General features: G+C 40.0%; 3 protein-coding genes across 3 annotated transcripts; 2 read left to right on the forward strand and 1 right to left on the reverse strand.

The window, feature by feature from the left end:
• Positions 1-2,570: 2,570 nt before the first annotated feature.
• LOC134528619 (cytochrome P450 6j1-like) lies at positions 2,571-38,592 on the reverse strand. The gene is made up of 6 exons (XM_063362371.1): positions 38,506-38,592; positions 33,501-34,040; positions 30,917-31,351; positions 27,687-27,908; positions 15,810-16,061; positions 2,571-2,737 (listed from the first exon to the last, which is right to left on the reverse strand). The coding sequence occupies exons 2-6, from the start codon at positions 34,024-34,026 to the stop codon at positions 2,571-2,573; spliced, it is 1,602 nt and encodes a 533-aa protein (XP_063218441.1). The 5' UTR covers positions 34,027-34,040; positions 38,506-38,592.
• A 40,422-nt stretch (positions 38,593-79,014) lies between these two features.
• LOC134531615 (cytochrome P450 6k1-like) lies at positions 79,015-94,666 on the forward strand. The gene is made up of 6 exons (XM_063367371.1): positions 79,015-79,152; positions 81,277-81,838; positions 84,412-84,840; positions 84,966-85,187; positions 86,174-86,425; positions 93,081-94,666. Exons 2-6 carry the CDS (start codon positions 81,313-81,315, stop codon positions 93,248-93,250), a joined length of 1,599 nt encoding a protein of 532 aa, XP_063223441.1. The 5' UTR covers positions 79,015-79,152; positions 81,277-81,312; the 3' UTR covers positions 93,251-94,666.
• A 17,012-nt stretch (positions 94,667-111,678) lies between these two features.
• Positions 111,679-231,930, forward strand: LOC134528621 (serine-rich adhesin for platelets-like). Its single transcript, XM_063362372.1, has 10 exons — positions 111,679-111,723; positions 135,845-135,946; positions 135,997-136,126; positions 136,200-136,333; positions 190,303-190,414; positions 203,444-203,540; positions 215,893-216,078; positions 219,027-219,102; positions 223,623-223,814; positions 226,187-231,930. The coding sequence occupies exons 1-10, from the start codon at positions 111,679-111,681 to the stop codon at positions 229,349-229,351; spliced, it is 4,239 nt and encodes a 1,412-aa protein (XP_063218442.1). The 3' UTR covers positions 229,352-231,930.
• The last annotated feature ends 52,243 nt before the right edge of the window (positions 231,931-284,173 follow it).

Consider the following 284,173-nt stretch of genomic DNA (forward strand, 5'->3'; position numbering starts at 1 on the left):
TAGGGATATAATTCTTTATATATATATATATTTTTTTTTTTTTTTTTTTTTCTCGAGCTTAAGTTAGCCTAAAGACCTTACTAATAAAAAAATTCATGAAAATCAGTCAAGCAGTTTTTGAGTGATGCCGGAAAAAAAACAGATAAACAAATAGAAAAAATTCTTAAAACTGTATTTTTGATTTCTTATTAATGTTGGTAGCCGATTCCAATAGTTTTTCTTTTAATTCAATATTTCAACCATTGTACAATTTACCTCGAACATTTATAATATAAGAATAAATCGGTTTTTTTTATTGAAGTGAAAACATTCTTTAGCCGCGTTGAGCGATTTTTGGTAGGGGCAAAACTAATGGGTTCGCGTCACCGACATGCTAGTGAAGTGTTGCGCCAGACTGGCGAATCCCAGAGGCCTGTGTACATGTATACGAATATATACACTAATACATTGTACATACTCGACTGTATCATGTGCGTGTTGGACTCTTTTTTGGATGGGTAAAATCATGTTGGTTCGCATCACCGACATGCTGTAGTAGCAGTAAGTGAAGTTAATTTGACCACGTGAATACATGACCTAGGTCTGACATCACTGGTAAGTCATAGCTAGGTAATGAATTTTTACGTAATTTTTACAATCCACTGACATCTGTTATGACTAAAAAATTATGTAAGGATAAATGATATCATGCTGACATCGTACTTATATAGTACCAAAATCATTTTCTTACGTACATTTGGCGGAGAAATGTCATATTACACATTTAAAAACAAAGTTTAAAGTTTTCACTTCGGTTGACAGTCCCCATAACTGGCTTCTTTTTTTTTCTTTTTTTCTTTTCTTTTTTTTTTTTAAGTATGCTTCGTGCACCTCGTCCAAGGTAAGTCTCCTATGAAGATGATTCTAAAATTACAATTACCGTTTAACTTCGGCTCGCGAAAATATTTTTGAATTTAAAATTTTTTCCCTATGTTAATACGACCCAGTATCGATGAAAGTTATGATTCATGGTTGCGAACCACTGTTTCGCTACACATCGACTGACACAAACATCGCATCCAACAAATGAGCTTGTTGAAATCATTTAAGGCAAGTACGATTTTTCATTTGATTTATTTATATAAATGAATACAAAATCTGCTAAATAACATGGAAAAATTTTTTTTTGAACAAAACTCATTTAAAATATAAGACTAGCGTTGAGTATCAAATGCCCTTTCCTAATATTTTGTTTGAGACGAGAACGGAACATACGTCATGAGTCAGTAGGTATTTTCGCGTTTTGCAACGGCGACACGTTACAGCTGTTCCCCGCTAGATGGCATCCGAGGGAGTGGGGGGGGGGGAGCCTTCATTGCACAGACGAGAGAGCCACACCCGAAGTTCACCCAAGTTCATGCTCGCTTTTTTTCCGTTCTATCTCATTGTATAAACCGGTGTGGCGTTAAATTTTGCGGTCGATTAGGATAGGTTAGCTACATTATAAATACTTTAAAACATTGCGGTTATATTAGGTAAGTATAGCTACATTAAAAATACTGTAAAATCATTTTATGGTTGCTTAGCAAATAACTTTTTAATATGTAGCTATCCAGCGCTAGTAAACTGTTTACATGATTTCACAGTATCTTTAATGTAGCTATCTTAACCAAATCAACCGTCCACATTATTTTAAAGTATTTATAATGTAGCCAACCTAACATAATTGACCATTAGTTATCATGGGTGGTCCAAAATAAACATTTACGGAATATGGGGCGTTCCGAGAATATATTTGTGGAAGACAAAGACTTCATAGATTTTATACGGTATGAAAAATATACAAATCCACGAAGTACGTTTCTTCAATTAGGTATTTTCCTCTAAAAACAATTACAAATAAATACCGTTGCCTTGTTTATGGTCTTTCCTTTTATCAACACAGCCATATTTATTTACAATGAACAAAAAAAAATTGATTGTCTGTAAAGTGGGTTTACGGACGATAGTTTAACGCGACAAAGTGACAACGTAATAACAAAACATCGATGAAATGATTGCATACTTTTATGAATAAAATTGAATTATTTTTATTGATTTATCACTATTTTGTATGGATACAAAGAAGGAGTGAAATGAAATCTACAACTTAATCGATAAATTTACTTTTATTTGCACTCATTAATTCAAATATGTTTATTACTTTAACGAAGAGATTATTTTAACTATAACTTTTATACATGTTTTTCTATTTAACTCCTTCCAACCTGTGTTATTCTGTTAAGGATAGGACGATGATAGGAAAACTAGGAAACGAATGGGAGTGTTTCAAGTTTAATGTGCATCGAAAAAAGTCAAAACGATGGTTGTTCCAATCGAGTGGAAGAGAGATAAGATGCGGCGCAAGCGTACAATGAGCGTAACGGGACATAGAGTAACGGGACAATGTGCGTAACGGGACATTGTTTCGTGGTGCTTGCAGCCTGCGTTCATCGATTTATTAGATGTCACGTCAAAAAAAAACTCGAAGATGCTCGATCGGGCGTTTGTCTCTCTCGTCTGTGAACAGAAGGCTTCCCGTGACGGGGTGATCACGTGATCTTGTGGAAGGCCAGGGCGATGTCCTTCAGGGCGACCACGGAGACCCCCGAGGGCGTCTTCTTCGGCGGCACAGGCGTCTGGGCGCAACGCCGCACCTGGTAGGTGGTCAGGATGTGCACCAGCGCCGTCTTCACCTGCATCTGGCCGAACCTCATGCCTGCGGGACATACAGGGACCGTGCGGTGTCACCACTCACTCGTCACACGCACGGCTGTGAGTAGTACACAAGAGGGGGTTCTGGCACAGGCTTCAGGCCGCGGTGCCCGCGCCGGGTCAATGACCGATCGTTCTCACGTCAGGATTTCGAAAAAAAAAACCTCGAAAGTCATTTTGCCTTAAGAAGAACATAAAATCCTAAAAGAGGCTTAAGCATCCATGTCTACAGCCTCCGATAAGCCTCTGACGTCATCTAGGATTATGACGTCACTGTTGCAATTCACCGTTACGGCCGCCATCTTTAAAATCTTTATTTATTATCCGATTTTAATGAAAAAAATTTCAAAATTTATAAAAAAAATTCAATTTTTAAAAAGCATACTTTTACAACATGGAGCTCTGAGTCCTCGGTTCGAACCCGGTGAGGGCAAATATAAAATAAAAATAGCGACTGAATCTGCTGTGCAGGGAGGCGAGGTGACACTGGACTACATATAGCGCGTACCAAACCACTCGAGTGTCGTCTTAGTTGTCACGCCTGAGGGACAGGGACAGCTGCGGGTGACAGCTTCGACCGGGACTGTCCGCTAGGCCACGTCGCGTCGACGAGACGACATCGCCAGAGACCGGAAAAATTCGCGATTAATTTCGTGATAAGCTGAAATCCAAACACGTGTACAATTTCTGCTGGTTTTGCTATTGGCTCGCAGTTTAACCTGAGCTCTCTGGGCCAATGAGAGATTATCTACCAAAGAATCATCGAATCACAAGCTACCTTAGTGGAGACGCCTCACAAGTTAGCACCCAAATGAACACACGTGTTTGCTTGAAAAAATGCAGAGGATAATGGAGGCTATCCTAGAGGTAGTTGAATCCACGAATTTTTCCGGTCTCTGGACATCGTAAACCATGTGAATTTCTGCTGCTCGTCGTGGCATTAACCCAGTTTTTAATGCATGTCATCCAGCGTACCCTTGTCCAACACACAGTAACATTTCTTGTTTTAACACCAAGTTAGATTTGACGTGATAACGTCCTTATAAATCTATGAACGCCAGCTACACGCACGGAAAAAGCATGACTCATTGTCACATTCCACCTGAGCCTAGCGTGCAAGAACCGGCAAACCACCTTGCGATTAAATCTTCTCTAATATCAAACAGGTTAATGCGGGCTTTTTAACTAATTCGTGATTTTATATAAACAAAATTATTTAAAATTAAATTTGCAAAAACTGTAAATAATATTTGAAAATTAAAAACTATGCAGTTTTTTATCGATGTTTTCTTATGACGTTCTCACTTAAAATTATCGTCCGTAAACCGACTTTACAGACAAAACCCTTTTTTTATAACTCTTTTTATAGTTATATCCTGCTTTGTGTCCGTAATCTGTTGTTTTTAATAATAATTTACCCATTTGGTTTCAGCTCAAAATGGAATAATTTAAGTCTAGTTTAATCATCTTTTGGATTGACTGGGTTGGAATTGTCTGTAATTCATCGATTTTTGAAAATTTTTAGTTACAATAATAGTGTTGGTACCTATAGTTTATAAGCTACTGCCTCAATAGTCCATTCAAATTAGCGATCAACCTCGGAATGAGAGATAATGAGCTTAATTTTCGTATATACCTTCATTTTGGCGTTCTAAAAGTTGTCCCAAAAGTCTCAAAATAATCTCGTGTCTGCGTGGTAAGTTATTCAAGGTCTAAGGTAAAAAAATAAAGTTTTTCGCGATTATCTCGGTTTCTATTGCTCCAGTGATGTAACATCTATTATTGTAGAGCATAGAATTTACGACAAATTTTATTCGAAACAATTTTTCATGCGCTCAACTGTTTTTGCGATAGGGAATGCACTACATTTTCATGGCAATATTAAATCAATTACAAGCCCCTCGCTGTGTGGGTCTGCGTGTACTTGCAAAGTATTAACTTTAAAAAAATGATAACTCCGCCCCCTTTTTTTCCAAACGTCCCTGGCTGAAGTATTTGTCGTATGTACAGAGGCCTGAAGCTTCAGGGTGCAACGGTATCGTCGCAAGGACACTCTGCCAGCAGGTCCAGGCCTTGGGTTGAAGCTGTTCTGTGTTTCTATTGCTAAAGAATTTTTTAATCACAGGCTAATACACTATCAGCTTCTCTGTGCTGACGGTAGATAAATATATCTTACTATCTTAACGTTACCACGTAATAGCAAATGAAATTGACATTTCAGGTGGATTTTAAAGAAACACTACCTATTGTTATTATCTTTGTAAGATTTGTGCAATGGGAGTGCATGACTTGATGTAAGCTTTTGGACATACGCCATTGCTAAGCACATGTATGTCTGTAGAAGGAAACTACAAAAAAAAAAGACAAAAACACAAATTAAGCTTAGCAATGGCGTATGTCCAAAAGCTTACATCTAGTCACTACCTATTGTAGCTACCACCATATAGCCTTAAACCTGCGATAGTGTAGGATGACTGCAGGCGAGTACACGTCCAATGAACTCTACCAGTAGTAGCGCTGACGAATCTCGGATAGAGTTTTGTTTACTCACAGGTAGACCACCCGAGGTCTGATCGTTAGAGACCGGAAAAATTCGCGGGTTCAATGACCTTTAGGATCGACTCAAATATACTTTACACACTCGGGCAAATGCCAACTATTCTTTGGCTGTTGACTTGTGAGTCGTCTCGACTGGGTGGCTTGTGATTCGACACTTCTATGAGTGAGGGTCTCTAATTGGCCCTCATTACTCCAGATTAACAGTGGACCAATGGCAGAAGCAGCACTAAGGTATAGTAGTATATAATAGTTCCTCCTGAAACTGGCGCTGGCGCGTGGAGCCGGAGCCGGTGTCCACCATATTTGATTGTGACGTCACGGCGGACATCTTGGATGACCTTGACCTTGACCTTTGACCTTAACCTTGACTCCAGTGGCCATTTTGGATCCGCCATCTTGGATCCGCCATTTTGGATGACGTAATTGTGTTTTCTCGAACTTTCAGCCATTTTGTTTTCCGCCATTTTGAATTATGACGTCACTGTTGCATTTTCTGTTACGTCCGCCATCTTTAAATTTTTTATTTATTATCCGATTTCAACGAAATTTTTTTTAAAATTTATAAAAAAATTCATTTAATAAAATTTTAATAAATTATTTATAAAAAATATATTTTTACGACACGGAGCTCGGAGTCCTCGGTTCGAACCCGACGAGGTCAAAAAAATTAAAAATGGCGACCGATCTTTCCCCCTGTGGTGGCTGCTGACAGACTGGCCCCCACCACTTTTTTCAAAGCATATATATCGCCAGTGAACATGACGTCATGTCCGCCATCTTGTCTTCGATGTTGGAAGCCATCATCATTGTATCGTCGGCTAGAGTGCGCTGACGCCATGTTAGTTTAATTCTTACCCGCTAGAGTGCAGTAATCATTTATTACTGTGACACCCGCCATCTTGAAATTTGGCCGCCATCTTGAAAATCCGTAATTATTTAGCTAGAAATTCGGGAAAAGTTCCAAAATTCATTAAATAAATTTGTAATCTATATACTGATTGATTATATCGACTAAGGTCCTTGGTTCGATCCCTGGCTGATACAAAACAACTTTAATATTTTAAAAAAGAACCACTAAAGTGACAGGTTTGTGGAAATAAAAAACACCGCAAGTACTTTAAAAAAAAATTATACATAAATTCAATACACTACTACAAGTACAAAAAATACACAGACAAAGAACTAAAGTCTTGTGGATTTCTCGATTCAAACAGTCTTCTTATTGTATGGACTAAGCCCTTTACATGACTTGAAATGTCTATTCAGTCTATCAGGTCGACATATTGGTACACTACAATTTTCACACAAAACCGAATTATCGACTTCATTAAAAGGACAGTGATATATTTCATGTTGTTTAGCACTTCGAATAGTTGCTAATGTTTTGTTACAAAATATACAGCTTGATTCTGATGAATGTACAGCCAGTCTATTACAATTCCTGAGGTGTCGTTTTAATCTTCCATAGTGTATAAACTTGCTTAAACACCTGTTGCACTGATATTTAATACGTTCAGAGTTATTATTACAATTGTGTATTACATAATCACGTAATTTCAAGTTTTTGATCTTGTCACAGTACGTACAGTTGGGTGATGGAACACCGTTGGATGCTCCTTCCTTTATCAATGACAGTGGAATTGTTGACAACCATTGTAACACTGCTGACATGTTAACTTCGGAAGCCTTTGAGGTCTGCTCTGCGGAAGATGATGCACGCGTCGAAATCTCCTGCTGTGCTGAGAGAGCAGGTGTAGCTGTAGACGTCGTTGTCATCGTGCTCTGCACTGATGATGGTAGACCTTCGATCCAGGTTGGTGTTAGATACTGGTAATGATGCCATCGAGTTCTCAATAATAGCTAGATACTGGTCTATTATTCAAGTCTGACTACCCGATCCGTTCATCACCACAGCCAGAGACGGACTGAAGTTCATATCACCAGGGTCTCACTTATATATTCTCATTAGCTTGTTCAACACATGAGTCAAAACAATAACCATGTTCATTATACTTGCACCTCACTGTCGCGGAGCATTTTATGTAATGACGATATAAGCTGTCGAGACGTGAAATTAGTTTACCGCACTTATTGCACCGAAATTGTATTCGTTTCAGTAAATTATTCGGACAACTGCTTCTTTCATGTCTGCACGCGCTTGAAGTGTTAGTAAATGATGCGCCACAGTATTTGCACTGATGCAAAGTACGCTCTTCATTAATTGAAGTCGGTATCGGGATCTCCACAGCTGTCGACAATGCAGCCATTGAGCTCTCCGCTGCCGTGGTTTCCTCTGCATCCGGTATCGGAATCTCCGACTCCATCATCGTTGCTGCCATCGAGGTCCCCGCTGCTGACGGTAAACAGTCTATCCCGCTCGACATTGGAGCAGTAACTAAATCTCACGAAACTTACTGAAGAGAGCAGGTCCGTACTGCACCAAGGCCAGAGGTAGACTGAGGGTCCACTCGTCTGAAGTTCGCTTATATACCCGCGGTCTACTGGAATACTACATTATTCAAAATATTGTCTGTATTTAAAATTAATTATTATTAGGTACCTAAAAATTGTAGAAATAAAAAACAAACGCAAGTTCAGGTTTTACACATTTATTTATAAAAATTACACAAATGCATGTTAGGTTAAGGAATTAAGCATTTTCGCAAGCAAAGTCTTTAATGCCGCACGAACTGCCTCTTCGACTCCGGTTCCAACTGGTTCGCAGGTCACGGGATCAGGAACACAGGTTTCTGGCTGGTCATCTTCTGCGATGTCGTCATCTCGAGCGAGACATGGTCGATGACGTCTGTGACCACGTCTGCGCCTTGGCTCTACTGCAGTGCTAGTTGGGACAGATTCACTGCCTGAACTTCGACGACGTGACGAACGTCGTTTGGACATCTGCGTAGAAGCATCACAGGTAGCAACAGGTTGCAACACGCTCATGTTTGGTGTTGCACGTGCAGACGAGGCGACTACCTCATCGATGCTAGCAGGAAGGATTGTGTGCGGTCTCATGTGATAGACGGCACAGTTTCCAGGTTCGCAACAATCTAATAGCTGCTGAGTCGGTTCGTAGGACACAGGAAAGTGCGAAAACCACCAATGCTGAGCATCTCCATCACAGGCTTCTGTATATGTACGTAGATGCCCGGAATCCCAGTAGCTGTACAACGTCAACTGAAGGCACGTACGTAGGTACGTCATTTATATATGCAGGCTCCTACTAACACTGTGCGTGCCATTTCTGCATTAAATGCGAGTTTGTACAGGCACAGACACGTTCAAACTTGTCACTTGGCTGCACATCGTATATTTCACTAAGCTTGCGCAGGGAAGGACAGCCATAGTCGGTCTGTAGGTCTTCAATTTCAACTGCTCCGACATTACACAGATCTCGTAGCCATTTCCTCTGTTCAGGTCCGGCAACGTATATTGTTTCGTTTTGAACTAGTAAATCTTTCAGTGTGTTTTTCACTTGGTGGTATGGGATTTTTCCTTCGTCCCACTCTAGTCCGTGATAATATTTGCATAGCCATTCGTTCGACCGTTTACTTTTTTCGTCTAGTAGTTTCCAAGGATACGGGGGTCTGAAGCTGCGGGTTCGAGTCTTGTCTCCGGAGGTAACGGCAATTTCTTTGAGAACAAAGCCGTTTTGGCTCTGGAAACATTGCAGGTTGCAGTACATCTTGTCGCTAGCAATGCTCGATCGTAACTGAATTATTATCGAAAACGAAACAGTATTTATGTCAGGATTTTCACAAGTTTGTCTCGACAATTGTACGAAGCAAGCCGATCGTGAAGTATCAGACAAAAAGCATAGGTGTTTGGTGGAATATTTCCGCTAGTTGTTATCTCGATCCTACAGTCGATGATGTTTGAATTTAATCGATCATCCTGTTTGGAAACGTCAAACACCATTAACGGAGCCTTGTTTTTGAAACTGTCGGGACTCAGTATCGGTGACTGTCTCCGACCATAGTAAGCTTGCTGAAACTTGGCATACATTTGATATGCGAGAAGAAATCTTCCACTTTCAAAGTCCATGTTCATATCAACGTACGGATAACTTTCGCTGTTTAAAAATATTTTTACATTACGTAATTGACAGTTATCGAATAAGGAACGACTTACTCCTGCATTGAGCTGTCTTCCGGTCTGAAGGCCGACGATTATGTATCTTGGTTTTTCCGTAGCGAAGCTGGACTTTACTATCCAATTGATACGCTGACTATGAGGCAAGCCAGGATAAGTTTCCAGGCTCCAGGATCGGAATGGCACATCGAAGTTCTTGCCATTTTCTATGTTCTTCAACATCTTGACTCGTTCAACGGTGCTCACTTGGATGTGGGGCAGCATCCACTCGATAGACTGTAGTGTTAGCGAGACATCTTGAGGGTTTTCTGCAGCGACGACAATTGCATTGATGTGCGTGTTGGCTAGAAGCAGTACGAGCTCTTGTTTCGAATTAATGATTATATGCCTGTAGTCCTCAGCGAATCCAAGAAGCATGGACAGAGGAACACAAACTTCGAACTTTCCTTCGGCATAAACCGGAAGCTTATATTCATCCTCGAGAGCCCAACCGGCCATCTTTGCAGCAGACAGTTCATTTGGCGTGAGCGAAAGGTAATTTTTCATAGCAGATGTTATGCCTACATCTCTCGTCTGGTCTACCTCGACACCATTGAGTACATAAGTAATGCGCTCGATTAGGTGAAGAATACCATTGCAGGATATTGACGTCGTTGTCGGATGCGTACCATCCGCTTTTGTAAGCATGCCTCTTATACGTAGAAATGACTGTAAAGGTAAAGTACAAATATCTTGGTGCTGTACAGCAATGCGTACTTCCGATGGAAGTGTGTACGGACCGAGCAGGAAAGGCTGGTACTCGTGCAATTCCATTTTCGTAATGCTGTCATCAAAAATGACCGGATCTTCCACGTTGAGGATTTCGTCTTCCATATTTATTCGGCACTTGTCCAATACTGAGAAGATACTTTATGTTGTCAGGTGTTAATGCACCAATGTCTGGTAGAGAACTGTTCTTATTCACATCAATACGACTTCTTTTATAACTGTTCGGTGTTACGAACTTTATGCCCATCGCTTCAAGTGCAGACGTAATGTAATTTCTTCGTCTTGAAAATTCACCAATCGTCCTCGCTGGTCAACGATTCTGACGACGACTTCGTGTGCGCACTTCACGACGACTGGAACGTAAATGATACTTTGCGGTACTTCGACCAGTTTATATCCTGGCGGGACCATCGGCGAAAACTCGTGCAGCATGTTGCTTAGTCTTCCGTTGAGATACATTCCACTTGCCAAATTACAGTTTATTCTTATGACATTCACAGGCAAAATGTTTACTGCGCGCGTAGATTCGTACGTTCTTCCTGCATCATACACCTTTGATTCGAATCCTAACATCGAACCTTTGGTCCCAGGTTTCGTAAAGTCGACAATTTCACGGCATGTTAGAATGCTTTTTTGAGTGTTTGGATTTCCACGCAGCTGAAAGTCTACATCCTGTGGTAACATATCCCTGATTTAATTTGCAATGTCGTCAATTTCGTAAGATCCAACAGGTAACTGTATTTCATGAGCGGTCCCATCGCTTTTCAGGAAGCAGATCTTGCAGTTTTCTTCGTCGATATTCGGTATGGCATTATACGTTTGAAAATCTTCGAGTCCGATACACCATTCTCCGTCTAAATCCAGAGGCGGGAAATGAACCGCCCGCAGCTCAGATGCGTGACCTGTCAAGGTAAGTGTTATCGACATGACTAATAAATTATCATCACTGCACAACCTTTAAATAGTAATTGTTTTTATCAGCTAAATTTTTTTAGTTAAAAAGCGAAGACACAAGTGTCCGCAGTTTGTTTGATTAGGCCTCTGTTCCGTTTCGTAATTGTAGAACAATGTAGTGGTCCGGCCCAGGTACCGCCTAAGTTCAGGCGGAGGTCTCAAATTACCGGAACTGTCGTAGTAAGTAGCTTTTTTTCCAGACTTTATATACGCTACCCAGTGCGTGCCGCGACCTGCCGTCGTGTCTAAATTAATTATGGCGCGTTCGTTGGCTTTTGGTTTGCTGGGTAAAGTGTCTCGCATAAACACGCCAAGGAAATTTGGTATTTTCAGTTTGCGTGCGTACTTTATTAAATCTACGTTGGTGAGCGGTCGTTTCGGCAGAGAACTTAGGATTTTCGTTTCTTTTTCATGCCTCGGCCTGATTTGTGAGGACGTAAGTACAGTCCTGCACCGTTTTTTTTACCCATGGCAATGGCTTCCATGCTTGCATTGTGTCGCTCTGCTTCCTCCAACTGCTTTCGCTCATTCTTCGAAGTGTTGACTGCCCGCACTATACCGCTCGTTGCACCGATGAAACCGCCGAGAGCACCCAATGCAGGCAAAAGCAAAGGAAGAAAGCCTCCTTTAATCTTCTTGTCGAGAGTCTGTAGTTTTTGCTTGGCTCTTTGTATGACTGCTCCAGTCTTGCGTTTGGTCTTGCGTGAGTTAGTCTTTGACTTGATGGAGCTGGTTCGACGAGCACCCATTCCTAATTTGGTCTTTGCCTTCATGATTTTAGATAGTCCCGCGTGCGACGATTTACTAATATCTTCAGCTTCCTGTGCCAATGTCTCGTCGGCCCGGTGCCTGGATTCCAGATCCTTGCTGAGGGAATACGCAATATCGTGCTGCTTGCACTTTTCGTCGAGAGAATTAATGCCCACGTCACCTCGAGCTAACCTTTTCGCTAGTTTAGTGCCGGGGCTGCAAAATCTGTAGCTGGGAATGTGTAGCTCGAATGGTAGATTGTTTATCAGCGAGTTTACAAGTCCTGCACCGATGTGTTTATTGTTCTTACCTCTTCGAGTCATTACGCGCAACTGACCAGAAAGTATAAATGTGTTTGATTTTATACAATTTATTTAGTACAATGCAGGTCGTCAAGCAAGATGTTTGTTTGCCCGTGCGCATTACGCAAGACGATGAAACTAGCGGTCGCGAATCGCGGCATGGAGTATTATTACCGTCCACCGTACGTTGCATAATGGCGGGACCGTCAAACTGTGGCAAAACGTGCGTTCTACTGAGTTTACTGGAGGAGCCAAACAGTCTTCGGTTCGAGAACGTTTACTTGTATTCCAAGTCGATGCAACAGCCAAAGTACCAGCGCTTGGCCACTGTTCTACGCTCGGTGGAAGGACTGGAGTATTTTCCGTTTAGCGTTAATACCGATGTGGTGTCTACCGACGAAGCAAAGCCTAATTCCGTGTTTGTGTTCGACGATGTAATGTGCGAGAAGCAGGGTATTATACAAGAGTACTTTTCCATGGGCAGGCACGCCAAGGTAGACTGCATATACCTGTGTCAGACGTACAGTAGAATACCCAAACATCTCCTACGAGATAATGCGAATGTTATAGTGCTTTTTCGCATGGACGAACTTAATTTACGTCACGCCTACGACGACCACGTAAACACTGACATGACGTTTCAGGAATTTAAAGACATGTGCTCCTTGTGTTGGAAAGACGAGCACGGATTCATAGTCATCGTAAAGGACTGGCCTCTATATAAGGGCAGGTACAGACGAGGTTTCGATCAGTTTATCGTCAAACATGAGTCATAGCATTTCCAAATTCGGACGCAGCAGCAGACATACTGTATGCCACGACTCTGATATCCGCAAATACATTATACTACTGGCTCAAAACGTAGAAAGTGTGAAAAACGAAATATTAGAGTATCTCGTTGCCATCGACCAGCGTGTGGAAGCCTCGGATTCTCGCATTCGCGACATGATCGAAGTATCGAATGCAAAAAGACGTGACGAATTGAGGACTTTACAAAGTAGTCTGAAAGCATCACTTTCGCACTTGACAACTAATTCAGATTTTGCCACACAAGAAAGAAGTTTCTGCGAACGAATAAAAAAGTATAAAAGGAGGACTTGCAGTATGTTTTCAGCCAGTATAATGTCGGACCTGGCCAGTGACCTTCATCGAGCTATACAGTCTGTTCGTGAAAAATATTTACTTGCTAGACGAACCAGACTTGCACGTGAGATGGAAAATGAGGAGATATTTAAACCAATCACTAGTCGTCTCGACGAACTTAAAAACAAGGAAGAACCAGCCTTCATTGTGAAGACAGAAGTTGAAGATGAAATGCCGACTGTAAAGAAGAGAAAGTATGAACCAGATCGAGAAGAAGAGGACTTAACAAGTACAGAGTCCATGCACAAGAAGAAAATACCGAAAAAGGGACATCAAGTTAATGCAATGGTCCGACCATACCTGATATCGTTTACGAGCCGGAATAATGACACGACCTACGGAGTGTACAGAAAACATAATAAATGGTTCCTCGGTACTAAAGAAATAGACTTTCTACCAGGAAATATCGTGCGTGTAGCAGAGTTCAAAACGCGCGGGACTCCGGGTCTGTACGAATTGCTGTTTCGCAGGGAGCCTAAAGGATATTCTCACAAAGACTTACAAGAGTACAAAAAGCTGCTAGAGCTAACCAATGCACATTTTCGCGATAACGATCCAGATAGTGGTGTATATAAAGACGTAGATCATGAAAAAATCGACATTCTCGCTAATCTCTTCAGTGAACTAACAATACATGGTGAAGGTTTAAATAAGCTAGAAAGTGGTCAGATATTTGACTATGTATATTGGGACGACCCCAATGAATTAGTTGATCGCCTTAGAATTCTACATGCTTCGCTTAGTGTAGGAAACTATTCGCACATCAACGAAATAGTCTCCATATTTGAAGAACTGAGGGAAGCCAGCTACATACAATGAGTCGAACCGGAATCGCTCACGAACTTCATGCTCCTGCTAGACGAAAATACCTTCGTCGCAAAGTCATAGTTCGTGGAATTGATGATTTATTCCAGGCGGACCTTGTTGAGATGATACCGTATTCCCGTTTGAATAAAGGTTTCAAGTACATGTTGACAGTCATCGATGTTTATAGCAAGTTCACTTGGGCTAGACCTGTCAAATCAAAGACTGCAACTGAAGTAGCCAAGGCCATGAACAATATTTTGCGTGATGGACGTGTACCGTCGCACCTGCAAACGGACCTTGGGAAAGAATTCTACAAGGCAACCTTCAAGGCTTTGATGAAGAAGTATGGCATCAAACACTACTCTACATTTAGTAACGTCAAAGCCTCCGTTGTCGAAAGGTTTAACAGAACTTTACGTTCCAAGATGTGGCGGCAGTTCACGGCTAACGGAAATTACAAGTGGCTTGGTGGAGAAGATTATAAAACGAAGAAACGGACTGTCATACGTCAAGTGGTGGGGCTTTCCACCTCGCTTTAATTCGTGGGTGGCAGATGCAGGCATCGAGAAATCCACAAGACTTTAGTTCTTTGTCTGTTTTTTTTTTGTACTTGTAGTAGTGTATTGAATTTATGTAATAAATTTTTTTTTTAAGTACTTGCGGTGTTCTTTATTTTCTCAAACCTGTCACTTTAGTGGTTCTTTTTTAAAATATTAAAGTTGTTTTGTATCAGCCAGGGATCGAACCAAGGACCTTAGTCGATATAATCAATCAGTATATAGATTACAAATTTATTTAATGAATTTTGGAACTTTTCCCGAATTTCTAGCTAAATAATTACGGATTTTCAAGATGGCGGCCAAATTTCAAGATGGCGGGTGTCACAGTATTAAATGATTACTGCACTCTAGTGGGTAAGAATTAAACTAACATGGCGTCAGCGCACTCTAGCCGACGATACAATGATGATGGCTTCCAACATCGAAGACAAGATGGCGGACATGACGTCATGTTCACTGGCGATATATATGCTTTGAAAAAAGTGGTGGGGGCCAGTCTGTCAGCAGCCACCACAGGGGGAAGGATCGGTCGCCATTTTTAATTTTTTTGACCTCGTCGGGTTCGAACCGAGGACTCCGAGCTCCGTGTCGTAAAAATATATTTTTTATAAATAATTTATTAAAATTTTATTAATTGAATTTTTTTATAAATTTTAAAAAAAATTTCGTTGAAATCGGATAATAAATAAAAAAGTTAAAGATGGCGTATGTAACGGAAAATGCAACGGTGACGTCATAATTCAAAATGGTGGAAAACAAAATGGCGGAAAGTTCGAGAAAACACAATTACGTCATCCAAAATGGCGGATCCAAGATGGCGGATCCAAAATGGCCACTGGAGTCAAGGTTAAGGTCAAAGGTCAAGGTCAAGGTCATCCAAGATGGCCGCCGTGACGTCACAATCAAATATGGCAGACACCGGCTCCGGCTCCACGCGCCAGCGCCAGTTTCAGGAGGAACTATTATATACTACTAGGTATAATTATTTGAATTTTATTATAGCACATAATGAACCCGCGAATTTTTCAGGTCTCTACTCATCGTGCATTTCTTTCAGCAGTCCCGGCCGGCATTATGCTTGTCGAAAGGGAGTGTACTTTTTAAGTTCGACGTTGAAGTAAATGACGCGGCAACTCACCAATGCATATCCTCGGTCCTTCGCCGAACGGGAGGTGCGCGAAATGGTGCCTCTTGCTCTTGTTCTCGGGAGTGAACCGTTCAGGGTCGAACCGCTCTGGCTCCGGGCATATGTCCTTGTCGCGGTGAATTCCCAGCACCGGGATCATGACGCTGGTGCCTTTCTCCACGACGATCTCCGTCCCCGGGATCTTGTAGTCCTGCAGACACTTCCTCTCCAGCTGGGGCACGGTTGGGTACTTGCGTATTGTTTCTGGAAGAAAAAAAAAATTGGTTGTCTGTAAAGTCGGTTTACGGACAATAGTTTTAACGTGACAACGTCATAACAAAACATTGATGCAACGATTGCATACTTTTATGAACAGAATTGAATCATTTTTATTTTAATAATAATAGAATAAATAATACTTGAAATTATACTAGTAATCAGATTTTCAAAAAGCAAGAATAATTAACCTTTATTGCCGAAATTGTTGTTGTAATTAAGCAATGAAAACCACTTTAACTTTTCACTTCACTTTATAAACAGTCGAGTGGAAGAGAGATAGATGCGGCGTAAGCGTACAATGAGCGTAACGGGACACAGCGTAACGGAACAATGTACGTAACGGGACACTTTTTCGTGCGTGCAGTAGGCGTACATCGATTTATTAGACGTTGTCACGTCAAAAAAAAATTTGTAAATTTCTTATAAATCGATGAACGTCGGCTGCACGCACGAAAAAAGTTGTAACATTTCGCCTGAGCCGAGCGTGCAAGAACCGCTCAACCACCGTGCGAGAAAATCTTCTATAATATCCAACAGGTTAAGGCGGGGATTTTTAACTAATTTTTCGTGAATATATTTAAACAAAATTATTTAAATCAAATTTTGCAAAAACTGTAAATAATATTTTAAATTAAAAAGTATGCATATTTTCATCAATGTATTCTTATGACGTTATCACGTAAAATTTATCGTCCGTAAACCGACTTTACAGAAAACAGCCTTTTTTTAAGAACGTTTCAAGTCGGTAGAATGTATGAACGAAACATTGCATGAGTTACAGATCAAAAAATTTCAACAATTTTTACCTGACGGAATCAAAATTCACGATGTAGCCTACCATCCAAAATATAACATAACTGATGACAGACAATTTCGGTATATGTGGATAGTAGTATAGTTTGGGGGCCCCTTCGCCAGGGTCCGGGGCGTGGTGTGTGGCGGAGCCGAGCCACATCTCTGACGTCACGGCGGCCATCTTGGATGAGTGTAACGGGACACAGCGTAACGGGACACAGTGTAACAGGACATAACGTAACGGGACACAGTGTAACAGGACATAACGTAACGGGATATGACGTAACGGGACAAGTAGATCACGGCGGCCATCTTGGATCCGCCATTTTTGATGACGTAATTGTGTGTTATCGAAAATTCCGGTGATGTGTTTTCCGCCATATTAGATGATGATGTCACCGTTGCAATTTCCGTTACCGTCGCCAACTTTAACTTTTTTATTTATTATCCGATTTTAATGAAGTTTTTTTTAAAAATTATGAAAAAATTCAATTAATAATTTTTTTATAAAAAACATACTTTTACGACACGGAGTTCAGAGTCCTCGGTTCTAACCCGACGAGTGCAAAAAAATTAAAAATGACGACCGATCCTTCCCTCACAGTGGCTGCTGGCATACTGACCCCCACCACTTTTTGCCATTCATATATATCGTCACCTAGTACGACGTCATGTCCGCCATCTTGTCTTCGATGCTGGAAGCCATCATCATTGTATCGTCGGCTAGAGTGCGCTGACGCCATGTTAGTTTAATTCTTACCCGCTAGAGTGCAGTAATCATTTATTATTATTGCTGTGACACCCGCCATCTTGAAATTTAGACGCCATCTTGGAAATCCGCAATTTTTATGTTATAAAATCGGGATGAATTCCAAAATTCATCAAAATATTAACTTATTCGAATTTTGATTGATTATATCGATCACCGTCCTCGGTTCGTACCCGGTGAGTGCAAAAAAACCTAAAAATGGCGACAGGCTCCTTCCTCAATGGTGGATGCAGGCAGACTGACTCCTACCACTTTTTTTCAAAGCATGGCTGCCATCTTGTCTTCGTCCGCTGGAGATCACCATTTTGTTTTCGTCTGCTAGAGTGTGCTGATACCATGTTAGTATAATTATCTGGTCACCACACCTTTGACCTTGACCTTGAACTTTGACCTTGACCTTGAACTTTGACCTTGACCTTGAAATTTGACCTTGGCCTTGAAATATGACCTTGACCTTGAAATTTGACCTTGACCTTGAAATTTGACCTTGAACTTGAAATTTAACCTTTACCTTCAAATTTGACCCTGACCTTGTAATTTGACCTTGACCTAGAAATTTGACCTTGACCTAGAAATTTGACTTTGTCCTTGAAATTTGACTTTGTCCTTGTCGACCATCATGGATCCGACATTTTATGTTCAGTACATGCTACCAGGAGCCACCACCTGCCGGAGTACGCCATCTTGTGTGTGTGTGTACTTGTATTATAGAGTACATTTCCATCTGGATAATTTTATTCTAACCCGCTACAGTGCAGTAATCATTTATTATGGAGGTGCCCCCCGCCATCTTGAAATTCGGTCGCCATCTTGAAATCATGTATTAATGTAGCTAGAAAAGCGGGAAAAAATCCAAAATTCATTAAATAAATCACTCATTAACTTACATATTGATTCGATCGATTACTGTCCTCGGTTCGATACCTGATCGATGCAATAATGTTTAATTTTATGTAAAAAATAATAATTTCAATAAACCATGTTCAACATTCGTAGAGACTTTAAATCATCTACTACCATCATCCTATCAGACATCAAGACCCCCATCTTGAAATCACATAAAAATGTAGCTAGAAAATGCGGGGAAAAATCCACAATTCATTAAATAAATTTGTAATCCATAAATGATTGATTGGATCGACTAAGGTCCTTTGTTCGATCCCTGGCCGATACAAAACAACTTTAATTAAAAAAAATACTAAAAAAGTGTTAGGTTTGAAAAAAATAAAAACAACACAAGTTCTTTTAAAAAAATTATTACATAAATTCAATACACTACTACAAGTACAAAAAAAAACACTGACGAATTACCAAAGCCTTTTGGATTCCCCGATTCAAACAGTCTTCTTATTGTACGGACTAAGCCTTTTACATGACTTTAAATGTCTATCCGATCCGGTCATCACCGCAGCCAGAGACGGACTGAAGTTCATATCACTTATATAGTCTCATTAGCCGGTACAACTTATGAGTCAAATCAATAACCATGTTCATTATACGTCTCGGAGCATTTTTTATAATGACGATGTAAGCTATTGAGACGTGAAATTAGTTTATTGCACTTATTGCACTGAAATTGTATTCTTTGAACATTATTAGAACAACCGCTTCTTTCATGTCTGCGAGCATTTGAGGTGATAGTAAATGATGCACCACAGTATTTGCACTGATGCGAAGTACGCTCTTCATTAATTGAAGTATTCAATGCTGATGAAACTTCAGCTGATGGTGGAACAGCACATATCGAAGTCTCCTCCAGTGTTGTCAAAGGCGTTGCCAACGGGATCTGCTCCAACATCGTCGGCGCCGACGTCATAGTTCCCGTAGTCGATGGTACATCCTCCATCGAGTACGACGTTAAAGTCGGTAAAGATGCCATCGAAGTCTCAAGAACAGGCAATTACACGACTTATGCACCAGAAGAAACAAACTAGGTGATCCGTACACCGTCGACGGCAGTAACAAACTGAGCGTCCTGCTGTCTAGGACTCATTTATATAAATTAACCGGTTTGAATAATACGCTAGTCAAATCAAAAAAAATTTACTCAAATACTAGAGTCAAAACAACATTAAAAAAATAGAAGCACCATCAACAAAAAAGGAAGCACATTTGGAAGCACCAACAAAAAAGGAAAAAACAATAGGAAGCACCGTCAACGAAAAGGCAGCACATTTGAAAGCACCGACAACGAAAAGATAGCACCGCCATCGAAATGGCAGCACATTTGGATGCACCGACAACGAAAAGGCAGCACATTTGGAAGCACCGACAACGAAAAGGCAGCACATTCGGAAGCACCGACAACGAAAAGGCAGCACATTTGGAAGCACCTGCAACGAAAAGGCAGCACTTTTGGAAGCACCGACAACGAAAAGATAGCACCGCCATCGAAATTGCAGCATATTTGGAATTACCGACAACGAAAAGGCAGCACATTTGGAAGTACCGACAACGAAAAGATAGCACCGCCATAGAAATGGCAGCACATTTGGAAGCACCGACAACGAAAAGGCAGCACATTTGGAAGCACCGACAACGAAAAGGCAGCACATTTGGAAGCAACGACAACGAAAAGGCAGCACATTTGGAAGCACCGACAACGAAAAGGCAGCACATTTGGAAGCACCGACAACGAAAAGGCAGCACATTTGGAAGCTCCATCAACAAAAAAAAGGCTAAAAGTAAGCACAAGTTACGAGATCTAAGTCTTAGTTAGAAATCAGAATACAAGAAATAAAAACATTAAATTCTTATAATTTAAATTATTTATTTTATTGCTTTACATTATACAAATGCAAGTAAAACAAGCCATTATTGTATGTAGCCAGCATTCCTCAGTTCCTTGAGTATGAAGGATATTTCTTTGATGCACGAATAGTTTCCTGCACAAAGCGAACCATGTAGAAGTCTTAGCCGGTCAACCAATATGTTTGGATCTTTCCATGATGTGTAATCATTCTCTTCTACCACCATCTTCCTTGCATCTTTTTAATAAATATTATGATCTCTGGTGTCTTCCGTTTTACCACCAACCTCAGGGTAACTTTCATGTTTGAGACGGTGATCATCACAAGCTTGATCAGATTTTTTTAATATATCACGTCGTTTCCACCCTTTCGGTCTCAGGACACCGCCACATTCTTCGATCTTGGCAGCTTTAGGTGCTTCATCATAGTCTATGTCTTTGTCAACAGCATCAGAGTCACTGTAACAATCACCGTAGAAGGAATCGTCTTCACCCAATTTACCGTAATAATTCGATGTTGATGATGTTGAAGTGTCTTCATCGTCTGCATGCTTCCTTTTTAGGAGTCCATCATTTTTACAAAGTAGGAAAGATCTACTTGAATTCGGCTGGAATATATTCTCACTTTTCACGTTAAGGATTCTTCCATTGACTTCATTCTTCCGTAAATCATCAACCTCCTTCAATTTAAGTTCTTTGTCGAGATCGGAAGAGCCAAGAAAATTATTGTCATAATGCAGATCACTCTTCCATAGGCTAGTAGATTCATCGTTGTCCTCTAGCTTGTATGCAGGCTTGGCGCTACAAGTTCTGCCATGTCTTTTTAGGCTCTCTCTCCGCGTAAACGACTTGCTACATCGATCACAACTTATCATATTGCGCAGTGGATTTTTAACACAGTCATTCCTCTCGTGTTGTCTTTTATTCTTTCTCAAGATAAACTCTTTACTGCAAAACTTACACCTATGTTCTTTCGATACAGCGTCAGATCCCAAATCGGAATTCATATTAGTTACTGAGACTAATGTCAGATACCAATTTAGATATTTTAAAATAAAAATAAATTAATAAAAAAATAAAAAAATAAAAAATGCATAAACAGTTTCTGCTAGCTTTTAAACTTATCATTGTTAGGGACCGGAAAAATTCGCGGGTTCAATGACCTGCAGGATGAACTCCATAGTTCTACGTACACTCGGTCAAATGTCACCCACTCATTGGTTGCTCTCTTGTGAGACGTCCTAACGTAGCAGCCTGTTATTCGATACAGCTTTGGCCGGGTGTTTCTCATTGGCTCAGAGTCATCCAGGTGAGTTGTGAGCCAATAGAAGAGGAAGCACTGAGGTAAAACTATTTGTATTTTAGCCTATCGCGAAATGAATTCGCGAATTTTTCCGGTCTCTAATCATTGTTGAGCAAAGATAGAGTTCTTGTACAAGCCAGAAATTTATGCATTTTTTTATTAATTTATTTTTATTTTTAAATATTTTTTCCTGTAATTTTATGATATCAAGGAAAACATGTGGTGGTTTTCTCCGAGTACTTCTGATTAATCTGGTCAATATTATGATGGTTTTCTCCGTGTGCTCCTGATTATTCTTGCCAATATTATGATGGTTTTCTCCGTGTGCTCCTGATTATTCTTGTCAATATTTTGATGGTTTTTCCCGTGTTTTTGCAATCATTAGTGTGGTTTCTTCAAGTGTTTCTGACTATTCTGAGAAACCGCTCTCTGCATGGATTTTTTTTGTCTAATGAGACATGTCATTTTATTTGGAGTTACATTTAATTCGATAATAACTGCTACTAAATCAAAACTTGCAATATTTTTATCAGGTGGAATTAACAAATATCATTACTCAGTCAAAATAATATTACGCCATGAGACATCTGTGGAGCACCAACATGCAAGACGAACTTCCTTTTCCTTGGAGTCTAGCGAAGCCATCCTTCTTTTGCGATCGTTAGTGAGCATCCCGCATCCCGCATAAAAGAACTAAATATTATTTACCTGCAAGCAACATGTGGCGACATCTGTTGTTGAAAAGCAGAACTACATGCATAAAGTACTTTTGCATGAGATATATTAATTCTCGCTGATGAAATATAAAAAAATTTCTATTTAAGTATTGGATCTAATTTAAAACACTCAATTGGTATCTGACATTAGTCTCAGTAACTAATATGAATTCCGATTTGGGATCTGACGCTGTATCGAAAGAACATAGGTGTAAGTTTTGCAGTAAAGAGTTTATCTTGAGAAAGAATAAAAGACAACACGAGAAGAATGACTGTGTTAAAAATCCACTGCGCAATATGATAAGTTGTGTTCGATGTAGCAAGTCGTTTACGCGGAGAGAGAGCCTAAAAAGACATGGCAGAACTTGTAGCGCCAAGCCTGCGTACAAGCTAGAGGACAACGATGAATCTACTAGCCTATGGAAGAGTGATCTGCATTACGACAATAATTTTCTTGGCTCTTCCGATCTCGACAAAGAACTTAAATTGAAGGAGGTTTATGATTTACGGAAGAATGAAGACAATGGAAGAATCCTTAACGTGAAAAGTGAGAATATATTCCAGCCGAATTCAAGTAGATCTTTCCTACTTTGTAAAAATGATGGACTCCTAAAAAGGAAGCATGCAAACGATGAAGACACTTCAACATCATCAACATCGAATTATTACGGTAAATTGGGTGAAGACGATTCCTTCTACGGTGATTGTTACAGTGACTCTGATGCTGTTGACAAAGACATAGACTATGATGAAGCACCTAAAGCTGCCAAGATCGAAAAATGTGGCGGTGTCCTGAGACCGAAACGGTGGAAACGACGTGATATATTTAAAAAAATCTGATCAAGCTTGTGATGATCGCCGTCTCAAACATGAAAGTTACCCTAAGGTTGGTGGTAAAACGGAAGACACCAGAGATCATAATATTTATTATAAAGGTGCAAGGAAGATGGTGGTAGAAGAGAATGATTACACATCATGGAAAGATCCAAACATATTGGTTGACCGGCTAAGACTTCTACATGGTTCGCTTTGTGCAGGAAACTATTCGTGCATCAAAGAAATATCCTTCATACTCAAGGAACTGAGGAATGCTGGCTACATACAATAATGGCTTGTTTTACTTGCATTTGTATAATGTAAAGCAATAAAATAAATAATTTAAATTATAAGAATTTAATGTTTTTATTTCTTGTATTCTGATTTCTAACTAAGACTTAGATCTCGTAACTTGTGCTTACTTTTAGCCTTTTTTTTGTTGATGGAGCTTCCAAATGTGCTGCCTTTTCGTTGTCGGTGCTTCCAAATGTGCTGCCTTTTCGTTGTCGGTGCTTCCAAATGTGCTGCCTTTTCGTTGTCGTTGCTTCCAAATGTGCTGCCTTTTCGTTGTCGGTGCTTCCAAATGTGCTGCCTTTTCGTTGTCGGTGCTTCCAAATGTGCTGCCTTTTCGTTGTCGTTGCTTCCAAATGTGCTGCCTTTTCGTTGTCGGTGCTTCCAAATGTGCTGCCTTTTCGATGGCGGTGCTATCTTTTCGTTGTCGGTGCTTCCAAATGTGCTGCCTTTTCGTTGTCGGTAATTCCAAATGTGCTGCCATTTCGATGGCGGTGCTATCTTTTCGTTGTCGGTGCTTCCAAATGTGCTGCCATTTCGTTGACGGTGCTTCCTATTGTTTTTCCTTTTTTGATGGTGCTTCCAAATGTGCTTCCTTTTTTGTTGATGGAGCTTCTATTTTTTTAAAGTGGTTTTGACTCTAGTATTTTAGTAAATTGTTCTTGATTTGACTAGCGTATTATTCAAACCGGTTAATGTATATAAACGAGTCCTAGACAGCAGGACGCTCAGTTTGTTACTGCCGTCGACGGTATACGGATCACCTAGTTTGTTTCTTCTGATGCATAAGTCGTGTAATTGCCTGTTCTTGAGACTTCGATGGCATCTTTACCGACTTTAACGTCGTACTCGATGGAGGATGTACCATCGACTACGGGAACCATGACGTCGGCGCCGACGAAATTGGAGCAGATCCCGTTGGCAACGCCTCTGACAACACTGGAGGAGACTTCGATATGTGCTGTTCCACCATCAGCTGAAGTTTCATCAGCATTGAATACTTCAATTAATGAAGAGCGTACTTCGCATCAGTGCAAATACTGTGGTGCATCATTTACTATTACCTCAAATGCTCGCAGACATGAAAGAAGCGGTTGTTCTAATAATGTTCAAAGAATACAATTTCAGTGCAATAAGTGCAATAAACTAATTTCACGTCTCGATAGCTTACATCGTCATTATAAAAAATGTTCCGAGACGTATAATGAACATGGTTATTGATTTGACTCATGTGTTGTACTGGCTAATGAGACTATATAAGTGATATGAACTTCAGTCCGTCTCTGGCTGCGGTGATGACCGGATCGGATAGACATTTAAAGTCATGTAAAAGGCTTAGTCCGTACAATAAGAAGACTGTTTGAATCGGGGAATCCAAAAGGCTTTGGTAATTCGTCAGTGTTTTTTTTTGTACTTGTAGTAGTGTATTGAATTTATGTAATAATTTTTTTAAAAGAACTTGTGTTGTTTTTATTTTTTTCAAACCTAACACTTTTTTAGTATTTTTTTTAATTAAAGTTGTTTTGTATCGGCCAGGGATCGAACAAAGGACCTTAACCGATCCAATCAATTATTATATGGATTACAAATTTATTTAATGAATTTTGGATTTTTTCCCGCTTTTCTATCTACATTATTACATGATTTCAAGATGGCGGCCGAATTTCAAGATGGCGGGGGGCACCTCCATAATAAATGATTACTGCACTGTAGCGGGTTAGAATAAAATTATTCACATGGAAATGTACTCTATAATACAAGTACACACACACACACAAGATGGCGTACTCCGGCAGGTGGTGGCTCCTGGTAGCATGTACTGAACATAAAATGTCGGATCCATGATGGTCGACAAGGACAAAGTCAAATGTCAAGGACAAAGTCAAATTTAAAGGTCAAGGTCAAATTTCAAGGTCAATGCCAAATTTCAAGGCCAGGGTCAAATTTCTAGGTCAAGGTCAAATTTCAAGGTTAAGGTCAAAGTTCAAGGTCAAGGTCAAATTTCAAGGTCAAGGTCATATTTCAAGGTCAAGGTCAAAGTTCAAGGCCAAGGTCAAATTTCAAGGTCAAGGTCAAATTTCAAGGTCAAGGTCAAAGGTGTGGTGACCAGATAATTATACTAACATGGTATCAGCACACTCTAGCAGACGAAAACAAAATGGTGATCTCCAGCAGACGAAGACAAGATGGCGGCCATGACGTCATACCAGCTGACGATATATATGCTTTGAAAAAAAGTGGTAGGAGTCAGTCTGCCTGCATCCACCATTGAGGAAGGAGCCTGTCGCCATTTTTAGTTTTTTTGCACTCACCGGGTACGAACCGAGGACGGTGATCGATATAATCAATCAAAATTCGAATAAGTTAATTTTTTGATGAATTTTGGAATTCATCCCGATTTTATAACATAAAAATTGCGGATTTCCAAGATGGCGTCTAAATTTCAAGATGGCGGGTGTCACAGCAATAATAATAAATGATTACTGCACTCTAGCGGGTAAGAATTAAACTAACATGGCGTCAGCGCACTCTAGCCGACGATACAATGATGATGGCTTCCAGCATCGAAGACAAGATGGCGGACATGACGTCGTACTAGTTGACGATATATATGAATGGCAAAAAGTGGTGGGGGTCAGTATGCCAGCAGCCACTGTGAGGGAAGGATCGGTCGTCATTTTTAATTTTTTTGCACTCGTCGGGTTAGAACCGAGGACTCTGAACTCCGTGTCGTAAAAGTATGTTTTTTATAAAAAAATTATTAATTGAATTTTTTCATAATTTTTAAAAAAAACTTCATTAAAATCGGATAATAAATAAAAAAGTTAAAGTTGGCGACGGTAACGGAAATTGCAACGGTGACATCATCATCTAATATGGCGGAAAACACATCACCGGAATTTTCGATAACACACAATTACGTCATCAAAAATGGCGGATCCAAGATGGCCGCCGTGATCTACTTGTCCCGTTACGTCATATCCCGTTACGTTATGTCCCGTTACGTTGTGTCCCGTTACGCTGTGTCCCGTTACACTGTGTCCCGTTACGCTCGTCCAAGATGGTCGCCGTGACGTCAGAGATGGACGTGACGTCAGAGATGTGGCTCGGCTCCGCCACACACCACGCCCCGGACCCTGGGGCAGGGGCCCCCAAACTATACTACTGTGGATGTATTTCATTTCTATTTGTATCGCTTAAGATATTTTCGGTTATTTCACATTAATATGTACCTACAGTTGAGAAACATTTCCACACATTTCAGTTCTTTCCTTAGATTTATTTCGTTACAATTCAAGCATTTAACCAATCAAATTCGATTCTATTAAATGACACTTATTTCGTTATAAATGGATTATTTAAATGCTTTTTTCATGTAATTTTACTTCATTTTATTTGTAGTGTCTTGTTACCAAAACTCAGTCCTAATATTGTATGCGGGTCTCGCAGGAGCACTACATTTTAAGTACTAAAAGGCAATATACAAAACATGAGGTTCCAAAACGCGCACGCGACACAACACGATTCAACATGGTAATAATCATCATTAAAATACGAACAATGAAAAAACTCAGAGCCAAAGGTAATTAAGAATTGGCTGCCGAAATACAATTTTAAAAAAAAAACTATTTTACATAATCTTTACTTTACATTCCTTAACAGTGCCACAAACTGCTACTGATCTCGACAAACCTCAAAAGAGAAAAAAAAACATACTTTACATGCTGGTAGGACGTCCACGTCGCTACCTAACTCCAAAGTTTTACATAAGAAATTACATTTCTTTAGCTAAGAACCCATAGCTGCTCTGATGAAGTGACCTGACAATCACTAAGAAGAAGGAGAAACACTCTGCAAGGTCATTTATGCAGCGCCCCAGGAGGTAGTGCGCATGCGCACAAGGCTTAAGGGAGGGTAAACGACCAGAAAAAATGTAAGGAGAGGAGGAATATGACGTCTCTAAGGGTAACGGAGGGGGAAGTGGGAGCAGGGGTGCAACAACAGGGGGGGCAAGGCTTCAATAGGGGGGATCGATGATTCTTTATAAAAAGGTATATTGCCCACCCCCCTTTTGGAAATTTAGTTGTTGCGCCCCTGAGTGGGAGGGAGGGGTGTCACCCATTATGAACTCGTGAGGACGAAGTCATTACGGTGCTGAAGAGCGCCTCACCCATCATGACCATGTCCAGGTACGTCATCTCCGCTATGGCCTCGTACGTCACTTCGGAGTCGTGCTTCTGGAGTACGTCTTGTATCTCTCTCCGCATTCGGTCCTGGATGCCAGGGCTCATCGCCAGCTCGTACAGGGCGAACGACACCACAGAGGAGGAGGTTTCGAAGCCGGCTATTATGAAGATGAAGGCCTGCGCCACGAAGTCGTCATCCACCAGTTCTGCGACACACGAGGCAATAATGGCTCAGTGTAGGTCACAGCGTCACGTTTCATATCCCCTCCTGAGGTGGCGACACTGCCTTCTACTAGCCATCATTTTAAAAGCAAGCCTCAGAATTATTTACAAAACAATGGATTCTTTTTCAAAAATCCATAAGCCGTAAGCATTGATTTAATGAAGTTTTTTTTTGGACAAACGCCATTGCATTTTTGAACTGTTTGTCATGGAGAAATTCCAAAAATCAAAAATAAGAAAAATATGAAAAAAAATTATTTTTGATTTTCGCAATCAAAAAATAACAAAAATTAGAAAATAAAAAATTTATTTTTGTTTTTCGGAATTTTTCCCATAACAAACAGTGCATAACTGCAATGGCTAATGTCCATAAAAACTGCATTAAATAAAAATTTACCCATTGCATGAATCATTTAAAATAATGTACCATAACTTTTGGTTTTAAGAAGAAAAATCATAGTGTTTTAATCGATTAGAAGTTTGTTTTTGCAAACAAATGTTGGTAACATTGCATATATTAGCAACCAGGCTCATCCAGTATATTACATACAAAAGTAATTATATTTTAAAACGGAAGATTTCCAGAAAAAAAATAAGCAATAGCAATGTTAAAATCAGATATCAGGCATATTATTAAATATATAACTTTTTCTTGTTATATTATGAAAAACAAATGCGAGCGAGTCTTTAGTAGCCTACTCGCCAGTAATGTGTGAACATCTTACCTCGATAACGAGACAACTCATGAGTTCTCATGTTGCATAGTATGAAACTAGGACACTATATTTAAGCTATAATTCTTGGAAAATAATGTCGAGCGTTTTATATGTGTGTGTGTGTGTGTACACACACGCACCTGCAGCAAATTATGTTTTAAAATACATTTCTGGACGCGAATCACACGTAGTTCCGCACCCGCCGCTAGAATTCGCTGCCGAGTAGCTACGTCGACTATAGAATCATTCGATTTGCGGAGCGAGCGGTTAAACTATATAATGAAACGGCTCCAATAAAAGCGAGAAAAAAAACTTGAAAAGTTCTAAACCCTGGTTTTGGACCTGATTTTCAGGAAGGAATTCATTAAACAGTTAATACTATAAAGTTCCCGCAAACTTTAGAATATTATAAATTATAACGCAAATGTATTCCAGGATAGTTTCATCTGGCACACCAATACGTTTGGTATGTACCCTAATCTTTACGAAAGTGACTATTGTGTCGCCAATTAGTATTTTTGGCACAATTCTAAATTAAAATTTTTGAAAATTTCTGTCGCCAGTCATTTTATTTTCTTGCTTCAAGAAAACAAACTTTTTCCTCCTCTTGTATATTCCTGTTTAATATTTGTCAGACCTGTCTCCCCAATTTTTCCTAGCCCTAGATCTGATTTTGCTGAGCCTTTTGCGAGTCAGACAGTGTATCATGCTATTCCCACCTTGGCGCACGAACGTCGCCTGTAATTCGCCTCCGAGCCGTGACAAGAACTGCTATGTCCTGCAAGTTATCGTGGCTGGCTGTTTCTAAGACCTCGCCTGACATGAGCACTCCATGGCCTGATTTCGAGTCATTTTCACCAACGTCCAGTCACGCCTCCGGGCTCAGTAGAGCCTCGTTCCCACTGTCACCGCAGTTTCCACCCTCCCCTCTCTCCAGACTTTCCTGGGAACACTACCCAGAGCACTGACCAGCCACTAACCCCGGCCAGGGTAGGCCTGCCTCAATATCTCGACAATAGTCTTGGAAAGTACATGTTTATGCCCCCTAGCGGTAGTGTTGCGAATTATTTCCCCTGCGTGTTTGAACGCCCGATAAACGCCTGCCCTCTGGCGTTTTCCGCAGCAACCAGTACCCCGTAGTTCCTTCCCAGGCCACCAGAGCGCTGGCCTAGTCCGCTCCATAAGCCCCGTGCCTTAACAGTCGCCTCGTGTGAGTCGACCTCTACTTGGTTCAGACACACCTCAGTAGGTCGCGTTGACATCGGCCAGTACCTCCAAATTCGAGATACCGAAGTCAGTATTTCTCGACAAGCCCCTCGGTAATCTTCGGAACCTTTCGGTCCGGAAGCTTTGATTGACTTCGCCTTTTAGTTAGGGGTCACTGCCGCCCCAAAGAGACTGCGCGCCGCGACTCTGGACTGACCACACCGTATCTCCGGCATCAAGACGTCACTCCGTTTTTTAAAGATGTAATCAGCTAGACAAGGGATATGATTTCCACAACTTTAGTGATTAGCATTTAGTCAGTCTGTGTGGGTCTACCTCGTAGGAGTAGTCATACTTTGTTAATCATAATTTATTAATTTTTTTTTAATCATGGAAACGTCTGCGACAACCGCGGGTTTGCGATCTCCGCACCCGGGCTGATCCTGGAAGCCATCTCCTTGTATGGTGAGTTTTGACAACCTTTATTTCCCGACCATCATCGTGATTAGAAGGCATTTGATGCCTAATTTGCCAACTGTCTGTGAACCAGTCCTGAACAAGTCATCAAGAAAGAGTCAAGTGTGACAAAATGATAACAGAACTTGGGTGTACTCTGTTATGACTGAAGAGTGTAACACTATGTAGGGTTTTATGTGCCCAAATGTGGGTATGCCATCTTTGTGTCACATTTTCATTCATCGACTTCCATTACATTTTCACGAAATTACTCCTACCAAAAACCGTAAACCGAGAGCTAAAATGTTTACACGTCAAAACTTTCAACTTAAGTCATAGTTTGATGATTTGTTAATCATGTACGAGTAGGCTATCCTTACTTATGAAGTAGGTTGGCTTCTGGGTTGTAACCGCATCCTTGGCGAATAATTTGCCGATGTTCCGGTCGACATTGCATAAGGGAGCAGTAGGTAAGTGCTCCCTGATGATGTCGACTGGTAATGTCGACCGAAACGTCGGTGAATTGTTCGCCAAGGACGCGGCTACAACCCAGAAGCCAAGCTACTTTCAGACAATGACCCGTGAAATCCTGCGAACATCATTATTACACTTACTTATATCAGTCTTGCCAGTTTTTGGGGTGTCCGTGTCCATGTATCTGCTGTCCTCCTTTATCTCCTCCTGTTCTTTGGCGTCGTCGACCCGCACTCGTCCCTCGTTCTTTATCTGCATGAGGATGTCGACGAAGTCCTTGCGGATCACGCCGTGCTTCTTGCGGTGCTCCACCACATTCCAGAACGTCTTGCGGACGAAGCTCCCGACGGCGTCCGACCGGGGCATAGAGGGCAAGAGCTGGAGCAGCCACGGGGCCAGCTCCGCGATTATCTTCACGATCCTGCTCGCGTTCATGAAGTCGAACACCTTCCTCATGGTGACCTGGAACTCGCTGTCCGGGTCGGCGAGCGAGTTGGCGTTCACCCCGAAGGCGCAGGAGGCGATCACGTCGGTGGAATACCTGGCCACCGTCTCCTTGACGTTGACGGACTTGTCTGGCGAGAGAGAGAGAGAGAGAGCGGCCATCATTACAAATGCGGTGCCGTACGACACACACATCTTAAACAGGCTAATGATATCTCAAAACCATTTCTTTACAAATTATATAAGTAGAGACCTTAAAAAATTCGCGAGTTCATTTCGCGATGGACTGACATCCAAAAAGGTATACCTTCGTACAGCTTCTGTGATTGGCCCACATTTTATCTGGGGAACTTAGGGCCAATGGAAAAACCTAAACCAAGAAAGTGCCGAATCATGGACAAATTGGTTGAGACGATTTACGAATCAGCAGCCAATACAGGTGTCATTACCCCTAGTTTGTTAAGTACTGTGGAGTCTATCATAGAGGTCAATGAACCCGCGAATTTTTCCGGTCCCTATATATAAGTATCGATCCGTAAACGTGCACATGTCACACACAAGAGTTTCCTTAGTTTGATACCTCATTTGTCAAAGAAATTATCCTTTAATATCCATATATAAACATAAAGCCATATTTATTTACCTTGCTTAGGTCCATGCATTATTTATTCTATATACCTGGAAGTGTATACACCTGGCTGTGCCACTGTGCAAAGTTGTATGAGAAGATCTTGGAAAAGAAGGCAGTAAAATGGCGTGAGGAGCACCATGGGTCTAGAGAAGGGACTAAATAGAAAAAGTAGAAGTATTCCTAACGATCGTTACTTACGCTGAGTGCTGCCCACGCACCCGCCAGCACTAGCGACCAGGGTTGGTCTACAACATATCAATTCAAAAGTACGCCGAAGAAGACCGAGTTAACCAAATTCAGGTCTTTATATAGCCTCGATATGACGTCGGCGCATGCGCAGCGTGGACAGGTCCAACTCAGGAGGGGTAAAGAAGGAAAGATCGAACCTAGAGGAGGGGAAATCAGCAGTCCCGCGGCGGGCACTTCAAAATCCAAGTCATTACGTCGGGCTTCCGGCTCAATTTTTTTCCATACGACAACAAATGGTGAGAAGATATGAATTTGGGAAAGATCTAATAAGGATATGTATCAGTGTATGCTTGAGTCTGAGACATGCTTTAAGTCACTTTGAATAACTTATTTCATTTTTCGATCAGCTATTCTCTCGTGGGAGCAAGGCTTGAAGATCCTAACATATCCACCTATCACAAATGAAGGAATATCATTTTATAGCAAGTGTATTATTGCAAACATCTTTATTTTAGAGATCGTAATGTTTATTGTTAGGCGAGATTATAACAGAGGTTATTGTGGTAAAAACCATGTAAGAATGTTTCCTTCCTGAACCTGGTTCTTTCCACAAGTTACATACAGTTTCAGACAAACTGCCAAACCTGAGACTGTAAGTGGTCACACAACCAAATAAGTAGTTTTGTGAGATATAAATATTTTTAGGAAAAATTATTTCCAGTTGGCTGCAGATAGCCTACGTAGAAAGTACGAGGTGGTGTGATTGGCATGACAGCTGAGCTGGAGGTATACGTCTATCACTCTCACCGCCCCATTCCTCAGGATCATACCATTTGTCATTTGTGGTCTTCACTGCATGTCATAGATGAACCACAATAATGGATAAGAAACATGAAAACGCAAACATAAAGCCAAAATCAGCTTATGTGTTACTGCATAGACACAGCACAAACAATCGAATGAAATTAGTAGACAACATAACGGTCTGGCAACGAGACAGTTGCAACAAGGACAGTAAATACATACAGACAACTACCTTCGGCAACACAACGACAACAGTAAAGACGGAGAAATTAGGCTTCTCTATGACATACAGTGAAAACCAACAATAACGTGTTCCATAAAAATGTTTTAAATAATTATCATTAGGGACCAGAAAAATTCGCGGGTTCAATGTCCTGCAGGATGAACTCCATAGTTCTACGTACACTCGATCAAATGTCACCCACTCATTGGCTGCTGTGTTTTGAGACGTCCCAACGTAGCAGCCTGTGATTCGATACAGCTTTGGCCGGGTGTTTCTCATTGGCCCAGAGTCATCCAGGTGAGTTGTGAGCCAATAGCAGAGGCAGCACTGAGGTATAACTATCTGTATTTTTAGCCTATCGCCAAAATGATTTCACGAATTTTTCCGGTCCCTAATTATCATCCGACGAACATGTCCATGCACGGTTCATCACCTCTGGACATCTCGTGGTCGATGCAGTTCAGCAACTCCTTGCCGCACTCGTTGATGAGGTAGAACATCTTCTTGATCTTGCCGGAGGTGAAGGTGGGGGTGAGCTTGACCCTCATGTGCCTCCACTTCTTGCCCTTCAGCATGAAGAGGGTCCTGGACGCCAGGTCGGCATTCTTGTCCGAGGAAGAACCCATGGACCTGTCCAGGAAGTAAGCGGCGTCCTTCACCATGACGCTCCTCACCACGTCCAGGCTGCGGACCATGAGGAAGGGTCGCTGCTTGGCGTACAGCCCCACGACGGGCTGGTCCGGCTTGCCGTCGTACACCCTCTTGAGGCACTCGTCCACCGTCTCCAGCTGCAGGATGGCGCGGCCCGTGCTGCCCACCAGCACTGTCGGCGGCATGCAGGGGCAGCCCCGCTTCCTCCAGTACGAGAAGGAGCGGGTGAAGTAGAGGTACAGCGCGGTCAGACACGTGACCAAGACGACGGCCAGGTCGGCCGACCAAGAGCTGAACACCAGTGCCATGCTGCCAGCGGCGTCTGAGACAAACCAGAACAACACTCGGTGCGCTATAATGCGGTGACTGCCAAAACCCAATGTTCTGTAAAGTCGGTTTACGGACGATAATTTTACGTGATAACGTCATAAGATGATGAAAAATTGCATACCTTAACCTGTTTGATATTATCGAAGATTTTCCTCGCACGGTGCTTGGCCGGTTCTCGCACATTCGGCTCAGGCGAAACGTGACAGTGAGTCATGCTTTTTGCGTGCGTGCAGCCGGCTTTCGTCGATTTATAAGACGTTTTCACGTCGAAAATTTCCATTCGTAAAGTGAGCTCCGTTTCGATATTTAAAAAAAAGTGAACTCGTGTGATAAAAGGTTTTTCATTGACAGATTTAGTTCACTACTTATCTACGTCTTTAACCCCTCTGCCCAGAAGTTATCCTCCTGGGAATGGAACGGACACCTCGGCCATAGTCATAATCAGGGGCGCAACAACAGGGGGGCAAGGGTATTTTCCCCCCCTCTAAAACCTTGAAGTGGGGGCAAACGGGGGCAAAGAAAGTGCTGTGTAATCAATTTTTAGATAATAAAACTGCTTAAATAGCACCATTTTCCACCTTGAAATACAAATTTTCCCGGGGGGGATCCCCGGACCCCCCGCTTCAATAAGGGGGATCGATGATTCTTTATAAAAAAGTATATTGCTCCACCCCCTTTAGAAATTTAGTTGTTGCGCCCCTGGTCATAATCACGCACGTCCGAACACGCCATGCGTGCAAACATTTGTACTCGAGTCGAAAAAATTATTGTAACCGTTCTTTGGAACGGAAAAGGGAGTCGTTTTGGTTGATTTAATGAAACCTGGTTCAACAATCACATCAGATAAATACAAAATTACGACTGTCAACTGGTTTGATTTCCAGGCGGAGAACTTATATGAAGAGGGTTTAAAGAAACTTGTTGCAGCTTTGCGAAAAATTCTTGGAATAAAGAATGGCGATTATGTGCAAATGTGAAGTAGGTCTGGTAGTAAACTCAAACTGTCGATAAAAAATATTTTCTCACGAGTTTATTATTTTTAATGACCAAACAGTGCTTCCTTTACGAATATCCTTCGTAACAATAACATTTTGTTCTTGGAGAAGGAAAAGAAAGTTATTGGTGTGACTAATAAGCCTTCTTTCCTCGAAGCCAATCACTGTATTCATTTCAAATAATATTTGTTACCTTATTTTTTTATAAGTTTACCTTTTTTACTTAGTAACTGTTAAGTGATTATTTAAAAAAACAACATATAGATACTTTGCTTGAAAATTTTGTTTTGCGGGAAACATAAATTATTTGTATTAAATTACATGTTTGATATAAATCAACAATTTAATGCAATTACTCGCTAAATATTTCAAACTTTACAGCTCAGTTACGTGCTAGTTATTTTCCATTAGCATCCAGCAACACGGTGTTTTATTGCAAAATCGTTTAAAAATAACCACGATAAAGGGAATACAAATTTTCCAAATGTGTTAGTTATAAACTCACTTTCGTCAGAAGTGGATTAAAGCTTTAAATCTTAAATAAAACAAATAATCTACTAAAATATTATATTTCGTTTTATGAATTCTTATGCATTTCTTGGGGTATTGCTTATTAAGTAATTTTAACTTGAAATAGTTGCCATAATTGTATAACCACTTAAATACTTTTCCATTGAGAATTTACTGAAAAAGGTACCAAATTAAAATTTCAATTATTCTTTTGAAAGACTTGGTGACATAAATTATCATATTAAGATTACTGATTCAATAAATTAATATTAGTTTTATATTTTAAAAGGTGCCGAAAATTTATGTATGACTGCATGCATTTTCTTTTGCAATTAACATGTTTAGGGGTTTTTCTAATTATCTTATTGATTGATGGCTAAATACAGTACCAGCCAACACACAATAAAAAATTTACTACTGAATTTTTCATTTAGGGTCTGAGAAAATTGCTATGTTTGCAAACCAATTGTGACAAAATATATTCAAAAGTCAATTATAGAAGCTGAAAACCTCCTAGATATTAATTTTCATCGAAACCGGTTCGGCGGGTAAAATAGGAAACACGCGCAAACACACTCATTCTCATAATTAGGAGGTTTATTCATAAGGTTTTGCTTCTTCAGAAAATTAGTTTCGAGATTACAAAAAAAATCTTAAAGCAGGAATATTTTATTGTATTCATATTTCTTGCGTCCTATAGTCGAGGGCACATCAATGGTGTTCATTTATGTGGAATAATGTCATGATATGTATTTGAACTTGTGAGTTTTAAACCAAAGAAAAATTTAAGAGTATTCATCAATTTTAAACTATTTAGCACCAAGACACTTTATTTAAACTAGTCCGCCTTTGTTCGCTATCTGATATCGAACATATTGGCAATAATAAATCACGCAGTTCTTATTTCAAATAAAAGGTTGCCAGTCTACAAATTTTAAACGAGGTAAGTAGGTCCATATTAAATACATTCATTTTGTAAATATATTTGATTTACTATATACGTATACAAGCTTAAGTTGCTCTACCACACGTGCATTTAGTAATATTCAAATAACACACCTTTACCTATTCATGTTTGATGTGAAAACTTAGGTGGCTTTTCCAAATTTACCCAACTTTGCGTCAGGTAAAACTTGTCCGGATCCGATCACTACGTCTGAAACACGTAATGTATCGCTGTATAAGGTTGTTCTGCTGAAATGAGCAGAAGTGCGTGTCTGCTAGCCTTGCGACAGAGTCATGCAACGTCCGGCTGACTGTGGTTCAGTGAGCAGACTGAGAAGAAAAGAAAGGAGGCGGGATGTATTATCGTAACAAATGGTTCTCAGTACCAGGAGGCATAGGCGAAGTGTGTAAAAACGTGCATATTATTTTATATTATTGACGCGATAACGTCTCATAAATCGATGAACGCCGGCTGCACACACGAAAAAGCATGACTCATTGTCACGTTCCGCCTGAGCCGAGCGTGCAAGAACCGGCCAACCACCGTGCGAGAAAATCTTCTATAATATCAAACAGGTTAAGGCGGGCTTTTTAATTAATTGTTCGTGATTATATTTAAACAAATTATTCAAATTAAATTTGAAAAAACTGTTAATAATATTTGAAAATTAAAAAGTTGCAATTTTTCATCAATGTTTTCTTATGACGTTATCACGTAAAATTATCGTCCGTAAACCGACTTTACAGTAAACTTCTTTTTTTTCATGGACTTTTTTGTGTTACGGAGTTAAGACCTTGACTGTCACTTAACCACCTAAGTTTTAACCAAATATTAAATGATAATAAAACAAAGAGCATGAAATATAAGCTTAATATTGAAGACACATTTCAAAGACTATATTGAACGGTTCAATACGAAATTTCACCATTTACTTACAAGTCAACAGCATTTGTAATATGTATTATGATGCCAAACATCATTCGGTATTATATAATAAAAACTGGAGTAATAAAATGACATCTTATTACAATATATTACAAAATTTTTATCAGAAGAAATATTGAAAATATATTATCATTTAATGTTTCATTAAATAATTCATGTTCTTAAATAGTAATACTTAACATAATAATCAAGAAATTTATGAAATTTATTCTCTAAAAATTATTTACATATTATCGCATATTCACTAAACATAAATAATAACCACAGCAAAATCTTGGTATAGAAGAGCAGTAAATACTTTAATAGCGTTTCTTAAAGCATCGTGAGATAATCTCGAAACCTAATTGACTCACAAAGTTCATTCCAAGTGCGTAGGGTAACCACAGAAAAACATTTTGCATATGAAGCTGTCTCATGTACTCTGTACCAGCTATCTCATGTTTTCTGTACCAGCTATCTCGTGTTTTCTGTACCAGCTATCTCATTTTCTCTGTACCAGCTAACTCATGTTCTCTGTATCAGCATACAGTTGCATGTGAATAGTAAAAAAAAAATTTCCAGCCACCTGAATATGTAATTGAAACGTTTTGAATTACTGTCAACTCCTTCCTATCTTATAAACAAACTTACGACTGATGTGATTTTTACAATAACCTGCTGCCTTAAAGAGAAGTGTTGGCTATCATTAACGTAACTTGTTTTGTTAGTAGAGACTGGAAAAATTCGTGGGTTCAACGACCTCCAGGATAGACTCCACAATCCTCTACTTACTCGGGCAAATGCCAACTGTTCATTGGCTGTTGACTTGTGAGTCGTCTCGACTGGGCAGCCTGTGATTCGACACTTCTATGAGTGAGGGTCTCTAATTGGCCCTCATTACTCCAGATTAACAGTGATCCAATGGCAGAAGCAGCACTATGGTATAATTAATTGAATTGTAGCATTCCACTGAATGAATCCGCGAATTTTCCAGGTCTCTACCTGCTGCCTTAAAGAGAAGTGTTGACTATCATTATCGTAACTTGTTAGTCGTGAAAGTGTCAATTCTGAGACCTAGGTACCTTCATTGCAGAGATGCGGTGAGGAACATACTTGTAGTTTTGGAGCCGAGTACGTCTCGATGCACAGAAGAGCCTTAAATATCAGTGCCCCGTGCGCCGGTGGCTTTATCCCGTTTAGTTATTGGTGTTATCTATATACTATCTCTAAGTACTTAGGTACTTAGGCTCCCACGACTTCGTGTCGCAGCAACAGAGAGATGTTGTTATCGGCGATTCTGACTCACACACTTCTCCACCGGGTGGAATTTTTACCCCAGATAAAACTAAACAAAAAAAAACTTCAATTTTTTTAAATTGAAAACGTTTTATTAATAACAAAGCATATAAAAAATAGGTGCGAGTACTCTTACGTACGCACGTTAGAGGTTATACTAACTTGGCATAATAAAAAATTAATTGTCTGTAAAGTCGGTTTACGGACGATAGTTTAACGTGACAACGTCATAAAAAAACATTGATCAAATGATTGCATACTTTTATGAATAAAATTGAATCATTTTTATTGAATTATCACTATTTTGTATGGATACAAAGAAAAAGTGAAATGAAATCTACAATTTAATTGATAAATTTACTTTTATTTGCACTCATTAATTCAAATATGTTTAATACTTTAACAAAGAGATTATTTTAACTATAACTTTTATACATTTTTGCTATTTAACTTCTTCCAATCTGTGTTATTCGGTTAAGGATAGGACGATGATAGAAAAAGTAGGAAACGAATGGGAGTGTTTCAATTTTAATGTGCCTCGAAAAAGTCAAATCGATGGTATTCCAATCGAGTGGAACAGAGATAGATGCGGCGCAAGCGTACAATGAGCGTAACGGGACACAGCATAACGGGACAATGTGCGTTACGGGACACTTTTTCATGCGTGCAGCCGGCGTTCATCGAATTATTAGACGTTGTCACGTCAAAAAAAACTTTTATTTTGGATGTAGTTAATTTATATAAATAAAATAATAAAAGGACTCGATGGATATTGTAAACACGGTTGGTAAAGTAAAAATCCTAGCAAATTAAAAACAATTAAATAAATACTCAGTATTCAATATTAATATAAACACGTGTATAAAATAAATTATTTAATTTAGTAAAATAATCTAGAAGGATTTTAATTATTTATTAATGGGAATAAAAAAAATTATGCTAAAATGTTTATTCTAATATATTAATTTAATTATATCTTTAAAAGTAATGTAATAATTTATAATGCAAATTAATTATGCATATGGGAACATATATCACTTATATAAATAACTTGAAAAAGTTTATGAACACAATTTCTATCACTAATATTCGCAATAAATACTTTTTTTATTATATGGACTAGTGTATAAGTATAGTGTATATCGCTAAGTGTAATTTTTAAAAGCACAAATATAATTATTGGTATGTAGGCTTATTTTCATTCTGTGAAAAATTTATTGCGTGGTATGGTAAATATACTCTCATCCTTTTGTCATAAAACGCCTAAAGAAGTAAAACTACAATTACAATGTTTATAATACTAGCATTTCAATAATGGTTTAGCAAGCAAGTACTCCGGGAAACCGTTCTATTACAGTCAGTTATAACAATGACTTATTTATTTATTTAATTTTCTTATTCATGTTAATTTGTTTTTATTATTTTGTCCCTTTTACGGTTAAATGCTAAGCATGCATTTATCTTAATATATATAAATCCAGTGTCCTGATGTTTGTTTCCAGTGAACTCTTCACCAAGTCAACCGATTTCGATGAAAATTGGCATTTATGTGTAATTTTTTTTAACTTGAGAGATAGGATAGTTTTTATTTCGATTATTGGTCTTAATAATTAATAATAAATAAAAAACAACCGATCGCCATGTGTAAACAAAAAATCATAGATCATAAACATACAAACAGTAATTAGTAGTATATAATAGGGGCGACTGGCACTGGCGCTGGCGCGTGGATTGTGATTGTCGGTCCGCCATCTTGGATTGTGACGTCACGGCGGCCATCTTGGATGGATGTGACCTTGACCTTTGACCTTGACCTTGAATTTGACCTTCAAAATGTGTCAAAATTCTCCAAAATTGGGCAAAATGTGCCCAAAATTCCTCAAAATTTCCATTTTTGTGGAAAAACATTCCACCAAAAAATCTGAAAAAATAAAAAAAATAAAAAAATTCCCTTTCCGAGGGAAAAATTCCCTTTTCGAGGGAAAATTTCCCGTTTTTAGTCCTTAAAAATCCCAGTGGCTAGAAATGTCCATATAGCGGCTTAAGCATCCATGTCTACAGCCGCAGATAAGCCTCTGACGTCATATTGGATGATGTCGTCACCGTTGCAATTTTGGTTACGGCCGCCATCTTTAACTTTTTTATTTATTATCCGATTTTAATGAATTTTTTTTTAAAAAATATAAAAAAATTGAAATAATAAAATTTTAATAAAATACTTATAAGAAATATATAGTTTTACGACACGGAGTTCGGAGTCCTCGGTTCGAACCCGACGAGTGCAAAAAAAAATTAAAAATGACGACCGATCCTTCCTTAATGGTGGCTGCAGGCAGACTGACTCCCACCACTTTTTTTCAAAGCATATATAACATCATCTAGTATGACGTCATGACCGCCATCTTGTCTGCGATGCTGGAAGCCATCATCATTGTATCGTCGACTAGAGTGCACCGACGCCATGTTAGTTTAATTCTTACCCGCTAGAGTGCAGTAATCATTTATTATTGCTGTGACACCCGCCATCTTGTCATTTGGCCGCCATCTTGAAAATCCGTAATTATTTAGCTAGAAATTCGGGAAAAAGTTCAAAATTCATTAAATAAATTTGTAATCTATATACTGATTGAATAGATCGACTAAGGTCCTTGGTTCTATCCCTGACCGATACCAAACAACTTTAATACTTTAAAAAAGTACCACTAAAGTGACAGGTTTGAGAAAATAAAAACGCAGCAAGTTCCTTTAAAAAATACTTTTATTACATACATACTACACTACTACAAGTACAAAAAAAAATACACAGACAAATTACTAAAGCCTTGTGGATTTCTCGACGTCTGCATCTGCCACCCACGAATTGAAGCGAGGTGGAAAGCCCCACCACTTGACGTAGGACAGTCCATTTCTTCGTTTTATAATCTTCTCCACCAAGTACGTATCGGGATACAACGTAGGCTGAATCTCTTCGGCATAGAAGCCGCCATGGATAGGTTTGTGGTCCAAATCTTCGAGGTAGTAGGTCCTAGGCTCTGATTCACGAACATGTGTCACACGGAAAAGTTCGGGACTCCAGTTCGCAGTGAAACCTTTCTCGAAGATACCTTTCTGCTTGGAGATTCGCACAATGTCGCCGACGTTAGCTTTACGCTTTCGTGGATCTTTCTTCTTCGTGTTGGGAAAAACTGTTTGAAGCAGGCGATTATCCTTTACGTCCTTTGGCTTCATTTTCGTGGTAGAATGCACCGTGGAATTATACTCGCACTTAACTTTCTCGGAGCATTTTTTATAATGATGATGTAAGCTGTCGAGACGTGAAATTAGTTTATTACAGTTTATACACTGAAAAAGTATTCTTTGAGCATTATTCTGACAGCTGCTCCTTTCATGTCTGCGCGCATTTGAAGTTCTAGTAAATGATGCGTCACAATATTTGCATTGATGCGATGCACGCTCTTCATGAATTGAAGTCTGGAATGCAGATGGTGAAACTTCAGCTGATGATGGAACAGCACGTATCGTTGTCTCCTCTGCAGCAGGTATCGGGATCTCCACCGCCGCCGTGGTCTCCTCTGCAGTCGGTATCGGGATCTCCGACTCCATCTTCGTTGCTGCCATCGAGGTCCCAGCTGCTGTCGGTATCGGGATCTCCGACTCCATCATCGTTGCTGTCATCGAGGTCCCAGCTGCTGTCGGTAAACATTCTATTCCGGTCGACATAACTAAATCTCACGAAACTTAATGGAGAGAGCACGTCCGTACTGCACCGCGGCCAGAGGTGAACTGCGGGTCCAGTCGTCTGAACCTCGCTTATATACCCGTGGTCTTCTGGTATACTACATGAGTCAAAATATTGTCTGTATTAAAAAATTTTTATTAGGTACCTAAAAATTGTAGAAATAAAAAACACACGAGTTCCAGTTTTACACATTTATTTATAAAAATTACACAAATACATATTAGGTTAAGGAATCAAGCATTTTCACAAGCACAGTCTTTAAAGCCGCACGAACTGACACGTCGTCTCCGGTCCCAACTGGTTCGTTGACTCCGGTTCCAACTGGTTCGTTGACTCCGGTTCCAACTGGTTCGCAGGCCACAGGATCAGGAACACAGGTTTCCAGCTGGTCATCTTCTGCGACTTTGACAACTCCGACAAGACATGGTCGATGACGTCTGTGACCACGTCTACGCCTGGGCTTTGGCTCAGTGCTAGTTGGGACAGATTCACTGCCTGAACTGCGACGACGAGGCACACACCGTTTGGGCGTCTGCGTAGAAGCATCACAGGTCGCAACAGGTTGCAACACGCTCATGTTTGGTGTTGCACATGCAGACGAGGCGACTACCTCAACGATGCTAGCAGGAAGGATTGTGTGTGGTCTCATGTGATAGACGGCACAGTTGCCAGGTTCGCAACAAGCTACCAGCTGCTGAGTCGGTTCGTAGGACACAGGAAAGTGCGCAAACCGCCAATGCTGAGCACCTCCATCACAGGTTTCTGTATATGTACGTAGATATCCGGAATCCCAGTAGCTGTACTCGACACTGCTGAAGCTAGGTCTTGCGCTCACGTACACGTTAGCAGGATGAAACGTAAACATCTTCTTGCAGGTCGAACGTCAACTGAAGGCACGTACGTATGTACGCCATTTATATATGCAGGCTCCTACTAACATTGTGTGTGCCATTTCTGCATTAGCTGCGAGTTTGTACAGGCAGAGACACGTTCAAACTTGTCACATGGCTGCATGTCGTATATTGCACTAAGCTTGCGCAGGGAAGGACAGCCGTAGTCGGTCTGTATATCTACGATTTCAGCTGCTCCAACGTCGCACAGTTCTCGTAGCCATTTCTTCTGTTCGGGTCCGGCAACGTAGATTATTTCGTTTTGAACTAGTAAATCTTCAATAGTGTTTTTCACTTGGTGGTACGGAATTTTTCCTTCGTCCCACTCTAGTCCGTGATAATATTTACATAGCCATTCGTTCGACCGTTTACTTTTTTCGTCTAGTAGTTTCCACGGATACGGAGGTCGGAAGCTGCGGGTTCGAGTCTTGTCTCCAGAGGTGACGCTAATTTCCTTGAGCACGAATCTATTTTGACTCTGGAAACCTTGCAGGTTGCAGTACATCTTGTCGCTAGCAATGCTCGGTCGTAACTAAATTATCATCGAAAACGAAACAGTATTTATGTCAGAATTTTCACAAGTTTGTCTCGACAATTGTACGAAGCAAGCCGATCGTGAAGTATCAGACAAAAAGCATAGGTGTTTGGTGGAATATTTCCGCTAGTCGTTATCTCGATCCTACAGTCGATGATGTTTTAATTTATTCGATCATCCTGTTTGGAAACGTCAAACACCATTAACGGTGCCTTGTTCTTGAAACTGTCGGGACTCAGTATCGGTGACTGTCTCCGACCATAGTAAGCTTGCTGAAACTTGGCATACATTTGATATGCTAGAAGGAATCTTCCACTTTCAAAGTCCATGTTCATGTCAACATACGGATAACTTTCGCTGTTTAAAAATATTTCTACATTACGTATTTGACAGTTATCGAATACAGAGCGACTTACTCCTGCATTAAGCTGTCTTCCGGTCTGAAGCCCGACGATGATGTATCTTGGTTTTTCCGTAGCGAAGCTGGACTTTACTATCCAATTGATACGCTGACTATGAGGCAAGCCAGGATAAGTTTCCAGGCTCCAGGATCGGAATGGCACATCGAAATTCTTGCCATTTTCTATGTTCTTCAACATCTTGACTCGTTCAACGGTGCTCACTTGGATGTGGGGCAGCATCCACTCGATAGACTGTAGTGTTAGCGAGACATCTTGAGGGTTTTCTGCAGCGGCGACAATTGCATTAATGTGCGTGTTGGCTAGAAGCAGTACGAGCTCTTGTTTCGAATTAATGATTATATGCTTGTAGTCCTCAGCGAATCCAAGAAGCATGGACAGAGGAACACAAACTTCGAACTTCCCTTCGGCATAAACCGGAAGCTTATATTCATCCTCGAGAGCCCAACCGGCCATCTTTGCAGCAGACAGTTCATTTGGCGTGAGCGAAAGGTAATTTTTCATAGCAGAGTGTTATGCCTACATCTCTCGTCTGGTCTACCTCGACACCATTGAGTACATAAGTAATGCGCTCGATTAGGTGAAGAATACCATTGCAGGATATTGACGTCGTTGTCGGATGCGTACCATCCGCTTTTGTAAGCGTGCCTCTTATACGTAGAAATGACTGCGAAGGTAAAGTACAAATATCTTGGTGCTGTACTGCAATGCGTACTTCCGATGGTAGTGCGTACGGTCCGAGCAGGAAAGGCTGGTACTCGTGCAATTCCATTTTCGTAATGCTGTCATCAAAAATGACTGGATCTTCCACGTTGAGGATTTCGTCTTCCATATTTGTTCGGCACTTGTCCAATACTGAGAAGATACTTTATGTTGTCAGGTGTTAATGCACCGATGTCCGGTAGATAACTGTTCTTGTTCACGCCAATACGATTTCTTTTATAACTGTTCGGTGTTACGAACTTTATGCCCATCGCTTCAAGTGCAGACGTAATGTAATTTCTTCGACTTGAAAATTCACCAATCGTCCTCGCTGGTCAACGATTCGGACGACGAATTCGTGTGCGCACTTCACGACGACTGGAACGTAAATGATACTTTGCGGTACTTCGACCAGTTTATATCCTGGCGGGACCATCGGCGAAAACTCGTGCAGCATGTTGCTTAGTCTTCCGTTGAGATACGTTCCACTTGCCAAATTACAGTTTATTCTTATGACATTCACAGGCAAAATGTTTACTGCGCGTGTAGATTCGTACGTTCTTCCCGTATCATAAACCTTTGATTCGAATCCGAGCATCGTACCTATGGTGCCAGGTTTCGTAAAGTCGACATTTTCACTGCATGTTAGAATGCTTTTTTGAGTGTTTGGATTTCCACGCAGTTGAAAGTCTACATCCTGTGGTAACATATCCCTGATGTAATTTGCAATGTCGTCAATTTCGTAAGAGCCAACAGGTAACCGTATTTCATGAGCGGTCCCATCACTTTTCAGGAAGCAGATCTTGCAATTTTCTTCGTCAATGTTCGGTATGGCATTATACGTTTGAAAATCTACGATTCCGATACACCATTCTCCGTCTAAATCCAGAGGCGGGAAATGAACCGCCCGCAGCTCAGATGCGTGACCTGTCAGGGTAAGTGTTATCGACATGACTAATAAATTAACATCACTGCACAACCTTTAAGTAGCAATTTTTATTTGTCAGCTAATTTTTGTTTGTTAAAAAGCGAAGACACAGGTGTCCGCAATTTGTTTGATTAGGCCTCTGTTCCGTTTCGTAATTGTAAAACATCGTAGTGGCCCGGCCCAGGTACTGTCGCAGTTCGGGTGGAGGGCGTAAATTACCGAAACTGTCGTAGTAAGTAGCTTTTTTCCCCGTCTTTACATAGGCCACCCAGTGCGTGCCGCGACCCGATGACGTGTCTAAATTAATTATGGCGCGCTCGCGTCTGTTTGGCTTGCTGGGCAAAGTGTCTCGCATAAACACGCCACGGAAATTTGGTATTTTCAGTTTGCGTGCGTACTTTATTAAATCTACGTTGGTGAGCGGTCGTTTCGGTAGGGAACTTAGGATTTTCTCTTTACACGTTTCTTTCTCATGCCTCGTCCTGTCTTGTGAGGATGCAAGTACAGTCCTGCGCCGTTTTTTTTACCGATGGCAATGGCTTCCATGCTGGCATTGTGTCGCTGTGCTTCTTTTAACTGCTTGCGCTCATTCTTCGAAGTGTTGACTGCCCGCACTATACCGCTCGTTGCACCGATAAGGCCTCCGAGAGCACCCAATGCAGGCAAAAGCAAAGGAAGAAATCCTCCTATAATCTTCTTATCGAGAGTCTGTAGTTTTTGCTTGGCTTTTTGCACGCCTGCACCGATCTTGCGCTTCTTGGTCTTGCGTGAGTTAGTCTTTGACTTGATGTAGCTGGTTCGACGAGCACCCAGTCCTAATTTCGTCTTTGCCTTCATGATCTTAGATACGCCCCACGCTGCGATTTTCTCTCCTAGTCCCGCGTTCGACGATTTACTTATATCTTCGGCTTCCTGTGCCAATATCTCGTCGGCCCGGTGCCTGGATTCCAGATCCTTGCTTAATGAATATGCGATATCGTGCTGCTTGCACTTTTCGTCGAGAGAATTAATGCCCACGTCACCACGAGCTAACCTTTTCGCTAGTTTCGTGCCGGGGCCGCAAAATCTGTAGCCAGGAATGTGTAGCTCGAATGGTAGATTGTTTATCAGAGAGTTCACGAGTCCTGCGCCGATGTGTTTTTTGTTCTTACCTCTTCGAGTCATTACGCACAACTGACCAGAAAGTATAAATACGCTTCTTTTATACAATTACTTTAGTACAATGCAGGTCGTCAAGCAAGACGTGTGTTTGCCCGTGCGCATTACGCAAGACGATGTATTTAGTGCGCGTGAATCACGACATGGCTTACTGTTGCCTTCTGCCGTACGTTGCATAATGGCGGGTCCGTCCAACTGCGGTAAAACGTGTGTTTTACTGAGTTTACTGGAGGAACCAAATGGTCTTCGGTTCGAGAACGTTTACTTGTATTCCAAGTCGTTGCAACAGCCAAAGTACCAGCGCCTAGCAACTGTTCTACGATCTGTGGATGGTCTGGAGTATTTTCCGTTTAGCGATAATACCGATGTTGTACCTCCAAGCGAAGCAAAAGCCAATTCCGTGTTTGTTTTCGACGCTGTAATGTGCGAGAAACAAGGCATAATACAAGAGTACTTTTCCATGGGCAGACACGCCAAGGTAGACTGCGTTTACCTGTGTCAGACGTACAGTCGTATTCCAAAACATCTCCTACGAGACAACGCAAATGTCATAGTTTTGTTTCGCATGGACGAACTTAATTTACGCCACGCTTATGATGATCACGTAAACACCGACATGACATTCCAGGAATTCAAAGACATGTGCTCCTTGTGTTGGAAAGAAGAACACGGATTCCTAGTTATAGTCAAAGACTGGCCTCTATATAAGGGCAGGTACAGACGAGGTTTCGATCAGTTTATCACCAAACATGAGTCATAGCATTTCGAAATTCGGTCGTAGCAGTCGAGACTTACGTACTGCTCTCAAGTCTCATGACGACGTTATCCGCAAATACATTTCGCTACTGGCTCAAAAAATAGACGGGGTGAAAAAGGAATTACTTGAGTACCTCGTAGCCATAGACCAGCGCGTGGAAGCTTCGGATTCTCGCATTCGCGACATGATCGAAGTTTCGAATGCACAAAGACGGGACGATCTGAGGACTTTTCAAAGTAGTCTGAAAGCATCACTATCTCAATCGTCAACAAATTCAGATTTGGCCAAACACAAGAAAGAAGTTTCTGCGAACGAATAGAAAAGTATAAAAGGAGGTCTTGCAATAAGTTTTCAGCCAGTACGATGTCGGACCTGGCCAGTGACCTTCATCGAGCTATACAGTCTGTTCGCGAAAAATATTTACTTGCTAGACGAACCAGGCTTGCACGTGAGATGGAAAATGAGGAGATATTTAAACCAATCACTAGTCGCCTCGACGAACTTAAAAACAAGGAAGAACCAGCCTTCATTGTGAAGACAGAAGTTGAAGATGAAATGCCGACTGTAAAGAAGAGAAAGTATGAACCAGATCGAGAAGAAGAGGACTTAACAAGTACAGAGTCCATGCACAAGAAAAAAATACCGAAAAAGGGACATCAAGTTAATGCAATGGTCCGACCATACCTGATATCGTTTACGAGCCGGAATAATGACACGACCTACGGAGTGTACAGAAAACATAATAAATGGTTCCTCGGTGCTAAAGAAATAGACTTTCTACCAGGAAATATCGTGCGCGTAGCAGAGTTCAAAACGCGCGGGACTCCGGGTCTGTACGAATTGCTGTTTCGCAGGGAGCCTAAAGGATATTCTCACAACGACTTACAAGAGTACAAAAAACTGCTAGAGCTAACCAATGCACATTTTCGCGCTAACGATCCAGACGTAGATCATGAAAAAATCGACATTCTCGCTAATCTCTTCAGTGAACTAACAATACATGGCGAAGGTTTAAAAAAGCTAGAAAGTGGTCAGACATTTGACTATGTATATTGGGACGACCCTAATGAATTAGTTGATCGCCTTAGAATTCTACATGCTTCGCTTAGTGTAGGAAACTATTCGCACATCAACGAAATAGTCTCCATACTTGAAGAACTGAAGGAAGCCGGCTACATACAATGAGTCGAACCGGAATCGCTCGCGAACTTCATGCTCCTGCTAGACGGAAATACCTTCGTCGCAAAGTCATAGTTCGTGGAATTGATGATTTATTCCAGGCGGACCTTGTTGAGATGATACCGTATTCCCGATTGAATAAAGGTTTCAAGTACATGTTGACAGTCATCGATGTTTATAGCAAGTTCGCTTGGGCTAGACCTGTCAAATCAAAGACTGCAACTGACGTAGCCAAGGCCATGAACAATATTTTGCGTGATGGACGTGTACCGTCGCACCTGCAAACGGACCTCGGGAAAGAATTCTACAATGCGACCTTCAAGGCTTTGATGAAGAAGTATGGCATCAAACACTACTCTACATTTAGTAACGTCAAAGCCTCCGTTGTCGAAAGGTTTAATAGAACTTTGCGTTCCAAGATGTGGTGGCAGTTCACGGCTAACGGAAATTACAAGTGGCTTGACATCTTGCCGAAACTAATAAGCGAGTATAATTCCACGGTGCATTCTACCACGAAAATGAAGCCAAAGGACGTAAAGGATAATCGCCTGCTTCAAACAGTTTTTCCCAACACGAAGAAGAAAGATCCACGAAAGCGTAAAGCTAACGTCGGCGACATTGTGCGAATCTCCAAGCAGAAAGGTATCTTCGAGAAAGGTTTCACTGCGAACTGGAGTCCCGAACTTTTCCGTGTGACACATGTTCGTGAATCAGAGCCTAGGACCTACTACCTCGAAGATTTGGACCACAAACCTATCCATGGCGGCTTCTATGCCGAAGAGATTCAGCCTACGTTGTATCCCGATACGTACTTGGTGGAGAAGATTATAAAACGAAGAAATGGACTGTCCTACGTCAAGTGGTGGGGCTTTCCACCTCGCTTCAATTCGTGGGTGGCAGATGCAGACGTCGAGAAATCCACAAGGCTTTAGTAATTTGTCTGTGTATTTTTTTTTTGTACTTGTAGTAGTGTAGTATGTATGTAATAAAAGTATTTTTTAAAGGAACTTGCTGCGTTTTTATTTTCTCAAACCTGTCACTTTAGTGGTACTTTTTTAAAGTATTAAAGTTGTTTGGTATCGGTCAGGGATAGAACCAAGGACCTTAGTCGATCTATTCAATCAGTATATAGATTACAAATTTATTTAATGAATTTTGAACTTTTTCCCGAATTTCTAGCTAAATAATTACGGATTTTCAAGATGGCGGCCAAATGACAAGATGGCGGGTGTCACAGCAATAATAAATGATTACTGCACTCTAGCGGGTAAGAATTAAACTAACATGGCGTCGGTGCACTCTAGTCGACGATACAATGATGATGGCTTCCAGCATCGCAGACAAGATGGCGGTCATGACGTCATACTAGATGATGTTATATATGCTTTGAAAAAAAGTGGTGGGAGTCAGTCTGCCTGCAGCCACCATTAAGGAAGGATCGGTCGTCATTTTTAATTTTTTTTTGCACTCGTCGGGTTCGAACCGAGGACTCCGAACTCCGTGTCGTAAAACTATATATTTCTTATAAGTATTTTATTAAAATTTTATTATTTCAATTTTTTTATATTTTTTAAAAAAAATTTCATTAAAATCGGATAATAAATAAAAAAGTTAAAGATGGCGGCCGTAACCAAAATTGCAACGGTGACGACATCATCCAATATGACGTCAGAGGCTTATCTGCGGCTGTAGACATGGATGCTTAAGCCGCTATATGGACATTTCTAGCCACTGGGATTTTTAAGGACTAAAAACGGGAAATTTTCCCTCGAAAAGGGAATTTTTCCCTCGGAAAGGGAATTTTTTTATTTTTTTTATTTTTTCAGATTTTTTGGTGGAATGTTTTTCCACAAAAATGGAAATTTTGAGGAATTTTGGGCACATTTTGCCCAATTTTGGAGAATTTTGACACATTTTGAAGGTCAAATTCAAGGTCAAGGTCAAAGGTCAAGGTCACATCCATCCAAGATGGCCGCCGTGACGTCACAATCCAAGATGGCGGACCGACAATCACAATCCACGCGCCAGCGCCAGTGCCAGTAGCCCCTATCCTATACTACTGTAATTGCGTGACATTTCTCTATGTCCATTACACTGTCATATAGCGCTATCCAGTTTGCTTTAACTCGCAGACAATAAAGCTCCATGTGCTTAACCCGGGCAACGCCGGGTACTTCAGCTAGTAAGCACATAAAATTTTTAATTTAACGATGATTTGGTTACAGTGCTGTCTATTAGATGATGTTGATCATTAATTGTGTGATTACACATATTGGTTATGCTTTGGAATCAGTTTTTTTTTTCGTGTATCATTTCTTTATTCACACATGTGTATTCATTTATATAGCCTACATACCTATATTTATACCGGCCGTGTTTCAGTGCTGCTGACAGCATTCTTCTCTGCCTCACCGCTGGAAGTAGAACCACTGGCAGAAGTAGACCTAATGAAGTAAAGACTTACCGCGTGAGGTTCTTGTACAGATGGTAATACCGACCTCGTCGAGACAACATAGTGAGTGCGTGTCTTTGGTCCATTTCGAAGTTAACAGTCGACGACCAGTGGGATTAATTTGAAGTCACGAGCATGTCTAAATCAAATATTTCTTTCCAACTTTTTTTCTCACTTTTATGACTGTTAGTCAAAATCAAACTGCACCAACTCTTTAAACCTTGGGAAGATATGATTTAAACCCTATCTGTCTATTATATCATAACTATTAATATGAAATAAAACTTAAATTTATAGCACGAACACATAAACTGAGATTAAACGGCAGCATTTGCCGCCAACGTGGCTTAGTATCTGGTGATGACTTTCTTGGAGTGGACTCTGCACCTCAAAGCGTTGGTTGCCGTTTAAAATAAAACATTCGGTAATAAATTTCGCAATTATTAATCATCACACCTGGGCCCATGGCCAGTGCGGTATCATATCTCCACGCCTTATCGCCTCAAGAAAACACCTGTGCGCAATCTTGAGAAACTGTGTCTCATTCCATGCATCACGCCATCGGGGCATCCTCTGCAGGAGTGGCGACTTTCAGGCACGGATTTAGCGCTATTTAAACTTAGGCCAATTTCAAACAGTGGCGGATCCAAGGGGGGCACCAGGGGCATTCCCCCCCCCCCCAGAAAAACCAGTTGTCTGCTACATTAATATTGCCGACAAAAATGATTGTTTCTGAAACCAATAAAATATTTTAATATAGTTAATGAATTTTTTGTAGAATCATAAAATCTGGTGGTTGGATGTTATGTGTAGTGTGAGTAGATTAAATACATATTTAGTAGTTTTAAGACATTTTTTCGCTTGCTATTCTCTAATCCTAGAGTGCCCCCTCCGAGGTGGACCTCTGGATCCGCCACTGACTTACGGGTTCGCGTCACCGACATGCTAGTGACGTGTTGCGCCAGACTGGCGAATCGCAGCGGCCTGTGTACATGCACACGCATATGTACACTAATACATTGTATACACTCGACTGTATCATGTGCGTGTTGGACGTTTTTTTGGATGGGTAAAATCATGTTGGTTCGCATCACCGACATGCTGTAGTAGCAGTAAGTGTAGTTAATTTGACCACGTGAATACATGACCTAGGTCTGACATCACTGGTAAGTCATAGCTGGGTAATGAATTTTTACGTAATTGTTACATACCACCGACATCTGTTGTGACTAAAAAATGATGTAAGGATAAATTATATCATGCTGACATCGTGCTCATAGGTCTATAATACCAAAATCATTTTCTTATGTACATTTGACGTAGAAATGATGTCATATTACACATTTCAAAACAAAGTTTTAAGTTTTTACTTCTGTTGACAGTCCCCAATGACTCTGTATTTTTATTTTTATTTTAAGCGTATCACTAAATGAAATGGAATTTTTCCGTTTTCTATCAATTTTATATTTATAATTATCTTAGCTATCGCTATACGGCATTTTGTCTGAGTAATTTTGTTAAAATGGAACGGAATTCAATAAACGTAAATCCAACACAAAAATTTGGGGACCGACGTGTAGCAAATTAAACCCGTATATAGTCACTTTCGTGAACATTGGGGTACATTCCAAACGTATTGGAGTGCCAAATGTAAATTTATAATGGTAAAACTACCTTGGACAATATTTGGTAAGTTAAAATAGTCATAGTAAAAATTAATCCAATGTTTTAAACTACCTGAGATAACTAGCATTACACTGATTAAGTATAATAATAATTCTGGCTTGATAGCACAGAGGTAACGTGCGCGCTTGTTATATTCAAAGGCAAATATTTGACGTGGTTGAAATCTCGTCCCTGGAAAAAAAAATACTTTTAACAACAGATTATTGAAATATTATATGTACATATTGTGCTTTATGCAAATATATATATGAATACATATTTTTGTTTATCTTATTCTTTTATTATTCCTAAATACATAACTTAATATTTGGATTGATTAGTCCACACAAGGTAGGCCTATATAATTTATTTTTATTTAAAATAAAATTACTTACGTTTATGAAAACATTAATGTCCATGAATTATTTTACGTATAAAAAATGTATAATAATATAACTATCATTTAATACTTTGCTATAATTTATAGTCATCCAACATTAGCGGAAACTTTATAGGATTAATTGTTTAATGAGTTTTAACAAGAAATGTAGTATTTTAATAAAATTCCTTGCCGAAAATCAGATTCAAAGCCGGGGTTAAGTATTTTTTTTTTCAAGTATTTTTGATTTTATCGGTGGATTTTTGACGTGACAACGTCTAATAAATCGATAAACGCCGGCTGCACGCACGAAAAAGTTTCCCGTTTCGCACATTGTTCCGTTACGCTGTGTTCCTTTACGCTGTCGACGAGTGCAGTAATAATAGGTTATGTTACAATTGACTAAAAAATTATGGTGATTCATATAATTGATGATAGATATTTGATTACAGTTTATTTATATGAAAACTTGTTCATAATTATATTTAAAATTTATAGCTAAACGCCAGTTTTTAAAATTAATTACAAGTCATCTACACGTGAACTGTTTCGTCGACTGTTTATAAAGTGAAGTGAAAAGTTAATGTTGTTTTCATTGCTGATTACAACAACAATTTCGGCAATAAATGTTAATTATTCTTGCATTTTAAAAATCTGATTACTAGTATAAATTCAAGTATGTATTCTTTTATTATTAAAATAAAAATGATTCAATTTTATTCATAAAAGTATGCAATCATTTCATCACTATTTTTTATGACGTTGTCACGTTAAACTATCGTCCGTAAACTGACTATACAGACAACCAATTTTTTTTATATATAATTTTTTATTTATTACGAATTATAAATAAAAAACAATATTTCATTAAGTTTTATTATATTTAAATTTGTTTGTGAACGTTGCAATAATTTTAATTGGTAAGGACAAAGTTCACCGTATTCATAAAGCGATTTTTCTTAAACTCTTGTGACATACCTGTTTATGCTCTCCAATCTGTATTGTTGAAGAGCGTACTAGACCACTGTTGTCTCAGGCCTTTCTTCAGAGACAGGTTTCTGTCTCATTGTTGGTGCCATTATACTGACATTCATCAAATATTTCTGTCATGTCTTATTTAGATTATAACATGTCAATGTCAATGAGACTTAGAGGCTTATCTGACGTCATAAAAATACGACAACGAATTTCTTAGCTACATACTGGAGGCGATTATCAGTAACGTTATAAAATTAAAACTGAAAATCTTTAATCCTTACCACATGAGCATTACACTCCAAAATTTGTTAACCATGCCAAACGTCTCTGCGTCTCTGATCAGGGCGTTAACTAATGCCGTCTGAACATCTGCACGGGTTAAAGCAGGCCTAGACTCTTTACATGCTAACGTTTAATTCACATTTAATTATAAAAATCATTCAGAAAATAATTTTTTAATTAATTCTCGTTAATTACATGCGCCCAAGCCCAGCAAACCAGCATCCACCAGACTTTTTTTTTTAATTGTTTCACAAGATACATTCCCAGATCTCCTGTCTTATTTCTTCTTGCACAAATATAATCTATTGACTGTATTTCCTTTTTTTTTCTTTTGCATCTTATGGATTTAGCGTATTGATTCATCGTACTATAAGTTATCTATTTTGTTTCATATGATCTTTGCTTGTTAACTTATTCAGTTGTGTGCTATCAATAACCGACCGGTAGGAATGTTTCCTTTACATGAATTTTTTCAAACTCCCAGTGAACTCCTTTTGGTCTTCCGGCTGATGCCTAGGAGTAGAGACCGGAAAAATTCGTGAGATCATTTCGCAATAGGCTAAAATACAAATAGTTATACCTCAGTGCTGCCTCTGCTATTGGCTCACAACTCACCTGGATGACTCTGGGCCAATGAGAAACACTCAACCAAAGCTGTATCGAATCACAGGCTGCTAAGTTGGGACGTCTCACAAGACAGCAACCAATGAGTGGGTGGCATTTGACCGAGTGTACGTAGAACTATGGAGTTCATCCTACAGGTCATTGAACCCGCGAATTTTTCCGGTTCCTACCTAGGAGAGATACAGCCGTGTTTGTCCTTGGTATTTGTTAGGTAACACAGCTGTTTAGGACCATTTTCATATTATCAACTATAACTTAGAGTAATTGTTTCTGTTTTCTGTTCTTGCCTTTTTTTGTTTTTCGTATCCTGTGGATAACGTTTCACTAATAATCAGTGTACCTCGTGGCTCTTGCAGCTGCTTTTAATAATCCTGCACTTCCTTGTCGCTAACATCGTGTCAGACTGTCAACTGAGCGAGCACAAACTGCCTATAGTTGCATAGCCTGCGTTGTGCGTGGAGTGGGTGATTGTCCGAATCGTTTTTTTTTTTGGTCCGAATACACTGGTTACCTTGACCTTCTTGTTCCAATCTGTGTTGTTTGGTAGCATAGAACAACAGAACACCTCGATATTTCAGTTCCTGTTTCCGTTTAAAAAAAAAAAATTGGTTGTCTGTAAAGTCGGTTTACGGACGATAGTTTAGCGTGACAACGTCATAAAAAACATTGATGAAATGATTGCATACTTTTATGAATAAAATTGAATCATTTTTATTTAATTATCACTATTTTGTATGGATACAAAGGAGTGAAATGAAATCTACAATTTAATTGATAAATTTACTTTTATTTGCACTCATTAATTCAAATATGTTTATTAATTTAACGAAATATTATTTTAACTATAACTTTTTTACATGTTTGCTATTTAACTTCTTCCAATCTGTGTTATTCTGTGAAGGGTAGGACGATGATAGGAAAAGTAGGAAACGAATGGGAGTGTTTCAAGTTTAATGTGCCTCGAAAAAGTCAAATCGATGGTTGTTCCAATCGGCGCAAGCGTACAGTGAGCGTAACGGGACAATGTGCGTTACGGGACACTTTTTCGTGCGTGCAGCCGGCGTTCATCGATTTATTAGACATTGTCACGTCAAAAAAAAAATCGAAAAACATTTACTGCGCGCTAGTGACTACTATAGAATCCAGGATATTCTGACCCGGACATCGCTATTGTAGACAGCGCAATTTTAGGTCCGACAATGTGACGTCCTTCGCCTTAGATAAAGTATACGGACCGCCCACATATTTATGACTATTGTCGTCGGGCCTTGAGGCAGATAGGCCCTTCTCTCAGGGCCGATCATCCTCGTTCTTCTGTTCCTCTGGACGCCTCGGAAGTGAGTCGCGGCAAACCTCCTTCGATAATGGGATTCCTGTATAGTCCTGTATAGTCGCACGGCGATAACAGCCTGATAAGCAATGCAGAGACACCTGTGAACACCTGGGGGGGGGGGCGTTATCGCAACGCGACCCACGCATATACGTGAAACACGTGTGTCAAGTTGGCGAACACACATTGGAATTTCAAGGTCAAAATTTGTCAAAAATAAGTGCTCAATTTGTGCTAATTTGTGCCATAGAAAACAGAATTTGTGCTGCATTACGTAAAAAGTTATAGCATATAGTAAGTTGGTCGCCAACTTGACGTCAAGTTGGCGACCACCCAAGGAAAATATCAATTTTTTGGAATGAATTTCATGTCGCGAATTAGTGCTCAATTTGTGCTGCCAGGAGCCAAAATTTCGAGATTATCGCAACGTAAACAAAAAATGTATAGCCCTTGATATGTTTGAAGCAAATTGACAGCTGGCGACCACATTATAATTTCAAGTTAAAAATTTGTCCAAAATTAGTGCTCGATTAGTGATAATTTGTGCCGTAGGAAACAGAACTTGTGCTGCATTATATAAAACGTTTTAGCATATAGTAAGTTGGTCGCCAACTTGAAGTCAAGTTGGTGACCACCCAAGGAAAATATCAATTTTTTGGAATGAATTTCATGTCGCGAAATAGTGTTCAATTTTTGCTGCCAGACGCCAAAATTTCGAGATTAGTTCAAAGTAAACCTAAAAGTTATAGCCTTTAATACGTAAACATATGCTTCTGCCATGAAGTGGGGGGGGGGGGGAAACGGATAAAGGTAATAACTCGCAAATATTTCAGTCCAAAGATCGTAAATAACCGTTTATATTACATTAACCAATTATCAGATACCACCACTGCGACAGCGGACTGTGGGCTATGTTCCGTAACCTCGTCTGTGCGCACTATGCATTGGTTGTGCCGAGACTTCGGCTACGCCAACCTTGATAATGTGTATTTTATTTGAATTCTTAACGTCGTTTATGCCGGTAAAGCTAATTCCGACATCAACCCAGTATGTTCTCTGTTTGGTAAATAAACACACACTAATTCACACAGTGACTTCTTTGACATCGACAATTAAGGTACTTAAATCTTAGTATTTTTTAAGTAATAAAAAATACTCGTGAGTAGGTATATATAGTATGTATGAGGGCAGGGGAGGAGGGAGGGGGATTAAGGGATTATGTCACTTCCTTCGACCATGCACACACGAAAAAGTGTCCCGTTACGTTCATCAGCCATATACGCACGAAAAAATGTCCCGTTACAGTAGTAGGATATAGCCGTTTCTGGGACAGGCGCAGGATCCAGGATCCGGCAGGAATCTTGGATGACGTCATCGGCGACCATCTTGGACTCAAAAATTCCCTAAAATTCCTTAAAAATGACTCAAAATGACTCAAAAATTCCCGTTTTAAGAAAAAAATTCCCGTTTTCGAGGGAAAAATTCCCGTTTCGAGGGAACATTTCCCGTTTTATTCCTTAAAAATACCAGCAGCTAGAAATGTCCATATGTAGGCTTAAGCATCCATGTCTACAGCCTCAGATAAGCCTCTGACGTCATCATGGATGATGACGTCACCGTTGCAATTTCCGTTACGGTCGCCATCTTTAAATTTATTATCCGATTTTAATAAAAAAGTTTAAAATTCAATTAATAAAATTTTAATAAAAAATATTTAAAAAAAACATACATTTACGACACGGAGCTCGGAGTCCTCGGTTCGAACCCGGTGAGGGCCAAAAAAAAAATTGGCGACCGATCCTTCCTCCACGGAAGTCACCTACAGACTAACCTACCACCACCAATAACAAGGTCAACTAGTATGATGTCATGTCCGCCATCTTGTCTTCGTCTGCTGGAAGCCATCATCTTGTTATCGTCTGCTAGAGTGCGCTGACGCCATGTTAGTTTAGTTCCTATCCGCTAGAGTGCAGTAATCATTTATTACTAAGACACCAGCCATCTTGTCATTTGGCCGCCATCTTGGAATTGTGTAATTATTTAGCTAGAAATTCGGGAAAAATTCCAAATTTCATTAAATAAACCACTCATCAATTTACATATTGATTCGGTCAGTTGTTGTCCCTGGTTCGATACCCGATCGATGTAATAATGTTTAATTTTATGTAATATATAATAATTTCAATAAACCATGATCAACATTCTTAAAGAGACTTTAAATCCTATAAACCATCATGTCCGCCGTCTTCGAAATTCGTAATTATTTAGCTATAAATCGTGAAAAAGTTCAAAATTAAGTAAATAAAATACAATCAATATACTGATTAATTAGATCGACTAAGGTCCTTGGTACGATTTAGGATGATGCAAAAAAAAAATTAAATATAACAACAATTCAACATAATAGTGGCAGGTTCGAGGAATTAAACACCGCAAGTTCTTTTACAAACATAATATTTATTACATAATTTCTATTCTACTACAGGATCGATCACTTACGAAAGCTAGCAAATTTATAATCAATCATTTAGTTCCGCATCGGTGTGAAATGACTAATTCTCAGCTCCAATCGGTTTATACTAGATAGAGTCCAACCAGATCCTTTACAGACATAGTCCTCCTCTTCTTGACAGAGTTTCTGGATGCCGTTTTAACAGTTTGCTTCACATCGTCAGAATTGTAAATTACTGCAGCCGATGTCTTGAATGCACACTTCCTCACTTCGTCTTCGAATGGATACGGCTTTCCATATATACAGTCCAACCACAAGTTATATTTTGATGGACCGTTTGTTGCTACATCATCAGTAAGCTGATTGATTATGTCCTCTCTGATATCATCAAGAAAAGTACAAATGTCCTTTAACTCACCGAACGTATTTAGATAATAGTAGTCTTTCAACGTTCCACGAAATGCAGACTGCGCCAAGTAGAACCCATTATCATTCACTTGTAATGCACCGAGCACAGTATTAGGTTTATTTTCATGTCATACGTAATAGCAATCGGTTGCTGCACATTGGTTTTCTTGCTTGTACGCTTACGAGTCTCCAATCTAAAGCTAGGAGTCGAAATTTCTACAGGTAGTTCTTCAGTAGACACACGGACTTTACCGTTGCATTTTTTCACATGCCGTCGCAAACTATCAATACGTGTAAACCATTCATGACACTCATCACAGCAGAACTTTATGCGAGATGGATTCTTCTTGCATTTACCCCTCTCATGTCTTCGTGCTACATGAGAAAAAGTGAACGACATATCGCAGTAGCTGCAAGGATACCTTGCTGATGAAGACAAGCCTTTCAAACCCGATCCAGATACTGACGTTGCCGCAGTTGCGCCATCTCCAGACATACTCTTATGAACATCAATGCATCGTTGTTGAATAGAAACCTCTACTTTCTGCCGAACAGCAGGACCTTTGCATGTCTTCATGTGCGTTTTCATATTATCTTTTCTGGCAAACTGCTTATGGCATTTCTCAAAAACAATCATTTTACGATAAAGGTTCTTGACACATTCTCTCTTTTCGTGTCGTCGAGCATTGCTGTTGTTTGTGAAAATCTTGTCACAGTAACAACACCGATGTCCGTTAGTTGTTGAATCACCAGCCATTGAAGTCTCCATCGAGGCTGAAACGAAGTTCGTCGTGTTTTCCTGTGAAGCCAGCACCACCGGCATTAAATTCTCTTCTGCTGGTGGTACCACGACTGTTGAAGTCTCCTCCAGTGTTGTCAGAGGCGTTGCCGTCGGGATCTGCTCCAACATCGTCGGCGCTGACTTTAGAGTTCCTATAGACGATGGTACATCCTCCATCAAGTTCGACGTTAAAGTCGGTAAAGATGCCATCGAGTTCACAAGAACAGGTAATTACGCGACTTATGCACCAGAAGAAACAAACTAGGTGATCCTTACACCGATAACGTCAGTAACAAACTGAGCGACCTGCTGTATAGGACTCGCTTATATACATGCACAGTATGGAATAATACGCTTGTCAAATCAAGAACCATCAACAATAATACTCGAGTCAAAACTACTTTAAAAATAGAAGCCCACTCAACGAAAAAGACAGCATATTTGGAAGCAAATTCGACATATGAAATGGACACGCAATGCACGCACCTGCAGATTTCATCACAAAGTTAACATTTAAATTTCATTCAAGCGAAGTAGCAAGCCAATGTCACATCATCATATTAACATCCTATTGGTCATACTATCCTCAAAATTTCACCGTATTATAAATCACACCAGTTATAGACGGACTTATGGTTTTTAACTCACAACATTTCAGTCACTTTTCTTTAATAAATTCATATTTTAAAATGCAAAATATACATGGTAAACGGAGAACCAGGTACGTAAATATTTTATATACTTTATGCACACTGTAGACGCCAAGAGCTTGAAAGTACATATGTAAGAAAGATATTTAATAAAACTCATATTAAATTGTATATTTATTCCCATTAATACACATCAGATCAAAAAAAGTAGGTTTTATTATATAAACCTCGCATTTCTTAGTTCATGTTTCATTGAGGACGTATAAGTTTTCAGCATTTCGCGAACCAAGTAGAAGTTTTAACCTATTCTTCAATCATTTGGATTGTCTCTCGATGAACAATTGGTCTCATGTGCTACGGCTTCCATCTTCTTTACATATTTGTTATTATTAGTCTTAAAATCCACGCATCCGTGTCACTATCACAGACGCAAAGTTATCATCATCATTATCATCGTAGCTGTCATCAATATTATCATGAGCTGCATCAATATCACTCATTTTATGATGTCGTTTCCGCATTTCAGTTGTCAGAGATTTACCACAATCTATGATCTTGTGAGCTTCACATTATTCTCTATTGTTTTGTAGACATGGTTAGTTACATTCTAGATTTCTTTAAAAGCCTGTGTGTCCAGTTTTATTATTTAATCCTTCATCCCATCATCCCAAACACAATTAAATCATCGTAGTATACAGAAAAAAAAATCAACAAAGTTATTTTCATTTAATCTTAGGAACCACATCATCCTTTCCACCTATAGTATAGTTTCTTGAGCCCAAGAGTCTTTCAATATATACCATGCAGTGTTCTTTAAGAGATGTGGTACACTTCTAGTTCTACATACAAATCCATCCTATCATTGATTTGTTGACACATTAGAAAAAAACCTTAAAGTTAATTTTTACGTGTTTTATTAAATTATCACTTCGGCTAAAAATAATTACCACACATAGTGTGTTATTACATTTCCTTCTTCATCTGCAATGCTAAGTTCCTTGATAATAAATCCATACTGACTAGAGAAGCCTTGGAGGTTTACACATTTCGTCATGGTGGTCGAGACGAGACTAAGCCGGTAATGTACTGTCAGGTCTTAGATAATAGACGACACAATCTACCTTTTTGCAGGATGTCTCGATTATGTCCGGAGCCTCCTCGTCACAATCACTGGTCCAGTGATGACCGAAGTTGCAGACCTCTAGTTGGAAGTAACCATCCTCGGTGACATAGTGCACACGGCGGAATCCGGGCGTTACTTCCGCGTACTTTGCAGACGGATCGAACGGCATTTGCTTGAATTTGTAGCAGCAGCACTATACCCACACGACTATGTGTTGACTGCTGTGTCTAGGGTGTTGACCTCAATTTATTCCGCTAGGACCACCCTCCAGTCCAGTCACATGTACCGTTGCTTCCGTTGTTGTCCCCCGCCTTGCTGGCGGCCTCCAACATTTCAACACGGTAATCAACCATCCAAGCCCTAAGCATGCTAGCATTGTGTCTTGAGATCGGACCTGGACATCCAAGTTACATAGAGTACAATATACTCTGAAATACATAATAAAGAGAAAATTGATATAAATAACATTATACTTTGCTTAATAGTTCCAGAAGTAATGAACGCACTGCTTGACCAGTGACCGGTGTAACTAAATATTAAATATATTTTATTTTCCATTACCTTTCGTGGAATTTATTAATCATTCACTCTACGAAAAACAACTCAAGACAATATACCTGACCAACGAATTAATTACAGTACCGCTATGCCTTACATGAAAGTCTAATTATTCGATAATCTAAATAACCTATAAATCGTTCATGTACAAAGCCACACATACAGGCCAATTTTTTCTATGGACCATGAGACCGAGTCATGACAATATCAGAAGTATAGGCTAGTCATTTCAGGACCGCAGGACCTTCTTCGTCTTTAGATAATTACAGTCATTTAGACCATCATGAAATTTTTATACATACTAAAGGACCAAGCGACCTTGAAAAATATTTTAGTAACACCAAGAGGTTTTGAACTAGTAAATATTCAGTCACTACATATTTTACTACGCGCAATCAACAAAACGGAAGCACCATCAACGAAAAGGCAGCACAATCAAAAAAGTCAGCACATTTGTAAACACCATCAACAAAAAGGAAGCGCATTTTGGAAGCACCATCAACGTAAAGGCAGCACATTTTGGAAGCACAATCAATAAAGGCAGCACATTTGGAAGCACCATCAACAAAAAGGCAGCACATTTGGAAGCACCATCAACAAAAAGGAAGCACATTTTGGAAGCACCATCAACGTAAAGGCAGCACATTTGGAAGCACCATCAACAAAAAGGAAGCACATTTTGGAAGCACCAGAGTACAACGATGGATCTACTAGACTAAGGAATAGTGATCTGCATTACGACAATAATTTTCCTTGTCTTGAGAGAGATTATGTTCGTGGCTCTTCCGATCTCGACGAAAAACTTAAATTGAAGGTCGATGATGATTTATGGAAGAATGAAGACAATGGAAGAATCCTTAACGTAAAAAGTGAGAATACATTCCAGCCGAATTCAAGTAGATCTTTCTTACTTTGTAAAAATGATGATGGACTCCTAAAAAGGAAGCATGAAGACGATAATGGCACTTCGACATCATCGATATCGAATTCATATGGTAATCTGGGTGAAGAGGATGCCTTCTACAGTGATTGTTACAGTGACTCTGAGGCTGTTGACAAAAGCATAGACTGTGATGAAGCACCTAAAGCTGACAAGATCGAAGAATGTAACGGTGTCCTGAGACCGAAACGATGAAAACGACGTGTTATAATAATAATATCTGATAACGCTTATTATGATCACTGGGACGATTGTGATATTAAAAGTATTTATAATAAACAAGCAAGTGAGATGGTAGTAGAAGAGATTGGTTACACATCGTGGAAAGATCCAAACTTATTGGTTGACCGGCTAAGACTTCTACATGGCTCACTTTGTGCAGGAAACTATTCGTGCATAAAAGAAATATCCTTCATACTCAAAGAACTGAGGAAAGCTGGCTACAAACAATAATGGCTTATTTTACTTCTATTTGTATAATCTTAAGAAATAAATTAAATATTAAAAGTAAAAATTAAATGTTTTTATTTCTTGCATTCTGATTTCTAACTAAGACTTAGTTCTCGTAACTTGTGTTACCAAATGTGCTGCCTTTTTGATGGTGCTTCCAAAATGTGCTTCCTTTTTGTAGATGGTGCTTCCAAATGTGCTGCCTTTATTGATTGTGCTTCCCAAATGTGCTGCCTTTTTGATGGTGCTTCCAAAATGTGCTTCCTTTTTGTTGATGGTGCTTCCAAATGTGCTGCCTTTTTGATGGTGCTTCCAAAATGTGCTTCCTTTTTTGATAGTGCTTCCAAATGTGCTGCCTTTACGTTGATGGTGCTTCCAAAATGTGCTTCCTTTTTGTTGATGGTGCTTCCAAATGTGCTGCCTTTTTGTTGATGGTGCTTCCAAATGTGCTGCCTTTATTGATTGTGCTTCCAAAATGTGCTGCCTTTACGTTGATGGTGCTTCCAAAATGCGCTTCCTTTTTGTTGATGGTGTTTACAAATGTGCTGACTTTTGTGATTGTGCTGCCTTTTCGTTGATGGTGCTTCCGTTTTGTTGATTGCGCGTAGTAAAATATGTAGTGACTGAATATTTACTAGTTCAAAACCTCTTGGTGTTACTAAAATATTTTTCAAGGTCGCTTGGTCCTTTAGTATATATAAAAATTTCATGATGGTCTAAATGACTGTAATTATCTAAAGACGAAGAAGGTCCTGCGGTCCTGAAATGACTAGCCTATACTTCTGATATTGTCATGACTCGGTCTCATGGTCCATAGAAAAAATTGGCCTGTATGTGTGGCTTTGTACATGAACGATTTATAGGTTATTTAGATTATCGAATAATTAGACTTTCATGTAAGGCATAGCGGTACTGTATTTAATTCGTTGGTCAGGTATATTGTCTTGAGTTGTTTTTCGTAGAGTGAATGATTAATAAATTCCACGAAAGGTAATGGAAAATAAAATATATTTAATATTTAGTTACACCGGTCACTGGTCAAGCAGTGCGTTCATTACTTCTGGAACTATTAAGCAAAGTATAATGTTATTTATATCAATTTTCTCTTTATTATGTATTTCAGAGTATATTGTACTCTATGTAACTTGGATGTCCAGGTCCGATCTCAAGACACAATGCTAGCATGCTTAGGGCTTGGATGGTTGATTACCGTGTTGAAATGTTGGAGGCCGCCAGCAAGGCGGGGGACAACAACGGAAGCAACGGTACATGTGACTGGACTGGAGGGTGGTCCTAGCGGAATAAATTGAGGTCAACACCCTAGACACAGCAGTCAACACATAGTCGTGTGGGTATAGTGCTGCTGCTACAAATTCAAGCAAATGCCGTTCGATCCGTCTGCAAAGTACGCGGAAGTAACGCCCGGATTCCGCCGTGTGCACTACGTCACCGAGGATGGTTACTTCCAACTAGAGGTCTGCAACTTCGGTCATCACTGGACCAGTGATTGTGACGAGGAGGCTCCGGACATAATCGAGACATCCTGCAAAAAGGTAGATTGTGTCGTCTATTATCTAAGACCTGACAGTACATTACCGGCTTAGTCTCGTCTCGACCACCATGACGAAATGTGTAAACCTCCAAGGCTTCTCTAGTCAGTATGGATTTATTATCAAGGAACTTAGCATTGCAGATGAAGAAGGAAATGTAATAACACACTATGTGTGGTAATTATTTTTAGCCGAAGTGATAATTTAATAAAACACGTAAAAATTAACTTTAAGGTTTTTTTCTAATGTGTCAACAAATCAATGATAGGATGGATTTGTATGTAGAACTAGAAGTATACCACATCTCTTAAAGAACACTGCATGGTATATATTGAAAGACTCTTGGGCTCAAGAAACTATACTATAGGTGGAAAGGATGATGTGGTTCCTAAGATTAAATGAAAATAACTTTGTTGATTTTTTTTTCTGTATACTACGATGATTTAATTGTGTTTGGGATGATGGGATGAAGGATTAAATAATAAAACTGGACACACAGGCTTTTAAAGAAATCTAGAATGTAACTAACCATGTCTACAAAACAATAGAGAATAATGTGAAGCTCACAAGATCATAGATTGTGGTAAATCTCTGACAACTGAAATGCGGAAACGACATCATAAAATGAGTGATATTGATGCAGCTCATGATAATATTGATGACAGCTACGATGATAATGATGATGATAACTTTGCGTCTGTGATAGTGACACGGATGCGTGGATTTTAAGACTAATAATAACAAATATGTAAAGAAGATGGAAGCCGTAGCACATGAGACCAATTGTTCATCGAGAGACAATCCAAATGATTGAAGAATAGGTTAAAACTTCTACTTGGTTCGCGAAATGCTGAAAATTTATACGTCCTCAATGAAACATGAACTAAGAAATGCGAGGTTTATATAATAAAACCTACTTTTTTTGATCTGATGTGTATTAATGGGAATAAATATACAATTTAATATGAGTTTTATTAAATATCTTTCTTACATATGTACTTTCAAGCTCTTGGCGTCTACAGTGTGCATAAAGTATATAAAATATTTACGTACCTGGTTCTTCGTTTACCATGTATATTTTGCATTTTAAAATATGAATTTATTAAAGAAAAGTGACTGAAATGTTGTGAGTTAGAAACCATAAGTCCGTCTATAACTGGTGTGATTTATAATACGGTGAAATTTTGAGGATAGTATGACCAATAGGATGTTAATATGATGATGTGACATTGGCTTGCTACTTCGCTTGAATGAAATTTAAATGTTAACTTTGTGATGAAATCTGCAGGTGCGTGCATTGCGTGTCCATTTCATATGTCGAATTTGCTTCCAAATATGCTGTCTTTTTCGTTGAGTGGGCTTCTATTTTTAAAGTAGTTTTGACTCGAGTATTATTGTTGATGGTTCTTGATTTGACTAGCGTATTATTCCATCCTGTGCATGTATATAAGCGAGTCCTATACAGCAGGTCGCTCAGTTTGTTACTGACGTTATCGGTGTAAGGATCACCTAGTTTGTTTCTTCTATTGCATAAGTCGCGTAATTACCTGTTCTTGTGAACTCGATGGCATCTTTACCGACTTTAACGTCGAACTTGATGGAGGATGTACCATCGTCTATAGGAACTCTAAAGTCAGCGCCGACGATGTTGGAGCAGATCCCGACGGCAACGCCTCTGACAACACTGGAGGAGACTTCAACAGTCGTGGTACCACCAGCAGAAGAGAATTTAATGCCGGTGGTGCTGGCTTCACAGGAAAACACGACGAACTTCGTTTCAGCCTCGATGGAGACTTCAATGGCTGGTGATTCAACAACTAACGGACATCGGTGCTGTTACTGTGACAAGATTTTCACAAACAACAGCAATGCTCGACGACACGAAAAGAGAGAATGTGTCAAGAACCTTTATCGTAAAATGATTGTTTTTGAGAAATGCCATAAGCAGTTTGCCAGAAAAGATAATATGAAAACGCACATGAAGACATGCAAAGGTCCTGCTGTTCGGCAGAAAGTAGAGGTTTCTATTCAACAACGATGCATTGATGTTCATAAGAGTATGTCTGGAGATGGCGCAACTGCGGCAACGTCAGTATCTGGATCGGGTTTGAAAGGCTTGTCTTCATCAGCAAGGTATCCTTGCAGCTACTGCGATATGTCGTTCACTTTTTCTCATGTAGCACGAAGACATGAGAGGGGTAAATGCAAGAAGAATCCATCTCGCATAAAGTTCTGCTGTGATGAGTGTCATGAATGGTTTACACGTATTGATAGTTTGCGACGGCATGTGAAAAAATGCAACGGTAAAGTCCGTGTGTCTACTGAAGAACTACCTGTAGAAATTTCGACTCCTAGCTTTAGATTGGAGACTCGTAAGCGTACAAGCAAGAAAACCAATGTGCAGCAACCGATTGCTATTACGTCTGACATGAAAATAAACCCAATACTGTGCTCGGTGCATTACAAGTGAATGATAATGGGTTCTACTTGGCGCAGTCTGCATTTCGTGGAACGTTGAAAGACTACTATTATCTAAATACGTTCGGTGAGTTGAAGGACATTTGTACTTTTCTTGATGATATCAGAGAGGACATAATCAATCAGCTTACTGATGATGTAGCAACAAACGGTCCATCAAAATATAACTTGTGGTTGGACTGTATATATGGAAAGCCGTATCCATTCGAAGACGAAGTGAGGAAGTGTGCATTCAAGACATCGGCTGCAGTAATTTACAATTCTGACGATGTGAAGCAAACTGTTAAAACGGTATCCAGAAACTCTGTCAAGAAGAGGAGGACTATGTCTGTAAAGGTTCTGGTTGGACTCTATCTAGTATAAACCAATTGGAGCTGAGAATTAGTCATTTCACACCGATGCGGAACTAAATGTTTGATTATAAATTTGCTAGCTTTCGTAAGTGATCGATCCTGTAGTAGAATAGAAATTATGTAATAAATATTATGTTTGTAAAAGAACTTACGGTGTTTAATTCCTCGAACCTGCCACTATTATGTTGAATTGTTGTTATATTTAATTTTTTTTTTGCATCATCCTAAATCGTACCAAGGACCTTAGTCGATCTAATTAATCAGTATATTGATTGTATTTTATTTACTTAATTTTGAACTTTTTCACGAGTTATAGCTAAATAATTACGAATTTCCAAGACGGCGGACATGATGGTTTATAGGATTTAAAGTCTCTTTAAGAATGTTGAACATGGTTTATTGAAATTATTATATATTACATAAAATTAAACATTATTACATCGATCGGGTATCGAACCAGGGACAACAACTGACCGAATCAATATGTAAATTGATGAGTGGTTTATTTAATGAAATTTGGAATTTTTCCCGAATTTCTAGCTAAATAATTACACAATTCCAAGATGGCGGCCAAATGACTAGATGGCTGGTGTCACAGTAATAAATGATTACTGCACTCTAGCGGATAGGAACTAAACTAACATGGCGTCAGCGCACTCTAGCAGACGATAACAAGATGATGGCTTCCAGCAGACGAAGACAAGATGGCGGACATGACATCATACTAGTTGACCTTGTTATTGGTGGTGGTAGGTTAGTCTGTAGGTGACTTCCGTGGAGGAAGGATCGGTCGCCAATTTTTTTTTTGGCCCTCACCGGGTTCGAACCGAGGACTCCGAGCTCCGTGTCGTAAATGTATGTTTTTTTTAAATATTTTTTATTAAAATTTTATTAATTGAATTTTAATTTTTTTTATTAAAATCGGATGATAAATTCAAAGATGGCGACCGTAACGGAAATTGCAACGGTGACTTTATCATCCATGATGACGTCAGAGGCTTATCTGAGGCTGTAGACATGGATGCTTAAGCCTACATATGGACATTTCTAGCTGCTGGTATTTTTAAGGAATAAAACGGGAAATGTTCCCTCGAAACGGGAATTTTTTCCTCGAAAACGGGAATTTTTTTCTTAAAACGGGAATTTTTGAGTCATTTTGAGTCATTTTTAAGGAATTTTAGGGAATTTTTGAGTCCAAGATGGTCGCCGATGACGTCATCCAAGATTCCTGCCGGATCCTGGATCCTGCGCCTGTCCCAGAAACGGCTATATCCTACTACTGTAACGGGACACTTTTTCGTGCGTACATGGCTGATGAACGTAACGGGACACTTTTTCGTGTGTACATGGTCGAAGGAAGTGACATAATCCCTTAATCCCCCTCCCTCCTCCCCTGCCCTCATACATACTATATATACCTACTCTCGTGTGGTTCCATTATAGCTAATTACGCATCATTAATTGTTTTGTGGATTTCTTAAGCACATTAAACGGCCGAATTTTAAATTTTTTGTTGAATAAGTTACCAAACTAATGCAACTTATGTGAAGCAATTTAGAGAATAGTTTGGAAAAACTTTGCTTTTATTAAAAATTTACATTGGAAAATAATTAGCGTTCACGCAGTTAAAGTGGTTCGGTTTTAACTCTGTTTTAGTTGAAAAAAATAAATTGAAATTATGTGAATGTTGTAATCTAATTAAATTTTTCTTTAAAGTAGGTGAAATGTGGAAATATTTAATTTGAAACCAAAGGATTATTTTGATAATTTATATTAAATAGTTTAGGGCTTTCATCGCATAAATGCGTCGATTTCTTTACACGGAGTGTGTGTGTGTGTGTGTGTGTATATATATATATATATATATATATATACATATACATACATGTGATGGCTTAAAAACGTGTTTTAATTTAGTGCATTTAACAGTTCCAAAAGAGGGTCATTTCAACCAATGTGTTCGTGAGAAATAGCTTTCAAATTAACTACCAGAACTTGTGGTTAGAAAATATATGCACATCTATTAGTAACAAAGTACCCTATTCCGGGATTGAAATGTAGTTACTTCAAACGACTCCAGACATGGGTCGATTCGCTCGATTGCTATTAAATGTGAGAATAAATTATATCATTTCCCCCATATTACGCTTCGCTAATGATAATTGGCCAGAGTTATCCATATTGTCGTATTACGATATTTGGCTTCACCTCCGACGCATATAGACCTCACATAACCTCAGTGCATTACCTACAAGATCCCGCGCATTTTGCTCCGGCTATCAGCTCCTGAACTGTAGGCTACAGGCGGAATATGGCCACCAAACATTGTGCGGGTGAGAAATACCAAAACCAAAACTTAAGTTTCCAATGTGAAGAAAACATATAAATTTCTTAAACATAATAACATGAATAAAAAAGAATATTTACAAACATTCTTGGTTCAGAATATGTGGAATGTTATTGACGGAGTGGCGTATTGATTATAATGGCAAAATATACTTTGGAATATTTTTTTACCAATGTTAAAATATTTTGGTAGCAATGAAATAAGCATGGCTGCAAAGCAAAAACTCTTGTGTGCTTTTCTCGTGTGTATTTTTTTTTTTGCAATACAAACTTAAGTCATGATTTTCAGCGCTCAAACTTTGCGGCTATGCAGTTTTTTAATTATTGAAACAAAAGATAAAACATTGTAAGATTAGTGTTTTTGGTTGTTCCGTAATTGGAAAATAAAAAATCTTAAACGTAATAGGTTTTAAATTTCCCAGCAACGAACGACCACAAAAACAAAATCAAGGTAGCCAACATTTACTTTAGAAAAGTTAACGAATTTCGAGTTGTAAGGTTACCTCTAAAACTAGCACAGTTGGCTGATTTCTAGGGACCGGAAAAATTCACGGGTTCAATGACCTGTAAAATGAACTCCATAGTTCTACGTACACTCGGTCAAATGTCACCCACTCATTGGCTGCTGTCTTGTGAGACGTCCCAACGTAGCAGCCTGTGATTCGGTACAGCTTTGTTTGGGTGTTTCTCATTGGCTCAGAGTCATCCAGATGAGTTTTGAGCCAATAGCAGAGGCAGCACTGAGGTATAGGCCTAACTATTTGTATTTTAGCCTATCGCGAAATGAATTCGCGAAGTTTTCCGGTCTCTAGTTATTGAGAAAGTATATTTTTTTAATCAATAAAACTGGCCAACTTTGCGGGACAAGACTTAATTAAAACAGAAGTTAATTTTTAATCTTTAAAAAAATTTTCTATAAAGATGAGTAAATTTTATTACATTTTGCTTTCATAAATTGTTGTGATGTGATGTTTTATTTTTTTTAATACTGATGAGTATGTAAATAAGGACATAAGTAAAGAGCTAGTTTTTGTTAAACAACATTCAATCAACCCATTATTTTTATCGAAAAAAAAGACTAAATACAAAATGTATCCAAAATTTATACCTGTAAGAGTTTTAATGCCATTTTAATGTGCTAGTAGTTTAAAAACTGTGTATCTGTTGAATTTTATTGTGATATAAAGTCGAAGTTAATAAAATGTTTTCGTTGGGTAAGTAATTTGAATGCAATGCAAATTTTTAAAGTTATTTCTTACTGTGGCATTTATATCCTAAGTAATGTGTCAGTCTTGCAAACAAATTTTGACCAAATATTTAAAAGTCAAATATACTAACTCAACACACATGAACTATTTTTTAAATAGTTTTAACAGCAATAAATCATGAAATTTGACATCAAATAATTAAGTTACAATCTTTTTTTTTTTTAATCTGTGAATGTATACAGCTTTATTTGAGTAACTTATGTTGACACGGCACAGGTTCCCAGTGAATTTCACTGGTTCGCCAGTCAACAACAGCAGGTTCACCGAGTTTCAAACTACTGTTTTTAATTTATTTAAGTCAGTAATTAAGATTTAAGGTTTGGACGAAATTTTTGCCAAAATCAGTTCACACTCGTACAACGTAACACATGCCTACGCAAATATGGGAGGTAATATTTATGAGCGTTTTTTTTTTCCTTCGGAAGTTTTTTGACGTGATAACGTCTTATAAATCGATGAACGCCCGCTGCACGCACGAAAAAGCATGACTCATTGTCACGTTCCGCCTGAGCCGAGCGTGCAAGCGAGAGCGCGGAAACAAGCGATAGAGAGGGCACGATCGGCTTGTGACGCATCTATCTCTCTTCCACTCCATCGGCCGATGCGTCCGAGTAGAAGAGAGACAGCGGCAGCACACAACCTACACTGAACTGTTTTGTCAACTGTTTATAAAACACGTTATCACGTAAAATTATCGTCCGTAAACCGACTTTACAGACAACCCCCGTTTTTTTTTTAATTTAAAATTGCTGAGATGGTTATTTTAAAGAACTGCTTGATGAAGTTAAGGTAGGTATAAAGAAGGGCGACTACCAAAGATTTATTACTAGAGACCGGAAAAATTCGCGGGTTCATTTCGCGATAGGCTAAAATACAAATAGTTATACCTCAGTGCTGCCTCTGCTATTGACTCACAACTCACCTGGATGACTCTGAGCCAATGATAAACACTCAACCAAAGCTGTATCGAATCACAGGCTGCTATGTTGGGACGTCTCACCAGACAGCAACCAATGAGTGGGTGACATTTGACCGAGTGTACGTAAAACTATGGAGTTCATCCTACAGGTCATTGAACCCGCGAATTTTTCCGGTCCCTACTTATTACGCATTTTCCTTCTTCGTTGTTCCCTCCTCTCGGGAAGACACTGAGCACGGGCGACAGTCTTGCCAACTGTGCTGGCTTTATGAACGTCGTCAACAAGGTTGGTAGCCTTGATCGCCGGAACGATAAGATGGACAGCTCACGGCATCACGAACAGATGCTTGGGTGTCGCCTGTGGAAGTGCCCCATGAAATTTTCTACGCTGCTGTCACGCTTATTTTTAATATAATTACAACACCACAGTTCATTTATAGAAAGAAGACGTTTATCTTGATTGATAGCGCCACTCTGCTTGACTCGACACCTGAGATAGCAGTTGTTTACCTGGCCTTTTGTTCGTAATCTTTATGAGATCACCTTCTTGTCTGAGAGTAACGCGTTATTCTGCCTCTAGATTTTACTTTTGTTTGTTTGGTAAAAACTTTTTATCGAACATTAGCACTTAACTGAAGCCCTATGACTCAATCTGCAATAACTTGAAAACTATGAATCACGTACAAAATATTGATTTAATACAATTTTTTTTGTAAATACGCCATTGCCGTTTTGCAACTGTTTGTCATGGAAAAATTTCAAGAATGCGAAACCGAAAAATAAATAAAACTCAAAACGTAAACCCACAGAGAACGGGCCTAAATCAGCTGATGTCGAATAGATGGATCGAACGATGAGACTAAACAGGTATGATGAACAATAAAATGACGAAAGCACAGATGAACACAGTAGTATGATAAAGGAAAACGGGTGCAATGTATTTCTTATGGAACTACGAGTTGATGGCTTGATGGTCTGTTGGCTTTCCAATTGCGAGGAATCGGCCATGTTCGGACATGTTCGTCTCTCGATACCCATGGCCTCCACATTCGATTACGGGCCCTGGGCCCAGGATCGGAGACGCCCCCCCCCCCCCCCAACCCCTTTTCAAAATTTTACAGTCACGTGCTACATTATAATTGCATAATTCTTACCTACACTATTTTTAGAATGTTTTTTTAGCCTGAAAATACATGGTATTAGTATGGTTACTATTTTATAAGTAGAGACAGGAAAAATTCGCGAATTAATTTCGCGATAGGCTAAAATACTAATAGTTATAACTCGGTGCTGCCTCTGCTATTGGCTCACAACTCACCTGGATGACTCTGGGCCAATGAGAAACACCCAACCAAAGCTGTATAGAATCACAGGCTGCTACGTTGGGACGTCTCACAAGAAAGCAGCCAATGAGTGGGTGACATTTGACCGAGTGTACGTAGAAATATGGAGTTCATCCTGCAGGTCATTGAACCCGCGAATTTTTCCGGTCCCTATTGATAAGTCCGAACTAAGCTTTATTTATAAAATTATTTTACGTTAAAATAACCACAGCGAGTATGTATATTTAATTCTCACGCTGAGATAAATGATAACAGCGCTGGGTCCAGAGCCCTTGCATGGGCCATGTCGATAACTGATCGGGAGCCCAGCTGCCACTAGCAGCTCACAGCCGGCAAGCAAGGTATGCCCCCGACCGGGCGTACATTGCCACGGGTCGTTACCACAACGCCGAAATACCACAACGCCGAACGTACAATAACGCCGAATACCATAACGCCGAATGCCAAATTGACCGCAACGCCGACAGCTAGAGAACTGCTGTGTACCACAACGCCGTAAATACAGTAACGCCGAAAAATGTTGCTGCGCGGAGGGGGGGATGGGCACGTGAGCAAAATGAAAAACAACTGAATGACTTTTGTGTGTGTTTCATAAATGTATCTTAACGCCGAAATACCTCAACCTAACCTAACCTCGCCTAACCTAACCTCTGTGGCAGTCCTGCAATGACATTTTTCGGCGTTAGTGTATTTCGGCGTTGTGGTAATTCAGCGTTGTGGTAATTCGGCGTTGTGGCACACACCAGTTTTCTAGCTGTTGGCGTTGTGATCAATTTGGCATTCGGCGTTATGGTTTTCGGCGTTATTGTACGTTTGGCGTTGTGGTATTGCGGCGTTGTGGTGCGTCCCCCATTGCCACCACATGTATGTGCCTGACCACCTGCTGGACGTGTGTAGCCATTGCTCAGGCGCGCCTGGTTAATCGACTGTCATGTGGAGATGCCCTGAAAACACATGTCAAGGCATGCAAAGGACTCGCTTCGCCTTCCCAGAAGACTTTAGACATCGAGAAACGCTTTTAATTGGATTTTTTTTTAGTTGTAGAATTTATGTAATATTTTTGACGTGACAACGTCTATTAAATCGATGAACGCCGGCTGCACCCACGAAAAAAGTATCCCGTTACGCACATTCTTCCGTTACGCTGTGTCCCGTTACGCTCATTGTTCCGTTACGCTCTGTTCCGTTACGCTGTCGGCGATTGCAGTAATAATAGGTAATGTAACAATTGACTAAAAAATTATGGTGATTCATATAATTTATGATAGATATTTGATTACAGTTCATTTATATGAAAACTTGTTCATAATTATATTTAAACTTTATAGCTAAACGCCAGTTTTTAAAATTAATTACAAGTCATCTACACGTGAACTGTTTCGTCGACTGTTTATAAAGTTAAGTGAAAAGTTAATGTGGTTTTCATTGCTTATTACAACAACGATTTCGACAATAAATGTTAATTATTCTTGCATTTTAAAAATATGATTACTATTATAATTTCAAGTATTTATGCTTTTATTATTAAAATAAAAATGATTAAATTTTATTCATAAAAGTATGCAATCATTTCATCAATGTTTTGTTATGACGTTGTCACGTTAAACTACCGTCCGTAAACCGACTTTACAGACGACCTTTTTTTTTATTTGTAACTAGCTGACCCGGCGAACTTCGTACCGCCTTAGCGTAGCAATGATGCACTACTTTATTTTGTATAGCTGACCTATCTTAGGTATGAGTACCTATTCAATTTGAACTGGAATCTATAATATCCTCCATATAAAAATGAATCCATAATTCCCTGGTATCACTATAACTGAAAAGGACCTTACTAATTTAATTTAATAAAAAACAAAATATATACTGTCAAAATAGTGTTTATTCCATAGGATTCAATAATTCCACTAATGTTTTTACAAATTGCTATTGAACAACTTGGCATTTTTAAGTAAACAATGAGCTCAATACCACGCGTGCTCTATAAATCAACTAATAGTCTCTGTACCCCTCACTGCTTCTCTCTACTCTAATGCTTTTTGATAAACTATATTTTTAGTTTTATGTTCTGCGCGTAAATAAATAATGTTGATGGTTTTCCGACACGGGAACAGGCGACATATAATTGGCCATGTGAAAAACATGGATTTTCTAGGTTGATGCCACATACACTTAGCGACTGCCCTTGCGATTTATTTATTGACATTGCAAATGCAAGCCGCACTGGTAACTGTAAACGCTTAAAGCTGAATGTCATAAGGTTACTTTAAAAATATTTATATTGTACAGTGTTGGGTTAGTTTGGAAATAATTTTATATATGGTGGTTCAGTATTCTTAAATTTTCTAATTTTCCGTTAAATTTTTTCTTTCATAAGAACCTTCTCGTGACAATAACAAACACAACAAAAAAAGAATTAGTGAAATCGGTTCAGTCATTTACGCGTGATGGCGTGACCAAGGGAAATAGGAATTCATTATTCTTAAATTTTCTAATTTTCCGCACAATTTTCTTAATTTTTTCTTTCATAAGAACCTTCTCCTGACCATAGCAAACACAACAAAAAAAAATTAGTGAAATCGGTCCAGCCGTTCACGCGTGATGCCGTGACCAAGGAAAACGGGTTTCATTTTTATATATATAGATGTTGTGGCTTTTATTCTCTAACCTGTCATTTCAATGTTAAATTAAAGTAAATAAATATTTTTTACGTAAAATTATATTTTTTCATCGAGTAAGGATCAAATCAAGGACAGGAATAAATCGAAACAAGCAGTAAACTAATTGTTGATGTTTTTGAGGATTTTTAATTTTTTTTTTCGAATTTCTAGCTAAAAAATTATGAATTTCCAAGATGGCGGCCAAGATGGAATCGGCAGCTTACTGGCCGGTGGTGGATAACGAATTTAAGCAGCTTTTATTATTTTTCACGGTGTTTTTTTTAAATAACATTGTTTTGTTTGTATCAAGCAAGGATAGAACCAAGACCAATAATCGATTGAATCAATTATTATTTTAACAAGTGATTTTTTATAATAAATTTGAAATTTTTCCCGAATTCATAGCTAAAAACTTACTGATATTCAAGATGGTGGCCAACACAGTCAACAAGATGGCGGGTGCCCTAGCAATAAATTATTCCTATGCTCTAGAGGGTAAAAATTAAACTGAAATGGTGGTAACACCCTCTAACAGACGAAAAGAAAATTGCGGCCTCCAGTGGACAAAAAATTTGGCGGACATGACATAATACTGACTGATGCAATATATTCCCTGGAATTAGTGGTGACGTCCGTCTGCTGGTGGCTACGGTTAAGGAAGCATCTGTCGCCCTTTTCAATCAAATGACCTCGCCGTATTTGAACTTAGGCCTTATTATAAATATGATTATTAGAATTTAATTAAATAAACATTTTTATTATTTTTTCTCCCGATTTTCTAGCTTATAAAATAGGGATTTTCAATATGGCTGACAAATTTCAAAATGTCCGAATACAATATGACGAGTTTGACGTAAGCAGGATTATAGTACAATTTTATTTAAATTTAATTAAGATTTTTAATTTTGAAATAAATAAATTACATGTTTACTCTCACCAGAATCGAACTGAGAACTGAAATGATTTAAGTAACTAAACATTTGAAGTGTAAAAAAAAATATTTTTTTGGAATTTATTGGAATTTTTTGGTCAAATATTAAAGAATTTCAAATTTACGTTCAAGGTCATTGTCACGGTCTCTGCTGGGGCTTTTAAGGAAAACTGCCCAACTCTGAGGAAAATTGCCCCACTCTTTCAGTTTCACGTGACATTGCTGAACTCAGTGTGTTCAAATTTCCATGTGAGAGAATTGGGTGCTATTATCATATGGAATCAGTTATGGTAATACTCACATAACTGACCATCACTATATATATATTTATTTTTAGTTTCAACCCAAGTCACTGTCAGTACATATCTTTGGATTCCATACGTGGGACTTGATAGAACAATTGGTTCTGTGACGATTCCCGTGATCCTTTGCGATCATATCTCTACGATCACTAACAGGCATGATTCCTATGATGCATAACAGATAGACATAATTTTCATGCGATTTCTACAAGCATAGCATCCCTCCAATCACATCGTATGTGCCCAGCTTAGTGCGACCTTGCAGCAAACTTCAGAAACAGCTTTCTATCACCCGTATTTTTCCAGTGCCCATAATCCGGCTGACTAAGTGTGAAGCAAGAGGAGGATGTTTACTTAAAGCATTCCAGTGTTAGGCGCAGAAAAAAATATTTTCGAATGTTAAATGTCGAGTGCACAACTTTAACATGAAAGTAAAACCATGCCATTGTCAAAATTTTTGTGCCACTTCAAGAAGTCCTTCTAAGTGTTATCATCAGTATGCCATAAGTGCATCACCCCAAAATAACTTCTCCAGGGAATCTGCTGTTTCTGTCAGCAAGGGGAAATATAAGATGATCGATTCGTCAATAACTATCTGTCAGTACTCACTTTGTTTTTTAATAATGAGGAGGATAATACGTCACGTGGTGTGAAAATTCGATGTTTGCTTTTCGCTTAAGCGATATCTCGGCTCTTTGACAGAAGTTTAGATACCAGAGGTTCTTAAAGACCCGGTGAGCGAAGTGTAATCTCCGGTGGCTTTCTTTCTTGCGATAGCGAGATAGCAGCAACTACAGGTATTAAATGTACCAGCAAAGAGACAGACTATACTGCGACGTGAACTAAGACGCTTCGACAAGAGGAGTGCTGCCTTTGCGATCACCAAGACTCGGAGAGTGTTCAGGTATTTTGCACAGGAAAAACATTTCTATACTTTTAGAAAATATTACTTTGGAAACCAGTTCCCAAGAAATAGTTTGTAACACTACAAGAAAGATAATGTAAATTTGTATAACCCATGGCTCATGGTTAATTTTACATATATGAATGTTTTTTTTTTCGAGATAATACTGAATATTAATAATGAAAATTGGCGCATATTGACGTGACAACGTCTAATCAATCGATGAACGCCGGCTGCACGCACGAAAAAGTGCCCCGTTACGCACATCGTCCCGTTTCGCTGTGTCCCGTTACGCTCATTTTATATTGCTCTTTGCTAACCTGAACCTCCTAGCATTTCGACCGAGTCCGTGGCGTAATTCTGTTTTCATGCATTTCAATGTAGCAATTTCATTGCTCTTTGCTAACCCGTTCCTCCTAGCATTGCTTCAGAGTCCGTGGCGCAAATATATTATTTTTGACTGCATTTTGGTGTTGGGTAAGCCATTTTCCTTCACATCATCCTTGAAACACTCCTATTCGTTTCCACTTTTCCTATCATCGTTTGAGAACCATTAACTGCGAATCGCTAACCCCAAATAGTAACCTCGTGCGCAGAGCCCTCAGAGTGAGCACAACACTGCTGTAACTGTCACGTGACGACCACTGTCCAGCGAATCGCTGCAACGGTCCGGGCCACGCCCACCTGAAGGAGCCCCACTCAAACGCAATCACTAGAGACCGGAAAAATTCGAGGATTCAATTACCTCTAGGATAGCCTCCATTATCCTCTGTATTTTTTCAAGCAAACACGCGTGTTCGTTGGGTGCTAACTTGTGAGGCGTCTCCACTAGGTAGCTCGTGATTCGATGATTCTTTGGTCGATAATCTCTCATTGGCCCAGACAGCTCAAGTTAAACTTCGAGCCAATAGCAAAACCAGCAGAATTGTACACGTGTTTGGATTTCAGCCTATCACGAAATTAATCCGCGAATTTTTCCGGTCTCTAGCAGTCGCCCGCTAAAGACCAGCGGGACCTCCCTTCCCAGACAGTTTCAGTTATGACTCGCCCAAGTCTCGTGACCAGGACCGAGGTGGCTGAGTGGGTTCCATCTCGCCAGCGACACGAGGGGTGCAGCACAACGTGGTTACGCCATCGGCGCGACCCGAAAACGCCAGCGGACATTCGTGCCAGGCGCGCAGCCGTCCATAAACCCACACAGGAATGTGATGTGACAGCACAGAATGCTTACTTTTGGTTCAGTAGCACATAAGACTCATCACAGATGTCGGTTTGGTTGACTTAACTTTCATTATTTGAAGCTACACATTCAGCATTGGCAGCCCAATCCAGCCGTCGTGTTCCAGTTACCGACATACCCCATCGTGGCTGTGGCACCCGCATAGGCGTATATCCCGGGGGGGAGGGGCTGGAATCAAGAAGCCTCTCACTGAAGGGGCACACTTCTGGCGCTTGCAGAATCGTGACTGTGAAAGGGTGTTGAAAGTAAACATCAAAACTATGTTTTATGGAAAAATTTTCTCTCTGTTATAAAGTTTTCTGCTTATTGTATGCATATAGGCCAAAACATGGGTAGTATACAATATACAAGCACCCCATACAGAGATTACTTGCGTCAGTTAAAACCCATGAGGAAAACTCTCGGGCCGCATGGGCACCCCTTGCGAATTTCCGCAAGTCCCCCTTGAGAAGCCTACAGATTGGCGCCCCTGGTCCAAACCATGGAATGCCTATTACTAAATTAGGCATCACAGAAAATTTTGGAAAGCGGCAACATCTGCATAATTAGTTATCTTAAAGCTTTCACTGGTATTTGCAACAAGCAAAGAACCAGTCTGCTAACTCTGGGGCAGGATTAAAAGACTCTGTCCCCTACTGTGTCTGGTTTGCAAGCGAGAACGAGTGCACAATCCCCACCAGCCCATCACATAATATGACAAACTATGATAATAACTACTCACACATCAGATAGAACACTGCCTTGCAATGGCACAGTGTCACGTAGTCATATGCGCAAGCCGACACACAGCTGATACTTGATAAAGCTGGTTGTTTTCCACGCACTGATTTCTGCACTAGGAATATAGGTGTTTTCCGAAAACCCCTGACTTTGTTCCATTTCAGTTGCAGGTGCTGCGTGAAGGAGGAGCAGTGGGCAGAATGGCAGTCATATTTAGCTCTTGGTCGGCCGACCTCGCCGTCGTCTTGGTCACGTGTCTGACCGCGCTGTACCTCTACTTCACCCGCTCCTTCTCGTACTGGAGGAAGCGGGGCTGCCCCTACATGCCGCCGACAGTGCTGGTGGGCAACATTGGCAACGTGATCTTGCAGAAGGAGACCATCTCCCAGTACCTCAAGAGAGTATACGACAGCAACCCCGACAAGCCCGTCGTCGGCCTCTTCTCGTTCCAAAAGCCCTTCCTCATGGTCCGCAGCCTGGACGTGGTGAGGAGCATCTTGGTGAAGGACGCCGCTTACTTCCTGGACAGGTCCATGGGTTCTTCCTCGGACAAGAATGCCGACCTGGCGTCCAGGACCCTCTTCATGCTGAAGGGCAAGAAGTGGAGGCACATGAGGGTCAAGCTCACCCCCACCTTCACCTCCGGCAAGATCAAGAAGATGTTCTACCTCATCAACGAGTGCGGCAAGGAGTTGCTGAACTGCATCGACCACGAGATGTCTAAAAGTAATTATCTTTAACCATATTCTTCAGCTCATACAATGACACATGCGTAGGGACCGGAAAAATTCGCGGATTCAATTACCTCTAGGATAGCCTCCATTATCCTCTGCATTTTTCAAGCAAACACGTGTGTTCATTGGGTGCTAACTTGTGAGGCGTCTTTACTAGGTAGCTTTGATTCGATGATTCTTTGGTCGATAATCTCTCACTGGCCCAGAGAGCTCAAGTTAAACTTCGAGCCAATAGCAAAACCAGCAGAATTGTACACGTGTTTGGATTTCAGCCTATCACGAAATTAATCCGCGAATTTTTCCGGTCCCTACACATGCGTATTTCCAATTGATGAATAACTGGTAATAACCATTTGTTGTCTCTAAAAAGTTTTTCCTTTGTCTCAGCCCAGTTTAGAAAGTCTGTGTAATGTTACACTCCTCAGTCATAACAGAGTAAACCTAAGTTATGTCATTATTTTGTTACACTTCACTATCTCTTGATGACTGGGGTAACTAGTGGATCTTTTAGTTAAAAAATAATTATTTCGTCCAGGTGTAGGTACCTCTATCTTTATTTAACATTTCTTTCATAATAAGATAAAATTAGATGAAATTATTGACATGTATATAATGATATCACATTGACATTTATTTATAATTATATTATTAAAAGAATGGTCCGGCCCACATTAGAAAATTGTCCTTAATTATACAATTAAAATATAACTAGCCACAATAAACAGGTTGATTCGCGGTAAATCCCAGTACAAGTTAAAGTCCCGAAAGAAACATTTCTGGTTGTCTGATCAATTCCACGTCGTGATTCAATACTATTCCGAAGGCATAAAAAAACTGAAGGACTGGCAGTGTGACAAATGCTCGGCGAAGTGAAACTGCTAACTGGACGTAAGAAGGCCCTAATCATCCGGCCCTTGGAACCTTGTCTGGTCCTTGGAATCTCGTCCGGCCCTTGGAACTTCGTCTGGTATTTGGAATCTCATCCGGTCCTTGAAATCTCATCTGACCCTTGGAAACTATCTATTCCTTAGACCCTGTCTGTGAACAGATACGAAACACACATGTTCAGGGCTGGTTCACAGAAGTTGGCAAAATAGGCCGAAAATGCCTTCTAATCACGATGATGGTCGGGGAATAAAGGTTGTCAAAACTCACTATACAGGCAGATGGCTTCCAGGATCAGCCCAGGTGCGGCGATCGCGAACCCGCGGTTGTCGCAGATATTTCCATGATTTAAAAAATTAATAAATTATGATTAACAAAACATGACTACTCCTACGAGGTAGACCTACACAGACTGACTAAATGCTAATCACTAAAGTTGTGGGAATCATATACCTTGTCTAGCTGATTACATCTTTGAAAAAAAACGGAGTGACGTCCTGATGCCGGAGATACGGTGTGGTCAGTCTGGAGTCGCGGCGCGTAGTCTCTTTGGGGCGGCAGCGACCCCTAATTAAAAGGCGAAGTCAATCAAAAGAAAGGGGGGAGGCTTCGGCTTCCGGACCGAAAGGTTCCGAAGATTACCGAGGGGCTTGTCGATAAATACTGACTTCGATATCTCGATATCTGGTACTGGCCGGTGTCAGCGCGACCTACTGAGGTGTGTCTGAACCAAGTAGAGGTCGACTCACACGAGGCGACTGTTAAGGCACGGGGCTTATGGAGCGGACTAGGCCAGCGCTCTGGTGGCCTGGGAAGGAACTACGGGGTACTGGTTGCTGCGGGAAACGCCAGGAGGCAGGCGTTTAGTGGTGTTCAAACACGCATGGAAAATAATTTGCAACACTGCCGCTAGAGGGCATAATCATGTACTTTCCAAGACTATTGTCGAGACCTTGAGGCAGGCCTACCCTGGCCGGGGTTAGTGACCAGTGTACCCAGGAAAACTTGGAGAAGGTGAGTGGGTGTAGACTGCAGTGACAGTGGGAACGAGGCTGAGCCCGGAAGCGTGACTGGACGTTGGTGAAAATGACTCGAGTTCATGCCATGGAGTGCTCACATAAGCGAGGTCTTAGAAACAGCCAGCCACGATAACTTGCAGGACATAGCAGTTCTTGTCATGGCTCGGAGGCGAATTACAGGCGACGTTCGTGCGCCAAGGTGGGAATAAAATGATACACAGATTGACTCGCGAAAGGCTAAGTAAAATCACATCTAGGGCTGGGAAATATTGGGGAGACATGTCTGACAAAGATTAAACGGGAGTATACAGGAGGAGGAAAAAGTTTAAGCTCTTACAGCAAACAAATAAAATGACTGGCGACAGAAATTTTCAAAAATTCAAATTTAGAATTGTGCCAAAAATACCTATTGGTGGCACAGTAATATGTCTCTGATAATGTCTCTAATAAATGTTGTGGTTTTCTCCAGTTCAGTCGGTTCTGGTGAAGGACACAGTGGCCAGGTATTACACTGACGTCATCGCCTCCTGATAATGGCTCTAAATAATGTTGTGGTTTTCTCCAGATAAGTCGGTTCTGGTGAAGTACACGGTGGCCAGGTATCCCACTGACGTCATCGCCTCCTGATAATGGCTCTAAATAATGTTGTGGTTTTCTCCAGATAAGTCGGTTCTGGTGAAGGACACGGTGGCCAGGTATTCCACTGACGTCATCGCCTCCTGCGCCTTCGGGGTGAACGCCAACGCCCTCGCCGACCCGAACTGCGAGTTCCGGGCCACCATGAGGAAGGTGTTCGAGTTCGACGGACTGAAGAAGTTCGTCGTCATGTTCGCGTACGTGGCTCCGTGGCTGCTCCGGATGCTGCCTCGGCGCAAAGGCCAAGGGAACCCAGTCTACGACTTCGTCCGAAAGACGTTCTGGGACGTGGTGGAATACCGCAAGAAGCACGGCGTGGTCCGCAAGGACTTCGTGGACATCCTCATGCAGATGAAGAACGAGGGAGAAGTTCGCTTTGAAGACGCCAAAGAACAGGAGGAGATAAAAAAGGACAGCAGATACATGAATCCGGAGGACCTTAAAACTGATATAAGTGAGTGAAAGTCTTGTTAACAAAGTAATTTTATTGTTCATTTGCGCGAGTTCTGTGAATTTTCAAAATCTTCCTTGTTTCATGATATGGTTGACCTGTTCACTTTATTTCGTGGAATGTTTCAGAACTGGTGGACGACGACTTCGTAGCGCAGGCCTTCATCTTCATACTCGCTGGCTTCGAAACCTCCTCCTCGGTCCTGTCGTTCGCCCTGTACGAGCTGGCGATGAATCCTGCCGTCCAAGACCGACTGCGGAGAGAGATACAAGCAGTTCTTGAAAAACACAATTCTGAAGTGACGTACGATGCCATAGCAGAGATGGCTTACCTGGAGATGGTTATTTCGGGTAAGAAGGTTTTTAAGCACATGGTGATGGCATGTTTCTCATTATTATTTCAGTTTTGGAAAGTATAATTTCAATATAAATGTAAATAATGTGACAATTACAGAGAGCTCGAAGGGATGCAAAACAGAGACTTTTTGTCTGGTGAACTTATTAAAATTATTTACACTTTAAAGTCTGCTTAGAAAACGAATTTGCAAAATATATTAAGGTAGATATGTCCTCATTCTTATCCTGTGTAAAAAGGATTCCGAGCTTCCATGTAGTTATTTTGCATTGCTGAAGTTTCTCAGCGGCACTGGTAATGTTGGTACCAGTTCCGAAAGTTGCCCCGCTGTGTTGTGACGGTCGCCTGTTGTATGTTGTGCTGTTGAAAATGGCGTTATATCAAGGGGGTTACTGTGCAGAATTTGTATTAAAGGCATCTACGAAGATCTCTATCCCTGCCTCGTGCTCGAAGACTCCCTTCGCCTTAGGTCAACCACTTCTCAATCCAGACTACTGTTAGGGACTGTCGTTTGTGGTAAAAAGCATTTAAATGATCATCATCACATCGTACAACATTACCAGCAGCACGTTTATTGCCTGTTTGCTACAGAATCCTTAATCTTTTATGACTATGAAAATAAAATAAATATGTATTGTAGTTTTGTGCCTACAATTTTTTTAATATTTTTTTTATTTTGTTAATCTAGTTTTCACAGAAAGTATAATAATGCTCTGGATGTCATAAAGAACCAAAATTGATAACATTCAACATGTTCAAACCTAAACAAGTATGATTACAGAAATTTACATGTTTCAAATGTATTATACATAATATGACAATTTGCTCAGTTTTCCATAGGCATATTGGACAATAAAACTTATAGAAATGTAAAAAAAACTACATATTTTACATTCAGGTGCATATACACACACATATATGTTTGTCTTAGTTGTTTACGTAGACAATGCCAGTGAATCCACTCTTTGTTTCAATTCGACAGAAACCTTGCGAATGTACCCAACCGTGCCCCAGCTGGAGAGGAAGTGTCTGCAGGACTACAAGATCCCGGGGACGGAGATCGTCGTTGAGAAAGGCACCAGCGTCATGATCCCGGTGCTGGGAATTCACCGCGACAAGGACATATACCCGGAGCCAGAGCGGTTCGACCCTGAACGGTTCACTCCCGAGAACAACAGCAAGAGACACCATTTCGCGCACCTCCCGTTCGGCGAAGGACCGAGGATATGCATTGGTGAGTTGCTGCATCGTTTACTTCAACGTCAAACTTAAAAAGTACACTCCCTTCCGACAAGCATAATGCCGGCCGGGACTGCTGAAGGAAATGCACCATGAGACCTCGGGTGGTCTACCTGTGAGTAAACAAAACTCTTTCCGAGATTCGTCAGCGCTACTGCTGGTAGAGTTCATTGGACGTACTCGCCTGCATTGGTAAACCATCGCACCAGCATCTTCGAGTAAAACTGAGCATTGCGGGTTATATTTTGTCATTTGGGGCATCATTTCAGTGTGGTGAGAGTGCATTTCCAACTACCAAAAATACTGAAGATCTATTTGTATGTCCTATTTATATGAAACAACGATATATATTTTAAAAACAACTGCTTGGTATCTTGGCACATATAAAACATTTATTAAGTAAAATTTGACGATGGAGCATTGTAGAACAGTGGCAAGACACTGGACTCGAATTTAAGAGAATCCTGGTTATATTCTCTGTTTAGTCAATTTGATTTGGGTTTTACTTGGTTTTCCTTAGTCACACCAAGAAAATGCTCAGATCTTTTTTTTAATTACGGCTTTTGCTGGTTCCTTTCTCAGAATCATTAATTTAAAGTGTGCATTTTTGTACATAATGACTTCATTCTAGACAAGATGTTGGACGCAATTTTTTTTCATATTTTTTAATTTGCTGAATTTGGGGGGGGGGGGGGAGGAAATACTATAACCTTGAAATATATTTTGTATTTCTTAACAAACAACATAGATTTAACATAAACATTTTTGCCATGAAATAATATAGTGCTTATCTGAATATATTACTTAAATGCTGTAAAAAAAAATCAGATTAATGTGTAGGTGTGGTAAGAAATTCCGAACGGTGAAGATTTTTCCTATGAATCAGTGGTTGAAGAATGTTGATTTTCGTTGACACTGTCGTCTTAATACCATAACTAAATATTAAAATGATTATACAAAAAACACCTTTCCTTGGAGTTGACAGAGCATGGTTACACAAGACGTCAGAAATGCACAAACTAGCAAGGTTAAAAGTTTCATAGTTATTTTTTTTTTAAAAGGGCAATACAATTTTCAAATAAAAATAGATAACTCAATTAACACTAAATGTTTCTTTATAGTACTTACAGTTGTATGGGCTTATTAAATAATTTCAAATTCTCTGTACTGAATCGTAAACAGCTTTTGGTAAACAGTTTTTGGTACCAAGCATTCACGTGTCCACTATACTCATGACATACTTGCAGGAATACCTATGTGAAGCGATTTCGGCTTGCTAAAACTCTGCTACCTGGTGTTGTCTTTGAGCTACGAACACCGGTGCTAGTCCTGATGGCCCGGGGGGGGGGGGGGGAAGAATTACTGGCGCGACCATACTTTCCAGTATTTACTAGTTCCACACTTAATAAAGATCACAGGGCTTTCACGGCCATTGTCTGCATTTTCTTGGCTTCCGGGTGTGTGTAGGACGTGCCAGGTGATTATTGTCTTGCAACGTTTCGGCAGTCATTGCAACTGCCATAAATCAGACAATTACCTGATACACCCAAAATCCAAAATTGCCAAGGACAAACGCTCCTTACAGAGAACTCAGGGCTCGGACCGGGCTATTACATGCTACCATTTGGTCACTCTCTCGAACAGGGGATAGTTTTACAATTGTATATAGCTCGAGTATAAAATCTTCAAATGGATAAAATCTCGTTAAAAAAATTATTTTTGGTTAGTATATGATGCAAGTATGTTTTCGCGAAGTGGGGAATAATTTTTGGGGCGTAGAAAAGTTTTTTTGACGTGACGTCTAATAAATCGATGAACGCCGGCTGCACGCACGAAAAGTGTCCCGTAACGCACATTTTCCCGTTACGCTGTGTCCCGTTACGCTCATCGTACGCTCGCGCCGCATCTATCGCTCTTCCACTCGATTGGAACAACAATCGATTTGACTTTTTCGAGGCACATTAAACTTGAAACACTCTCATTCGTTTCCTACTTTTCCTATCATCGTCCTATCCTTAACAGAATAACACAGATTGGAAGAAGTTAAATAGCAAACGTGTATAAAAGTTATAGTTAAAATAATCTCTTCTTTAAAGTAATAAACATATTTGAATTAATGAGTTCAAATAAAAGTAAACTTGTCAATTAAATTGTAGATTTCATTTCACTCATTCTTTGTATCCATACAAAATAGTGATAATTCAAATAAAAGTGATTCAATTTTATTCATAAAAGTATGCAATCATTTCATCAATGTTTTGTTATGACGTTGTCACGTTAAACTATCGTCCGTAAGCCGACTTTACAGACAACCAATTTTTTTTTTTAGATTCTAGCTTTTATATATGTGTGTGTGTGTGTGTGTGTGTGTGTGTGTGTGTGTGTAGGCATTTAGCCGCACTTACTTGGATCGTAATGATAATTGCACCGCCGTGCGTCGACTGCAGACTTGTCGGTCAGCTGTCAGCTGGTGGCGACACTATCTCGTCATCGGCGACTGCGCGCAGAGCCGTCACACGACCCTCTTATCTCTCCGTCCTGCCTGGCCGGCACATCAGCACAGGAACCCCCCCGTTGTTCCTTCTCGAGGACTGGGTCTTCCCTTCCGTGCGCGACGATTTTGGTCTCCAGACACGGGAGACTCTTGCACGTTCCGTTTCCCGATGGCTGCACCTCTGGCCACGCCCTTCCCTTCAGAGTCCAGTCTTTCCCAGTCTCTCTCTCTCTCTCTCTCTCTCTCTCCCTCTCTCTCCCTCTCTCTCTCTCCTCTTCCCGGGGAATACTTCAAACGGCACTCAACTCGGAGGAAATCACATCGGACAAATTAACTTCCCACGGAAAATTACATGTTCACTTGCTGTAGCTTGATTTCAAATTTACCCACTTAATTTTCATTGCCTGATTATTTTTTTTTTTGTTTAACATATAAATTTTTTTACCATTTTTTAACAAATTTTTTCATCTTCTGGGTGTAGGCCGGATCAGGAGGTAATTTGTCTTGCGACGTTTCGGCAGTCATTGCAGCTGCCATCATCAGGTAGACTAAGTCTAATTACCTGACACTGCCTGCACACTAGAAGCCAAGAAAATTTTAGACAATTGCCGTGAAAACCTGCGATATTTATTGTCACTGTGTTATTGTTTTAGTATGTTTGAAGTGTGATCAGTAGAGACCTGAAAAATTCGCGGATTCAATTCGTGAAATGCTACAATTCAAATAATTATACCCTAGTGCTGCTTCTGCCAGGGCCGGAACTAGGAGATTTGTTGGGGGGGGGGGGGCAAAGCTTAATTTGCCGCCCACTCCTTACCAACATTATAAAATACCTTTTTTCGTTAGAAACGGTGGTTGAAATGATACTATTCACTTATACATAACTGAGAACTTTTATTTATCAAGTACACTAATTGGAAAACTAATACAATTACATTTTTTATTATAATGAAATAGACTGTTATCAATTTATTGTTTATTGTTGGCACAACAGTGAAAATTAATGTCTACCAATAATTTTATTAAGTACTAAAATTACATAAGGAACATGTGATTCTGATTTAAGAATAATATTGTATTGATAACCATACAAATAAATTCAATTCAAAATTTAATTTTTCGAGCGTGATTAGCTGCAAAAGTGTTAATAATATCATCAAAATTGATCAAAGCAGCTCGTTTGTGTTCAATAGATATAATACTTAGATTTGTTAATCTTTGCTGGCCCAATGTGCTTCTCAAATAGCTTTTAATAATTTTAAGTTTACAAAAACTTCTTTCGCCTGACGTTATTGTAACTGGAAGGGTGAGAAACATTCTCAGAGCAGTAGTAATGTTAGGATATGCCTCCTTCAGTTTATTTTTGTAGATTAGGCTCAACATTGTTGATGCTGTAGCATCTTTTAATTCATAGTCTACTGTTAATGCATGGTGTTTAAAACTTTCAATTTCAAATACGAATTCTTCTTTGTTAAGATCGCCACTCTTAAGTGTTTCCTAATTCTGCTGCTTTGACTTTTAAATCTTCTACTTCCATTTTATGAATTTGAACACCACTTAAAAATCCAAACTTACTGTTAATGTTCAATTCTAAGTTCGGTGTCGCCGACAGCACATCGCTTTCTTTTTTTTTCCTTTTCTCTTTGGCAGCTTTCCTGTTCTCGGCTCCACTCAGCCGTTTTCTGCCGTCCATAATTTAGAGACTGATAAAAAAAACGTAACCCAGCTTATAATGGACAAATGACTCAAAATAAATATATATTTTCCTAACACCTATAAATGGTAAATACTGAAACAACTTAATGTCGCAATCGCAGGCACACACGTAAACAACATAATTGTAGCACTCGGCGAATTACGATGTCTGTTTAGTGGCAGCAAGAGCTGACAGCCCAAAAAGCCGCTAAAATGCGACAACAAACAAAAGAGCATGCTCCGCATCAACAGCCTTCCCCCCCAGCGCCGGGAAAGGAGGGGTGGTAAACCATACCGTCGCGCGAGAGTCCGTCTTACACGAGAACCAACGGCGTAAATAATGCATTTTATTTCATCATTTCACCACACTCTCAGCCACTTAATGACGTCCCAGTAGTTTTAAATTTTTTTCAACATCCATTTGTCCACAGAATAGCTCGTCAGGGCGTATTTGTGTTAGTGAGGCGAGATTATAAGCAAGACTCTCACTGGTGTTACTAGCACGGTATCGCCTCTAAGCGCAAGGCTCTGAACTGGCACGCAGACTTCTCGTCGTACACAGGATAATTATGAAAATTGAGCGGAAACCATTAAAGGGCGGCTACATGTAGATAAAGGTGGAATGCAATATTTACTGGGCGTTTCATGTCTAAAAACTATACCGAAAACACGCGTTTTAGCTGTTATCCTTCTTATAAAAATACAGTTTCAAAATGAAATACAGAAACAGAACTACAGGGGAATCCTAAATTCTTCAAAAATTTTCGCAAGTATTCCCTGCTACAGTTAAAACACCGTCTTCTTACAAAGCCTTTTTTCAACTTCTTTAATTTCGGAACGCATTTCCTTACAGTATAAAACTCGTGAATTTTTATCTGCACAGCACCACATGTGAAATCGTCTAATTCGATTATTTTCATGTGCTCTGTTTTCGTACCCATTGGTGTCGAAAAGGTAAATCTTGTTTAGCTCTTTGCCTTACCATCTGCTAGAATTCGTTTTACAGTTAAAATTGAGACACATGTTGCAACACTTGCTGTATACAATTTTAACAACTTTTTGGTTCGCTGAAATGTTTTGCATTATTGTATTGTAGACTATCTCTCGAGCTTGTTCCCGCAGTGGCGAGCCAGATTTAATACACGATTTAAATCCCGATGGTTCGTGGTTCGTGTAACTGGGATTGCCAGACAGCCGAGCGCGATCGGTGTTATCAGCCAGGAAGCGATTAAGTTACTAACCCCCTCCACTACTCAACGCTCTCGCCAAGTGACCACCCGCGCAACGGGTCCTTGAGATGCCAGCTCTCATCGCAGTGGTTTTACTCACTCCAGACCACGAATTATGGTAATACTTGTTTCTTAGACTGAAGTAACGCATTTGAAGTACGAATATATTTACAAATTATGCATGATCAAGTTAAATAAAATTTCTTAATTTCTTGGCTAACTTATTGGTTGCGATATGTACACTTTCAAAACTTTTTTAATGACTAGTTACATTTTGTTTTGGTGAGCCACTTTTCATATTTTGCCGACCCCTGATATTTGCCGCCCGGGGCACATGCCCCCCATGCCCCCCCCCCCCTTAGTTCCGGCCCTGGCTTCTGCCATTGGTTCACTGTTAATCTGGAGTAATGAGGGCCAATTAGAGACCCTCACTCGTAGAAGTGTCGAATCACAGGCTGCCCAGTCAAGACGACTCACAAGTCAGCAGCCAATGAACAGTTGGCATTTGCCCGAGTGTGTAGAGGATAGTGGAGTCTATCCTGGAGGTCGTTGAACCCGCGAATTTTTCCGGTCTCTAGTGATCAGAAAGGTTGTCCGAGGCGCCTCGGTGGCCGCATCGCTCTCACGTGGCGAGGGTCGCGGGTTCGAACCCCCGCGTCCTGGCCTGTCTCACTTCGCTCCGAGGGCGTGTCCCTGTCCCGCAGGCGTGACCGCTGAGGCGACACCCGAGTGATATATAGTCCAGGGTCACCTCGCCTCCCTGCACAGCAGGTTCGGTCGCTATTTTTATTTTATTTTTGCCCTCACTGGGTTCGAACCGAGGTCTCCGATCTCCATGTTGTAAAAGTATGTTTTTTTATATATTCATTGAATTTTTTTATAAATTTTAATTTTTTTTCATTAAAATCGGATAATAAATAAAGATTTTCAAGATGGTGGCCATAATGGTGAATTGCAATGGTGACATCATAATCCTAGATGACGTCAGAGGCTTATCGGAGGCTGTATGTAGACATGGATGCTTAAGCCTCTTTTTAGGATTTTGTGCTCTTTCTAAGGCAAAATGACTTTCGAGGTTTTTTTCGAAATCCTGACGTGAGAACAATCGGTCATTGACCCGGCGCGGGCACCGCGACCTGAAGCCTGTACCAGAACCCCCTCTTGTGTACTACTCACAGCCGTGCGTGTGACGAGTCAGTGGTGACACCGCACGGTCCCTGTATGTCCCGCAGGCATGAGGTTCGGCCAGATGCAGGTGAAGACGGCTCTGGTGCACATCCTGACCACCTACCAGGTGCGGCGCTGCGCCCAGACGCCTCCAGCGCCGCTGGAGCTGAGGACGTCTTCCGGGTCGCCGGCGCCCAAGAGGGACGTGGTGCTGGCCTTCCAGCGCCTCCAGTGACGTCAGCAGGGTCACTGCCACAACGCCGAATGTCAAAGTTGACCACAACGCCCGACAGCTAGAAAACTTGCTGTGTACCACAACGCTGAAATAACAACTGAATGAATTTGTGTGTGTTTCTTAAATGTACCTTAACGCCGAAATACCACAATCAAACCTAACCTTACCTAACCTAACCTAACCTAGCCTAACCTAACCTAGTCTACCCTAACCTAGTCTAACCTAACCTAACCTTTGTGGCAGTCCTGCAATGTCAATTTTTCGGCGTTAGTGTATTTCGGCGTTGTGGTAATTCGGCGTTGTGGTACACAGCAGTTTTCTAGCTGTCGGCGTTGTGGTCAATTTGGCATTTCGGCGTTGTGTGTCATCCCCCCGGACGAACATCTACCAACCACCTTCCACGAGTTACTCACACGCTCCGAGTTCCCTTGCTTCAAAACACGAGGTCACAGAGAAACATCTTAAAAACAGAGACATGAACAAAAACCCCTCTCTAGTTTGTCAACCGAACACACGACTTGGAAGACGGATCATCTGGCATCTTCCAACGAACATCCGACCATCTGGAAATGCGAAGGCCGGTCCGTTTACGTCTGGGGCGTTCGTCGGCCGAGAAGGCCGAATTAGAGACCGGAAAAATTCGCGAGTTCATTTCGCGATAGGCTAAAATACTAATATTTATACCTCAGTGCTGCCTCTGCTATTGGCTCACAACTCACCTGGATGACTCTGGGCCAATGAGAAACACCCGGCCAAAGCTGTATCGAATCACAGGCTTCTACGTTGGGAGGTCTCACAAGACAACAGCCAATGAGAGGGTGACATTTGACCGAGTGTACGTAGAACTATGGAGTTCATCCTGCGGGCCATTGACACCGCTAATTTTTCCGGTCCCTAGTCCGAATATTTACTGTTATTTCTAACAATTTATCGGAGACCCATCCTTAAGAAGCTTCTTTGTGGCAAAAAAAAAGTTTTCTTTTAATTATATATGTACCTAGTACATTTAATCGGCAATACAAATGTTTGAAGTTATTGATAATCAAGTTTTCTTTGACACATTTTGTTTATCAATGCATTAATACCTGTCAGCAATCAACAATAAATTGGTCCTTCGTGCTATCGGCTTTTCTCCCGACGAACGTATTCTTAATGAATCACCATGACGACCACAATATGTGCCATAATGCCAAAATAAATTTTCTTCTCTCTAGTGTTAAACAATCCTAATAATTATAGGCACACAATGTGAAAACTAAATGGCGATTTATTTGATCAATTTGAGGGGGAAATTCTGATAGCTATGACTGTAGTCAAATCTCATACACTATGAATGTTTATCAGAAATTTTAAAAAAAACTGATAACATGCATAGTATGTATGATGCGGAAATTTCCAGCAAAAATTAAAACAAAATGATTTCATAGTGTAGCATTCGTATGAAAAATAATAGTGTGAAAATTCATTAACACAACATATCGGGTGAAGCCACGCCTTTAAGTGACGTTATACATTATTGTGGCCGAAGTTTATAAGTGGAGTAAGCATGGAGTTAACACACATGTATGGTTTTCATTTATCTGTTCGGGGCTAATAACGAAAAAATCAAATATTCTGTATTACATACATATTGACATTTATTTTATTAGAAGTTGTTCGTTATTTGCTCATTAGAATTGCGTGTAATTATTTAAGATTGTATTCTGGTTCTACTAGCATGCTACAAGAACTACTTTATCTCCATTTGATATAACCAGTATAGGACCTTAATGCATTGCTGTATTATTATTACTCTATCTACTGACAAAAGTATACGCTTCATATAATGTAGTTCTTTGTAATCTCCTGAATGTTTTGTTAGTCACTTATATAATAGTTGTCTCATTAATTTTTATTTTCAAGTAAATTATTTCTTTTTAGGTACATTTCTAAGAAACACTACCACGTAGCCATTACCATGGTGGGATTTTCGAATAAACATTTATATAGTTTTCCGTTTCATGGTCCATAGAATAAAAAACCATTGTCATATATATATATATATATATATATATATATATATATCAACTGTGACAGCGACCTTTGTTATAGGATATATACACGCTAACTTGTACAGGTGATAAGATATTTACACATTTATTATTTATTTCAATAATTTGCATATTGTAAAGTTTATTCACAATAAATAATTATCACACAAATTGTGTATTACTTTCAGAGCTCCAAAAAAATTTTAAAAAAAATACCGTAAACCTGTCCCAAGATGTGTTTACACGCCATAAATAATATTTTTTTTATTCCGTTATTAATGTTGAATTAAGGGAAAATCACAATATGTCTATAAAACTGACGAGACCACACAATATCTGAGAAAGGTTTAAAGGAATAAAATATGTAAGAAAAATTAGAAAATTATTTTACAATAATCCATGTAAACATGGCCCAGTCACCGCTACACAAATCTAGAGATACTTAATCAAAAGCTTTACGGGATCACTGTTCGTTAATATTTCATTCATTTACGCTTCATTTACATGCCCTTTTTTTTAGTATTTACTTACAGTATGTGTATAAAATACACTTAAAACTGTGGGTAGAGGAGGCATAATGTCAGAGAACAAGGTCACGAAATACTTTTGTTTATCGCTAGAGCCGCTAAACAACGTATAAATGAGATGCACTTGATCCCTGTTTATGTGTAATACCATATCGGTGATCGTGTGCACTATACACCACACGTACGTAGAGGGGGTGCATGCAAGCGTTAGCTCTGTTGGTGTGGTGCACTGTGGTGTTACATAGTAAGTACACATAGTTCTCGAGTGCATGCGCTATCGTGCCGTATCAGTCGGTATCTCAGATAACAGATAAACAATATTTATGTGCAGGGCACCTATCAGAAAGGGTGAACTGTTGTGTGTTCGTCTCCATCACGGGAAGCCTTCATTTCACAGACGAGAGAGCCACACCCGAAGTTCCCCGAAGTTCAAGCTCGTTTTTCTTTCCCGTTCTATCTCATTGTATAAACCAGTGTGGCATTAAATTTTGCGGTCGATTAGGATAGGTTAGCTACATTATAAATACTTTAAAACATTGTGGATGGTTGGTTATATTAGGTAAGTATAGCTAAATTAAAAATACTGTAACATCATTTTATGGTTGCTTAGCAAATAACTTTTTAATATGTAGCTATCCAGGGCTAGGAAACCGTTTACATGATTTCACAGTATCTTTAATGTAGCTATCCTAACCAAATCAACCGTCCACAATGTTTTAAAGTATTTATGATGTAGCTAACCTAACCTTTTACAATGAACCTAAAAAAAAGCGAAGATGTACGATCGAATAGAGACCAGAAAAATTCGCGATTTCATTTCGCGATAGGCTAAAATACAAATAGTTATACCTCAGTAATGCCTCTGCTATTGGCTCACAACTCACCTGGATATGTCTGGGCCAATGAGAAACACCCAACCTAAGGCTTTATCGAATCACAGGCTGCTACGTCGGGACGTCTCACAAGACAGCAGCCAATGAGTGGGTGACATTTGACCGAGTGTACGTAGAACTATGGAGTTCATCCTGCAGGTCATTGAACCCGAGAATTTTTCCAGTCCCTAACGATCGGGCGTTTGGCTCTCTCGTCTGTGAAAACAATGCTTCCCCTCCATCACGGACTGGATTACAAAACAGTAGTCAGTGGTACATATACCTGGTCGATATGACATTCCACGTAACAGGGATCCACTGCGTCTCTTGTTTGGAGCGAGGTGGCGGCAGGGCCGGTCCTAGGGCGGTGCGAGCGGTGCGACCGCACCGGGCGCCATCAAGGGAGGGGGCGCCGAAATCAACCGACACATGAGACGAACGACGGTGACGATCGGTCTCACGGGAAAATGGACGAATTGAGGTACCCGCCCTCCGAAGTCACGGTGTCAGATCTCCAAATTGAATGAATCCAAATTAATAATGATTACGTGTACGACAGCTCTTTTAACATGGCTCATTCGTATTACATTACTAGCAATTGTTTATTTACATCCTGTGTCCCACAGTTTACAGTGGCGCTTCATCCGGCCGTTACTTGAACTGCTTGGCGCCTGAGTCTTCCAATTTCCAGTCGTTCATTAGGGGCAAGTGGGGCGCGGGGTTAAATTTCGTCCGTCACTTGTTTCGCTAGGCAAGCATTGTCTATTGAATTGCCAAGTCGTTCAAACATGCGCGAGTGTATATCTGTGTTGTATAGTGTGTGTGTCGTTAGATTATTACAGAAGAATTCTTAATAGAAAACAGAAGTAGGTAAGTATTGTTTATATAAGTTCATTTCTAGTAGTGGAGCACAGATGCGGATACCGATTAATCGCATATTAACAGCAACGTATCCATTTTTTTAACAAATAAGAAATACATATTGCGACAAGACGTTGGCGACACTTAATTTCCATACATATACATTGCATTGAAATGTTATTAACGTTTACTTGTTCTAAACGTTCACAATCGTTCTGAAATTATCTCCGTTATTTTAGTACAGTTATTTTCCGATAAGAATGTTAACTTATTTAAATGTTAACATATGATTATACACAAAGGCCAAACATGAATAGCGTAATAATTTATTACCATATAAAGCGGACGTTTCAAGAATCGGTAATCGGTAAAGTCATATCAGTGCACCACTACTTTCTAGTGTATTCTGTGGTACTGCGATAAGACATATCCACTTATCAACGAACGAAACCGCACGGCGAGATTAAACACGGTGTCTTAGGCATTTAATGATTACGTGCGTTTGTCGAGTACGTTTCTCCTTGCAGCCCGATGTACTGCGCTTTTGTAGTGTATTTATTATAGTGTATGTATGGTAGCATTTTGTATGGAAGTGATGTACCTGTTACGTAATAACTATTATTTAATCTTTGCCTATACTGCGTTTCATATATAAGGTGGTAAAGGTGTAGGTACTAGTTTGTTTTAGCAAATATGTATAGGCCTACTATATATTATATATCACTCTTGTTAAAGTTATTTATTTTTTGTCCAATAACTAATAAAAAACGTTTTGTCTAAGGGCCTGTTTTACTGCCTTTATTTAAGTGACAATTAGCGTAATTGAGTTTTTACGTATTTTGAATGGAAAATAAATTAAAAATCAATCAGTTATACTAACTGCCAGTTAAATAAAGGTGGTTAAAAACAGGTCCGTAATTAATTAAAAGTGCAAAAAACGGGTTTTTAAATAGTCCCTGAACTTAAATAAAGGAAAAAAACTTAATTTAATTATTTTATAACTGGCTACTGCCGGCGATTTCGATCGCGTGGGTCCGTGGGAATAGATTATCGCACATCAGAATTTAAATCTTTAACTCAAATAAGTCCTATTCTATGTCACTGATTTCCTGATATCATGTATGTAACGAGTGATGGTTAAATGTGTCTTTTACAGATTAAAAAACATGTCACAGTCTTCAAAAAAATTGTCTGGTGCACAAAACTTAAAAAGGAAATGGATAAAGCAAGCCGAAACTGAAATCTGCAAATTTGCTATCAAAATTTTTGAGAGTCGAAAAGTTATCTGACCCTTCATCGCCAGAACTTCAATATCAACAAGCAATAGAAGAAAACCCGCTTGAAAAAAGTTCTGATCTTGAAGATATAGAGCACCATTTTCAAGAAGATTTAGCTGTTCCTGGAACCTCATATGCATCTCAAAATATTACAGAAGAAGTTGTAACAGATGAATCGTTATCATCATCTTTTAAAGAGAGAAAACTAGATGATATTTCAAAATGGCCGCTTATTATTGACTCTGCAACAAAAGATGAAATCCTTCTTCGAGGCCCTGTTTGTAATGAAATGAACAACGAAAATTACCCGAAGAATTGTGACGGCCGTCATTTTTCAAATTCGCATTTTGAAAAAGTAATGCCAAATGGGGAGATTTTTAAAAGAAGATGGCTTGTGTACTCTAAATCTGCAGATAAAGTATATTGTTTTTGCTGTCGTTTACTCAACACAAACCCCAACTCTAATTTGGGAAAAGAAGGATTTGACGACTGGCGGCACTTATCAACGCATCTCAAAACACACGAAACATCCTCAGATCACCGACGTGCTTTGAACAGTTGGATACAAGCATCGATTAGGTTGAAGAACTGTAGGGGGATAGACAAACAATTACAAAAACAGATTGAAGATGAGAAATCGAGATGGGTTGCTATCCTCGAAAGAGTGATGTCGATAGTGTTCTTCTTGGCAGGCAATAATTTGGCATTTAGAGGGAGCTCTGAAACATTATACACCCCTAATAATGGCAACTTCTTGGGTTTGGTGCAACTATTAGGAAAATTTGACAATGTGATGATGGAGCACTTCCGCTGTGTTGTAAATAAAGAGACTAATGTCCACTATTTCAGCAAACGCATTCAAACCGAATTAATTGGCTTACTTGGAAGTGAAGTTCGAAATAATATAGTGAATATGGTAAAGTCAGCTAAATACTTCTCCATCATTATGGACTGCACTCCTGATGTAAGCCACATTGAACAAATGTCACTAACATTCCGGTTCGTTGACGTTAATGAAGAAGAAGTGGAAGTGCGAGAGTGTTTTGTTGCTTACAAGCCAGTAAGTGACTCTTCGGGAGCAGGACTCACTGGCCTCTTTCTTGATTCGATTGTACAAGAATTTGATTTAGACATGAACGATTGTAGAGGTCAAGGCTACGATAATGGAGCGAATATGATAGGAGTGAACAAATGTGTACAAACCAGAATTTTAAACCTATATCCTCGGGCATTTTTTAATCCATGTGGCTGCCACAGCTTGAATTTGGTGATAGCAGATGCAGCCAAAAGTTCCGTTAAATCTGTTTCTTTATTTGGATTTCTCCAAAGACTATTTGTTTTATTCTCTGGATCAACCAAACGATGGGAAGTGATATCCCAGCACATAGACGGATTATCATTAAAAAAAGTTTGCGAAACTCGCTGGGAGAGTAGAGTTTCTAGTCTTGCTGCTGTTCGCTTTAACTACACTTCAGTTCGTAAAGCCCTTCAAAATCTTCATGAAGAAACTAATGACTCAGTTGCAGCATCAGAGGCATTGTTGCTTATTCAGAATATGGAGCAATTTGAGTTCATAATTACAATGGTGGCTTGGTATGATATATTGTTTCAAGTAAACATTGTAAGTAAAGCTATGCAGTCTGAAACTATGGACTTACCAAATGCATCGCAATTACTGAAAAACTGTTCGGAATTCGTGAAAGAGTACCGTAGATTTTCCTCAACTCTAATTACAGCTAAAGAAATAGCGTCTCTAGCCGAAATAAACCAAGTTTTTAAGGCAGTCCGATCGCGAAGAAAAAAACTTTTATTTGAATACGAAGCCTTAGATGAAACACCAACTGATCCGGAGGAATTATATAAAATGAACGTTTTTACCCGATGATAGACACAATTGAGAATACATTGGTTACACGTTTTCAACAACAGTCAAAATTCAATGATACATGGTCATTTTTATACGACATTAAAATAATTCCAGAAAATCTATGTTGGAAAAAGCCTGTGCTAAATTGCAAATCACTTTAACCGATGGAGAAAAATGTGACATATCTGGTCATGAATTGGTTGAAGAACTTGTGAGCCTGAACCCATTACTAAGAGATCTTCAGTCAGGAGAGCCAATAAAAGTACTACGACTTATAAAAAAAATGATTGGCAAGATATTTTCCCGAATGTATGGACAGTGCTTCTTATCTTGCTAACTGTGCCTATAATTGTTGCCAAAGGAGAACGAAGTTTCAGTAAATTAAAACTTATAAAAACCTACCTACGGTCTACTATGTGTCAGGAAAGACTGTCCGATCTTGGAATTTTGTCTATAGAAAATGCTATTGCCCAAAAGTTGAATTATTCTGACTTGATAAAAAAAAATTGCAAGTGCTAAAGCTAGAAAAGTGATTATCTAGGTATTTTTTAAATATTTTTACTACATGTCTACATACTTTTTGATTAATGTTTGCATGGGACATAGAATAAATTAAAGTTGACAATCATTATATTTATTATTATTATTTGTCATTTGTCCACTACATCAATCACATATAGGTAATCGCACAAACTGGTCAAACGAACATTTCTAATATTTGACATTTTAGACAGCAGTAATTCGGATTAATAATCTGAGGCGGCTGCTTTTTTTGGTGGAAAATTAAGCAACCAGTTTAACAATATTTTTTTTTATTTAGAGGGGCGACATTTTTAGATCTCGCTCCACCTAAAAATTTTGATAGGACCGGCAGTGGGTGGCGGAGTGTTGAGGCACTGGCCTCGCACCAAGAGGTCCCGGGTTCAAATCATTGTCCGGCATTGACGCTCATTTTCCTGGAAATCACTCCAGGCGAATTCTGGGATTCTTCCTTACAAAAGGTTCGTGGCTGATTCTTCCCCTACATACCTGTTCCGTGCAGCTGCGTGGTGTCGTGTCAATGACGTCTCAGTCGACGAGACGTCATGCTCAAGAAATGTATCTAATTGCAGAGGAGACCGGGGCATGCTTACACAATTACCTTTATTTTAAAAAAAATTGGTTGTCTGTAAAGCCGGGTAACGGACGATAGTTTAACGTGACAACATCATAACAAATCATTGATGAAATGATTGCATACTTTTATGAATAAAATTGAATCATTTTTATTGAATTATCACTATTTTGTATGGATACAAAGAAGGAGTGAAATGAAATCTACAATTTAATTGATAAATTTACTTTTATTTGCACTCATTAATTCAAATATGTTTATTACTTTAACGAACAGATTATTTTAACTATAACTTTAACACATGTTTGCTATTTAACTTCTTCCAATCTGTGTTATTCTGTTAAGGATAGGACGATGATAGGAAAAGTAGGAAACGAATGGGAGTGTTTCAAGTTTTAATGTGCCTCGAAAAAGTCAAATCGATGGTTGTTCCAATCGAGTGGAAGAGAGATAGATGCGGCGCAAGCGTATAATTAGCGTAACGGGACAATGTGCGTTACGGGACACTTTTTCGTGCGTGCAGCCGGCGTTCATCGATTTATTAGACGTTGTCACGTCAAAAAAAAAAATACTGATAAAATCTCGGACATACAAAGAGCTTCGAGATTTCGTAACATCAGCAGCAAGCCAGATATTGTCCAACATGACAAAAGCCGGAATTACAATAGTCCGTCGCCTCCGTCTGTCCGTTACACTTCCGTCCGTCAGCGCCACGCAGCCAGCCCAGCGATTTACATTACAAAACGACCTCACGTGACTGTCCCAATATTTTCCCAAATAAGAGGTGCCAGTAAACCATGTTATTTCTCTCGAAATATTTTTATCTCTGATGTTTTCTGCTTATGTCTTGTTCTGTACTTAAAATACACTAGCATATCCTCGGGCAATTTCAGAGTAGCGATTGAATTGTTCGACCGGGAGTTTCAACAACTGCAGGGTTACCATGCAGAACTCCTGAACGAACAGATACAAACCACTAAATGGGTCTGGCAATTTCCCATACTTTGGTTCGGCGTGTCTCGTCGGCTTGAAGTGAAGCTCGCGGCGGCCTGCGAACTAACGGCGCTAGTAGTAGTTGAGCCAATCATGAACATTGTGTTCGATGAGAGCTTCGTATGAAATATTATATATTTTTCCTGATTGCGTCTCAATTTTTAAAAATTTTTCCCAGATTACTATTTTTTCCATTCGTTTGGGTGCTTGGTAATTGCCCAATCTCAACCAATGAATTCCATTTTTTTGACGTGACAACGTCTAATAAATCGATGAACGTCGGCTGCACGCACGAAAAAGTGTCCCATTACGCACATTGTCCCGTTACGCTGTTTCCCGTTAAGCTCATTGTACGCTTGCGCCGCATCTATCTTTCTTACACTCGATTGGAACAACCATGAATTTGACTTTTTCGAGGTACATTAAACTTGAAACACTCCCATTCGTTTCCTACTTTTCCTATCATCGTCATATCCTTAACAGCATAACACAGATTGGAAGAAGTTAAATAGCAAACACGTATAAACGTTATGTATAGTTAAAATAATCTCTTCGTTAAAGTAATAAACATATTTTAATTAATGTGTGCAAATAAAAGTAAATTTATCAATTAAATTGTAGATTTCATTTCACTCCTTTGTATCCATACAAAATAGTGATAATTCAATAAAAATTATTCAATTTTATTCATAAAAGTATTCAATCATTTCATCAATGTTTTGTTATGACGTCACGTTATACTATCGTCCGTAAACCGACTTTACCGACAACCAATTTTTTTTTCTTTTCGAATTTGTTAGGTAAGTTGAAGGGATTTTTCAGAAATACTTATGTTTAAAAATAACGGCCAAGTCCGGGCCGCTGCGTAGTGGTCTGGCGCAAGGCCTGGTAATCTGCCAGCTCGGGTTGATACACATTGGCACTTTATCTTCAATATTTCTCACCATATTATAGTATTAATCACAGGATATAAATATATTTAAACAGTCAAATGTATTCATTAAAATTAATATATTCAGTATGATAAATTTTACTGTAAATTAGTAAACATATTTAAACAGAAATTATTGTTTTTAATGATACAGTTTTGAATTATATTTACTGTGGAGCGTGTTTTGTGATTTTATTCAAAACCTCAAACAATTATGTAATGTAATACTTTTTTAACAGTCGCAACATTTATTTTCTCTGTTATCTACGTGGCATTTTAAGATGTTAAAAAAGAGATATAATTTAAATATTATATACTTACGAATTCAACATGTATTAAAAATAAAGGTTACTTAGGGAAAGAAACACTTTAATGTATATATATATATATATATATATGGTAGTCATTAGTAGAGCTCTACTGATAAAACAAGAAAACCTAATATATTTAATTAATTATTTATAATAAAAAAAGCACCTGAGCGAGTGCGGTGGCGGTGGTATCTAGTGGTGCAAACTCACAGGTTGAGTGAGGACATGCCTTGTGATTGGGCCGTTTCAATTTGTTCGGGTTCTTTTCTTTTTTTGACGTGATAACGCCTTATAAATCTATGAACGCCGGCTGCACGCACGAAAAAACATGACTCATTGTCACGTTCCGCCTGAGCCGAGCGTGCAAGAACCGGCCAACCACCGTTCGAGAAAATCTTCTATAATATCAAACAGGTTAAGGCGAGCTTTTTAAAAGCAGCAATTTTAAAAAAATTGGTTTATTTGTCCAATTTCGTCATTTCAAATTAACAATATATTGACATTGATTTTATTTCAGTTTATTTCTACAACTAATTGTTCGTGAGTATATTTGAACAAATTATTTAAATTGAATTTGCAAAAACTGTAAATAATATTTGAACAGTTAAGAAGTATGCAATTTTTCATCAATGTTTTCTTATGACGTCATCACGTAAAATTATCGTCCGTAAACCATCTATACAGACAACCCCCTTTTTCCACTGTGGCACAGCGCAGTGAATTGCAGAATGCAGAGCCGTAAAATCCCATGAAAAGAGCCGCATTCGGCTCGCGAGCCGCGGTTTCACCGACCCCTGCCATAGAGTAATACCTTTGAGTATATATATTCAAAGGTAATACCTCCCTGGTCAAAAGTACGAGCTTGCCAAGCTTTCGACGGACGGACGGAGGCGAGGTGTTCTTGTAATTCCAGCCTAACTATGCCACTTGCCAGCTCGGTTTATGTCATTACTCATTAGATACTAGTCATGCATTACTCATTAACGTAATGCTTCACCGGCTATATCCTAAATGCTCAAACTCCCCCGTGGGTTGTTGCGAGCGTAATTTGAGTTCGATTCTGTGACCAAATTTTATTTATTTATTTATTTATTTATTTATTTATTTATTTTCTTAACACCCAATAGACTCAGTTAATGAGCAGTGGCTCTCTGAATATAGGGCTTGTCATCATGGTTACTATTTTTATGAAATACATGTATATGATTACATAGGCCTACACTATTTCTAATATATGTACAATATATACATTAGCTAGCATAAAAGTTATATTAAAAATTTCTAATAATGGATATTATGTTAAACAATTTAAATAAGTATTAATAAGCAGAGTTTGTTGAACATTAGATCAATTAGATCAATCTGTCTAGTTCTAGTCCTATTCACATTAGTCACCGTAGTTCAATCATAGTTAAAATTCACTCACTTGTATTTTAGTTCTTAACAACAAATTTTAATAGCGCAGAGTATGACTAACATGTTTTTTTTTATATATTTATATTAATAATAAACCAATAATAGTCATGTACTGTACAGTACAGACTACACAGTACAGTGGTTTTAATTTCAAGATTTGTTTACGACGTCGGGACAAAGGAAGCGGGAACCTGACAGACGAGCGCGTGGCGCGGTGGGCGGGGCGAGACACGGCCGCCAACCAATAGCGGAGTGCCAGCGGCGAGCCACGGCTCTCGTAGTTCTTCGTGGTTCCGCCGCTAGATGACTCTGCCAGTCCGTCGCTGAGGAAACCCAACGCGCGCCTCAATATGTTTTTTGTTTTTTTTTGGACATGACAACCGTTGATCATTTATAATGTTTTCGTTCAGTAATAAAAGACAAGATAAAACAATCGTACTTCACGTTCTACTAACATAAGTAATGCCATGTCTAATGTTATTAGTAAGTAGCTTCTTAAATAACAGTCTATTTTCAAAATACATATCTCAGTGGATTTCACTTTGAGGGGTTTGTGGCACAATCTTTTTTTTTTTTTAAAAAAAGTAACATTATTGCTTTTCTTGGCAGCCACTTGCTATCTCTACATTATTTTATGATTATGTATTTCCGTCAATTGATTAAGATGAAATTTAAAAAAATCACACAAAAATATCGGATATCTTTACACTGCTAGTGTCTCACTGAATACAACCATTAAAATATACTTCCGTAAAGGTTGAATCGGTAAAGAAAGCGTATTTTCTATTAGGAAACAGAACTAGACTTTAAAATGTAATTTTACCTGCTATATTATGCTTTTATAGCACTGCAGTAAATAGTTTTCCTTTCAACATTCTGTCCTTACTTCAGAGGCCTACGCTGATAACCTATCATTCCCACCGAAAACAGGAAAAAATTTGAAAGCAGAGTGCAAATAGTTCTATCCCCCCCCCCCCCTTTTTTTTTTTTATCTTGCAAATTACTTGGACAGATAGGCGTACTCTCCGGCAAATTTAATTTTAATATTTATTTATATATTTGATTGTTATTTTCCAAGCCATACTACTCACCTTGAGTATCAAAAATACGTTTTCCTTTCGTTTCCCGTTGAATTAACCGATATTGACGTTATATTGCCCCCACACGACTCCACGGTGTTATCAAAGCGCATGCTTCTGCGATCTGGTGAGCGCACGTGGAATCATTCTGCAGTACATCCGCGCTCTCTACCGTCGCAAATAGAAACTAAGTACTTGGCTGACGTAAGAAACAATATTTGGTCTGAAATTTTAGATTGTTTGGTTTATGCTGATTTTTGCATGATATAACAATAATAATAATCAAGTAAAACATTTTAAGTGTATAATTTAGTATATTGTTCTTGTAAAAACTTGAATTCATCAGTCAGTAAATTTTGCAGCGCATGATTTTAAATAAAAAATGAAGTATCTATGAAACCAATTTGTCAAGCCGGAATTACAAAAGTCCGTCACGTCCATAGTGGCGAAAATTTCTCTTATAAAAGGTACCTAGATTATATTGAAAATCGTGAAAGTTGAGCACTTATGAATCAATAAAATAATTTTATTTTCGCTCTGATATTTATTAGGGCCTAATATAATTTAAGTTTTACCATTCGTAATAAATTACACTTCTATGTCTCGATGAATTTTTGTATCAAACATTAAACTTTAGAATGTGTTCAAACGCAAGTTAAAAACATTTAGTAGAAGCAGCCAAAAAAATTAACAAACTTCAATACATTTTACGATAGTAGGCCTACAATTTTACGCAGAGATATTTACAGCTCTCCGTTTGTCAAAATATATATATTTTTTTTTTTTTCCCACATGCATGCTGCCAACTTAGGAGAAAACTTAAATTTTGGAGGAATTTTAATCTTGTATAATTACATTAGTTTGACGATCATGTAAGCTCGTAACTCATAAAACTCTTTCTCTTCTTTTTTTTCACTCTGGTATTTATTTCAACGTTTTCAGAGTTCAGCTAAAATCACAATGAACCGTCGCGCCCATCCGTTTCCCATCCGTCCTTCAATCACGTGACTTCAAGCCAATCAGAAGGCCCGAAAACTTGTGTCCCTCCGTTCGTCAAAAGATTACCAAGCTTTAAATTTTCCACGGACATACGGATGGAATTATAACCTCCAAAATGTTACAAAGTATCACCGCCAACCTTCACTATCGTAAAATGTATTGAAGATTTGTTTATTTTTTTGGCTGCTTCTATTAAATGTTTTTAACTTGCGTTTGAACACATTCTAAAGTTTAATGTTTGATACAAAAATTCATCGAGACATAGAAGTGTAACGTATGGTAAAACTTAAATTATATTAATAAATATCAAAGCGAGAAAAAAAAATATTTTATTGATTCACAAGTGCTCAACTTTCGCGATTTTCAATATAATCTACCTTTTATAAGATAAATTTTCACCACTATTTAAGCCTTCTATTCTGTTGGCCGCATCAAATTGGAAAAATTGTTCATGAACGTGCGTAATTAATTAAACTTCAGTGCATGGGACGATTTGTGTTTCGAAACACAACCTTTAAAATGTGTTCAAAGATAGTGTTAAAATTTATTATTTAAGCATCTTTATGATCAAACAAACTTCAAAAACTTATAATATAATAAAATTTGACGCGCAAAACCCTTGGAGATATTTGGAGGTTATAATTTCAACCATCCGTCTTTCTAAAGTAAGAAGTACAGTAAACTCCCTATTATCCGCGAATGCTACGAAAAAATACAGTTCATATGTAAATCTGTATTTTATTACAAGTGAACAGATGTGAACTCTACTGACGAGTGTATTGTGTGCAGTATACAGGCGAGCCCAGTGCGAAGGCGCAGATGACTCACGAAGCGGCTTGGCAACACATCGTCGGAGTGCGTCACTATTTAGAGGAACATGACGACGATGCGCAGTTGGCTGGAAAACTTATGTTGCGGAAATTCAATCAAGAATTAAAGAAAGATGTTTCCAAAGTAAGAAACAAAAGCAAGTGATTGATTTTTTTTTTCAAAAAGTTGTAAATTTAAAGAGTTGTGCTTTTTTAATGTCTAACGAAGTCTCTGAGTAGGCCTACGTACAAGTATGTACTGTATCCTTGTTACGAAGTAAGTACCGAGAACTTTTATGTTTGCATCACTGAAATGGATTGTATGTTAATTATTCAGTAAAATACTAAAATTTTAGCATCATTTCATAATTTTTACTGTAAATTGTAACTTTTACTGAACATAAAGTTTTAGATTTTTAAGTTTAAATGAATGTTTCCTTTTTTGTTTCCCATTTTCGTCTTTTTTGCGGATTATCAGCGATTTTCACTATCCGCGGTGGCCTTGCCACTTAATTTCGCGGATAATCGGGAGTGTACTGTAGTACCTAACGAAGCTTTTGACGGATGGAAGTTTTTTTTTTTCGGGCCATATGATTGGCTGCAGGTCACGTGATTGACGAATTTTTTTCCTAACCTAAATTAAAACTAAGTGTATTTGGGAAGGGTCCGGGTTAGGGATAGACTCTAAGTGCGTCTCAGGCCGAAGCCTATACGCTCTAATCATGCATCATGTGCTAGGAGGGGGATTGGCCAGCCATGGCAGCGATTGGTCGCATGACTAACTCCCCTCACTGACTATTCTAGATTAAAAACTAGATAAGTTGGGCCCAGGTAAAACCTGCATAGACACAGGGAAAACCCTGGGCACTTACATGCGGGATGCAAAATTTCATGCATTAATAACAAGAAGGTTGGCTACGGGAATAGAAGGATGGCTCAGCAAGAAGAGTTCGAAGAGTAGAAAATATATACTAAGCAAGGGCGGGCAGTTGGACATCTTTGTCCGCATTGGGGGTTTCGGGCATAACTGGTTGTTAGGGGGCGACTATCGTCGTTTCACGCCAGGCTGCCAGCCAGCCAATACGTGATTGACGAACGGAGGCGACGGCCATATTGTAATTCCGGCTTTATTGCGATACAGATCGTCCACTACAATGGACAAACACTACATTTGATAAAGAAGGCTGTATCCTAATACATAGAGATGCGTCCATAGCACACACATCCCTACATCCCTTAGCACTTGCAGCCACAATGTACCTACAGGACACATTTCTAAGGGATGAATCATATCGAAATACTTTTACTGCTGGCATCACCTGTTTTCAGTTGGTTGTACTAATGTGCGCGCGGCCATTTTGAGTCGTGTTATATACGAATAATCACCAAAACATAAATAAAAATGACCACTTGTAAATACAATTACAAAATTTTAATGTAGCGTGGATGTTATAAATTTTAGCGATGAAAAAAAAAATTTTAAAGATACCCAAAATATTTTAAAAAAAAAACTGATAATGATCACTTAATACTCATATAAGTTTGAGTTCAGCAATACAAGCTACTTTGACTGAAACTGTGTGAGTAGAAACAGGCATGTGTCCCTTTCAACCTCCTGAAGTATCTCGCCTGAGTGGACCCTAGGAAGCGAGAGAAATCTCTATAACATAAGGCATTTAATATAGAGTTTATGGGATTTTTTTAAAATGAAATATCAAGTGAGCAGTGTTGCACAGGTTTAAGTCCACTATCTGTAGCCTACATCTGCCGGTTCGGGTTCGATGACCACTTGTATAGTTATCAATTTTCTTTTTTTTTTCTCACTATATTTAACTATTTATTACAGAATTTTAATTTATTTAAACAGTTTAAAAACATAGCTGGGTGAGTTTTGAATAAAAGAAACCTTTACGAAAATCCTAGCATGTACATAACTATCTACGCTGCTTTTTATTTATTATCAGAAGAAACGTTACTTTTTGACGTGACAACGTCTAATAAATCGATGAACACCGGCAGCACGCACGAAAAAGTGTCCCGTTACGCACATTGTTCCGTTACGCTGTGTCCCTTTACGCTCATTGTTCCGTTATGCTGTGTTCCGTTACGCTGTCGGCGAGTGCAGTAATAATAGGTTATGTTACAATTGACTAAAGAATTATGGTGATTCATTTAATTGATAATAGATATTTGATTACAACTTATTTATATGAAAACTTGTTCATAATTATATTTAAACTTTATAGCTAAACGCCAGTTTTTAAACTTAATTACAAGTCATCTACACGTGAACTGTTTCGACGACTGTTTATAAAGTGAAGTGAAAAGTTAATGTGGTTTTCATTGCTTATTACAATAACAATTTCGGCAATAAAGGTTAATTATTCTTGCATTTTAAAAATCTGATTACTAGTATAATTTCCAGTATTTATTCTTTTATGATTAAAAGAAAAATGATTCAATTTTATTCATAAAAGTATGCAATAATTTCATCAATGTTTTTTATGACGTTGTCGCGTTAAACTATCGTCCGTAAACCGACTTTACAGACAACCAATTTTTTTCATTTTCTAATAAAATAATAGTATTTATGACAAATCACTGCAGACACGTCGCGAGACGCTGTTCACAACTGTAGAGACTGTTACAAACAGTAGAGACTGTTACAAACTGTAGAGACTGTTACAAACTGTAGAGACTGTTACAAACTGTAGAGACTGTTACAAACTGTAGAGACTGTTACAAACTGTAAGGAAAAAATATATAGTATTGGCCGACATTAAGGTATTTGAAACAGCCGCCAGTATGTGCTCTGAAAGAGAACAAAGAAAAAGGATCAAATGGGGATGCAACGACAACAAAGCGTTGCTAAACGTTGCTATTGAAAGACTAAAGTTAAAATCACAAACCACGCTCTGCTGTAAATACAACTAAAAAATGTATTTTTTAAAACAATTCCTGTTTCATATATTAACTAACTGTGCCCGCGACTACTTCTACGTGGAATAGTGTCTTTGAGTAGCATTTTTTAATTATTTAGCCTAATTATTTTACAAATAGGCCTAAGACGCATACGTATAAATACTTTAATGAGCTATTTGCAGTGTTCAACTGCAAAGAGCTTATTAAATTATTTAAGTATATAAGTATATAAGGTATAAAGTACTAATATGAGTTTATTTAAGTACATTTTATAAACTACGTTATCACATAAAAACTTAAGTTATTTGTATTTCACGAAGAACATCAATTAAAAAAAACAAAAATCGTGTAAGTAAATCGAATTGTAATCAATTTGCAGTGAATAATAATTAATTTGCAGCGGAAAAAATCAGTATTGGCATGCGTGTGGCACAGTCGTCTGCCCTCACGTGTCTGCCGGTTCGGGTGAGCACACTTAGGCATATTTCCCCACCTACACCGCGCCGTACCCCCGCCCCCCTCGGCACGGTGCTTGGGGCAAGTTTCTTACTCGCGTTAACTTCAGTTTCACATTTTGTAATGGCTCCGTACATGTTACATCAGAATAGCTCTAATATTTTGTCTCTTGTCGCAAACTTATAAAACATTAGCACAAACCTTACATACTTCCATACAAACTTTCATTCCCTATTCCCTATTGTTATTTTACACCCTTGAGGGTAAAACTTTTACAAAGTTTGAATGTCATATTTATTTATATCGAATCAACAGCCTAAAAAAATTAGTTTCAAGCTTCTATCTCTAAAAATGACGATAATTCCATACAACTTTTCATCTCCCCCTTTCAACCCCTTACAACCCTTTTTTCGCATTAAAAGTAGCCTATGTCCTTTCTCAGGCTCTAGACTGTCTGTGTACCAAATTTCATTTAAATCGGTTCAGTAGTTTTGGCGTGAAAGCGCGACAGACAGACAGACAGACAAAGTTATTTTCGCATTTAGCTATATATCATTAGTAAGGATTAACTAAATTACAGTAAACTTTACTAAATTGAATACATTAATCTTTAATATTTACATTTAACTGTTTAAATATATTCAAATTATGAAATTAATAGTTAAATATTGCGAGAAATAAAAAAAAATTAATGAATAAAATAAAATAAAACTGTATCAACGCACATCGAACCGGAGCCCATGGATTCCCGGGCAATGCGCTTGACCACTGCACCACACCTCTGACCTGTATATCTCATACACTACTTACCATTCTTAAATCTCTCACTTCCTAGGGTCCACCCAGTCGAGTTACCTGCTTCTATACTCACACATGAGCCCAGACTTGGACCCTCACGTTAGTAAGGTTTCAACTCTAGATTTTCCTGGTATTGCAGCTTGCCTTTTTTTGACGTGACAACGACTAATAATTCGATGAACGCCGACTGCAAGCACGAAAAAGGATTACTCATTGTCCCGTGACGCACATTATCCCGTTACGCTTTATCCCGTTACGCTCATTGTACGCTTGCGCCGCATCTATCTCTCTTCCACTCGATTGGAACAACCTTCGATTGACTTTTTCGAGGCATATTAAACTTGAAACACTCCCATTCGTTTCCTACTTTTCCTAACATCGTCCTATCAACAGAATAACACAGATTGGAAGAAGTTAAATAGCAAACATGTATAAAAGTTATAGTTGAAATAATCTCTTCGTTAAAGTAATAAACATATTTGAATTAATGAGTGCAAATAAAAGTAAATTTATCAATTAAATTGTAGATTTCATTTCACTCCTTCTTTGTATCCATACAAAATAGTGATAATTCAATAAAAATTATTCAATTTTATTCATAAAAGTATGTAATCATTTCATCAATGTTTTGTTATGACGTTGTCACGTTAAACTATCGTCCGTAAACCGACTTTACAGACAACCACTTTTTTTCTTTTAAGCGGGTTTTTAGGAAGGTATGAAAAGGAAAAAAAAATTGACGGTTCTAAGCCGTAACATTCTTTACCTACAGCCAGACGCAATACAAGAGCGAGAATTCTCTCTCACTACTACTATGTAAGCCTTCTGTGGGCAGCAAACAAATGGAAAAATATTCGAAGGATCATTGTAAATCTCTCGGCTTTTTGACAGACGCAAAAAACAGATGACGAACGGATGCGAGTCCCCACCTTAATGCCGAGCTAGTTGTAACAACTAAACTATTCGTGTTTAAAATCAGATTTAAAAAAAGGGGGTTGTCTGTAAAGTCGGTTTACGGACGACAATTTTACGTGATAACATCATAAGAAAACATTGATGAAAAATTGCATACTTTTATAATTTTCAAATATTATTTACATTTTTTTGCAAATTTAATTTAAATAATTTGTTTAAATATAATCACTAACAATTAGTTAAAAAGCCCGCCTTAACCTGGTTGACATTAGGTATAGAAGATTTTCTCGCACGGTGGTTGGCCGGTTCTTGCACGCTCGGCTCAGGCGGAACGTGACAATTTTTCGTGCGTGCAGCCGGCGTTCATCGATTTATAAGACGTTATCACGTCAAAAAACAAAACTCAAGTACATAAATAACATCTAAATACTTGGTTTCCATATGTTCGTTACTTTGTTGAACATACAGACCTCGCCAGCTTCTCACTGGCAGCAAGAGAAAACCTTCAAAACTTAAAACAGCTCCAAGACTGCAGAGGTAACTGTTTGTCACACGAGTATCGAACAGTTACGGCGTAGAGCGTACCAATGCTGTCGATACGTCACGGGAGACAGATAACGCGCCGTCTGCGGCTATCTGTGAGCGAACGGGCGAACTACAGCCAAAGGCGGAAAAGTACCATAACGGAAATCTGCCATAAGTTCAAAGGACGAGGCGGAATCCTACCATATTTCCTTATACACTCCATGGAATGAGTACAGCTGCTTTGCTCTCGAAGTAGTGTATAGAATACGTCGCTCGGTAGCACTGTTAACCCCTAGGTGTTTCTTAGGTTAACTTAAAAGGCTACAGATAGCGCTTCTGACGGTTACTTTCTGTAGTTCCAGTCATAAATCAACTCAACAGATCACGCACTAATAGAAACAAATGTTTCCAAAAAATGGGTTATAGGAAGCAGCACTGTATACCTACTTATAGCCGCGATCTGTAAAAATAAAAATATGATTATGGTACTTTTCCTCCTGTATAGACGGGGGAGGTAGGGCGACGGAAGACTGCCATACTGGAAGACTACCATACTGGAAGACTGCCATACTGGAAGACTACCATACTGGAAGACTACCATACTGGAAGACTGCCATACTGGAAGACTACCATACTGGAAGACTGCCATACTGGAAGACTGCCATACTGGAAGACTGCCATACTGGAAGACTGCCATACTGGAAGACTGCCATACTGGAAGACTGCACATACTGGAAGACTGCACATACTGGAAGACTACCATACTGGAAGACTACCATACTGGAAGACTGCCATACTGGAAGACTGCCATACTGGAAGACTGCCATACTGGAAGACTGCCATACTGGAAGACTGCCATACTGGAAGACTGCCATACTGGAAGACTACCATACTGGAAGACTACCATACTGGAAGACTGCCATACTGGAAGACTGCCATACTGGAAGACTGCCATACTGGAAGACTGCCATACTGGAAGACTACCATACTGGAAGACTACCATACTGGAAGACTGCCATACTGGAAGACTACCATACTGGAAGGCTGCCATACTGGAAGACTGCCATACTGGAAGACTGCCATACTGGAAGACTGCCATACTGGAAGACTGCCATACTGGAAGACTGCCATACTGGAAGACTGCCATACTGGAAGACTGCCATACTGGAAGACTGCCATACTGGAAGACTGCCATACTGGAAGACTGCCATACTGGAAGACTGCCATACTGGAAGACTGCCATACTGGAAGACTGCCATACTGGAAGACTGCCATACTGGAAGACTGCCATACTGGAAGACTGCCATACTGGAAGACTGCCATACTGGAAGGCTACCATACTGGAAGGCTACCATACTGGAAGACTACCATACTGGAAGACTACCATACTGGAAGACTGCCATACTGGAAGACTGCCATACTGGAAGACTGCCATACTGGAAGACTGCCATACTGGAAGACTGCCATACTGGAAGACTGCCATACTGGAAGACTGCCATACTGGAAGACTGCCATACTGGAAGACTGCCATACTGGAAGACTGCCATACTGGAAGACTGCCATACTGGAAGACTGCCATACTGGAAGACTGCCATACTGGAAGACTGCCATACTGGAAGACTGCCATACTGGAAGACTGCCATACTGGAAGACTACCATACTGGAAGACTGCCATACTGGAAGACTGCCATACTGGAAGACTGCCATACTGGAAGACTGCCATACTGGAAGACTGCCATACTGGAAGACTGCCATACTGGAAGACTGCCATACTGGAAGACTGCCATACTGGAAGACTGCCATACTGGAAGACTGCCATACTGGAAGACTACCATACTGGAAGACTGCCATACTGGAAGACTACCATACTGGAAGACTACCATACTGGAAGACTGCCATACTGGAAGACTACCATACTGGAAGACTGCCATACTGGTAGACTACCATACTGGAAGACTACCATACTGGAAGACTACCATACTGGAAGACTGCCATACTGGAAGACTGCCATACTCGAAGACTACCATACTGGAAGACTACCATACTGGAAGACTGCCATACTGTAAGACTGCCATACTGGAAGACTGCCATACTGGAAGACTACCATACTGGAAGACTACCATACTGGAAGACTGCCATACTGGAAGACTACCATACTGGAAGACTACCATACTGGAAGACTGCCATACTGGAAGACTACCATACTGGAAGACTACCATACTGGAAGACTGCCATACTGGAAGACTACCATACTGGAAGACTGCCATACTGGAAGACTGCCATACTGGAAGACTGCCATACTGGAAGACTGCCATACTGGAAGACTGCCATACTGGAAGACTGCCATACTGGAAGACTGCCATACTGGAAGACTACCATACTGGAAGACTGCCATACTGGAAGACTACCATACTGGAAGACTACCATACTGGAAGACTGCCATACTGGAAGACTACCATACTGGAAGACTGCCATACTGGAAGACTACCATACTGGAAGACTGCCATACTGGAAGACTACCATACTGGAAGACTGACATACTGGAAGACTGCCATACTGGAAGACTGCCATACTGGAAGACTGCCATACTGGAAGACTGCCATACTGGAAGACTGCCATACTCGAAGACTACCATACTGGAAGACTACCATACTGGAAGACTGCCATACTGGAAGACTACCATACTGGAAGACTACCATACTGGAAGACTGCCATACTGGAAGACTGCCATACTGGAAGACTGCCATACTGGAAGACTACCATACTGGAAGACTACCATACTGGAAGACTGCCATACTGGAAGACTGCCATACTGGAAGACTACCATACTGGAAGACTGCCATACTGGAAGACTACCATACTGGAAGACTACCATACTGGAAGACTGCCATACTGGAAGACTGCCATACTGGAAGACTGCCATACTGGAAGACTGCCATACTGGAAGACTGCCATACTGGAAGACTACCATACTGGAAGACTGCCATACTGGAAGACTGCCATACTGGAAGACTGCCATACTGGAAGACTGCCATACTGGAAGACTGCCATACTGGAAGACTGCCATACTGGAAGACTACCATACTGGAAGACTGCCATACTGGAAGACTACCATACTGGAAGACTGCCATACTGGAAGACTGCCATACTGGAAGACTACCATACTGGAAGACTGCCATACTGGAAGACTGCCATACTGGAAGACTGCCATACTGGAAGACTACCATACTGGAAGACTGCCATACTGGAAGACTACCATACTAGAAGACTACCATACTGGAAGACTACCATACTGGAAGACTGCCATACTGGAAGACTGCCATACTGGAAGACTGCCATACTGGAAGACTGCCATACTTTAAGACTACCATAATCGAAGAATTCCGTCTGGGGGCGACGGAAAACTACCATAAGTTAAAACGTGACCATACAGTACTAATACTCGAACGACATGAGTAAATTATGTATATTATCTTAAAAAGAATTTGAATAAATAAGCAGCATACAAAGTCTTGTGATTCTAGTTAATGTTTTAACTTCAGGTCACTAGTTGAAATGAAATGCTTTCTAGTGACCGAAAATCACAATTCCCTGACAACCGACGGTTAAGTAAGTAGTAAAATATTGCATTATATATATATATATATATATATATATATATAGATTTATTTATTTATTTATGAGATTTCCACCTATGTACTGACTCATCACGATATCTCTGGAACCATAAGGCCTAGAGACTTGAACTTTGGTAGGAATATTTCTTTCGCCGAGTAGAGGTCAGCTAATAACGGATTTTACGAAATTCCACCCGTAAGGTGGGTTGCGGGGGCGTTAATTAAAAATAATCCACATTTTCAAACTACTACACTAATACCTTACTTCTTAATGGCTGTGGTGGTGTTTTTGGCATGTTGGAGATGTTACAGGGTATTGTGATTCCAGCATTATGATTTTAGCATGTGCTGTGAAAACCATTAGTAGAGTATTTTAACACATAGTTGTACAGAAAAAAAAAAACAATAGCAATTGAGAATAGATAAAAACAATCACAGCATTTACAACCTGTGAACTGTGAATACGGAATATTTGTTATACGTTACTTGAGAACGATTTACTTTTGCTGTTTAAGTTTTACTGATTAAGTAGTTATGAAATTAGACCTATATTATAACTGCCTTAATGACTAAGAAATAATTTATAAATACTGTAATGAGCTGGTTAAGTGAAAACATTTCAGAATATTAATTTACGAAAGCCTTGAAATCATTTTTATGTATGTTTACCAGTGGAATAGTCTATTTCCGATATCATTTTTCTTCTTATTCTGAAATGATTTCCTGTCCGTAAACAGATTAATAGATGGAAAAACACAACGCCACAGTAGAGCGACAATGTCAAATGAATTAACCATGACCTACAGTAAGGAACCATTTTACCAATTTTCTATCAAAAAAAATCAGTGGGGCTGTATCGAGAATCACGGCTGTTGGTTTCAAGTGAAACTTCTATGTTAGCGAGTCGCTTTTAGTGTAATGATAAAAAAAAAACAATAAAAACTAGACATTGACTACGTACTAAAAATTTTAATTCAAAACAGACACTAAATGGTAGCTTACGACGAAAATTCTGTTACACATTGGCCTGTGATATGATAAATGAGATACCGAAGGCATAATATCAAAATTAATGTTTTTTGGTGAACGTATACAATCTGTATTGCCCAGTGTTGTCAGTTCTCTATACACAATCACACGAATCACTGCGCTATCACATCTGAGTCGTGAGGTACACTGAACAGAATTTTTTCTAAACCTATATTAAAACTAAGTGTATTTGGGAGGTCTAGGTAAGGAAGACTTAAGTACGTCTCAGGCCGAAGTCTATATAGTTAGGAAAATGTTAAAGCAAGATGATACAGACCTTTTCGACTGTTCTGTTACCCATATGTTTCGCTGTGATTTTTTAAGACGTTTCACGTCAAAATGATGTGACAATTAACAGTCGGGATTTGAACCTATGTTCTCTGGAATACTAATATAGTGTCTTACGACTCGGTCCATAAACTTCGATAGTGTATCTTTTCTCATTATCAGATTTCCTTGTAGTGATTCCTCATGCTACAGGCGTGAGTGTACGATTATTGCATAATAGTACAAATACATAGTTTCAGACTATAGTACTCCATGTAGGCTGTCATCACATGTCTTGAAAAATTATTGACTTCTAATATTATAAGTACAACTATCATAAATTACAGTCACGAAAATTTTAATTCGCGTATTTTGAGTATAACCTGTACTAGTGCGTGTAACTACATGTGATTTTGTTTACACATTTACCATGGGTGTAAACAGTATTTGTGGAAGGGGAGGACAGAAGCCAGTCCCTCCTCCGGAAACTCTTTTACAACGATAATGCTTGAAAACACATGTTTAGGTTAGTTGACGATCCCTTAAGTACTTTTTTGAAATTCCTGCCATTTTAATTTTTGTAAAATAAAATTCTTTGTCTAAATAAATCTGGCAACCCTATGGACTTTCCCCCTTTTTACACGCTTTATATTAGCTTCACCTGTATGTTTGTTTGTATGTTTGTAACCGACTCCTTTGCACTCTATTTTGACCCACTTTAAATGGACAGATTTAATCTAAACTTCGTACACTTATCGAGGACCGGTGACCATACACTAATTTGATAAGTTTATCTCATTATCCTGATTAGGATCGACAGGATTTAATAATTTCCTCACCCAGCCTCTGTGTGAGAGCAAGTGAGATAACCGTGCAGTCGGCGCATGCGTACCGTCACGTCTACCTACTTTCCAGCTCGAGCACTCGTGGTATTTGTATTATTACAATATACACTCGACAGTTGGCTTGTAGGCCGGGCGGATTAAGGCGCGGGTCTTCGATGACGTCAACCCATGAATTCATCGGTCGTTGGTTCTAATTCTGTCCACGGCTGAAAAAGATTTTTTTTTTCTTTTCAACAAATTTTGGGATTGGTGCCGTAAATCCAACTGTAATTCGTCTGCGACTTCGCCAATCCTTCTATTCAAACCATAAAGTGAAAAATAAATATAGGTTAAAAAAACTAATAAACACGCTTTTAAAGCAAATCGAACTAAAAAGTTAAAAATAATTTTTAAAATAAGCTTAAAACAATAATGAATGAAAAATACTAGTATTATTGTGAAAAAGCGTGGGCCTTTTGTTCTATAATTATCGTTATTACATCGAGCGCCCGATGGTAGAGCAGCTGACATGTCATTGGAAGGCTCTGGGTTCGAATCCCAGTCCAGGCTATCCGAATTTTTCTCTCGTATTCTATACACTCTCATTGAGAAGGTCCTTTCCTCATCCTTTCTCATTCCTTATCCTTCCCAAAATTCCTGTTACGTAAATGTGGAACGCTTCACGTAATAATTAATCCGTAACTTCCATCCTTTCCTGCTTCACAGCATTAATTTCGTACAGTATGCACCTGTTCGTCAATAACCTTATACCATTGTCTCACTGTATATATTGATAACGTTAAAATCTTTGAATGGCTTCTAAAATCGAGATTTGACTATCAATACAGCTGTACACATTAATAATTTGGAAAATAATTACAGTTACTTATAGTTATCACGGAATAAATAGTAGATTAGAACAAATAACAGTTAAAAAAATTAAAAACCATGCTTTTATAAATAAACCAAACTAAAAAATAGAAAATAAATAATAATTTAAAAAACTAAAAACACGCTATTTATAAAATCCAACTAAAAAATAAACAAAAATAGAAAATAAATTTGAAATAAAAATTGTGTAAAATAAAAAAATGTATGTTATTTAAAACAAGCGTGGGGTGCTCTTTAAGATATTATCAAAATGATAATCCTTCTACTCATATCTGTCAATAAAATTATTATAACTATTGACACCATGCACGACAAGCTTTTTTTTTAAATAACTTAATTTTTTTACACTATTTTTAATTCATATTGCAACGTTACTGGTCTTTATTAGTATTATTATTTATATTAATAATACTATTAGAATAATGAATGGGTTGATAAACATAAATAATTATTAACCTTACAATTACACATACAGAAGTAGGAAGAATAGCAAGGATACTTTTTATGTAATTTCTATGATAAACTATTATTTATTACCATAACACATATAGGTAGTAAATATTCCATAAAATAGTTAATTAAATTATTAATACAATTAATTTGAAATTCGTGACATGTGGCTTCATTATTCGCTGGATCAATTGCAGGAATTAAGGTCGGCACAGAAATGCAAATTCAAGAGTTTATTAGTAAAAATTATTAAATCCTATTGCTTCCATTCACGGTGTAAGTTGTAGAAATTAGAAATGTTATTATAATATTTGAGGGTTCAATGAAAATTAATTATTATTACCACGGCTATTAACTCAGGGTCAGCTTCGAGAAACTATTAAATCGTACCACTGGTTTTAAAATTCTAATTTCCAAACTGAAAATGTTGATGTTTTATACAATTTAAATGGATTTACTCAAAAACATATAATGTTTCTACTTGGTTGTAAATTCATGTGAGGACTGGATGAATTAACATGTATAAATGTCCAGGATTATGTTCCAAATCACGTTCCTTATGACGCGAAATCGTATTTGCTAAATACGTGACTGAACTGTCAAATGATGTCATAATTAATACTCACAAAAACTATGTGACGTCTGGTGAATTCTTTAAAATATATATAAGAACACTGACGTTAAAACTTTCATGTTCAATCACCAAAATAAGTGGCGTATTGGTAAAACCCATACGATGAAGACGCCTTATTTTACATTCTCTTACTAACAATTAGAATTTAATTAATCTCCTGACCTGAACCGGCTGCTGATTGGCTGAAGAACATATAAAACACTAGCGGACCCAACCGACGTTGTTCTGTTCAAACATTTTAAATTTGAAAATGTACAGGAAATTTCCCTGAATCTAATCGCAGCGCCATCTGCCGGGTCGAACTGAAATAAAAATAAAATATTTTTTAATATTCGATAACGCGACCACAGCGCTTCCGACCGGATCCTATGTAAAACATCGAACGTTCAACAACAACATTAATTTAATTAATTAATTACAAATATTATTTATCGGTTTGAATTGTGAATCTAAACAATTTTTAAATCCACCTGAACACACACTTTAAAGTGGACCCGACAGACGGTGTCCTGTTCAAACGTTGTAAATCCAAAAATCATAATTTAAAAAAAAACTATAAATTAAAAAATACAAAACTTCAATTTTAAATATCCTTTAAACTATAATTACTATAAGTAATTTAAATTATATAAATGTTATAATTTATTTTACAAACTTATATTTTTATTTTCAAAGAGACATCAATACGTCATAAGTTGCATAGAATAAAATGAGAACTAACAATTTAAAATTGTAGGTTAAGTTGATTGTTATTGAATGCACGTCTATACATAATTAAAAGTAATGAAAAATCGTGTTAAATACTCATTTTGATACTGCACCTTACATATTTTGCACAATGTTGGTATATTTTTTATTACATTTTAATATGTAGAATAAAATGAGAACTGACAATTTAAATTTGGAGGTTAAGTTGATTGGTATTGAATTCACGTGTATACATAATTAAAATCACGAAAAATCATGAAAAATACTCACTTCAATACTGCACCTCACAAATTTGCACCTATATTTTTAATTACACTTTAAAATGTTATTTCAATAAATAATAATATAATAATCTCAATAACCAATTCTATTTTAATTTTAATGTAATAACAACAATTCATAAAATCCATCCAAAGATTAACAACACCACATAAATAAATACACAACACACACATATATATACTGTAAACCTAAACCATTCAAAGATCAACAACAATTTATAAATAAAAAATTAAATAAATAAACATTTTCCAGTGGACCAAATTGTGAATCTAAACCATCCTCGAATCCCCGTGAACTCACACACAAAATTTCATCAAAATCGGTCCAGCCGTCTAGGAGGAGTTCAGTGACATACACACGCACACAAGAAATATATATATAAAGATATGGCCTTCAGACAACAACCCGCGGCAAAGAACCAGGTAAGATATAATTAAATTTAAAAAGAAAAATAATTAAGTTTAAAACATACTTGACTCAAAGATATTACAAACGTATTAAAAGTTTGTGCTGAAAACAAATACAATAACAAACAATATTATAGGTTAGTGTTCGAAAATAAATATCTTCAACTGTTATTATATCGTCGTACTGGAACAACTAGTGTTTGTAAAATATAGTCTGTAGCTGTAAATATACAAATGTGGAAAATAAACATAACATAATTCATTACTCTTAAATAAAAATAAATAATAATAAACAGAATTACTGTGTGGGAAATCTTGTTACCGCACAATATTTATTAAATTTATTTTCTATTTTTTAGTTGTATTTTCTATAAAAGCGTGTTTTTTTAGTTTTTTTTAACTATTATTTATTTTTACTACGCTCTTGACACTTATTGTTACAGAAACAGGTTCCTCTTTTGAATAAGTTTCTCTGCACTTATACCTGTGCCTCGTTAACAGAAGTGTAAATAAATATACACATAAAACAAACAAAGCACAAATTTGTTTAAAGAAAATCAGTATCTATGTGAATATCAACAAATTCATTAGGTATAGTTCATTAAATAAAATTTCCACTGACAAACAACATTTTAAATTAGAGGTAAATTAATTCAAGATGTAGTTTCGGACAAACGCCATTACTAATTAAACTGTATGTCATGACAAACATCAGTCTGTTTGTGCCTTAAGATCTATTTCCCGAAACGTCGCAACAGTTCTCTTAGGAATCATATACTGTGTTATTCTGCGCTATCATCGTTGTAGTTTCCAAAATATCTGTTTTTTCGCTCCACTGTTGCTTGCGGTGTTGGTCTGTGCTGTCATCACTGTTTCTTCACATCGCTGGGTTCACCTGTGCGTCTCTGTATAGCCGTTGTTTTTTCAATTTTTATTTGTTAAGTTTCATCGTTGATTTATTCTGTTTGCCGTTGTGCACCGTAAATTTTCTTTGTAAATGGAACAGAAATATTCATGCAACCTTAACTATTCGTTAATTTGTTCATTTACATGACAATAACTGTATCACCACAAAATAGTGTTACCATTTATGCTTCGTGTTGCCCCAGTACCTCCAATATTTAGTCCAGGGATTAGCTGTGCATGTTAGGCACGGTAAAACAAAAGAAAGCCAAGATTAATATAAAAAAAGTTAACTTTTCTGTGGCTTGTAAGCACACGCATATTTTAACTGAACACACTCTTTCAATATCTAACATTTATTATTTCAAAATAACTTTACCATCGACAGAACGAGCTCTTTACATTTTTTTTTTTTTACTATTCTATAGTTCTATATAATTATTGTACAGCGGGACTGTAAGTTTGTTTGCAGAATATCAACTAAAAAATTGCCAGACTAGTTATACAAATTACCTATATTTCACTGTTATGAAATTAACACAATTCATGTTAAACGAAGAACGTAAGAATACATAAATTTGTTCGTTACCGAGGTTAGATGTTACTACACGTACTGCACGTGTTAATGACACGCGAAACTCGTAACATCATGTCAGTGTTAAGAAGACTGCCAGTATCCGCTCTACCACTCTGGTTCTGGGGTAGAGCGCCTGCCTTGTGACTTGTAGGACCCGGGTTCGCGCCCCGGCTCCTCCAAGGCGGATTGCCCAGACGAAATGGCGGCATTTTCTCTGGTAGGAATACAATCCCTTGTAACAAGTCAGGCTACCAAAGAAACGGTGGGTGGAACAGAAAAAAACCTTCCAGGTGGCTTCCAAATGGGGAGCCCGTTTCTTTTCTTGGGCTCCCCATGCGGTGGCCATTCCGGGGGTTTCTCCGGGGGAACGGAGTTTTGCAAAAAAAATTTTTGTAGTTTTGTAGCGTTTTAGTTTTTACTAACTGTATCATTATCATTCCAACATGTTATAAACATAAACAAACATTTAAAAAAAATTTGCTTTTGCTTTTGTACAAAAATATTTTAATTAAGTGTGCATCAGCCAGTGAGTGGTTGTGTGTTCAACCATTTATCGGTATATATTTTCTTGAAGTATTATTGACGGTTAAATTCTAGTCAGAAACCTTTGTTTTGTAGTATTTTAGCAGTTATTGACGAAAACATATTTATAGGCACATGAATTTCATTCCTAATAATATTATTTCATTCACGAATATCGTCTTTAACACACGCTTTATATATATATATATATTAATATATATAATAATATATATGTGTGTATACCAGTATAAATCCAGATGTAAATAAAATATTCTTTTTATTTCAACATGAGCAAAGCCTTTAATAGTTTCCAACATAATCTTATGATTAAAAAATTGTCAATTTTAGGCCTCGTCAAGCAATGCGTGGCATATATGTTTTAATTATCTTACAAATAGACGCTTTACAGTCAAATTTGCAAATGCTATTTCATGGTATTAGGTGTTCCGCAAAGTAATAGTTTATCTCAACTACTCTTTAATATTTAATAAATTATATTCCAACTGTAATCAGAATTGATCAAGAAAAGATGCTGATGAAAAAAATATATATTTGGGAAATATGTTTGTGAAACTATTCAGCAAGATATTTCAGCTGTCCGGATCTGATTTTCAAGTTAACAAACGTCTCTGAATTACGATAGCATTTATTGTATAACCTTTAGTTCAAAAACTAATTTAATTAATCAGAATTATCACATAGTAGATAAGTACATAATGACATTAAACGTAGTGTCCTCTTTTAAGACCTTCGAGTTATATTGGATGCCAAGCTTTTTTTCACCAACATGTAGGATTGAAAGTAAGTAGGTATGCAGATATAGTTCATAAATTAATATTTAAAAATTTCAGGCATTTAAATTATTTTTAATATGCTACAGTCCTATATAACATTTTGCCTTTTCTATTTATTAGACGTTAGTTCAGAGATGCACTTTTTATTATAAACATTTTATTAGGCCTACCATTTTTGTTGGTTCAGACATTATGACTCGGTTTGGATTAAGTATTCCAACTTGCAATTACAGAATAACTATAAAATGTGTACAAAAAATATAACTCCTTTTGAATAATCTACAAATATTCATTGCTAAAACTTTTGTAATCTACATATTTATTTTGTATCTACACATTTTAGTTTCGGTTTAAGATTTTTGTGAAAACCAAAGAAACCATTTGGTTAACTGAACTTTATAAATATTTATCTATCTGTGTGTTATGTTGTTTCGGGTTTTGTCGCATTTTGTTATTTTTTGTCATAATTCCTTTATAGGTGCTTGAATATTTGCGTTGGATTTGCACTCATTAATGATACACAATTACCTATTTCAATTATTCCAGTGTGCAAAAATGTAAATTCTATGAAGCTAGTGTAACCAGTCCAACTGTTTACAGTTATATTATTATTATTTTGATTATTATTGTAACATTATTTGTATATTTCATAAGCCGATCTTATGTATTTAATTATTTTATTGTAAAGAGGACAACCAAAGTTTAACATATATAACACATCTAATTGCCAGAGACAACACACTTTTTAACTTCAGGGTCTTCTAAGCATTATTCTTTGGAAACTTTATTCATTTGCCTTAGTTCAGCACTCTTACACGCTAATATCCAAGTTTTATTTCACTATGCAGTTAATTTGGTTTGCTGATTGCCCTATAGCTCCTTGGTTGCTAGGGACAGAAAATAAATAGTTATGAAGAAGAAAGGGGAGACGCCATCGCCATCTTGCAGCGGGAAGACGTTTCTCGGGCTGGGGCGAACCAAAGCCTTGGTTGCCGCCCGAGTAACTGAAGACTCGCGTCATCCGCGGTCGTGTGCTATACAGAATTCTCCATACTATGATTTGCGAGAATAGTTCTGGACTGAATAAGTCTCAGATAGGGAGTATCGGCGACATCTAGTGCCAACTTCCGGGTCGGTCCCGTTCGTCCCGTAGTGGTTCCGAACGACTGATGTCAGCGCCAGCTACGATCGGCCACGACGTTTGGTGAGACCGATCCAAATTAAAACAGACTTTTTAGGACGAGAGGGAAGCCGATTCTTCAGCCAGACCCCCGGCTACTTCAGATCTTCTGTAGTTCGCCAATTACAGCTTCCAGCGTCCAGTGTTCCAGCGTCGCAGCAGACCACCTAGAGGTCCTAAGAAGAGAGCCTCAAGCCTCCGACAGCTTATAGCTAGACCCGGCATGGTAGTCGATGTGTTCCTGTAACGTCATTTACACCTACTTACTGACACATAGGTCTGAATAAAATGCTAACATACACTGTAAATTATTTTGGTTGTTCCTCTCGCTGAATTGCATGTTGACAGTAACTTCACGTCAATATCTAAGAACACATTAAAATCGTATGTTTTCCAGCTATTACTATTTCATTTACAGTAAATGTCAGTTACGTATAAAACAGACCTGCTCATAGGTAATTCAAATTTCCACTAGTCACACAACACTACCAAATTTATTTTTAATAATTACTCTCTTGACAGTAATACAATGCAGTGACGTGCTAGCTGGATTAGCAGTCCGGATAGTCACTCCAGCAGCAGCGTTCCTGAGATCTACTGCGGAGAGAATAGGCGACAAAACCCCGCAAGAACACCAATTAGTTACAGTTGACCACATATATATATAGGTACATATTTTAAACTTAGACTAGTTACATTACAATATTACGAGTAAGGCCGTTTTCCTCATTCCGTATCATGTATAAGAAATTTTGGCAGAATGGAATACTAGGTACCACATGTATTTTTTTTAATCGTCGTAATAAGAATACGGTGCTACCTATATAACATTTTTGGAAACATTTATTTATTCTCGTCCGCGATCTGAATATTTCAACCATCACCATCTGAAGCGCTATCTGTACGCTTTAAAGTTAGCCTGAGGAACAGCTAGAGGGTTGACAGCGCTACCTACTTCGAAGGCAATGCCGCTGTACCTACTCATTCCATGGAGGGTGTAAGAAAATATGGCAGAATTCCGTCTCGTCCTTTGGACTTATGGCAGATTTCCGTTATGGTACTTTTCCGCGTTTTTCGAAGAGGCCAGGCGGAATACTTCCATTATGGTAGTCTTCCGATATGGTAGTTTTCCTTCGCCCCCTTGCTCCGTGTGTCTTTAGGCCCAGACACAATCAACGTAGTGCACAGTGATAGTTAAAGCAACAGGCATTTTCACAACGCAAAACTAGCACAACGACCTGGCTACAACGAACATCAAACTAACCCCTTTACTTTGCTAACTTTGGTTGTTTTAGCCCTCAAAAAAATTATTGTTGCTGTAGTTGGTAGTGTGCAAGTATAAGGAAATACATGACATCATAGGAATTGCACGATTAAACTCCGTCGTGGAAACATTATAAACTAAAAAAATAATAATAATAATAATCTTCGGTACAATCTAGTAAACACACGCATTTTATTATTGTAAAAAATGTATTGGTATATATATTTAAATGGTTCGTATCTTCGTTAGTTTTTACATAAGTATTTAGGTTATTAAATATCTTTAAATCTTTATAAATTTAGCATTAGATAGATTTGAAAAAATAAGGCCTTTTTATACTTCAGGTAGCTCATGTGTAGCCTATCTTATATGCTAATATTTTTGTTACTTACATATTTGTACTAAATATGTTAATGCAGTTTTTCATTTAAATGTAACTTATTTGTGACAATTTTTGGTATGTGTAGGCTCTAACATTTATCAGGTTTACTTTGCATGTACCTACTGTAGTTAGTAAAGACGTGTGTGGTTAAGTGTTAGACAAGACGGTACGCCTTAACTTCGCCACTTAAAATAAGTTAATAAATTAAATAAATAAATAATTAAATGAAGCTCTAACACTGACTGACTGACAGACAGGTGACGCACAGCAACAGATAAGGGGACACAGAAGAGCGGGAACCTGGTTTCAACAATCAGCTGCAGCTGCGCGTGAATTGTTTGGTGGACGTGTCATCTCGAGATTCGGTGGCATCCCTTGGCCGTTCGAGATCACCGGGTTTATCGGTTTGTGATTTCCCACGTGGTGTGACTCCGAGGACACCGGACGAATTGAAACAAAGAACTGAAGACGAAATTCGTGGCATCCCAGCTGAGATGTTGCAGCGGACAATGAGGGGACCCGAAAAACAGATCAGAAAAATGCAGTATATGCAGGACGTCATTCTCAGGAACTGATCATTTAGACTGTTTTTCCTTAAGGCCCCCGCCGACCCGGGCACACACACGGTGCGCAGAGCTTCAGGAAAAAACAACACGATTTCAAAACTACTCGAGATATCCGAGTGGGGTATGTTTACGAAAAGCATTTAAGAGTTCGCTGAGGCCCGAAAAGTACTTTTAATTTTGGGTCATGTTTTTAAACTGTATTTCTATAAGAGTTAAAATGGCTAAAACGCATGTTTTCAGAGTAATTTTTAGGCGTAAAACAACCAGTACAGATTATTAAAAGCACTTAAGGGACTTGCATTACACCTTTATCTTAATTTCTCCGCCATATAATGTTGCGGTCACCGCTCAAATTTCACAGTTATCCTGTGACGACGAGAAGACTACGCGTCAATTCAATGCCTTGCGCTTAGAGGCGATACCGCGCAAGAAATACCATCGAGCGTTGCACTTATCATCCCGCCTCACTAACACACATACCTACACCCCTGACGAGGCGGGCCCCTTAAAAGGCAGGTTGTAACAGTTAAATTACTCTCAGTAAAATTTTGTGTTGTTGCATGTATTCTATTTTAATTTGTTTGCCAAAGTTCCCGTTTTTCCTGTGTCTCGGTGTTTTCCTCAAATCAGCCTCAGGCGGGTCGCGGGGGTGTTAAGGATCAAAATTTCAAGTCTTTGTCCTACAGACTTGACCTTATGTGTATACCTAATGTGTGGATCCCGGGCAGCGCTGGCTACTTCAGCTGGTTCATAAACTAAAGTTCTTGAATTATGACGCAGAAGGACGTTCACGGCTTCTAACCAGCTGACGTATCTCGCGGCTTCAGCAGTAGAGGTGTAAAAGTAACGAAAAAAAGCGTACCCGTATGTATTCGTCACTATAACAATTAGTACTCGTTACTACCGTATCGTTACGTTACTCGTTACTTCTTATACCGCATAACATGTTATGTTATGTTACAGCAACGAATCGAGTCGTATTGCGTTCGCGTACAGTATGACGTCGCGTAAATAATAATAAATCGAATATAAACAATTAACAATATTTGATAATTAACAGCTTTTGTTAACCAAGAAACAATTAAATCTCATTAGAGCGGCTTTTTTTATAATATCTCTTTTAAGATAAGAACAAAAAAACGTGAAAATACGCGATAATAAAAAACAAAAACACACATTGTGTAAAAAATACTTTCTTACGTTGTTTCTTTTCCAATCTCAAACTTTGTCTACACACACAATACCTTTAATAAACAGTAAAAAACTTGGACGACGAATTTCCAAATTATACTTTACTTAATAAACAAACATCGTTCTTTGTAACGTACGTTTTCAAATTCACCGAATAAGCGCGCGCATGCGTAAAACATACGAAAAATGCGAGTAACGAAATGCATTCGTGTGTAACGTTTCGTTACTCGGTACTAGATGGCGCACCCGTTACTCAGTACCGAATAGATACATACGGTTTGCTACAGCTCTATTCAGCAGTAACGTATCTAGTATTTAGCGAGAGTTAAAACTAGAGCGAACACTGCACTGAACGCTAACAGCGTGCTCGTGTAAGTGCTTATCGCAATGCACAATTGTAGCCGGTCAGATTGAATTGCACGGAGTTCAACTGTAGCTATTGTGTCGTGCTTGCGGATTCTTTCCGAATGATTCATCGTTTTTGTGCAGTGACTTCTGCTAGACGACAATGGACATTCCATAAGTTTTATACTCAATGGCGATGCTAATTTCAGTGTTAAGTTGCCTGAAAATGGCATCCGTGTTGAAATAAAGTCAAGTGGCAATAAGTATGCCAATGTTAACTAAAAAGTGATAATATGCCACTTCATAAATGAGTTGCGATGTTGAAACCAAGATTGAAGTGACCCGCGTTGCTGTGTTTGAATTCCAAAGCTTAATTAATGCAATCTTCCCGCTCAGCACCGCATGAGAAGGCGCTGCGTGTGAAATAAATTGTAGTTTTCCTAACTAGCCTGGACAGCTAGCAGAGGTTGGATAGGCCTCCACCGGACCACGGGTTCACTGGGTGTTTTGAGGGGTCCCAGTGTGATGTGGGAGATCGGGGAAGGCGCCAGCAGTGCTGATGAGTCTCAGGGCTCAGAACACAGCCAACTGTCTGGTCAGCTGAGTGTGGTAGAGGGGCTGAGGCGGCGACTATGCTGGGTTGGTGGCCCCAGCCACTGGTCATTGCCGAAGCTCTAACACCCTCCCGATCAAACAACAGCAGCAGTTCTGTTCTTTTAAAAGCTCTGGACTGTATATAAAGTGAACTGGAATGATACTCCCACCCTACCCTATTAGGGCGCATGTGGGAGTGGAACGCGAGAACGCCGGCCTATGGTCAGAATAATCTGTATCTATCTGTATTTATTTTTGTACTTTTAATATTATTTATTTTATTGAATATGAGTTATTTATGTGTAATGGGTCTCAGTTAGAAATAACTTTCCTTTTTGATTGAATGTCTTTAATTTTTATGAGATTTGTTCTTTTTATTTCTTCTATAAGCATTTATTATACATAGAAGGGATTATAACGCAGGGGTATCTAACTCTGAGGCTTGTGTTGTGAAAACTACCCCTCAGTCCAGAGAGACCGGCTATGGGAGGGTCTTCCTGGAGTGGCCATTCCACGACACACTGTTCCTTCTTCGAGGAATTACATCATGCTTATTTCTGTTTGTTACCGCACATGAAAGTTATAAACTGCCTGCCCGGTGTACCACATACAACCGATAGGCCTACGCATATATCCTAAAAAGGGGGTTGTCTGTAAAGTCGGTTTACGGACGATAATTTTACGTGATAACGTCATAACAAAACATTGATGAAAAATTACATACTTTTTTTAATTTACAAATATTATTTACAGCTTTTGGGAAATATAATTTAAATAATTTGTTTCGATATAATCACGAACAATTAGTTAAGAAAGCCCGCCTTAACCTGTTTGATATTATAGAAGATTTTCTCGTGCGGTGGTTGGCCGGTTCTTGCACGCTCGGCTCAGGCGGAACGTGACAATTTTTCGTGAGTGCAGCCGGGGTTCATCTATTTATAAGACGTTATCACGTCAAAAAAACTATCTCACAGATATTACCGAACTCGTAGATTCTTTCACTTTCCAATTTTGCAATAAATTAGACAACGAAATTGTTATTTTTGAACGAAGAAAATTGCAACCAACTTATTTCAGAACTCAGAGCTATACGTGCTCTGTGAACTAAAATGTTGCTAATAGCAGCTTAAATTGAGTTTTGGAACCTGCTGGTCCACAAACCTTAATTCTTTATGAATTGGCCTTGATTTTATGCAAGGGCGCAACAACTAAATTTCCAAAGGAGGGGGGGGGGGGGGGGGGCAATATACCTTATTATAAAAGAATCAACGATCCCCCTTAGGTATTAAAGCGGGGGGTCGGACAATTTGTATTTCAAGGTGGAAAATGGTGCTATTTAAGCAGTTTTATTATCTAAAAATTGATTACACAGCACTTTCTTTGCCCCCGTTTGCCCCCACTTCAAGGTTTCAGAGGGGAGAAAAATACCCTTGCCCCCCCCCCCCCACCCCTGTTGTTGCGCCCCTGATTTTATGTTCACTATGTGTATAGTACACGATTAGCTTTAAACTGGAATTGTATCGCAAAGTTTAACTGTAATTAATAATTGGCCTACGTGTTTATCAAAGAAGAGCATGATGCCAGCGAATAAAGGGGCATTGATAAGTATGTTATCCTCTCGACACTTGACTACGCAATGTGCTTCGCAAGCTATTAATTGGGTCGCTACACATCCACAGAGTGGGCTCGGTTTTTAAAGTGCTAATTATTATTTTTTTGACGTGATAAAGTTTTATAAATCGATGAACGCCGGCTGCACGCACGAAAAATTGTCACGTTCCGACTGAGCCGAGCGTGCAAGAACCGGCCAACCACCGTGCGAGATAATCTTCTATGATATCAAACAGGTTTTGGTGTTTTTTTTTAAATAATTGTTCGTGATTATATTTAAATAAATTATTTAAATTAAATTTGCAAAAACTTTAAATAAAATTTGAAAATTAAAAAAAAAGTATGTAATTTTTCATCAATGTTTTCTTATGACGTTATATCACGTAAAATTATCGTCCGTAAACCGACTTTACAGACAACCCCCTTTTATTCAAAAATCAAAAGAAAAAATAGATTTAGAAATATGTATACCTAACCTAGCTCCAATTTTGAGTTGATATTCGTTTTAAGTCTTCCCCAAATGCTTAGTTTAACGACTTACATAAGTTATTACACATTTTGTTGATAAATCGCGGACAGCAGGAGAATAAACACAGAAATATAACTTAAAATATTATTTTAGAGGAATGTTACTCAAGTGTGTACGTTTACGCATTTGCTATTTCGGTACTGTAGATGCTATGATAAATTATGTTTTCAAATCATTTAGATTCAAAACAAGTAAATATTTTCTGTTTGTTGATATGCCGCAGATTGTGTTACCATGGTAACTAGATACCTAATAAAGCTTACAAAATGTAATACATTCTAAGCGTAACATGGGAAGCCTACAGTTCACATGGATGACACACACACCCGAACAGTTCCGAAGTTCTCCGATGTTTGCCGATCGCTCGTGAAAAAAACACCATAATTATTATGCAAGTGTAGGTATATACATTTTACGGTCAAAGAGTATTTTAAATAACGCTAACCAATCTTTAATTTTAGTTACGCTAACCTTAACTACCCTCCCGGGAAAAAAAGAACACGTAGATATTCATTACACTAACCTAACCTTTCACTTCGTTAGACTTTGGAACTGTTCGGGTTGTGATGGTGGCTTTCATCCCTGTGAACTGTACACCGAGAGAAAGGTTTGTTTGCCAAAGCAAAATATTTGTTGATATATGAGGAAATACATTTATTTTGTTGATTCAAGCAAATATTTTGTTGTTGGAAAGATTTTGTTGATCCAGAAAAATGGTTTGGTCAGTTTAACTGTATATTTTGTTAGGTGTAATGAATCAATTTTGTTACTCACAAAATTTGGTTTGGCCAACAAAATATTTTGTTACAGGAAGTAAATATTTTTTTCACCATATACCTATACCTAAACAAATATTTTTTTGATTCAAACCAACCTTTTTCTCCGTGTAGGTTATCCAAGTAACATAAACCGCTTCAAATAGTAAGTACGAGGTTTCAGCGTCATAGTACAGTCCTCACCTATGTAAGGCGTGACTCTTATAACGAGTAGGAACGTAAACGATTTTTTCGGTTCTCGTCCTAACAAGACTTTCGTAACAGTGAGGCTCCAAGGAAAAAGATCCTTCGTCGACCTGCTGTGGACAGTTACGCCGCTTCCATAGGCTGATTATTCCAATCTAGTGGGCATTTATTGAATTGTCATCTCCTAGATCTAATCCCTGTTGAGAGTTTACTAGGTTTTTTTTTAGATCGACAGTTTTTTAATCTTTATTTCGGCAATTATTCTTGAATTTCATTTATCTTTTATACCTCTACATGGTTTTCATTCGGGTGGCTGAGAAGGGCATATCTTATATTTCATTTCTATGATAGCTTAATCCTTTGGCTTGAATATTTTATAACTCATTAACTTAATATGTATCCTTTTCTTCTTTCTTTGTACTAAAACGTTTTCTTTGTTCAGACATACCTAGTGGTTAAATTCGTCATTCTGTATTTTTAAATCTCGTACCATATCTACTATCCTCCCAATTATGTCTTGCTCCAACCGATGTTATATATTCTCTTTATATATACATAGTCTATATAAATATATATATAATCTTCTTGCCATGGTTATCTTCTTTCCTTGTTTCTTCTGTTTAGTCTGCAAGCATCTTTTTCTTCTTTTAACTTCTTTCTGCATTATTATTTTATATTCTTACTATCTTACTCCAGTTAGCTTCTTACCAAAGTTCTTGCTTGTTTCTAGATTAATTGTTATTCGGATATGCTTGTCTTTTTTCTCTTGCTATACCTATTTATCTGATTTTATTTTGTTTAGTAGCCTAATAATGCATGGTTCAATGATCGTACAATTGCCGCTTGAACGCGATGGATCGCTATTAGGCCTATTTTTGAAAGATTTGTGCAATGGGAGTGCATGACTTGATGTAAGCTTTTGGACATACGCCATTGCTAAGCACATGTCTGTAGAAGAAAACTACAAAAAAACACAAATGACAAAAACTAAGCAAAAATTGCTGTTGTGTTTGTTTCGTCTTTTCGTTTTGCTGTGTTTTTTGTCTCGTTTCAACTGTTGTGCTATATTTTTTTGGGTTCAATATATTTGTGCTGTCATCATTTTTTCATGTTTTTTTTCGTTCTGTTAGTCCATTTTTTCTTTGTTTGTTGACCATATTCCTGTTATGGAATATTATGTGGTGTTTATATCATGACAACAGCAATTTTTTGCTTAATTCGTGTTCTTTTGTTATTTTCTTCTACAGACATACATGTGCTTAGCAATGGCGTATGTCCAAAAGCTTACATCAAGTCATGGATCGCTGCAGCGAGTGATGAAAGTGAAGGTCTAATCGCCACGGTGTTGGTGCGTGTGAAACAGCCTCGCACCAGCGCCGCGGTAGAGGAGAAGAGGGGAAGAGGGGGACGCGAACAGTCGCCGATCGATCGCCAGCCGCGCGAGAACCAGTTTCGTGATTCCCACGTCAGAGGCCGCCCGGATTCCTGGGGTGCCCCCTCCCCTCCCCCGTCTAGGGGGCCGCGCGGGGCCCGTGGTGGGGGGAGACCTCGCCGCGCATTGGCCGGCGCGGCGCCGCGGCCACGCCCCCCGGGCGCGGGGGTCCCCCCTCCCTGCGGCGGGGCTGCGCGCGCACCGTTGTGCAATGTGACCATGTAGAGCGGGAGCACGGGGAGGGGAGATGGAGTGGAGAGGGGTCGTGCTTGTCGTTTCCCATCAGCCAGTTCGAGAGTATCGGTGGAAGAGAGGAGGTGTCGCTCTGCGGGGAGCGAGGCAACAGCCTTGTTCCTGCCGTGGGCTAGAAGCTGCTGCGGTGTGCAGTCCTGTGCGAGCCGCCTGCGTGTCTCCAGGATGGTGAGTGTGCTGTTCCTCGCTCGTCGCGTCACCCCCCCGCACGCGATCGATTCGCGCTGCGGGAGTCGGGGATCTAGATCCCCGCAGCACCGCCGGATCTAGTACCCCTCTTGCAGCCAGGCGGGCGAACAGACACACGTACCGAGACGCCAGCACGACGTTCCGCCATGTTGCCACCGCGCCAGCGACGGGGGAAAGCCTTGCAAGCGCCGCGCGAGATGGCGGCTGCTCGCGTCCTGTTCGCCAGCTGTTCGCCAGCGCGGCTTGCGTCACGACAGCGCGTCTGCCACGGGCACCGTTACCATTGTCACTCCCGATTTGACGCGTTCCGACGATTGCGGAAGCCCGCTTCGCTTTCAGCGGGTTCTTAACGGCGTAGCAACCACGAATATTAGCCGTCAATCACTGAGCCTTGTCCTTCGCCGGCTAGCTTTCCTCCTATAATGCTCGTCTCGTTCTAATCTCCGGTATCGCAAGCGTGGCTTGTGGCTGTCAATTTTAACCGGTGACCAGAAAGTTCAGAACAAGGTTTTATTACATGTCTGAACTACATGCAGTCGGTTTGGGAATCCATACTGAGTTTTCTAAACTATGGCCTTCGCGTATTAATGCATTCTCTGAACGTTTTCTTACAAAATATAGTTATACACAGGTCTTCGTTGACCAGGGACTGGTAATTTGATTCGATAATTTTAGCGGCTTTTTCTCATGCTGCTGTCGTACACGTCCTGATATCGGATGCTAGTTTTTCTGGACGACTGCATTGAACTTCGTCGCATATTTCTACGTGCAAAAATATTTAGGCAGCTGTTTAGAAGCCTCGTAGTGTTACACTGCGCGTAAAGGCGTTACCTCATTAGGACAGATCACAGCGGTTCATTCATCACGTGATCAAGTTCATTATGTCAAGGGGTTTTGGAAATCTTTTAATGCGTCATCTCTGGCTAAACGAAGCCAAATTTTCAGTATTAAACAATAACAAAAAAAATATCGTTATGGCATGAAAACTGTTGAGTCCGACGTGTATTTTGGTTGAATCTCTCCTCTGTAACACATTTTTGCATAATTTTATTTTGTAAATTTCAGTAGCTATGTATGAGTTGAGTTTTTACCGACGATGCTCAGTTGCCTGTATCTACTAGTTTTTTTCACAAACCAAGATGGCTTGAATTGGGGTAAAAGTGAAATGTGGTTAATGATGCCATGTAAGACGAAAACTAACGCGCAGAGTTTTAAAATTTCTTCTCTGTAACTGGTCCTCGCTGTTTGAAGGTTGTACCCGACCCTGCTCCGGCCTGTCACGTGACGACATCCTTCCATCTCTCATCATTTTTCCTGCTGTAATCTCGACAGTAAACGCGCCGCCGCCTTGTATTCGACCGTTATTGACAAGGCTGTTTGATAACAACTGTCGAATTGGTTTCTTTTCGACGTCGTTTCCGAGCGGTGCTGCGAAAAAAAAAAAAATTCCCAAAATAGATGCGGTTCTCACGACGTGGAACTGGACTCGTTCATTCATTGTTTATTCCATTGTGATTTCTGTGCATAACCTTAGCATTGATTGTGGCGTTTTTTTTTTGTTTTTTTTTCGTTTTGACGCCATATATAGGTACAGTACGTTATACGTTAATCCGCTGTAGGTAAAAGGTCAGACAAATGTTCGTTACGCAGTTTTTGTGTGAAAGAAAAAAAATGTCCCGATTATTCACTACAAGTCCATTTCACAGTATTAGTGCAGCCTACAGTAACAGTTCTGCATTATTTGAAAAATTCCTGCAATGGGGTAAAAAAATGGATAGATTGCTGTTTACGCAGGTTGTCATAGAAAAATCTCAAGAATGGACAACAAAAGATGAATACATACACACGCGGAAAGCAAGCCCAATATCATTTGATGTTACATGCCTGGACAGTAACAGTCTTTGTGCTTATGACAGCATCAGTTGTCAGTGTCCCGAATTGTCATAGCCGTTTTGTCATAAAAACCCCGCTTGTGCTCAATCTGTGCCGCGTTAAACGCCCTGTTCGTCTGTGAGACACTATGTTGACCTGGTTTTTTGTTTTGACGTGAAAACGGCATTTCGCTTGTTAACAACGATGGTCAAACTTTCTTGTGCGACGAAACACCGTCAGGTTCGAATCGCTGATAAACTACCAGACCAATAATGGTTTTGAGCCCGCAACAGATAGATAACGTCTGTATGTAGTACGTGTTTGTCGTGCAGTCAGTATTTGTTTTGCCTGTGACGTCATCGTGCCAGTGTAGGCGCATGCGCGTCCTTGTTACAAATTAGCTTCGTGTAAAGTTACAAACTGATGTATCAGGATGGAAACACGTTTTGCTAGGATTTAGAGTCGGGTATCTTTGTTGCTTGCGGAGCACTACTAGGACCCAAAGTGAGACAATATTCGCCGGGAATATTGAAATTGAATTGAAAAATACTACCAAATATGCTCGGAATTGTAGAAAACGCACTTGTTATGATTTTATACTGACACGTTTTCACGGAAAATCTTCGCCGCTGACCCGAACTGTCTCTTTCTCTGGGTTTTTTCCCCCCTTATTATTTTACTGTTCTTTTTGCACCCGTCTCGTCGTTGTCTGTCTATTGTGTTCGCGTGTGCTGTAAATTTTTTTATGATTAACTTTAACTATTGGAGGTACTGGGACAAATGCCAGGGTAAGAGTCCGAACCCAGTAATACTGCGAACACTATTTTGAAGTGATAGGTATAGTTGTTTTGGTGTGAATGTACTCATTTACAAATAATCTGTGATTATTACACGAATATTTTTTGTTCCGTTTACAAAAAAAAAGTTTACAGTTTTGTAATTATTCAAGCCTGAGGCCCTTTCACGGGCCGTCAAATGGTCCTGCAGGACTCGGGCTTATAATACGTCTGGCAGCTAGAACTTAGGCGATAGGCTAAGTTCTGTCTTGTGTTTCTGTTTCAAATCAGGCAGTTCTCGAAAGTATAGTACAATATAATTTTTCATCTTAAATGAACGAAAATGATCGTGTAAAATTACATATATTTATGCATTTGTACATTAACGCGAAATCAACTGTATCGCTACAAAAAAATGTTCGTACTGGGTACAGACGTATGCTTTGTGTTGTCCCAATACGCACATAATATACCTAGTTATTGAAGTTATTTTTGTAATCCATTCCCTGAATTGTTTTCCAGTATTAACTGCGCACATTCACAAGAAAAATGAAACTAAATAAAGTCTAATTGTCGAATATACGATTTACTTTCCCATGGTTTATTAAACTTATGCTTGCATGAATAAACAACGAATTTAAATTTAAATTATGCGCCAAGCTTCCAAAAAAACGTATTTCACATATGAAAAAATAACCACACCAATGAGTAGTACATATTTATTTTTTTTTCCTTGTAGCATTACAAACTATTTCTGGGCAACCGGTTTCCAAAGTAATTTTTTGTAAGAGAAAAAAATAGGGTTGTCTGTAAAGTCGGTTTACGGACGATAATTTTACGTGATAACATCATAAGAAAACATTGATGAAAAATTGCATACTTTTTAATTTTCTAATATTTAAATTTTTTTGCAAATTTAATTTAAATAATTTGTTTAAATATAATCACGAACAATTACTTAGTTTAAAAAATCCCGCCTTAACCTGTTTGATATTAAGAATAGAATATTTTCTCGCACGGTGGTTGGCCGGGTTCTTGCACGCTCGGCTCAGGCGGAACGTGACAATTTTTTCGTGCGTGCAGCCGGCGTTCATCTATTTATAAGACGTTATCACGTAAAAAAAAAACTTTTTTTTTTTTTTTTTTGTGTTTGCCAATGGTCTGCGTATCCCTTCTGCCGCTGCTGACTCTCGACAGAGATTGTAAATAACTTCCTGGTGACTGTCAGCGCTCGCGAACAGAAATACTACTAGCTCGCTGTAGTAAAGGTTTTGATGGAGATTAAAAACTGACGAAAACTAGCTTCTACTGCGTAGCTTATGTCCCCAACCCCCCTCCCTTCTTTGCGACAGAGAATTTCCGTCACTCCCCTCTCTGTCGCAAAGAACGAAAAGGGGGGGGGGGGGACCTAAGCTGCGCAGTAGAAGCTATATAGTTTTCGTCAGTTTTTAATCTCCATCAAAACCTTTCCTACAGCGAGCCGGTAGCAGTGAGTGGGTGTCGCTGGTACGGTTGCCTGTCGTGGTTTGAAGCCGGCACCGCCTGTCACGGGCTTGAAGCCTGCTCTGACGCTGCTGTCTCTGACGGTGAATGTTGCCTGACAGACGCGCGCCTGACGACGAGAGTTGAGCGCATGCTCCTTTTCGGTGTAGTCAAGCTGCGCGAAGAGCTGCTATCACGTCTTCCACGCGCCATTTGCGAACCGCTCGACCTTCAACGACGGCGTCCGATTGCGAATAGCATTTGAAAGCCAGTGTGCACTTGCCTGTACAATGTTTCATCCCATGGTTTCGTCTATAACGCGTGCGACTTGGTGTAAGCTTTTGGACATACGCCATTGCTAAAGCACATGCATGTCTGTAGAAGAAAACTACAAAAAACTCAAAAGACAAAAACACAGATTAAGCAAACAATTGCTGTTGTCAACAGGATATAAACACCACATAATATTCCATAACAGGAATATGGTCAACAAACAAAGAAAAACAAAGGAGAAAAAAAAGAAAAATGGACTAACAAACACCCCCCCCCCCCTCAAAAATTGATGTTGACAACAGCAATTTTTTTTTGCTTAATTTGTGTTTTTGACTTTTGAGTTTTTTTGTAGTTTTCTTCTACAGACATACATGTGCTTAGCAATGGCGTATGTCCAAAAGCTTACATCAAGTCATGCACTCCCATTGCACAAATCTTTCTAAGATAATATAACGCGTACGTTTTGGACAGTGAAAAACGGGTGTTTTCACGGACCTATTTAGGTAATTATAACACATTCTACAGGCAGTGTTGTAAGTGGTATCTACAGGGAAGTATAAGAAGCCTTTATTGCGTAAACTAGCTTAAATACCCGGCGTTGCCCGGGCTAAAAAACATCACAATATAATGAACATCACTACCGAGTTTCAAGTCTGTACGACATACATTTGAAAAACGGGAAATCTTTTATTTTTAAAGTCCCGTTGATTGCATAATCTCGATGCATCTAGGCTATGCTTCAGCAAAACCGGGGACGACAATATTCAGCTTCATTTTGTGGTAAGGCAGGTAACTCCTTGGTTAGACGTGACGGACGCACCAAACGATAGCGCCTTACAAATTCAAGGCAACTCCATCTATTGACTAAGCTCTAAACGAAACTGTTATTAGCTCATTTAGTTCGCCAGCAGCCGCGAGCTTCACTAAGCGAATGGGTTTCACCAAGAAGGAAAAGAAGTTGCCAGACCTTACTATATGACCGTGTGGCGGACTTAGATAACTTAGCCTATATAAACTCACTGTCTTTGTGTAGGTATATGACAACCTTTTATGATTTTCTATTATAAAACAGAATTTACCTTTTTTTACTCCCTTAGGGATGGAATTTTATTAACTATATGTAGTCTAGCTTACTCACCGGCCGATAAAATATCTAGCCTAAATGCAAAAAAAAAAAATTGGTTGTCTGTAAAGTCGGTTTACGGACGATAGTTTAACGTTACGTCATAACAAAACATTGATGAAATGATTGCACACTTTTATGAATAAAATTGAAGCATTTTTATTGAATTATCACTATTTTGTATGGATACAAAGAAGGAGTGAAATGAAATCTACATTTAATTGATAAATTAATTTACTTTTATTTTCACTCATTAATTCAAATATGTTTATTACTTTAACGAACAGATTATTTTAACTATAGGTAGCGTTTATACATGTTTGCTATTTAACTTCTTCCAATCTGTGTTATTCTGTTAAGGATAGGACGATGATAGGAAAAGTAGGAAACGAACGGGAGTGTTTCAAGTTTAATCTGCCTCGAAAAAGTCAAATCGATGGTTGTTCCAATCGAGTGGAAGAGAGATAGATGCGGCGCAAGCGTACAATGAGCGTAACGAGACACAGCGTAAAGGGACACTTTTTCGTGCATGCAGCCGGCGTTCATTGATTCATTAGACGTTGTCACGTCAAAAAATAATGTCGATACGTTGCTCCGTTGCTGCGAAAATAAGGACAAACAGACAAACACACGTTCGTGTTTATAATATTAGTAGGGGTATTTCACCATACATTTATAAGAGTCGCCGTTTAAATTTCCACAGAGGTGCGTTATCGACGCGTGGACTCCTGTGCCTGGCTCGTAGAGGCGATGAGGCGTGTGATGCGCGAGTCATTGTCGCCCTTAGGGCCTCAGCGCTTTTAGAGCTTTCGCGCCCAGCCTGGCGGCCCGTTCAAGGCCGCGTTTGCAAACGACGCGACGGGTGCAACACGCAAGCAACGCAAGGAAATCACAGTCGTTTATAAAGCACATTTGTACAAGACGTCACCCACCCTACAACTTAAAACTGTAAAACAGTAAAAATAAATTTCTACCCCGGGCTTCTATTGAAATCTCATATTTAACAAGAACACGAAAGAAATCGTCAATAATTTGATTTAAAATTGTTGTTTTCTTTCACGTTATGAAAGCTTAGCAATAATTGTACGCATGATGTTGTCTGTAAAGTCGGTTTACGGACGATAGTTTAACGTGACAACGTCATAACAAAACATTGATGAAATGATTGCATACCTACTTTATGAATAAAATTGAATCATTTTTATTTTAATAATAAAAGAATAAATACGTGAAATCATACTAGTAATCAGATTTTTAAAATGCAAGAATAATTAACCTTTATTGCCGAAATTGTTGTTGTAATAAGCAATGAAAACCACATTAACTTTTCACTTCACTTTATAAACAGTCGAGTGGAAGAGAGATAGATGCGGCGCAAGCGTACAATGAGCGTAACGTGACACGGCGTAACGGAACAATGTGCGTAACGGGACACAGCGTAACGGGACAATGTGCGTAACGGGACACTTTTTCGTGCGTGCAGCCGGAGTTCATCGATTTATTAGACGTTGTCACGTCAAAAAGAACATTGTGGGCTTCTCCGCACATAACATCGGCGTCTCTGGAAGCTTTCGGAACACTTCTCTTCAAATATGGCCGTCAAAACGCTAGCCATACCGCAAGAAAGTTGGAAGTTGAACAATACTTGCGTTACCACGCCTTGCGTAGTTTATAAACAGGTACTCTAGAAAGTTGTTTGAACATTTTTTGCTTCTTGCGTAGTTTATAATCCAGGCCTAAGGCCCTGCGTCTGTCCGATCTGTCTGTCTGTGCTGTCCGAGCATATGCTCTCTCATACGTATTGTGAAGCAGCGTCCACAATTCACCTGTCTGTTGCGACTGGTTCACGTCATGTAGCACAGACAGCAGCACGGTCGATGCCACAGGTTTTACTGGAGACCTTTAATCAAAAGAGAACTTGATGTAAAATATATGTAGGGTAAAGTTAGGTAATTCCGTGATACTAAGCCTTTTCTCTTACAGTTTCGAAATTATTAAGCAATGGTTATTTGAATTAATTTCTTTCGATGGAGGGATTTTTACCAACAATTCCATACAAAATGTTTTAAATTATTCATATTGTGCCCTGAGTTATTAACTAAAAACGTTTGGTAGTATAAGTAAGTAACTTCGTGATATTCAACTAAGTCCGTGATAGTATTTAGGTTACTTCGTGATAGTATAATATTTACAACTGGCGGTGTTATTTGACTTTGGTAAATATTTTTTATTTAAATTAAATGGTGCATAACTTTGAAATGAAGGTCTGGTGCATCAGGCAGGCCATAAAAAATATGATATTGTACATAATAATTAACAAATAGTAAAAAAATATTTAAAAAATATTATTTAAAATATTTAAAAAAATTACAGAGCTAGTATTAAGTCACCTTAGTAATTTTTGGTAATTTTGTATATCTCTGCTTCAAGTTATCCCGCCAAAACCAACCAACCATCTGCTTATCTGAAGAGAAAGGGTGGTTGAGACCTGCAGCTTCAGCAACCCTATATCCCAACCGTCGGACCTGGTTAACTGTAAGCCTGAAGCCTAACGATTGCATTGATGTTACGTAATTTACTACTTTAATTTCAAGTTCAGGTGGCATTACGAAAGGCTTTCCGATTTTTGCTTGGGTTGGCTATCTGAATCTGCTAAAAATTTAGTACAATAATCCTTGAGGGTACTCCAAGGAATACTAAAGCGTTTACTAGCCTTGTATACAGTCCATCCTTCATCCTTCACCAAACGCAACGCTTCTTTCAGGGTTTCAGACGTGTAGGAGCGCCCTGGCTTTGTCCGCTTCGGCAACATTTCAGCGTGAAGCCTGGAATAAAATTCCAAAACGTAAGAAAAATCATCACATTGCTAAGCTCGCACGCCTTAAACGAGTTACAAAAATTTAATATAAATTATGTTAAATAGCTGTATCTTACCTGTAACTGGCGTTAAAATGAAATTTGTAAGTTGAAAAGTTTGTTTTCTTAAAATAAAAACGTCCGCTTCTGTTTTCGCCACCATTAACTATCTCGTCCGCAATGCTCCGCAAGACGAATATAGTCCTAGAACTTCGTACACTTGCCTAGAGATGGAGCGAGCGGGCTTGCCAGCTTACTGAACATGTCGGTCATCTAGCGGAAAAATCCTAATCTCGGAGTTCAAGCTACGCCGTAACTGAGAGAATTCTATCTATCACGGCATTACTTGATATCACGGAGTAACCAAACTTTACCTAAACCTATCCCTCACTTAGCACGACTAATTCGTTCCTAAAAATGCTCGTGTTATTCGAAATCGCGTATTCTGAGGCATTAGTTTCCATAAATAGCAAGGCTAATTTATTTAATGTGTTCCAAAATTGTGTAGGAAAATATACTTTACATAATATAAATGCGTTGAATAACACTCAAATATAAATATGTCACACTATTTATCTTTATGTGCCTCCCATCGCACTTTGTATGACAAATACGACACCGCGTAACGGGAGATACGTGGTTATGTACTTTATCGTCGGTCGGTTGACTGACTTGCCCGCCCGGGCGTGACATACAACTCACGTCTCGTAGGTACCTTTCCAAACCATCCTTTACTGACAGTGAAACCGACATTACTGTCCGGATGATTACATTTTAATTTTACAAAAAATTAAGTGCTTATTCACGTATCACCACCTGGTTCACACCAATCCTGTCAAGCCAATCATTATTTTTTTCATTGTAACATTCATTTAACAACCTTTTCCATGTGAATCATCTGTTCATTTCTGCTCCGGTATCTAATGTCAAATATATTCCCGCTAGTACAACTAACAGCATCAGACTTATGTATATAAACTTTTGGTAAGAGTCCTTATTTCGTACGATTGTGCGCACAGATGACTTGCTTAAAACTAAAGTGCGACCAACATAAGTGTGGCCTTCATGACAATCTGCGCGCCGTAATACTTCTAGTTTTGTCTCAAATACTTGAACACGATGCATTATGAGTGATCAAGCACGTACAGTTACCGGCAGCTGAATGGGCAGACGTTGTCCTTTTGTTTGAGTGAATTCCCTGTCACTGGCTAGACAGTTCACGGCCCGGTTTGTGGCTAGGCAACAACGGTACGGACGGCGGCCTACGCGCGGACGTAAAAACATTTGGTCCTTTACACTCCATACCCGCAATTTAACTTGCCATAGCTGATGTTTGTACAACAGCCGATAGCGTAGACAGACAGACCTGCGCGCGCATATCTCCCCCTCCCCCCCTTGTTAGGCTAACTGTATCCCACGGAACATCTGTCGTTTACAGGAGTTGAAACACACTTCGTGGCATCGTGCTCGACTTTTTTTTTTTTGCCTGCCGAGATTTCGTGCTAACTGAAATTTACAGACGTGCTATTCAAGACTGGGGCAGTAAAATTCACACCGCGCTGAAGGAATCCGCACAATCTGAAGACGTGCTAAGTGAGGGATAGGTGTACGGATTTTCGATACATTTCTTGTAAATTAAATTTATTTGAGCCAGACGAGTTATTATTTCCATGCGTACTTCTATTTTATTTTTTTATTTCAGAACATTCTTTTTTTTTCTTCAAAGTAACCTATTGTCAAACAAATGCAATAAAATGGTGTCCAAGAATAACTCATAAAATTTTTAAATTAAAACGTTTACCAAGAAAATATTATTTTCGCGCGATTTTACAGTTGGTTTTTTTTACTGATCGCGCTTCTCATTGGCGGATGTTGTTGGTGACGTCAGATGCTGATGGCGTCGGCTCTGGCCAGGCAGGTCAGCTCGGCCGCTGACGTAGTGACGTAGTGAGGGAGCGTTCAAGTATTACGTAACGCAATTTTTTTATATTTTTGACCCCCCCTCCCCCCCATCTAACGCGCCGTAACGTTTTTCTGTACCCCCCTCCCCCCCTAGTAAAATGTTACGTAACTCCAAGTGACCATTTTTACCTAAAAGTCACAATTATGTGGCGTAACGTACCGGAATAAGTCACTAAAATACCTTTGTTATTGTTTTAATCGCGTTAATGTTATTTATTAACATTTGAAATGTCTTGTTTTTAAAAGCAAGAGCTTTCTAATGTTTTTTTTTTTGTCCTAATAAATTTTTACTACTCAATCATACATTTAGCAATCATACATTTTTAATTACGTCGTTTTCCTGACTTGGCTCTGTCATTACACATTTTTTGCTTTATCCGCCATTGTTCTTCTCATGCATTCTCCTATTTTAGCGTTTTACTAATAAAGCTATTCAAATCAAATAACAAATTTTATTTCTAATAATTATTTTTACCTTTGGCAATGCAATTACAAACATAAAACTAACTGCAATAAAATATATTTGTCAAAATATAATCGTATTTAAGAATACGATTGAACGAAAACGAAAACGAAAAACATTTAAAATAAAATTAGTCATAAAATAAGTAGATTGTAAAAAAACAATTCAATTGGAGTTTTACTGCTCCTCTGTCCATGGGTTTGTCAGCCACTAAGATTCTTTCATTACTGGCATCCGGAGAGCAGACGAACAGGGTTCCGGAATTGTTAACCCGCTTGCATCAACTTCGTCTTCGTCGAGCCAATCGGCATCCTCAGACGATGTTTCACAGCGACGCACAATGCAGAGAAGCTCATTTGCCCTTCTTGCAGCAAGTTGCTGTGGCCGTACTCGACTTTCACGAAGGTCTTGGGCAGTCTTGCCATGCATGTAACGATTGTGCATTTGCACACCCTTGTGGGATGTAAAATAAACCCCACAGGTTGAACATACTCGGTTCTTTAGGTCGGATTGTACTGATGGGCAAAAGAAATCGTAAGGCATCTGCTTGAACCCTTCTAGAGCAGGCGACAGATCAACAGACAACCTCACAAGAAGTGGCGAAAACTTGCATGATCCTTTGTCTATCTGACTAGGTACCACGAGCTTGTTTGCGGTTTGAAGGATTGGGCAGGGTGTCGGCAGGAAAGTTTCTGCAAAGACAGATTTTAACGCACTCTTCAAGTGGGAACAGCAGGATTTATCCGCGCATTTAATAATTTGCAAGAAATATTGCGATTCACGGACGTGAGCGCTATTCCACGCCATATTAGGTTCTGCTGAATCCTGCAAGCTATCTTCAGGGTTTCTATATTCCGCCGAAACATCGTAGTTGTCAATTTTCATACAGTCGGTCGAGTGTTTGGATCACATAAACGAAAAGGGTTGCCATCTTGGGAGAACAAAATACGAACAATTAAATCGGGAATCCCCCGTAAAATATAAACGAAAAGGGTTGCCAACTTGGGAGATTTTAATTCACTAGTTTTTTTATTAACCTTTCAGACCAATCGTCTTTCGTACCACAACATTACTGTTGTGATGAGAGAAAATCTCACACATAGAAAACAGTGTATTTTGAATATCAATACCTATATAATTTCTAATATGGTGATTGGAGTCTACGTTGACAACCGAAGTATAACGAAGCCATCCGAATAGCGGTATTTTTTTGTTTTAAACTGGAGTGACGAGAAAAACTATCACAGCTGTTGATATATATATATATATATATATATATGGAGTTAAAAAAAAATATTCACTAATCCTGTAAAGCAAGCAGAAGCAATTTTGTGAAGGTAAAAAAAATTAAGTTATTATGCCATTTGAAATTTTGAAGGAAAAAAGTTTTCAAAAATGCGTGAAAGAATCTGTCTCTACGCGACCGTTCTGAATGGTTTAAAAAAAAAAAAAAAAAAAAAAAAAGTGACGTAACGCGTAGGTCAAACCCCCCTCCCTCCCCTGTAATGCATCGTAACGTTTTACAAGACCCCCCCTCCCCCCCAAATTCGTTACGTAATACTTGAACGCTCCCTGACGTAGTGACATAGTGACATAGTGACGTAGGTGGTCACGTGAGCCACTCGACAGCCGCGCCGCACATGGGGTATTTCTTAAATTTAGCTGGCCAAAAGTCGAATTCTCGGAATTGCACTCAGGTAAAAAAAAGTTCCTAGAAAAGCCAGGTAGTTGTGCGACCTAACCACATTGTTTTCGTTTCACCCACCCCATTTTACAGATGGTAGTGTCAGTCAGAACTCAGGCATTGCTCACAGTGGTTGTGTATACTCGATGTTCGTGCTTTAAAACTCAATATTTAAGTATTTATTATTTGATGTTCTGTTGTGAAAAGATAAATTCTGGTTATGGATTCTGAAACTCCTGGTAAGTAACTTTGATTTTTTAGTCCAAATATTATAATTTTACACACCACTTTTTTTTTTCACTTTTAATAAAAGGCTTTTAAATTCAGTTATGTTTATCAAAAATTGTAGTTTTGGGAGCCTTTTTGTTTTAGTGCCAGGCATTTCCCGGTTATGATGCTTATATGTTCTTAAAATATAGTAATGATACTTTTTAAAAATGTTTATATTGGTTCCAACTAATTCCTACTCCTCCATGTAAAGTGATTTCAAATTTATAATATGAAAATGTGAAAAAATTATACTTCCGATACATTTTATTTCTATTATTTCAGTATCTTCTAGAGATAGTTTGATGACTCGTAAGGAAATATTTGACCTGATGAGATCACAAAATCATCTCGATTTTAATGGTCAATTAGAATACATCGAAGATTACTTGGTTTCACGTAAACCTTATATATACCGAAGAACAATTTATGGAAATAAAGCGTAATTTTTCAAGATTGAGATCAGAAATGAAAAATCGCTGGGTAACAGCAAAATACAGAATTGATTTATTTGTGAAAAACAATGAAAAGTTTTGAGTGGAGTGTTTAAATTATTTGTATTAGTGACAAGAAGAAGACCGGGTAGACCAACAAAATCCTTTCAAGACATTAGTGAGAGAAGCAAAAGACGCAAGACTGAGGGTATACGTTTGTCTGATAGCCCTGAGAAATTTATCGATGCAGCTGAAATGGAATTGAGAGTCCAAGGAAATAGATGTGCGTAAAATATACTGAAGACATTTCAGGAAGTAAAAATCGTGTTAAGGAGTACAGGAATTCAATTGTGTGTGACAAGGCGCATGCCAAGCCAAGGAAACATTAGCAATGTTTGTATATGCTGATTTGTCAAGGACGCAATATGACAGAATCAGACAAACAAAAGGAAATCTTCCCTGCTACCCAGTTTTTCAGCAATATAAAAATCATTGTTATCCTTCCGATGAATCTTTCAACATAACTTAAACCTGTGCCGAAGTGAATTTACAAGGTGTCGTGAAACACACAGCCGAAAGATTACTTTTACATTTGGAAGAAGTTTTCAAAACCCTTGACGATAGTGAAAATACTTTACGAATGATTTGTAAATGGGGGTGTGATGGCTCACAACAGGCTTAGTTCAAACAAAAGTTTGAAAATGATAGCGGATGCGACTCACACATTTCTTAAATTTATTTTGTGACTCTGCGTGTAATATGCCTATATGGAACGGAAAATAAAATATTGCTGCAGAACGCAACTTCATCGTCACCCCGCTAATGTAGACCTATCCGTATACGCTTTGTAAAGGAGACAGTTGACATAACGAAGGAAGAAATCAGTTATGTGAAAAGTGCGGCAAATCAATTGGAACCAACAACAGAAACAATTGGTGGAAGACCATATATTGTAGAAAACAAGATGATGCTAACAATGATAGACGCAAAAGTTTGCAATGCGGCAACAGGCACAAAATATACAATGCGATGTTATATAGGTATGTAGAGCTAATCTAAAGATTTCAACGATTTGAATAAAACAAGTGAGATTAATGTAGATTCGTTAAAATTCGGTTTGTCTATTTTACACGCCAGGATTCGGCTATTTGAAAGCTTACTGCATATTGCTTACAAACTTGGCGTGCAATATTTGCCCGCTAAATCTGAAGCAGACAAACTTTTAATACGAAAGAACAAAGAAAGAATTTAAGACGAATTTAAAAGCAAGCCAAGTCTCCGCGTCGATTTTCCCAAAGCTGGATTCGGAAACACTAATGACGGAAATACAAGTCAACAATTTTTTGAAGATCCTGAGTTGGCAGCTAAAATAACAGGCCTGGATGTTACTTTCATTCAAAGAATAAAAGTGATTCTTGAATGTATTTCAAGCGGGTACAAAATAGATGTGAAAAAATTTCATAAATTTACTAGACTGTAGAACTTTATGTTGAACTGTACGTTATATATAACATGACGCCTACCATGCATAAACTAATGATCCATGGTTCTATAATAATATAGAATGCCCTTTTCCTATAGGACAATTGTCTGAAGAGGCAGCAGAAGCCAAAAATAAGCATTTCATTCACACAGGCAAAATTTCGCAAGGAAATTTAATAGAGTAGACAGTAATACAGATATTTTAAATAGGCTGTTATAAACATCTGATTCCCTGCTTGCATCAAGGCGAACAATGATCAAGAATAAACGATTTTTTTTTATGAAGGAAACATTAGAAATCATGATATGTGAAGAGAGTTGAGGTTTTTTTTCATTTAATATTTATATTTTTAGTTTTAAACTCTAATTATAATTATTTTTTTATTTAATTAGTAGACATGTATATATTTTACCACTGTAATTATTAGCCTATATAAATTTTACTTACAAGAACTTTCATTTTCTTTCGCCATTTGTGTTCGCTTTTGCCCTTTGCTACATTGCATTGCTGGAAATTAGAAGTGAAGATACATACTTATGCATACAAGTTTTTTTTTATGAATTCTTGATTATTTCCGAAACGTTTAAGAGCGATAAATAATTTTGTCCCGCTAGATTAGTCTAATACCCCTGTGTGCGCTGTGTCCGCATCTGCGCCCTCAGCTGCGACGCATCGGCCAGACGAGACCTGCTCTTGGAGGGAAGATCTAGCACCGGGTACACTGATGCTTCCCCTGCAGCATCCCGAGGGGCGAGGTTGCAGGAAGTGGCTGTGGGACAGAGAGGCAGTGGGTCGTGACCACAACGCCGAAATACCATAACGCCGAATGTCAAAATTGACCACAACGCCGACAGCTAGAAAACTGCTGTTTCTTAAATGTAGGTACCTTAACGCCGAAATACCACAATCAAACCTAACCTAACCTTACCTAACCTAGCGTAATATAACCTAACCTAACAACCTAGCCTATCCTAGCCTAGTCTAACCTAACCTAGTCTAACCTAACCTAGTCTTACCTAACCTAGTCTAACCTAACATAACCTTTGTGGCAGTCCTGCAAAGACATTTTTCGGCGTTAGTTTATTTCGGCGTTGTGGTAATTCGGCGTTGTGGTACACAGCAGTTTTCTAGCAGTCGGCGTTGTGTTCAATTTGGCATTTCGGCGTTGTGGTATTTTGGCGTTGTGGTACACAGCAGTTTTCTAGCAGTCGGCGTTGTGTTCAATTTGGCATTTCGGCGTTGTGGTATTTTGGCGTTGTGGTACACAGCAGTTTTCTAGCAGTCGGCGTTGTGTTCAATTTGGCATTTCGGCGTTGTGGTATTTCGGCGTTGTGATGCGTCCCCGAAGGCAGTGGGTGATGCATGGGTCCAGGAGGAAGATGGACGGGGTTAGAGGGCTGGGAGGTTCGAGGTTGGGACCTAAAGTAAACATAGGTATGCCTCTTGGCGGAGGACGCGCTCCAAAGTGTGGCCCGCCTACTTCCGCGCAGTCGTCGACTTGCTGGGGAGCCAGAGCGGACAGTGACTATGACTCGCCATAGTCGTAGTTAGCAAGTAGCTACCTCTGCGCGGTTCCCGCCACTAGTAACCTAAGTAGGGAGCAATCCCGAACGGGTGAAGCTAGCAGCTACCTCTGCGATGGTACCCGGGGCTGGTCACCCCGAGAGGTACCTCTTGCTGGCTCAGGATGATATAAAGCCTCGGATGGTGGGCTCGCCTCGTATTGGCAGCTCTCGTAAACGACGCGCCCACTGGTGCCGTCGTGCCAGCAGCAGAGGAGGGTGTAGGACCACCTAGTCATGACCAAGGAAGTGATGGATTTGGTTGTGAATTTCCTGGCTGTCCTTGGGTGTTCTCAACCAATTTTTTTTTTTTGGCATACATTGCTGGTTAAACCGTATGTAGTAAACAAACCTCAAAAAAGAAAAAAAGGACGAAAAATTAATATGCAAGCGCACAGAAAACAAACCAAAAGTTTAAAAAATAAATAAATAAATAAAGTAAACGTCCTCAGGCGCTGGTCAGTCTGTCCGTGCCTGACGACGGGAAAAGATCTCAATTCCCGAAACGTCGCGACTGTTTTTGTCTTGGGCTGCGTGTCCGTCCGCGGTGTCTTGTCCCTCGAGAATCGGTTTCCGTCAAATCGCTGGTTTCGCTCGTGTGTGTGTGTCTCTCTACGTGCGTTGTCGTTTGTGTTGCCGAACGTTAGTATCTATCATCGTTGACGTTCGTCTGTTTTGTCTCTGTGCTGTCCGAGATCGGTGGTTTTGTGTCTTTATTTATGAATCTCGTTGCCAGCCCAGCGTGCCCGTTACAGTATTTTTTTGATTAATATCCCCCCCCCCCCCCGCGGGCGTTACTCAGGAACTGTCCGAGCGCTGATTTTTCCTCGGTCACAATGGCCACGCCCCCTTCTTCCCGATCCGAACTCGCTCGCTAAAATAATAATAATATTATTATAATAATCAACCAGATAAAACCCCTTCCCCCCCCCCCCCCCGAAACCAAGGAGGGCTGGACAACACACGATTTTAACGTAAAAAAAAAATTGGTTGTCTGTAAAGTCGGTTTACGGACGATAGTTTTAACGTGACAACGTCATAACAATACATTGAGGAATAGATTGCATACTTTTATGAATAAAATTGAATCATTTTTATTTTAATAATAAAAGAATAAATACTTGTAATTATACTAGTAATCAGATTTTTAATAGATGCCGCGCAAGCGTACAATGAGCGTAACCCCGACACAGCGAAACGGAACAATATGCTTAACGGGACACTTTTTCGTGTGTGCAGCCGGCGTTCATCGATTTATTAGACGTTATCACGTCAAAAATAAATTCATTTTCCTCGAAATTAAATTTATATTATAACTCAGGCTATTATTTGTAGTCACCGAGCTTACACAGCGAATTTTTTCAAAAGTCGGTTATTTTCGCAATCCCCGTAAAAAACTTATTATTTAGCTACAGGCACAAGACAGGAGGTTAGCGACCTGGGACTCCTTCACGGGCCTAGAGGGTTCGATGCCAAGTTCGGGTACTCGTCCCCCCTGGGTCCGCTGCTGGTGATGATCATATCCCTGATGATAGTCAGTCAGCAATGGCTGTTTGGCGGTCGCTTCATTAGTGGATTGATCTGAACCCCCCCCCCCCCCCCGGGCTCGCTTGCAAGAGCTGAGGAGCCGACCTCGCATGCTAATAAAACCACACCTCATTCGCGTCTTCGAGGCGAATAGTCGAGAAGTTACTAAGGTTGCACGATGTGGACGTTTTCGGTTACGGTCCGAATTTTACGTCCAGCAAATTTCCTCACCAGATAGTCTAGGTACTTGCTAGACGTGAAATTCGAGCAACTGAAAGGCCACGCAAGTGACAGTGATTATCAACGTTTGACCACACTGAGAGAAAGGTTTGTTTGCCTCAACAAAATATTTGTTTATATATGGCGAAACAAATATATATTTTGTTAGTTCGAAAACAAATATTTTTTTTAGTAGGAAAGATTCTGTTGACCCAACAAAATGATTTTGTCAAGTCAAATGTATATTTGGTTAGGTGTAACAAATTATTTTTGTTACTTACCGAGTTTGGTTAAACTAACAAAATATTTTGTTCCACCAAGTAAATATTTGTTTCGCCATATATAAAAAAAAATAGTGCGCGGAGTCCCTCCGCGCGGAAGAAGTGAAACTTCGTAATGTGGAAATGAAAATAGGAAGGGGTAGAAATTGATTTTTAGTAAAATCATATTGTTTCTTTAAGACAAACTTTATTAACATTGCTTACAATTCACCATTGATCGCATCTTTTAATTATCATTTTCGAGTGGATAAATATCCAAATATATAACATTTTCAATGGGATAATGATAACTAAAGTAAGATACGAAATGTTTGAGTTCTATTTTTTCAATATTTCTTGCAAAAACTGCATCAATGGTAGTTCCCCCTTTGGTTTTCATGACGCCCACACTGTTTACTTCGCTGCATAGCAAGAATACCACGCGCATGTGCTTGGGATCTACCGACTCACTCTCTTTCTCTCTCCTACTTTCTGCCTTTGTGTATCTTTCTTTCTCTTTCCCTCTTGCGTTGGCCTGTAATAATACGCGCATGCGTTCGAGTTCCACGCATTCACTCTCGCTCTGTCTCTTTCTATTCCCCCTCCCCAGGAGCGTTGAACGTTTAACGCAACCTTGTTGGAAGTCGCATTAGAAGTATAACTTCAATAAACAAATATTTGTTTCGCCATATATAAACAAATATTTGTTTGATTCAAACAAACCTTTTTCTCTGTGCATAACATAAAATAAAAACATGTGAGCGAGTATTCTCGCCAGAGATGAGTGACATCTAAAACTCAGTGACGAGCAAATTAATATGTTCTCGTGTTGCAAATACCCTTAATAATGCGAAACTTGGGCACGTAATTTAACGTAGAATTCTTTAAAATAATGCCGAGCGCGATAATTTATACTATACGCAAATTGTGTTTTTACAACTGCATTTCCGGACGCGAATCACACGTAGTTCCCGCAAACCGCCGCTAGAATTCGTTGCCGGATTAGCTACGTCGACTATCGAATCATTCGATTGGCAGACCTAAATTTTAAACTATATAAAGTGACAAAAATAAATTGAAAAAATTCTAAACCCCGGCTTTGGATCTGATTTCGAAAATCAATTTCATTACAATACATTAAACAGTTAATACTATAAAGTTTTCCTTTGGCTTTGTGAAATTTGGTTCGCTCCATCCGCCACAGATGGCGGCACCGTGGTTACACATTTCCGTTTGGTGAGACTTCCGTTCCATTCACGTATTTACTTCCACAAAATTCCGTATATGGAGAGCCAATATGTTACACAAAAAAAATGGCGCGTGAGACAAGAACTTTAAAATTTGGAAAAACTTAAAAAGGCTTGGTGAAACCTCCTGTGGCGAGTATTGGTTGGTCGAAGGCACGTCTACAATAGTCCGAAATTGTGGGCGGTCCGTGTGATTATCATCCTAATGCGAATGACGTCACATTGTCGCACGAAGAACGGCCCAGTCTACAATTGCTATGTCCGATGTCCGAATATACTGATTTCTAAAGCGCAGTAAGTAAATATAGAGCGCCAAAAATTATGTTTTTTTTTTTTTCGATTGTTTTCGTTTACTATTTTCCTGCTTTGTAAAATGTGTACGCAGCTAGGTTTTGAATATTTAGTCAACTAGTGAAATATTTTCGGGAGTTCAATAATATATACTTTTTTATATTCTGTAAGCCAAAGGTCCGTTATTTTCCGTTCACCTTTTGAAACAGGTAAATCCGGGAAAAGAGCAAATATCGCGAGTGTTGATTCTTGTGTGCTATCAGAGGACACGGATTGGAGACAGAAATGTTCATCCGGACCGTCGCCCACGGGTCGTTACCACAACGCCGAAATACCATAACGCAGAATGTAAAAATTGACCACAACGCCGACAGCTAGAAAACTGCTGTGTACCACAACGCCGAAATACCATAGGTAACGCCGAATGTCAAAATTGACCACAACGCCGACAGCTAGAAAACTGCTGTGTACCACAACGCCGAAATACCATAGGTAACGCCGAATGTCAAAATTGACCACAACGCCGACAGCTAGAAAACTGCTGTGTACCACAACGCCGAAATACCATAGGTAACGCCGAATGTCAAAATTGACCACAACGCCGACAGCTAGAAAACTGCTGTGTACCACAACGCCGAAATACCATAGGTAACGCCGAATGTCAAAATTGACCACAACGCCGACAGCTAGAAAACTGCTGTGTACCACAACGCCGAAAAACCATAACGCAGAATGTCAAAATTGACCACAACGCCGAAATACCATAACGCTGAATGTCAACATTTACCACACAACGCCGACAGCTAGAAAACTGCTGTGTACCACAACGCCGAAATAACAACTGAATGAATTTGTGTGTGTTTCTTAAATGTACCTTAACGCCGAAATACCACAATCAAACCTAACCTTACCTAACCTAACCTAGCGTAATATAACCTAACCTAATTTAACCTAGTCTAACCTAGTCCAACCTAGCCTAACCTAACCTAACCTAGTCTAACCTAACCTAGTCTAACCTAACCTAACCTTTGTGGCAGTCCTGCAATGACATTTTTCGGCGTTGTGGTGCGTCCGCGGCCCGTGTCAGCGGCCAGTGTCCGAGTGCAGTTGTTGCGAGTGTGCGCGGGCCTCGGAAGGGCGCCGGCTTCCTGGAAGCCCTCGGCTCGGGAGGGGCGCGCCCCAAGGACAAGGAGGGACCCTTCTCGCGGTCCGCGGCCTGCTGTACGCCCTCCCGACAACCGCACAGGACGTCGTGCGCGCGCGGTCGGCGCAGGCGCCAGCAGTGCTGGTGATGTCTCAGGGCTCAGGAACTCTTCTTCCTGAGCCATCCTTCTATTCCCGTGGCCATCCCGCATGTAAGTGCCCAGGGTTTTCCCTGTGTCTGTGCAGGTTTTAACCTGGGGCCCAACTTATCTAGTTTATAGTCTGGAATAGTCAGTGAGGGGAGTTAGTCATGGCTGACCAATCCCCCTCCTAGCACATGATACATGCTTCCTCTCCTGCATGGCTTAAACCCCGCATGATTAGAGCGTCTAGGCTTCGGCCTGAGACGCACTTAGAGTCCATCCCTAACCCAAGCCCCTCCAAAATACACTTAGTTTTAATTTAGGTTAGGAAAAGAAAAAAAAATTGACACAGCCAACTGTCTGGTCAGCTGAGCGAGATACAGGGCTGAGGCGGTGACTATGCTGGGTTGGTGGCCCCAGCCGCTGGTCGGTGCCGAAGCCCTAACACCCTCCCGTTCAACAACAGGTAGCGATCCCTAGCAGTTCTAAAAGCTCAGGAATGTTTATAAAGCGAACTGGAATGTTACTCCCACCCTACCCTATTAGGGCGCATATGTGGGAGGAGAACGTGAGAACGCCGGCCGTAAGGTCGGAACAATCTGTCAGACATTCCGTGCTTGCCCGATGTAGGATGTCTGCGACTGTCTGGACCTGTGGGAGGTCGGTGTCATTCGAGTCGTGAAGGAGGGGGTGCGTTTTGACCCTTAACATTTTCAACGAGTATAATTTTTTTTGACGTGACAACGTGTAATATATCGATGAACGCTGGCTGCACGCACGAAAAAGTGTCCCGTTACGCACATTGTCCCGTTATGCTGTGTCCCGTTACGCTCATTGTACGCTTGCGCCGCATCTATCTCTCTTCCACTCGATTGGAACGACCATCGATTTGACTTTTTCGAGGCACATTAAACTTGAAACGCTCCCATTCGTTTCCTACTTTTCCTATCATCGTTCTATCCTTAACAGAATAACACAGATTGGAAGAAGTTAAATAGGAAACATATATAAAAGTTATAGTTAAAATAATCTCTTCGTTAAAGTAATAAACATATTTTAATTAATGAGTGGAAATAAAAGTAAATTTATCAATTAAATTGTAGATTTCATTTCACTCGTTATTTGGATCCATACAAAATAGTGATAATTCAATAAAAATGATTCAATTTTATTCATAAAAGTATGCAATCATTTCATCAATGTTTTGTTATGACGTTGTCACGTTAAACTATTGTCCGTAAACCGACTTTACAGACAACCAATTTTTTTAATTTGATTATCATACTAAAAATCCCGGTAAATAGCGGACTTTCAGAACTCCAACGTTTACACACAGAAATTTAAGCAATGGTTTGGCTTCAGAAAAGAATACTGAACATTTTTTTTTAATTTTGGTTTTTAATTTAAGTAATTGTTTTAATAATTTGTTCGTAAGTCAATTATTTGAAATAATTCGTTGAACCACACACAAATGTGTGTCTGTTATTAAATACATGAAATACACATGTCAAGTTTGTATGGAAAAAAAATGCAGTTTGCAGTTTTACAAGTGATTTCGTTGGCAACTGCGTTTCCAAGGATTTCCCTTGTCAAAGTACAAAAATAAAGACGTGATAACGTCTTATAAATCGATGAACGCTGGCTGCACGCACGAAAAAGCATGACTCATTGTCACGTCCCGCCTTAGCCGAGCGTGCAAGAACCGGCCAACCACCGTGCGAGAAAATATTCTATAATATCAAACAGGTTAAGGCGGACTTTTTAAAAGCAGCAATTTAAATAAAAACGTGTGCGTGTACTTAGGTACGCGCGTGAGAAGTTATACTTCTTTGGCATCATTAAAAAATAGTTTTTAATTGCATGCAAAAATAGTGCGTGGAGTCCCTCCGCGCGGAAGAAGTGAAACTTCGTAATGTGGAAATGAAAATAGGAAGGGGTAGTAATTGATTTTTAGTGAAATCATATTGTATCAAATCAAACTAAAAAAATAAAGGAAATAAATTTGTAACGATTCATAGATTGATCTTCAGAGAGAGAGAGAGAGAGAGAGAGAGAGAGAGAGAGAGACCTATTGAATGTCTATAAAACTAACTTTTTTATGAGAGCAGATTTTCATGAAATAAATCATGAAATCATTCAACGATAAAAGCTGTTTATTTAATTAAGCGGACGGGTTCGCTCCAAGGAGAAAATTGACGCGGCGAGACCTCGTGGACATAGAGAAATGACACACACTCACTATTTATGTGTCTATGAAACATGATTTTTTTCTGCAATTTAAATTGTAATATACAAAAAGGGTATTGAAAATTGAAACAAATATGGCGACACTACAAACTGACAGGATCTTTAATTTTTTTCTTAGGCCTACTCTCTACTTAGTTCCTTACAATAGCAAAACTTAATGGTTTTTTTAATGATTATATTGTATGTCATAAAATTAAGATTTCTTTTCTTTCCTTGAGCCGATTTTGATGAAATAAAGCTTATATTTCTTTCTCTGCTACGCTCAAGTTAACTTGAAAACCCCATTAAAATTCGTATAGTAGTTTTGTAGAACACCGCGTACAAACAGACAGTGCTTTCATACCCCCTCCATGGTAGCGTTAAACGTTAAACGCAACCTTGTTGGAAGTCGCATTAGAAGTATAACTTCAAAATTTGATTTGTTTGTCCAATTTATCATTTCAAATTAACAATTTATTGACATTGATTTGATTTCAGTTTATTTATAAGTATAACTAATTGTTCGTGATTATATTTAAACAAATTATTTAAATAAAATTGACAAAAACTGTAAATAATATTTTAAAATTAAAAATGTATGCAATTTTTCATCAATGTTTTCTTATGATGTTATCACGTAAAATTATCGTCCGTAAACCGACTTTACAGACACCCCCACCCCTTCTTTTTTTTGCAGTGTGACCGAACAGTTCTGGAGGGTGTATACGGAGGCTGTAGGAAGACTGCTCGAGGGAGGACTGTCGTGCTGAATCCATGGTCTCAAATACTGGACCTTGACGGTTTCATACAACTTTTGGCGGAAGAGAAGTTTTTTTAACACGTGAATTCAAGTATTTAAGCAAACATAATCACACCTCCCCTCTGCAGCCGCGCCAGACCTATTGTCGCATCTCAGACGACTTAGAACCAGACTGTGACGGGGAGGGCTCGTGAGCTTGCAGTATGTGTTCTTGCGATCATCTCCAGCCTGCTTGGAACATGTTTGAGATTATAGGAATGTTATATTCATCACACTGATCATTAGATACCTGTAAAATTCGCTATTTCAAATCCCTAAAGGATAGACTCCATGATCCTCTATACACTCGTGCAAATTACATCTGCTGATTGGTTACCGACTCGAAACACCTATTGACTGGAATGATCGTGATTCGCTAATTCTTCTGTTAAAGATTTTTCATTGGCCCAGAGTCATTCAGATAAAATGTGGCCCAATCACTGAAGCAAAATAATGTCAAAAGTGTTTGGACTCTATCCTATCGCGAAATGAATCCGCGAATTTTACAGGTCTCTAGTGATAGGCTGAAATCCAAACACTTGTACAATTCTGCTGGTTTTGCTATTGGTTCGAAGTTTAACTTGAGCTCTCTGGGCCAATGAGAGATTTTCGACCAAAGAATCATAGAATCACAAGCTACCTAGTGGAGACGCCTTACAAGTTAGCACCCAATGAGCACACGTGTTTGCTTGAAAAATGCAGATGATAATGGAGGTTATCCTAGAGGTAATTGAATCCGCGAATTTTTCCGGTCTCTAATTATTATCATTATTTTGGACACGCCGTTGTTATATTGCACTGTATGTCGTAGAGGAAACCCCCGAAGAACTGACAAAGAAAGACGAATACACAAACACACACCGATGACAAATGCGCAGACAGCGCGGAGAAATCCGTGGAAGGAAATACGGTCAGAACAAAGTCACAGTTCAGACGAACGGTGGTCTGACAAGGGGACGCACCACAACGCCGAAATACCACAACGCCGAACGTACAATAACGCCGAATGCCAAATTGACTACAACGCCGACAGCTATAAAACTGCTATCCACAACGCCGAATTACCACAACGCCTAAATACATTAACGCCGAAAAATGTCATTGCAGGACTGCCACAAAGGTTAGGTAAGGTTAGGTTAGGTTAGGCTAGGATAGGTTAGGTTAGGCTAGCCTAGGTTAGGTTAGGTTGTGGTACATTTTTCGTCGTTACTGTATTTCGGCGTTGTGGTACACAGCAGTTTTCTAGTTGTCGACGTTGCCGTCAATTTGGTATTCGGCGTTATTGTACGTTCGGCGTTGTGGTATTTCGGCGTTGTGGTAACGACCCGTCTGACAACTACGGAACAGTTGCAACAAAAGCAGTACACACAGACGCACAATAACTTTGATCAACACAACTGCACGCGCAGGATCCCAACGATGATACTTAACAGACAATCTAAACTACACACCCAACAATAGAGCGAAGCACAATGCGAACGTAGCAATGAAATCAAGCAGGTACTCTGACAACACAACTACGGCAGCACAGACGAACACATTTAGGCTCGCCAAAAATATAAATGTTATTTCATGCCATGAAATATATTACTTATATAATTGCATTGGAAATTTACCACAAGACATTTGACGTTATCCTAACACTGTATATAAAAAAAGTCATACTTTTACAAGGAAAATCCTTGTAAACTCAGTTGCCAGCGATATCACTTGTAACTTGAAAGGCAGAGCTTTGTAAAATTGCAAGTGGTACAAAGCTGTCTTGCAGTTTTACAGGTGATATCGTTGGCAACTGAGTTTACAAGGACTATCCTTAAAGACCGGAAAAATATGCGGATTCATTTCCCGTAATGCTAGAATCCAAACACATGCAACTTCATATTGCTCCTGCGATTGGCTCACCGTTTTTTTTTTCCGAAGGACTTTGAGCCAGTGAAATACCTTTAACCAAAGTAGTCTCGAATCGGAAGCATCCCAACTGACAGGTCTCACAAGTTAGTAGCCAATGAGTAAACGCAAATTTGCCCGAGTATGTTGGGGATCTTGAAGTCTATCCTAGGGGTCATTGAAACCGCGAATTTTTCCAGTCCCTAACTATTCTTGTAAAAGTACACAAAAAAAAATATTTTTCACGTTGAAAAAATGTAAAAGATGTATCGTATTGTTTGGTAAGTTCCAGAGGATGTTCAGCGACTGGCTACACCGCGGTCAGAGGTTGGAGTCTGCATTGGTTTGGGGTCGTCCCCCGCCAAGGGCTCTGGGGGGGGGGGGAAGTAATTTGGTCGGTTCCCCTCCCCATTAACAGATGTGCTTTCGTTGTTCAACCCCACCTTTGAATATATATACTGTATAGCAGTCGCCAGCCCAGGTTAACATTTCTAATACGGTTCTGAGGTAGTTGGTTAATTCACCGCCGCAATCGCCACCATCTCTAGGACATCGAATTGTGGTGGTCCCTAGCGGGCAAGTGTCGAACTCTTCAAACACCCCTTCCCCCTCCCGTTGAACGACCTTGAGCTGCAGTGAATGATGGGTGGGGTGGTGCGGGGGAATGACAGCGGGCGACAGTGCTGCGCTCTAACGTGTAACTAACAACTAAGACGATACAGGGCGTTACAGCAGCGCACTGCAGCGGTGAAGTTCCCAAGCTGCTCATCATACGCTCCTGAAAAACGTAGAGTAAATCCTATCCACTCGCGACTTCTATACAGTATATATATCCAAAGACCCCACCCTGCCAGGTCGGGGGTGTATCTGTGCTAGCGAGGCGCGATGTTAATTGCTGTGTCACCTCTAAGCGCAATGCTGCGAACTGTACTACTCTCCTCTCTCTACACGGGGAAACTGCAACACTTCGAGAAGTGACTAAAATTTTTTTGACGTGACAACGTCTAATAAATCGATGAACGGTGGCTGCACGCACGAAAAAGTGCCCCGTTACGCACATTGTCCCGTTTCGCTTTGACCCGTTACGCTCATTGTATACTTGCGCCGCATCTCTCTTCCACTCGATTGGACCATCGATTTGACTTTTTCGAGGCACATTAAACTTGAAACACTCCCATTTTCCTATCATAGTCCTATCCTTAACACAATAACACAGATTGGAAGAAGTTAAATAGCAAACATGTATAAAAGTTATAGTTAAAATAATCTCTTCGTTAAAGTAATAAACATATTTGAATTAATTAGTGCAAATAAAAGTAAATGTATAAATTAAATTTTACATTTAATTTCACTCGTTCTTTGTATCCATACAAAATAGTGATAATTCAATAAAAATGATTCAATTTTATTCATGCAATAATTTCATCAATGTTTTGTTATGACGTTGTCACGTTAAGCTATCGTCCGTAAACCGACTTTACAGACAACCAATTTTTTGGCATAGAAATTCGTATTAGTTCGTATCGATTATGCTTTCAGTCATCTCTGCTGAGAATTTCATAGGTATGAAGTTACTTAAAAAAATTTTCAGGAAACACACTTCGTCAATTCCTAAGACCTATACCTACCTAATTCTAATTTTTTTTGTAACTAAACTATTTTTTTGTGTGTGTGGTTAAGAATCTTTCGCTATAATTATAATATTAATGTAGGCCTATAATTATTTTATAATAATTAATAAAACTGAAATAAAATTTAGTTATTTCATAGCTATGATGTCCACTAGAATGTAGGTAGACATCTTAACCCACACATCGAAGGTTTGATGAACTGCGTGTATCATTGAGATATAAATTGTCTACTTCAGTGGACGAATAGACAGAAAAGGGTTAAGCCATTTTCTCTCTCTTGAAAATAAAAGTGCGAAAAGAAACAAATTCCGGTAACGGAAGTCTTTCCTAACTCGATATATTCTTAAATGCATTTGGTAGACAAACCTAAAAACCTGAGTTTTTCAGAATTATGGGAAATCCATATTTTTATTGATTTATGATTGATACACGCAAACAAAACTAAGTAATTACATGTCAAAAGCTACAAACAATCGAAACACGTTTACGTGCTCTTGGTTCATGCTGGGGTTGACATAAAAATTGGTCTTTAAGATTCTAAAAAAACAGAATAAATACTTATTATATTTATAAAACATTTTATAAACAATTAACAATAGTTATAGTTAGGGACCGGAAAAATTCACGGGTTCAATGACCTGTAGGATGAACTCCATAGTTCTAGGTACACTCGGTCAAATGTCACCCACTCATTGGCTGCTGTCTTGTGAGACGTCCCAACTTAGCAGCCTGTGATTCGATGAAGCCTTAGGTTGGGTGTTTCTTATTGGCCCAGAGTCATCCAGATGAGTTGTGAGCCAATAGCAGAGGCAGCACTGAGGTATAACTATTTGTATTTTAGCCTATCGCGAAATGAAATCGCGAATTTTTCCGGTCTCTAGTTATAGTATACGTTGTTTAAAATCATGTGCAAAATCACGATATTATAAACAAAATCTAGGACACCACCGCCTTAAAGCCCGTTTACAATTACGATGTCTCAGACTGTGTCCGTCGGACACTGATCGCTGATTGGCGCACGTGACCTCTGACATCATGGGTAGAGACCCGTGAATTTCGCGGATTCACTGACCTCCAGGATAGACTCCAATATCCTCTACACACTCGGGCAAATGCCAACTGTTCATTGACTGTTGACTTGTGAGTCGTCTCGACTGGGTGGCCTGTGATTCGACACTTCTATGAGTGAGGGTCTCTAATTGGCCCTCAGAGTTCCAGATTAACAGAGAACCAATGACAGAAGGAGCGCTAAGGTATAATTATTTGAATTTTAGCATAACACGAAATGAATCCGCGAAATTCACGGGTCTCTAATCTTGGGTAATAGGGGTGATGGCCCAAATCCCCCTAGTACGAATACATTGGTAAACTTGAACTTTTTGTCCCAAAGTGTCCTTTGGTAGCGCAGAAGAAGAACACTCGTGATACTTAATTTTCTTTTTCCGGTTCCCGTTTCAAAAATGTGCTCTTAAGAGGCCACTCCAGTGTTTCAGGGGCACTACGCAACCCGCGTTAACCTCATAAGATTCAATGCTATTTTCATTTTGCTTATAACTTATTAACTAATATATATTTCGAAATGATGCTTGCTTGATATGTAAGACAACGATGCTCTTATCAAAGCCCCTTTCTTCAAAAACGTGCATAAATTATAGTTTTATACTAATCTTTACTAATATGCATAAGTGTATTGTCTAGGTATGAACCATAATTTATGCACATTTTTGAAGAAAGGGACTTTGATAAGAGCATCGTTGTCTTACATATCAAGCAAGCATCATTTCGAAACATATATTAGTTAATAAGTTATAAGCAAAATGAAAATAGCATTGAATCTTATGAGATTAACGCGGGTTCTGTAGTGCCCCTGAAACACTGGAGTGGCCTCTTAAGGGGATTGGTGCACCAGCATCGTATTAAAAAAAACAATATATTTGTTAATGATTCAGCTACTAGAGAAGATTTGAACCATTCTGGTGTAAAATTATTTTTTTAATTTTTTTATTTTAATTAAGTTATTGCTGATTTTCGGGAATTTTTTAAATTCAAGCTTTATTAATAAACTATAAAGAATTCAGTGGTAAAACTTCCGCAGATAAATTTTCAGACACGGGAGATATGACTGTGACCATTATTTTATCTGTAATAATTATTAATTTAACGTATTTACAATTTGAATTTTAATAAATGAGCTGCTACGAAATTGCGTGATATTCATTTGCGAATTTAATAACATTCGCGTTTTCATTTGTAATTCAAACGCCAATATATCTGTCGGCTGAATGATTGACTTTATTTTAGTCTTTAGCTTATTGCAGTCGGACCTAAAGTAAAAACGTAGCTGTAGAAGTTTGAGCAGCGTGCAAGCTCGGATACGAGAAATTATGGAGCGCGCTGGACAGTAGTGACACCTTGCGACAGTTTCCCGAACTGTTTGCAGCCAGTGTTTTCTCTCGTTCCCACCCTACCTCAGCTGTCTGCTGTTTACGAAGGGGAGACGGGATTTCGCGCGAAACTGATATGAAGGTCAACGTACTCATTTTCAGTAGATAAGAGAACGTGTTTGGTCTAGCTCGGCGTATAATTGAATGGTTATTCTCTGTTATTATTTAGCACAGTGATTTAGCTAGATGTTTTTTGTTGTAAGCGTGAGATTTATTCAGGAATAAAATGCCGAAGAAACCTCCACCAAGCATAGTACACAAAAGAACAAAACTATCGAAAGCCATTAGAGCGCTTAGAAAAAAGAATAAAGAAAGATAAGAGATTATTTTATTATAGCTTTTTTACCATACATTTATTTTTCAGAGTTGCGTATGTACAACGCGATGGACGCGATGCGACAACATAAAGATGTGTAAAATTGTAAACATGCTTTTTTTTTTTCAGCAATGCGTGAACCATTCATAAACTATACTCAACATGTATCCGTATGATTACGTTTGAATTTTTTTTTATGACAGGCATCATTAACAAGTTTATTAAGCCACAATATACTTTTTTTCAGAAAAATAAGTGTAGCAGAAAACACTCAACATAGTCTCACACAAAATCAGTTTACATGAATGCAGTTTTAAGAAGTAAGCTACGTAAATAATAGTTAAACATTATTTAATATATGCTGGTAACGTTTCCAAAGTATCAGCTTCGCCTTCATTCACGAACAATATTCGTGGCCTTATTTATTTATTTTGCTGGCGTTTCGTTGGTGACTGTTAGGACTGCAAAATTAGTAAACATTTTTCACCCTATCCTGAGTTAAAATCTAAGTGTGCGCGGTTAGATGAGGACCAGATGTGTATCATGCTTACGCCTTTACACTCTACTCAGGGGTGCCCACAAGGGGGGGTATCGACGCAGACTGCGTCATTAAAATTTTTAAGGGGGGGGGGGGGTGGTTAAAAGACGAGAAAAATGTATATATTATTTACATAATTATAGCTTCTAATGTGAAAATACGATTCTGGTGCTTTGATAAATGAAAGGGGTCTTGTAAATCAAATTGGCAACCCCGCACTTTCCTCAACAAAAGCAGTTTGGTATCTGTCGGTTCAGGATGGAAATATTACCTGATATTACCAAAATTATTATTAGAAAATCAGTTTTAATTAATGCAAAATGTGATAAAATATAATACTAAAAAAGTATAATATTATAAAATAATTGAGTAAATCATTTAGAAAATGGCATAACAAATTCGGGGGGGGGGGGGCATAATTAGTTTACGGGGGGGGTGAGTCATAGTGTTTGGGGGGGGGGGGAGGTGGGCACCTCTGCTCTACTCATGCGGGTATTAACCATGCGCGTAAGGGCGTGTTGCCAATGACCTGTACGATAGTCAATCCTCTACGGACTCGAAAAATGTCACCTGCTCATTGGCTACTTGACTTTTGGCCGAATTGAAGAAGCAGTACAAATGTTACATGCTTGAATTCATAGCGAATGGAAACCACAAATATTTACTGATGTAGTGGTTGGTAAAAAAAAATATTATTCGTATCGCGTCCATCGCTTCGCGCCATGGTGGCTCCTATATTATATGGATTTACAAAATATAACGATTCATTTACGACACTTAAGATAAGGTGTGTAGGATTTTAAGAATTCACTTGAATTAATATTTAAGAACATATTTCAGCATAACTTGTGAAGACGCTCGTACAGACGGCACCGGTTGTGATGACTCATTGTTAGGGACACCTGTATTTCGAGAATACATTTCGTGTCAAGGTATTTCACAAAATGCTGTAGCTTTTCTCCTGTGGTTATTGGCTGAGAGCGGTGAGAGGTGTCGTCCCGCTCTTGACGAGGCCAATGAGAATGTGGTCACAGTACTGCTGCACCCTCACAATTTGCCTTTCCTCTTATAAAATCTACAGTATTTTGTGAAATACCTTGACACGAAATGTATTCGCGAAATACAGGTGTCCCTACTCATTGTTACCAGAGCAGGGGCCATCTCGTGTACACGAAGTGGCATGCGAAACCTCAACACAACTCGAAAATCAGTGAGTGTTACATTGAAATGTGTCCGCTACAAATGTTCAGGAATTATAATTTTGAAATCGAGTAGAAATATTCCTGCAATTAGCATTAGGTATATTTTAATAGACATTGAAAGCGAATCATTAAGTAGCTTCAAAATCCAAATACCGGAATACAGATAGTCTGTAACAATACAGACCTCACCGACTAGATATGGTCCAGATTGTTAATACTAACACATTTGAAAAAAAACTGACTAGTTAATGAATATGTTGAAATTTTGTAAACCTGTTACTTAAGATGATTGGTGATGTAATAATGTCTCTTGGAAACTACATAAGATTTTAACTGCTTTTATTTCTCCATAAATTCGCAAATCACCATGGCGGCCAATTTACGATCACGATTTAGTTCTTAAATTTTAAATTAGTTTATTTGTTGAGAGCCTGGTACAATGTATCTGACCACTAAAGCGATCCGAGCCGCGTAGTGTATACTACTGCGAGGTTGCAGAAGTAGGCTCGGGTCGGGACGAATTTCGCTGTGAAGAAACAAAGGTTTTTAATACATAGAAAATTATCCCAAAGCCGAAATTTGTACAGTAGTAGAATGAACATTTCTTAGTAACACGTCAAAAGTGTAAGTACTGCCGCAAACCTTGTGTGTCACACCGAAAACGAGTAGTTAAGTCCAAAATTAAATTTTTTTGCAACGATCCACAATAATGGATATTGCAAATGCAGTTTATGGAGTAGACCTCAGTATGGAACCCAAAATAATCTAGAAACATTGCCCTATCTGAGGATAGTGATAAAAAGCACGAAGTTTAACATGTTTCTATAAAATAGACCTTTTAAATCATTAAAGTTAACGAATTCACTTTCATTCAATTTTAAGGAAATATAAATACATCTTACATAAACTTAAAGAGCCCAACGTGGAAATCGCTTAAAGTAATCGTTGTTGCACATTTATTCATCTTTAAATTGGTATATTTTTTAAGTGTCTCATACAATTAGTCTGACCACTAAAGCGATCCGAGCCGCGTAGTGTATACTACTGCGAGGTTGTCGAAGTAGGTTCGGGTCGAGACGAATTTCGCTGTTAAGAAACAAAAATTTTTAATACATGGAAAATTATCCCAAAGGAAAAATTTTGTACAGTAGTAGAATGAACATTTCTTAGTAACACGTCAAAAGTTTACAGATGAAACCTTGTGATCACACCAATAAATGAGCAGTTGAGTCCTTAATGATAATTTCTACAATGATCCACAAAAATGTTTCGTAAATTTAATAACTTTAATACTTTTTTAAGTCGGTTCTCATTATGGCACCAAAGTAATATAAAATAAAGTCCTACATGGTAACTGTGATAAACACCTCAAAGTTAAAACGTCCTATTATTAAATTGGTAATTTTAATCATAAAAGGTAAGAAAAAAAAATATTTTTTTATAGAAATTTGACTACATGTTACATAAATATGTTGAGCGTAACGTCAAAATCACTTCATAAATAATGTCTGTGTTTTTTTTTTTTTTTTTTTTTTTTATGGTTTAAATGTGTATATTTTGAGTGTCTGGTACAATAGTCTGACCACTGATGTATTTCAAGCTGCGTAGTGTGTGGTGCAGCAGTGTTAAAGTCGCTCGTGCTGGGACGTTTTTTGCTCCAGAAAACTAAGGTTTTTAATGTATGGTAATTCCAGACTGAATTTTACTCTGAAAGAATAAAAGTTTCCTAACTGCAAGTGATTTTTGCTGCAAACGTAGATAAAAATCTTCCAGGATGCAATTTGCTTAGGTAAAAATGTTAGTATGATCGACTCTTTAATTTATAAATTATAAATAAATAACAACAATAGAACTTCCCGGAAAGTTGTGATAAACTGACGATATTGCGCGAGTAGCAGACCCGTACGTGACTACAGAGAAAGGCTATTTTCCTTGACCGTTAGGATTTCTGGGACGAACACCCTCTCACAGCTGGGGTCATAAAATACGGTCAAACTCTTGCAAAAACATCCACCACCGCTCTTTGCCACTAGCAATTCAACGAAGTAAGCTAGGCGCAGCACTCCAATGAATTAACTTAGAAAAAAAATTACTAAATATGTAATTCTATCAATACATTTTACAACACAACTTATGTATTATTTATTTTCTGGAAAAAAATAATATTATCATCCGAATTATGTTATAAAAGTGACAAAACTCAATAAGCACATTAACGGTGTATCGTTTTCTTCAATTGTTATATAGTAAAATAATTTCATACAATTAAATATATATATTTTATAATATAGGCTACATTAAAATTTTGCACAGTTCTGATCTAAAATAATATAATGTATTAGAAATAAAAAATAATTATATTTTTTGGTATTAAAATAATTTTTAATAATAAAATTTTTGTAACAAAATACGAACACACATATATAAAACCAGAGGTCCTCTAGAATTTTGATTTACAAGTTCCAAGCAGAAATTGTTTATTGTTAATTTTATTGTATCAAAAATCATTCATATATAAAAAAATAATATGTATATCTCAATAGATGTAACATGAATACACCCTATCATATGCATTAAATATATTTTAAGTAATCCATGAATAAGACCAAGTTTATTGAGTGTCGCAGTACGCAGCGTGTTTCAAAGCCCGCCGGCCGTGAAAGATCAGTACGGCCGCAGTACACTGCAACGCTCGGGCAGCTTTAATGAGGCAACTAATTATGCTAGACTCTTTATAAATATACTATATTAAAGCTAAAAGTATAGTTAAAAACATTTATTTAGACATTTTTTCGCATTGGGCTCTTCAAATCGGTGTAAATCGTATTTTTATCTGGGTGGCAAAGATAAAAAAAAATATGTCGTGAATTAATCGCTTTATATCATATATATTAAAAATTTAAATTTTTTCTAACATTAATGGGTGTATTAAAGTTTCTAGATTATTTTGGTAAGTTTATGGACAGTCTAAATTAAAAACTGTATAAATGGGTAGCATTTTAATGGACTGATGCAAGTTGCTGTCACCTAGGACTTAAATGCAAATTTTCGGTGATAACGCACAAGGTCTACAGCGGTAAACTTTCGGTATGTTATTAAGCATAGTCAACTCTACCACAGTACAAAAATTCAGCTTTGGACAAATTGTTCACAGGTTGTCTTGGTTTCCTGGAGTAACACGAAAGTCTACGCGGGGAAGGGCGGCTACCTGATCCGAGAATGAAGGATAGGGCGAGATGGGAAGCGATAAGAGCTGGTTGGGTGTCCGTGTTGGAGAGAGAGATAGAGAGAGAGAGAGAGAAAGGCGATTTTGTGGAAGACCTTCGAAAGATTCCCGTTAGATGGCAGGCCTCAGAGCTGCAACATTCGACAACCTCCCCTCACAGAAGCTCTCTCGCCACTAACTTGCCAAATCTCACCCGCTAGCTTATATACGTGCTGGCTGGCCATACAGTAGTAATAAACCAGCATTTATGAAACACTTAAGCTCATTTCCAACAAATTCTGACGAATGGCTGTTTTTTGTCCTGCACCAATCCCCTTAAGGAGCCCGCCTCGTCAGGGGTGTATGTGTGTGAGTGAGGCGGGATGATAAGCGCGTTGCTCGCTGGTGCTTCCAGCGCGGTGTCTCCTCTGGACTGGCGCGCAGTCTTCTCGTCGTCACAGGATAACTGTGAGATCTGAGCGGTGACCATAACATCATATGGCGGATAAATGAAGATAAAGGTGTAATGCAAGTCCCTTAAGTGCTTTCAAGAATCTATACCAGTTGTTTTACCCCTAAAATTTACTCTGAAAACATGCGTTTTAGCCATTTTGACTCTTCCAAAAATACTGTTTAAAAACTTTACCCAAAACCAAAAGTACTTTCCGGTCCTCAGCGAACTCATAAATGCTTTTCGTAAGCGGACCCCACTCGGATACCTTGAGTAGTTTTGAAATCGCGTTGTTTTCCCTGAATCTCTGCACACCGTATGTGCGCCCGGGTAGGCGGGGGCCTTAAACAGAAAGTAATGGAGGGTGTAACAAGAAGCCAAACTTCTGAGAAGCAGAATTTTTTTTTTTCGGGGAAAATCAATAGCCCGTTCAAACGAATTCATTTTTGCAGTATGATTAGAATTCATTTATTAGCATACGCTTTCACCTTGCCGAATATCTAAATATTGTTCAACACCCACAAATTTCACAAGTTAAATGAAAATTCAAAAAATAAACTCATGAAAAAAATATATTTAGAATTAAAATAAACTAAAGAAATATTGGATTCAAACGTTTTCTAATGGCCTTCATGCAGCATTTATTTAACCAACTAGGTATACCTAAGTGCAATACCCGACGTTGCCCGGGTAAGAATATATTATGATCTTAGATATAGGTATAACGGTGTTTGATAGTTTGTTGATATAATGCAGTTTTTTTGGACATACGCCATTGCAATGACTAGAGACGGGAAAAATTCGCGGGTTCAATGACCTCCAGGATAGACTCCACTATCCTCTACACACTCGGGCAAAACCAACAGTTCATTGGCTGTTGACTTGTGAGTCGTCTCGACTGGGTGGCCTGTGATTCGACTCTTCTATGAGTGAGGGTCTCTAATTGGCCCTGATTACTCCAGATTAACCGGGAACCAATGGCAGAAGCAGTACTCAGGTATAATTATTTGAATTGTAGCATTTCACGAAATGAATCCGCGAATTTTTCAGGTCTCTAGCAATGACGTATGCTCAAAAAACTGTATTCAATCAAAATTCCGCATTGCATAAATCATTTAACTGACGTAATTTGTTGACAGTCAAACTGTAAATCAACTTCACTCTAAATAGCAGTCGTTTAGAAATTAAGGGCATTTCGGTTGAAAATTAAAGATATAATGCAGTATAAATACCGTTTTCCCTTTTTTCTTTGCCGGTTATCATGCTCGCTTCGATGTTGTTATTTGGCAGACGTTACATAATTCAGACTCCGCAGCAAAATCATCCGCGAACCAACCTTCAGTTCGAGGCAATTCAATTTCAATTTCAAAGTATTAATTGTACATATTTGCACTCTTTACAGGTTTTATACATTTTATCTCTGCACACCAGCACTCTGTGCTGTTTTGCCCGTAATTTGTTTTGGTTCATGGTCTACACACACTTGAGTTTTTGTATTTACACTGAAAGAAAAATTTTAAAATAACTTTCGTAATAGTTTTGTGAGCTTAGCTCAATGTTTTTTTTTTGTTTTGGTTTCTTGTTGTATTACATGATAGAATTACTTAAACTAAACATTACACTATTAAACAATTATTTTAATTAATAACACTATATTTGCATGTTTTACTTTGGTTGGTGTTCGTTTTTTGATTTCTAAATTTGACTATTTTAAATGGCACTGTGGGTGGTGTCCAAAGTTTTCGAGGCAGTGCAACGGCATTGCTGGCACGTTTGACGAGTTGAAAAGTTCGCTAGGAGCCATCGACAATGCAACAGCCGTTGTCATGGAGATCATCGGGAAAAGGTCATAGAAAATTAAATTTAAAAACAAAACAAAATGAGTGCGTGTACTTATTAACACGCGTTAGAAGTAATACTTACTTGGCATAGTTAAAAGCTAACTTTAATTTTGCGTGCAAATAATTAATAGGCCTAGAAATAAAACAATAAAAGGGCTGGAGTGATATTATTAAATACATATACAACTTTAAATTTCGCCTTTGGGTAATTTTTATTAACGTTTTCATTTGCCTCTATTTGAGTTATCACTTACGCTTAATGTTTTAAATAAATCATACGCCAAAAAAAAACTTAATATTATATACAAACAAGTTGACCTGATAGTTGCGGAGAGGTGGAGACAGAAGAACGAATACTTGTGCTACACTCGGATCGGCATCAAGGGAGCAGGAAGCAAAACTGTAGGATTTGCAACCAGCCGTGGAGGGGGGGGAGGGGGGGGGGGGAGCGTTGGCCCAATAAATTTTCACGTGGGGTTAAACGACACCGTCATCTCTGGAAACAGTGCTTGTATGTTGTATACTACCCATACCTTGGCCTAAATGCATGCAATAATCAAAAAATCTTTAAAATTCCTAGAACTTTTTCCACGAGACATGGTTTTGACATGAACCCCCGTTTCACAGTCACGCCTTTGCAAGTGCAAGCCGGCCCATCTCAGTTAGGGGCTTCTTAATTCCAGGCCCGTGCTCCAGCAAGCTCTGTCTGCGAGAGATTCCATTTCAATTGGTGCTCCGCGTCTACACACGTCACTTGTTGGCGCCATGCTCGGTCTAGTTCGCTCTCCGAGATCCAACAGCACCTGGAGGTCTCGCTCGGTTCTCGCCCTCTCCGAGACGCACTAGAGACTGGTGGTCTCTCTCAGGGACTCGCAGTCTCCGAGACCCGGCGGGCCCTGGAGGTCCCGGGAATGAGCGCGCAGTGCGAACCGGTCGCCGCAGTGCGCTGCCACCGGCGCGGAAAGTGCCCGCCGCCCGGGAACCGGTTCCCAGACCCACTTGGTGCTTAAGAATCAAGACGCGTCCTGCGTTTTTGCCCAAATCATTCGGACACCCGGCCTGGTGTCAGGTGTACCTACCTTGTCAGTCGCCCGAGCCTCTACTAGTGGCCTTCAGGGTCCTGGGATCAGTTGGGCTCAACCTGGGGCGTGGGTGCCGTTACTGTGTACAAGAGCTGACTCAAGGAATGGGCCTAAAAAATAATATTTACAGTCCACTTAATAAGATAACAGCTGATTGTTACAGACCTGAAATAATTCGCGGATTCATTTCGTGAAATGCTACACTTCAAATAATTATGCCTGAGTGCTGCTTCTGCCATTGGTTCACTGTTAATCTGGAGTAATGAGGGACAATTAGAGACCCTCACTCGTAGAAGCGTCGAATCACAGGCTGCCCAGTCGAGACGACTCACAAGTCAACAGCCAATGAACAGTTGACATTTGCCCGAGTGTGCAGAGTATAGTGGATTCTATCCTGGAGGTCGTTACACCCGCGAATTTTTCCGGTCTCTAGTGATTGTTTCTTGTTTTATAAACCCATCTATCTCCCTACATCTCTAGGTGGACAGGAAAAAAAAATTCTGTACTTTTCAAAAGATTCCATCAGAAACCAGTTGCCAAGATAGAGTAATTTACACTAAAAGAAAAATATAAACTAATTTTGTACAACACATGTCTGTAGTTATTTTTTCGCACATGAAATGTGTTTTTTTAGAGATTATACAGAGTATTTCATACGGAAGTTGCATTGTTTTATAATTCAGGTAAAAGGTAATCGAATATTCATTCATTAATAGGGCTTATTTTTTAATTACGTTTATTAATACTGGAAAGCTATTCATGGAACGGTTTACAAACAACTTAACTGTTTGAAGTACTGATGGGAAAATAATAATAACTTAATGTAGGGGTAAGAATCCGAACCCAGTATAAATGCGAACACTATTTTTTTTTAAAAAATACAGTTGTTTTCACGTAAATGTATCAATTTACAATTATCCGTAACTTTACATTGCTGTTACATTTACAAAAAAAAATTGGTTGTCTGTAAAGTCGTTTACGGACGATAGTTTAAAGTCACAACGTCATAACCAAACATTGATGAAATGATAGCATACTTTTATGAATAAAATTGAATCATTTTTAATTGAATTATCACTATTTTGTATGGATACAAAGAAGCAGTGAAATGAAATCTACAATTTAATTGATGAATTTACTTTTATTTTGCACTCATTAATTCAAATATGTTTATTACTTTAACGAAGAGATTATTTTAACTATAACTTTTATACGTGTTTGCGATTTAACTTCTTCCAATCTGTGTTATTCTGTTAAGGATAGGACGATGATAGGAAAGTAGGAAACGAATGGGAGTGTTTCAAGTTTAATGTGCCTCGAAAAAGTCAAATCGGTGGTTGTTCCAATCGAGTGGAAGAGAGATAGATGCGGCGCAAGCGTACAATGAGCGTAACGGGACACAGTGTAACGGCACAATGTGCGTTACGGGACACTTTTTTTGCGTGCAGCCGGCGTTCATCGATTTATTAGACGTTGTCACGTCAAAAAAAAAAACGTTGAAGGAGGGTGGGAATGAAGCTACTCAACTAACGTGTCGACTGGCGTGACGTAATAGTAATGTGCTGTTCCAAAAACATGTGGAGTCATGAAGGACGGAGTAATTGGAAAATTTTAACAAGAGGCGGCGTGGCTATTATCAAGTCCTCTTTCTGACTATAATTCCATTGTTTCATCCGAAAATCATTCTTAACGTTATCCTTTTCGTATCTATAGTTTCATATTTTAGCTCGTGACAAATTCGCCCTGCTTACTTTTTCGAGGCCACTTACCGGTTTATCCAGCATTTTTCCGGCCCTTGAGTTTCATTAAAATTCCTTAACAGTGTGGTGGATACAGGAATTCTAACCGAAGGGGAAAGGGGTGTGAAATTTGAAAACGAAAGTCAGAATTTGTGTATTCAAAAAATTTGCATCAGCAAGTTACAAGTTTACGTGTTACATTATCTATAGGGACCGAAAAAATTCGCGGGTTCAATGACCTGTAGGATGAACTCCATAGTTCTACGTACACTCGGTCAAATGTCACCCACTCATTGGTTGCTGTCTTGTGAGACGTCCCAACGTAGCAGCCTGTGATTCGATAAAGTCTTAGGTTGGGTGTTTCTGATTGGCCCAGAGACATCCAGGTGAGTTGTGAGCCAATATCAGAGGCAGCACTGAGGTATAACTATTTGTATTTTAGCCTATCGCGAAATGAACTCGCTAATTTTTCCGGTCTCTAATTATCTAACACAACACGAGTCACTTCCTGTGTGGTTTGTTGTTACGTGTGTTGTTTAGAGGTGTTTAAAGTAACGAAAAAATGCGTACCCGTATGTATTCGTTACTATAACAATTAGTACTCGTTACTATCTCTTCGTTACGTTACTCGTTACTTCTGATACCGCATAACATGCTATGTTATGTTACAGCAACGAATCGAGTCGTATTGCGTACGCGTACAGTATGACGACACGTAAATAATAATAAATAGAATACAAACAATTAACAATATTTGATAATTAACAGTTTTTATTAAACAAGAAACAATTAAATCTCATTAGAGCGATTTTATTATATTATCTCTTTTAAGATAAAAACAAAAAAAAGTGAAAATACGATAATAAAAAACAAAAAAATACATATTTCTAATTTGTAAAAAATACTTTCTTATAAACAGTAAAAAACTTGGACGACGAATTTTTAAATTATACTTTACTTTATAAACAAACATCGTTCTTTGTAACGTAAATTCATCGAATATGCGCGCGCATGCGTAAAACATACGAAAAATGCGAGTAACGAAATGCAGCCGTTTGTAACGTTTCGTTACTCGGTACTAGATGTCGCACCCGTTACTCAGTACCGAATACATACGGTTTGCTACAGCTCTAGTGTTGTTGAGAACTGACCCTGCGTTACAAAACACGCGGAATTAGGGGAATGAGACACAATTACATCATCCGGTAACACACGCGTGTAGAATGCTCGCCTGGATGTGCTAAAAACCAATATTATCTACGGAAGGTCTCGTCAATTCTCTGTAACTTAGGCTGTACGGATAGTCTGTCAATGAGGAGAACGAAGCGTCTTTTGACTTGATGTAAGTTTTTGGACATACGCCATTGCTAAGCTCATGTATGCCTGTAGAAGAAAATTACAAAAAAATCCAATAGACAAAACAAAAACACAAGTTAAGCAAATAATTGCTGTTGTCAATAGGATATAAACACCACATAATATTCCATAACAGGAATATGGTCAACAAACAAAGAAAAATGGACTAACAGAACGAAAAAAAAACCATAAATGTTTACAGCACAAATATATTGAACCAAAAAAAAATGTTATGGAAAATTGTTATGGAATATTATGTGGTGTTTATATTCTATTGACAACAGCAATTTTTTTGCTTAATTTGTGTTTTTGTTTTTGTCTTTTGGGTTTTTTTGTAGTTTTCTTCTACATACATACATGTGCTTAGCAATGGCTTAAGTCCAAAAACTTACATAAAGTTATGCACTCCCATTGCACAAATATTTCAAAGATAATATAAAGCGTCTTTTGTTTTACGTAGACGTCCAGACAGTTTTATTGCAAGTAACCTACGGATTTTTTTTTCAAAGGGTGCTGCACTTTACCTTGACGCTTAAAAACGTATCGCAAATAACTGTACTCTATGCCTTATTAGCCAATCACACTTGAAAGTCCTCAACGTGACAGAAAACTAAAACTATTCAGATTTAAGTATCTATGAATCCAAAATTTGTATCTCTTCCTGAATGTACGAGTTGCAGGGTAGTTGTTTTATTCAAGTTAAAATTTAAATAATGTATTTTTTCTTGCTTTATTTGTTTTTATACATTGCAGTAGGTTAATCACTGAAGTAAAACAATTTTTTTCTAAATATCATTTCCTAAACCATAGAAAAGGCTAACAATATATTTGAAATATTGTGGGAAACTTTTAATAAATTCTTACAATGGAATTTTGCCGTTATTTTACAATTTGTTTTCTAACGGCGCATGAATTCTAAACGTATACAAACACCTTAAATCAATTTTTTAACTTGCGTGTCATTCAATATTGCTTGAATTTGTTTCATGCTCTATCTTGCAAAGAACTATGTTAAATCAAGTTCGAAAGTTCGAACCTTAAATCGCTTGAAACTGAAACTTATGTTTTTTTTTTCTCTTTTTTTTTTCACGACGAAAGGTAACATGTTTGTGTTTAAACACGAATAGGTAGTGTGAGTCGCATTCCGTCACCCTGTCTCTTATCGACGATGCTTTCTTATCTACACGATTGCAGGTAACTAACATCAGCAGTTTTGTCTCACTGCGGTATGTTTCGAGGCGTGTTGTGATTGGCGCTGGTGTCTCAGTTGAAACTGCAAATAGCGTAGTCAGTCTGCGACGACGAAGACTGCTTCGTGTATCTTCGTGTGTCTTCGGTATTGTTCGTCCTTGAATTCAGTTACGTATACGTGTATACGTGTTTTTAACTACGCAGTTTCGTGCGTGTTTTTAACTACGCGGGACCAATTTTCCGTAAATTCACGGAAAATGTTACAGAAATGACAGTTTAGCAGGAATCTATACGCCCTTTAATATGTCCATAAATAAGTTTTTTTAGTTTTTTTTCGTTTTGGTTTTAAATGTGTATATGTAGGGACCGGAAAAATTCGCGGGTTCATTGTCCTTTAGGATAGACTCCACAGTACTAAAAAAAAACTCGGGGTAATGACACCTGTTCATTGACTGCTGACTCGTTGGACGTCTCAACCAATTTGTCCATGATTCGGCACTTTCTTGGTTTAGGGTTTTCCATTGGCCCGATGTTCCCCAGATAAAATGTGGGCCAATCGCAGAAGCTGTACGACGTTATACATTTTTGGATGTCAGTCTATCGCGAAATGAACTCGCGAATTTTTCAGGTCCCTATGTATATATGTTGTGAAAGTATGGCTGGCCGAAACAATTGTTTCCACGAACGCTTGGTAGAGGCAGGCGCAAGTATTTCTATCCCAGTTCAAAATTAAAATTAGAAAGAAAAAAGTTCCCACTCGCACAGAGTAGCTGACACGACGAGAAGGCCGCGCGCCAGTTCGTAGAGCGTAGAGGCAACGAGGCGTTCGATGTGCGAGCCGGAGTCGCCCTTATGCCCGTTCTGCACTGGAACTGGAACTGGAACATTCCACTGTCGCGTCTGCCGCTTCCACAATGCACGGATACCTATACGTAACGGATAGAGGCCGGAAAAATTCGCAATTCATTTCGCGATAGGCTAAAATACAAATAGTTATACCTCAGTGCTGCCTCTGCTTTTGGCTCACAACTCACCTGGATGACTCTGAGCCTATGAGAAACACCCAACCAAAGCTGTATCCAATCACAGGCTGCTACGTTGGGACGTCTCTAAACACAGCAGCCAATGAGTGGGTGATATTTGACCGAGTGTATGTAGAACTATGGAGTTCATCCTACAGGTCATTGAACCCGCGAATTTTTCCGGTCCCTACGCATGAGTTTACCTTCAAAGTAGGTCAACATTACAAGTCTATTGCTAATAGATGGCCTGGAAACTTAACAAGTCTATTGCTAATAGAAGTCGGTGGAAACCTTACAAGTCTATTGCTAATAGAAGTCAGTGGAAACCTTACAAGTTATGCGATTCGCGCACACTGTAATTTTTTTTTGTATATCGGACAGATAGGCCTATAATTCATTTAAAATTACAGACATTAATTTGTAAAGTTGTGCGTTTACGTGGAAACAACTGTATCACTACAATAAATATAGTTTTAAAAACTAAAGAAACATGCTTTTAAAGATTATCAAACTTAAAAGTAAAAAAATAATTTTAAAATTTAATTTATGACAATAGTATATATGCAATACTAGTATAAATGAGAAAAAAGCTTGAGGTGCTTTGTGCCATATTTTTTGTATATTAAGCGCCCCATGCTTTTTTCTCATTTATACTAGTACCTATTGCTTATATACTATTGTCATAAATTAAATTTTAAAATTATTTTTTTACTTTTAAGTTTGATAATCTTTAAAAGCATGTTTCTCTAGTTTTTAAAACTATATTTATTTTTAACTTTTTGGTTTGATATTCTTTAAAAGCATGTTTTTTTAGTTTTTTAAACTATATTTATTTTTAACTTTTTAGTTTGATATTCTTTAAAAGCATGTTTTTTTAGTTTTTTAAACTATATTTATGTATAATTATCATAGGGAAATGAGTTACCGACACTACCTATTACCATCTGAGATAACTATTTGGAGTTGCAACGTCACAAAGAAATGGTAAAGTCTCTCAGAATCATTTACAGTTAGATGTATGAATATAATCTTAGAATTTACCGGGGAAAAAAAAACATTTTTTTTTTCGGCGTGGCCGGGAGTAGAACCCACGATCGCTGAATCCGAATGCTGACGTCACAGAAGTCGCGCGCCTTAGACCGCTCGGCTAACGAACGTAATGAAATTGGTGGGACATTTTACAGTGATGAGCCACTCACTCTTAGTCGAAAGCGTTACAGACGGACAGACAAACATACAGGTGAAGCTAATATAAAGCATGTAAAAAGGAGTTCGCAGTAATACTGGGTTCAGATTCTTAACAGGACAATTTATGCTTTGTGTTGTCTCAGTACCTCCAGTAGTTAACGTTATTTGCAAACTGACCCTGGATAGCTTTCGAGTATTAGCTGCGCACATTAATGACCATGATGCAACAATATTTAAGTCAATTTGTTGGTACTGCCATTATTAGGGACCGGAAAAAATCCCGTTTTCAATTACTTCTAGGATATACTCCATGATCCTCTATGTACTTGTGCAGATTACACCTGCTGATTGGCTACTAACTCGTGACAAGTGTTAACTGGGAAGCTTGTGATTCGATACTTCTTCTGTCGAACGTTTTTCATTGGTCCAGAGTCCTTCAGATAAACTGTGGTCCAATCACTGAAGCAGCAAGAAAGGCAAGTGTATTTGGATTCTATCCTATCGCGAAATGAACCCGCGAATTTTTCAGGTCTCTAGCCATTATCGTAGCCAGCGAAGAATGCACTCGACCACGCCGTTTTGGCCGCTACCTTTTGTTCCTGACGACAGTGAGTTTGAAACTTTATGTATGTTGCTTCAGGCGAATACATCATTTTTAAATAGTATATGTAGCCTATATTCACAGTAATGGCAAGCTTGGGTTGTCATAGCAATAGTGCTCGCAATTTTTAATTTTTTTGTGATGAAGCTATTCAGTATTGCTGAAAAGTAAAGTTTCTGATGCAAGTCCCAGTAGGTACATATTGTAACCACAAATAAATATTAATATCAAATTAAAACCACTAACGCAAAAACAACAAACAGAACTTACTTATAGTTGTGTACAGTAATAATTCGTAGATTAACAATTACCTTTCATTTAAAGCTGGATATATTTAATTCAAACAAAAATAAAAATTGGTTGTCTGTAAAAGTCGGTTTACGAACGATAGTTTAACGTGACGTCATAACAAAACATTGATGAAAAGATTGCATACTTTTATGAATAAAATTGAATCATTTTATTGAATTATCACTATTTTGTATGGATACAAAGAAGCAGTGAAATGAAATCTACAATTTAATTGATAAATTTACTTTTATTTTCACCATTAATTCAAATGTGTTTATTACCTTAACGAAGAGATTATTTTAACAATAACTTTTATACATGTTTGCTATTTAACTTCTTTCAATCTGTGTTATTCTGTTAAGGATAGGACGATGATAGGAAAAGTAGGAAACGAATGGGAGTGTTTAAAGGATGATGTGAAGGAAAATGGCCTACCCAACACCAAGATACAGTCAAAAATAATATATTTGCTCCACGGATTCTGCAGCAATGCTAGGAGGAACGGGTTAGCAAAGAGCAATGAAAATGTTACATTGAAATGCATGAAAACAGAATTACGCCACGGACTCGGTCACAATGCTAGGAGGTTCAGGTAGCAAAGAGCAATATAAAATGAGCGTAACGGGACACAGCGAAACGGGACAATGTGCGTAACACTACACCTTTTCGTGCGTGCAGCCGGCGTTCATCGATTTATTAGACGTCACGTCAAAAAATAAGATTTTTTTCTATAAATAAATCGTTAATAAGTCTCATGTATTGTGTTATCACGCACAACATGGCGGAGACAGAGCAGTGTAGCTCTAAACTTCCTGTGATGACGTACGAGACAGCGATAAGAGTTCTTGTTTATAATAACCATGTCCTGGTTGGACACCGAAGACTTTATAAGCCTACTATATCTTTAAAATGTACAATAATTATTTTAATTTTTTTTATTTAATGAAGACGTAATTAAATATTAATATAGGCCCTATATTTATTCACATCGTTCGACGTTAAAAAGCTTTATTAACTTTTGTATATTTTAATCTTAAGTAATAAATAAAGGCATGCATATTTCGCGAAAAGATTCTGAGGCTAGCTGAAAGTTAAAACAATGTATCATCGTTTTGTGTGTCGTGATTGGATGAGTTTCTTTCAGCTACATGTCGATTGTTAAACCACCAGTCACAGTAATCCAGTGCGGAAGCAAACGCGTCCGGAGTGGTTCGGCCAAATGAGGCAACGACTTCTCTCGCCGACGGCCGCCAATCACAAGGAAGAAACCATTGGTGCGGGAATACCTTGTTGAAGTCTAACAGGCGTTCAGATCTATTCGCGAAAAGTGCCTGCCACTAGTAATAAATTATTTACAGTCAGTTCATGCTCATACAAAAATCATCCTTCTAAAAAAAAGCTTACTGCCCGTAACTGCATAGACAAGTTATTTTATTAATTCAGTGCAGACGTAGCCAGTGAAGATGGCAGCATATCGAGCAGTTGAACATCACAACACAGTTCAAGGTCACGGCCTGCAGTGAGGTAACCCAGTATTGGCCGGGATTGGCTTCCGGGAAACCACCGGAAACATAAATCAAAATAGAACCCGGCGAGGCGAGTGTATATCAGCACTGTTGCCAGCTCTCTCCATCTTGGGAAAGTAGTTCCCAGCACTTCATCAGGCGGAGAGGCACTGAGAAGCAGAATGCTAAACAGGGCTTCCAAACATGTTCAGCTAATGGGGCCCGCCTCGTCAGGGGTGTGTGTGTGTTAGTGAGGCTGGATGATAAGCGCGACGCTCGCTGGTGCTTCTAGCGCGGTGTCTCCTCTGGACTGGCGCGCAGTCTTCTCGTCGTGCATATATGAGCGACGACCGTAACATTACATGGCGGAGAATTTAACGTAAAGGTGAGTTGCAAGACCCTTGGATGCTTTCAAGAATCTTTACCGGACGTTTCATGTAATAATAATAATAATAATAATAATTTATTTCCCCCCTTTTATTACACTTTGTTAACAATATTCACTTAATTAACGAGGAAATTTATCACTCACGAAAGCAAGCTTGTATGTGAGTGCATCTAGTCACTTCAAATTACATGCGGTATTTTGACGAATGTAAACATTTATAAACTTGTGATAACTAAGAAATAAATATATAAAATATAACCTAAGAAACCTTGCGTTAGTTTTATAGAGATGAAAGTTAAAAAGAGGAATTTATTAAAATTCAATATAATGTCTAAAGAAAATAACTCTGAAAACACGCGTTCTAGCCCTTTCCACTCTTCTAAAAATACAGTTTAAAAATAAAAATTACAGAAAAATAAGTACTGATCCGTAGGGGCAGGCATTTTTCGCGAAAAGATCCGCACACCTATTAGACTGCAACAAGGTATACCCGCACCAGCGGTTTTTTCCTTGTGATTGGCGTCCGTCTGCGAGAGAAGTCGTTGCCTTATTTGACTGAGCCACTCAAGACGCGTTTGCTTCCGCACTGACTTACTGTGATTGGTGTTGTTACAATCGACATGTACCTGGAAGAAACTCACCCAATCACGAAACACAGACGATGCTACAGTGTTTTAACTTTCAGCTAGTCTCAAAAACTTTTCGCGTAATCTGCATGGCCCTACTGATCCACTCTCAGAGTATTCTAAAATGCTTTTCGTGAACAGACACCACTCGGATGTCTCGAACAGTTTTCAGACCGCGTTGTTTTCTCTGAAGCTCGGTCGTAAGGCGGAACCGACTGCAGGAGCTGCGATGGTTAGGGACTGGAAAAATTCTCGGTTTCAATGACCACTAGGATAGACTCCACGATTCTCTATGTACTCGGGCAACTATCACCTGGTCATTGGCTACCGACTCGGGACACCTGTTTACTGCGATTCTTATGATTCGGTACTTCTTTTGTTGAGTGTTTGCCATTGGCTCAGAGTCCTTCAGGTAAATTGCGGTCCAATCACTGGCGCAGCATTAATCTAAACGAGTTTGGATTCCAGCCTGTCTCGAAAGGAATCCGCGAATTTTTCCGGTCTCTAGCGATGACCTGGGAGTAGGGGCATGCATATTTCGCGAAAAGATTTCGAGACTAGCTGAAAGTCAAAACAATGTAGCACCGTCTGTGTTCCGTGATTGGGCAAGTTTCTTTTAGGCACATGTCGATTGTTACAACACCAATCACTAGAGACTGGAAACATTCGCGCTTTGGATGACCTGTAGGTTATACTCGACAATCCCCTACACGCTCGGGCAAATGCCACCTGCTCATTGGCTATTGACTCGTGACACCTGTCAACTGGGACGCTTGCGATTCGATACTTTAGGTTTTTCATTGGCTCAAAGTCCTTCAGATAAACTGTGAGCCAATCACAGAAGCAATATAAAGGTACAGTTGTTTGGCTTCTATCATATCGTGAAATGAATCCGCGAATTCTTCCGGTCTCTACCAATCACATAAAGTCAGTGCGGAATCAAACGCGTCCTGAGTGGCTCGGTAAAACAACGCGACGACTTCTCTCGCAGACGGCCGCCAATCACAAGGAAGAAACCGCTGGTGCGGGTATACCTTGTTGCAGTCTAGTAGACGTTCAGGGTTTTTCGCGAAAAATGCCTGCCCCTACCTGGGAGTGTCGGACGACGCCAATCTTCTGCGGCCTTCACGACTTGGTCGTGTGTAGCGCGCTGTCGACATGTGTGCATGCTACAGGATCGCCCGACCACCATTGCCAGCGAAGCCTGTGTAGGTGTGCCGCAAGCTGTTGGTTGATTCAAAAACAGAATATCGTATAAAAAAATCCGCTATGCCTAAGTATTTTACATCAATCAGTTCCAAGCATTATCTTAACATTAACATAACATTTACGTAATATTAACCTAACATTTACATAACATTAACGTAACATTAACATAACATTAACATAACATTTACGTAACATTAACATAACATTAACATAACCATTATTAACTTGTTCTTGGCTGTTGGGTACAGGGCACTTACGAGAAAAATTGTGGATTGCCCAACGTTTCGGAAACTTTGTTCGCTCTTGAAGATGGCCGCAACAAGACAATTGACTCTGGCTAACAAAGCATACGATCTAGATAAGCATTGTGAAACACTGCAGTAGAATAGCATTGGTTTGTTAAGTAAATTTATTATAAAGACTACCGATTGTAGCCGTTACCATAGTTTTCCGTTTCATGGTCCATAGACCCCAAAACCATTGTCAACTCAAAAGTTTATATATTTATCATAAATGTATGGACACGATAAATGTCGTAATTTTTCACAAATCTCTTCCAAACTGATACCTACATAAAATCTCGGTCGAGCTCGTTATTGGACAAAATCCGATTATATAGGTAAAAATGGGGAAGTTTTTAAAAAAAAACAGAACAGTTACTATAACCTTTGAATATATATACTGTATAGAAGTCGCCAGCCCAGGTTAAAATTTCTAATACGGTTTTGAGATAGTTGGTTAATTCACCGCCGCAATCGCCACCATCTCTAGGGCATCGACTTGTGGTGGTACCTGGCGGACAAGTGTCGAAATCTTCAAACACCCCTTCCCCCTCCCGTTGAACGAACTTGAGCTGCAGTGAATGATAGGTGGGTGGTGCGGGGAATGACAGCAGGCGACAGTGCTGCACTCTAACGTGTAAATAACAACTAAGACGATACAGGGCGTTACGGCAGCGCACTGCAGCGGTGAAGTTCCCAAGCTGCTCATCATATGCTTTTGAAAAACGTAGAGTAAATCCTATCCACTCGCGACTTCTATACATTATATATATTCAAAGCTATAACTCTCACAATATGACGAATATCGCACACGTTTGAACGTATTATAACTTGTTGGAGTAATACCAAAGTTTTTTTATCTAGATGATTTTTTTATGCGACCAACCATAACTGCCAGAATGGAAAAAATTATTTAGAGGACAAGAAATTAATTACTGACTTAGTAGGCATACCAGCTAAACCATTCAAATTGTTTGTAAATCTTATAATTTTTATCTAAATCTTTTGTCAGAAACAATTTTTGTTTCAACCAACCATTACTGCTAAGTGTTAAATAAAGAATGGTTTAAAGGACTAAAAACAATGTACAACTCCCTCATTAGGTAAACAATAAAATCTGTTACAATTAATTGTAAATCTTCTAAAAATATCTAAAACTTTGGTCTGTAGCAGTTATTGATAAGATGAGCCATTACCGCAAGGGCTTGAAAAAAACAAGGGTTGGAATAAAAAAATAAAACTTCCTTACCATGTAGACTATGGTGTCCGTTCTTAAATTTTTTAAACTGTCTAAATTTTGCCTAAAACGTTTGTCTAAGTAAGTTTTTATATAACCAACCAATACTGCAAGGGGCGGAAATAAAAAGGGTGAAAAGCAAAAAAAAAAATCATAACTATTTTTAATGGATATACTATCAAATCAGTTAGGTAAAAATTATTGAAAAAAATTGCAACATTATCTAAAACCTTTGGCTGAAACAAATTTTTGATGAAACGAACTGTTGCTGTAAATACATGGTCATAAAAAAAATCGAAACTTCCTTGCTATCAGATTAGTGAAAATTTATTTTAAACCATCTTAATATTATTTTAAACCTTGAACCAGAGCAAATTTTTACACTACCACGTATTAGTGCAAGATATGAAAAGTAGTTTTTGAAGGTCAAAAAAATTCGTAACTACTTCAGTAGGCATAATATGAAATTCGTTCTTAGCTATTCAATGCTCTGTGCATTAAGTTAAAAACACTGGCAACCATTCCGCCGCTGCATGGAATATGAGAAAATGTTTTATCTATAATTTCGGAATAATGGCGAACATATAGGATGCCATGTACATTAAGTTATTAAAATATTTCAAAAGTTAATAGAAGTTCCCAGAACATTTTCAGAAAAAAATAGTTACTTCGAAATCTACCTACGCCTGTGGAATTTGCCGAAAATATTTTTTTTGTTTCATATATTTAACATTTTTCAATACCTTGAATAGAAGATTGGCTATATGTCTATACATATGTGTAAAAAAATGTGTAATAATTTGTTTAGTGTGCCAAAAATCCAGCGATGAATTGGTGGAGTGTCGTGACGTGTATAGGATGTCTCAGAGCTGTGCATTTACATGGTGTAGAAGAGTGGTGTATGTACAAAATGTGGCAGAGCGGTGTATGTGCAGGATTTCGCAGAGCGGTGTATGTACAGAATGTGGGTGCACGGTGTGTATATAGGATGTCGCAGAGCGGTGTGTATATAGGGTGTCGCAGAGCGGTGTATACATGGTGTCGCAGAGCGGTGTACGTACAGAATGTGGCAGCACGGTGTGTATATAGGATGTCGCAGAGCGGTGTATAGGTACAGGGTGTCGCAGAGCGGTGTACGTACAGAATGTGGGTGCACGGTGTGTATATAGGATGTCGCAGAGCGGTGTGTATATAGGGTGTCGCAGAGTGGTGTACGTACAGGGTGTGGCAGAGCGGTGTGTATATAGGGTGTCGCAGCGCGGTGTGCGTACAGGATGTCGCAGAGCGGTGTGTATATAGGGTGTCGCAGAGCGGTGTGTGTACAGAATGTGGCAGAGCGGTGTGTATATAGGGTGTCGCAGAGCGGTGTGTGTACAGAATGTGGCAGAGCGGTGTACGTACAGAATGTGGCAGCACGGTGTGTATATAGGATGTCGCAGAGCGGTGTGTATATAGGGTGTCGCAGAGTGGTTTACGTACAGGGTGTGGCAGAGCAATGTGTATATAGGGTGTCGCAGCGCGGTGTGCGTACAGGATGTCGCAGAGCGGTGTGTATATAGGGTGTGGCAGAGCGGTGTGGCAGAGCGGTGTGTGTACAGAATGTGGCAGCACGGTGTGTATAGAGGATGTGGCAGCACGGTGTGTATAGAGGATGTGGCAGCACGGTGTATACAGGGTGTCACAGAGCGGTGTGTATACAGGGTGTGGCAGGGCGGTGTGTAGAGAGGGTGTGGCAGAGCGGTGTGGCAGAGCGGTGTGTATAGAGGGTGTGGCAGAGCGGTGTGGCAGAGCGGTGTGTGTACAGAATGTGGCAGCACGGTGTGTATAGAGGATGTGGCAGCACGGTGTGTATAGAGGATGTGGCAGCACGGTGTGTAGAGAGGGTGTGGCAGAGCGGTGTGGCAGGGCGGTGTGTAGAGAGGGTGTGGCAGAGCGGTGTGGCAGAGCGGTGTGTGTACAGAATGTGGCAGCACGGTGTGTATAGAGGATGTGGCAGCACGGTGTGTAGAGAGGGTGTGGCAGAGCGGTGTGGCAGGGCGGTGTGTAGAGAGGGTGTGGCAGAGCGGTGTGGCAGAGCGGTGTGTGTACAGAATGTGGCAGCACGGTGTGTATAGAGGATGTGGCAGCACGGTGTATACAGGGTGTCACAGAGCGGTGTGTATACAGGGTGTCACAGAGCGGTGTGTATACAGGGTGTGGCAGGGCGGTGTGTAGAGAGGGTGTGGCAGAGCGGTGTGTAGAGAGGGTGTGGCAGAGCGGTGTGTATACAGGGTGTGGCAGGGCGGTGTGTAGAGAGGGTGTGGCAGGGCGGTGTGTAGAGAGGGTGTGGCAGAGCGGTGTGTAGAGAGGGTGTGGCAGAGCGGTGTGGCAGAGCGGTGTGTATACAGGATGTCGCAGGGCGGTGTGTATAGAGGGTGTAGCAGAGCGGTGTATGTACAGAATGTGGGTGCACGGTGTGTATATAGGATGTCGCAGAGCGGTGTGTATACAGGGTGTGGCAGAGCGGTGTGGCAGAGCGGTGTGTATACAGGATGTCGCAGGGCGGTGTGTATAGAGGGTGTAGCAGAGCGGTGTGTATACAGGGTGTGGCAGAGCGGTGTGGCAGAGCGGTGTGCCGTGTTGCAGGCGGAGGCCGGCAGGCGGTGCCTGCTCAAGGACCTGGCCGGGCAGATCACGTGTCGGCTGTGTCGGGGCTACCTGGTGGGCGCCTCCACCGCCGTGGAGTGCATGCACTCGTGTGAGTACCACCTTCTGTCGCCAGGGGCGTGCAATCCGATCTCTCATTAGTAGGGACCGGACAACTTCGCGGATTAATTTCGCGATAGGCTGTACAATTCGTACAATACGTGTACAATTCTGCTGGTTTTGCTATTGGCTCCAAGTTTAACTTGAGCTCTCTGGGCCAATGAGAGATTATCGACCAAAGAATCATCGAATCGCAAGCCACCCAGTGGAGACGCCTCACAAGTTAGCACCCAATGAACACACGTGTTTGCTTGAAAAATGCAGAGGATAATGAAGGCTATCCCAGAGGTAGTTGAATCCGCAAATTTTTCCGGTCTCTACCGATCTCGCATTATTAGAGACCGGAAAAATTCGCGTGATCAATGGCCTCCAGGATAGACTCCACTATACTCTACACACTCGGGCAAATGCCAACTGTTCATTGGCTGTTGACTTGTGAGTCGTCTCGACTGGGCAGCCTGTGATTCGACACTTCCACGAGTGAGGGTCTCTAATTGGCCCTCATTACTCCAGATTAACAGTGAACCAATGGCAGAAGCAGCACTCAGGTATTATTATTTGAATTGTAGTGTTTCACGAAATGAATCCGCGAATTTTTCAGGTCTCTACTCATTAGACTGCAATAAGGCATGCCCGAGCTAGCGATTGTAACCTTGTGATTGACGGCCGTTTGCAAGAAAAGCCATCACCCTGTTTGTCCGGGCCTGTCAGGGCGAGTTTTCTTCCGTCCTGGATGGCTACGGCTGGTGTGCCGACAGAAGAAATTTACTTGAAATATTCCCGAAATCTTTTCACGTTAGAGACCTGTAAATTCGCGGATTCATTTCGTGAAATGCTACACTTCAAATAATAAATTATACCTTAGAGCTGCTTCTGCCATTGGTTCACTGTTAATCTGGAGTAATGAGGGCCAATTAGAGACCCTCACTCGTGGAAGTGTCGAATCACAGGCTGCCCAGTCGAGACGACTCACAAGTCAACAGCCAATGAACTGTTGTAATTTGCCCGAGTGTGTAGAGGATAGTGGAGTCTATCCTGGAGGTAATTGAACTCGCGAATTTTTCCGGTTTCTATATATGGGCCTATTGCGAGTGTACTTTGCGCTAAGATAGTCATAATTCACTGCGACCTTTTCTTACGTTAAGGATTGGAACAATTCTTTTTACATGACGTTATTTCAGAGCGACTCACAGACGTTCTGTATTGTAGCATATGTTACATCTAGGGACCGGAAAAATTCGCGGGTTCGATGACCTGTAGGATGAACTCCATAGTTCTACGTACACTCGGTCAAATGTGACCCACTCATTGGCTGCTGTCTTGTGAGACGTCCCAACGTAGCAGCCTGTGATTCGATACAGCTTTGGTTGGGTGTTTCTAATTGGCCCAGAGTCATCCAGGTGAGTTGTGAGCTAATAGCAGAGGCAGCACTGAGGTATAACTATTTGTATTTTAGCCTATCGCGAAATGAACTCGCGAATTTTTCCGGTCTCTAGTTACATCATTGTCTGAGAGTACATCGCGATCTTCTTTCGTCGTTAAGAACATATAACAAAATTTACTAAAGCCTATCAAACATATTTTTAAAGCTATAAATCTTTATCTCCAACCATGGTTTCTATTCTACGTTTGCTTTATAAAAAAAAAGGTTAAATTCATAGAAAACTTACTATATTTGTGTGATGAAATTCCCCGTACAGTCGTATACAGAGGTTAGTAACTTACATTTTAAGGTTTACGAACGTTACCAAGTTAGGTTTTAACAGTGCAGTTGCACATGCAAAAAAAAAAAAAAGACGCAACTGGCCTGCAATATGGCGGAACTTTATCCGCCAATGATATGCCCTTGGGGCGAACTGGCCAGGTGTCGGGGGGCCAATGAGGGAACTCTCACGGCAGGGAGGTGGCCTATAAATAGAGACCGGAAAAATTCGCGAAATCATATCGCGCTAGGCTAAAATACAAATAGTTATACCTCAATGCTGCCTCTACTATTGGCTCACAACTCACCTGGATGACTCTGGGCCAATTAGTAGAGACCGGAAAAATTCACGGGTTCAACGACCTCCAGGATAGATTCCACAGTCCTTTACACACTCGGGCAAATGCCAACTGTTCATTGGCTGTTGACTTGTGAGTCGTCTCGACTGGGCAGCCTGTGATTCGACGCTTCTACGAGTGAGGGTCTCTAATTGTCCCTCATTACTCCAGATTAACAGTGAACCAATAACAGAAGCAGCACTAAGGTATAATTATTTCAATTTTAGCTTAACACGAAATGAATCCGCAAAATTCACGGGTCTCTACATATAGTTCTTTACTGGAAAAAAATCTTCAACCATGTGAAAGTAGGTACGAACTAACAGAAACAGGTAAAAACAAGTAGATTGCTGTCCAAGATGATACAAAATTATGCTCGCCAGAATATTTTAATGTCTTAACTGTCATAAAGAAATCCATTTTACACTTCCTGACTTCTCCTGGACACACAAACCGTTCTCTTGGTCTTGGTTATTACCAAACAAGTTCCAGAAACTGGACAAACAAAAATGTTTTATAACTACCCCACAATTTAATAATGTCCGCAGGCTTTCACGGCCATTGTCTGAAGTAGCTTGGCTTCTGGGTTGTAGCCGTGTCATTGGCGAATAATTCACCGACGTTTCGGTCGACATTGCAGTCGCCATCATCATGGAGAAGTTACTTACTGCTCCCTGATGATGCCGACTGCAATTTCGACCGTAACGTCGGTGAATTATTTGCTAAGGACACGGCTACAACCCAGAAGCCAAGCTTCTTCAACCCCACAATTTTTTAAGCTCCACTCTATTTTTTTTGTACTTTTACAAGGATAGTCCTTGGAAGCTCTGTTGCCAACGATATCACTTGTAAAAGTGCAAGGCAAGGTTTTGTACAATATGCAATTTTACAAAGCTCTGTCTTGTAGTTTTACAAGTGAAATCGTTGGCAACAGTGTTTCCAAGGTTTTTCCTTGTAAATAGTAGGCCTACATTTGTTTACAGTGTATGTTTTGAGATGGAGATTACGCGGGTATGTGACTTCTAGGTTCCGGTAAACTTTCTTCGGGTCTATAACATTATTTTTTTAAGCTCTGGTTTTTACAGACTAACGCAGCTTGTTCCCCACTTACCTGAGCCAATCAGGATGCAGCTGGTGTATTCTGGAGTGTCCGTTTTTCGTCTGGAAGTAACGCCATGCATGTTAAAAAAAAAAAAAAATTCTTCCAACCACGAGCGAGAAAAGAAGTTTAATTATTTCGCAGACTGTATTGGCACAAACTCATTTTAGCTATAAATCACCATCTCTAGCCTATATAGAAGTTGCATCTTGTTCGCAGTAAAATAATTTTCTGTTTCCGTAGCTGAGTATTGACCACGGCTTACTTTCAAGCTTCATTTTAAAAATACTTCTACGTTAACATCTAAAATTAGCAACATAAAAATAACCCAATCACCGAACATGGCAAGTGGCAAATATGTACCACCACAAAAAGGTATTTACCACCACACAATACGTTGCAGTGACTGCAAACAGAATGAAGCAGTGAATAAATACTCTGACTAATGAAATAGTCTTGGAGACACAACATTAATTTGCTGTCTCCAAAGAATATTTCACAGGGTGAACACATAAAAAATGGTTTTGTGGCGGCCACCAAATGGTTTCTTAGTTTATATGACTGTCAAATAGTTTGAAGACTTTGAATATTAAAATCTCTTGAGTCATGAACTGTCTTCGCTTCATGTTTCATGCAAGTTTTCTAGTTTTTACTTTTTTTTTTGTTAGCTAAGCGTTATGTCCATTATTTTTTTTTGTTTTTGTTTATCGACATTATTCCTTTTATGTTGACCCTTTTTTTTTACTGCAGCTATTTTTTTTTTGTCTTTTATTCTGTACTTATTTATTCATGTTGTTTTATTCCTGGTTTAGTGTGACTTGCAAATACAATTCTTTCCAGAGTTGCACGTAATAAATACGGAAAAATTCGCATTTAAACTTTGTTTGCCGAATATTGTGTTAGCGCTATCATTGCCATGCTAGAAACCTATTATATGTTTAGTAGGCTAAGCGATCTCAAACGATCAGCTTATGAGCCCATTGCAAGTTAGCGATTTCAGCGAAGGATTCTCACACAACCGGCAAAAATGCAAACTTTCAAACGTATTATTTTAACATTACACCAGCACTCGATAAAAAAAACTTAGTGTTTTCAATACTGCGCCTATATCACTTGATACGTAATATAATTTTTTATCAGAAGCAAGTTAATTAAATGTCAGGCACCTATCAGTGACTCTTATTTAATCGCTTCTTATCGTGTTCTTAAGATAATTGCTGGGAAATGCCGGGGCGTTGCAAAGTCTAGTCGATTGAGGATTGAAACCAGAATGCAGTATTTTTTTTTGTTTTTTAAGGGAGAAAGATAGGACCGAAAAACGCCATATTGTTTTCTACAGTTTTTAGTTTTTAACAATTAGTTATCGTTTAGTATAGGAATTTTGCTTCCGTTAAGGCCGAGAGTGCACATCAAGAAATATTTTGAGACCATTAGTTCTGAATAGTTTGTAGTTTACAATATTATTATAGTTGTATAGTCATACTCAAATATGAATTCAACTTCAAATGCCTTCAAGTTCGTCCACTGTATTAAACTGTATTCTGTACATAAACGAGGCCAAAACTGCAAAACTAAAGGTTACAAATATGTTATGACCTAATGACTGTTGAAACCAAGATGACGAATTTCGGTCCCCTTTAAGGGTGTTGATGTATTTTTTTTAAGTTATAGTGCGTATACCAAATGTTTGCCATATAATAAAATAATTTTTGTATTCTTATCCGTGGCAATGATTAATATTTGAACATTTGTTATGCGAATACATAATAAGAAAATGTGAAGAAAAAGTTTACGTTGGTAATTCTTTAAAAAATTTCAATGTTTCAGTGCAGTTAAATTATGATCACTAATGCACATCTACCTATTATACTAACGTGTTGATAGCTAATTTAGGAAGTTCCATCTTTACGGAAGTTTAATATCCAAATGTTTCAAAACCCGTTTAGCCCCACCCATCCCTTCTCCCACATTTTACAAATATAATGGATCCGCCACGGGCTTAGGTTGTTGCGTTATGAAATTAGGCATGCCATTGGTTTATTACGGCATGAGGATTAGTTTTATTTAAAAACTATTGTTTTTCTGTAAAGTCGGTTTACGGACGATAGTTTAACGTGACAACGTCATAACAAAACATTGATGAAATGATTACATACTTTTATGAATAAAATTGAATCATTTTTATTTTAATAATAAAAGAATAAATACTTGAAATTATACTAGTAATCAGATTTTTAAAATGCAAGAATAATTAACCTTTATTGCCGAAATTGTTGTTGTAATAAGCAATGAAAACCACATTAACTTTTCACTTCACTTTGTAAACAGTCGACGAAACAGTTAACGTGTAGATGACTTGTAATCAATTTTAAAAACTGGCGTTTAGCTATAAAGTTTAAATATAATTATGAACAAGTTTTCATATAAATAAACTGTAATCAAATATCTATCATCAATTATATGAATCACCATAATTTTTCTAGTCAATTGTAACATAACCTATTATTGCTGCGCTCGCCGACAGCGTAACGGCACACAGCGTAAAGGAACAATGAGCGTGACGGGACACAGCGTAACGGAACAATGTGCGTAACGAGAGGCTTTTTCACGCGTGCAGCCGGCGTTCATCGATTTATTAGACGTTGTCACGTCAAAAATGTTTTGAAACATCGCCTTTGTTTATGTGAAATAACGTTTATAACACATACTAGTGTACATGGAAGTCCAGGGTCAAGGATATCACACGGACTGTTCAGTGTAGCCCGGGCCCCTCTGACGCGGGAAGCGAGATGTTTCCTCGCTGGAGCTGCGCGGAGCGGCTGTGTACTGCGCGCGGTTAGACAAGCAGAGCCCGGGAATGTCTGGGCGCGTGCGACCTCGCCTCGTCAGCGCATGCGCAGCGGGGCGAGACGGAGACGGAGATAGAGAGAGAGAGAGAAGGAGAGAGAAAAGAGGAAAGGCGCGCCGCGCTAAATATAGAAGCGAGAAAGGACCGCGCGCTGCCTGCTGCCGCCGCCGGCAGTTAACCAGTCTCTCCCCCCTCTCCTACACCTCCTCATCCTCCCTCCCCCCTTCATCAAGCAGCTAGTGCTCCGTCTCTGCCGCTAGCCTCGCCGCTCTCGCTCTAGCGCCCGCCGAGCGCCTCGCTAGCTGCCGCAACTTACCGACCCTTCGTGCGCCGAGGCGAGAGCCGCGAAAATAAAATACTTCCCAAATTTTTTTAACAGTGGACGTGCTTTTTGAAGTTACACTTCTTCAGGAAGCGTTATGTAAAAAAAAAAAAAACTACACGCGTGAATTTTTATGATACGCTCGCAACATGCAACAATAATTGACACGATGAAGAAAATAAAAGCTACATACAAATAAAAAATTATACGTGTGTTTTTAAATCATATACTTTAGTGACAGGTGAAAATTGTCTCGTCGTTGTCACTCCATTGTGTTTTTTTTTTTCCCTGTGCTATTATAATTTTTTTCTGACGAGTTTCTTCCACGGAATTCTCTGTGCTGTCTATACATTTAAATTTTTGGCATCGGCTGATTCTGGCTGGTTTTCTGTACGTTTGAGTATTCGTCTTTTTTGTCTATCGTTGAGGTTTCTTATGGCAAACAATTAGCCAACTATTGCGTAAGTAAAAAAAAATAATACTCTTCAAATCGTTTATCCATATGTTGTAGTTTTCATTGATAGTACCGCTTCGGAACTAACGGATACCTGCAGCATGCTTTGTTTAATGGAAACACCAAAATTAAGTGTGTTTTAAAAGTTTGTTGCCAAACGGTTAGTAATTTGTTGTAAAGAAATAATTTTTTTTAGCAAAATGTATAAAAAATCAAAACATTTGAATTTCCTCTAGTGTTTTATAAAAAAGAAAATTCCTTTCAGTACAACCTGCAGATGAAGTTAGATTTAAAAGTTTCATTTTTTTTTGTATATTCTTAAAAGTTCTGTAAAATTCCATAAACTTCATTTACATTTAGAAAACTTAAGATACGTTAAATACATCCAGAAGTATCGATCAAACTTGATAGTTTGCAGTCAACAGTTATTCTTCATACCTAGGGCCATATCCCATGTATTTTCCGCGAAAAGACTTCCAGACCAGCTGTGTGTTATAACACTAGCGCCGTCTGTGGTTCGTGATTGGTTAGGTTTCTTCCAATTGCGTGTCTATTTTCAGTACAATAAACACAGTCAGGGGTGCAACAACTAAATTTCCAAAGGGGGAGCAAAATACCATTTTATAAATAATCATTCCTCCCCCGGGAAAATTTGTATTTCAAGGTGGAAAATGGTGCTATTTAAGCAGTTTTATTATCTAAAAATTGATTACACAGCAATTTTCTTTGCCCCCGTTTGCCCCCACTTCAAGGTTTCAGAGGGGGGAGGCAAAATACCTTTGCGGCCCCCCCCCCCTTGTTGTTGCGCCCCTGAACACAGTCATTCAGTGCGGAAGACATCACGTCCTGAATGGCCCGGCCAATCAGGGAAATCAATGGCTTATCTCGCAGACGGCCGCCAATCACAAGGGAACAACCGTTAGCGCTGGCATACCTCATTGCAGTCTAATGAGCGAGCAGATTTTTTTTTTTTCACGAAAAATACATGCCCTTAACTAAATAAAGTAGTTCCTTCTCAATGCTAGTATACGTCTTTTAAATTGAAGCTGTAAAATATTTTAATTTTAAATAATAGAGAAAATATATTATAGGCCTATATAAAACTTGGCGTCTGAGTTTATGTCTAATTAAGGGACGTCCTACAACTACCCAAATTTTGTCGCTGTTACAAAATTATTTAATTAAAATAATTGGGGCTAATAACACGTCACAAAATTATGTGAAAAATAAAGGCGTTATTCTCAATTAATTTGTGAAATAATTAGGCAGCAGCAACAAAATTCGCGTTGGTTTTAGAACTTTATTTCATTGAACATAATTCAGACGCTCAGTTCTTCCATCTTAAATACTTTCTCTATTATCCCTACTAATATTATAAATGTGAAAGTTTGTTTGCCTGTCCTTTCACACAGTAACGGAGCAACATGTTTTTTTTTTTGCATATAGATAGAGACCGGAAAAATTCGCGAGTTCATTTCGCGATAGGCTAAAATACAAATAGTTATACCTCAGTGCTGCCTCTGCTATTGGCTCACAACTCACCTGGATGACTCTGGGCCAATGAGAAACACCCAACCAAAGCTGTATCGAATCACAGGCTGCTACGTAGGGACGTTTCACAAGACAACAGCCAATGAGTGGGTGGCATTTGACCGAGTGTATGTAGAACTATGGAGTTCATCCTACAGGTCATTGAACCCGCGAATTTTTCCTGTCCCTACATATAGATAGTTTATGGGCCGGAGAGTAACATAGACTACATATAATTATGATATTCCATCCCTAAGTCAGTGAAAAAGGGGTAAATTTAGTTTTATAATAGAAAATCATAGGATGTAGGTCATAGACACAAAATGAGTCTGTATCATTTCTGTATGTAGCCTACACCACACGGTCATATTAGTAAGGTCTGGATACTTCCTATCCTTCTCCTTGGCGAAACCCATCCGTTTAGTTAAGCTCGAAGCTGCTAGAGAATTAAAGGCTCTAATTGCAGTTTAGTTCAGAGCTTAGTCAGTAGATGGCGTTTCCTTGAATTTGTAGCGCGCTATCATTAGGTGCGTCCGTCACGTCTTGCCTAGGGGTTACCTACATTCCAACAAAATGGAGCTGAATATTGGCGTCCCGGTTTTGCTGATGCTTAGCCTAGATGCACCGAGATTGTGCAATCAATGGGACTTCAAAAATCAAAATCTCCCGTTTTTCAAGTGTATGTCGCACAGACTTGAAACTCGGCAGTGATGTTCATTATATTATGATGTTTTTAGCCCGGGAAACGCCGGGTGCTTCAGCTAGTTTACAATAAAAGTGTTTCAGCATTGAGAACCACTTTAGACCATAAGTCTATTTAGGTTTACAACTTGTTTTGTCGTAATGAACCTGCAGCTGAAATTTGCGGTCGATTTTAGACTCATTCTGTATAGACTGTCAGTATTTTTTTTTGAAAATACGAAAATATTGGACAACTACTTTATTTATTGCTTTGGTATGTAAGACAAAGGGAAAATTAAATAATGTTCGCCGGCTTTCACGGCCATTGTCTGAAGTAGCTTGGCTTCTTGGTTGTGGCCGTGTCCTTGTCGAATAATTCACCGACGTTTCGGTCGACATTGCAGTCGCCATCATCAGGCAGCAGTTACCTACTGTTACTTACATTTACAGTTACTTACTAAGCAGTAGGTAACTGCTCCCTGATGATGGCGACTGCAATGTCGACAGAAACGTCGGTGAATTATTCGCCAAGGTCACGGCTACAACCCAGAAGCCAAGCTACTTCTAATTAAAATTAGTAAAGTGGGTAATCTATGGTACCTGGAAATTTATGCGGGTTCAGTTGCCCCGATGATGAACTACATAGTCTACCTACAAAAGCAATAATACATTGTTAAAGGATTTTCGTCCAATATTTTCGTATTTACAAAAATATATTACGGGTAGTCTATACAGGATGAATCTGAATATTCCTCTGTATATTCGGGTCGGTACCGCCTGTTCATTGGCTACTGACTTTGAGGCGTCTCTACTGAGTAGGGGAGACCGGGGCAGGTTGGTATCAGGGGCAGGTTGGTATCAGGGGCAGGTTGGTATCAGGGGCACGTTGGCACAGTCGCTGTAGTTCTCTAAACAGACGCAGTATAGCGCCACCAGTACTGCGCGAGGTGCGTCAGTCGAGTGTCTTGTCCCTCCGTTGACGGTACTCAAAATTGTGACTTTTTCAGCGGAAGAGAGAACTTTTTGTGTTTATTGAACATGTAAGTAAAACTGCATTTTAACTTAAAATCCTAAATAGCATTGTATATATAACGTAATTTTGTGTGTGTGTGTGTGTGTGTGTATATATATATATATATATATATATATATATATTCATCTTAAAGACAACTGTTTAAGGTTTGCTTTTAGCTATCAAGAAGAGTTTATTTTGCTCTGTTGATTTATTGAGGGTAATGTAAAGAAGTAACCAAGGAATGGGGCACATTGGCACAATGAATAAGGGGTAGGTTGGCACACTGTGCCAACGTGCCCCATAACTCAAAAATTTATTAACAGCCCAGTTTTATATCCCGATAATGTTTATGCAATATTAATAATAAAAATAATAAACATTTTTATTATTTATAATATATTTGCTATATTTTACAACTAGTCTATTCAATATTGCTCGCAAAAACTGAGGATGAATACTAAAAATAACTGTTTGTTTGTTCCTAAAATTTCACAAGGGTGCGCACATACAAGAAGAAGACTACCAGGGGCCAAGTGTCAGCTGAAACAATGGAAGCAGCTGTACTTGCTGTAAAAAGAACGAACCGTTCAAAGGGGAGCAGCTCAAGATTTCGGCATACCATATAGGACAGACACTGGCTAGATATTGCGCTAATTATAAAAAAAAATTCACTATCTGGGCCAGCATCACAACATCCTCTTACATTCCCACAACCTATGGCAGCACCAAAACAGGCTATGTCTGCACCACCACAGGCTATGACAGCACCATCATAGCCTATGGCAGCACCACCACAGCCTATGGCATCACAACCATTACAGCACCTGGCGAATGTTCCTGCATCTTTGCCCTGGGTGCAATTTAGCTATGCTAAACCATGGAAAGTAAGCCTAAAAAAGTTTGTTTTCGTTTATTTAATATATCTTGACATCCCTTTGTATGCCTTTTGAGAACATACCATAGACATCTACTCATATTGATTCGTCCCCATTACCTACTGTCTAGACTTAGTATTCTTCCCCAGAGTTGGTAAGGCCATTCACCACAGTAAGACCAAGAAAAGAAACTGGCAAAGGCCGAAAGAAAAGGAAATCAGCAATTTTGACAAACACTCCAATACAGAGGGCTTTGGCAGAGGAACAGGAATCTTCAAAGAAAAAGAAGGCCGTTTAAGAAACGGTAAACCGCCAAAGAATATTTTTCCTTTGGATCGCACTTCCAAGAAAATTTGCATTCCAAAAAGCTCTTCCCCTTTGGAAAGTGATGATCAAGATGAGGACTGCCTTTGTATTTGCTGCTTAGGTGCATTTAGCAATTCAGAATGCAGTCAAGAATGGGTGCAGTGTACCAAGTGTCATAAATGGGCACAAGAAGACTGCATTTCCGGTGACACTCTATTTTATGTGTGTTTCAGATGCGAGAAAAACTTATGAAAGTGATCTTATTTACGGACGTATATTGTTCAAAGAAACAAGTTAGTTAACTTTTATGTTTGTGTTTATATTATATTGATATATTGTTATAGTTATTTTATATTTCCAGATTATTTATTATAAGCTTTTGATATTTGTGTGTTGTGCCAACTTGCCCCAATAGTGGGGCACGTTGGCACGCTCGTCCTTACTTCAATAAAAATTGTTTTGAAAACTTCATATTGAAATTTACTTAAATCAATTAATTTCAATATGTGCTTTAAGGTCTATTCTTTTTGCTAACGCCACAAAACTTTAATGCATGTTAATATCATATCTTTAAAAAATAAATTGACTAAAAGTGGGCCAATCTGCCCCGGTCTCCCCTAACTTGTGATCCGATAGTTCTTCGTTTGAGGGTTTCTTATTGACCCAGAGTTCATATTAATGTGCGCAAATAGCAGAATAAGCATATTTTTAGGATATCGCGAAATGAATCTGCGAATTTTTTCGATATCTATTTAAAAACACACAATTTGTAAGATATTGTCAACTCTACGCCTGTATCGGGCTTCTTTTTATAACAAAAATATAGCCTATATATATATATATTTTTTTTTTTTTTCACGAACACGTGTGGAAATTCTTAATGATTTGATTTGAAAGCGACATTTGCTTCAACTGTGCAATAGATAAATAAGTTAAAACACGATGCGATAAAAAGAAAATCTGATCGCTTCTAGTCCAGTATTAGAAGACGGAAATTTGCAAGTGGCTGAAATTTGGCCAATTCTTATGTTGCAGTGTTGCGTGTCTTTCGTAATTTATGGACTATATTTGAAAACTTATTTATTAAGCTTTTGCGTCTTGTGTTTCTTGCGTTGTTCACTAACTCGGCCTTATGGTTGCGAGATCTACCTACTTTGGCAAAAAAAATAAACAGGCAAATACAAAAAAAGCTATTGATATTGTAGGCTACATATATAAAGGTAATTTACTTAAGTATTTTGCTTCTATGATTTCGTGTTTTTGGTGGTGATATAAAAAAAACCCACAGATTTCAAAGGTTTTGAGAAAAACAAATATTTACTTAATTTTGGATCGTAGCTTTCAATTTAAATTTTAAGGCGAAGCCTACATACGAAAGGTGAATTCAAAAAATCTATATGACAAAATTATCAGCTTTTAGTTCATGGTAGGTTTGAAATATAAATTTAACTTTACATTAAAACTATGTAATAACAGTTATTGAATTGATAGTACAATACAAAATTGCATATAGTCTACATAGCTAGTATATATTTATTTCTAAAAAGGAATAAGTTGTGCAAGCAAAATAATTAGAGATACTACCTCTTGAATATCGAGAAAAAAATCCAGCTCAATTTCAATTTGTTTGTTCGGCGATCACTGTCGATAGGTTTAGGACGACGAGCACATAAGCGAGATCACGTGTTACAAGTGCCAGCGCAAATAGGAGTGAGAAAAACCCTGGAGAAAAAAAGCAATCTACGTTAGGATAAACTTAGACAAAATAGCAAAGTAAGTTTGCTTCTGAATGTGCATAGTAGTTGTGTGGCTCAGTGGACGAGCTGACATGAGCGGTCGTCGTGTTCGCAGTCTGCCGCAGCTGTATCGTGCGCCACATCGCCGTCAGCAACCGCTGTCCCGTCTGTCACGGCAAGCTGCACGAGGCGCGACCCGCGCTGGGCATCAGGTCAGTGCAGCGAGGTCGCTCCAATGGATGCTTGCAACCTCCTTGGGCGGTGCCTTCCTCCCTCCGTGCCTCCTATTCTCCCTCCTCCCTTTCCTGCCTTTGTCTCATCCACTGTCACACTGCACGCTGGGCATCAGGTCAGTGCAGCGAGGTCGCTCCAATGGATGCTTGCAACCTCCTTGTGCGGTGCCTTCCTCCCTCCGTGTCTCCTATCCTCCCTCCTCCCTTTCCTGCCTTACTCTCATCCACTGTCACTTTGTATGCGGCGCGTTCCTGCGATTAGTATATGTCTATGGTCTTTTAATTTTTAAGTTTTTTCAAATTAAGATGGGTTTTTTTTATATAGTATTTCAGTACTTACGCATTTATATTTTGCTCTCTTTTTATTTATTTTTATCGTACAATATAAATTTAGTTTTAAATTTCTTCCGCAGCATTTGTGTATTTTATATTCTAATCTTATTTTTTAAACCCCCTTTACCTGATCGTCTAGAAGAAAAACGTCAATACAATTTATTTTTTTATTTTTGTTTTTAGAAAAATAAATAACTAATCAATTATTACCACAATTGTTCTAATTGCTATCCCACTATTGATTTATTATAAGTATTGTTAATTTTGCTCGACCATTTCATATTTCTAAATTTAACCATGGTTTTACTTTAAACAAAAAGGTTTCTTAATTGTAAGTTAAGCCTTCTAATTATTGATGAATATATCATTGGGATATTTTGGGGCAATCAAACTAGTAGCACATGTATTCAGTAATAAATTCGGGAAATTTAAATTAGTGTTTACTATACTAAGTCAAAAGAAAGACAAAGTACTGAAATAATAACTGTGATTAATAAAAAAAATCCACAACTTATGTGAATTTCCATAAAAACAATGTAGCATATAATTAATTCTGTTGCGAATATTATAAAGAACTATTGCGTAAAAATACACGATATAGTAATTATGAACATACGTGCTAAAATTAGTTCCAGTGTGCTATTTATGGAACCTGTTTGGACAAACATAAGCACATTTCTCATTTGATTATTCTTTTCGAGCCTTTGACCACAGGTTTCTTAAACGTTTTGAAGTTTACGTCTATTTGAAATACTACGAATAATTGTAGGCATGCCAGATACACATTAAAAAAAATATATATATATTTATAATTATTCTGTCAAATATTATGGGACAAAATAATGCTATAAAATAATGACGAAACATGAGGGTGTAGTGTTGTTCAAAATAATTGGTGTGTGTACTCATGTACGCGCGTTAGAGGTTATACTCACTTGGCGTAGTAAAAAACTAACTTTAATTTTGAATGCAAATAACTAATAGAAATAAAATACTGTTACGATTTACTGCTGGTTCGTAAAGGATAGCCCAATTAAAGATTTTTATCACACACAGTTTTATTTTTTGCCACTACTTATGTCACTTACAAATAATCTAAAATGTCCAATAATCAATTGCACTTAAAAACGTTGCTTCCTCAGTCACTCGCTTCTCACAATCCACACGCCTCGCTGGGCCGCACCTCTGGCGCAACTCTCGCCGCAGCACCCCTCGTGGATCTCCGCCGCCGCACTCCGCCGCCGCCGTCGCACTTCCCCTTCGCCGAGATCCCACTCGACGCCTCGCTCGGAACTCCGCCGCGGGAAAACTCCCGACTTCACTGAACTCACTCCCTGCCCTGGAACCTTCGTCCAAGGACTTCGCCCCTCTGCCGCACCCGCGGCACTATCGCCCCGAGAACTCCACCGCGGGAGAACTCCCCACTCAACTCTGACTCAACTCCACTGACTCCCTGCCCTGCGTCCTCGGGCATTTATATAGGCCCCGGCGCAACTCCAGAACTCACGAGAGCGGCCGGGGCCAGTCGCGTCATACCGCGCCGACACGATGGTATAAATCTCTCGAAACACGTGTAGGTGGCTCGCATAACTCCCAGCTGATCCGGTGTCAGTTACGTGTCAAAGGCAGGGCGCCGCGCGGGGATAGGTGGGTAGGAGGGGGGGAAAGCACCAATCCTTGTTATCTTCCAGGCGCGCGCGGCGCATATCACGTTGCGGCAACCGCCGGCTAGCTCTGCACCTGCACGTGACGTGGCTTGCTCACATTCGTAATATTACTAAAGTACTAAGTGATATTATAAATACTGTTGGTAAAATATAAATTTAACAAAATTAGAAAATGTTAACAAATACTCTGTATTCAATATAAATTAAACACATCTATAAAATTAATTATTTTATTTAGTAAAATCAAGATAAATTTTAATAATAATCAAATAATATGCTGAATGTTTCTTCTGCAATATTGATTTTAATTATTTATTATATAATGTAATAATTTATAATTTATTATGCAAATAAATTATTCATACAGGAACATTACCTCACATGAATTAAATTCACTTGAAAATACACTAGAAAAAGTTTATAAACACAATTATCAATAATATATACAATAATGTTTTTTTTTTATTTATATAGACCAGTATTCAATATCAGTCACTAAAAAGCACACATATAGTTTTTCTTAGTATGTTGCCTTTTTACACCCTGTCAATTTTGGTTTCATGTTACACGCACATCGTAAAAATTCACTCATATCATTTTTCTTCATAATGCGCCTACAGAAGCATAACTTTAACAACATGAAATAATAAGCTTCATGTCCGTAATGAAATGGTATAATAGAGTTGGTATATTTGTTGAAGTGAAACTTCTAATGCGACTTCCAACAAGGTTGCGTTAAACGTTTAATGCTACCATGGAGGGGGTATGAAAGCACTGTTGCGTTAAACGTTCAACGCTCCTGGGGAGGGGGAATAGAAAGAGACAGAGCGAGAGTGAATGCGTGGCACTCGAACGCATGCGCGTAGTATACCTGTTACAGGCCAGCGCGAGCGTTAGCAACGAGTAGCGTCCAATATTCCAAGCACATGCGCGCGGTATTCTTGCTATGCAGCGAAGTAAACAGTGTGAGCGTCGTGAAATTAGCTGAAATACCTACTGGTTGCTCTATTTTATTGTTCTATTTTAATTTATAATATTCATTATTTCATTTACTTGTTTTTTTTTTAGTTTGATTTGATTTAATATGATTTCACTAAAAATCAATTTATACCACTTCCTATTTTCATTTTCACATTACAAAGTTTCACTTCTTCCGCGCGGAGGGACTCCACGCACTATTTATTTTTATGTTTGAACACACGTTTCTCTAGCATACCACAGGGCACACTCGGAAGTACTCTAGGGCGCGTACTTCGAGAACAACTGGTTAGGTCTTGCACCAGGAAACCACTCCTTCTACTTCCACCTTCGTGGAGTGGACCAAGCTCTTATCGGAAGTTAAAGTCCGTTCCACGATGAGTAAATGGCGAACACTGTTGCCAGACTGATACAACCCGGGTTGATAATATTGCAACTCTGTAGTCATTCTGACGGGAAAAAGTAATTAAATCCTAAACACCAATTATTAGGGACCGGAAAAATTCGCGGGTTCAATGACCTGCAGGATGAACTCCATAGTTCTACGTACACTCGGTCAAATGTCACCCACTCATTGGCTGCTGTCTTGTGAGACGTCCCAACGTAGCAGCCTGTGATTCGATATAGCCTTAGGTTGGGTGTTTCTCATTGGCCCAGAGACATCTAGGTGAGTTGTGAGCCAATAGCAGAGTCAGCACTGAGGTATAACTATTTGTATTTTAGCCTTTCGCGAAATGAATTCGCGAATTTTTCCGGTCTCTACCAATTATTATTTCACAGAAGGAACTACTTGTTACAGTCAGTAACTATTTAAACAAAGAATTTCATGAAAGTATGTGCAAAGCTTAAAAGAGCCAAATATCTTAAAATTAATAATAAGCCTATAAACAAAATTCAAACAAAAACCTTTGAAACCAAGATGGTGTCTTTCAATTACATCTCTATGGAAAGAAAAAATGGAAAGATTTTTGATTAGACGAACCATTGCTGCAAGGGGTTGAAAAAATGAGGGGTAGAATTAAAAAAAAAAAATCAAACTCCTTTAGTAGGTACACTATCAAATCCGTTGGAATTGTTTGTAAATCTTATAATTTTTATCTAAAACTTTTGTCTGAGACAATTTTTGCTAGGACGAATCATTGCTGAAAGGGGTTGAAATAAGGGTTTTAAAATAAAAGAATTCTTAACATCCGTACCTTGTAAATTATTAAATCAATTTATTTTTATTATAAAACTTTAAAAAAATATTATGTACAACTTTCATCGGAAAATTATTTTTTTTATGACCAACCATTAGGCCTATTGCAAGAGGTGGAAATAACAAGGTTTGAAAATAAAGAATGATCATTACTTTTTTATGTATTTACTATCAAACCCGTTATAATTTATTTTATTAATCCTAAACTCCATTTAAAACTTTTGCTGATACAAATTTTGATGAAACGAATAATTACTGAAAAAAAGTTGGTTCAAAATTTCAAAAATTTCATAATTTCTTAGCATAAAATTCGTTTGAAATTATTTTCAAGCTAATTTTTTACGACCACGCTATTAGTGCAAAGGATGAAAAATAGTTTTTGAAGGTTAAAACAATTATTTGGCATGTAATATGAAATTCTTTCTAAGTTTTTCAATGGTGGATGCATTGCGTTAAAAAATAGTTTTAATATGTTCAATGCATGGAAAATGAGCAAATATTTAATCGATCATTTTATAATATTGGAGAACATAAAAATATGTTATGTACATTAAGTTCTTAAAATATTCCATAATTTTTATAGACGTTTCCAAATATTTCCAGAAGAAATAGGTGCTTTGGAATCTGCCTACGCGTGTAGGCTTTGCAGAAATGGATTTTTTTTTTGCATCTTTAAATATATTAATATTATAATTTTAGTGTACCTAATTTATTACCTCTATTTCTTACGTATATAAAACTTTTCGAAAGGATTGTGACATTGTGACAATGGATTTTATTTTTGTGGAAGATGTTAATGGTCTTACGTACGCATATACTTTCGTGGTTTTTTTGTTGCTAGAAAACACGAACATTTTAATTGAATTTATTTTGTAAATAGAAAATGAGCTGGGAAATACATTGGGTGGGAATTACAAATAAAAACCTCCCCGAAACGAAAGACTGTTGAAAAATAACAACTTATTATCCCTACTAATATTATAAACGCCAAAATGTTTTTGTCTGTTGGTCCTTTTTTCATACAACAACGGAGCAACGGATCGGTATATATATATATATATATCTGTGTGTGTGTGTGTGTGTGTGTGTGTGTGTGTGTGTGTGTGTGTGTGAAAAAATCATGCCGATCCGTTGATATATATATTTATTATTTATTATTATTTATTATTATTTGAGTGCCTACCAATAGTCAGAGCCTTTAACAGGTGGGCACTTAACAAATATTACAAAAAATAACAATATCATACACAAAACACAATAATAACACAACAATAAAATGGGGCAACACAAACATAAACACATGACAAAAGACACTTAAAAAATATAACTAAATTAATCAATTTTAAATCAATTCATTATAAACCAAATAACAATAATACATTATTTACATCAGAAATTATCTTAACTGCAAGAAAATTTAGAATTAAAAATGTCTTTCATTGAGATTTTTGCCCTTTTTAAAGGGTCTAAATCTTTCAAAATATCATTACAATTATCAGTACACCGTTTTGATAGCTCATTTTTTTATGTGATACGTTTGAAAAGGTCGCATTGCTCTATGATTGAATGAAGGATCAAGAGAGCTAGCCAAATAAGTTAAATATTTAATAAGCCCTATTATTTTGTTTGCACTTGCAATGAAATTATCCACGTGGTGATGAAAGTAGAATTTAGAATCTAAGAGAATACCTAGATCACGCATACAATAAGTTCTCTATATCATATATATATATATATATATATATATATATATATATATAATGGGCTGGAACGTGACATAGACTACATATAATCGTGAAATTAAATCCCTAAGTGAATGAAAAATTGGTAAATTTAGTTTTATAATAGAAAATCAAAGGATGTAGGTCATAGACACAAAATGAGTTTGTGTCATTTCTCTATGTCCACCACACGGTCATATAGTAAGGTCAGGCAACTTCCCTATCCTTCTCCTTGGCGGAACCCATCCGCTTAGTGAAGCTCGAAGCTGCTAGAGAACTTAAGGGCGCTGATAAACAGTTTAGTTTAGAACTTCGTCAGTAGATGGAGCTGCTTTGAATTAGTAACGCGCTATCATTAGGTGCGTTCGTCACGTCTTGCCTAGGGGTTACCTGCCTTCCCATGGCATGAAGCTGAAGATTGGCGCCCCGGTTCTGCTGCTGCGTAGCCTTGATGCACCGAGATTGTGCAAAATTGGGACCATAGGCGTACCCAGGATATATTTGGGGGGGGGGGGGGTATTTCCAGATATTTTTGGTGGGGGGGAGGGGGCTTATGATTTTTAAGAAAAAAACGCATAAACACCAAAAAATAATTGTTTATAATAAACTTATTTAAAGCTTAAAAACTTTTTACGTTTTTTTTTTTTTTTTTTTTTTTTTTTTTTTTTTTTTTTTTTAAATTCCGTAACCACATTCTCCGGGTCGATGGATGTTGTAGTGGACATTCATGAGCCAACCACTGCAATTCAAATTTGAATTTGTTTACGTTAACTCACAAATTGGGCTGCTTGGGGTGTGAAACTTCAGAAAATGAGTTTCGAATGACATGAGTGTTCATAATATTCTTGCCTATATTTGGGGGGGGGGGGTTTAACCCCAAAAAACACACAAGCACCCCCCCCCCTGGGTACGCCTATGATTGGGACCTCAAAATCAAAATTTCTCGTTTTTCAAGTGTATGTGCTACAGACTTGAATCTCCGTACGGATGTTCCTGTTATTATAATATGTTTACCCCGGACACCGCCGTGTTCTTCAGCTTGTAAGAAATAAAATAAACGAAAGATGCCACTCTTGCGTGGCCGTAAAAATAAATTTTTTGGTCATGTAGATGTAAAATGTGTGTCGACAAAAGGAAGACACTAAACTTTTAACACGAATATATTAGTTATTGGAGGATATAGGCAGTACTACATATTAAGAAAGCTTTTTGACGTGACAAAGACTAATAAATCGATGAACGCCGGCTGCACGCACGAAAAAGTGCCCCGTTACACACATCGTCCCGTTTCGCTGTGTCCCGTTACGCTCATTTTATATTGCTCTTTGCTAACCTGAACCTCCTAGCATTGCGACCGAGTCCGTGGCGTAATTCTGTTTTCATGCATTTCAATGTAACTTTTTCATTGCTATTTGCTAACCCGCTCCTCCTAGCATTGCTGCAAAGTCCGTGGCGCATATATATTATTTTTGACTGCGTCTTGGTGTTGGGTAAGCCATTTTCATTCACATCATCCTTGAAACACTCCCATTCGTTTCCTACTTTTCCTATCATCGTCCTATCCTTAACAGAATAACACAGATAGGAAGAAGTTAAATAGCAAACCTGTATAAAAGTTATAGTTAAAATAATCTGTTCGTTAAAGTAATAAACATATTTGAATTAATGAGTGCAAATAAAAGTAAAATTTTCAATTAAATTGTAGATTTCATTTCACTCCTTTTTGTATCCATACAAATGATTCCATTTTATTCATGAAAGTATGCAATCATTTCATCAATCTTTTGTTATGACGTCCGTAAACCGACTTTACAGACAACCAATTTTTTTTCTTACATATTATTTGATTTTCTGTCTCCTGTCGTTATTGACTGAGGTCCGCCTCCCCCAAAAGCGACTGTCCAATAAGGAACCCGCGTCAACATGTAAGTGTACTCTGTGGCTGGAGGAATAACATGGGGGAGATTGTGAAACCACCCTGGCGGCATGAGGCCAGGCTTCAAAATAATATATATATACATATACATAATACATGCATACATACATTGTTTAACATGGTTAACGTTTTGAAAAATAAATTTGAAGCACTGTAGAGATTATTTCCCTTCATTTCTCCCCCTAAAATTATCTGTATAGTTATTAAACATATATTTTTGACGTGACAACGTCTAATAAATCGATGAACGCTGGCGGCACGCATGAAAAAGTGTCCCGTAACGCACATTGTCCCGTTACGCTGTGTCCCGATACGCTCATTGTACGCTTGCGCCGCATCTATCTCTCTTCCACTCGATTGGAACAACCATCGATTTGACTTTTTCGAGGCACATTAAACTTGAAACACTCCCATTCGTTTCCTACTTTTCCTATCATCGTCCCATCCTTAACAGAATAACACAGATTGGAAGAAGTTAAATAGCAAACATGTATAAAAGTTATAGTTAAAATAATCTCTTCGTTAAAGTAATAAACATATTTGAATTAATGAGTGCAAACAAAAGTAAATTTATCAATTAAATTGTAGATTTCATTTCACTCGTTCTTTGTATCCATACAAAATAGTAATAATTCAATTAAGATTATTAAATTTTATTCTTAAAAGTATGCAATCATTTCATCAATGTTTTGTTATGACGTTGTCACGTTAAACTATCGTCTGTAAACCGACTTTACAGACAACTATTTTTTTTTCCCCTCTTTTACGAGAAACTTTACTGTGTGCGTATAGGCCACAATATGGGCAGTGCAGCACACACAAGCATACCCTCTCCAGAGATGACTTTTATCGGTTGAAGCTCACGAGGTGAACTCCCCCCACACCGCGAACCTACAGATGCGTGACACCGCCAGGTCTCGCAGCTGGTCGGTGTAATTGTCCAGTGCAGCGGCTCCCAGGAGGTGTTGCCCTGAACCCCGGGGTCACAGGGTGTTCCGCGAGTCGGGACGAACGTCGCGTGAAGCAGACACAGCCATCGTCACATAACTTTCCTTGAAGGAGTTGGGGCTCCGCCAAAAGAACAAGTCGATAACACCTTTGAATATATATATATATATATATATATATATATACTGTATAGAAGTCGCCAGCCAAGGTTAAAATTTCTAATACGGTTTTGAGGTAGTCGGTTAATTCACCGCCGCAATCGCCGCCATCTCTAGGGCATCGACTTGTGGTGGTCCCTAGCGGACAAGTGTCGAACTCTTCAAACACCCCTTCCCCCTCCCGTTGAACGACCTTGAGCTGCAGCGAATGATGGGTGGGGGGGTGCGGGGAATGACAGCGGGCGACAGTGCTGCGCTCTTAACGTGTACATAACAACTAAGACGATACAGGGCGTTACGACAGCGCACTGCAGCGGTGAAGTTCCCAAGCTGCTCCTCATACGCTTCTGAAAAACGTAGAGTAAATCCTATTCACTCGCGACTTCTATACAGTATATAAACAAAGATAACACTGTGTGCCCCGGTTGAAAAAAAATTAAAAAAAAAGAGATTGGTTCTCTGCTGTGGCGCAGTGCAGTGTTTGCCGGAGGTGCGCAGCGGTGCCAACCTTGCGGCGGTAGTCGCGGTGGCCGGGAGAGCGCGACACGCCAGCCGCTGATAAGAGCCCCGCCGCGCGGTTCAAAGGGCATCGGGTTTCGCAAGCGATAGCGCGCCCGGGCTCGGCCAGCCTGTACGTGCTGGTGCTGCGTCCTCCCTTGGCGATGTCCAACCGTCAGCCAACCATCCTTGTGAAATACACACTGTCTAAAAGAAGTTCCGACTTAAGAGGCCACTCCAGTGTTTCAGGGGCACTACGCAACCCGCGTTAACCTCATAAGATTCAATGCTATTTTCATTTTTCTTATAACTAATTAACTAATATAGATTTCGAAATGATGCTTGCTTGATATGTAAGACAACGATGCTCTTAGCAAAGCCCCTTTCTTCAAAAACGTGCATAAATTATGGTTTTATTCTAATCTTTACTAATGTGCATAAAAGTATTGTCTAGGTTTGAACCATATTTTATGCACGTTTTTGAAGAAAGGGGCTTTGATAAGAGCATCGTTGTCTTACATATCAAGCAAGCATCATTTCGAAATTTATATTAGTTAATAAGTTATAAGCAAAATGAAAATAGCATTGAATCTTATGAGGTTAACGCGGGTTGCGTAGTGCCCCTGAAACACTGGAGTGGCTTCTTAAGGCCCCCGCCCACCCGGGCACACACACTGTGCGCAGAGCTTCAGGAAAAACAACGCGATTTCAAAAACGACTCGAGATATCCGAGTGTGGTCTGCTTACGAAAAGCATTTAAAAGTTCGCTGAGGGCCGAAAAGTATTTTTGATTTCGGATTAAGTTTTTAAACTGTATTTCTAGAAGAGTTAAAATTGCTAAAACGCATGTTTTCAGAGTAATTTTTAGGCGTAAAACAACCGGTACAGATTCTTGAAAGCACTTAAGGGACTTGCATTACACCTTTATCTTCATTTCTCGACCATATGATGTTACGGTCACCGCTCATGTGCACGACGAGAAGACTGCGCGCCAGTCCAGAGGAGACACCGCGCTAGAAGCACCAGCGAGCGTCGCGCTTATCATCCAGCCTCACTAACACACATACACTCCTGACGAGGCGGGCCCCTTAAAGAGTTTAGCGATTCATTGCAAACAGGTTGAACACAAGCTCGTAAAAAAACAGGGAAAAAAAGTATTTGCTGTATATTCAACGAGATTCTGGATGTTCTGTCGCTATATAAATACTAATATTGTTTATTAATGTTGAAAATACGATAACCCAGTACCGTAGGTTTGCGGAGACCCCTGGGCAGTTTGTGACCCACACGAGGTGGACATCTGTACCGGTGGTAGCTCGCGCCGTGTGCGGCAGCTGTCGCGGTCCAGCGAGCTGCGAGCAACAGTGGCCTGAAGCCAGCATCACGCAAAGCTGTTGAACAGTAAGAGGAACACGAAACTACCCACAAAAATTATATCAAATGATTAAATAATAATAAAAATGACGGAATAACTAAAACTTCTAAGTTGAAGACATAAAGAAATACACTGAAAGAAATTTTTGTATATTTTATAAGAAAAATCCTTGGAAACCCTGTTGCCAAGGATATTACTTGTAAAACTACGAGGCAGAGCTTTGTACCATGTGCGATTTTGCAAGGCTCTGCCTTGTAGTTTTGCACGAAATATCCTTGGCAACAGGGTTTCCAAGAATTTCCCTTGTAAAAGTACAAAATTTTTTTTTAGAGTGATACATCCGAACAACTAAGTACCTGACATTAGCGCAATAAACATGACTCAAAGAACAGAAAGCAAATTGTAAAAAAAATTAAATGTAAGAATATTTAACAAAATGAAAAATACAAAGCCGAGGTGATGGTAAGCGCTTCGCGTGGGAAAGGGGGGTTGGAATAGTGTTTATTTCTTCGTTAGTTTTTACATAAATATTTAGGTTATTAAATATCTTTAAATCTTTATAACTTTAGCATTAGATATATATTTTTTTTAAATGGCCTTTTTAAAATATGCCTATAATATATTATACTTCAAGTAGCTCAAGTGTATCTTATATGCTATTTTTTTTGTTATTTTCATATTTGTACTGATATGTAAATTCAGTATGTATTTAAATGTATATGTGACAATGTTTAATATGTCTAGGGCTATAACATTTATCAGGTTAAACTTTGCATGTACCTAGTTAGTGAAGATGTGTGTGGTTAAGTGTAAGACAAGGCGGTACGCCTTAACTTCGCCGCTTAAAATAAGGCAATAAATAAATAAATAAACAGTGGAACACTACAGTCGAGTGGGACGAGCGCTAGGGAGCACAGGAGGGGTTGTTACCACAACGCCGAAATACCACAACGCCGAAATACCACAACGCCGAACGTACAATAACGCCGAATACCATAACGCCGGAATGCCAAATTGACCGCAACGCCGCGCCGTCAGCTAGAAAACTGCAGTGTACCACAACGCCGAAATACAGTAACGCCGAAAAATGTTGCTGCGCGGAGGGGGGGGGGGGGGGAGGGGGCCCACAGGAGCAAAATTAAAAAAAAAACTGAAAGAATTTGTATGCTAACCTTACCTAACCTAACCTAACCTTTGTGGCAGTCCTGCAATGACATTTTTCGGGGTTAGTGTATTTCAGGCGTATGTGGTAATTCGGCGTTGTGGTACACAGCGGTTTTCTAGCTGTCGGCGTTGCGGTCAATTTGGCATTTCGGCGTTATGGTATCCGGCGTTATTGTACGTTCGCCGTTGTGGTGCGTCCCCGCACAGGTGTACAGGTACACAGGAGCACAGATAGACAGGCGCACAGGCGCACAGGATCACAGACGCACAGGAGCACAGGAGCAGAGACGCACAGGAGCACAGGCGCACAGGCGCACGGCGGGAATGAAGCAGCGAGACGGCGGCGTGTGCGCAGGCCGGACCGCGCGCTGCAGTCGCTGGTGTACAAGCTGGTGCCGGACCTGTACCAGAGGGAGCTGGCGCGCCTGGTCAGGTTCTACAGCGAGCGCGGGCGGCGCGTCGAGCGACAGGCCTTCCTGCGCGAGAACTACTACTACTCGGCCAGCGACAGCATCAGCGTGTGCCTGCAGTACGACGACAGGTAGCCTACCTCTCCCGCCCTCCGCATCCCCTCTCCCGGACACCCGGTGCTTCGCGGGTTCAACGACCTGCAGCATGAACTCCATAGTTCTACCTACACTCGGTCATTGGCTGCTGTCTTGTGAGACGTCCCAACGTAGCAGCCTGTGATTCGATACAGCTTTGGCCGTGTGTTTCTCATTGGCCCAGAGACATCCAGGTGAGTTTTTAGCCAATAGCAGAGGCAGCACCGAGGTATAACTATTTGTACTTTAGCCTGTCGAGAAATTAACTCGCGAATTTTTCCTGTCCGTTAACGATACCAATCTTTAGAGACCGGAAAAATTCGCGGATTCATTTAACGATTCGCTAGAATCCAAACAACTGTACCTTTATATTGCTTCTGTGATTGGCTCGCAGTTTATCTGAAGGACTTTGAGCCAATGGGAAAACCTTCAACCAAAAAAAGGTATCGAATCGCAAGCGTCCCAGTTGACAGGTGTCACTAGTCAACAGCCAATGAGCAGGTGGCATTTGCCCGAGCGTGTAGGAGATTGTCGAGTCTAACCTAGAGGTCATCCAAAGCGCGAATTTTTTCCAGTCTCTACCAATCTTGCATGCAAGTAATTAATAGAGACCGGAAAAATTCGCGGATTAATTTCGTGATAGGCTGACATCCAAACACGTGTACGATTCTGCTGGTTCTGCTATTGGCCCGAAGTTTATAACTTGAGCTCTCTGGGCCAATGAGAGACTATCAGCCAAAGAAAAATCGAATCACAAGCTACCTAGTGGAGACGCCTCATAAGTTAGCACCCAATGAACACGCGTGTTTGCTTGAAAAATGCAGAGGATAATTGAGGCTATCCTAGAGGTAATTGAATCCGCGAATTTTTCCGATCTCTAGTAATTAATAGAAATTAAATGACTGGACTTGACTTGATTTAATCAGACAAACCTATTCTCGATATGAAGTAGCTTGGCTTCTGGGTTGTAGCCGCGTCCTCGGCAAATAATTCACCGGACGTTTCGGTCGACATTGCAGTCGCCATCATCAGGGAGCAAGTACCTACTGCTCCCTGATGATGGCGACTGCAATGTCGACCGAAACGTCGGTCAATATTATTCGCCCAGGACGCGGCTACAACCCAGAAGCCGAGCTACTTCAGACAATGGCCGTGAAAGCCTGCGAACATTACTATTCGCAATATGTTTGTTCGTATATTATGATTACTAATATATATATTTCTTTTCTTCATTTGGTAAAACACATGGGTGAAGGTCAATCTTAGTCGGGATCTTGTATTATTATTGAAAAACTATCTACCTTCTTAAAATATAGTACAAGGTACCTACATTTCTTAAAATTGTATTTACATCATGTACTGTATACGTAAAAAAATTTGATTTAAGTCCTGGTCACATTTTTATAAAGTAAATTTTAAGACCATATAAAATAGTTGTATAAATTATTATGGGTTAAAATAAAAAAAATCAAAGTTAGTTTAACCAAAGTCGTATATGTCTATCTTTTTTAAAAATAATTTCTTTAAAAAGTATAAAGGTTCTAAATACGCATTATTCATAAAAGAAAATTCGCTCGAAATTCTAACTCGTTCCAGGGAAAACGTTAGGGGGCCAACCCCCCCCCCCCCCCTAATTAGTAAGTTTCCATGGGCTAGATTGTATTAACCCTCTGTGCCGTTACAACTTTGATTTGGGGGGGGGGGGGGGGGTACAACCTCAAAAAGTGTAATTTTCCTAGCCGTTATGGATTGTGGATTCTGCTTGTTTGTGGTGTGTCTTCTATGGCATAGCAATTAGTGTATGCCTTTTAAGATTCCCCTAAACACCGTATGCCACGGGCCCATTACATGTTTTTTTTTTTCAATATTGACAAACTGTTTTTATTTAATTTTGGTGATAAACTGTAGAGTTTAAAGCTCAGTTATTTCTCAAATTGTCTTGAGTCCATAAATATTCCGTAATTACTGGCGATGTATGATACTGAGGCAATAGGATGTGGAACTACCCTGCTTAATGCCTAGAGACCTGAAAAATTGGCGGATTCAATTCGTGAAATGCTACAATTCCAATAATTATTCCTTAGTGCTGCTTCTGCCATTGGTTCACTGTTAATCTGGAGTAATGAGGGCCAATTAGAGGCTCTCACTTGTGGAAGTGTCGAATCACAGGCCGCCCAGTCGAGACGACTCACAAGTCAACAGCCAACGAACAGTTGGCATTTGCCCGAGTGTGTAGTGGATAGTGGAGTCTATCCTGGAGGTCATTGAACCCGCGAATTTTTCCGGCTTCTAGTAATTGGTTTCCTGAACCGGGAACCATCTAGTTGGTAGAGACCGTGAATTTGCTAAAATTCAAATAATTATACCAGAGAGCTGCTTCTGGTATTGGTTCACTGTTAATCTGGAGGACTGAGTCAGATGGAGACTCTTAATATAGTTGAGACGCCTCACACATCAGCAACCAATGAACATATGACGTTTTCCCAAGTATGCAGAGGATCTATAAGAGTCTATCCTGGAGGTCAATTCACCCGCGGATTCTTCCACTCCCTACTAATGGGTAGAGACCGGAAAAATTCGCGGGTTCAACGACCTTCAGGATAGACTCCGCTATCCTCTACACACTCGGGCAAATGCCAACTGTTCATTGGCTGTTGACTTGTGAGTCGTCTCGACTGGGCGGCCTGTGATTCGACACTTCTATGAGTGAGGGTCTCTAATTGGCCCTGATTACTCCAGATTAACAGTGAACCAATGGCAGAAGCAGCACTACGGTATAATTATTTGAATTGTAGCATTTCACGAATTGAATCCGCGAATTTTTCAGGTCTCTACTAATGGGCTGGGTTTAAGGCAATGAACACGTTTATTCACAGGCAGTGATCACTTGTTTGGACGGCAGATGAGCGGGTGTGCTGTACTAGAAATGACGTGCCTGTTGCAGTGACGCCAGTGACGACGAACAGCTGGACGTCATCGCCGCGCGCGGCGGCAAGAGGAAGAAGTCCACCGACCTGAAGGTGAGGCTCCCATACAGGAGCGCGCTCTGCTCCGTGGAGACACACCTGGACCCGCCAATTGCCTCTACAGAGAGCCCCTGTGTTGCTCGCCAGTCACTGCTGAACATGTGTAGAGTACGCAACCAATACCAAGACTCCTCCTGTTACGAAGTCGTGATTCACTAGTAGGCGCTTTATTGCTGCAGTGCCCAATTGTATAAACTGCTGAAAAAATTAATGAAACTTAATTACAAACATGTTAATACTCGCCAATGATTTCCAGTTAAGGTCACCTGTATTTCGCGAATACATTTCGTGTCAAGTTATTTCACAAAAGGTTGTAGCTTTCTCTTGTATTTATTGGCTGTGGTCAGTGAGACGTGTGTTCCAATACGTTGACGGGCCAATGAGAATTAGGGTACTGTACAGCTGCACACCCAAAATTCTTCATAGCTCTAAGAAGTAGTAACATTGTTTTGTGAAATACCTTGATACAAAAGATATTTCCGAATTACTGGTTTCCCTAAGAATTACACACTATAGATTATTCTAATCTAATTGGCATTTCTTGGATTGTTGTAAATAATTTATGACGTTCCTGGGACTGGAGGAGAATGGAGTGAGGAGCCGATCAGTGGCGATCGTCCTGACGTCACGGCGGCCATTTTGAATGACCTTGACTTTTTACTTTGACCTCACTGGACTTATTGGATCTGCCATCTTGAAATTGAGCATCCCGTTCACTAATTTTGTACTTTATATTATGCACGCCATCTTGGATGTGTATGATGTCATCTTTACACTTTTAGTCATGGCTGCCATCTTGGATTCTCTAACGTTGCACTTTTCGTTACGGCCTCCATCTCAAATTTTAATAACATTTCCATCATCTTGAATCTGATGTCACAGCCACTTTTTTTATTCTGACATCATATCTGCCATTTGTTGTCTGCTGCCATATTATTTTTGTTCTGCTGGAGGCCATAATTTTGGATACCGACATCTTTGTTCCCTCTGTTTACTCCTAGAGAGCGCCATCGTGGCTCTGTCTCATCACATAAGGTCGATGTTCCATTACCTACCAGTGCTATTATGGTCCTTATCGACATATAAAAATTTCATTTTTTATGCATAATACATTAGAAGCACTGTGATTTGAACCACTACAGCACTGACCTCTGGGTTGGAAAACAATATGGCGGCCGTGACATACTCCAAGATGGTGGCCTCCAGCAGATGAAAACAAAATGGCGAACATAATTTTTGGAACCGAAAAATTGGTGGTGACATCAGACCCAAGATGGCGGATATGTTATAGGAATTTAAGATGGCGGCCGTAACTAAAATTGCAACGTTATAGAATACAGCTGTAACGAAAAGTGCAACGATGATATCATACACATGCAAGATAGCGTGCATAATGAAAAGTGCAACATTAGTGAGTGTGGCATTCAAATTCAATATGGCGAATCCATTAAGTCTGTCAAGGTCAAAGTCAAGGTCATCCAAGATGGCCGCCGTGACGTCAAGCGGTCGGTCATTGACACTCTCCTCACTCTGTCTCCAGTCCCAGGAACTCCATTAATATACTACTATTGTGGGTATACTAGTGGCTTTTGAAATTGCCGGTTCCCTATCTTCATTTATGTAATACTTGGATAGAATTTATTTTTAGTCTAATTAGTTTTCATTCGGATGGCAGAGAGGAGTGCATCTACATATGTTTCAGTTGTTATGATATTTGCTCTATCATTTCTAGCATACAAATTCGTTATTTCTTCTAAATAACTTTTCTTTCTTTGTCCTGAACCTTTCTTTTCTTTTTTCATAAAACGTGTATAAAATATTCATCCTGTATTTCCATCCTGTTCGACTGATTCTTGCTTAACAGTTTTTCCAGCATGAAACGAGTCGGAGAACAAGATGGTACGAGATCTGGAAATACTGGATGAAAACTTTATGCTCGATGTCTGAACAAACAAAATAAAAATGTTTACGGCAAAGAAAAATAATTAAAAACAAAAACAGATAAAGACTCGGTTCGGGTTTCGCCGTAGATTTTTCGTTGTAAACGTCGGGATTAAATCATAAATGTTTCGTATAAATAGGTAATTAATTTATTAATCTCTTTTCAATACTGTGGTTACACAGAGTAGTATAATGGTTGCAGAATATATAAATCACAAGTTTATCGCATGCAGTATGTGTCTGCGGTGGCTAAAGTAACACACGTACTCCTCACACTGCATCGAATTTAAGTGTCTGGTGAAAATCATATCGATGTTGGTGTTGTGTTGCCGCTTGTTGTACGGGCAGGAATCGTAGTAGTATGATTTGGAGGGAACCACACATATCTTAGAAACACACAACTTAGAACAGTCACAACTTAGAAACCTCGAAAAAAAAACCACGTAACTTAGAACTGTCATAAGTTAGAACGATCATAACCTAGAAACACACAATGCAGAATCACACAACTTAGAAACTCGCAACTTAGAACTGTCATAACTTCGAAACACGTTACTTAGAAACACGCAACGCAGAACTTAGAACTATCATAACTTAGAAACACATAACTTAAAACAAGCATAACTAGAAGATTCTATCTTGTGTGTTTCTAAGTTATGTGTTTCTTAGTTGTGTGTTTCTAAGTTGTGACAGCACTCCTGATTTGGAGACTTCGGGGACAATGTATTTCTTATGGGACTGTGTCTTGTTGGCTTGTTGGCTTGCCAATATTTAGAGACCTGAAAAATTCGCGGATTCATTTCGTGACATGCTACAATTCAAATAATTATACCTTAGTGCTGCTTCTGCCATTGGTTCTCGGTTAATCTGGAGTAATGAGGGCCAATTAGAGGCCTTCACTCGTGGATGTGTCGAATCACAGGCTGCCAAGTCGAGACGACTCGCAAGTCAACAGCCAATGAACAGTTAGCATTTGCCCCGAGTGTGTAGAGAATAGTGGAGTCTATCCTGGAGGTCATTGAAGCCGCGAATTTTTCCGGTCTCTACCAATATCCAATTCATACTACTAATCGTCACGGGCATCATACCGACTTGCGCGTGCATGAGGTCATTCAGCAACGATTTATCGCTGTCTTCATTAACATCAAAGTCTCCTTTGAGAATGAAGAGCGCGTGCATCAAGTTTCCAATGTCGGCGTGATGCTGCGAATAGGTACTGACCGAGCACCGAGCATTAGCATCCGTACATCTTGTATCCGCGCGCCAGGGTGAACGTAGATCGATGCAAGCAGGAACTCCAATCCTTGGCCCGAGTTCACGAGTTGACGACGCAGATACCAATTTCCTTTTTTCGGCGCTGCGGTAGCTCTCGTATTCACTCGGCACTGGACCTTTCAGGCCTTTTTGATTCCTTTCGACGCGATCTTTCCTCTGACTTGCGTTTTCTGTAATTCAGAGCATATTTACGACTCACATGAGACGACATCTTTAATTGTTTTGTAATTTTCAATTTGATACCGATTTTCACATATATATTTCGGTGAATGTTTTAATGGCCTCACTTTGGGTCTTAGTATAGCTCTGCGAGCTATTCGCAAAGACACCCGAATCAGTGTCCTGGCTAAAAGCGTTTCCAGCCTTCATCAGTTTGTAACTTTACACGAAGCTAATTCGTAAACAGTCAGGCACACGCGCCTACACTGGTACGATGACGTCACAGGCAAAAACAAATACTGACTGCGCGACAAACACGCACACACATTATCTAGCCACTGTGGTCTCAACCATTGTTGATGTATGATTAGTCTCGTAGTTATTGGCGATTCGAATCTGACGGCATTTTGTCACACAAGAAAATTTGACCATCACTGCAACGAGCGAATTGACGATCTCACTTTAATAAACTAGCTGCAGTGACCAACATTGACCAGGCTGAACGGTGTAGACGTTGATGCGCTGCAGCGCCATCTAGCGGCGAGTTACAGGAAAATGTGTATCGCGAAAATATCCTCCGTGTTCAAATATCTATGTATTCCAATTTTCATTGCGATCGGTTGAACGGTTTAGAAGTTGATGTGCTGCAACGCCATCTAGCAGTAATTTACATAGGGGAATGACAAACAATTGCTGTTAGTTATATGTCTATGACCTCTGATTTTCTGATTACCCATGGCGATCGGTTGAACGGTGTAGACGTTGATGCGCTGCAGCGCCATCTAGCGGCGAGCTACAGGAAAACGTGTATCGCGAAAATATCCTCCGTGTTCAAATATCTATGTATTCCAATTTTCATTGCGATCGGTTGAACGGTTTAGAAGTTGATGCGCTGCAACGCCATCTAGCGGTAATTTACAAAAAAAAAAAAAAAGATGGCATAATAACCGTGTGCATGAAAGAAAAAAAACACTTCGATGTGCCAACTTTCATGACGATCGCCCAAATGGTGTCGGAGATTATCGGCATCATACATGCATACCAACATCATATGTAGGATAAAGTAGCTGTGTCGGTGCCCACAGCTACACTAGCGGCAGTAGTTGCAGTGGTTGCAGTGCCACGCGCCCTTGTTGCAGCCGGACGCGGAGGGAGCGCTCCGCCACTACCTGCAGTGCCCCGGTGCCGTCACAGTGGGCGTGCTCAAGAAGCTGCTGGTCTCCAAGTACAACACCGGTGATCTCAGCTGCGTGGCCCTCTCGCACGACCTGCGCCCGCTGCCGGACCACCTCACGCTCGTCGACATTATCTACATACACTCCTGCACCAACGTGAGTCCATTAGTCCGCGCCCTCACACGCCAACCCCACCTTTCATTCAACTGTCCTCCTTCAACCTGAACTGTACATACACTCCTGCACCAACATGAGTCCATTAGTCCGCGCCCTCACACGCCAACCCCACCTTTCATTCAACTGTCCTCCTTCAACCTGAACTGTACATACACTCCTGCACCAACATGAGTCCATTAGTCCGCGCCTTCTCACGCCAATCCCACCTTTCATTCAACTGTCTTGATTCAAACTGAACTGTACACACACTCCTGCACCAACGTGAGTCCATTAGTCCGCGCCTTCTCACGCCAACCCCACCTTCATTCAACTGCCCGCCTTAGCTCTCTTCATTCAACCTGAACTGTACATACACTCCTGGCCAACGTGAGTCCATTTGTCCGCGCCTTCCTACGCCAAACACACCTTTCATTCAACTGTCTTCCGTCAACCTGAACTGTACACACACTCCTGCACCAATGTGAGTCCATAAGTCCGCGCCTTCTCACGCCAACCCCACCTTCATTCAACTGCCCGCCTTAGCTCTCTTCATTCAACCTGAACTGTACATACACCCCTGGACCAACATGAGTCCATTAGTCCGTGCATTCTCATGCTAACCCCACCTTTCATTCAACTGCCCATCTTAGCTCTCTTCATTCAACCTGAACTGTACATACACCCCTGGACCAACATGAGTCCATTAGTCCGCGCCTTCTCACGCCAACCCAGCCTTTCATTCAACTGCCCGTCTTAGCTCTCTTCATTCAACCTGAACTGTACATACACTCCTGGACCAACATGAGTCCGTGGCTTCTTACGCCAACCCCACCTTCATTCAACTGCCCACCTTAGCTGTCTTCATTCAACTGAACGTTACGTGCTACTTATTACATTCGCACTAGCACCATACTTATGTAACCCAGTCTTAAAAAATGTTCTGTATAAAATTAATGGAGCTCCTAAATTATGTACTAACTAAAAAACAAAGTTCTATAGGTCTATACTCCGTTGAGTTGGTAGAAAATTCGACAGAGGTACCTACTTATTATCCTCCAATCTGAATTAAATGGTTTTTACAAATAAATTGAGTCTGTTGTGTGATGACAAGAAATGTTAGTGTCTGATCAGACATTAGTGAATTGTAATTGTGTTTAAATATTATAACTTTGAATGGGGAAGATTGATAAAGTATTTTTATGGACATACACCATTGCTGGTTTTCACTGTATGACATATAGAAACCACAAGAATGGACAAGAATAAAGAATGTACAAATCCCAGGAAAAAAACAAACAAAATCAGCCATTGTCAAATGTGTGACAGCACAGATAATTCTTAAGAAGGAATTAGTCAGAAAAATATCACGGTTCAGACAAACACAGTGTGCTAACAACGACGAGATATATATAACAAGAATAGAAAGTACAGATATTATTCAGTTTGTGCCTGATGATGGGAACAGATGTCATTGCCCGAAACCTCGCAATGGTTTTATTTTGGGAATCATTCTGTGTTCGTCTGTGCCATCGTCCCTGTATTGTCCAGAATATCTGTTCAGTTTCGTCGCTGGGTTCGCCTGTACATTGCTGTTTTGTCGTGTTGTCTAGATTATATGTTTATGTATCATCGTTGGGTCCGTCTGTTTTGTTTGTCTATAATTTCTTTTCTTGTTACTACTATCTCGTCTTTGTCAGCCCACAGTGTTCGTCAGTGTTGTGACTTTTTTCTGAGTAATTCTTTCCACTGAATTTTATTATCTGTCTATGCATTCACTCATTTGATGTCGGCTGATCTTGGCTTGTTTTACTTTATGTTTGTGTAATCATCTTTTTTTGTCCATTCTTGTAGTTTCTCTAAGACATACAGTGAAAACCAGCAATGGCATATAGCCATAAAAATGTTCTAAATCATAGCTCTGGAGGTACCATGTACCAACTCGCAAGACATGCATGCTGTTACAGCCTAGCAACAGTAGGCTACTCTCTTGCCGGTTGCTTCAACTAAGGAACTATTTTTAGAGTATTCTGAGACCACGTGAGTGATTGGTGTGATCACTCGCCCCCCCATAAAGACAATCCGGGGTTGGATTATGGGCGGGACGTAAACCCGAGAATTTCAAAAAACGGAAAATTTTTTGCAAGCGTTGCCGTAATCTGGTGGGGGTTTTCTCGGGATGCTCTCGTTTCCTGCACGTGCATGCCATTCAGTCAGTGCTCTGTTCTCATCTCACTCCTCACCACCTCCAGTGACCCCGATGTCAGCATGATAAACTCATCCTAGAGCATTCAGGTAACGAGGAGGATATGCCCTGGTTACAATTCATGTGCCACCATAAAGACTAACAGATGTTCATGTTTTCCTTGTCGCAGGTGTCTCCGCTGATGCTGAACTTCAAGATATACAGCCGGGTCGAGTTGCCGGCGCCCGTGTTGAGGCCCTCGCCCGGCAAGCGGCGGAGGAGGCAGCTTCCGGGGCCGCAGCCTTTCCCCGCCTCCACGTCCCCACTGCCGTCGCCGTCCCTGCCCCTGGGGTCCCCGTCGTTGCCCCACCAGTCCTCCGAGGCGCCGGTCCTCGAGCCCGAAGGAGGCGCCCCCAGCAGCCACCAATTATCCCAGCCGGGGGATCGAGGACCGGTCGGCGGCGAACCCCGGGACAGCGGTGACACCCCCGAAATTGTGGGACCAGCGTCGACAAACGGTGACTCTGGTGATTCGGCCAACACGGTGCGAGAGGCAGCAGATATTCCCGCTGAAGAGAACCTGCAACCAGGAAGTCTGGAGGTGGTCGGAGATCCGCCGAGTGCATCGAATCACATTCGAACCGGTGAAGCTGTCAAGAACGATGGACAGGAGAAAGAGCCCATTCGTGAACAAGAAAGTAAAAATGAAGCTTTGGGTACTTCAGACGTAGCCAGTGAGGCATCGCCTGGTGATCGCTATTTAGAGCCCACTGTTTTGGGAAACAGTACAACAGAAAACATTTTAGTCGATGAGACTGTTCCTACTCACGAAGGAGAAATAAAGGTATGTAAGAAACCTAACACAGAGACAAAAAGTGACCCACTCTTGGGAAAAGAGGAATATTCGGAAGGAAATGGTAAAGCGCATTTTAGGAATAATGATGTTGACAAGGGCCAGGATGAGTCACAAGAGACACATGTTGCATTGGTGGAGGAAAATAACTGCGGAAAAATTGAGAATTCTGATAGTACAGAAAATGCAATCATTCAAATATCACAAGCTCTTAATACTGCTAACAATTCATCTGTCACAAAAAACTTGACAGGAAGCAACGATCCTGAAATTTCCCAGGCTAAGAATGACTCTGAACGAAATTTAATTGATTCTTACCTCAAGCATAATAGGAAAAGAGTGCAAGTGTGTAAAAGTGTGCAGTCAAATAAGAGTAATATTTTACCTGTATTGAATAACATTGTTCTTCTGGCAAGCACTGATACTTCATCAAGTACTAATATTAATAATCCATTAGATAAGATTTCATCTCCATCTGAAAATACTGACAATATGACCGATACAGAGGATATTTCGAAAGTTGATGTAATGGAAGTAGTCAGTCAAAGTAGCTCACCAGAAATTGACAATTCAAGTCTTGTGATTGATATCTCAGATGATTCAGAACATTCTGGTTCAAGCACCACAGTAATTACTACCAAGCTTATTGATGGCGAATGTTCATCAACTGCTACAAAAGATACTCTGATACAATCTCCATCAGGATTGTGTCCTAAACCTACATTGTCATGCAATTTGCCATCCAGCAGTCCAAAACCTGAGAAGAATTTCACAGAAACCCCTATTGGTCTACCTAGCAGTAATGATAACAGTACCAGCAGCACCAAGAAGTGTGCAGGAAAAAATTCACTTAAAAATAAGAAGAGCCATAGAGAAAATCATTTGAAATGTGATGATCCAAAAGCTTTGGATTTGTCTCTGAAGCGTAAAAGGGCCATTAATACAGTACTGCCAAAACCAAAACTTTATTTACCATACATGCTTTCAAACTCACAAAGTAATGAGAAACTACCGTATTCATTATTGCAAACAGACAAAAACAATGTTGGAGATAAATTCGTTCAAAGTTTAACTGCAGAAAATTTAAAAACTCTTAGAGAACATGGAGTGAAGCTTCAAAAACAAGCAAAAAATTCTACTTCATCTACGAGCTCGCGAGCTCCTTATGAGTTTGCTATGATGTCTCCAAAGCCAGAACAGGGTCATAGTCCTTACAATAATTTCTACTTGCAGAGAAAATATTTCTCTGCCACAAGTACATTCATACCTGAAGCGAATGCAAGCACGTCATCTACAGTCACGAATGCATCCTGCTCTGGCTCAAAAAAAGTGCAGAAGAAGAAGAAAGTAACAGATAATTATAAGCTGAAGACATCATCTACTTCTGTGACCAATTCAAGCCATTCTCAGGACTCGGGGAACAGCAGCAATTCTGCTCCTACTTTGCTTAAAGTGCCAGGGAAAAAACCCTGCAGACGCTTTTACAATGGCCTGCCAGAGAAGCCAACAGGTTTTCAAAATCGTGCTGCCGCTCCCATGCAATTGCCAGCTTTGCTGCCGGCTTCCCAAGTGTCCTTCCTGAAAAAAACAGCAGCGAACATGAACGCTTGGCTTCGGGCAGGCAACAGTTCGCCGAGACACTTCTCGTATCCGTGGACAGAGATTTCTGGGGACAGCCAGGTGGACAGCGCTCTGAGACATCACCCCTTGATGTTTGGCTCTCCTCGTCTCGAGAATCCACAAGGTGGCCAGACGAGCAACGATGCCCTAAGGCACTACCCTTTCATGATTAGGTCTCCTCAGCCAGAGGACCACCGGGGTGGCCTAATGGACGACAGCACAGCGAGACACCAGCCCACTACGACGAGGATCCCTCGGCCAGGGAGCCATATGAACAAGTATGCACCGAGGCATCGCACTTCTCATCCAGAGAACCCACTGGGTGGGAGACCGTCGTTCACTTCCATTGCGGGCAGCAGTTACCCGGTCATCGTCAGGAAGTACCCGGGGGCTTCGGTACCTCCTGCGTTCCTCCGGCAAAGTGCCAGTCGCTGGCAGGACGTGCTGACCGGCAATTATTTCGGCGAAGACGTCGTTAAAGATGGCTCCCGTAACTCGGCGAGCAAGGGTGACGCGTGGGAAAATTCTCCCGGCACAAGCAAGAACGCCAATAAAACTCAGACGACATCGCCTGCTAAAGCTCAAGATATTTGTGATGTAGAAAAGACTGTCCCAAGTGTCGATGGGACTAATGTAAAAAATGTGAGTGTTAAGATGAGAAAAGAAGGAAACTCTGGGATGTGTTTGGAAAATAGTGATGATTCAGCTGAAAAAACGCATCCTGACCGAGAACTCCAAACTCCACCTGTAGTATCTCCCACTTCGCCTCATAACTGTAGTACAGCCAGCAGCAAGAGAAGAAGCATAGAAAAGGTCGCAGCTGTGCTGACCGAAATAGCAAGCAAGAAAACAGACACGTGTGCGACCTCAGACAGTATCTAGTTGCTTCGCTTTCCCATTAGAATTTCTATCATACTTTCTGCATACAGATATAACATACATTTTCCTGTGTGACATAGCATAGGTAATATATTAAAAAAATTGGACTATCTGATGAGTAGAAGCTATATTTGTAGATTTATATTTTTCACTTTCATTTCTGTTTCCTTAGTCTTTGTGGAATGAAAAGAAAATTTCTTAGGCAAATCTGATTTTTTTGTAGTAACTTGCCTCTTACATAAAACGTAAAAGTCAATGCTTACTTGAATTGCTGCAGAAATCGTTTTATAACAGAATATTTTAGAAACACAATACGGTTCATTTTCTGCCTTCGAAACTTGTCTTCCAACCAATTTTAAAACACAACTTTTAGACATCCTATTAACTTCAAAAATTAATCAATGACACTGTAAATTTGCATTTTCTATCTACCAGTCAAGATTCCATGCACTTTTTTTTTTCTTTTTTGAGTTGGTATGATATTACCAAGATTACCCTGAGGCAATTGCAAATTTTTGCACTCAAGTTCCAAAACACCCTTTTAATTAAATTATACTTGTATTTTTTATTAATTTTTTTTTGTTTAAGTGGTCATAGTTTAACATATCTTTGGCCACAGAAAATCACAGAAGTCAATGGACTTCTGGGTCGCAGCTGTGCAGAATTTATAATTTTCACCAACATTTTGACCAACATTACAGGTTCCATCTTGAGAATAGTTCTGCTTGGCATTAAATTTTTTAGATACATTCCAGATGTCCATTGTTAATATAACGGGGAAAAAATGTAATGTTTATGCAATGTTACAGCATTAATTTCTTATATTTTTATGTAACATTACAATGTTTTGTTAGGGTAGTGCTAATTTTTAAATTTTACGAGAAACGCCACTTGTTGGTAAGGGACTACCGTGAAGATAACGACTGCAGTGTCTACCGAAACATCTGTGAACCTGGCTATTCATTCGCTGCTCAAAGCCAGCAAACTATTTAATTAATATAAAAACAGCAAAAAGTCTATGTACATATGAACTTTGCTGCAGTTATTAAGTCCATTAGAATTCCCATAGAAGGCTGCATTACTACCATCTGGCGGACTCGTGGGTTTATGGTGTTAGGTTTTTTTTTTATTGTTACTCTTGCATAACGCATCATGCTTCTTTCTGGACTTGATAGTTCCTTTATTTTTGTTGGAGTAGAGCTAACTGCTCATTGTTAGCACTCTGAACTGTGGTTTATAGGTTATGTACTGTTGTAGCATTTTTTGCTTACTAGGGCTAACTAAAGAAGTCACTTTTATTTTTTAGCAGAAGCCAGTCTGCCACTGTCCGTGATGTTTAGCCCCCCCCCCCCCCTCCCATATTCCCCCGTCCTTGTTTGTATGGGCGCTGCATGGGATTACATCCTTTTTTTTGTGTGTGTTTGATTTTATTTTATGAATGATTGTGTAAAAAAAACATTTTGAGACTTTTTTTTTTCCATTATGCATTATGAAAAGTTTCTTCGCTACCAAAGAGTATATTGTTTGTAAATTGTAATTGTTATTACCAAAGTGCCTATGTAAATTATTACTTATCGCACACTAGGCTATCAGAAATGCAGAGTGTGACTTTTTTCTACTGTAGGTATGTATACCCTGTAAATAGCAAAGTCAAAAAAAAAACGCCCTGAATAGCATACACACCGTTGAGGGCAGCTTCGTAGTTGTGAACTTTATTTCTAGTGGAAATACACAATTTGACGCCACTTAATTGTTACCATTGACTATTGGGTAGCTTTCAGATGCACTTCCAGACGTTTATTGGAAGTTGTGCGTATCTGTTTCGCTTGTGTTACGTGCTCTGTAAGTAAATGCACAATATTTACGTGTAATGTATATTGTTGTAAGTGGTAGAATGTGCTATATGAAATAGTAGGAATTGTTTGTGTGTGATATGTATTTTTAGAGATCTCAAATGTTAGCAAGTAAGTTCATATTATTTATTCTGTCTGTTTACAAATACATATTATGATTTAATTATTATTTGGAATAATTATAAACCACAACTGTAGTTTAATTAGTGTTAATTTTCAAGGATAAGCCTATTATTGGCCAGGCTAATCCATTTGAAACACTCTATGGTTTTAGGGGCTCCACTGAAACAACAAAGAATTTAATGGCAGTGGTTATTTTTTTATCTTCACTTACCCTTAAAATAATTGATTTGCGATTACATTCTTAGTTTGAAGTAATTATGTAAGTATAAAAAAGTCATGAAGAAAATCTAAGGCCAATTAGTTCGTAAATATTTCTTGGTTTGCATAATTTATAACCACATAAAAATGTTGGAAGTTTAACAAAGATAATGCTTTTATCTCGAATAAATATTATTTTCTATGGTTTGAAGATTTCAAATAGATTAAACATTCATTGTATGGCTACAAGAAAAACCATATTTACCTATAGTTGACTGAGGTTTTCAGAGCTTGAGTTTAATGTTTAAAGATATGTTTATCAATGTTAGTTTCAGTTATGTTCCTGTTATTTTACTGTTGAAATATTTTTTTTTCTCGGAGAATAAAGATATTATTTCACCACGCAAAGGGTTGTTTGATATTGTGTGTGAGAAGATCCATGGTTGAGCAGTGTTGGTTGTACGCCCAGAACATTAGCTGAAGTGTAGTTTCACATGACTGTTCATAATGGAAAGGACTATGTTTAAGGAGGTGCCTCCCATTTCAGGTCATGATTTTGTATTTATATTAATCACTGATCAACTTTTAGACTTTTTCAATTGTTGAACTTTCACAACCTGGAAAATATATACAGCGCATACTTATTGCATAATTAGCTGCCAAAGTTACATTTTAACGTTTTTGGGTTTTACAAATAACAAATAAGGAGAATTTAATTTATTGCATAACTGAAACTTTTTAGGTTTAACTGCAATGCCACTCGCTACTTAATGACATGGTTTGCATTTCTATCACAAAAACTCATTTCATGTTTCTTGGCTGTCAGAATCATAACAAATTTAGAGAATTTTGAAATGCCAGGTAAAATTAATTAATATTTTCTGAAAGAAATTCAAACTATTTCACAGAGTTTTGGATTCACACTTAACTTACCATAATTAGACGTGGCAAAAACACCAAATTCTGCAATGTTTTTGGTGGAATAGTTTGGCGAAGTAAAAAACAATCTGAATTCCAACTACGTCTCGTGACGATTACTGACTCCGTGTTATGGTCAGTACAATAGCATGTACCAATGCAGTTGTATGGTTAGGGACCGGAAAAATTCGCGGGTTCAATGACCTGTAGGATGAACTCCATAGTTCTACGTACACTCGGTCAAATGTCACCCACTCATTGGCTGCTGTGTTTTGAGACGTCCCAACGTAGCAACCTGTGATTCGATAAAGCCTTTGGCCGGGTGTTTCTAATTGGCCCAGAGACATCCAGGTGAGTTGTGAGCCAATAGCAGAGGCAGCACTGAGGTATAACTATTTGTATTTTAGCCTATCGCGAAATGATTTCGCGAATTTTTCCGGTCTCTATGGTATGGTGCATGGTGGGAACAAGCTGCGAGGTACAGTTGATTGAGGTGAGCACATTTCTAACAACTGTGTAACAACACCGCAGAGAGTGTATCTCCCCCCTCCCCCTTTCCATGGAAGGCGTGCCGGCATCGACTACCGGCAGGGGCAAACTCGAGGTCGTAATTTTGTGGAGTTGAAAACATCCTCGGGTTCAATTCACACTCGAGCGAATGCTATCTGCTCATTGGCTGCAGTGTGTTCGGAACAGTAATTGGTAGAGACCTGAAAAATTCGCGGATTCATTTCGTGAAATGCTACAATTCAAATAATTAGGTATACCTGAGTGCTGCTTCTGCCGTTGGTCCACTGTTAATCTGGAGGACTGAGGGCCAATTAGAGACCCTCACTCATAGAAGTGTCGAATCACAGGCTGCCCAGTCGAGACGACTCACAAGTCAACAGCCAATGAACAGTTGACATTTGCCCGAGTGTGTAGAGTATAGTGGAGTCTATCCTGGAGGTCGTTGAACCTGCGAATTTTTCCTGTCTCTAGTAATTGGTTTCCAGAACCGGGAATTTCGGTACTAATCTTCAACGGAACCGAGGATTCCCGGTTTTTTCGGTAGGGTATTTTTTTTTAATTATTATTAATGGTGAAACAGTCGGTGATTAAAGTAGTAACAGTTAGTTTTGAACGATTAAACAAGTTTTGTTACCAAAAGTTAAAAGAATAAACATTTGTTACCATTTTTTATTGCAAAAAAAAAACACAGAACCTACTATCGTGAACAAATTTATTTATTCTCATTGTTATTCTCAATCTTTAACTTTGGAGGGAGAAAAAAAAACACTTAAAGAAATCGTTTCATCGCATTCAAAATCACAGAATTATTAACTTAAACTAACATTTCTTCTTTTCATAAGAAACTTAAAAGATGATACCGGGCCCCATCAGAGTCCCAACTCCCACTGCAAGCATCAACTCTTGTTACCTTCCACAAGGTAAACACTTGCCCAGATGGGGCCTAACCTGCATATTAAATACAAAACCAAATACAAAGGGACAAAAAAAACTATGCTGAAAATGTGGCAGAACATTGACCAAACACATAAAATTAGTTCCAACGTTTATTGTTAATCATAATCATTAACATATTGAATCCGGAGTTGGTAACACTGAATTCGATGTTGTGTTGGAATGAAGTCTCCACTTTGTCTATGGTTTGTTGTGTGAAAGTGCCCCGTCTTTGCCGCACACAGCCGTAGCCTATCTAAGAGTCGTGACGTCACAAGATGTCAGTTTATTCCTTCCCGCTGACATGAAAGGTAAGCTTCTTCATGTCCTTAAATGTTTGTGTGTAGAATCTTAAATTAACGTCTCGTGACCATACACGGTCTCAAAGAAAGGGCATAGTTATTTAAAGAACACTGGCTTGACAGCCACAGACGCACAGCAGTCCGGACACAGACTGGGAACTGAAGAGAGCAGACTCCCTCCCCTCACCCGCCCCTATCATCGCCTAGCAGAGAAGACCATCACGTGGAAGTAACCCTAGCGCGCAATAACAACTAAGTTCTACGCTGTCGATGTCGAGTCCCGAAAGTACCGGGAAATCGAATTTAAATTTCCTGTTCTTTTACTGTAAAAAAAAGTACCGGGAATTCACGGTTTTAAACCCTAAATTGGTTCTGACTTGTTCCGGGTAAGTTATGATTCGATGATACTTGCTCGCTTGAGGATCTGTCATTGGTAGGGGCATGCATATTTCGCGAAAAGATTCCGAGACTAGCTGAAAGTCAAAACTCTGTAGCATCGCCTGTGTTTAGGATTGGCCGAGTTTCTTGTAGGTACACGCCTCCAGTCAACACATAAATCACAGTAATTCAGCGCGTAAGAAAATGCTTCGTGGACGGCTCGGTCAAATAAGGCAAAAGTTTTTATCATGCAGACGACCGCCAAACACAACAAAGAAACATCAAAAGCTGGCATAACAATTTACAGTTTAATAGGCGTTCAGATTTTTTTTTCGCGAAAAAATGCCTATCCCTAGTAATCGTTAGAGACCGGAAAAATTCGCTTAATCATTTCGCGATAGGCTAAAATACAAATAGTTATACCTCAGTGCTGCCTCTGCTATTGGCTCACAACTCACCTGGATGACTCTGGGTCAATCAGAAACACCCGGCCAAAGCTGTATCGAATCACAGGCTGCTACGTTGGGACGTCTCAAAACACAGCAGCCAATGAGTGGGTGACATTTGACCGAGTGTACGTAGAACTATGGAGTTCATCCAGCAGGTCATTGAACCCGCGAATTTTTCCGGTCCCTACTTATTTCACCGAGCCACTCGAGACGCGTTTGCTTCCGCACTGGAATACTGTGATCGGTGTTGTACCAATCTACATGTAGGCTACCTGTGAGAAACTAACCCAATCACGAAACACAGACGATACTACAGTGTTTTAACTTTCAGCTACTCTTAGAATCTTTTCGCGAAATATGCATGGCCCTCCCTAAGTATACGACAAGCTAACACCCTGTCCGGAGATGATTTGTAGAGACCTAAAAATTTGCGGATTCAATTCGTGAAATGCTACAATTCCAATAATTATACCTTAGTGCTGCTTCTGCCATTGGTTCACTGTTAATCAGGAGTAATGAGTGCCAATTAGAGACCCTCACTCGTAGAAGTGTCGAATCACAGGCTGCCCAGTCGAGACGACTCACAAGTCAACAGCCAATGAACAGTTGGCATTTGCCCGAGTGTGTAGAAGATAGTGGAATACATCCTGGAGGTCATTGAACCCGCGAATTTTTCCGGTCTCTACCAATGGCAGAAGCAGCACTAAGGTATAATTATTTGAATTGGAGCATTCCACGAAATGAATCTGCGAATTTTTCCGGTCTCTACTTATAACCCGCTGGTACTCCATGGCTCTGCACATTGGGGTTTTCAAACCAAGCTATTGTACTTCTGCGAAGGTTTCACTATCCCGTGCGGGTTTCATTCAGTTTCCTTGAAAACCTGTCGTAATGCTCAGCAAGTTTCCTGAGCCGATGAGAAAGCATTTGTTCAGTTCAAGTACTAGTACCTCCGTGCAGCTTCTTCCATTGGCTTACAGTAGTTAACCTAGGGGACTGCGGGCCAATCAGAGACCTTCTAGCGAAGAAGTGTCGAGTCACGAATTACCTGGTTGAAAGTCTCACAAGTCATATGTTTTAGTATGCAAATCTTTGTACACTGTACATTTTTTTTTGTAGATGGAACAGTAATATTAATGTAAAATTACACATATTTGTAAATTTGTGCAGTTACATGAAGACAACCGTTATCACTACAAAATAGTAATACTAGGCTTGAATTCTTACCCTGGCATTTGTGGGTTTGTTTTTTCTCAGTACCTCATAGAGACCTGAAAAATTCGCGGATTCAATTTGTGAAATTCTACAATTCAAATAATTATACCTTAGTCCTCTTTCTGCCATTGGTTCACTGTTAATATGGAGTAGTGAGGGCCAATTAGAGACCCTCACTCATAGAAGTGTCGAATCACAGGCTGCCCAGTCGAGATGACTCACATGTCAACAGCCAATGAACAGTTTGCATTTGCCCGAGTGTGTAGAGGATAGTGGAGTCTATCCTGGATACAGTTGAACCCGCGAATTTTTCCGGTCTCTACTCATAGTTATAGTTATTTGTAAACCGTTCCAGTATTAACTGCGCACAACATAGGCCTAAATTCCAATCATTGAATATTCTATTATCTTTGCCATGGTTTAAAAAATAATATTGCTTGAATGAAAAACCTGTTAAAATATTAAATTATGCGCCAATTTTCGTAAGAAACGCTCGGTATTATCTCGAAGAACGTATTTCATATATGTAGAAATAACCACAGCCATTTGTTACACAAGTTACAGTATATTTAATGTAGTATTACAAACTATTTCTTGTCAACTGGTTTCCAACGGAATCTTTTGTAAAATCGGAAGAAAAAAAAATTCTGTGCAACGTAAGCAAGGTATTTAAACTTGCGCGGCGCAGTATTTCAGCAACAAAGTTTTGTTTTGCATTCAAAGCTGCTAGAAAATAAATGTGCAGCAGAGAAGCCCATCCATTTTTACATTTATGGAACAATGTGCATTCGTAAAAACACATCGGGCCTATACCTAGTGGCATGTTGTTTCCGCGGAATGATTTCGAGACTAGCCGTGTGTTAATACTGTAGAATCGTCTGTGTTCCGTGATTGGTCGCAAATACTCAAAAATACTCGAGACTGAGAAGTTTAGCACTCTATCAAAATAATTCTTGAAATTTTGAAGTATCCAATCTTTTAGATTGGCTGGCTCAAAGTTTCTCGGTGATCTCTATGTCTATTTATCCGCGTGGCATTAACATGTACAACTGCGTGGAAGAAATTCATAGAATAATTTCTAAACCGCATTAGAAAAAGGCCCTGCTACAAAACAAAAATAAGTGTCTAAGATCTCTGAGTTGTGTATGAACATAGGAAATGAAATTATTTGTGGGTTCAGTTACCTCCAGGGTGAACTCCACGATCATTCGCATAATCGTACAAACGTCACTTGTTCAATGACTACTGATTTGTTTTGGATAAGTGGTTTTTCGATTTGTCTTCGCTGTCTCTCATTGGCCCAGAGTTATCCATATTGTGAGCCAATAGCAAAAACAGCATTACTAGAAGATTAACGTATCGCGTATTGAATCCACGAATTTTTCATTTTCTATGTGAGAGTCATTGTGAGTAGAATTTTAAAAAATTCTTTTTTTACTTTTCTATTCAATAGTTTATTTTCTTTGTCTGGTTTTTAAACGGTATTGTAATCAGTAAAAAATGGTTAAAACTGGCGTTCTAGCGATCGCTGTTGAGTAGGAATTTTTTTAATGCTATTTAAACATGCAGTGCACAATACTTAGGATACCTTTCACAAATGTAGCTAAAATTTACTGAAATACTGAACAGTCCCTGCAACATTTTAAAGAAATGTTTGTGCAGTAGGTATGATATTTAAAATGGCGCGGTTAAAGAACCGGAAATGTCGAGGATTAATTTTGTGAATAAAATGCAAAATTCTGTGTACTCTACAGCATTTGCATTTCCATTGGCTGATTTCTTCATAAGAAGCTTCTTATTTTAAGTGGGCTTCACGTTGTGCGCTTAAACTGATCTTCACTGCCCTGAAACCGACTGTTAGAAAAGTTTAAATGTTTGCGGTCTAACATGCGACCAGATGAAATTAGGGGCTTGTATTTTTTCTCGCGAACAATTTTCGAGACATTCCGTGTGTTAAAACACTGCAGAATTGTTTTTGTTCCGTGATTGGTAGAGACCTGCAAAATTCGCGAATTCATTCGGTGATATGCTAGAATTCAAACACATATACCTCTTAGATAATTTTGCTATTGGCTTACTGTTCATCTGGACGAATCTCAACCAGTAATAAACCCTCAACCAAAGAAGGATCGAATCACAGACAAACCAGCTGAGACGACTTACAAGTCGGCAGCCAATGAACTTGCGTTATTTGTCCGAGTGTACAGGGGTATGTGCAATATATCCTGAAGGCCATCGAAACCTCGAATTTTGCAGGTCTCTAGTGATTGGTAGAGATCTGTAAAATTCGCGTATTCAATAACCTCCAGGATAGACTCTACTACACTCTACACACTCGGGCAAATGCCAACTGTTCATTGGCTGCTGACTTGTGAGTCGTCTCGACTGGGCAGCCTGTGATTCGACACTTCCACGAGTGAGGGTCTCTAATTGGCCCTCATTACTCCAGATGAACAGTGAACCAGTGGTAGAAGCAGCGCTAAGGTATAATTATTTGAATTGTAGCATGTCACGAAATGAATCCGCGAATTCTGCAGGTCTCTAGTGATTGGTTGATGTTCTTTCAAGTACACGCCAACTGTCGGAACACGAATCACCTCCATTCTGTGCGAAAGCAAACGTGTCCTTGGTGTCCCGGCCATATAAGGAAATGGCTTCTCTTGCAGACAGCCGCCATTCACACGGGATAATTTGCTGGCGCAGTGTTGGATATTGCAGTTTAGTGATCGTCCAAAGTTTTACGTGAAAAATACCTGCACCTAAGTGAAGATTGGAAACAATTTATTATAGCCTTCGCTCAAATATCCACTGATTTAGGCCTACTCGTGAAAATTGCAAGACAGGTGCATAGCCAGGATTTATTTCCTAGTTTAAAAAAAACTTAACGGTTATTTAGACCTTTTTTTTACTTGGCAATTTAAAAGTATTTTATTTGTATCATTTCTTGGGCAAAGAAACACTAATTGCATAAATGAATAAAAAATATAAGTGCAACTGCTGAAGCAAGTGAGTTCAGCGGAATTTCGGAGGGTTATCTATCACGCTTCCGATATTATATCCCTACACCTCCCCCGTGTAACGCTCTGTACCGGACAAAGAGACAGCGAAGGACAACGTGTATCGGACTGCGCGGTAGGGATGGACGATATACATCGATGTATTTTAAACACTCGATGTATAGTAACGATGCATCGTATTGAACCGATGAATTGTTAACACTTCAGCATCGAATATATATCGATGTTTTTCATTCGATGCATCGAATACGCAAATTAAAACCAAAACAACAATATGGCCGACCGAGTTTCTGCTGTGTAATAATGGTCCATGTTGTGAACCGCACCTTAAAGTATTTTTTTTATAACATTCAGTTATAATGGGACCTAAGAAAAAAAGTTCAGTTTGGCAGTTTTTTAATAAAATTGATGATAAGAAATCGAAATGCAAACTATTTTAAAAGGATATCAAGTCTGCCGGAAATACGACGAACTTAATTGGGCATATTCGTAATGTTCATAAGGCTGATTACCTAGAAATTCAGCCGAAACAAAATACATTGAATTCAGTTAATAAAACAGAAGAAATATCGAATCCTCCAAATGCCAAGGATACGCCTAATAATAAATTTGATGATGGTGTACTTCAATCTAAACCAATTCCTTCTACAAGTGGCAGTGGCAGTCAAAGTTCCTGTAAGCCGTTAAAGGAAAACTTAAATGAAACTATTGATTCGGACTTACACGAAAACGTCATCCCTTTCAAACACCAAAAAACAATACAGGCCGCCTTTAAAGATATTTTTTCTTACTCAGAATCTGGAGCGAAGATAAGGAAACTGAACAACCGTTTATTATTCATGATTTGCAAAGACCATCAGCCTTTCTCAATTATTGAAAACGAAGGCTTCAGAACTTTAATGAAAACAGTTGCTCCTCAATATAAACTCCCGAGTTGAACATCTCTAAGATGCTGGGTGGACGAAAAATATTAAGCAATTTCAGAAACAATTAAAAAAATGCTGTCCTCTATAGAAGACATAACCTTAACAACGGATATTTGGTCAGATATCTTAAACATGAAAAGTTTTTTGGGCATCAAAGCGCATTTCGGAATAGACATTGAACTATATTCGGTCACTTTAGGCGTGTACGAATTGGATGAAAGACATACATCAGATTATCTTGCTGAAATTATGTTAAAGGCTTGCCAAGACTGGAAAATAGATCAAGAGAATGTTACAACTGTTGTTGCTGGCAAAGCAGCGAATATAGTTAAGGCGGTCTACTTAGCGTTCGGTAGAAGGAAACACATCCCATGTTTCGCCCATAATTTGAATTTGGTGGCTGAGAGCACAATGATATGTACTGAGTGGAGAAACATTGTTTCTAAAGTAAAAACAATAGTAACTTGGTTCAAACAGAGTTGCATTGCTAGTGATGAGTTGCGTAAAGCTACTGCTGCGACTGCAGAGTCTCCTGCTGGGACAAAATTAATACAAAGCGTGGACACTCGTTTGAACAGTACATATTACATGTTACCAAGATTTTTAGAACTCCATAGTGTCATAAATGATATTCTCTTCCGCGACAATAGAGCACCTGCAATGCTCAGTGCATCAGAAATATCTACTGTATCATCTGTCATCGTGGTACTGCGACCCTTGAAGGCGGCTACAAAAGAAATTTCGGGTGATAAATACTGCAAAAGTAGTTAAATTATTCCCTTAGTTCGCTGCATGCTCTCTAAAATAACTTCAGCCGTTATAGAGAATATCCCGTAGCGAAAGAGGTGCAGAAACTTGCTATTAATGAAATAAATAAAAGAATGGGTCCAATAGAACATGTGACTGCTCTTGCTATCGTAAGTATTTTAGATCCACGGTTTAAAAAGATTCACTTCAATGATGTGATAGCTTGTTCGAGTGCTGTATCGAAAATTAAAGATTTAATGAAAAAGAATTTGCAAAGCAGTGAAGAAACTGAATCCAATTCTGACAAGTCCGATAAAAATAAACAGACCTTTTCATTATGGAGTGATCACGATAAGTTAGTGCATCATAACTGGAAAGTTAACAAATCTGAAGATGTTTTGTCTGACGAACGTTCAGTTTATCTCAGAACTCCTGTTGGAAGACTGAACGAAAATCCGTTAGAAATCTGGAGGGATTATAAAATACAATTCTCAAAGCTGTACAAATAGCTTTTAAGTATTTAACAATTGTTGGCACAGACAGGGCTAGTTTTGACTGAGCAAATAAACCGATTAAAGGGAAAAAAATATTAAGTAAACTTTTGTTTTTACATAGCATTGAAAAAAAATTGGAATATGTAAAGAAAATAAAGCTGTGTTGGCTGTGTGATTGTGAATTTTAATACATATTTTTCCTTGTACTTAGGCTACCTAGTTTTCTTTAAGGCCTAAACATGTCATTGAGAAAACAATCGATGTTTTAGAAACATCGATGTATGTATTTCTCAATACATCATATTAACATCGATGCAATTGATCGATGCATTACATCGGAAAAAACATCGATGTATATTTTAAATGTCCATCACTACTGCGCGGCACTTGCTGCGTTCCAGGAACGAAAGAAGCGCGCCATTTCGTGGAGCGGTGAGTGACGCGGAGAGCGCTCGGCACGGCCCGGCTCGGCTCGGCACGGCTCGGCCCGGCTCGGGTCGGCTCGGCACGGCTCGGCCCGGACCGTGCCGAGTCGGGGCGCGCCGAGGCCGGGCCGTGCCGAGCGCTGCGATCAGCACCGCGCATTAGGCGGAGGGGGACAAGGAGCCGCGAGGGGTGCCGATAAACAATCGACAAAGAGGCCGCGTGGAAGAGAGAAGAGTGAGAGAGAGAAAGACTGTGTGTGCGCGCGCGTGTGTGTGTGTGTGTATTCCGCAGCACGACGCGAAGAGAAGCGGAACAATCGCTCTGTATTTCCCCCACGCGTGAGACCCACCTGGTGACGTCAGCATTGTATTTGCAGGGCTCACAATTACAAGATTTTTTTTAAAATTAGAATATTATATATGAGTTCACAGGAGGGTTTAGCATACCGCATGTCATTTTCATCTGGTTTTGTCTTCTGCATGTTAGGTAACAATTTGCCAATACCTTTCAACAATGTGACAAACCGCGACCGTTACGTCATACTTTTTTTTTATATTTCTCTCGGAAAATAACCATTTTTTCAAACGTTGGGGATACACATAATTTCACTGCGGAGCTTGGGTGCGCTGTCGCTCTCGTCGTTAGTCCATGGTAATGCTTCGTATAAGATAGTTGTATGATGCTTCTAGTGATAAAATATTCTGTGCCGGCAGGTTAAAAGTAAAATCATATTACTTGTTTGAAGTGCATATAAATGGAAGGATTGCAGTAGGGTAAATGTCCTTTTTTTAAAATTATAATTAAAATTGCTTCAATAGAACAATTCTTCTGTGCATTAACGATTATCACAGAAGCGTATAAGAGAACGATGTTGTGTGAGTTCCTACCGTGGAAACTTTCATATCTGTTTGTGCACAGACTGAATGCGTAGACTATGTGATGAAATATTCAATCGGAAAATATACAATTATTCTTTCTATCAGACTGTGTTAGAGTTACGTACCTCTTTTATCCGGAAAGTTTTTTTAAGCCTTGTAAAAAGTCCGGAAGGTTTTAATAACAAACCTAACAAACTAACAAAAGACTTAATTTTTAAAAGAACATAAGTTTTTACGAAAACGATTTACCTGAGTCAGATGTATTTTATGTGTCTGTTGAATAAGTAGGCCTATACCAAAAAATTTGCATGTAAATTGGGATGTTTAACATACTTTATATTTATTAATATAATTTTCGGTATCGGTATCGTACTACGAATATATACTAGGCTGTGACTGGTTATATTTTCGCTAGCATACGAAAAGTTTTCACGCAGAGCATAAAGTACTTAACATTACACTACTAAAAAAGGTTCTCTCTCTTGTTTTGCTGTCAGTTGCTTTAAAATTTCGTCTTACGTATGTTATTCACCTGGTAACCATAAAATGTTGAGTTTGGATGGATTATGGGGTAGAGTGCGCTTTCTTGCTGCGTAGTAACCATATTCTAAGTCTACAATTGGCCATAGGCGGCCTCTCAAACATAACTAACGAATTTATATTGAGGAAAGTTTCGCCTAAGTTGGTTAATGGTTTTGTATTAAAATTAATTTCATACAGAAATATGTGCCAGTATAATAGTCATGTATGAAACACGTTAATATCGTGCTCTCACAGGAGAAAAGGCTGGCCTTAATATTTTCCGAAATTTCTTGTAGCATAAAAAAGCATCCTGAAATGTATTAATAATTCCTACTAGGGTAGGATGTGTCCCCTTCTTTACCATGACCATGATGACTTCGATAATTTTTCCCTCGAGTAAAGCATTAATTTATAGACGCACTCTGCAGCAGTGTATCGTAAAATAAACACTGATCTTGCAGCGTTACAAATAAATGTTTTACCACAATTTTCATCTGTTCGGGGTTCAATTATTCTAAGTGATAGAGTCTGCGATGTTTTTTTTATATATAAATTAGATCACATTAAAATACGCACTTCGTTAAACTATAAATTGCTGTATAGGTGTAGCAAAACCTTTGCCTAAGTGTGCAGTACATTGTAATGCCAGATGCAAACAAATGAGTGCATTATCTTTTAAATCACACGATTTTTAATGTTCTAAGTATTGAAAACATACACAGTAAAGACTCTAGTATTTTTCCAATTTTTTCTTCTTCTTTTTACTGTTTATGGAGGTTCACAAAACACGAATAGCCTGTAACAATTCATCTCGTGCTGTCAACGCTTTTACGATTGCAAACTTAGTGTATGGGAATTATATAAGTCCATACTTCCCATAAGAGTAATGCAGAGAGTCCCTAATGCTTGCCACAGGTTCGGTTTGAAGAAAAAAAACTAGGGTGAAGAAAAATGCCTTATACCGGACTCAAAACAAGTATTCCTGCGCACTGAGAGCGACTCGCGCTGGAGCAACAACTCTGCCAAGGAGGTTGGCAGCCCGCCAAGGAGGTTGGCAGCCCGCCAAGGAGATCACATGTATATGCACCCATGTTCGTTAGTTTATACAGCCCTGCCATATTAGAATTTCAAATATTTTGTGATAGCTTGCAGTAACGATGTATTATTTTTTGTCTTGAAATGATACTGGACTTGGCTTTCGGCACTTTTTCAAGTAGGCCAAAACATTTTTGGACTGTCTTGATCGTAGGCTTTTGTGCCCAGAGTTAACTACTTTTTTGAACTGGTGACTGCAGGATGTTAGTGTCGGTGTGTAGCAAGGTATATAAAAACTTCGGAAGATGAAATGATTCAGGCCTGGTCATATCTCGAAAGTGAAAATATACCCAAAAATAAAAAAATTCCAAGATGGCAGAAGATATTTCCCCTTAAATGTATTTATTCATAGTGCACGCTGTAATTTAAATTCCTGTGATGAATGCAACTTAGGGCCTACTTGTGTCTGGATATTCTCAATCCGACGAAATTTATTTTAATTTACTATGATTTACATTTTGAAAATCTCGCTGTCTTGTTCTGTAATGAAATGAATAATACCATCTCGAATAAAAAAAAAGAGAGCTATTTTATTAACGCAATTAACTGATTCCAAAGAAAACAATTAAATTAATACAGGAAAAGGTGGACGAATGAAAGGGGACTCTACGTCAAGAGGTTACCTCGATCGCTTGCGCATTGTTCTGCGCATGACGTCACTTGCAGCCCCGGCTCGGCTTACAACCCAGTCCGCTCATATTCGTGACCGTAGTTGAGAAGTGCATCTGTGGGAAACAATAGTGTAATGTGGGAACGGTTATCGCTCTGAGGTTTTTATTAGGCCTATATAAAGTGCGCGTGTTATAAATCGTTATTATTGCGTTTATGGTATGTGCGCAAATGTTTTGTTAAGAACTAACAGGCAACATGTTTAGCACAGGAATTTGAAATGAATATTTTTTGCTGGTTTAAGATGCTTTTAAAAATTATATTCAAACTTTGCTATGCCAAATACACCGTGTACAGTGGCTGTGTGTACAAGTAGTTTGGTAAAAACTAAATCACTACCTGAAACACAGAAGGAAGGATGTGAACCTGTTTAAATTTCGAGTTGAAAATCGCCAACGAGATTTTATGTGAAATTCAAAAACATCTTACATATGTTCAGAGCATTTTACAGATCATGATTACGAGCGTGACTTAAGAGATGGATGGTTAAATACTTGCGCTAAAAGACGTCTCAACCTAAATGCTGTGCTTCGCTCAAACTTTTGGAATTGAAACACCCGCAGAAACTGTGGAAAGTCATGAGCGGCGAGCAGACATAGTTAAATGTAGGGGAAATAAAAAAAAAATCGTGTGTAATCTCATTGTATATTCATCGTAGATTTATATCCTTGTATACAGTTAGAGCATTTCAGTCTTGTTTTAAAAAGGAATCGGTTGAAACACTTAGGGACAAATTCCGCGCCATTAAAGAAAAATTGTTCCTTGCCGAGAGAAACTCAAATTTATATTTGAAAGTCGAGAAAAAAGTAAAAAAAAAAAAAACTCAAATCTTAAAAACCAAGTCAATAAAAATTCTTCTTCATTACAAATCCTCATGCGCAATATTCTTTCGGTTGTTTTCTCAAAAGCTCTCTCTTTCACTCTGGTTATTTACTTTTGAAAAAGAAGCCTATCTTCCCATTGCCTGACTTTTCAACTCTTCAACGACGTGTGTCTTAGTGTGACATGGGAAAAGGCATCCTAGTAAAGATTTTAGAATTTTGAATGAAGCTCGTTATTCATTGCTAGACTTCAAATGCATTGCTTTTTCTTGCATTTGAAGACGTAAAAGTGGAGAAAACACTCGAGTATAACGCGAAAGAGGATGAAATTGTGGGCACTTGTTCATACATGGAAGAAGTCGTGGTTCGAGAGCTGTTTTCAAACCGGCAACAACCAATTCCTGTAAATTTTTGACGTGACAACGTTTAATAAATCGATGAACGCCGGCTGCACGCACGAAAAAGTGTCCCGTTACGCATATTGTCCCGTTACACTGTGTCCCGTTACGCTCATTGTACGCTTGCGCCGCATCTATCTCTCTTCCACTCGATTGGAACAACCATCGATTTGACTTTTTCGAGGCACATTAAACTTGAAACACTCCCATTCGTTTCCTACTTTTCCTATCATCGTCCTATCCTTAACAGAATAACACAGATTGGAAGAAGTTAAATAGGAAACATGTATAAACGTTATAGTTAAATTAATCTCTTCGTTAAAGTAATAAACATATTGGAATTAATGAGTGCAAATAAAAGTTTATTTATCAATTAAATTGTAGATTTAATTTCAATGATTCAATTTTATTAATAAAAGTATGCAATCATTTCATCAATGTTTTGTTATGACGTTGTCACGTTAAACTATCGTCCGTAAACCGACTTTACAGACAGCCAATTTTTTTGTTACCAGAAAATGACAAAGCAGATATTGGACTCTTTAATCACTAAATTGCATTATGTAGGTCACGCAGTCAAGGTATGAGTTTCTGGTTCGAGAGGATGACGTGTGAGACTATGGAGAGAGCCAGGTGTTTTTACGAAGACATTCTTCGAGCATCCATTAAATGACAATGACAATGTTAATGTTAATGTTAATGTTTTCGCAGCTGTTCCCTCGTGTTCTTAAACTAACACGAAACTTGCTTCTTGATACCGGGTTTAGGCCTACCTTGAATTGTGGCAGTTATAGCGCTTATTTGTCAAGAGAGGTCAAGAGATTGAAAGTGTTTCAGAATGTTCTTTGTTTCAACGAATTTCTTCCGGAGGACCATAAATATAATAAAAGTCTGATTTAATGAATACAACTATGACAACGAAACGATATCCATATACAAAACAAACGACCAGTATACACACAGCCCGCCATCTTTCCGAACTGTTTATACGACACGCAAAAGGGGAACAAGTAACATTTCACACAACAAGGACATAAGTAACAAAATACGAACACCGAATATTAATTGAAACTGTTTATAATGAACAGCACTCACAGGTCATACACGTGATGGAATATTATGCGAGTAAAGCAACCAATTAAAAAAAAATATGAAAGGAAAAAAAAAATTATGAATTCCTTCATTATTAGGTACCTACTTGAGTGCTAAATATAAGACGTCACGACTGATATAAGCATGAAGCGGGCACTTTTACATTTTATATTTCGTATTTTTGGTTACTGGTGCCAAAAACACTTTCATTTAAAACATTTACAAGGAAAAACAAAAACAAACTTCAGAAACCAATAATAAAAATAATATGCTTATACATCACTTGAGGGGAAAAAAAGAAACTAGAAAGCACTGCAGCACCTAGCTGTTTTGCAACAACAAAAATCGCAGAGTAAAATTTTGGTCATACTGTGCCGTAGTCTACATCTACAAAGTATAAATGGAATAATATGCGTATTGTTTTGTAGTGCCGTCTGGACAACCTATAGGACTATGTCGCGGCCGGACCGTGGAGTATTCATGCACCGATCGGCGTTGCCAAGTTTAAGGGATTAGGTACCCCAGAGAAGTAACCGCAGACATAAACTTGAAGACCATCTCCTATTAAAACACTTCTCTAACTCCACGTGCGTTCTCAACTAAACAGATTGCAGAAGAATTAGGTACATGGTGCGTCCGACGCCAATCAGTCCCACACCCAGTGTGTCCTTCAGCCGCCGCCGATTCATCATATTGCCATCCGGGGCAGTAAGCGTGGGCGAGGCCAGAAACCGAACTTTCTACAACTCGCTAAGTGCATAGTAACTCAGGTGCACCCCACACTGGTGAAGAATCATTTGAATCGACGGCGAGGGTGCGTGTCTTGTGGGATAGGTTTGGCACACGGGCCTGTGTGCGCGCTGGTAGGTTGTGTAATGCTATAGAAGTTACGTGTACCTAATTCGGCGGGGGAGTGAAGCTCCCCACCAGTTAGATCGGCTAACTGGCGTGATGGAGTGTCGTGTTGGTGTGCATTAGCTTTGAATATATAAACTGTATAGAAGTCGCGAGTGGATAGGATTTACTCTACGTTTTTCAGAAGCGTATGATGAGCAGCTTGGGAACTTCACCGCTTCAGTGCGCTGCCGTAACGCCCTGTATCGTCTTAGGTTGTTATTTACACGTTAGAGCGCAGCGCTGTCGCCCGCTGTCATTCCCCCGCACCCCCTCATCAATCATTCACTGCAGCTCAAGGTCGTTCAACGGAAGGGGGAAGGGGTGTTTGAAGAGTTGGACACTTGTCCGCTAGGGACCACCACAAGTCGATGCCCTAGAGATTGTGGCGATTGCGGCGGTGAATTAACCAACTACCTCAAAACCGTATTAGATATTTTAACCTGGACTGGCGACTTCTATACAGTGTATATATTCAAAGGCATTAGGGGCTTGTCGGTGTGTCCTTCAGCCTTCTCTTGCCTTGCCTTCTTCAACAGATTTCCCCTCCCCCCCAAGCCCGTCGGGCAATCCTCGATCACGTGGCATGCCTTCTCTCGAAGCTTCCATACTCCCACGAGCACACGAGCAGACTCGAGCGTTCGTTTGCACAGGGCAACGTGCAAGTGTACATGAGTGTTGACATGGCAGTCACTGCGCGGTTCTCCGACGTCAGACTGCAGTACACTGTGATTAAGATTCGCACAAACATTCTACGCGCATCATCCAGCATACTGCGTGTGAATTTTAACTATAAAAAAGGGGGGGAGGGGGGTTGTCTGTAAAGTCGGTTTACGGACGATAATTTTACGTGATAACGTCATTAAGAAAACATTGATAAAAAATTGCATACTTTTTGAATTTTCAATTATCATTTACAGTTTTTTTACAAATTTAATTTAAATAATTCGTTTAAATATAATAACGAACGATTAGTTTTAAAAACCCGCCTTAACCTGTTTGATATTATTTCTCGCACGGTGGTTGGCCGGTTCTTGCACGCTCGGCTCAGGCGGAACGTGACAATTTTTCGTGCGTTCAGCCGGCGTTCATCGAATAATGAGACGTTCTCACGTTAAAAAAACAACTGCGTTTTAGTATTATATTATGCAGAACGCTTATAAAACATTGTATGTTATCTAATTATTTATCAACATATTATAGTATTACAATAAACAGCAATAATTATAACCATGTCATATTCCCTTGTAATAATGTTCGCAGGCTTTCACGGCCAGTGTCTGAAGCAGCTCGGCTTCTGGGTTTATTTATTTTATTTTACAATGTTCCGGAGAGCATAGCTCTGTTTTGGAACTATACACGTCACCTTGGCATAATATTACATCATTTTTCAGAACACAATGCATACAGATATAATAAGTTTCACAGGTAATAGCATAACAGCTGTAAATTTAACGCTTAAAATATTTATCATGCATTTAACAATAAGATCTGGCACAAATGAAATAGTTAATTTAACACTTATTTATTATTCATTATAATTTTTAAAAAAATGTAGCCGCATCCTTGGTGGTGAATTATTCGCCAAGGACGCGGCTACAACCCAGAAGCCGAGCTACATATTCCCTTGTGCTTGTATCAGGAGTCGATCAGCGAACCCTGGTCACCACGCCCTTCCCCCGTTGGGGAAAGCCAGGCACTTCGTGATTGGTGGACCTAGCGTCGACGTGGCGTCGTGGTCAATTGCGAGTCGCCCTCCCCTCCACCACCACTCACGGCCACGGAATCTCTTATCACTTTATCAGTGAACGTCCTCGTGTACTGGACATCGTCCGAGGTTGAGCATTATCTTGTCGCGTATCTCTGTTCACGGTAGTAGTCAATGGTCTAAAACAACCACTCTTTCGCACCTGTGTTTTCGTACCATGTGCGTCTCTGCCCGAGGACGGGAGCAGATAGCAGTTCCCGAAACATCGCTTGTTTTCTGTTTTGGATAACTATTGTGTTTGTTTCGTCTTTTCGTTTTGTCGTGTTTTTGTCTCGTTTCAACTGTTGTGCTGAATTTTTTTTTTGAGTTCAATATTTTTGTGTTGGCATCATTTGTGGGGGTTTTTCCGTTCTCTTAATCCATTTTTCTTTGTTTTTCTTTGTTTCTTGACCATATTCCTGTTATGGAATATTATGTGGTGTTTATATCCTGTTGACAACAGCAATTTGTTTGCTTAATTTGTGTTTTTGTCTCTTGGGTATTTTTTAGTTTTCTTCTACAGAAAAAGTGCTTAGCAATGGCGTATGTCCAAAAGCTTACATCAAGTCATGCACTCCCATGGCACAAATCTTTCAAAGATAATAACCACTCTTAGAGCGACATTCGTTTGCCTTAGACCAAGCGAACCAGTTTAGACATTTACTTTTGTGACAAAAAAAGCATAATACAATTACTATAGAGATTAATAATGTTCGCAAGATTTCATGGTCATTGTCTAAGTAGCTTGGCTTCTGGGTTGTAGCTGTGTCCTTGGCGAATAATTCCCCGACGTTTCGGTCGACATTGCAGTCGCCATCATCAGGGAGCAGTTACCAACACGGCTACAACCCAGAAGCCAAGCTACTTCAATTACTTATAGAGATTATTATACAAATAGTAGCTATATACTACCCACGAAAGTTTCTACATTATGTGTGACTGACTCACTTTCCACTCTTCTTCGTGTATATGTTTTTCTAATGTTTCTATTTTGTGTCATGCTAGTTTTAAATCCTCTAGACCAACAACGTTTTTAGTCAGTGACAAATTCAACTTCAAATCATTGACGGTTAACTTATCCTTGACATATTCACAACAATAATTTTCTATTGAAATATTTGGTAAAAAAACAAACTCTTATTGCTATAATTACTACGTATTTCCACTTGACTTAGAATTATTATTCTATCTCCAAAACATTTACACTTATCCAACAGTCTTAAGCAACCAGTTCCCTAAATCATTATGTCCCTTGGCTCTTTCGGTGTAACATAAAGCCATTCGTTTGGGGATATATGATGCCATACTGACGTGGTTACTTCTAGGATATGTTTTATACAATTCTTAGGGAATTTCATTTTAGGAAATAATAATTTCACCTCAAAACCCTCTTGATGGTGCGTTCTATATATAGGTTACGTTTGTTTACACATTCGCCAGTTTGCACTAATCGTTTTGCACTTATTGTACTCAAATGTAGTCATTTTATATAAGTAAGCTTAGTACTGCTTAGACGCTTCTAATTGTAAAAATTCCGTTGTTGGAGAAATAAAAACAAATATTGTGTTATCATCATGCATTTGTGTTGGCAATGGTACTAATCTGAATAAAGTAAATTTCATATGATCTACCAGTGGTAATTTCACTACGTGACATATTAATCCATTATGCACATACACACATAGGTCCATTATGTTTAATACTAAATGACTGTCACACTCAGGGGGAAGGGTCATGAGAACTGATTGGGTACTTGATTGTCAAGGGATTGTAAGTGGATAATGATTTGGGTAGGGGATATTATGTGAGGTTGCAGAACACCATGTTGTGCTTGTATTATAGCATTAATCATTACATTATAGTCTTAATTAACTGTCCGAATAATTCTATAAAGAGTACTTATATGTTTATTAATACTAAGTCTCATCATTTGTGCATTAACTCTGGTTTCTATCAGGTGATCAGTTCCCTTAATTTGTTGATCAAGTTTTTCAATACCCCTTTTAAGTATTATTTCATTTATTTCATTATGAATTGTGTCTGACATTGAAAATTTCGTCGAATATACTCGTTACCACGAGTACCAACGTGACGAATTAAAGTTTTACTACACCTAGTAGATAACTTAAAATCCGGAATACTATCGCAAAACGACTTTCTGATATATATATATATATATATATATATATATAGACACACATATTAATGTGACATGGGATAAATTTTCACTACCCGTCCATTTTTTAACATACCATATCATTTGAACACTTAAAAATCCTCGTAAAAATGTTTTCTTGCAGTTAGCAGTTAGTACATTGTTAAAAGTGTTAAATTATTTGTCTAATAATATTATGCTGTTGTTATCTGGTAAATCAGGCTGTTTAAAAGAAAATTTTATTCTGTTGTGGATAAATGAATGATATTCAGAAGTAGATTCCCCAAGTGCTCAGATTAGCTGAAACTGACTATACAATGCAACACATTATTAAAATAGTTATTCGTATTTGTGGAATTGTAGACGTGTGGTTTGCAATGAAGTAGTTCTGAGCTTCGGCGAGAGTTCTTCTCCGTGGTGAAATCGGTGGAAAGGAAGGGGGACACACCACAACGCCGAAATACGCTAACGCCGAAAAATGTCATTGCAGGACTGCCACAAAGGTTAGGTTAGGTTAGACTAGGTTAGGTTAGGCTAGGTTATGTTAGACTATGTTAGGTTAGACTATGTTATGTTAGGCTAGGCTAGGATAGGCTAGGTTAAGTTAGATCAGGTTATATTACGCTAGGTTAGGCAGGGGCGCAACAACAGGGGGGGCAAGGGTATTTTGCCCCCCCCCTCTGAAACCTTGAAATGGGGGCAAACGGGGGCAAATAAAGTGCTGTGTAATCAATTTTTAGATAATAAAACTGCTTAAATAGCACCATTTTCCACCTTGAAAAACAAATTTTCCCGGGAGAAGACCCCCGGACCCCCCGCTTCAATAGGGAAGATCGATGATTCTTTATAAATAGGTATATTGCCCCCCCCCTTGGAAATTTAGTTGTTGCGCCCCTGAGGTTAGGCAAGGTTAGGTTTGATTGTGGTATTTCCGCGTTAAGGTACATTTAAGAAACACACACAAATTCATTCAGTTGTTATTTCGGCGTTGTGGTAACGAGAACGACCCGAAAAGAAGCCACGCCCGTGGCTTCCAACGGCGCGCAAACACCAGGCAGCTCGCGTCAGAGGAAAGTGAACAGCTAGGTGGAGGGGGCAGGGAGATCAGGCTAGGGAACTCACGTCTCTCTCCCCTCGAAGGACAGAGCAGCAGCGGCTCGGCACGGCCCGGCCCCTCCCCTCCTCTTCTTTCGTCATTCCTCCTCCACTTCCCTTCCCCTCTTCCCTGCGGAGCGCGCCTGACGTGAGACAACAGGTGTGCTAGTTCGACAGCGCGCATTCGTCCACTGGTGCGCACGGAGCGCTCTGTTCGCCACGCACATCGTTCTCGTGACGCTACTTACGTTCCTCCATTTTAGAATAATTATCACTTAATTCTTTCGTTAAAAATAATTGCATTCACATTATTAACCCTGCAAAAATAGGACGTGACGCTTCGTGCTGCTCAACAACGCTGGGAGCTGATTGGACGTGACGTCACGTCGGCCTGTCCGTGACGCTGACGTCGTCACGGCCAACTTTTTCATCCTTGGAGGGGCCGGCAACAGGCCGTCATGGCACGCGTGAATGTTCTGTGACGTCAACAAATCATGTACGCCAATTGAAATGCCTACCCGCAACGAACACAATTAATACACCCTGAAGATAAATATTCTATGAAATAAAAAATATTAATATTAATAAAAAGCTTCCTACCTTGTTTTAAACAAGCTCAACTTTTGTATGCTGAAAATGTGATTGCGAACAAAAGCAGGTCGCACCGTCAAATATTTGACAATAGAGATGGAGGGGAAGTACTGGATGGAAAATGGCTTCCAATTTTCTCCATCAAATATATTTCAACAGATAACCTAAAATATGTTTTTAATAATTTCACACTATCAAAGTTCATTTTTGTTCTGAGCTATCTCAACATTTTAATTTTTTTTAACTTGTTATTATGTTTGTGCATTTAAAAATTTTTTGAACTTGAATAAATTTAAATTACAATAATTTTCGTTATGTAATGAAATGAATTTTCAGAGAATTTTTTTTAAGTTATGGAAACATAATTTAATGTTTGCGCATTAAATGTTATCGCATACGACAATCATATTAACATTACTTTAGTTGTTTAACCTTTTTAACCTCTTTAGTCGGCCATGCGCTCTTCGCCACTTTAAGGATCGTTGAGACGGAAACGGATGTCATTTCCGTCTTCGCTATGCACGATTTTGATTGGCCGATCGCATCCTTATTTTAGAATCCGTCCTATATGCAAAATATTTGATGGAAAATCAATAGGGACCGGAAATATTCGCGGGTTCAATGGCCTGCAGGATGAACTCCATAGTTCTACGTACACTCGGTCAAATGCTATCCACTCATTGGCTGCTGTCTTGTGAGACGTCCCAACGTAGCAGGCTGTGATTCGATACAGCTTTGGTCGGGCGTTTCTCATTGGCTCAGAGTCATCCAGGTGAGTTGTGAGCCAATAGCAGAGGCAGCACTGAGGTATAACTATTTGTATTTTAGCCTATCGCGAAATGAATTCGCGAATTTTTCCGGTCTCTAAAAATCAAGTCATCCAACTTGTCAAACGAGCATGGCTGAGATGGTGACGTATTTGTGACGTCATAACCCTCCAAGTTTATTTGACACAACATATTGTAAGGCGTTGGCCATGTGACAGGACCTTTAGTAGCCGACTGTACGACCTATGAGTCACCTCAGGTTCTGTTCTCGCACACGTAACCGCAGGCAGACCTACCAACAATGCTCCGAAAAAAGATTTCTGGTTTATTTCCTTTCAAAGTAACAACAAATAAAACTAGCATTTGCTGCTGTTTATTAAACAACATAAATCTTGGATTATAGCATAATTCCTGTCAGTGACGGTGATTTGCGGTGCCCGGGGCTTTTTAGGGCCTACTTTTGCGGGGCCTTAATTTTATGAAAGAGGTTTTACTGGGCGCCGGAAAAATTTATAAAATAACCTTTTTAAAACAGCGTTTATAATCCAACATCAGACTTAAATTGCTTATTTATCTCAATAACTTGATATTCTTTCCTAATAAATTATAATTGTGTTAGTTTTATTTTTTTTTATGAATGCTAAAGATCGAATTCAAGTTGTAGGTGGCGTTAAAATATTTGCAGTTTTTTTTAAAAATAAGAAATCATGAAAACTCAATTTAAATCTAAATGTAGGTACTGGCAGCAATTTAAATTACATGCTGTAATCAGTTTAATAGTTACTTTATTTCACCATTAACGTCCGTATTTTTCTCGGGAAATTAGACATAGAAGGAAAATTTTCTGGAGGTTATTCGGCTCGCCACCTGTTTCATGTAGCGACTGAATATACCTGTTTCCTGTAGCGCCTAGAGCCGCCTGTTTCCTGTAGCATATATGATTATTATCATTCTAACCAAGGGGGCATATGTATTTCTTCCTGTAGGTCTAATAAAAGATAGCCAACATGATTCTCAATTGGTCTCCTTCCTCTTTCTTAAAACTCTTAAAGACTCGAAAGAAAAAAACATTAAATAACGTGATGTAGCCAAATTAAGCCATTTCAGGGTAAATTGTATGATACTTGTGAAATATATTTTCGGTGATAAATAGAGAATTCATTTCGCGATAGACTAAAATACAAATAGTTATACCTCAGTGCTGCCTCATCTGCTATTGGCTCACAACTCACCTGGATGTCTCTGAGCCAATGAGAAACACCCAACCAAAGCTTTATCGAATCACAGGCTGCTACGTTAGGACGTCTCACAAGACAGCAGCCAATAAGTGGGTGACATTTGACCGAGAGTACGTAGAACTATGGAGTTCATCCTACAAGTCATTGAACCCGCGAATTTTTCCGGTCCCTAGTGATAAATCACAAGAATTCTGTTTTGTTATATTCTGTAAATAGTCATAATAGAAGTATTAATTTAATTCAAATCTAGGAATTAATCAACTTGTAACTGCTCTGTAAGGAAGATTTCAAATTTATTTCAGCCTTGGATGAATAACTGAACACATCGAAAGACCCTCAATAGGCGTATAGCATCGGGCATTAAGGGCCACGCTACCTGAACACACATGACTAGAGACCGGAAAAATTCACGTATTCATTTCACGATATGCTAGAATCCAAACAACTGTACCTTTACATTGTTTCTGCGATTGGCTTACAGTTTATCTGAAGGACTTTGAGCAAATGGAAAACCTTCAACCAAAATAGTATCGAATCGCAAGCGTCCCAGTTGACAGGTGTCACTAGTCAACAGCCAATGAGCAGGTGGCATTTGCCTGAGTATGTAGGGGGTTGTGTAGTCTATCCTAGAGGTCATCGAAAGCGCGAATTTTTCTGGTCTCTACACATGACATGTACGGAGCTTCTGGAAATGAATCTGAGTGGGGTCTATTTACGAAAAGCATTTAAGAATTCTCTGAAAGTCGATAAGTAGTTTTGTTTCCGGATTAAGTTTTTAAACTGTAATTTTAGAAGAGTGAAAAAATCTATAAAAAACAACGTGTTTTCAGAATAATTAAGTTATGGAAACATAATTTAATGTTTGCGCATTAAATGTTATCGCATACGACAATCATATTAACATTACTTTAGTTGTTTAACCTTTTTAACCTCTTTACTCGGCCATGCGCTCTTCGCCACTTTAAGGATCGTTGAGACGGAAACGGATGTCATTTCCGTCTTCGCTATCCACGATTTTGATTGGCCGATCGCATCCTTATTTTAGAATCCGTCCTATATGCAAAATATTTGATGGAAAATCAATAGGGACCGGAAATATTCGCGGGTTCAATGGCCTGCAGGATGAACTCCATAGTTCTACGTACACTCGGTCAAATGCTATCCACTCATTGGCTGCTGTCTTGTGAGACGTCCCAACGTAGCAGGCTGTGATTCGATACAGCTTTGGTCGGGCGTTTCTCATTGGCTCAGAGTCATCCAGGTGAGTTGTGAGCCAATAGCAGAGGCAGCACTGAGGTATAACTATTTGTATTTTAGCCTATCGCGAAATGAATTCGCGAATTTTTCCGGTCTCTAAAAATCAAGTCATCCAACTTGTCAAACGAGCATGGCTGAGATGGTGACGTATTTGTGACGTCATAACCCTCCAAGTTTATTTGACACAACATATTGTAAGGCGTTGGCCATGTGACAGGACCTTTAGTAGCCGACTGTACGACCTATGAGTCACCTCAGGTTCTGTTCTCGCACACGTAACCGCAGGCAGACCTACCAACAATGCTCCGAAAAAAGATTTCTGGTTTATTTCCTTTCAAAGTAACAACAAATAAAACTAGCATTTGCTGCTGTTTATTAAACAACATAAATCTTGGATTATAGCATAATTCCTGTCAGTGACGGTGATTTGCGGTGCCCGGGGCTTTTTAGGGCCTACTTTTGCGGGGTCTTAATTTTATGAAAGAGGTTTTACTGGGCGCCGGAAAAATTTATAAAATAACCTTTTTAAAACAGCGTTTATAATCCAACATCAGACTTAAATTGCTTATTTATCTCAATAACTTGATATTCTTTCCTAATAAATTATAATTGTGTTAGTTTTATTTTTTTTTATGAATGCTAAAGATCGAATTCAAGTTGTAGGTGGCGTTAAAATATTTGCAGTTTTTTTTTAAATAAGAAATCATGAAAACTCAATTTAAATCTAAATGTAGGTACTGGCAGCAATTTAAATTACATGCTGTAATCAGTTTAATAGTTACTTTATTTCACCATTAACGTCCGTATTTTTCTCGGGAAATTAGACATAGAAGGAAAATTTTCTGGAGGTTATTCGGCTCGCCACCTGTTTCATGTAGCGACTGAATATACCTGTTTCCTGTAGCGCCTAGAGCCGCCTGTTTCCTGTAGCATATATGATTATTATCATTCTAACCAAGGGGGCATATGTATTTCTTCCTGTAGGTCTAATAAAAGATAGCCAACATGATTCTCAATTGGTCTCCTTCCTCTTTCTTAAAACTCTTAAAGACTCGAAAGAAAAAAACATTAAATAACGTGATGTAGCCAAATTAAGCCATTTCAGGGTAAATTGTATGATACTTGTGAAATATATTTTCGGTGATAAATAGAGAATTCATTTCGCGATAGACTAAAATACAAATAGTTATACCTCAGTGCTGCCTCATCTGCTATTGGCTCACAACTCACCTGGATGTCTCTGAGCCAATGAGAAACACCCAACCAAAGCTTTATCGAATCACAGGCTGCTACGTTAGGACGTCTCACAAGACAGCAGCCAATAAGTGGGTGACATTTGACCGAGAGTACGTAGAACTATGGAGTTCATCCTACAAGTCATTGAACCCGCGAATTTTTCCGGTCCCTAGTGATAAATCACAAGAATTCTGTTTTGTTATATTCTGTAAATAGTCATAATAGAAGTATTAATTTAATTCAAATCTAGGAATTAATCAACTTGTAACTGCTCTGTAAGGAAGATTTCAAATTTATTTCAGCCTTGGATGAATAACTGAACACATCGAAAGACCCTCAATAGGCGTATAGCATCGGGCATTAAGGGCCACGCTACCTGAACACACATGACTAGAGACCGGAAAAATTCACGTATTCATTTCACGATATGCTAGAATCCAAACAACTGTACCTTTACATTGTTTCTGCGATTGGCTTACAGTTTATCTGAAGGACTTTGAGCAAATGGAAAACCTTCAACCAAAATAGTATCGAATCGCAAGCGTCCCAGTTGACAGGTGTCACTAGTCAACAGCCAATGAGCAGGTGGCATTTGCCTGAGTATGTAGGGGGTTGTGTAGTCTATCCTAGAGGTCATCGAAAGCGCGAATTTTTCTGGTCTCTACACATGACATGTACGGAGCTTCTGGAAATGAATCTGAGTGGGGTCTATTTACGAAAAGCATTTAAGAATTCTCTGAAAGTCGATAAGTAGTTTTGTTTCCGGATTAAGTTTTTAAACTGTAATTTTAGAAGAGTGAAAAAATCTATAAAAAACAACGTGTTTTCAGAATAATTTAAAAGCATAAAACAACCGGTACAGATTCTTGAAAGCACATTTACGGGACTTGCATTACATCTTTATCTTCATTTCTCCGCCATATAGTAATGTTATGGTCACCGCTCAAATTTCATTGTTGTCCTATGCACGAAGAGAAGACTGCGCGTCTGTTCACAGCCTTGTGCTTAGAGGCGATACCGCGCTAGGAGCACCTGAGACCTTCGCGCTTATCACTCCGCCTCAAGGACACAGATACACGCCTGACGCTCTTCTGCTTCTGAGGGACTTTAATACTGTTTTAGGTTATTCTGCGCAAGCGCGGCTCCAGAAGAGGGGCGGTGGGGGCGATAGCCCCTCCCGAGACCAATTTTATTGATTAGTGTATATTTATGTTTACTTAAATATTTAATTTCATATGTTAAACTTTTATCTCATCAAAAGTTGCATGGAGCTACTAAGGTTCTCTATTTGAAACCTGTAGTTTGTAAATAATATTCCAAGGCCAATATCTGACCACTTTCATTTTTTGCAACTACGACCTTTCTTGTGCGATAGCCCCTGCCGAAAAGTCATCCTGAAGCCGCCATTGATTCTGCGTGGCTCCAAAATGAAACCTATCATCCGACACCGTATGAAATGGGTTTTGTGTTTCTTTTCGTAAGGCAACACGTGACGAACAGGAATAAACGAAGGAGCTGATGACGGACGTTATTTGAATTTTAAAAAAAAAGTATCAACATGTGGAGTGGCGGCAATACGTATGGAGTATGATGATTCACCTGCAATGTCTCCCAGTGAAATCGGGAGTCAGAAATTTGGAAGAGTATAATTTCTAACGCCTTGAAAAGTATATATTATAATATGTCCAGTTGACTATATTATTTGGGATTATGAGGGGGGGGGGGGGGGAAGCACTGCCTGGTCAGCACCGTGGCTACACATTATCCAGGGATCTTCTTAAATTTACGGTCATCTTCGTGAATTTACGGGTACTACGTTTATTGACTTTGAATGTAATTCCACGAAAATTATCTTGGTTTACTTACTAAAACATGTTAAGACTGCCAAAAAAAAAAACATTCTTATTTCTTCTCTAAAAACATAACACTGAAGCAATTGCGCCCATATTATAGTTTTTGGGGAAAGAATGGGGAGAGGGGGGTTGTCGTAGACCTGGGGGTATGGAGTATTTTTGACGTAACAACGTCTAATAAATCGATGAACGCCGGCTGCACGCACGAAAAAGTGTCCCATTGCGCTCATTGTCCCGTTACGCTGTGTCCCGTTACGCTCATTGTACGCTTACGCCGCATCTATCTCTCTTCCACTCCATTGGAACAACCATCGATTTGACTTTTTCGAGGCACATTCAACTTGAAACACTCCAATTCGTTTCCTACTTTTCCTTTCATTGTCCTATCCTTAACAGAATAACACAGTTTGGAAGAAGTTAAATAGCAAACGTGTATAAAAGGTATAGTTAAAATAATCTCTTCGTTAAAGTAATAAACATATTTGAATTAATGAGTGCAAATAAAAGTAAATTTATCAATTAAATTGTAGATTTCATTTCACTCCTTCTTTCTATTCACCCCACAACAGCAAGATTTTTAAAAAAAAAAAAAATCCATTAGGCCATATTAATATCTACTATATAAACACCTATTATCCATTCTCTAGTTATGTTATATCCTAAATAATATAATATCTTTGAGGATGGTGAAACATTTCAAAGATCTTTTCATACAGGACTAAACGGCCATAGCCTATGTTAAGATTAAAGAAAATTTATTTACATATTGATCATTTTTACCCCTTTGTTATAATTTTGCTTATATTTGTAATAAGTATGCCTAAAATTTGTAATCTCATTGAGTTGCTGTATATATATATATATATATATATATATATATATATATATATATATATATATATACAGCAACTCAATGATATATATATATATATATATATATATATATATAAACTGTATCAGTTCTTTTTCAAAGCACCGTATGACCTATGTAGCCTACTACTGATAAATTAAGCTTAGTTCTCTTCCTTCCTCAGAGTGAGATTTTTACAAAAACTCTTAGAAACAAAACTGTATTTAAAGACGCTTCACCATGAATTTAATAAAAAAAAATTCCCCTGGAAAACCGCTGAAAACTGTGGAAAAATGTTGGGTTTGGGAAGGAAAAAGGAGGGGTCGGAGTGGTTAGTATTTGAAGGAAAAGAGGGGTAAGTCCAAACTTTACTTAAAAAAGCACAATAATACCAGGAGAATTGTAAGAAATGTGTTTTTTTTTTAATTTTGCCTGTATATGCATATGTGTGTATTTTTCTGGAAAACTATTTAAACAATGGTCAATTGCAAAAGGCTGACATATTTGCGACTCTTTGAATAAAAAACTTACCTACTAATTCGACTGAGAAATGTTTATTCGCACCCCTATCTAATGAAATACTGAAAACACTGCTCGGCATATGTTCCACCCCTAATTTACAGTAATACATCTGGAGAGGACAAGGGAAGGCCAGCAAAGGATGCGAGGTGAAGCCGGGTATCGGCGTTTGTTCCCTGCTTCCTACGCTGGAAGAAAACGAAAACGAGCCAAACTTGTCTCGCGCGGTCGAAAAATTCTCCAAACTAAACTCGCAACAGCTCCGAAACTATAAAAACAATCAAACTGAAAATTTTACTGGATTATCTGTAAACATTCTTCCCCACACCGCTTTAATATTTTTTTCGAAACATGAATACTTTCATTTTTAAAAATTAAATACCTATTTACTGCCAAATTTTTTTGTGAATACGCAGAGTAAATTTCAACATCGAGGAAAAATTTTTGTTTGCAACTATAGGTGGGGGACACCTGCGTATGAAATTAGGAAGAAGCTTCAAATTTTATTTATATACCACTCTAGACGCATTCAACCCAATACTTTTATTTTTACAGAGAGTTGAAGTGGGAATAATGTTTCAGTGGGTAACACTACCGACATATGTCTTCGTAACGCACTTCTTTTTGTTATTATACTTCTCAAATTTTATAATTTCATACACAACGTTTATAAAAAACGAATTCTTACTTACTTCATTTAATCTATTACAAATCTCTTGTAATATACGTGTATTAGTAGAAGTTAGAAGTCTTTTCAATATCATGTTCATGTTCCAGTCTACTTACTCAACCAACGTAACATGCAAACCTTAGCTTAACACTGGTAGAGAATTGTTTGTAATAACTGTAATGCTATGCATATACTGACAATGTAAGAAACTTTCAATTTTATTAATTGTTTGCATAAGAATTAATAATTTTAAAAAATCATAGAATAGGCATTTATAGACTGAAAACCTTTCACGTAGTTTCAAGTAGTGTACATAAAAGTTTTTAAATATATATAATTACCAAATATTGTTGAATATATTTAACATTTTTATACATGTTACAACACAATATAATAACAAGCCTATATAGGATATAAAAAGACAGACGCCAAATTTTAGCATTTTGTATTTCTTTTCTCTGTGTGAATAAAATAACAGTTCTTAACGTAGTTGCTAATACATACCAGTGGCGTAGCGTGGGTGGGGCGGAGGGGGCGGCCCGCCCCGGGCGGCAGCCCGCGGGGGCGGGTCGCCGGTGAAGCGGGTTGAGATCTGATCTATGATTCATTCATTACATGTGTCAGACACACTATAATGTTACATTTTTATCTAACATTTTGCGCACCAACTATTTTTTAATATTTATTTAAAAGAAAAAACTGCGAAATCACTGACAGAGCTCTTTATAACGTTTGTTTGTTTACATAGGAACGGCAACATCGCATCACGCCGCGCCGCCCGGCGCGCGCGAGCCGAGTTGAGCGGCACTCCTTATTATGTTAATTACTCATACAAAATCTTTTGTTTCACGCGTCGGCCCGTGTCGATGCCTCTCTTTCGCACTCATTGAATTTAGTACTACGCATTGTACTGTAAAGTTTGACCTTAACCCAGGGCAAACCAAACAACTTCCGCAAACCGGGACACAGTAAAACTCCTATATTGCCCCGTACCGCGAGCGCAGGTAAACCCAAAAAAATATTAAAACCCAAACTAATAGCAGGCTTAAAAAATACTAATAAGGTTGCGAACAGTGAGAGGAGGCAGCAAGTTAAAAAGACGCAAAATTTATATGACAACATTTAATAAATATATATATATCATAAAATCGTTTCATCACAAATCGGCGCATCCATCATAAAATACCTACCCTATTACTACTTATAAAAAATAGCTATATAATAATACTAAAAAAATACTTTAACAATTCCCCGAAAAAATTATAATTTGATCATATACTTCGGAGCTCCAAAAATTAAATATAATTACCAAAAAGGCATTAAAAATATATAAGAACATATTAATACAAATACAAATACAAATATAGATACGCACCGGGCGTATCACCGCTGTAAATACTAATTAACATAGGCGAAATCTAGCAAAAAATTGACACACCTTAACATGCAAATAAATATACCAAAAATTTAGCAAATTACAAATTATGGGTTTACAAGCCCTTCTCAGTTAAATCATTTTCTAATGGTCGACGCCTTTTTTCTTCTAGGTCTGGCAGGGATTGGGTGAAACAAGCTGAACGTAAAATCCCAGTTTCAGTTTTATTAGTCCGTTAATTTAAATCCCAAAAATCCTCAAATTATAGTTTCGCACCAGGGGTCTAAAGGGTCAACGGGGCAGTGGCACAATTACCTCAGATCTACTATGAGCTCCGCTAGACTATAAACTTGGCTATATTGTCGATTGAACAAGAATTGGCTGCTAATATTGATTTTGACAAAGTTATTTCTGACTTCGCTGCTCATAAGGCCCGTAGAATCCGCTTGTAAAACCACTCATCCTATTTTAACTTCAATAAAAGGTACCTCATTGCATGTGAAATTTAATTTTAACTAAGCACCTATAGAATGGGGGCGGCAAAATGGGTCTCCCGCCCCAGGCGCCGAGATGGCACGCTACGCCACTGATACATACTGTACTATATTTCTAAAAAAAATACGAAAACCCCTGACATCGTCAACATAACAATGATAAATTTGCAAAATAATTAAGGCACGTCTTTTAATGCTACGACGCACACTTTTAAGAGAAATGTTTTAAACTTATGTTGGGATTTATCTAATATCTTAAAAGCATTGTGAAACCGTTCCTTTGAGGGAAACCTTAATATACCGAACACCATATCATCCTTTAATCGAGTTAGATTTTCGCTTCTTAAGACCCATTTGTCTTCAAAATGCACTGTACACAATGCATTGTTCGGAGACGCAGTCCAATTTTTCCGCTTTGTCGCTTTTTCCCAGATCTGTCGTTGATCGTCACGTTTTGGAAATCTATGAAAAAAGTAAAGAATTATACAACTGAAACTACTTCTCTTTGTTAAATAGTTTTCTTAGGTTTATCGAAAAGTTCGAAGATTAGTTACTTCTGTTTAAAACATTTGCCACTTTTTTCTGATGCTTCAAAAGTTTTGGGAATTAATTTAGTTAACAAATGAAAAAAAAAAAATCTTTAATACATGTGAAAAGCAACGCCATCCGGCTTGGAATTCCATAGATTTGTACAGCCATATGCGCTACAGGAAATCACCATTGTAGCCGCACACCAGCGCCACTCAAACCTCAAGGACAAGTGGGCTGGGGCTGCGTTTGCAGTAGAAATACGCTCTCCTCCTCTTTCTTTTCAACCCTTCTTCGCAACCGGCTGGCTTCGCTCTCGCCCTACACATGTCCACTCCAGATCTTCTTACATGCTCCTTGGTTCCTACAAACATTTCCGAGTCCCACAATAAAAAGTGTACGCAGAATTTATTTCCGATGGTTTGAGTGAGATGGTAAATGAGTTCAGGGTGTGGGAGGGGAAAAGACAGAACCACTATGCCTGCTGTTTTCTTTCAAATTCTTTCCATTGGTTGGTGGGAGCTAGGAATAATAATGATAATGATAATAATAATAATAATAATATATTAGAATATCCGTAGTGGAGAGGAGGGACGAGGGAGGTATATTCCCCTGAGAAGTACAGTAATATTTTTTTTGTATCAGCAGTTGATCTTATTTCCATATCTAATATATATGCACATACATCCAACCTTATATAACGTTTTTAACCTCACAATGTCGGCAAAAAGAACACACTCGTTCAGGAAATGTATCTACGCAGTATCGCTTTCGTTTAATCATTTTGTCACTTAAAAGTATACATTCCGACGATGATTATGGCGGATAGCTGTAGGATAGTCGAAGAGATAAAAACAGTGCCCGTGGTCTCATTTCAATGGCTATGAACGTTTTTACGAAAACGAGTAGGTAAAAGGAGGTACGAACTGAAATTTTTTTAATAAAACTCCTTTCTTGGAAATTTTAGCAAAGAAAAGAAAAACAAATATTACTATACAATACCTACTAAAATAAAAATACGTTTTCCTATTTTCAGTTATGTCAGTAATGATAATACTTGTGCTGCTATCTATCGGAAATAAAAACAACTTTAAAGACTTCACACTAGAGCACGGTTATATAGATAGGTGTGACAACTTACCTTCATTCCACATGGCTTCTTGAGCTCTAGGCGGCCTGCAAACTAATGGCGCTAGTAGTAGTTACACTTTTTTAACATTGGATTAAATGGAAGTTTCATATAAAAGTGGATATAATTTCTAAAAAACTTATTCGTTCTAAACAACGGATAAAGTTTAGGATTTCTTAGTTTATTTGAAAGCTTTGTATGGTTTGAATACATAATAAATTGTGACATTGTCACAATTGTCAATTAAAAATTAATATATTAAAAATTTATTTAGTCAAAAATATTTTTCTTTCTATTGTGTCAACAATGTGGTTTAGTAGTTAAATGACTTGCTGATAATATGTGGGCTCGTGTTCGATACTCGGTAAGATTATTTCACTTTTTCAATTTATTATTTCTCGCAAAATTAATATTTCATTTATAAAAAGTAAATTTGTTTAATTAGTTAAATTACATAATTATGTGAGATTTTGAATAAAGTAACATTTACATAAGCTCTAGCAAGTAATTATTTACTCTGCTCTTTATATATAAACAGAAGAAACATTTTTTTTTTTTCATTTTCAAATAAGTAATAACTTAAGTACATTTTTAACAGAAATAAAATACATTCAAACGATAAAAACACGTATTATTTTGACGCCGACCGCCGGTGCTCCCTCTGGTTCGCACAGGCCGTTATGTTACAACAACACGTACTCTTAAGTGCATCAAACACGCCCGAGCGTGATGTCCGCCGAGTGTATAAAAGTGCGCCGCGACGAACACCAAAGCGACGACAGCGCCTGGCTCGGTGTGGCAATGCGCCGAATTAAATATGCAATTATTCTTTTAAATCAAAAACAACTATTTAATATAAATTAAAAAGATAATTAATTCAAGGGAAATCATGTTTAATTGTTTTAAAATCATATATTGTGTAACATGTCTTTTAAGCCCAAAACTGGCCGGATCTGTTTTCCCGCGCTCCACGCGTTTAGGCGCGAGGCCGCAGGGCGGTCTCGAGTTCAGTTACCGTCGGGAGCTCGCAGGTGTCGGACGCTCCGCGAACGCAGAGCCATCAACTTTCGCGCTACATCCACATATCAGCAATAGTGTAAGTTTTAAAATCCTTTTACCAGTTCTGCGCCAACCCCACTCAGTCGCACGATATTTCGTGTGACTCGTAATTAATTAATTTTATCCCAACAGGGAACTTTACATTTTCTACGTAATTTTGTGTCCAGAGATTAAGGACAGCGTAATTGAGTTACGCAGTTTCGGCTTCACAGCCACTTAATTGTTATCATCGAAGACTCTTAGCAACGTGTGTCGAGTTCTTACTTGCTAACTTTCGCCTTTTAACTTTCATCGTCTGTAAATGTGTAACTTGTAACATGCAATCTAACCGAGTATTTTCTGATTAATAAGTGACTGTAACGTATATGATTCCAGCATACCGGGTTACGTACTTTTCGGGACCTTAATATTTCGCCATAGGTTAGACTGCAAATAACTTTGGAACGTCCTTTTGTATGTGCTGTTTTCCATGTTAACGTAACTGCCTGTAGAAGCTCTTGCAGCACAGGAGATCTGTGACTATCTGCCGCACCTTTCACATTTATAATCGGCCACTGTATAAGTCCATGTACACCACTTTGCAACCTATCCTGGTCGCATGTACCGTTTACGTAGAGAGATACGCGTGTCGCAGCGGTCAGACAACAAACGCGGCCAGTACCTGGACCAATAAGTGTATCAGTTCTGAATAAAGTGCAGTGCCGTGTCAAATCGTTTACCAGTTATTTATAAGGTGTCCTGGGTGGCCTGAACAGCCCGGGTAGGTTTCGAACAGCGACGGGCTCCTGCCTGCAGCCACGAGGCCGAACCCCCGTTAAAACCCCTGAGATCACTTTGCCGTTGCCAGGGTCACACGCCTGACTCATTCCGGCTGAGCAAAGGGGCGCGCTCCGAAAACGGGATACGGTACTGGCAGTGCGGAGCATGGGCTTAACGGCCATGGTCGGTACGACGTCAAACGCCCCCCCCCCCCCAGTGGAAGCCCGTCTCCGCCCCGTGTTTCCGCTCCCGCGGTACAACGACCCCATAGCACAGCCGGCACCCTTCAACACGCGATCCCATGGTGCGCGGTGCCTTAGCGCCAGCAGCGCATGAGGTGCTGGCGCAGGCGGACGCCGCCTCGGACGCTGCGTGGGCAGCTGGGACGGGAGGCGGCGCCGCGGTGCATGAGGTGCTGGCGCAGGCGGACGCCGCCTCGGGCGCCGCCTCGGTCGCTGCGTGGGCAGCTGGGCCGGGAGGCGGCGCCGCTGTGCATGGAGTGTCGGCGCAGGCGGATGCCACCTTGGTCGCTGCGTGGGCAGCTGGGCCGGGAGGCGGCGGCGCGGCGCATGGAGTATCGGCGCAGGCGGATGCCGCCTCGGTCGCTGCGTGGGCAGCTGGGCAGAAAGGCGCCGTGGTGCTTGGCAGGGGAGGCGGCGCCACGAGCCCGCCCAAGATGTACTCTGCCAGGCGGGCCGGTTGCCGACGCTCCCGTCGGGGGTGCTCTCGTGGGCCACCTTCCTCTGGGCTCGTTGGGCCTTGCCATCCGTAGGGCTGGTGTTCCCGCTCGGGTATCAGCGATGGGCTGGGAGAGCTCCGCCCCGGGGTGGTGTTCAGGATGAACTCCTGCAGCCTCGCTGGTCTGCATCGTGTCCGACGGGGACATCCAGCCCCCTCCTCGCGCGGTTGTGTGACGGTGACGCGAAAAGTTGCGTCGGCAAGGAAGGCCGCGTGCCCCCAAACACCTCTGGTCGGGCTCGGGGCGATTATTCTTCGTCCTCATCTGGGTCAGATATGATGGGTTCGGGGTCAGGGGTCGCTCTGGCGGGGTCTTTGGAGTCGTCCCCCGCGACTTCTGTCACCTGGCACCGGGCATGGCGGGCCGGCCCCTTCTCCGCCGGCGAGCGTGGTGTGAGTCTCCGTAGGTTCTTCATGCCGCTGGGGGGGGGGGGTGGGCTCGCTCTCGGGGGCCTCTCCTCGTGGCGCCGTTTCTGCGGGACAGGGTGCCTCGCCGGGGTCGTGGGGTGCGTCCGCGTCCAGTTCCCCGTCGGTGAGGTACTCGGGCTCGTCTGGAGCTGTGTCCTCGGCTTCCTCTCGCTGTTGCTCGAGTCCTCCAGGAGGGAGTGCATCAAGGGGGATGTCAGGTCCGTCTGCCGTGTCCCCATGTTCGGGTTCGGTCGGGAGTGGTTCCCCGGGGGTCGCCGCCACTCGCAGGTGGTCCCGGTGGATCTTCTGCACGCGGCGGCCGCCCAAGTCCACCATGTTGGACGTCGCCCCCAGGCGCCGCATCACGGTGTAGGGCCCCTCCCAGCGGGGAGCGAGTCCGGCGCAGTAATTGCGCGGCGCTGCCGACAGGGGGTACGCTCGGCCGTAAACCCGATCGCCGGCCCGCAGTTGTGCCGGGGGTCGCACTGTCTACGGCGTGATTCCCTGACTGTAGAGGGCTTGTCTTGCGCGTGCCGCGTCGTGCTCCTAGGTTCGTTGCTCGTCGCGCTCCTCCGGTTGCTCTCCTGGGTGCGGTACGCCATGTGTTGCCAGCTCGCCGGGCAGCGGCAGGTTACGCCCCTGGATCATCTCGGCGGGGGTCATCCCAGTGGCCGCGTTCACGCGCCGCCGGACGCAGAACAGTGCTTCGGCGACGTAGCGGTCCCAATGGGTGTGGTCCTCCCCTAGGCGCAGCCGCAGTTGAACTTTCAGATCCTGATTCCTGCGCTCGGTCGGATTGGCCCTGGGGTGGTAGGAGGGTGTGGTGTAGTGGATGATGTGTGCCTCTTGGCACCACCCTCTCCACCGGGCCCCCAGGAACTGGCTGCCGTTGTCTGTCAAGACGGACTCCGGGTAGCCGAACCGAGTGAGAAACTCGCGTGTCAGGACTTAGATGATGGTGGCCGCCCGTGCGTTGCCGCAGGGGTAGGCTTCTGTCCAGCGGGTGAACATGTCGGTCACGACCACTAGGAAGCGCTTACCCCGCGGCGAGCAGGGGTGCGGCACCATTACGTCCAGCGCGAGCGTCTGGAACGGTGTTGACGGCTGGCGAGGCTGCTGTTGCTGAGTGCCGTCGCCTCTGTGGGCTTTGTGGCGCTGAAGATCTCGCACTCCCGGACGTAGACCCGGACATCCCGGTTCACCCCCGGCCAGTGGTAGTACCGGCAGACGGCTCTCCGGGTCTGGTCCGAGCTTGGGTGTCCGGCGAGGTCAATATCGTGGTAGAACCGCAGTGTTGCCTCGCACGCTTCGAATGGGACGTAGGTCTTCCACTCGTCCTCTTCCCCCGGCGGTCTGTTCATGACCCGGTCGTCCCTGAGCTGCCAGGCGAAGTGGTCTCCTCAGCGTGCTGTCTCGCGGCGATGGTCGGCGTCCGGCGAGCGGCGCTGGGCCGTGAGGACTCGCCGCTCCAGGTCTGCCTCGGTACTGGGAGGGTCTTCGGTCCCTTCTACGCTGAGCGTGAGGCAGGTGCAGGTAGGGAGCCCGTCGGCAGTTGTGCTGGTGTGGGAGGGGGGCAGGATTTCGTCCCACTCCTCCTCGTCCAGCACCTCCCGTCTGCCGTCTGGCTCGCGCGAGAGCAAGTCGGGGAGCTGATTTTCCTCACCTGGCTCGTGCTCGACCGTAAAGTCGAACGACTGTAGGAGCAGCGACCAGCGGATCAGCTTCCTCTTCCTCCCCTGCATGGTGTGGAGCCAGGTGAGGCAGCGGTTGTCGGTGCGGAATGTAAAATGGCTGCCCTACAGGTGTGGACGGTATTTCTTCACGGCCCACACCACCGCCAAGCACTCCTGTTCATTGCTTTGGTACCGCCTCTCCGCCGCGCCGAACTTCGCGCTGGCGTAGTCCATCACCTGCCGTCCTCCGTGGTCGTTCACCTGGTACAGCACGGCTCCAGTTCCCAGGGCGCTTGCGTCCGTCTGGAGGACGAGTGGGCGCTCGGGGTCGATGCGGGCCAGTGTGTGGCACCGGGTGAACACGCTCTTGACGGCCTCGAATGCCATCTGGGCGGGTGAGCCCCAGTGGTAGCGGACTTGGGGTGACAACAGGTCCGTCAGAGGCGCGATGACTTGTGAAAAATTCGGAATATAGTTCCGGAGCCAGTTCAGCAGCCCGATGAAGCGCTGCAGTTGCTTCTGGGTGCATGGGACTTTTGCCATCGCGATCTGCTGGAGATGACCTAGTTGGGGGCGGTTCCCCTCTGCGTTGACCACGTGGCCCAGGAAGTCGACCTCGGCGGCTCCGAGATGGCATTTGGCTGGGTTGGCTGACAGGTGGTTTGTGGCCAACTGCTCCATCACCAAGGCCAGATGGTGGCAGTTGTCCTCCCAGGTGTCTGAGTACACTATGATGTCATCTAGGTATGCTAGGGCGAACTGCCCGATGTAGCCCTCCAGCACGCGGGTCATCATGCACTGGAAGGTGGACGGGCGCACTTTAGGCCGAACGGCATGGCTTTGAACTGGAACCTTCGTCCGTCTGGCCTCGACGCTAATCTAGGGGGGGCGGGGCGCTGATGGTCACGGCATTTAACGGCTGGAAGTCCACACAGAATCGGCTTGTCCCGTCTTTCTTGTTGGCCAGCACAATGAACGCATTGTACTGGCTGTGGGACGGCTCGATGACTCCATCGTGCAGCATCTCGTCCACCTGCTCCCTGATGATTCGCTGCTCGCGAAACACGTAGCCGCGAGGCGGGTCGAACACTGGGTCATCAGTCAGGGTGGGGATGCAATGTTCGGTGACGGTGGTCCGCCTCAAAGTTCCGTCCACGGCAAACACTTCGGGTCGGGCGGCGAGGACCTTGTTTACCTCAGCCTGGTAGGAGAGGGGAACGTCGTGGCGCACGTCCACCAGGGTCAGCACCGCATCCTGTCGGGGGGGCGTCTGTCCTAGGGCGTACACCACGTACCTCTCGGCTCTTTCCAGGTGGTCCTAGCACCACCTCCTCACACAAGTCTTGCACAACTACTGCGGACACACTACTATTTAATTCCTGCGTACTCACCAAGATCTCAGCATGCCCCAGCATCTGCCCGGTGTGTGTGGTGGTAGCCAGGCGCAGCTCGCCGCTGCCCGGACGCAACGCGCCTGCGGGCACGAACGCGGGGCGTACGAACACGTCGCTCGCTCCCGTGTCGACGAGCGCGGCAGCTGGCCGGCCGTTGACCTACACGGGGATGCGGAACAGGTTGTCCCGCAGGCGGCCCAGCTGTCCCAAAGTCGGGAAGGCGTGCACCCCGCCAGGCGCGGGGTTGATGGTCTGTGCGGGGGGAGGGAGCTTTAATCAGGGTCCCCCCGGGGGCCATTTCCCGACTGGGCCGGGCTGGTGCGCTGTGGCAGAGGTGGTACTACGTGCGTCTCCTGGCGCGGCGGTGTGGCGGGTCGCGCCGCCCGGAATCCCCGCGGACACTCGCTGTGCCAGTGGCGTTTGCCACGCGGGCGTCCCAAGCGACACAGGGGGACTTGCTCCCGTGCTCCGGCATCCCGCGGTCGCTCCGCTCGCCAAGCCGGCGGCGCTTCGATGGCTCGTAGTCCTCGGTGTTGTTGTGAGGGTGAGTCCCGTAGTGCGGTGTTCCGCCGGGCTTCTGGTGGGCTGTCACCCCCTCGGGTGCTCGTGGTCGGGCCGCGCTTGCAGGCTCTCTGGAAGTTGCGTTCTGTCTCGCGTGCTTCCTGCACGTACTCCGCTACACCGTCGGTGTGGCAGCGATGCAGAAAGGGCTGCAGCTCGTCCCTCACTATGCCCGTGATGATGGGCAGTGCCCCGGACAGGGGGGTGCCGGGCGAGATGTGGCGAAACAATTGGAGTTTAGTGGCGATGAACGCCTCCACTGCCTCGCTGTCCTTCTGCCGAGCCCCATAGAAATTGGCGGAACACTCGACGAGGGGCGATCCTGTGTCGAACCGGTGTCGGAACGTGTCCGTGAACTCGCCCCATGGCATGGCAAACCGGCCCCACATGCTCCACCAGCTCCGAGCGGTCCCTCGCAGCTGCTCGCTGACCCGCTCTGCCCACTCCGATTGGTGCGTCCGGCACCCGGTCAGGCGCGCCTCGCACTGCATCAGGAATTTCCCTGGGTCCTCGTGCGGGGCTCCGGCGAACTCTGGCAGAGTCGCTCTGCGGGGCGGCAGGGCTCGTGCCAGGTCTTCCAGGCCGGGCACACACGCATTTGGCCTCGGTGATGTCCAGCGCATGCGTCGCGTGGCCAGGGTGCGAGCTCCAGTCGCTGGCGTGGGTGTTTGGAGGGGCGGTGATGGCCGGGGTGGTACTGCTCGGTAGGGGTGTGTGGTCCACCGGTGGTGTTCGCGCCTGTAATTCCATCTCCGTGCTGTCGTTCCACGGTTCTATGAGCGCTCCGACCTTGATTGCCGGCAAGTTGTAATCCGGTGCGCATTTACAGGTCTGTAGAGGGTTCGCTTTCCCCGTTACCAGGTCCCTGCCCTGTGGCCAGTAGCAGACTCGACAGGTGTTCATCTTGATTCTGTCTGCCATAGTGTCGCGCGGCGCGTCGGTGTTGACAGCCGCTTCGTGCGTGCACGTGGCTCTGTTTACAAACAGACTCCTGGCGTATGACGAATGGTGAGGGGGGTTGGCGCGCGCGCTGATTCGGGCCTGCTGGCCGAGAGGCGCCCGGACAGCCGCACAAAACGGAGAGCCGAGACTGGCAACTGCAAAGGGGGGATGCGGATAGCCGTGTGTAGCGGCGGCCGAGAGCGCCCGGATAGCCGCACAAAGCGGAGAGTGCGAGGATGTGAAGGGGGGTGGGGTGGTGTGCGGGCGAGGATGTTCGCTGAAGGCCCAAAGTGGAGGGATACGGTACTGGCGGTGTGGAGCACGGGCTTAACGGTCATGGTTGGTACGACGTCAACTTTCAACATTAATAATCAATTAAAATACTTAGACAGGCAGTGGGAGTGGCGTCAATTTTATTGGAAAATGGAAAAATGTAATGTTTCTTCTAAAAATAAATAAAAAGCAGAGTAGTTAAATACTTACTATAATTTTTGTAAATGTTTATTTTATTCAGAATCTCACCTGATTATGTAATCAAACTGTTTCAAGATATTTAATTTATATAATAATTACTTTAATTTTGAGAAAAAGCAGAGTAGATAATTACTAGCTAGAATTTTTGTAAATGTATATTTTATTCAGAATCTCAAATGATTATATAATATAACTGCTTAAACATATTTAATTTATATAATTAGTAGTTTAATTTAGTGAGAAATATTAAAATGCAAATGTGAAATAAGATACTACTGGATATTGAACCCGAGCCTACAGATTATCAGTCCATGCATTTGACGCCAACCGCCGGTGCTCCCTCTGGTCAGGCTGCCACGCTGCTCTGACACCGCTCGCTGCTCTACATCATCAAAATGCCACGGAGTTGCTGCCGCCAGAGGACCAAGAAGACTTCGACTGGGTGAGACCTGTTCAAGTTGTAAACCGGAATTTAGACAGTTAAGATTAAGTGTCGCTGTATTTGGCATAAAATCCTTCAGAGTGGTTATTAACTAAATTCGAAGGTCCAACAACAAGACCAAGAGGGCGCGCGATTTTCAACTTCCGTGAGGGCTGAGCGAGCTAGTGTAGCGAAACTATCACGACCCGATCACATCACAAAAAAACTATACAGACTTTAACTCTCCACATCATGTAATGAAGAATCGTAGCCATAACGACCCAAGATATTACGTACGGCACAACTATTTGCGGACACAAGGGACGGCATGCACGATAAGAATTACGTGTTACGGAAGCAATGTGTAGGGGGCTTCACGTGGTAGCGGCGGAATAGAAACATAAAACTGATTGTATAGACATAGTCTCCTGCTATGTTACGTTGTAATAATGTGAGTGTTGTTAATCTCAACCAAGGTTTGTGTGCTATAATAAGGTTGAAGAGGCCCAGAGAACCTATTCGTTAATTAGGCCTTAATGTCGCGCCTCGCGCCTACCCCCCACCCCCCTGCACACCTCTTCCCCTCCCTCCTAACCACTCCGGGGACTGTGACACAGCGTTTCTTTTCCCCTTCTCCCCGTGCTGCGATGGTGGCGCCTCCAGTGGCAAGTCGATGTGCGACTGAAGCTCTTCGCCTCTAAGCCTTTTTCACCTCTAGCTTTCGTTGGGGTCGGTTGTGCATTCGGTGGTGGTTGTCCACTCTTTCGTCTGGTTGGTAATGTGTTTGGATGCTTTGATTGTCCGCGAGGTGACCGTGGAACTAGCGTAAAGTAAATTGTGTGTTTCCATATTCTAACTGTAACGTTCTTTTGGCTGTCACCTACTGATATTGTCATTCGCTCCTTTCATGGAAACACACGTCACTTGCCGACCTCGGTGCTGCAGGATGGTTTTGCATTGCCATTCTTTCTCCCTTTTTTACCCGTGCCCTTTGTAAAGTGTGGTTTTCATAAGCCTTTTGGCTGGCCACCCCTTCCCCTATTTGATTATCCCGTATGGGGTTTCTATTTCAGGCTCTACTGGTTATGTAGCACGTGTATGAGACGTATGTGTGCACGTCTTAAAGCCCGGGTTTTCTTGTTTTCTTGCAGCGTGCTTAATTACTGGGTACGTTTCCTTCTCTCGACGGTCTCATATGAATGCAGGTGAAATTGCACAAGTACAAAAGAACAAGTTACTGATTATGAAGGTAGATCGTGCACCACAAGTGGTACTACTGAGCGAGTTAAACGCGAGCATAAATGAACAAAGTTAAAGTGAGCACCTACGCTCGGACCAATTCCTCCTCTAGAATGTTGGAACCGGCATGGCATTCTAGCGAACATTTGGCAACCACCGATACATTTGATAGTTAAATATTCTATAGATACCAGCACTATTGCTCAAATTAAATGATATAATTTTAATTTTCTGAAGCACTTTTAAAGTTGTGATTATTTGTTTTAATAACCATTGATTTATACAAAAAGTATTCCAGGTTAGTTTCGATATCATTAAGTTTCAATTGGTAAACCAACACACTTGGTGTTGGTACATCCCCCGGTGATCACAAAAATGACTGTATACAAGTTAATGGTGCCAGTAGATATTCAGCCACAAATTCAATAAAAAAAGTCAGCTCTGCACTTGAACGTTATTTGGGCAACAGAATGACAACAGATGGGGCACCAAAATACATTGCTTAAAAAGAAGGGACTTAAAAATAAGTGCACCCATTATGCACTTGGATTATGGTTAGGGTACAGTTGTAGCTTATTCAACCTCTAAACCCTTATTTAAGTCTTGGAATACCAGCCTTAGAGGATTTATACTAACATAATTCAGTCGCAGAGCGAGCTTATTCACAACTTGATCGCGAGGGTCATGTCATTATTTTTGCTGTTAAGAAATTTACTCCGTATTTGGCCTTTCGACCGTTTACGATCGTAACTGATCACAAGCCTCTGCTTGGCACATTTTCTCCAGACAAACCAACCCCCTTGCATTTGTCGCCGAGAATGTTACGATGGACTCTGATCTTAAGTTCATTTGATTATCAGCTATGCCACCAACCTGGAAAATCTGTTGGTCATGCTGACTGCTTGAGTAGGTTGCCTCAGCCTACATCTGCAGATGATTTGTGCCCTGAACCAGTTGGCGTGCACCTCCTGGAGGTTAGGGACCTACATCTCTTATCTCCACGAGATATCGCAAAAGCTACAGAGAATGATGATATTCTACGGCAAGTCAAACGCTACATGCATCACGGTTGGCCGGACAAGGTACAAGACAGCTTGCGCCCATATTTCGTCAAAAGGTCAGCGCTATCGCTACAATCTAATTGCATCTTATGGCATGACAGGGTCGTGATTCCATCGTCACTGCAAGAGACAGTATTGAAATTGATTCATTCCACACACCCGGGCGAAAACTGCAGCAAGGCCATTGTTCGAAGTATTGTCTGGTGGCACAATATCGACACGGACATTCAGAACAAGGTGAAACTTTGCCAGGCCTGTCAATCAGTATCTAATGCACCTCCAAGATCAGTTGTATCTCCATGGCCCCGTGCAACATTCGCTTGGGAACGAGTGCATTTTGACTATGCAGGACCATTCCTGGGAAATTACCTGCTCATTGCAATTGATGCATTTTCGAAATGGCCAATAGTCAAAGTGATGTCAAGTTTGACTGCTTCGGTTCTTATTACACACACACGCTACATTCTCGCTGATTTTGGCAAACCAGTGGTCATCGTAACGGATAATGGACGGCAGTTTACATCCGATGCCTTCAATGACTTCCTTCGCAGAAATGGCGTACGCCACCTGTGTACCCCGCCGTGGCACCCTTCTTCAAATGGGCTAGCGAAACGCACAGTACAAACAGTCAAGAAGTTACTGCTTAAGTTCGAGGATGTAGATATCCATGCACGAGTGGCTCGCGCTGTATGGGCTATGCGAACACGCCCCTCATCGTCCACAGGTAGAACCCCTGCGGAAGCCATGGGTAGAGCATTTCGTACGCATCTTACTCAACTACACCCTGCATCCGAGTTTGACGCACCAACACCGGTGACATTGCCCTCACTCCAAGTTGGGGAACTGGTATGGATGATGAAGCATAGTTCAAGCAAATCTAGTTGGGTACCAGGTAAAGTACATGGTCATTCTGGAGCTTGAGCCTATGACATTCGACTAGACTCTGGGTTGCTGGCCATGAACGTTTCTGCTGACTATGTACGTCGACGATTTGCTGAAGAACCTGGAGATGACGTTGATGACCTTCCCACGAGGATGGTCGATACAGGTGCACCTCCATCTGTATTACCATTATTCCAGAGAAGTTCTGAGGGATGTAGTGCTCACATGTCAGGACATAGTCATGCTGCATCAACGTTGGGGGTGGCTTATCCGGCTTATCCCTTAGGTGACATACATCAAAACAGGCATCAGACACATTCACCTGATACAAGGAAGAAACTGGTGCTACAACGTCAACACTGTCACCTGCACCATCCAACCAAGAAAATGACTGTGCTACATCTGCAAGAGTGGCTAGTTCATCACCAGCAGCTTCGCCTCCCCTTCATGATGCTGCTACCCGTACGGCCTGCTCAGCACCAGACTCTCCATTTCTGGGCTTTCCGGAAGCGTCGTGCCCAGCAACTTTACCTCTCCGGAGAGGTGGTTCACCTGACCAAGTTCCCCACCAACCACAGCCCATGCAGTCTACAAGATCTACAGTTACCAGTTCTGGGAGTATATCTCGATGTCCGCTCCGGTACCAGTGATCAGTGGAAGTTAAGTTACATTCTAGTGGGGAGGGGTGTTATGGCCACACCTACAACTGGCATCAATGCGGTGTGCAAGGCAGACATACATCTGGCATCACAGCAGCGGCCTGGCCAGCAATAACATGGTGTGATGTCGGACCCGCGAGTTAAAACATATTGCAAGAGAACTTAACAGTCATCATAAAATTTCTGAGAAGTTCTGATATAATAATCCTTCAGAAGTTCGAGTTTAAGGTCTCTGTGCATGGCCTTGATGGTGCAGTACATTGGTACATCTGCCGCGATTCGAATGCTCTTACTATGATTCACTTAGTCATGTCTATCATTTTGGCTTTGATCAGTACTGCAACACATTCTGAACAATTTTATGGTCCAAGTGCACTCTTGATTATGGGACTCGGAAATGTTTGTAGGCAAACAAATCATACTAAAACTTCTATGCATGTATTCCATACATAAAATATGACGAGCAATGTTTTCAATATTTCATTAGATATGGGTACGGATAAACATTTCTCAGTCGAATTAATAAGTTTTTTTTATTCAAAGAGTTGTGAATATATGTCGGCCTTGTGCAATTGACCTTTGTTAAAATAATGATAATTTGGTTACCTAGTGTAAAGACTTTAACTACCATGTGTTACAGGTACTTGTTAGTTGTATATTTGTGTAAACAGGTACGAAACTTGACGCTGCCGTTGGTGCTCCCTCTGAGAGCACAGGCCGTTATGTGTCCTCAACACCTGAATAAGGGCCAGTGCTACGAACACACCCGCGCGTGCAACATAGAGTAGGGGGGAGCAGTGCCTCGAAAGGCGTGATGTAAGTTACGGCCGGCTGTGTGTACGAAGCGCCCGGCCGGGTGTGGCAATGCGCAAAAGGGGACACAGTGCATATGCAATTTAAATTACAAACATTAACTAAAACTTTTAATATGTCAAATATTCCTTAATAATTAATTAATGTAATTGTAAATGCTTTCGGTTCACAAAACTGGCCGGCATCATCTTCCCGCACTCCGTAGCTTCCCGCGGAATTTCTTCCCCTCCCTGGACGGGTTGCCAGGGAGGGAAGTCAGTAGCCTTCCAGCACTCACCAGGGCCGGCAGCTTCGCGCACGTGGAGTTTTCACTTCTCGCGCTAGAAACAAAATGTAGCTTCAATAGGTAATATTTCCAAATCTGTTTTCATCTTCTCCACGGCCGGCCCTAAATCGACCGTATGATGTGTCGTGCGGTTCGTCAGTAAATATGTGTGACTCAACTACGAGTCGTTTTAGTGTTCTATGTAATTTATAGTGTTTTTGGGCAGCCCGCCGAGGTGCCTGCGCTTCACGCCTTAATCGCTCCATCTGGAGAAATTGAACTTCGCCCACGCAGGGCGGCATTGCGCCTAAAGCGAACATTGACTTTATAACGCATCAGTTCCTGGGACGTGCCGCGGTCGCGGGTGAGTTACCACGTCAGGTACCACCGCGCCCGTACCCAGCTTAGTGTGGCCCACGCCACCACGAGGACGAGCCTCGTTTATCACGTAACTCACCTGAACGGGAGAGGCCAGTATCATCCCGAGCTCCGGGACATTCTTATGGTAAACTTTATTATCGGGTTTAAGTGTTAGTGTTAGTTTTCGCCATCAGCCATGTGTAAACGTTAATTACAGTGTTTTGTCTAATTCCTAAAACAGTGACTAATGAACCATCTTTGTAACTCACAGTCCGGGCTACCACTTCCTAACAACTAAATTCACCACGTGCCTTAATCGACGTCACCGTCACTCTCAGGATAGCCTGCGTCCCTCGGTGTGGTAGTCTTCCGGAATTCCGCCAGACGCGAATCAGTACCGCCAATCGAGGGCTGTGTGAGCGGAGATGAGAAGGTAGACGATGATACGGCCAGTCACGTGAAGATGTACTGTACAAGGTGAAGTACTGTATCATGTGACGCAGCAGTAAAACCAGTTATGTTTACGTGTGTTTTTCAATAATTACGGCGTCCTAGGTGGCCAAAACAGCCCGGGGGGCCCTTTGTAGACGCGTCCCTGCCTGCAGCCATGAGGCAAAGAACCCTGCCCTCGAGTCAAAATTCCCATTCACGTAATTTAAATATAATAATTTTAAGACAGGCAGCGGGGACGGCATCATACTCAAATAATTTATGAATATGTATTGGTCATATATACCAGTGTACGATGTGGTACTACATGTAGCTCAGACGAGCCAACCACTTGAAAGAGCTTTTTCCCACAGCAATCTGAGGAAATAAGTCCCAAAATCAACTCATGGTAAATTGCCTTATTCTTCCTCATCACTGCTATTAGTTGTCCAGAAAAATACACATACACGTGACGTCGTCCGACGGAAGGCCACCCTAAAGCCCGACCTGCAACCGCCAGTATTCAACCCCGCTAACGGAACGCGCCCCTAGCCATGGCCCACCCGAGTCAGGCGAGCCACCAACAAACAAGGTAGAACCCGGCCCCACAATAAACAGACCGACATTACAGCCGACCACTTTGATAAAACACGCACTGAATTTAAACAACATTATGTATAAATTAAACGTTCGCTTAATTAAAGTGCGACGTAGGAGTGCCCGGACACTCATGTGAGAAAATGTGTCGATACGTGTGTGAGTGTTCCCCCGGCGGCCTTCTGCCTAGATTAGTTAAGTATTTCATGTGACATAATTATTAACCCCTTGTGTTTCGTTATTACCCCCCACCGGAGCAGTCCGGCAAGAGACGAACAGTCTCTGGTGTGACGTATAATTTAAAAAACATAATTCGTAAACATACTAACTCTAAATTGTAGAAGGGGTGAGTAATGTTAATTTAGCCTTAATAATTAATGTAGGAATTTAGCGCCCTTAAAATCTCTTATTAACGTGTCAAATTGGAATATAACGTAATGAGGTCAACCCTGGCGCGAGGGACACCGAGCCTCGGCTAGACGCCATGACATCACGCCAGTACAGTGCGACTCGTGGACCGGGGCGGATGCACGTCCCACGGAGAGACATCATCCATTGTCTGCATTGAACTCACTTCTGGTAATTATAGTCACTTCCTCGAAACCTCTTTTTACTAATCTCTCCGTGCGTACCCGGTCCAATTTTCGGTCCAGGACTTAATCCGGCCGCATAAATTTTAAAAACCCCTGCACCACACTTGGTCTGCGGGGTAGTTTTCAGTATACGGCACGGGCCGCCTCCCGAACCACAGAACTTGAACTAAAACCAGTCGCCCCGGCGCTGACACCACCCCGTAAGGGAACTTAGACGAATTTAGCTGCGGTCCGCGCTCCACTACAGTGGACGCGAACACCGCCTCGAGACATTGATATACGGGATTGGCCGCCTCCAATCGCCCTCACCCCTCTTTTGGGTAACCAGGCTCAGAACCGCCTAGTGCCACGCTAATACGTAACATTTAGTAATTTTGTGCGACGCCTTGAACCTGGAACGACATTCAGTAAACTTGTGCAACGCACCATCACGTAACATTTTTGTATTTTTGTGCCACGCCTTTATTACATAACTTTACAGACTAACTTTGTGTAATTGTGTAACTTCTGTATTGTGTGACGTCACCCTCTGTACGACGTGGTGTGTAATCAACGGTATTACACCAAACCCACAGTCGCATGAATAAACGACGCACGTCATTTGTTGCATTACTTCAGCGCCTAATCAATTAACCATACGACTCCCAACCACCACCAAGTAGGGAATTCCTCATATCCCACGCAACCCTGCCGACGGTCTGACTTGTCCCAGGCAGAGAGGAGGAGCGGGAGCGGTCCCCGAACAGGGGTCGCTGCCCAAGAGCAGGGGAAGATCGGGCAGAGGTGAGGAGCAGGAGCGGTCCCCAAGTTGGGGTCGCTGCCCAAGAGCAGGGAGAGATCAGGAAGAGGGGGGGGGGGAGATAGTGGGAGCGGTCCCCGAGTAGAGGTCGCTGCCCAAGCACAGGGAGAGGTAGGAGCGGTCCCCCCAGAGAGGTCGCTGCCTACCAGAGAAGGTAGGAAGGAGGAGGAACGGTCCTGCAGAGAGGTCGCTGCCTACCAGAGGAGGGAAGGGGGAGGAGCGGTCCTCCAGAGAGGTCGCTGCCTAAAACAATACTGCTCAAGTATTCAGTCACTTTTATTGGCCCAGAATTACTGGGAAGAGCTTTCTGCCTGGCTTAGCTCAGCCAGGGTAAATATACAATGTATGTACATATTCAGTAGGGAGGGCACATCTGTACCCTTCCTGTGCATACATATTCGAATTACAATACTCTTTACATTCACTTGTATCATTAACAGGTTTCTTGTCACAACACTATATATTTACATATTTGTCCTGAATTAGGCTGGGCAGATAGACAAAGTTACCTTAATTCACATTCCCCTTGGTCTGCCATCTAGGGGCGGGTGGCGAACTAACGTTCGCCACCATAGATTGTGTAGGAGGGGTGGCGCACTTGGGGCTTGTGCTATCATACCAGCCGAGGCCAAAATGGTGGACATGACAGGTCCTAGTGGGCCACGCAGGGCAACCGACCCCACGACCCACCTATTGACTAGAAACAGAGCTAGTCTGGCGCCCACCCGGAAACACTACATCGACAACAGCCATTCCCACTAGGAGCCGCACCGGGACTCGAGTCCGAGCCCCTGACGACGGCACATGCATATATAGGCATATTGTTATAATAAATTCTAACCATGTTAATATAATAGAAAAACATTGGTTCTCCTAGTATTATTGAGCTTTTTTAGGCAAAGTTTAGGCTTACCCTGATCCCTTCAAATACTGATTTAGCCGGGTCTGTGGCTATACTTGGAGGCACTGTAGCCTCAGGTATTTTTCGTGGGCATACACTCGCTTATTAGTAACTGTAATACCAACTGAAAACACACAGGCAATATTTATCTGTAACCTCAATGGAGCTCCTGTCGACACGTCCGTCCTCCACGGCTATTTTTTTTCCTAGCCTAAGTTAATTCTAAGTGTGTAGGGGAGGGTCCAGGTTAGGGAAGGACCTAGGTGTGTCTCAGGACGAAGCCTATACACTGTACCATGCGGGTTTTTAACCATGCAGGACAAGGGCGCGTGCGTCGTGTGCTTTTTGGGGTTTACTGGCCAGCCATGGCTGCGATTGGCGCCATGACTGACGCCCCATTGGTCGCCTAGATTAAAAGCTAGCTAATGTGACCCAGGTAAAACCTGCATAGACACAGGGAAAACCCTGGGCCGATCATGCGGGGATCAAATATCATGCATTAAGCAAGCAGGTAACTACTTGACAAGAGGGAAGAAGGGTCCAGGTAAGAAGAGTTGGAGGGGCTGAAAAATCAACCATGCTGGAGTTGGGTGCTTGGGCCTTGCGGCCCGCATTTAAAGGTTGGGAACTCCTGGGTTATTATTAACCAGGGGCGCATGCGCCCCCAGGGGCGGGCGACTTCACTCGTCAGCCCAGGCCAGTTGCCCAGGCAGCCACAGTTAAAACAGAAGTGGGCAGACGAGCCAGTAAACCGGCTCGAACTGCTGGCGCACGGAGCGAAAGGCAGCCTGACGTTGCGCCATCTTCATCTTCCTTCTTGAGGTTAACAGCAGTACTTTCCAAGCCAGGGTGGGGGGGAGGGAACCAACCTCGCCACCTAAAATCCCCGAGACGGTTGAAGGTCGCGCCACTCGAGGCTACTACTGCCACACCTACAGTAGCCCCAGCTGAAGGTTCCTGATGTCTTCCTTCAGAGTTCCGATGCATTTCAATTCCGTTGCGCGCGCAGCAGTTCACAGCTCCGCAAGTTCCAGCCCGCAGTTCGTCTACACTTCGCATCCAGGGCACATCGAGCTCCCCTGTGGTTCCTTTGCCGACGAAGCTGCTTCCTGCCACGCGCCGAGCTACATTCAGGCTACCTTTCACCCCGATAGCCGTAATAACGACTCCACAGGCCGGCCATTGATCCGCGGACTGCTATTAGTTATTCACAGCCACCCCAGCGAGATTGCAACTCTCGAGCTGGGCTCCCGTATCCGCCACCCGCGGGACGCGGTCGGTAGCAGTTGGCACTGCTAGGCCGCCCCCAGTACGCCCACAAATCCCCTGCACACTGCCAGCCTTCGGTTACCCAATAGGGCGCAGGGAACTCCCAGCCAACAGCTCGCGAGAGAGATGCGCACGCCCCGAGAGACGACCGCCGACTCTCCACGGCT

The sequence above is a fragment of the Bacillus rossius genome, chromosome 1 (genome assembly GCF_032445375.1).
Source record: "Bacillus rossius redtenbacheri isolate Brsri chromosome 1, Brsri_v3, whole genome shotgun sequence".
NCBI classification, from domain to species: domain Eukaryota; kingdom Metazoa; phylum Arthropoda; class Insecta; order Phasmatodea; family Bacillidae; genus Bacillus; species Bacillus rossius.

Bases quoted from the DNA above. Each gene is read 5' to 3' on its own strand.
- LOC134528619 (XM_063362371.1), bottom strand. From the start codon at position 34,026: ATGGCACTGGTGTTCAGCTCTTGGTCGGCCGACCTGGCCGTCGTCTTG. The intron at 27,909-30,916 runs GTAAGTGTAATA...CGTGTGTCGCAG, and splicing joins AACTGGCAAGACTGATATAA to AACTGGTGGATGACGACTTC. The intron at 16,062-27,686 runs GTGAGGCGCTCT...TTTTTCTTCCAG, and splicing joins CCTGGACATGGTCATGATGG to AAACAATACGCAAGTACCCA.
- LOC134528621 (XM_063362372.1), top strand. From the start codon at position 111,679: ATGCGTGTGGCACAGTCGTCTGCCCTCACGTGTCTGCCGGTTCGG. The intron at 111,724-135,844 runs GTGAGCACACTT...CGTGTGAAACAG, and splicing joins TCACGTGTCTGCCGGTTCGG to CCTCGCACCAGCGCCGCGGT. The intron at 223,815-226,186 runs GTGAGTCCATTA...TCCTTGTCGCAG, and splicing joins ACATACACTCCTGCACCAAC to GTGTCTCCGCTGATGCTGAA.
- LOC134531615 (XM_063367371.1), top strand. From the start codon at position 81,313: ATGGCAGTCATATTTAGCTCTTGGTCGGCCGACCTCGCCGTCGTCTTG. The intron at 85,188-86,173 runs GTAAGAAGGTTT...TCAATTCGACAG, and splicing joins CCTGGAGATGGTTATTTCGG to AAACCTTGCGAATGTACCCA. The intron at 86,426-93,080 runs GTGAGTTGCTGC...TATGTCCCGCAG, and splicing joins AGGACCGAGGATATGCATTG to GCATGAGGTTCGGCCAGATG.